This window comes from Dermacentor andersoni, chromosome 9 (assembly GCF_023375885.2).
Source record: "Dermacentor andersoni chromosome 9, qqDerAnde1_hic_scaffold, whole genome shotgun sequence".
Classification (NCBI taxonomy): Eukaryota; Metazoa; Arthropoda; class Arachnida; order Ixodida; family Ixodidae; genus Dermacentor; species Dermacentor andersoni.
Window position 1 is genome coordinate 74,019,054 of NC_092822.1, and position 288,358 is coordinate 74,307,411.

The window sequence follows — 288,358 nt, forward strand, 5'->3', positions numbered from 1 at the left end:
CACGCTGATAGCGCCCATGCCGTTCGTGATTTGTAAGGGCCGGACTCGCAGCGTTAAAGAAAGGAAATGCAAACTTCCTTGAGAATGCAGAAAGTGCGCTAAGTGTGTGCCAGAGGTGTTTCGAATGGCAATATACATGCATGGGCGTGAATCGCTTTTAAAGTGTTATGAGTGGAACGAACACCATTAAAAAGTTATGTTAGTGGCTGTCGAAAGCGAAAACACACAGGGAGTATGTAACAATAAAAGTTGTTCTTTTTTCTTCGAGGGCAGTTCGCATAGCGCAATAAAAATCACCCATAACTCAGCTATTGGAAAATGAGCGTGAACTGCGGTAAGTGAAATGAAAAAGAAAAAAAAGATGAACAAAGTGAAGGAGACAAATTGTCCACATCAGCCTTCTCCTCACATAACGATGCTTAAGTAGCGTTGTTTGTAGATGTCTGAGGTTGCTTTGCAACTGACGTATGGAAAGCAAGAGGGGGGAGAGGGTGATGCACTTGACCGGGGATGGAGTGGGACACAGAGAGGGGGGGAGGGGGGACTGGCTGCATGTATACGAACATAGAACCTCCCCCTATAGCCCTTGCTACACCACTGTTCTGTGTCCGTCATTACAACAGCACTTGTTGTTCCCGTAATGACAACTACCATAGGAACTGCACTTGAGCAACGTTATATTGGCAGGCTTGACCCATTTTACGCCATAGCATCACTGACGAGACTCATCGATGCCCCTGCGTCGACCAAGACGTGGAACCTCGAGCGTTGGCGTACGCGTCGGCGTATAAAGAGTGTTGCATCATATCAATGTATAGGTATTCTGCGCAGAACCTTTTCTGCACGACATGCATCCTATGCAGGCCTCATTTCTTCCACCACACAGGTGAATGATGTGCTTGTCCCGTCCGCTCTAAGTTGAGCTCGGGTCTCTTTATTCCCATCCGCTCTTGCTTCGCTTTGTTGTCGCCCAAGTGAACACAACGACGGTGAGGTGAGCCAACCACGCTCGAGCAAGCTAGGGGTATTGAGAAACCGGCTTCGGATAGCTTTCCTGTATCCTTTGTTCACTATATGCGTGACCAGCAGCACAAATGATGTGTCGGCAAAGCTTGCATGGATGAGGGAGAGTAATACTCGTTTCTCAAGAAATAATAAAAGATAAACCTTCTGAATGCTTTCTTTCCGGTTGCGAAAATTGTCGCACGCCGGCTCTGTACAGGGTGATTTCTTTTTTTTTTCCCCACTCATTCCACGTGTCGTTTAAGTGGCGAGAACTGGAAACCAAACTAATCTTTTGCTATGCTTGAATGGTCGGGGTTCTGAATCAGTGCTAAAAGTTTAAGTCGTCGGTGTCTGATATTCGTTGCACCGGCAGGCTGGCACGATCGCAAAAAATGGTGGTCCCCCTATCGCCCGAGCCTTTGAGACACTATCGCAGTTGTCCGAATCTATATACCGTGTGATCTACATTAATGAAAACAGATTTAAAGAAAATAGGATTTAAGCCATGCAATGATGCTTTGTTCCCTATTCGTTCTTTCAGCATGACGTATACACTAGAAGGACGAGTGGCCGTCGCTTTCCGACCGTTCGCTAATTATTAAAGATTGGCTATTTAACTCTATAATAGAGGGGTTTTAATGCCAACATTGCAACGGTTCCAGGAGAACACTGCAGGAGGCTACACCAAACTACTATACAGTTTTAAAAGCGCCATTCGTTGTTGACATATTCATCGACGAAAAATTAGCGTTTTCCCACTCCGATACCGAAACCGTGCGCGCAAACAGCGCTTGAAGCACCGCCCTCGGCGAGCGTCATGGTGTCGAGTAACTCGCTGCGATGATCTGCCGAAGCATCGAAACCGGCGTCGCGCGTTTGTGCCGCAAGCGATGGTATAGGTCGCCAAGACATCATCATCGCGCGACAAGATGATAAGAGGCATGCACAGGCGGTCAGCCCGTTGACGTATACACAAACGAAATGAGGCGGAAGCGTCAGGTGAGCAGCTCTTCGGGGCGCTCCTCGCACGGCTAGTTTTGGTGTCGGAACGACAAAGGAGAATTTCGTCGACCAGTACCTCAACAATTAATGGCGTTTTTAGCCGTGTATGTTGCTTTAGACTCCTACAGCGTCCTCCTCCAATGCTGTCGTTGCAACGTTGACGTTAAAACCAGTAAATAATAAAGTTTAATAGCCAATCTTGCTTAATTAGCGAATGGACTGTGACAGCTGCTCCACCATCGTATCCACCATGGTGAAATAACTAAGTGAAGAAAGCATCATCGCATCGATTAAACCTTAGCTATTTGTAAAAATTAATTCGCATCTCACAATGTCTGTCCACGGTAATGCGTCTATCGTTGAATCAATATAAATATACGTCGTATTGCCGCCGTTGAAATGAGTTATGTGTGAGGCTCGTACTGCAGCGGGACTCCTTTTTTTTCACTTTCCTAAGAACACTCGGTGCCATTTGGAGGCGCCACCGCGAAGCCTGCGCGTGGCTTCCGAGATGCATAGCGCGCCGGTGCGTGCGGAACGCCGGGAAACGCGTCATGCGGCAGCCGGGCTCCTCTCTCGTGCCTCTTTCTCAACACGCTGCGCCATCTGGTGGCGCTGCCGGGAAGTCCGCGCGTGGCCTCTGAGACCTGGTACCTGCGAACGCTGAGAATCGCTCCCTCGCTTGCCGCACACTCAGTGGCACATACACAGTTGCATATGGAGGGGAAGCCATGGGCCCCGGATTCCAGGTGGTGGGGGGTGTCATATGTCTGAAGACCCCCCCCCCTCTTTCTGCCGGCTTGAATGGGCGTAAATGGTAAAGAATGCTCCAATAACCAGCAGCACGAGCTCATGTACCAGATGTGTAGTGCAGCAGAATTGTAGGCTGCAGCTTTATCAACATCCTACGTAATAATTGCACGCATTTGCGAGCTGAAAAATTTAATTTGCCAAGTGATCGCTAAACTACTCGCCTTAGCGTTTCATGTGGGGTGCGCTCATGTCCCACCATGGTTTGTGTGCCGTCAGTATGTAAACAGTATTTCAGTTTTGTATTGTTTGTATCAGTTTCGCGGTGTTGAATAAAAACAGTCTCCTAGTCATAGCTAACCGTCTCTTTGTCATTTTGTTGTTGTTGTCACGGTGGCGTCCTACAGGGCGGGGTATTTAGCCCTATTCTCTTTAACCTAACTATGCAGGGTCTTGCTGCAATATTACCCAAGACAATTCACCTATCAATGTACGTTGATGATATTTGTCTTTGGTCTTCTGCGGTGACTCGTCTTCAAGTGCGCGCAAGAATTCAGTGGGCAGCCATCCGAACTTTTTCGTATCTCCGCAAACAAAGCCTTAGTGCGTCTATCGAAAAATGCGCGTTAATCGCGTTTACGTGCAAACCAAAGGTACCGTACCCTGTTTCTCTCAATGGCCAGGCTCAGGCACGTACCCAAGGGGGGGCCCGGGGGGGCCCGGGTCCCCCCCCCTGAAATTAACTGACATACCCCCTCCCCCCTATCCGCCCACGCTACCACTCCTCACACACATTCATAAAGCGCCGACAAATCAATCTACTTGGCGGTCAACATTCCGCTGCCTTTTAAAGCGAAAGCAGTGTATGGCTAACTTCCATAGTTTTTTTCGGTGTGCGTTAACAGAAAAAATCATAATGTGGGCCGATCCTGGTGATCGTGCAAGAGGGGTCCAAGATCAATGGCACGGGATAGGCCCACGTATGGGTAGTGCTTAACGTCTGCTTCACCTCCGCCCAGGGTCGGCCCGATGTTGCACCATCTTCGGGAGCGGCCCACGTATGGGGCGGGGGGGGGGGGGGGTGCTTAACGCCTGCTTCACTTCCGCCGCGGGTTGGCCCGATATAACACTATCTTCAGGCCGACCCGCAACGGAGGTGAAACACTGCTTTTCGTTTGAGAGCTTTGACTGTCGTCAGCTTTCGATGCCATTCCGTCTTCACAGAGTTGAATAGTTGTCAAGTTTTTCACTCCTTTTGGATGGCGGTAGTTATCGGCATCCCCTGGGGTGTGGGGGCCAGTTTTCTCATGGATTCGGTGCCCGCGCGATTAACTCAAGATGAATTCAGATGTCCACATCTATTTGCAACAGGCAGGGCTTACTTATTTTATTTTAATTATTTTATTTTTATTAATTTTTATTGCCCAACACGATCTTTATGTCCACATCTATTGCAGCAGGCAGGGCGTAGTTTATTGTTCTAATTGTAATATTTTATTTTATTTATAATGCCCAACACAATTTTATGCCACCATCTATTCAACGATCACGCGCATCGCTGCTGTGCTGTTGCTTCGTTAGTCCAAGCTTCTTTGTTTAGACTGATCCAGGGACCAAGAAAGAAACTCGGTTCATAGTGAGCTGGTGTGTATACTCATGGAACGAGTTGCGGCCGGAGAAAACGCCAATGGCGTTTAACTTCTCGTTTTGCTTCATTATTTCCTCGAGTAATGGCTCTCCGCGACGCTGGCAGATCCTCGGAACCATATATCCACGATATGGGTTAGATAAGGTGGAAAATGGTATATTGCGAAACAGCGTCCATCATCAGACCCTGGAATAACCATTCAACCCAAAAGCAATATGACTGTCACCCCTTGCCTCGTCTTGTTTTCCCTAATTGTACAGCACTTTTCGTGCAAAATTGGCAACAAGAAACAAGAGTCGCAAGGAGATGAAAAATTAAGCGATCTACTAAGGGAGAAAGCCAAGGCAGCACCCAAACAGGGACAAAAAGCGAAAATTGTTTGTGAAAATATTTGTGGATCAACATCTTTTTATTTAAAAAGGAAGTAGAGAAAGCGCTGCCGGAAGTGGAGAATAATTCCGTGTGTTTTGAAAGACTCTTCTACAGTTATCATTCGAGCCGCTGACGTAGCCACTTCCCTGCTGTTCTAATGGGGGTGTTTTTCTAACCTTCCGTGATGGGCGCAGTACGTCTAGAACAGGAACGTCCGGTGCTTTACGCGGTTGTACGGGACTGGTGACCAGGCATCGTTACTCAACTTCCCAAATAACAACACGAGTCGGTTTTCGCATTTGGTAGAGCAGTAAAGGAGGGATCCAAACAAACTGTGGTTGTTCCGCAAATATACATTTCGCTATAATTCTTCCAGAGATCATTCACAGAACGCTACTAGAAATCTTTATTTTGCACTTCTTCTGGTTAACTTGTTCTTGGCAAGGTTCTTCCTGCGCATCTTTCATGCACGAGCCCATTTGATGTGGTTCTTTGTTTGCCAAGTAAAGAAGAGGTGTATCTCACAGGTGTACCTGTGAGATACATGTTATTTCTATTCTCTTTTGCGGGTTTACGCGTCTTTATGGCGAATTGTGGGCGGCATCATTCCCATTTGTTCTAGTAAAAGTACCCTCTCCCTCATTTGCATAGAAAAGTTACCTTGGGTTGGGCTCCCCCCCGAAAAAAAATCCTGCGTACGTGCCTGGCCAGGCTATCAAATACCAGAAGTCTCCCCGCTTCTTAGGTGTGATTATTGACAGGGACCTTTCATGGAGCCCACACTACATCTGCCTGAAGTGGCGACTAATTTCGGTTGTACATATAATGAGGTTCGTGGGCGGGAAAATCTGGAGCACGTCGGTACGGTCCAAGATGCAGCTGTACAGAGCAATGCTTCTGGTCTTCTTACGGTACAGCTTGCCGGTTTTGGTCATCACATGTAAAACAAACATTCGTGCTCTGGAAAGTTTGCAAGGCCTGGCTCTGCGGGCATGTCTTGGGCTACCACGATGCGCCTCGACTCAACAATCAGGATTGCTAGAGACTACTTGGTTCCAACATGTATAATGACTGACAACCTTAGAGCACACATTCGACACCTGTACCCAGTCACTATATTGCTGCTTTTCCAGCGCGAAGACCTGAAGCCACATTTTCCAAACTTGTTGCGACACATCAATGCTACCTTCCGTCGGGCTTTACACCAGCAGCTGTTACCGCTCTGGTGCCTGCGACAGTCACAAGTACGCCTCACGATTCCGGGAATTACGAAGAAGCCCCGTCATTCAGCAGTGGCTCTACGTCAGTTCACACTGTCATTACTGAACGAAGCATATGAACAAAGAGCGCACATTTACACCGATGGATCTGTCTCAGCCACCAGCTCCACCAGCGCTGTTATCATCCCGGCCTTACAAGTTACAATTACTTTCAAAGTGTCCCATGTAACGACCTCTAGGGCAACAGAATTTGCCGCTTTACGTGCCACTGTTGATTACATCGCACAAGCCAAACCTTGAAAGTGAGTCGTTTTTTGTGACTCTAAGGCTGCCCTTCGGAGCCTGCAGTCATTACGACTTCAGTCTGCAGTCAGCCTTACGACGCAATACCCATGAACAACTGGTGTTTGAGGCCAGAGAGGTTCTCCATCAATCCCGCATAAACGGACATGACATCATCTTTCAATGGCTTCTGGGTCACTGTGACATCGTCGGAAATGACCTTGCTGATGATGCCGCCCGGTCAGTCCATAAAGAAACCCTGACACTATCTATATCCTGAAGGCCCCTCGCCTTCGCCCAGGGAGTCCGCGAGCGGCGACCAGCACGACACAGGACCAGTGGCGCAAATAACAGAAACCGCTTTAATTTACGATGTAACAAAACACTCAAACAATTACCGCAGTCTCGCGGCCGTCAGCAGAAAAGAACAAGGCGAAGAAGCAAGCACCAGAAGAGCGAGGCAACCAAATGTACTGGCAAAGGGGAGCGACGAAATAACGGCCGTCACAAACCGTCAACCACCACAATCTTACGGTAGATAACAGAATACGCAAGGCGAAAAATCAAGCAAGCACCGAACCGGGCGCGCAGACTCAGTCGCAAAGGCGAACAGAAGCACTATGTCACGCGGACACTATGCAATAACGCTTTTCCCTCGCTCCGCAGCACGCTCGGAAAAAAAACCCTTATCAAGGATAGACGCTGCGAGGGGTCGTTTACTTGCTCAAAGCGAGACTGAAACTTTGTGGACGACCCCGATTTTCTCCAACTGCCGTCTCCACCGGCTGGATCCTACACAGAAGCTACAGATTCCATCGCACTTCTCCCACCGGGATGCAACTTTACTGTGCGTCCAAGGCGGCTGTGCTGGTGCTGAAACATCGATTAAAAGTATCCCGCAAAACGATCAATCTTCGTCGAACTTCACCTCTTACTTAGTCGACTTAATCGATTAGGCATATGTTCGATTAATCGTTCTCGAGAGATTGACAGGAGTGGTGCGAAAATATTGTCATCGTACTAGAATGGCGGTGCACGAGCAGGGACCGTGCTTCTGTGGTAGAGCGACTGTCGACTGTTTTTTTACGAATCCTGATTGGTGCAGGGCCGAGCGCTTCACCTCCCCTCCCCAACACCGCACACATCACCACGCCACGCGAAGCCGGAGGCTTGAAATGCCCTCGCAATTCAAGGCATATATACTACAGCAACCGAGTCGGTGACTGTCGTGCCATTCCCATTTCACTAAACACGTGGCACAAAGTTCGCGCCATTTGACGTAGCGATGGAGTTCGTCTCGATTCCAGCGAATCTACAGCTTCCGAGCGTCTATTCTCGCATATATATGGCTGTGTCGGTTTCACCCAAACATCCCAGACAATTGACATTCCTTCGCACTGTAGACAAAAGCATGTGACTTAAAATCCTAAACTAGCCATATCTCTTTCCCTGTGCATATTGCAATTTCTTGCACATTTTAGTTGTACTTCACCCTTTACATTTGCCATTTTTCTTATTTCGCGTTTAACTGTACTGTAGAGGGTTTTATTAGTGCCACGTATTGCGTTCATTCTGCTCCAAGTGCCATTTTTTAACATATATTAGCGCGACAGCGTTAAAGGCCTTGCTTCGCAGAAAATTTTGTGTCGGCGTCGGCGGTGTTGTCCGTGAGAGAGAATTCATCCCGAACCATGGCCTTCCGAACCACGCAGGCCCTCCGCGTGGCGCAGAGGCGTTAGTTGAACTAAATGAATTTCTCAAAGTAAAATGCGCCAGAAAATTCGTAAAGTTCGACTTACACACAACGTACAGACGTGACAGCGTCTGACTGTAATTTGAATGCACGAGAAAACATGATTGTGTTACGCGGAAACTCAAACACAGACCCCTTTTCCAGCTGCCGTTTGAGTTCCGTCTAAGAGGCCGTGAACGCTACGTGTGGTTACCAGGAGGACCTATTGCGTGGGTTGTCTTTATCTTAATGAAGTGTGTTAGAGACGTCTACTGATGCGTACATGAGTAACTATATATATCCTAATTATGAATAAGCTACTTATGCGAAATTAATGGCGATTGTGAAAGTTCATTGTACTTGTACAATCGGATGCGTTTGTATCGCATGAAAACTTGATTTAGGAGGAAAGGAAAGGCAATGTAACCGTCTCGCTTCTCGGTGGGCAACTGAACCGTGCCGTGAGGGAAGGACCGCCTGTGCCCGTGACATTGAGACAGGAGCGGAATGCTTCCACTGCTCGCAGACACCGCTACGGGGAGCGATGACATCATCGTTAGGGCATAAAGCACCGGAGCACGCGCTCGTAGTAATTACGCATAGTTACGTGACTCTAGGCCATGGTAAGCGAATGAGAAGTCGCGATGCGAACGGTACCCGATAAGACTCTGTCGCGTTCCACTCTTAAGGGCGAAGCTTAAGCGTCCTCCAAGTTTATTGTTTATCCTTTCGAAGGCCACTAGTTGCAACTCTATTTAGTCTTTAACAAACGAAAGATTATTCTTTGTCAAACTTGTACACTCGTATTTCTAACCTGGTTCCACCTCTAAAACATTAAAATGGGGTTCTAGAAAAGTAGGTAACTGTGTTTCCACCCTTTCGATGTGCCCGGCAAGAATATTGATTAATCAATTCATCGATGAAAAACCCTGCATCTAAATCGATTAATCGATTAAAGGCTAAAATGATTGATGATTAATCGTTAATCGAATAAAAAAAGTGAATCGACCATCCCTAAGGAGGAGTGTTAATACATAGCTGCAGGCGGATCCAGCCTTGCAAAAAGCTGCCGGCAATAGATCCGCCCTCTGCTACGCTTCCCTTCCCTTGGAATCCAGTCCGTAAGGGTTACGGACTGGATTCCAAGGGAAGGGAAGCGTAGCAGAGGGCGGCAGAAAGTTAGGTGGGCGGATGAGATTAAGAAGTTTGCAGGGACAACATGGCCACAATTAGTACATGACCGGGGTAGTCGGAGAAATATGGAAGAGGCCTTTGCCCTGCAGTGGGCGTAATCAGGCTGATGATGATGATGATTATTATTATGATGATGATGACGAATATATCCGCGTCCAGTGTCACTTATCAGTTGAGGTAAAGACTGTGGGGACACTCGACTTTCTTGCGACTCCTTATATTGTTGTGCCCGCACGGCTATTGCATCTCCTGTACTTTGGCTTGCCTGCGTAGCTAAGCGCCGGCGGCGATCGGTGTAGTAGCGAATAGTACGAGAGATGGCGCGAGTGCTGCGCTGCTATCGCCACCTAGCGGCGGGGCTACTCGGGCGGTTACTCGGCGAAGCGCGCGGACTTGTCGCGCGCCCGTCAGCACGCTCTGTGAGACCGCCCGGCGCGAGGCTTGGATCGGAATGGGGAACCGGGATGGACCAACACGATCGTTCGAACGCGCCACAATTCGCGTGATCACGCTATGGTGTCTGGAATGGGGGCGAACATATTCGCTCGATATCCTGCCGCGGTGATTCGGCTGGCTAGATTGGTGTGTAAAAGGCACACCAATCTAGCACGCCCTTTCGATTGTTTTCCCAACTCTATTGTCCTTTCTTTATATCCAAGTAGGCATTCGTAAAAGTGGCACCATACCTCGAGTGCGACACAGCGAAGCTGCGTCGCACGAGGTTGGTGCGCGGTGAAGACCACAAAAGAACGAAAGCCTTCTAAGGCAGCCCGAGCCTGTTGACACACGCGAGACAGATTTATCTGATAGGGGCTCGCAGATGACGATGACTGGGAACTTATTCGTGAACACAAACTGTCGAAAGTCCGACATGCGTGACTTCAATCCTCTGGCGTTCCACTGAAATATCGACGCGTTTCGGAGGAGCTCGGCTTTCCTTCGCGTCCGTTCGAGCAGAGTATATTCTAGGTCACTCCGTAGCGCAAGGTCGGCCGCGCCGCCGTCGACGCTTGTGCCATTTGGGCGAAGCGCGGCTCGCGACGCTCTCGCTCCGAATTGCGCGTCTCTCGAGGAGCGAACTTGGGAGTGACGGTGACGCTCTCTCTCTCTCTGGGTGTTGCCCGCACCACGACGCATCGCGCGCGTCATCGACGAGGCACTCCAAAAATGTGCGGCGTTGTCCCTGTCGGCTGCCAAGAGGAGGGAAAGAGCGAGGCTGCCTGCTTCGAGAGAAAGAAAGAAAGAAAGAAAGAAAGAAAGAAAGAAAGAAAGAAAGTGCGGTGAAGAAGAAGAGAAAGTGGTGATTCTTGACGGGGCGTTGTTAAGGGGTGGTGGCACAATGCCAGCGAGATCGCTGGAGAGCTCGAGGGTGGGCCCCTTATGTAATGACATCGCAGGCGCGTCTTCCATTGAGATGCGCAGGGCGTTTGGTGCCCAGAGGAGGCGGCGGAACCCAGCAATCGGCGCTCGATTTTTCGTTGTTGTTAACTATATTCGACTGGTCAGCGCTGCATAAACGTAAATGCCACGAAAATTCAGCAGCAGGTTGTAGAGACTCCCGAAATGGAGATGCTCATACATAGAACCTCGTCGTGGCGAAAAAGTGCAGACAATAGGGCGGGTGAAACAGACTGAACGTTTGTGTCGTCTGTTTCACCCGTCCTGTCTGCGCTGTTTCTCCATAATGAATGCAAACCAACTGGCCCATATAGACTATCAATAACTTGAGCTATACTTTGCCACGCCATCGACTTTTGTCTTTTGCCTTGCAGACATATGTGGACACCATAACAACAACACTTGCGTAAAAGTGTCAAGTCCAAAAGTCCGTTAACTGCGTATCCAGTTCACGCTCCTTGCTTCTTTAGAGGCCATGTAGATGTTTCAGAATCCTGACCGCAGTTGTAAATGGCCGGACCGCGTCCCTTTGGATTGCTTTATGCGGCTGACATAAACAGATTTCGATGAGCAACTAGCCAGTCAAAACACAATACTTAGCTTGCAATTAATTATTTTAGGGCTCCGCGTTGCGAATGTAGAATTGAAGTCAATCAGGGATATACGGCCAGGTTTGTCAGTCAGAAATCCTTACTATAGAGCACCTGTTTCGAGGCGTCCGTCCATTAAAGTCATTATAAGTTCGATTACTGCCCGGCTTCAATTTCGCAATTGGGTCATGTGCATGGAAAGTTAATATGAAAACGTTAATTAGTAAAGACTTGTTAATTAGTTCACAGCGCACTGTGACTTATCGTACAATTTACTTCTGCCACCTACAATGCAAGCGCAAAAAAAAAGAACATTGGGAGAACCGCAAAAAAAAAAAAAAAGTACGAAGCACGCAAAAGCGAAAACGAGGTGAAAGTGTGGTGAAACAGCCCATTTTCAAATGACGATTGCCAAAGACTCAACGGATAACAAAGATTCGTTCTGAAAAAAAAAAAAAAAAAAAGCTAGCGTTGTATAAATTGGTCAGGTTACAAATATGCGGCGTCAACATGGAGTGAATGAAAAATAAATAATAACAAAGGAGGGTGGGCAACAGCTGACGTGGCCAGAAATATCCCGTTTCTGGAACATGTCACGTTTACGCATCACACCGCTTCACAGCTGCGAGACGTCGAATCTCTGGCAACTAATTTATAAACAAAAGCTCGTGCGAACGCCCGTGCTAGTCTGAATCACAGTTCCCAATTAACGAAGCTCTCGAGGCCCCTGGCCTTTACTTTGTCATATATTAGAGGAGCTACTATACACCTACTCCGAGTACCTTCTGGCTGGCCAGTCAACCGTACGAATTACAATGACGAAACCGAGAGTATAGAGTCACGCCGTTGCGACACAATTGCATGCATTAGCTCTATAACTTGTGATGAACAAAGACAGGCGAATAGCGGCTGCATCAACGGCAACGCGCACTTATTGAAGTGTGCCGCTGTTTAAGAACTGCCGGCTCACCCAATCTGATTGTATCGCGAGATTGGCGATCGACCAATACGGTTGTGACCAATGTTCTATATATGAACGTTGGTTCATATATAGCTTCATATATAGTTCATATATAGCTTGTGACCCTCAATTCCGCCAACCAATCCAACCGAACTCGCCCCTTGATCTCACTTGAGCCATCGGCATGTCGGTAATGAACGAATGCGCGTTGTTCAGTGGCGCAATAAGGGAAAAGAGCGCCATGCCGGTGTTAGTGACTTCGCAGTGAGGTGAGGAGTTCTATGAAGTTGATGTGACGCGGCTGTAAAGCTGCATATCGGTGTATACTTTCGTGTCGGAACAAGACGACCACAGTCTGGCTGAGCCATTTCACTGTTCTGACGGACGAGACACATTAATGGAGGCACATTTATTTGAAGTCTGTAAGGACGCAAAGTCAGTTTACCTTATACCACAACGCAAGCCCAACGTGTGTTTGGGCCGCCGCCGCCGCCTGCCCCGCTTGAACTTTAGGCAATACAGTATACGTGCCTGCGCAAAAAAAAAAAAAAAAGATAATAATAATAAACACTAAAAACAATAAATTATCATTAACATAGTGAATAAAATAAAGTAACGAATATTGCTTTTTACGCTGTATAGAATAATGTAGGTAATACGTGGTCCCATGTTGTGCTGCTCGCGTCTCTGTTCCGAAATGCCGGTCGCTAGCCTTACGGGCGTCTCAAACATAAATAGCAAAACAATAACGGTAATGAGCTAAGTAGATACCGCCTCTCGGCTAAGGATCCAATCGCCCTAGGCAAGAGGTATGTACAGAGGGCCTGATAGCTAGGCGTCGACGAAGATCATGTCGTCGACCTCGATGCACAGCCTCCGCTTCTTCTGCTGCTTCGGCGAAGTCGGCGGGGTCGCCGGAATCATAACGCCCAGGTCGCTACCTGGGCCTTCACCGTCGTCGTCCGCCGCCGCCTCCGGGTCCGAGTCGCTGACGACGTGGTCTGCACCGACGTCGAGGGCGGGACGCCGAGCGGCGTCCTCTTTCGCGGGGGCCGGTCCTCTGCCACGCCGTCCCGCCGCCTTCTTTATGATGTCGCTCACCCTCAGAGGGGTTCTCGCCGCGTTCGACCCCGCGCCGCCCTCGGCGGGGGACCCGGCAGCAGCCAAGCGTTCGGGCCCGCTGGCCGTGACCAAGTCGCGCGCGCTTCGAGCCCTGCAGTGGGTGGAGTCCACGGTTTCGTCGCTGACGGGCCCCCGATCGTCGCCGGCCCTCGCTCGAATCGAGATCTTCTCGGGACCGAACGACGACGCGGGGACGCCGGCACCACGCCTTCCGTAGGTGTCGCCGGGTGCTGCCGCTGCCGCTGCCTCGAGGGACGTGCTGCGGCTCGCGGTGCGAGCCGCGGCTGAGTCCGTGCCCCTACTGCAGCCCTGGACGTCCTCGCGCCAAAACCTGCCGAAGTCCTCTGGCCACGTATTCTGCTTGACGCTGTTTCCGGCGCGTTCCTGCGCTTCCGTGCCCTCGGCGGACCCTGCGTCCTCGGCGGCCGCCCTCCGCAACGACGGCGAAGGCGACGACGCGCTGGGCTCTTCCGCCGGAACAGGATCGACCTGGCGTCGGGCGAGCTCGCTGCGCGCTCGCTCCAATTCCTGCTGCAGCGCGGCGCACTGCTGGCGGCAGGCGTCGTGGCCCGAGGTCTGGAGGCGCTGCAGGCGACCCTCGAGCCTCGCGACCTGTTCGTCGCGTTCCAACTTGGTCGCGATGAGCTGGCAGCGGTACTCCTGTTCCTTCGCCTGCGGAAGCGGAATAATCGAATGGGGGGCAGCAGAGTTAAGCATGCCGCGACAAGAGATGAAAGAGAGGGCAACCACTGATTTAGACAAAACGCGAGAAAGCTCGAACCACAGAGAAAGACTTTCTCTATGTTCGAACCGCGACGGCAGACAGGGCGCGGGGAAAGACGCGATGCACACGGAAGTGTTCCGCAATAAAAAGAGGGAGCGGGCGCGTATGCGGTGAAAAAAGAAAAATCGACAGCGTTTTGCACGCCAGCGTATTGAATCGGCTATGGCATCACCGCGACACTAGCTGTCATATCATGAAAGCTATGCCGAGCGTCCTACGGAATATTCAAGGGCGTTCCGCGTTGTGGGTTGTCATCGAAAAGAGCTGAGGGAGAGGCGGGGGGGAAGCGCAGGGAAGGAAAGTAGGTCAGGGGCCTAGGAGGGCCGCGGCGGCGGAGATGAGACGTTGACAACAGAGGGTCTCAACCACGGTGTAAGAACTCATAATATTCTCCTCACACCATCGTCTCAAGAGAAGCCCGTCAAGCGATACAGTGCGTCGGTCTCGGAAGAAGGCAATCACGCACGCTGGCCAGTGGCCACGTGCAACTAATACATATGGCCACGCCTTTCGGAAAGATACGGTCCTGTGTCAGGCAGCGCGCGTCTCCAACTGCGGTAAGCGCGAGGTAGAAAAATGACAACTTGCTGCAGGTGGGAACCGAATCCACATTCTCCGCATGATCGATGCCTGCGACGCTAAATCAGCCGTGCTGCGGTGACGGCTGTCTCTCTGTCCACTTTCATCCTCTTGCAATTGTCCTACCACGCCCCTTTTTATAATGTATTAACAATGTGAGCCTTCTCATTCACAATTTAATCTACATTACAGCAAAAAAAAAAAAAAAACAGTTAATCATGCTTTACTCGTTGCGGTTCCTCAGTGGCTGTGACGCTCAGAGCAAAAGGTCGCGGGTTCGGTTTCCAACAGCGACGGCTTCATTCATAATTAGGGGCAAGATTCTAAAATGCTCGTGTACTTGGATTTAGATGCACATCAAAGAATCCCACGGCGGCCAAAATTAATTTGGAGCACTTACGGCGCGGTGTTCCTTTGGCGTTTTCTTAGAAGGCCTCATCACTCAGTCAGTCGTGCGATCCCTATGTTTCTTTTTTCTTGGCTTCATTCTGCTGGCATCGTACTATGTTATGCTTCGCAATATGTTATGATCCTGGCATGCACGGCCACACGAAATGTTCCCCCGATATCGCCTGTACTCGTGCGGATCACAAAGCGGGAAAGCTCGGCGGCTCTTTCTGCCTTTCCTTGGAGGTGACAAGCTGCACTCTTATATTGTTGTCATTGTCTACCTTATTCTTCGACACCTGGCATCTTGTTCTTTCTTTCCTGTTTCCTTCCCCTTTTCCTATCTTCTATTTGTGCGGTTCTGTGTCCTCCTCCGTTGTCAGGAGTAGACAGGCGTGATGCCCTTCCAGGTGGCAGATGCCAGCCTGCACCTTGCTTTCCCCTTTCCTCTCTTCGGTGTGCATATAATTTTTAAATAATAATAATAATAATAATAATAATAATAATAATAATAATAATAATAATAATAATAATAACAATAATAATAAGGTTAAGGACCCCGCGCAATGAGCGATGGAACAAAGAATTCTAGTTGTAACGTTAGGAGACAGAACGGAAGCGCAGTCGAAAACGGCGGAAAATTAGGTGGGGCGACGAAATTCGGAAATTTGCAGGCGGAAGCTGGCATCAGCTAGCGCAAGGAAGCGGTAATTGGAGATCGCAGGTAGAGGCGTTCGTCCTGCAGGTAGGCATAAATATAGGCTAATGATGATGATGATGATGAGTAATTGAGCAGAAGCCGTCGAGGATGATTGTCAATGTAAAAGAGCCCGAACGAAAGAGCAAACGAGCGAACGAACCAGAGAGCCAGCGAGAGAGAGAGAGATAGAGAGATAGTAAGCGAAATAGAGAGCGAACGAACGAACCGTTTTTTCTTGCCGAACCCGACGCACCGACCATCCAAGAAAACGGCAGAAAGAGCCAAACAAGACTTCGATCGCTTCCGTGATTCGAAGCTCCACTCCGTTCGCCCGCCGGTCTGATCCCCCCTCCCGACGTATACTAATAACCACAAACCTCGAGCCGCTCGCGGCACTCCCTGAGCTCGGCGGCCAGCAGCGCGTTCTCGGCGCCCCTCGCCTCGAGCTCCTCGCGCAGCTTGGCGGCCGCGGCCGCCTCGGCGTCGAGCCGGCGCTGGGCCTCGCGTCGACCCCGGCTCTCGGCGTCGAGCTGGCGGCGCAGCTCGGCCTGCCGCGCCTCGTGCTCGAGCGACCCGGCGCACAGCGAGGCCCGCGCGTCGTCCAGGTCCTCACGCAGTGCCTCATGCTCGGCGCGCAGCCGCCTGAGCCTCCCGGCCGCGTCGGCCTGCTCGGCGAGCGCCTGCTTGAGCGCGCCGTTCTCCCGGCGCAGCAGCTTCTCGTTGTCCTCGGAGAGCCGCTCGTGCATGGCCAGGTGCACGAGCTCGTCGCGCTGCCGCTGGTGCTCGAACCGCAGCTGGCTGTACGCCTGGCGCCACTGCTGCACCATCTGGCGCACCTGCGGCGCGCGACAAGTAAGCCTAACTTGTCACAACGAGCAAGTAAGCCTCGCATTAAGTGTCCGTGAAACAATGCGTGGGCGCCTTCCGGAAGTCCGTCCCGTCAAAACAGGCGTCAAGTGTCTACCCGGAAAGCGTGAGCCAACTATAGATTACCTCAGAATTACCGTAAAGTGCAAATGTTGGCCTCTGTTCTATGGTAAAAATTTCAGTAAATTCAGGGTTTTTACGTGCCAAAAATACGATCTGAATGCGAGGCACGGCGTGCATACTAGTGGGGGACACCGAATTAATTTTGACCACCTGTGGTTCTTTAACGTTTACCCAAATCTGAGTAAACGAGTACTTTTTTGAAGCGAGGGTCTTATTAGCTGAGCTCACCCGGATTTTTGTATCTGGGTATCTTGTAACCACTTCCAGAAGAAAGAAACGGCCCTTTTGCGCATCCAGAGCATCGTAGCCAGTCGGCAGAGGTATCAAAATGAACCTCTCAACGAGACAACGTGCGAGAATTAGCCGTAAAGTAGCTAAAGTCAACGGTACGGGCGTTATTAATGCCAGTGTATTCGAAAATTCGCCACATTGCACTGCGCCCCTGTAAAGGGTGCACTGCCGTAGACATAGACATGTTGAGGCAAAGCATCCGTACAGGCCACTTTTGGAAAATGGGGCGAGTTCGATTGGACTAAGCAGGAAAAGCAGGACTAAGCTCGCGCTAGGAAATGCTGCTTGGAAGGAGGCTTCGGCGGTGCTGCGCAAGAAGGGACAATTAGCCACAGAGTAGGTACAATTAACGGTACGTGCGTGATTAGCGCCAATATAGTCGAAAATTAACCACATTGCAACATAGACTCCACAATTTCTGGGATCGGCCGATCTGGCCTCCTGGTTTAAAAAATAATAAAGCGTCGTCCAAGTGTCGACGCTAAAGAAGACAAGGTCGACATATAATTGTGCGCCAAATAGGATACGAATAAGATGGAAATGAGTTAATAATGATAATGAAAAAATAGAAAGATATAGAATAACGCGTTAGATTAAACATTTAATCATCAAATCATTTGAAACGCCATGTACATTGACCTTGTCTTCCTTAGCGTCGATACCTGGTTGACGCTTTCTTTTCATTTCTTTTTTTTAAAGGCAAAAAGCCTTAGGTCTCTGTGTTTCAAGGTTGTGTTGTGAAGAAAATATCACGTGACCCAAGGAATGCCAGAAGCGAACCAAATCATGTCCAGCCGTGTGTAAGAGATGATTAATAATTAGCAAAGTCAATAAATGACAGATCGGTGATTGGGTTAATGTGAATTACAGTCGATTAAGGTGTATTAAAGATGATTAAGGTGGATTAGGGTGATTAAGGCGGGTGAAAGAGGGTTCAGGTGGATTGAGGTGAATTACTGTAGGTTTTACAAGGCTTTCGCCTTCGCGTCTCATAGGCGATAGCTAAGGACACCTGGCAATTTTTCATGTCACTCCCATCAAAATGCGGCAGCCGCGGCCGGCATCCCACGCGCAAACCTCGATGTCGGCCGCACAGCGCTATAGCCATTGACCAATGCCGTGGCGGCGGATAAGTCTTTTCTTTGTCTTGCTTACGCTATACAATGACTTTCCAAAGTTATTATTATGTACCGTTCTCTCTGCGAACGGTAATGCGGCTGTGCGCACTCATACCGGAGCGGGCAAAGTCGAGCACGCATGACGGGCACGCAAGTCCCAAGAACTGCGATACGTGACGAGACGTTGTGCCCCTTCGTACGACAGGCCAAACTCGAGGATTCTTGTGCCAAGACCTGTGAAGATGAAGCTCTGCGGCGACGACATGAGACACAGTCGTGGCGTGGTCTCTGTCAGCAGGAGTGGGAGCAGAGTCGCCCATGGCTAGTGTTCGAAAAAAGAAATAATAGAAACGTAAATGACCCGGGTCACCAATTGTTTGGAGCTCGGTTTGGCGGAGGCAAACAATGCACGTTTTGGCAGGTCGAGAACGGACAGTCGACTGGCTTTATTGAAGAGTAAAAGCAGGCTTGCCGAGTAGCAGTGGCGGTGCTCCTGTCGGTTCGAGCAGGGGGCAATGACCCCCACGGCGGGGGCAACGAAGTGACGCTAAGTACGGACAGCTGGGCTAGTTGGTTGCGATCGGCATTATGAAACGACGTTCCAGCGCACAATCGAACACGGACGAGAAGAAAAGGACAGCACGAACACCGGACTTCAACTGAATTTTATCCACGGAAAACAGGGATTTATGTACACTGAGGGAGGGGAATCATCAGAGGCGTCGAAACCAAAAGAACAAATGAAAAGAATAAAAATATGAAGGAATAAAAGTGAAAAGTGAAAAAGGTGAAAAAACCTTTTTTTCTCATCACTCAAGTACAAGCTTGCTCATCTCCCGCCCTACCTAGCTGATTCGACACACACGTTTGCCCTGAGATAATCAAGTTCTTTTTTCCCGAGCACAACAGAAGGAGCACTGACGCAGTAATCGTTTTCATTAGAGATTCAAAAGGCCTCGAAAATTTCCCGGTTTTTCTGAGTGCTATATTTGGGCAACACACGTGTTCGTTCGAAAAACACCTTGCATGCTGGCTTTTGCGAGCAACGGCGAATGTGGTCGGCTAAATGACCAGCGCCACTTAGTGAAGTAAGCTTCCTGCGATGCTCTAGCAGGCGTTCATTCAGACAGCCCCCGGTTTGGCCAATATAGCATTTCCCATAGGCGAGGGGAATACTATACACAACACCAACGTGACATTCGACAAGGGCTTTGGGGTGCTTTATTTCGCAGGCTGGCTTCTTGGATTCGTTCACTAGGCGACACATTCGTCCCAGCTTTTCCGGTGCTGAAAACACTGGAAATTTCGAGGCCTTTTGTATCTCTAATGAAAACGATTACTGCGTCAGTGCTCCTTCTGTTGTGCTCGGGAAAAAATAACTTGATTATCTCAGGGTCTCGAATCAGCTATAGGTAGGGCGGGAGATGAGCAAGGTTGTACTTGAGTGATGAGAAAAAAAGGTTTTTTCACCTTTTTCACTTTTCACTTTTATTCCTTTATATTTTTATTCTTTTCATTTGTTCTTTTGGTTTCGACGCCTCTGATGATTCCCCTCCCCCAGTATCCATAAATCTCTGTTTTCCGTGAATAAAGTTCAGTTGAAGTCCGGCGTTCGTGTTGTCCTTCTCTTCTTGTCCGTGTTCAATCGTGCGCTGGAACGATGTTTCATAATGCCAACGAACTGGCGGACGGACGGTAGCTACACTTCTGTAGCGCGATTGACTTTTTTCCCCGCTCCAAAATGGACGAGATCAAACTTGATAATCTTTACCGCACAGCTATGGGAATCGAGAGGGCGATCGCGGGGAGGCCAATTATATAGGCGCTTCGCGGTGGCGGGTGCTCGACGCGTGACTCCCCCACGAGAGAGAGAGAGATAGAGAGAGGGGGGAAGAGGGGGAGGGAGGCAGGGAGAGGGAGATAGGTTTAATGATACGAACTGCAGAGAGGTCTGTCTGAGGTACATTCCTCTAGCCGGCTACTCTGCGTTGGGGGAAGGGGAAGAGGGAAAGAAGGAGGGAAGCACGCGTTTGCCATAGGGAGAGTACACATACCTCGGACGCATGGCGCTGCCGTCATCCACCGAAGGCGCTGAGCCGTGCTACCGTAAAGCAGAAGATACTATATAGCGTCTACGTCCTTTCTTCTGAACCACTATACGGGGCTGTCATTTTTTAAAGTTCTACAGATTCTTTTTTAATCGCCAAAGGCAGGTAACAATATTGTCCTCGAGTTGGATTATACTCAAAGAGGTGGACATTACTTGCACGATAAATCCAAACACATACTCAAATAATTAAAATAGATTACTAATCAACTTTTTTATAAAATAATTTACGGTAGATGTTGCAGTTTGCAAATTGTGTAGCTGATGAGCTAGCTTGCTAGGCGTGTCTACTTAAATGAATTTTCGGGATGACACCAGCTTCGAGACATTCATTGTCAAAGTGCGCGACGAAATACATGGGCGTTCCTGTTACTTTCGTACTTCGATGCATTTAGGAAGTGTTTTGTTAAAATAAAGAAAAAAAGTAAGCGGGACAGTGCATTTTTTTCGCCGCTGGTTTGGTGGCGTACATCTTGAGACCCGTTCCACTCTCGAAATTCGTGCCAAGTTGATATGGGCCCTTTAAGCTCGGCCGCTACGATTTGTAAATTGCAATATGCGCCCTAATATAATTAATTAAAAAGCAAGTCAGTGAAATTCCAATTCAAATTAAATGAACTAATCGACGCCAAGTTAGTTTTCCGGAGATCAATAATTTCGCCATACGCAAATTGCTCGCGAAAAAAAAAATATCACCAGCAATAATCCCTCCCATTTACCGACTTTCTCCTATAGCTGATTCTTTTTTCTCTTCTTTTTTTCGAGCGAGGATATGTTCTTTGTTGCCATGATTATATATATATATATATATATATATATATATATATATATATATATATATATATATATATATATACACAGTAAGCGATTCTCCGCAAAATGACAAAAGACAAGTCTTCCCATAGAGAGGCTGCTTAGACGGTTCGCCGAGACAGACAACGTTCGCGTAAGAAGCGCCACCCAGGGACTTCAGAAGACCCGCATTGCAGGTCGCAGGGGCCACGACAACTTCTGCCTGTGCTGGCACCCATAGAGTTTCGTACAGTAATTACTAGAGGTAACTCTGAGTCTCTGGCGCTACAGTGTCTACGGGAACTGCAATGGGGGCCCCATGTGCCAGCCATAGAGTTTCCCACTATATTACCAGCACGGGAATTACGGGAAGTACATGGATTCGCTTAAACTTCGAGATTCTGACTTCAAACGGCTTTGGGACTTTGTGAAACTCGTTATTTTCGGCGATGCGTTGCGTAATAGGTAATTAGGTAAACATTATTAAAATTGTCCGGCTGCAGGATTCGAGCACGGGACCTCTAGCACAGACGCCTGATATTGAAACCGTTAAGCCACGGACGCATGCATCGACAACCGATGTGAAACGCCCTTATCAATTTATCGCGGGCATGCTAGTGCCTTGAGACGCTTGGTGCGTTTCGATTTGGCCATCTCGACAAGCTCAATCGTTGCAATTAGTAGCGATTGTGCGTGTTCGTAGCGTCTTCTGCACTTCGAAGAGTATAGATTGCTCTGAAATTTACGAGAATGAAGGCATATAAAGCGTAATAAACAAAGCCACAAGAACGTCTGAATCCGCAAGCACGTAGATCAAACAAAACCAAGTGCTACCCATCATTCCCATGGTGGGTCAACGACTGCGGCGCTTCTAATACATTGTAGGAAAGTCTCTGAAATTGATTCAGGCCTACCTCTCAGCTTTTGTATCATAATAAATACATTTCTCTATGCTGGCACCGAGGACGGTAACCACGCCTACTGCAAATTCAGGGTCGCTGAGAGCACAGGGCCAACATTCGTCGCCCCTGGGTGGCACAGACACGGAGTGGCCTTTGCTGCCCTGTAGACCCACGGGCACGACGCCATTCCGTAGTGTTCTTCTACGTCAATGAGTGGATGCTAAGGCTAGCAAAGCCGACGACCCTACAGGCAAGCAAGGAGCCGAAAAGAATGACAAGGAAATCGTTGAAAAAATGCTGAAGCACCTGCTAGAATCAATACGCGTGATTCTCCGAGGTCTTCCGACTCCGGCCCCTAAAAGCGCCCTGCATGCATCCTCGCCGTACTGGAGCTGCTCATCGCTGCTCTTTACATAATTTAAAGACCTTTAGATCTAGGAGCCTGTGCTGCCCACGCAGGGGAAGGCCACACACGTTGCGTGTTTTTTGTGAAGTTTCAGTTAGATTCGTGATTTCAGCCACGCTCTGGGAAGGCAGACGACACTTCTTAATGACCTTTTTTTTTTTTTGGGGGGGGGGGGGGTCTATTGATAACCGTAAGAATACTGAACTTGCCTTCATTGTTGTGTATCCTTCTTCTATGTCATCATCACCGGCCCTCATCCAGCCTTTACGTTGGCGTTCCCCTTTCCCCCTGTGCAAAGTGGCAGGCTAGAGCAAGCTAGCTCAGGCCGACCTCACTGCCTTCCTTTCAATAAGTTCTCTGTCTCTGCCGCCTAAACGAAACCTGACAGCTAGAGCAACAGAAAGTTTGTGCAACTATGTAGTACTAATTGTACTACTGTGTAGTACTGATTCTGTGGTACAATTCTTTATAAAACTGACATCGTTGATGCATAAACTTGAAAATGGAGAAAAACTGCGTCGCGCCGAGCAAGCCCGACTTCGAGATGTTGCGAAGCGTGCTTCTCAACGCAAGCATCTGCTCCAATCCAAAACGCCACAAAACCATGTGACTAACCGTCACATTACACATATGTGCTTCGTTTACAAGACATTGCATTTCCTCTATAAGATACTGAATAAAGCGTTCGGTTTCACTTAGCACCTACATTGCAAAACACAAGCATGTGTTTCAGCACTCCTTATGCATTTACGGAAATCTTCGTTGTATATAGATTCCAACAGGGCACGTTAGATGCGCCGCATTTCTTTTTTTTTTTTACCAATGAAGTGCTCTACTTTGGCCTACAGGAAACTTGGAACACGATACTTCCTCTTCTCATTATTCTGATTAACGCAGACAAAATTGGACACGCGTTTCGCTTATGTACAATACCGTTAGTATTCATAAACTCTCCACAGAGTCGTGCCGTCAGTTCGTAGACTTTTCTAGAAATGCTGAATCTACACCGCGTGCTCCCCCCGGGTTCCTCACCTGGCTCACGTCCGTATTGCTGACGAGGGACGAGGTGTTCTCAGTGCCCTTGTTAGCCATATCGCTGGCATTGATCGACATGAATGCAAGGAAAGAACAACGAAGCACGTACGCAGATGCACTTCCAATATGATGGCAACACGTCAGTTGTGAATGGCGTTTCTGGCTTTTGCGCACGGTTAAGAGCAGACGACAAACGGTTTCTCCTAATACCCATTGTGTGTCGCTACGATCGCGGTCGCACATGAAAGTGCTACAGCGCCAAACAGCTCTCCAGCACGGAATCGGTCTAAGCGAAGCTTTCTTTGTTGTTTGCGAGGAACGCTGTTCTTGTTTGGTGACCATTTGACACCAAGTTTGAACTGTTCTCACCGGAAAAGCCTCGCTCAACGTAAACTTGTAGAGAAAGAAATTGTGGAGGTGTGGCGCTCCAACACTGCAGACACGTCCTACCGAAACCAGTCTATCGTACGCACATATGCTACGCTGAACAGAATTCGTCTTCCGCGAAGTATTTTTCAACGCACACCCGTTTGCACCGGTAAACGACACGACCACAGGTCCCGTTGCTTTCTCACCACTGCGTACGACGTCCGTTCTGGCCGGTATATACGTTCACGACGATACTCGGGTGTTCGTCACCGCCACATCGACGCTGCTCGTTTACAAGCCCACGTGCGCTCGCGTTCCACCGCTGGTTCCACGCCGACCACGCTTTGCGTGCTTCGTTGCGCATATCGGCCGATGTTTCCGCTCCGCTCGACATTTCTTTCGGGCCCAGCTCTCCTCTTCACTCGGCGCCCGATGCGACGTCTTTCTGAACACGTGACACTTTTGAACGCCTAATCGCATTTGCAATCTCCCATGCTGCCCCACCTCGACCTGCCCTGCCGACATAACGTATCATGCAAGACAGCAGAAAAAACCTAAGCGTGATCAATGGAAGCTGCGGGCACAAATCTTTAATACTTTTTGATATGCTTGTTCGCTTCCCCTTGACGAGCACTCGCTGCACGTGGCCGTGGCCGTGTCAGCAGCCATGCATCCGCAATGTAGGGTGAATATGGGTTTACACAGACCATTTGAAGCTGGCAGATTAGGTCGCCCGCAGCCTCGGATTGCATTATTTCCGCGACCAGCGCATCGCGCAAGACAGCAGGAAATTTTGCTTTAAAAAACCAGAGCTTCACACTAGCAGCGGACGAGCGACCTGACGTTCTCCCATGACTTGCATACAAAAGTGCATGCTTGCACAAGCGGCCAACACTCAATCGCTTGGATATCTGGTGCCACTTTCAATCCGATAGCGACTGTAAACTCCCCCCCCCCCCCCCTCCAAGAAAGAAGAACGAGTTTACTTCGTTCTCCCTTCCCATTACATAGTTTTCAACAAGATATCTTTGCTTTTATCTAGCTCAGTCTTTCTTGATGTTAGCTAGGCCATGTCGTCATCCTCAGCTAACCCTCTCCAAGTGGCGAATAAAATGAATGAATGGCCTTTATTGAAAGGCTGGCGCTTTGAACTGTGTTGGGAGGGCTTAGGGAATTTGGGTACGGGTGCAAATGTAAAGGGTCAACAGGTGGCAACGGAGAGTCGGCTGCCTGCGTAGGTCTGACAGTTTGAACAAAAACGAGACCGGTCGGTGAAACCCAGAAGTGGCACAGAGCTAGCACGTTTATCGAGCCTATCCACTAGTCGGAATCGGTGAAGAAAAACAACACTGCCCACTGCCGCTGCACATGCTAACCAATGAGATAGTGCGCAACATCTGTGCTTGGTGCAGGGTTTTAAATGAAGCAAAACGATTAATCAGTTTAGACGGATAAAGTATTCTTTCAAAACCTCTGTTGTTAATTTCGAAATAATGGGCTGATTATCAGAAGAGAAAATGAAGGCGAAGGCTTCAGTTTCTTGAATTTCGCGCCCAACACCCAACGGCGGATTGATTGATTGATTGAAAACTTTATTATTCCACCCAGCTGGGGTGCCCGCCTCTTAACCTACACGTAGGTAGGGGGTGGCAGGACGAAGCAGTCTCCGTGCGCCGAGGACGGCGAATCTTCACGGCCTCAACGGACAGGCGGATTGCTCGACGCTGGTTGTCTTCAGCAGGGGTATCTCACTGTGACGTCACAGATTTCAAAGTATTTTCTTGCATTAAGACCGCGTTGGCTCAGCAAAAGTTCCTGAAACTCGCCACGCTCAATCTTTTACTCCTTTATAACACAACGTAGTCTATCTTTAGCACTAAACAATAAACCAGGCCCTAAAGACGCTGTCAAAATACGTGACGTCACAGCGAGCTCACGCGGGAACTTCGAGGCGCCGCCACCCGTCTTGTTATTGCGCGTTTTCTGGCTTGCCGAGCGTCTTATCCTGGTAAGAGTGGCGTTTCTGATATTGTTGAAGGATGATTGAATGATACAGCAATCATTTTTCTCTTTAGTGTCCATTTAAGCAGTGCGACAGCATCTGTGCTTGTACATTCTGAAGGGCACGGCAGGCAGTACCGTATTTACTCGATTCTAACGCACCCTCGATGTAACGCGCACCCGTTTGCCGTGACCTAAAGTAAAGTCCTTTACAGCACCGCCCACCTCATTCTTTGATACAGAAATATAACTGTCTCTCATGCGAAAAAAAAAAACAAGGATTTAACTCCCAATGCACTGAAGTTGCGATAAATAAAACAAGTCGCAGTTTCGCCCGAAAGGCGTAGCATCGATTACGATAGCAAATTAGTAGACATCTATACGAAAAGTAAGGATAGTAGTTTTATCGGCCGTATAAACTTTTAAACATTCGCTTACTAGCTAAATTAACAAGCATGGTGTCACGCGCGCACAAGCAAACATGAACACGTCTCACTCAATGACCACGGAAACTCTGTATCAAAACTCTGGAGCGAGGAAGTGCGGTAGCAGGAGCGAGGGAATTGACCTTCGTGCGGCCTCTCGCTTCGACACGAACGAAGCGACGAGAACACAGCGCGGTGCGCCTAGATGCGTAGGCTTCCGTCTCCGTCGCAGATCGCTTTCAAGATAGGGGCCGCACGGGCGCGCCGTACGTACCAGCCGCCGGAGTTGTTCTTTATTCTATGGTAGAACGCCTCTCCTGTTTGCGCCAGTCCCGCACGCAAGTTTCGGCAACTCCGAACGCCCACGATGCGGTCCGATTTCCGTCCGTCTACGCACACGTGTTCGCTTTCCTTTTAATTGCGGCATCGTGATGAACTCGGCATGTCTTTGCAGTCGCCACTCCCATGCTGATAGAGCAAACGCAGAGAACGAGAAGACGGACGGTGCACTGGAGCACATGGAGGAAGCTACGGCAGCTAGGCTCAAAGCGCGTACGAGGCGGCCATTTTGAAATGCCGATGGCGATATGATAACGCAGATTTAGGGTCGTAGTCGATTCTAACGCGCACGCAATTTTTGGACCAGTATTGTCGAAAGAAAAGTGCGCGTTAGATTCGAGTAAATACGGTACTGTAGCAAAGACCTTGTGTGCGCGGCAGTGTTGCCGCGAGAAAATGCTGCCGTTTTGGTAGAACTCTGATCATATCTTGGCATAAATAGTACTTGGCCTCCCAGTCCAAATAACTTTAGCGTCGTATAGGCCATTAAATGCTTGTGTGTGTTCAAAATCCAAATCCTCCAGCAACTTCGAAAGGCCGCTGTAAACAAACTTTCTAAGGGTAGCAGGCATGCAGTCATAATGTTATTCATCCCACAAGCACAGTGTGGTTGCTTCACTGGGCCTGCTTAGATGATGTGGCCCAGTGAGTGGCCACAGATTGGAGGCTTTCTAGAGCAAAAATGTGAACATAGTTGTGCTAAGAATTTTGAGTGATCAATGTCTTTTTCATGAACATTGCAATTTCTCGCAGCTTTAATCCAGTTATTGTGTTCCCACAAGTATCTAGTTTAGCTTGGAATTGCGAAAAAGAAAATCTATGTGATGTGGAAGCTGTCTTCTTGTCAAGCCAGTTATCCTGGCGACTTATGATGGTGCTTAGTCAGGCCCTGCAACACTTTTACAGCAAAGTCGTGGAGTTCCACAACGGTTTTCATGTGGCAGTGGTAACATGCGACAATGTATTCTATATCAAATGTCGGCCAGAGAACAGCGCTGGAGTCTCACAGCAACCATATAACCAGGACGTCAAGAATGTGGTCAGGTGCCGGCAATGTCTGATGAACCAACACCCAGCCAGGCAATACTGAAGTAACCATATGACCAGGCCATCAGAATGCGCAGTCTGCTGCCGTGTGGGGTTGGTAGCACTGGCACAGCACGCAGGAACATGTGCTGAATATAGCGGAGACTACCATATACCCTTGTGAGGGCCGCACCCTCAATTTGGCAGCCCAAAATTTGGAGGACATTTACAATGGAGACGCAATAGTGTTCGGTGCCCCGGCGCCATGCATGTGCATCGGCAAATTTTCGCGCACTGTGTACTTCCACGTCCCACTACTAGATGGCAAGAGGTGGGGTGTGCACAAGTCATCATTTCGAGCGAAAGGTACGGTTCTTTATAAGGGCTGCACTTCGTAAAAATTGCGAAAAAAAAAGTTGAGCCCTTACATGAGCCTATGCGGTATACAAGTACTAAACTTGGATATAGTGAAGCAATTGAAAAGGCTAGGGTATAGAAAAAAAATGATAAAGTGCACCAAAACAGTGAAACTTTTGCAGTCTTGGGGAGAAAAAACCAGACCTCTAAGTCTTCTGAAGAATAGGGAAACTCCTTAATACAGTTCTGCTGTTCAGTGTAAAGTTGTTCAGAATTTCATACATTTACGAAGCATTTTTCTTTTTTTGAACATGGCAAATAAATCTGTTCGGTCACTAGGTAAAGCTGTTACAAACATCTCAGCTACATATTCTTACAATACACACAGCAAGGAAGACTACACTTCTGCTCACAAGACTGCCTCCTTTCTTCGATTCTTTACCACTTCCTGTTTGCAGGGCATTATTATAAACATTTGCCACTAGCTAGATTTCTCGTCATGACTGGTGAACACTGGCAGAAGCAAAAACTGAAATGTCACTGATAAGGCTATCTTGTGGAAGAGAACAATACCACCACACTAATACCACATGGCCCATCCCAATACCAAAGCTGAACATGATGGGTGAAGCATGGCAAGCATTGCGTGGACATGGTGGCACAACCTCAAGTTCAGTAGAAACTGCACGGAGAATATTTCAAAGGTATGTATTATTAGGGGCATGTGAATAGATTTCAGAGACCTAATCAAGTACGAATCGGATAGGGCCAGAACTGAATGGAATTTCGAATTTTTCCCAATAGTTCTCGAATTATGAACGCAGCCATTATCACAATATGAGACAATGCTCACATCCCAGTATTCTTAAAGTTAACCACTCTGCCGCCAAGGTTTGCGAGTGGTGGTGCTGGCTAACACTCCCAGGGTTCTAGTAGGAAACAAATGCCCAAGAAAGTGGATGGGGAAACGGCGCCGCAGTAGCTCAATTGGTAGAGCATCGCACGTGTAATGTGAAGGTTGTGGAATCGTTCCCCACCTGCGGTGAAGTTTTTTTGATCCCTTTCATTTCCATTAATTTATTGTTTATTTCATTCAATAAGCACAAGTACTTTCTCCCATGTTGACCTTAGTGTCAGTGTTTGTTGGTTTTTTATGATATGACTAATAAATATCGGGCCCCTCAGTTAACCCCTTTTCTTCTCATTAACACATCTCAAGTAACTTGTTTTAGTGCCCCCTTAATATCAGGCACACTTTTGCAGCGTTCGTAAACAGTGTCGTGGAAGGGTGCCTCATGAAAAATGCTGGATGTAAGCTTACTCTTTAGAAGCCCAGTTTTGTGTGGCAGAAAAAATTGCAATGGAAGGGGCCATACCATCTTTCACATTAACAATCGTCTACAATGGACAGGCATGCTTTCATAGGATGTGCCTGCCACGCAGAAGTCATGCTCTGCCAGGCTTTTAGCTTAAGAGGTCCACACAGAGCTGGCATCACACACCCACAAAAACACTAACAGAGCTTTTTAAAGAGGTAGCAGCAGCAATTTTGCTTGCACTGCATTATTTTTACAATGCAGCACAACGAACATTGCTATTATCATTGGCTGGTATACAATTTATTTCAGCTAGTACTGCATTTTTAACAGTGGTGGCACCAACCCTGTACTATGTTTATGGCATGGTCTCTTACAAGGGCCCTGTTTTTGGTAAACGTGATGGTTTGGAGGCATTAGAATACTAATACTGCACATGCTTGCGTAATGAATGCACTTGCATACTGAACGCACCCCCAACTCTGCTCTTGAAAATTTGGTTGTTTTCCCACGCATAACTGCACCCCCAACTTCGCTCTAGAAAATTTGGATTTTTGTTATCCCCCACATAAGTAATTGCACACCCAACTTTACTCATGCGCAGTCCCACTATCGAATGACCTAGCTGCAGTTTTCGGAGAGATTAGAGTTTTCCACTTTCCCACATGCGTTTAAAGCAAGCGCACTTAATGCCTAACACATGCTAGCTGCCAGTGCCGGTGCAAAGGCACCTCGCAGACTCGAGAGAAAAAACGCAACTGGCTCTCTGCAACAGTAACCTTACGCACTTCATGGACTTTACTCCGATGTAATAGGAGCGCACACGTGCGTGATGTGCAGCCAGGCCAGGCGCAGTGTACAGGAGAGCCCAAATAAAAAAGGGGGTGGCCGGCCTTTGGTCAGCTTAGTGGGCATAGTCAGGTGTAGTGTTGAATTTCCAGTGTCTGTTGCTCGCCTTTCCCCCTGCCCGTCCTTGGGTCTTTTGTTTCGCTGTGTTCGAAGGACCCTAAGTCTAGTTATGTGCCTGCTGCTGGACAGTATCTGCTCACAGAACGGAAACGCTGATCAGACACCGATAAACTTTGACATGTGGATGAGCAGGAGGGTCGAGGAAAGAGACGTACACAGCTTGCTTCTCAGAGCAAGCGCCGAAAAGCAGCGCTTCAACGTGACGCATGTGAGAACAGCAGACAGCTGGAAGCGGCTGCGAGGACAAGCTGTTCTGGAACCATGCTGTGGATGAAGTGGCCAGCAAACTGAACGACAGGTCTGGTGGTTCCGATGCGAAGTGCAATAAGAACGCCATTACAGTTTGTGAATAGCATAAGTATTTTTGCTACAAAGCTAAGTTATCTACTGCATTCTTCAAATCAGTACCAACTTGCTTTTCAATTTTGGTGTTTCAGAAAAGTTCCCATAAAGATTGCCCCACATAATAAACGCACCTTTGAGTCAGTATTTTAGGGGAAAAAGTGCATTCACTACACGAGTATTTACAGTAAAACCTCGTTAAATTGTACCTGCTTAAACAGTAGTTTAGTTTTAAAAGTAGTAAAGTCAAATCCCCAACTCAGCGGCCATTGAACAATAATGTGTTTTGTATCCGCATAAACTGTACCAGCTTATTGGGTATGTATCGGCTAACACGTAGTGTTTCCACTTTTCATCGCGCAAACACAGTGATGTGTCGTTTCAATCGGGTCACCCGGCAGAACAACAAGCCTCAGAGATCAGAACAATGGCCTCCAAGCGCCCTGTGTGTTTACGCGTGAAGCCACATCATTTTGGCGCCGTGCCAGAGAGCGTCGTGGCGTCGTGCCAACAAGGACTCTCGCCATGCCGAAGCTCGGATAAAAAAGACGCTGATGGCTCAGCATAGAAGAAAAATTGCACATTGTTCGTGCTATTGAAAGTGACACAAAGTCGGTGCTGGCATGCGACAGGGATCTACTGTTGACTACAGTGTGTGGCATTTGGAATGCGAAGCAGCAGTTTCTTGGTACCACTGCTGCGACCGTGAAGAGATGTCGGCTACATGGTTCGACTTTTTGCCATCGTTGCCTCTGTTGTTGCCGAAGTGTTGCTTAGCGACAGTGATGAGGACGGCACGGAAAGCGACAGCACGGGCGATTCAGGCCTGACAGTGGCAGAAGCTGCGTGTTATGTCAGCCTCATGAATGCAATCGTCGCAACGAGAACAGCACCCCGCAATGAAAAACATGCCCCGCAACATCTGCAGCCCTACCGCGCCCGTGTACGGAGAATATGCAACGCCAACAAGGAATCTGCCATGCGAGTGTTTGCCGAGAAGACGGGGCTGGCTGAAAAGCTGGCTCGCAGCTTCAGTAAGTTTTGAGACTGTGGTCGTCGCTGTTAGGCCGCAGCGGCGTCAAACGAAAATAACACTGGTTGCGTGAAGTGAATAAATACACTGCATGTTTTTTTTCCTTTCATCGCACTCTCTCGGAGTTACGTTTTTGACAGGCAAGTTGGCAATCTCATGCTATTTCGGTTAAGCAGTACTACCGTTTAGTACATACTTTTTCCGAGCTCTGGCGAACTACGGTTTAACGAGCTTTCACTGTATATGGTAAACCACCTTAGCTCAACTCAGTATCTCTTCCCAGTCATATGGAGTACTTTCAATCGAAATCGAGCCCGATTAGGATAAAATTTTTCCATTGCCATTGAGTACATTGTGCAACCCGTGGATGGGAGCCAATCGCAATCAAGAGATTCATCCATATCTAAATGTGTCCCATGCGACTAAAGTATTAGTGTTGCTCTTACGTTACCATTTTAACAGCCTTCAAAAGTAAGCTTTGTCTCCGGTTACAGTTTGTACATATGCTTGCACCGCGCATATGAAGACGTTTGACAATAGCATGCTCGGTACAAAATAATCCTGGTATTAGAAGACCTGGGCTGTTGAGCATGGCTTCAAAGCCATCCAACGGTAATGTGCAGGCGTGAACTACCTAGCCTTTGCATTCACAATTCAGACAAGCAGCAGCAGCAGACATGCCCTTGAGCTAGCCAAAAAAACGCGAGAAATGAGGAGAAATAAACGACACAGACATATTCAAGTAAATAGAAAGAGCCAGTGTATTTTTCTTCTCCGAGCAGCACACCATCCCCTCAACGACACCACATTAAAAAACACAAGAGCTTCGCCTCCGCCCACAGCACCGCGGAGGGGAAGAAAGAAAACAAACATACAAGTCTGAAATAAACACACGCACATTTCTGGCCATAGAATGCTCGTAGTATTTATAAGTATGTATATAAAAAACCCCAGCCATTACATACAATCTCCTATAGACATGCAGCCAACTTTTGCCGTCAGTGGACAAAATGAAGACACTGTCAAAGGTTGGGACAGGTCGGGCGGACAGAAGGGGCTGAAAAAAAAAAAAAAAGAAAAGAAAAGAAAAAGCTACTGGCAAAGTCCATATGCTTGCTGCTCTATGGAGCAATAGAGGGAACCCTAATACTGTACAAGAGAGACAGAAACGAGGGACGAAGAGAGTTAAATCCTAAACATAAAAAAATGTAAAAAAAAAAAAAAAATGTGACAAGCTGGACAAGGCTGGTAGTACATGGTAGTTGGTACTCCGGCGGTAGCGAGGGTAGCAGGGTACAGGCATGGCGGTAGTCGTCATTCTCATTTTTTTCGTTTTGTTTTTGAGATGAAATCAGAGAGGTTGGTAGGTAGTTTGTGGCTCTGTTGCATTCCTGTCTGTACACATCACAAATAAAGGAGGAGGGGGTGCTGGTGGAAGCAGGAACAGCAGCGGTGGAGAAACGTGCCTCCTGTCACAATGTCGTCCGCTCCCTCAAGCAAAGCCAAAACCTTCGGTGCACTCCTGGATGGCCTTGAGCAGCATGGTGCGCAGCTTGTCGTAAGTCTCGTAAGCTGGCAGGTCCAGCTGGTTGAAGCTGCCGAGAGAGAACAAAGGAATGCGGTGAACAGAGGACATCACCCCTTCAAGTTATGACAAATGCTATTTGTGTGCTGGTGAACGTGCAATCTTATAAAGGGCCCCCAAACAACCTGACGTAACTTTTGCACATTTCAAGTAAACAAGTGCATCGTGTACAGGCTGCTGTGACGATCATCTTTGGCGAACGCCGCAGAACTGCGTGGCACGGGTATTCCACAAATTCATAAAACAATCCCATGCTCTCCACTTGGCTTTTCCGGTGTCTCTGTACGCATCGTGACCTATGTCAGTTGACATAGTTGAATCAGTTGACCTATGAGAACCTATAACCTGGTTCGTCTGCTAGCACACCTCCATGCAGACGATGCAGTTGCACGTCTGCTATTCCTAGTTGCTTGCTTGTGCACACACGTGTTTTGGTTTGTAATTTGCAGTGCCACATCACTTGTGATTCAAGTATATGTTCACAAAAGTGAAAAGAGAACGAAAAAACACTTAATGCGAGTCCTTTTTGACACTCACGTAATTTTTCAGCTTTTGTTTTTCTGGCAGGAGCCGATGATATACGCCCAACAAACCATGAACTACACCCAGCAAACGGCAACAGGCACGCTTCTGCAAAACACCGCAGTATGGCATCATGTTGCGGGTCCGGCAGAGCAGCGGCGTGTAGTATGGCCTCCTTTGTCCATTTGCTTGCACATTCTCTTTTTTATTTGTGCGAAGGGTTGCTGGGCCTCTAACGTATTGTAAACAAAATGGGGAGTGATCGCATATCACTGACAACACGGGTCCGTTGCAGCGCTGCTTTGCAGGAGCATGGAGCACCCACCGGCACGGCAGCGAGAGTAGGTAGCCAAAAAAACGTGGAATCGTGTTAGCCGGATGTGGATGGCGGTTTGAAAAGAAAAACACACAAGAAAAACATACAAACATGATGTTGGTAATGACGTAGTGCAACGTGCCACTGAGAGGAGTTTATGGGAGTACATGGCGAGGAGAAGAGGCCGTTCGAGGGAGAGAGGCGACCGAGAGGGAGAAATGAGCGGCAGCTGCAGTCTTGATCATAATGCCAGCGACTGCTTTTAGGTCATCATTTTCAAGAATTCTTGCAGATGCATGTTTGCTGTAGACTCTTACACAACTGCCACTATATAAAAAGTTTCCGGCGGGTTGTTTAGGGGCCCCTTACGTGTGATTAGCGTGAAACAGCTATTGTACTGCTCAGACTGCCCTTTGCACACTAGAACAGGTTGAAAGCGCAAGCACCATCTTCTGGGCTGCGCGCCAGCAACAACGCAAACGTACTCTCCCAAACTTCAGCTGAAAGGTGCAAGAAGGCTGGCATCAATTTTAATTAAACAAGGGCTAGCGAAATAGATGAATAGGTGCATTACATCAGCATGGCTTTTGCAACTGCCAGGAATAATTTTTTATTTATTTATGAAAAGAGCGGATTTCTTTTTACCTGCATTTACTTTGCCATATATCTAAAGAAAAAAAAAAAACATGAGACCAGGAATGCCTACAGCAATTATTTTCAACGCACTTGTTAAAAAAATAGCAAAATACCTTGTGCAGTAACTATTTGTGTCAAAATTAGCAAGGTAGTGAAACCTTTGTCATTTAACTTGGCATCAGTAGTTAAGGGGTTTGATGAAGTACAAAAAGACTGCAATGTCGAACTCTAAATTCTGCTGCACTTCACAAAAACATGTTTGTTCTGCGCTACAAAAATATGTATTGCGTCAAATCCATACCAGCGGAGCTTCATTGCAGCTGAGCATGCCGCTCTTTCACACGTCCTTTAAATGCCCCGCTTCTCTGTCATGCCACAACTACTGCACGATAACTCTCTCGCTTGCGACCAATTTCGGTTGGCTCACCAAGTATGGGCCGACGGCAGCCGGTCAGTGGACCGGTCATCCCGATGGATCTGGAATCGCTGGACGCCGTTCATTCCCTCCAGGGCTGCGAAGCCCTGCAGCGGCACCTTGGACGTGCCCGTCACAAACTGGAGGAACTTGGCCCGGTCCGCCTGGTCCATGGAGCGCAGGGCACGCCAGAACCACTGAATCTGCAGAGAGGTGGCCTGGTACTTGTGGTACTCCGTGTGGGCCCGCAGGTCATCCACGTCGATGCTGGGCAGGCCAGAGATGAGCAGCTCGAGCTCCTGCTCGTTGAAGATGCCTATGAGCCGCTTGGGGATGATCTCGTAGAAGCCCTCGAGGAAGGCGTTGAGCTGCCGCCTGATGGCGCCCGTCATCTTCTCCTGGCACACGAGGCGCACATACTCCTGGGTCGTCTCCTCCGTGACGGGCAGGTGCCGGCCGCCAGGCTTGAGGTCACGCACCTCAGTAACGCCAAACTCCTGGACCTCTACGCTGAAGGTCAGCTCGTATCCCAGCGCCCGAACGCCGTGTTCCAGGAGGAACACCAGGCCCTGCGTACATGGCAACAAGAAATGAGCACAATGGCACAGCACGATGACACAGTGGAAACTTGCAGGTACAAACTGTCCTGAAAGCATGCCAAACGCTTTTCGTCGCAGCTCTTCAATCATAAATAACACCAAAAAAAATCCCCACGAATGTCACATATCAAGATCCAGCCCGAATGATAGGCGAACAATGCAAAAGACTACTGACTGTCCGTCACATAGGGCCACTTTCCTAAGCCAAGAAAAAAATTATGAACCAACCCCTAAGACGTTGCTATTCCAAACATTTTCCTCATTATTGTACATATTTCCTTGGTTTCAAGCCCTACGGCCAAAATATTTATTTTCGACTCGTGCTCTTCATATTGGTACAGTCAGGCCCAGTTAATGTGAACACTTTGGTTTCCAACCAACAATGTTCATAAAGCAGGAAATCTTGATGAAAAACAAAGCACATTTACTGAGAATAAATGCAGCTGAGGTGTTTTCTGCGCACTGCACTGCATACTGGAATTGAAATGTGATGAAATCTGAGCAACTCATGCGTATAAACTAAAACGAGAGCACACCTGGTAGAAGGAGTAGTCTTCGCTCTCCATGTCCGTGTACTTTACTGGCTTGCCCAGAATGTGCTTGTAGAAGGAGCGCGTGAAGTAGCACTCGAGGAGCTTGTTGTCATACACTGCCTTGGCAATCACACGCCCCACGAACTTGAAGTAGCTCAGGTGGTTCGAGTTGCAGTGCGACGCCGGGTTGATCATGTAAGTCACCCGGTCGCCCGGCGACGTTGTGAACAAGGCGTACATGGGGTTGAAGATCTCTCGGGAGATGATGGTGTACCACTCGCGGAGCAGGCCGCCGGCGTCCTGGCCTTCCTCGCCCTCGAAGACAATGTAGAAGCGGTTCTTCCACTCCTCCGGGGGCCTACGGTGGAGCTCTCGAAACGAGTCCTCGAAGACGTGCTCGCGCCTCACGTGAACTGCCAGGTCTTCTCGACGAGACCCTTCGTCGAGCCGCTCGAGCTCGTGCCGGAAGTACCGCCGCTTGACGTCAAAGTCAAGCACGCGCGTGTGGTCGACAAGCACGGCAAACGGGCCGTCGGCCAGGGGGGTGCTAGACTGGCGCAGGATCTGGTTCAGCACCTGCGAGAGGTGTGGCACGGACCAGCACTCAGCACAGTGCACACCTACGAGGCTGAAACCACATTACAGCCACGAGGCTGAAACCACATTACAGCTGAACTTTGATAAAATGAATTATTGGGTATCATGATCCACATCTAGGATGTTTCTCGGCATTATCAGCATGTTTCTCGGCATTATCAGCAAATGTGTGCTTAACGTAAGCATCATCCTCAATGTAATCCGACTATCCTCAATGTAATGAGGTCTGACTGCACTCTCAACCAAGGTGTATGAACTGGACTCAATGAAATTTCGGCATGGTCACAGCTGAATGTTGTATGTTGTCAAGCCAAGCTTCGTTTATCAAAAAATTTTAGTAAGAAAGCAAGTTTAGTAAGTAAGGGGTATGATGAGATTGCAATTTGACACTTTCCTTTATGTGTCTTCTGTGCAGTTAGAAACCAGTTCTAAGGAATTAAATACGAACTCTGCATCAAAACATTGCCATAGCCGAGAGATGAAGTTTGTCAAATAATGAGCTCTAAAGTTTAGAAAGCATTTACATTGTATGCCACACACTTCACTCGTAAGGTCTAATAAATATACCATGGACTCTCGTTAAACGGAATCTCAAGGGACCAGATAAACAAGCCCCTTTTATCAGGAGTTACGTTTGCCAGGCGATCCAGCTTCTGTTCTGTTGAAAGGGGCAGATACTTTATTGTCAATAGCAGATAACAGCTTTAGCCTACCTGACTACAAAGCTTCTTACAAATTTTCTACTTGTTTTCGCAGCCAGTGACTAGAGATAGCAATACAAAATGAAATTACAAAATGGAACGAGAGTCAGTTTAACAAAAGCAAAAATTGCCATCTTAGCAAAGCAAACACTCTTGCAGTCATCGATAACATTGATTTTTCTGTCCACTGCAAGCACACTATAGAAGAGTTTCTGCACCGCCATTGAAAACAAACAAGCTTGCACCTCACCGAAATTGCAAACACCAAGAAACCACAACAAGCCATGACCATGGCACAGCCATACTAAACATGGTATGAAAAAAAGAGTGAAAGCCTTCTTGGCAATAACCTACCGTAATGCAGAAAAAACTAAAAAGGAAAGGCGCGAACATGAATGCTGATCACAGTGCAAGTGAAGTTGACAGCTCAGTTTCATTTCTGCCAACATTTTTGGTTCTGTTGAGCAGGAGTATGGAAAAGCATGGCTCCTTTTTGCAAAAATTTTTTTTTGCCCTTTGCCTCAATGCAAAACCAACAGAGCATAAGGCAGTCTGTTTAAGCATCTGTATTTCTGTCTACCAAGATTTTACTCTATACCACACCAAAATTCAACGGCAGCCATGGTATTCTGCATTTGCATCACTGTGCTCTGATCACGGCCCGCCACGTTTTCACGTATGAGCTGGACCTGGCAGAAGAAAGAGAAGGCCATGGATCGGCATACACACTGACGACTACACTGACTCACATCTGATCCACATTAATTTCTCAGGCGCGAGTGTGAACAGGAGTTCCAGTTAATGCAAAAACAATGGAAAGTCAGCCACGGTGTGCTTGAGTGGATGTGACTATCAACGTGAGATGACTGTCGGCAAGTGTGAGTGGACCTATGCATCCGAGCAAGTGCCAGTGAGGCTCCGTTCCAAGCTAATGGAAGTGTGAGGGTGAGCGAGCATCGATGTAGTGTGAATAGAAGCTACCATGAACGTGAGCGGGTTTTGGTTAGCATTAGTAGCAGTGCGAGTGAGTGCCGATGAGTGTAGGTGCACGTGAATGAGTGTCAATTTATTCTGCTGACTCATGGTTGCCATACATTTTTGCAAGCAAAGCACTCTAGCTGCGGGCAAGCTTACCGTCCTGTGCGTCTCCGCGAAACCCAGAAACTTCTGGACATCTGGGTGGAGGTTGGCGTCGGCGGGGCGCTCGGCGCCAGGCGTGGCAGGTGGCTGGCCGTCCTGCTGTTGTGCCAGGGGCGACAGGGGTGCCATCTCCTGGTGGATGTGGGCCAGCTGCGTCTCACGGCTCTCCGAACGGTACTCGCGCCGGCGGGGAGCTGCATCTCGCGAGCCACCTGCAGTGGCACTGCTGCCAGTGGCTGCAGCTGCCGAAGGGGCGCTAGCGTGCACCAGGAAGAAAGCCTCCACAGCTGGCTGGAGGACCAGTACGGCATGCTGGTCCTGCATAACACAATAAAAGAATAAGACTTATTATTCACGTGGCTTTGTATAAAGATCCCACCACGGACACACACATGGCGTACAATGTGACTGCCACAGGTAGGGAATGAGACGAGCCCAAGTATGGCCCAAGTGCTTTAGGAGGCCAGTATAATTGGCAGATGCGAATTAAGAAACAGGAGAAGCCTACATTACCATCCAATGTGGGAATTATAGAATTCTGTTCCTTCTGGATGCACAGTGAAAAGATGGCAAATGGTGGAAATTTATATACTGTCGAATTCCGTTAGTTTGACCCTGATGGGAGCGATGAATCTTATTGGATTATCAGGCATGTCAAGCTAAACAAGATGCAGCAAAACGCCAGAACACACAGCAGATTCCTTTGGCAGTATTTGCTCGATTCTAACATGCCCCAGAATCCAATATGCTTTCTGTGTGCACAAAGTAAAACTAACGTACAAATAACATTAGAGCTTCTAAGTAAAGTAGAAATCTAATGCACTCCTGATTTTTTAGCAAGAAAAATAATGGGCAAGTGTTTGTGTTTGACAGTGGTGGCCGGTTTTCTGAAGTCAGCTTCGCCGCACAGTTTTTAAAGTCAACTTCGCCGCAACACAGCTGTGTTAATGCAGCGAAAACCGTTTCTAACCCGATTTCCCTAAATGAAGAAAGCGCACATTTGACTCGGGTAAATACTGTAATCAGACGTTGTGAGCTACCATTATTGCTCGAAAATCTCGAAAGACGTTTTTGACAGGAGATGACGTGTGTTCAGCACATTCACCGTCCCCTAAACTCTGCCAAGAGAGGCACTGCCAGTAAATGTGTTGCTATTGGTGTTACCATAAAGCTCAGGCTGACTGGTCAAGTTCGAATTTTAGGATTTAAATAGCAATACTTTGGGTCCACAGAAATGCATGGGTGCTGGCCGGTACTTTAGAACGGGATCGAATTAGCCGGAGTTGAATTAACAGAAGTCTACTGTATCCACAGTCTTTCAGTTCTCTTCGGCTCATGGTGGCTGGCACACCAACCTTCCTTCACTTTGCTATATAGACTCCATTCAAAATGTAGTCTGTAGCTTCTGTTATCATTCCTTGCAGACATTTTATTGTTTGGTTGCATTGCAGCCAGTCTTAGTTGGAGGATCAAGATAAAGTAACAGGACATGCATGCACCACACAAAGTATGTATCACTATGTGGGCAGGACTGCAGCATTTCAGTGGAGAGAGAGAGAGGGGGTGATACATAATATTGATTAAATTCTGGGCTTTTACAAGCCAAAAAAAAAAAAAAAAACAATACGATTATGAGGCATGCCATAGTGGGGCACTCCGGATTAATTTTGACCGCCTGGGATTATTTAACCTATCAGCTAAATCTATGTAACCGAGCATTTGTGCATTCTGCCCTCGCCGAAATGTGGCCGGCATGGACAGGATCGAACCCGAAACCTCGAGCCTAGCAGCACAATGCTATAAGCCACCAAGCTACCATGGTGGTTGCCGCCTCTTCAAGCTCGCCAGTACATACTTATGACACTTTGATGTTCACAACGATGACTACTCAAAGAGCTGCACTCGGGCTATGGCTGGCAACTTACCTGTGTTTCAGCTAACTCAAGGAGGCAGTCACTGAGGGTGCTCCAAAGCGAATCCAGCCTCAGCTCCTCACTTAGCGGCAACGGCTCGTCTGTGGTGCCAGCTTCTGGTGCTGGTACAGAATTTTGCCGTGTTGGTGTGGACGCTGCCAACGGCTGCTGTGCGGAAGCATTCTGCCCATTGGCTGCAACTGCAGCAGCACTACCAGATGCTGTGAAGACGAGAACAAAGAGAAAACGAGACAGGTCAGAGGGGCTTTAAGATACCGCTGTTTATGAAAAACGACAGAACAGGACACTCGGTGCTTACAAAAGACTCGAAGAGGTAGACATGGTAAAAGTTGAGATGCTATCACTGCTAACAGAACAAAGTAGAACTGCAAAAACACACCAGAGCCAGCATAATATAGCAGTTTCTCCCGCCCAATTCTATACCGCTATTATCCACCATTCACGAATCTTTGACCGCCGACAAAGTGTGAAAAGGAATCGCATTGGCATAGAATCTTTACATTATTCTTGTCCGGGATTTCTACTTTCAGCTCTCCTTACCAAAAAAGTTTTCGTTTATCAAACCCAAGGGCACACCACTTGAGTTTGTCACACCACTTTTCTGCACAGCCTCGTGGATATACTGTTATGCTCCCCAACCTTTGATCTATATAGACAACCATTAATTCGATTTTTCATTCACTTCCATCCTGACTGAAGGCCTTGAGCAACACATATGCATTTCTATGGGCCCAAACTAAAATTGGCATTCCCAGGACAATTCTAACTTGACTGGTCAGCACCCCAATTGTGACCCCAATAGCGACCCTTTTAGCGGCAGCGTCTGTCTTAGCTGAGCTTAGGGGACAGTAAATGCATCAAACACAGGTCAATTCATTGAAGAAAAATGCCCACTTTCTGCCTGCCCTAGGAAGATTGCCAAACAAGAATGGTAGCTCACAATGAACGAATACAGTATCTGCCCAGCTCAAATGCACACCCTTTGGTCAAACATGGTCAAATATGACAAATAGCTGAAGTTCAGTCATTTCAGAGGATGCATGATGTTGCTAGTAGAAGAACGCCAACAGAAGTGTATAACAACGCACAGAAAAACTGTTGATTAAATTGATCGATTTCGATAGGCATGGTAAAGATAGAAAATTTTGTGAAAAATTCTGATAATCCATTTAATATTTGACTAGAAATATGTTCTGTATTCCCACACCCCTAGTAATGGCCTAGAGCTATGAACCCTGTTAACTGTAAGTACAGTTAAACCTCGATATAATAAAGTCATTAAATTTTGCACTTAATTATATCAAAATTTTGGTAAACTGAAACCCAACCTCTTGTGCAAATAAGCAGTCGCCAACGACTATTCCTTCCATGGAAGGGGCTATAAGGTATTCCTAATTATCGGGCAATCTGGAAAAAGACTTCTATAAGGAAAAGCATTTCATTTGGTTTTTGAGAGTTTGCAACCAAAAGATATGGCTCCATGCTGTTTTAACGATATCTTCACTTCGGCGGTACAAAGCAAAACTTAAAACTTGCTTCTACTTGTGATTTTGCTTATCTCAAGAGTTTTTTCCTGTTTTTATAGTTTCGAGTTATCACAGTTTTACTACACAGTAGAACCCCGTTCATATATTTTTCAAGAGACCGTGGAAAAAACATAACAGCCGGCAAAACGTAACAGTGAGGAAGGCCGTAAATTACCACACCAGTAACAGCTCAGTATAGCTGCCAGTACAGTTATTTGACGCCTCAATGCTTGTACTGCAACTTGTACTGTGCTTGTATGATTAAGAAACACGTACAATGTTCTGCTACAGTGGCCTTTTCCCACTTTTGATAAGCTTCACTGCTAAACACAGCTCTACTGTGGCAAAGCTGACTAAAGAGAACCGGCGATTATGCAACGTATGCAAGACCTTGCTGGCCCCAAAATAAATGTAGCCCTTCACTCGGTAGATTTGACTGTGTACGTGGTTCCCAATCTCGTGCACAGTGCTTTGGGTGCTTCGCTAACTGCTGTGTGCACACTTTCTTCCAATATGCTTGTGCAACTTCCCTGCCTTGTGCAACTTCAGTTTCTTACAGCAATCATTGGTCTGTTGCATCCCTTATTGGTCTGTTGCATCCCAACAGGTACATTAATCATCTTTGTAGCAACGTGAAAGAAGAAATTTTCCTCCGCGCAGCTACCTTTACATAATCGCTGTGTTCAACATTCAAATGGGAACATAATACATTGTAGTTATTGGGATTTAGGTTGGGACTGCATAAACGTGACAAATAGTCTGGAAAAGGCAACCACAAGTAATGTATGAGCGACGTTACAGTGTACATGGATTTGTCCAATCTTAGGGCCTGTGGCTTCAAACATTCTTGCGGCATCACTACACTTTATGATTCTAAATTTGTAAGCAGCCAGTTTTCTAAACACAGCAGCAAGGCAATTAGTCATTTCACACATGCGCAATCATCCCAAATTGCTGCACTTCTAACACAATTATGGGTTTGCAAATGAACAATTTGCACAGTCGCAAAGTCGTTTGAAGCCAAAAGGACGAAGTTTAGCAAACATGTACTAATTATCATTCCTGTGCTGACTGAGGCCCCTTACTTGCAGTTCCCCAAGGCACTGTAGCGTCAGAGTTCCCTGCAGTAATTTTTGTACAAAACGTATTGTTGGCCTAGTTGTTTATCATGTCTGAAAAAGGTACCAGAGATGACAAAGGACAAACATCAAGATTGAGAAGATCACAAGGAGTCTTTGGTCTCCAGTGCCAGACGACACATAGACAAGCACAGAGACCAAGACTATCACAAGGTGCTTCTGTCTCCATGCTTGTCCTTTGCGTCCTCAGGCGCCCTCTGCAGCCATGACTATTGTAGGAATCTCTACGGCATTAACGTCAGCAAGGTGACAAAGCCACAAGCTGCTCGTACTGGTGCAGCAATGAACAGAAGAAAAAGAATCCTCTCCCCATTCCCCCCCCCCCCCCCCCCCCAACCCCACACCCGCCTAAAGTTAAGTAAGCGCTCACCGCCAGCCCCATCGACATCCATGTGGTTGTTGGCGTTAGGCTGCACTGGGCAGGCCGTGCGCTCGGCAAGCGGCGTGCTGGTGGTGAACGAGTCTGTTGACCACGAGAAGGCCAGGGGCTCTGCTGACGCGGGAATGTCACACGCCCCCGACACTGCACACACACACGCACACACACAGACACGGCAGTGCTAAGTGGCCAGTCAGAACAGCCACACCTCTCTGCCCTCACGATCATGCCACGTGAGCTGCTCACATGGAAAGCTAGGCCTTGAAAGCAAGCCACAGATGCATTACAGAAACCATCTTGCATTACCACATTGTACAGTTGGCATCAAAAGTTTACGGACCGTGCAATCGGAGAAAAAGTTGAACGTTTCCGCAGTTAGGGCCGGCGTCCTTTAGGAACTTTCGGCATCTTTCAATCCCAGCGTCATTTAGGAACTAGATTTCAAAGTGCAATGGAGGCATGGAGCGTAAATTCACTGCAGTTTTGCTGGCAGAGTTTGTACTCAGTCAGGCCGTCACCAGGTACGGCATGTGCCAACAAAAAGTGTTGTACAGTTTTTACTGACGGCGGCAACAAATTGTTGGAAAATTCCAACTTCTTCATGCAACCCACACACGGTCAACTTTTGATGCCAAATGTCCATTGTGAGTGTGTGAGTGTGTGTGTGTGTGCGCACCCAAGCGATGTTTTAAAAACTTTCTGCTACTTGACTGGACAGCCTGTCATATAACATGAAGGTAATATTCTGACCACACCCTTTTGGGCTCTTCTATTTAGCATGCCACAAGCACTGCTGCTTACAAGCTTTGCAACATTGGACGAATTTCCATTGACGACTTCGGGCTGCTTTCATGTCTTGTAGTTTATATTTGCAAATAGCTGTTTTGTAGAATGTATTGACTCTTAAGCTCATGGCTGTCAGTCAGCCTATATTCTAATTTATATGGTACTTCTTGTGCAGAAGTGAGGTTGTAAACTTGAACTCCCCATACTTTACTAACTTTCTATCAACATTTCCAAAAAAATCTGGAGACCTAAGCAAACAACATGCACATTCGTTCAGTATTTGCCAAGCATGATCGCACTGCTGTGTCACGAAACTAAGAACAATGCGGGTGCCTCTGAACAATTGCCATTTCAGACACATTTGAACCTCAATATAATGAACACGTGCTTTATAATATGCTTTATTTCAACAAGTAGACTACTGCTACAATGAAGGAGACATTCGTCTACTCCCAGCTCAAGACACGTATTCTGGCAGCAGAAATGTCAAATGCTCAGCAAGAGCAACTTGAAATAGCAAATTCCAGACATTTGTGCATTTTGGCCGCCAGGTATAATTAGCTTGCAGCCAGCAAGCTACTCCAGCAAACCGAGTTCCTTATCTCGTGTAACACACTCATCGCATGGTCGAGTGTTAACAGTGGAAAGCAAGTGTTTGTACTTTAGAATATTTCATGTGCCATGTATCGACACAGCAAACAATCAAGAGGCTGTCAAATTTAGAGGAGACCTTTCGCTGGTCCGCTGGTGGCATGACCTTTCTATTTCTTTCACGCAGAACCGATTGCAAATTGTTCAAAGCTGATATGATAAAATTTTTTTTTGCTACTTTTGGTGCGTGTGCCTACACAATCATTATATCCTTATATACCAATGCTCGTAACAAACGTTTAAGCTTATAATGGGTATAGGATATAAAACAAAGGCACTTTCCTGTTGGATGTGACTGTTATAGCAAGTTTCAACTGTAGTTTAAATCACTTGCAGGGGCAACTTATCTCCTGCACAACTATTTAGCTCTGTTCAAGACTGAAGTGGCTTTGAGAACAACAAGCCAAAAGAAAATGATTTAAAAAATGCTGTTACTAGTCTTTTGCAACTCCACTTCTCTCTTTAATGCCTTCGGGCTCGAATAGTACGAAAATAAACAAGCAACATGCGCATACAAGTGCAACGGCCACTCACGCCTCCTCCTTGCTGGCTGCTGCTGCTGCTGCAGCAGGCTGCCCTGTGCCGCCTCCCTCAGCTGGATGACCACCTTGAGCACCCGCAGGAAGAACGCTTGTGAGGACATCTTCGAGGTGAGCGCCCCCATCGAGGGAAGCTGCAACTCGCGGCCACCCTTAGGAAGGCGGCTGCTGGGTGCACCTCCAGGTCCGGCCACGGAGCCACCCGGTGCTGTGATCACCACCGTTGAATGTGTGAACCGGTCCTGAATGGTGCCTGCCGTTGTCCGGATGCCTGACGTGCCTGCGGTAACAAACGAGAGCCACTGTCAAGACAAGGACAATGCATTGCACTCTTAAGATGCTAGTCTGTTGTCAGCTGAGTGAAATAGTAATTATGATTGAATTGTGGGGTTTAACGTCCCAAATATGCACAGTGGATTGTGTAAAGCAGTTTTAGAGGGCTCTGGGTTAATTGTGACTACCCAGGTTTCTCCAACCTGGATTTAAACCTAAATGAGTGAGTGTTTTCGCGTTTTGCCTCTGCGGATGTCAGTTCACATGGTGGTTCTCAGCGAGCCACAGCAAGCAGATTCGTTCTGGCACCTTGCGGCGGGCACCGTATCTATGCTGCACATAAAGTATTAACCCTTTGCAAGCGACTTTTTGCGCGACAGCGACAAGCGACGCGATGGACATGGGTGTTGCGTTCGCTCGCCACCCAGAAGTCAAACTCCAAGCGAGCGACTGCTTCGCGCGATGACTCTCCAGCGTTGCCGGTATTAGGGGATCGAGTTAGCACCAAACCTGGCGTGGCACTTACTATAATTATTTAAGTTGATTTGTTTGGCTGTACAAAGCAACATAAAGTATTTCTGAAGGTCTTGCAGTATGTTTTTTTTTCGTTTGCATATCAAAATTCCGTAGTTAGCTCGTTCTGTTTGTATACTGAGAAGCGCGCACGTGCACAAACCAGTAGTACGCCACTAATGTACATCCCCTTCCGGCTGCCTACTATTGGCTAGTCGGTCATAGCACTCCCGGGCAACGAATTCTAGATTTGCAGAACCGTGCGATCTGTTCAAGCGACGGCCCGATCCGTCGCTCAAAGCCGTCGCTGTCGTGCACAAAGTTGCGCTCATAGGGTTTAGCCTTAAGACGCAGCTACATGCAACTGTAGTGGCTAGCTACAGTGCTATGGTCCCCATAGCCTACTGGTAGCGCATGTAGCGAGTATAGCACATTTGCGATGTCCACGACAGGCCTGAAGTGCAGGTGGTGCTCCAGTTTGGCCGTGCTATGTGGTGCAGACCAGCCATGTCCTGCACCAGCTTGACTGATGCATATAGCCACATCCAAATTGTGCATTCTGAAGCACTATCATTAGCTCAATACGAGGAAGGAACGACGCACTGCATACTACCGGTTTGCGAACGTCACCTTCAGTGCAGTTAATTTCTGAGCGTTCTTAAGGGTGAGTCCATACATTACGAGCTACTGGTACATTGATCACTTTTCGAGAACTATGGAGTTTGTTATGAACAGGTTCAGCTGTAGTAGATAACCAATCCATGAGTCAAATTATTGTAACGGCCACTATTTGATTTGAATATACGAGTATTCGCATGCATATACCAAAAAGTTTGAAATAATTGTACATCGTACATCACTATAATGTTGTTTCCATCTGTTCTTGATGACGTCTATGTGCTATGTCCCACTGTCGTTTCTGGAGTTTGAATTCGTGGCATGTTTTCTCTATTCAAATACATAGATAGGACTTTACAGGGACCAACAGAACAGCTCGAGTTATCTGTCAATTCTAGTTAAGAGGTTTCGAATGATCAGGATTTCACTGTATTAGAAAAATCAAAGTAGATATTCAATTTACGAATCTCACTACCACATTTTAGCGATTCTACGCATCCCCGCTATGTTGCAAAAAAATAAAAAGGAAAACAGTTTGCATGCGAATCTAAGCACACCCTTTTTTGCGGGGAAGAGCATGTAGCCAAGGCTGCCAAGCATGCTTATACCCCTGTCACACGGGAAGATTTAATGTCATTTGAATCGAATAGCATTCGCATATGATCCTGTTAATCGGGATTTACACGGGAAATTTAATGTTATATGAATGGAATGACACTTACCATCGGATGAGTTAGGGGAACTCATTCGCATTCGATTTCGAACCGAATGTATACTCTTGATCCCAGATTGACAACAGCGACACGCAACGCAGAAAAATAATGCGTGCATCAGAAAAGTCAGTAGATATTTCTTTAGACTTATAAGAAGGAATAATTGTTTTTGCTGCGATGATATTCTCACCACGGGCTGTGCTCAAGCGCTATTACTCTTTGCATCAGGAGTCTGTTGTGGCGGTCGGCCATATTAGACGTGTTCATCGAAGTGCTTTTAGTTGTAAATAATTAGCGTCAAAATGTTTTTGTCTGTTTTAAAAGTACCCGCAAAAGTTCTTAAATGCGTTTAATAGGCACAAAATTTCTTTGAATTTCACAAATTTTGTTCTATATCGTCATTGCTATCATTTGCGAATGCCATTATATTTTACTGTGTAGCACCGCAAGAGACTGCATGGCCTTCGATGCATCGAATGCCATTAGATTTGAATGACATTAAATCTTCCCGTGTGACAGGGGTATTACTCGCTTTGTCGTCGAGCCGGAGCTGTCAGAGTCCCGAGGGGGTGCAGCGTCAATGGCGCGATCACCGGCTTCTTGCGCATGGCCGCCTGGATCGGCGCGCATGACGAGGGTTCCCCACCGTCACGCGACGATCCAGGCGGCCATGTTTTGCGCTGCTGCGTTCAGACACTACACGACAGATGGCAGCACAGAACGCCAAAAACTAAGCCCCCTCCTCAAAACCGGCCAAAAGCGACTCCAATAAATATCAGCCTCTTGTATTGGCGGGGCTCGGCAAGTTTCGCGGCTGCCCGTTGCTGTATGAACCTACACAAGCGGAGGGTTCACTGACTGCACCTAGGTATCTCTTTTGAATGTTTGCCAAATAAAAATGTTATTTCTCGCGCCCGTCTTGTAATATCACCGCGAAAAGAAGGGAGGAGAAGTGTCATTTTAGATTTTTCGAATCTAAGAACCCCCCTCACTATGGGCATCATGATCACGAGAAAAAGGGAGTGCTTAGAATCGAGTAGATACGGTATTCAAACGTTCGCTATTCAATTTGATTGATTGATATTAGAGTGTATTCCCACACCTCTACATTAAAGCATGTGGAGAAGCCTAAAGAATACGGTGAAGTTCGGTTTCCAGAGAAGAAAAAGAAATCGACATTTGTTCATTTCCGTCCAATTGGGCAACGGGCCATGGAACTGTAGCGTGACAAACGCCTACTCAAACCAAGCCGCGCTAAGGCAAATCAGGAGAGTGAACCAATCTGCCCGTAATGAGTAACTGGCCATACTGTGATGCAAGCGTCACCGTCTGGTTAGAACAGCAGTGAAAAAGGGGAGCGGGCGCCATGCAACCCCAGAGGACTAACCAGGCTGTGGCGAGGACACAGTAGAACCTCGCCCCGCGGCATAGGCGTCGTCCCGCTCGTTCTCCTCCAGGGCGAGGCGCTCAGAGGCAAGGCGTGCATTGAGAGTTCTCAGCTCGGCCAGCAAGGCAGCGATGGAGGTCTCGACGGTGGCACCCAGCGACCGCGCTCCTTCGAGCAGCAGCCGCAGCACCACCTGCCGCGCAGAGGGGCATCCACGAGACAACCGCACCAGCAGAGACGTTGCGTCTTCCAAGCCCTCCTCTGAGCAGGCTTTCGACGTCAGCGTCTGGGGATAGAACAGGCACAACACATGGCAAAGAACACGGTGTAGCAACCACAGAACTGATATCTTTGGATCGGCTGCAGACTCCGCCAATCAACGGCGACACTTTTTCTAGGGCAACCATCAGGTCAGCCATTCAGCACCACCAGCAACTGTGAAAATTCTTAGTTAAACTAGGTGGGACCCTATGGTGAACCAGCATAGATAAACATCAACATCACAGTTGAAATATTCAGTAGGCTGACTAGTGTGAATTGAACACCTTAGTTATAGTCCACCTAAGTCATGCTACTTACTTCATCACAACTGCATTTTCTTCATTCATGGAAGAAGAACAAACTGAGCAACAGAAAAGCTGGGGAGACAGTGTGTCTAATCATGACTCCACTCTCCAATACTGTTAAATCTCGATGTAACGAAGTCGGTAAATCGACTATTCGCTTTGTTATATCAAAGTTTCTTTATACTGAAATTAGACTTTTTATGCAAGTAAGTATAGCTGTAAATGAATTTTCCTTACGCAGAAGGGGCCCCCTCAACATTTCAGAAAAAGAAAAGTTAAATGAGAGAGAGAGAGAGAGAGAGAGAGAGAGAATGTTACTTTTGAAAAATGGTGACGTGATATATGGTTTCATGCCATATCTGTATCCAGGGTGTCTACGAAGTTGATACTTCCAACTTCCCCGAGTTTTCCAGGTTTTGCCTGAGTGCCTTTGCAAATTTCCCTGAGTGATGCACAACTATGTTATATGTCAAGACGGGCTGAAACCATATTGCCTGATGCTGTCACTCACTAGTAAGCGCATGAAAAAAATAAAAAGCGACTTAATCCAATTTGAATACTAATGAGTAGTGTTTATGTTATTCAAAAAGAGAATAGAAGGCAGAGGTTAGTAAAATGTAGAGCAAATAAAGTGTCTTCGGAAAAAAATTGCAAATGGAGTCAGACATTCTCAAATACGAATAAAAAGGAGATGCACATAGAAGCAAATATTTTCGAATATGAGCTATTTCTATCAACTGATAGCAAGCTCAGTGGTATGAGGCCCGAACTCTGTCACAATTGAGATTCTCTCTCAACAGCTCGTAAGTAACCCTAAAACTGTCCTGACATACTCTCAGCCCGCGCTTGACGCCCGAATGTTGCGTTTCACTGCTTTAAAGAGTTTATTTCGGTTTGGATGAGGGACAGCTGCATCTCGACATCGGCCAAAACTGTTAAGCTCAAGCTCCTTCAAAACGGTAGCAGCAAGCTTCCTTTCCCCTTTATTCCTCAACGTGCAGATCATTTCTGTTCTTGTCCTCCTTCCGCCACTCGTTGGCCCCAAGGACCATTTGAAGCATCTTGGTCAGTTGCACAGTCCACTACCGATTTTTCGAACTTCCTAGGAGCCGCGAAAACGTCCGAAAAATGGCCAGTTGGAAAAAGATAAATGCATGTCATTTACTGCCCTTAGGGGCTCAAATCGCCACAGGCACATTCGAAAACGCTCTGAAGGCTTGTCGGTACACATATTAGACATATCGGTGCTCGTACTGCGACAGGAAATACCGGGTGCACGTGTATATAATTAAGAAATACATACCGTGTTCCGTGGCAATAGCCCCTTCCCAAGCTTGTTATGCTTTACTGCAATACTTTTGCGTATGCTTCACCAAGTAACATATCTGTACAGAGGCGAAGCTGACTTTCGGGAACCGGCATTATGCAACGCACCGTGTTTTCCATGTTTCTAAGCACATCGCGAGGACCACAAAGGCGGAGTCCATGCCATTGCTGACAGCAGCTAATTCTTTCAATAAAAAACTTGGCACCCAACGACAAGCTTCATAGCGAACGTCGAAGCTGCTAGGCCTAGCGTTGCCGCAGTGGTGGCAACGGCTGGCATCTGCGTGCGAGAGCGCCAGTTCGAGGTGGCGAAGTAATCAAAACGGCAGCGGTGGTGCCTTTGATTATTGCCGTTTCGGACCTGCGGTCACGGCAAAACGTCCGGAAAATCGGACGGCGAAGAGTTCTTGCGTCCGAAATTTCACACGTTCTGATACGTTGACTCTATGGGGTACGGCCGTCCAAATTATCGGAAATCCGGAAAGTCGGTCGTTGACTGTACACTGGCAACTCCTCCAGCCGACGACAGGGCGTCAAAGACGATTCATTAGGATTCCTGTCTGTTGCTCGAGCCAGCGTTACAGCGACTTTCGACCATTTCAATAAAATTGCCGCTAATTTTCCCTGATAGAGGCCCAAATTACGTGAGTTTTCCCTGACTTTTTCCAGACTAATCAAAATCCCTGAGAATTCCCGGTTTTCTGTATGAAGTGAAGGAACCCAGACCCGCGGCTGTTAGTGTTGCCTGCAGCGGAACGACGCTTTCACGAAAAGCGCCGACAGTTAGGAGCGAATGCTTCGTCTGCCTCTCACTCGCTTCAACAGGTTTCAGAATTACACGAGATTACACACAACCTCCAGTACTAAACGCGCGGGGAGACAGTGCACACGATGCCACGCCATCTAAACACGCCGACTCCGCACATGCTGGCAGACAATCTCTAAAACAGGGTACGTGGGCTGTATTACGAGCTAAGCGGAGCTGACAGCCATGCGGAGCCACGGCTGCGCTAGAAAAGAACACACGTGGCAACCTGCAGTGGACATGACAGGCTGCTGCTGATGATGACTACCCACCTCAACTGCAAGCTTGAGGTGCTGTTCAAGCACCACACTCTCCACGTGTGGAGAATCGTCTTCCATAGCCACAACCTCCATGGGCTTGCTTGGGGCAGCCTTTTCTGCAGCAGGCGCTGAAGCTGCAGGTGCCTGAGAAGTGGGTGCCGGTGCCACGGGTGTTGGTGCCAGGGGTGTTGGTGCCAGGGGTGTTGGTGCTACGGGTGTTGGTGCCACAGGTGCAGTTGGCACAACTGGTGGCACTGTAGATGATGCAGCTGCAGCTGCTGCTGATGCAGCCGCCACTGATGATGCCAGCGCTGCATGTAACAGTGTTCCGTATATTTCAAACAGAAAATTACAAGAAGTTGGTGGCATTGAGCATGCTTGGTACATCACTTCTGAATTGAATTGAATTATGGGGTTTTACGTGCCAAAACCACTTTCTGATTATGAGGCACGCCGTAGTGGAGGACTCCGGAAATTTCGACTACCTGGGGTTCTTTAACGTGCACCTAAATCTAAGTACACGGGTGTTTTCGCATTTCGCCCCCATCGAAATGCGGCCGCCGTGGCCGGGATTCGATCCCGCGACCTCGTGCTCAGCAGCCCAACACCATAGCCACTGAGCCATAGCCACTTCTGCCAGGAAATCGAGGTCAACTCCCTGCTGCATTATTTTTCATTTTCTTGTGAAAAAAAATTGGACAAGCCTTTGTTTAGGCCAGATCTGCCTGAACCAGCCTGAACTTTTCTAAGAAAAACGATGCTTGTTTGCGATCTCATGTGTCAAAATTATCACATATAACGATACACCATGCACCGAGGGGTACCGTATTAACTCGAGTCTAACCTCAATTGTAACGCGCACCCCTTTTGGGTAACAAAAGAAGTCCTTTATAGTACCATGCACCTCATGCTTTCATACAGAAATGCAACCTTCTCTTAATTAAAAAAAACTAAGATTTACTCTCAATGTGGTAAAGTTGCGATGAACAGAAGAAGACGCAGTTTTGCCCTAAAGGTAAAGCATCAATTGCGATAGCAGCAGACAGCCACACAAAGTAAGGATGCAGTAAAAGCTGGTTAATTAACAACTCACTAATTCGAAATTTCAGATAATTCGAAGTGGCTGCCACAATCCGTCCAACAATCTATCAAAAGCAATATGCAACGCATCCTGCTAATTCACACTGAAATCTGCACTGCAACCAATAATTCGAACACCGCAATATCATGGATGATGAGAGCTAGTGCACAGGAGCACGTTGGCAGCACTGGCATGGCAGCGCGGGCCGCGCAGCTTTGCTCCTTCCAGTGGCAGCCCTTTGTTTAGACCCGAGGGCCTGACAGGAGAGAGACGGGTTCGCGCCTGGCCAGTCATGGCCAATGCCTCTGTTGCAGGTTGATTCTCTCCCTCTCTCAAGAGCCACCTCAGCGTTGGACCCTGTTGGCTGCGTCTGGTTACATCGGCTGCGCCAGCGCCTCGAACTATAGAAGTTCTCGCCAACGTGACGTACCATGCGCTCACGCTAGGTCAGACTATATACGTGCCTTAACCGAGTCATTTTTCTTCTCGGACTTTCATTAGTTCAAATTTTGTATAATTCGAATTTTCGTTGCATCCCTGTGGAATTCAGATTAACAAGCTTTTACTGCAGCAGTTTTATCGGCTGTATGAACTTGTAAGCATTACTTACTAACTAAATTAACAAGCACAGTGTCACACAAGCAAAAGCAAACATGAACACTGCTCACTCCAAGACCACGGAAACTCGCTATCAAAATGCTGGAGTGAGGAAGTACGTTAGCAGGAGGGAGTGAATTGACCTTCGTGTGGCCTCTCACTTCAGCGCGAACTAAGAAACTAGAACACAGCGCGTTGCGCCTAAACGTACACACTCTGTTCCATAGCAGATCGCTTTCAAGATAGGGCCCTCACGCGTGCCATGTGCAGCAGTTGCCAGAGCAGAATGCCTCTCCTTCTGTTTGCACCAGTCCTGCAATGCAAGTTTCAGGAACTCTGAACGTCCATGATGTGGCCCGAATTTCGTCCTTCTACACACACATGATCGCTTTCCTTTATGCAGCATCATGATGAACCCAGCCTGTCTCGTGACACGGGTGTATAATTAAGGAGTACATAGTGTCACGTGACATTTTCCCCCTTCCCATGCTTAAGCTTCACCACAATACTTATATGCTTCGCAGCTTAACAATGCTGTATTGAGGCGAAGCTGACTTTCAAACACCGGCATATGGAATGCGAAGCGTTTTCCGAGCTTTGAAGCCAATCACGAAGATTACCAAGGCAGAGTTGGTGCCATTGCTGACAGCGGCGAATTCTTTCAATGAAAGAACACGGCACCGAACAACAAGAAGCTTAATAGCGAATGTCGAAGCAGTTTGGCCTAGCATTGCCGTGGTGGTGGCTATGGCTGCCAGCGGGTCTGCGTGCCAGAGGGCCTGTTCAAGGCAGCAAGATAACCAAAATGGTGGCAGCGATGGCTTTGACTAATGCCGTTTCAGACCTGCATTCACAATAAAAAGTCTGAAAAATCGGACGGCAAAAGGTTCACGTTTTGAAATTTCAGATGTTCTTATACATTGACTCTACGAGGTACATGGTGGTGCCGAGAAGAGCCGTCCGAATTATCGTGCACTCGGAAAGTCAGTCATTGACTGTACACTGGAAACTCCTCCGGCCAACGACACGGTGGCAAAGACTGTTTGTTACAATCCCTCTCTTACTCGAGCCAGCATTACCGTGACTTTTTTTCCCTTCCAATAAAATCACCGCTAATTACTGAGCTCTGGGAGGATGCCGCTGCTGATGATGAAAGAGGTGGTGCTTCGGTGGAGGAGTTTGAGGGCAGATAGCACTGCCTCATTATGCAAAGAGATCGCTGGGGTGATCGTTGTCGCAACAGATGACAGCGTTGTGCAATGGAGGCAATGAGATTGCCAATGACACATCTTTCAGACCAAGCCCAACGTTCACGCGAAGTGCACTCTCGTCCATCGAGTCGCTCACTGACTTCATGCATGCTAAATTATTGCTGCTAGTGTCCGCGCGGCAGCTGGACACTGAAGTTGTGAAACAAACTCCTGCAAAAGCAAGTGTAGCTTTCTGACTATTTCAGTGCAGCTAATGCTTGATACGCTTTTTTCAGAGGTATAAATAAACATTTGATTTTTCAGTCTACTTCATGCAGCACTTATTTTTTAGCACAAGTGGCAAATTTGGTTTCGGAGCTACAAAGGTATGCTGGGCAGCTTTTTCTTTTTACGGCCGTCCACATAGAGTGATCAGTTATGACAATCAAACTTTTCATTCTTCTTGATATCGCTGTAAATGGACTGCGTTGTACTTTAATTACTTTAGTAATATATTTCATATCAATATTTATCATATCGAGATTCGGCCGTATAAGACTGCGCATTCCACCAATCAAGCAGAAGGAGCATCAAGTGCACCCACCTTCGGCAACTGTGGGGGGATGATGTGGCTGTGGCTGTGGCTGCGGCTGTGAAGGCGGCTGCTGCTGTGGTTGTTGCTGCTGCTCCTGCCGAGAGCATGAAGGAACCTCGGTTGCCCGACCCAGCAGAGCCCCGTCAAGGTCCAGCGCAGTGTTGTTAGACGTAGAAGCCGCTGCTGGAGTGGGAGCAGCGGCAGCAGCAGCGGCAGGCGGTGGTTTGTTCTTCTCCTGGTCTGGAATCGCCATAGAGACCAATGCCAATAGCCGCAACAGGCGGTCTGTCAGCACAGAGCTCCGTTTCACGACGGGGTGCGCCAGTAGTGAGATCAGCTGAGCCAAGGGAGATGACTCAAAAGACCCTGCACATGGAGATGTCGAAACAAGTGATGAACAACCAATGGGAATTAACTGTTCCAAGGATGGTGGTAACCAGCACTTTTTAATATCCTTGCTGTCCACCATGTGAGCTTTCCTACAGAGCCATCTATCTACACTATTTTTTCAATGTTAATGCTCCTTTTTTCAGGCAGCAGGAACATTGACTAACTTGATACAGTGGCAAGAACGTTTTGCTAGCTCAACAACCATTGCAAAGACGATAAGAAAAATGATGAAAAGCAGCATTGTTGGGCAGGAGGTACAGCGATGCTATCAGAGACAGAACAGTTTCGGAGATTTCTATAAGCCAGTATAGCAGTTGCTTGCTGCCTGAAATCTTTTGTTCTCATGAAAACATCTTATTCTCTTAGTATTTACTTAGGTTCATTAATTTCATTCATTCATTTCTGTCAGTCTACCTCACCATTCTAATTTCTTCAACATAGTATTTAGCGTGAATTGAATACACGCGCCCTTCGTTCCGAGCACTGACATGCATCGACACCGGCATAATGCTTACGCACCCGCACTGCCTTCCTCTTCTGGCGGTGCCGCCTTGGGGGTGCGCTTTCCAGCACTGACACCCGACGCGTTGCAGTCGAGCCGTACCAGAACGCTCCAGAAGTCACCGTCCTTGCCTGGCTCGGCCACCAGCGGTGACGTCACGCCCGATGTCGAGGGTGCTGACCGCGATGATGGGCGGCACGAGACACTGGTGCCGCCCGCATTTGTCTTGCCACTTGACGGTGCACCTGGTGGTCCACCACGGACTTTCTCCGGGAGGAAATGGACGGGGAAGCTCTTGGCCAATGAGATCAGTGTGTCCAGAACATGCCTGGGGAAAGAGGAAATTCTGCGCTTCAGGCTTTCATTGTTATATAAGGAAAAAAAAATCTACGATTACAATACTCCCTAATGTGAAATTTGAACGCAGCTCTACAAGTCTTAATTTTGCGATAAACTGAGGCACAGAATTTGAGAGAGACATGTAGCAGAGTCTTTTATGCATGACTCGTCGGTTCTAGTGTAATCGCTGGTGCCGCTTGGCTTCCAGAAAGTACTACACAACTCACGTCGTGCATACAATCAGTTTACAGAACAATCGGAAACGCTGACAGTCGGTACAAGCGCAAACAAGAGCCAACGAGAGCAGATAATAGTACAAAACGAGCGGTCTAGCTGAGACCAGTCACAAGTATGCATTGAGAGGTCGGGCAGCTTCACATGACACCAGTTTCCCCACACGCACATCACTGAAAGGGCTACTGCCACTGGTATCCGCCATTCACAGCTCTCGTCTAGCACTCTAAACGAAGATTGAAGTCTTCAGCAATGCACAGCAATATGAGCAGGTGTTTCTTAAGAACTGTTCTGGTGTACAAACTCAGACACAGGTTTACACTCGGAGCTTTCAGCCAGCATGGGCACTTAAATTAGCGGAGCTATGATGACAACGCCAACCATAATGATGTGTGAAATTGCACATGCATAAAAAGTTTTTAGAAAATCAGATGTAGCACAATTAGAAGCACAGGCCTTCCAAGGAAGCCAGGCCATTCCAGACAAAGCACCAAACAGCACATGCATTGAGGAGAATAGTATTCCAGAAGGCGGGCCAAGTAAATGTCAAGTCACAAGTCCAATAGAAAGGCCCCAATTTTCACAAGAACATAGATTCATGCTGCAGAATAGCCAGCTCATAAGTATACTAAATAAGTCAAAAGCTTCCCTGTCTGTATGTTACTACATCTCGTGCATCTACACGAAGTTATTGCTCTAAAATTTAGAACTGCTAGTGGTCCATGCATTCAGGTCTGGCACTGCAGTTTTTCAGAGGAGGGAGAGAGGGCATCTATTGATGTACAGTGGAATCTCGATAAACAGAACTTAAACGAATCTACTTACACGAAACTGCCTCTTAAACTGAACACCATCCTCATGGTTGGTTGCTTTTGCATTCATGCAATTGTATTCAGCCTTGTCTCTCAGTGAATGGAACTCCTGATAAATGTAACCAATTTCCCTGGTCCCTTGAGGTTACATTTAAAGACAGTCCACTGTAGTAACAAGTGCTAATCAGGCAAAATTATGCTCATCCCAACAAAAGTTCTCACAGCTGTTGCACTGAACATTTCAGTGCCCAATCTTCAAAGATTACTGAAGAGAGTAGCCACACTATGGCAAGGAGCTGAACCCACAACCTTGCACTCGGCAGCAGAGTACCTGAGCCACCATGGGGAGTTACAAGTCAACTGCTTAGCTGGGCGAATGTTTTACCCTCGTGTTTATTTGGGGGTGTTTCCAAAACGTGAAAACACACAGCCAAAGAAGCTCCCTTAGAGCTAATCACACTTGAGTTTGCACTGTGGCAAGATGCATGAGCTACTAAAACTGGTTTCAGGAACAGAAGCTACTGTGCAGCAATGGCTTGCCATCATCATTCCGTTATTTATAGACGTTCAACATTGTCAACTTGCTGGACAAAACACTCAAAGTAGCCTTTGAGGAGCTGCTGCAAAAAAATACTCATTGGTGGATGTGCCCTCAGGGGATTTCATCAAGGCAGGGTTGGCAAAGACTGTACAGTCGTCAACCTATCTAACAGAACTCATGGGGAATGAAAAATTGTCCATAAAATTACGCAGTCCAAGAACTCATTCAGCCAAAAATACAAAATTTGTTAGGCTTAGAGGGGGCTTACAAATATTAACTACGCTTGGAGGTGATCAGATAAGCTTGAATTTCCGCAAGAGTGATGTTTCTGTATACATTTAACAAGGGCCACCGCATTGGTAACTTCTGCCAAAGGAGATTGCCACGGACGTCGAAGAAATGGGCCATGTTTCTTCGCGCCACTTACACCTACAAAAGGCACAGAAGGTGGCGCCGATCACACAAAGGCACAAGCACGCGCGACGTCTTGACACACCTGCTCTGTGGACACACCACGTGCAAAATAGCAACCGAATGTTAAAAGAAGAAAAAAGAAATGGATCCTGCACCAAGTGATTATGACAAAAGCACTGATCGAAAAAGAAAAAAAAAATGCCGTCCCTTGGAGCACTTTGTCAGCCAATGAAGAGTGGGTATGGCCTCAGAGACATAGAATGACGCATGCTCTATTGTTAAAGGGCGGCTCTAATCTTGCAAGGTATAGAGTGGGCCACTGGAAGCCAAGCCTGTGGAAAATCAAACATGGCGGCACCTCCTAGATTGGGTAGCATGGCTTGGAACATGCGATTTAGTGCAGAAAATCATAAAAGACCTCAATTCCTAAAAAATAAAATGAAAAAAATATATGTTGGTCGCGAAAATGCATTAGCTCTATGGGAACGCTGACGGGGTGCATTTATGAAGTCCTCAGTATCCATCAAGTCCGAATTTTTGGAGTCCAAAAAATCCACCACCTACACTTTAGTTCAAACATTGGGACTAAGGCTGCCAACTCACGAGTGGACAAAGTCGGGACAAGAGGGTGGAGGGGAGGGAAGCATAGCAGCTGGCAACAACAGGACCTGTAAGTGCCAGGCGCTGCCAGTCTGTATGTGCAAAGAAAGTAACTTTTTTTAGCCCTATCATATCGCAACTCGCAACCAAAGAGGCGTAGTGTCATTGCCTAGCACGGCTACCAATACAGATGGAGCTGTGAATGGTTGGGGCCTACAACAGAACTAGAACGACAAAAGGTAAACCCCCTTTATATTTATGACAATGGAACAAAAAACGTGGAGGACGCTTCAGCTTTGCTTTCCAAGATCCCTGAATGCCTCTCACACTTCCCGGCAACCGCAGCTGGGAAACGCTGGTGGTGAATGCTTACACGAAGGTGAGCTTTCTGGTAGAAGCGCAGGCTCTTTCTTGCGTGGGCCGATCCCAGAGGTAGTGCAAAGCAAAAGAAGTTTCCACCATTTTCACGCATGTTATTGTTCTGCACTTTTAATATTTATGTCTGAGAAGATTTAACATAAAAGGCATGTGCTGCAAGTGTTTTGTTTCATGACATTTATTTGTAGGCTGTCATCCTCAAAATTCCGAGGAATAACTGTCACAAATGTAAGACAAAATATGAGCAACTTTAGTGATAGAATGATCCGACAGTATAACCCGCATATACCATACGTCACACAGTTGAACCTTGCAATAACGGAATAGGCAGGGAATGCGAAAAAATTTGCTTTTGCGGGAACTTCATTGCTGCGAAATGAGACAGCACAGATAGGCAATGCGTCGCAGCATGAAACTTAACTGTCAAAATTTCGTTAGCCTACTTTGGCAAGCTTTGCTCAGAGATACAGAGCTGCACTGCTGACAGTACAAAAGTGTACCACATGCGTCAATCAGCAGTGGCAGCATTGCCGTGGAGCAGTAGCTTTTGGAGATACGATCACTTTTGCAAGATTCTGTGTAACTCGGCCCCAGACGCAGAGCAACGGCACTCCACGCATGCAGCAGAATTTGTCCAGTGCACAATGTTGCCTGAAGGCGCCGACATGTCCAGTGCCAAGCACAAAAGTGATCGTATCTCGTATACCTGAACACAATCGATCGAGACTACAGCCCCTTTGCATAAATCTACATCCGGCGCCAAATCCGCATGCGATGCCTGTAGAGTGGCATCAAACTAACATTCTGAAGCAAGGGATGTGTGTCACCAGACGATCAATTACGGCCCGATGCGTGGCACTCTATGCTGCGACTTGTCTAAAAAGTCGGAGCAGTTAAGCTGCAGCTTTACACTTTCGCGCAGAAGCACCGGACTAGTGCAAGTGCACGAATCACCTCGGATGATGTTGGCGAAGGATTGTCGTCACATTGTGCCCACTGTCACTTGTGCTGGGTAAGATGTCTGTAATCTAGACCTGGTTTTGAGGCTCTCCCATGGTTGCAACACCCGTCATCTGCACTCGCAAACTCGTCGACCATTGATCCGTCAACTACTTCCGGATGTGTTCTTCTCGGGTCCTGGTCTTCTGCGCCTAGCCTTTACTACTTCATACCTCTAGTAATTTGATAGGGAAAGCTCTATGCCTTGCACAGTCTTTCAGGAAGCTCAAGAGGCCAGATGAACTCACCGGCAGACAACCGGCGACGCCTGGGGGTGGATGGTGACTTGTGGGCAGGGGCGGCGGCTGCTGCAGTGCCGCACGATCTGGAAGACGCTAGTGCGGCAGCCCAGCGCAGCGTCCAGGCTGATGGAGAGCCACGACGGCTGCTGCTGCTGGAGGCCAGCAGACTGGCCCTTGCTCAGCTTCTTGCCTCGGGCCGTCTGCTGTTGCGAGCCGGGGCTGGCCGCATTGGCGCCCGCAATTGCCGTGCTGTCCAGTGAGGCACCGGCAGCCTCCAGGGGCTTGTTCTCTTTAGTCTTCTCCAAGATGGACAGGAGGGACTGCGCACAGGGAAACGACGGGCATGCGAGTTTAATGCTTCGCAGGTGGCTAGAAACATTTTCATGGCTGCAGAGTGCAGTCTTGCCTAGTGGTAACGGTCCCCGTAGAAGCATATAACAATAATTCCTGCATGATGGGGCCCTTGGGCAGAGAAAGAAAGCCTGTTGAGCAGCAGCAATAAAGCAGACTGGCTTTAGCCCTGACAAGGGTTCGTGTTCGCACTGTCTCTACAAATGAATCTACTGATAGCGTATTAACTAAGGGTTAGCAAATACTGAATGCTAGGTTTCGAATCGAATCAAGAAAAAAGAAAGCCGAATGTCGAATCAAATGTTGAATATCAAGTTCTCACAAAATTTGATGCTTACTAATTTGGGCAAGAAAATACGGTGCTGCGCATGCTCGGGAGTCTCCTAGCATTGCATAACAAGAAAGTAGCAAGGTATCAGTAACATAGGCACACAGAAAGCAAGACATATAGTACGGTCTACTGTTAATTAAAGGGAACGCCAAATTTGTATGCCAGCACTGATTACTGCTCAGTTGTAGTACAGTCAAACCCGGCTATATCGAACTCGCAAAAAACGCCTATCAGTTCGATATAGAGCATAATTCGATATAAGCCTGCTAAATAATTGGATGTCATAAAAGCACATACCATTTATAAAATCACTTTATTGACGAAACTAGCTTAGTTTCGCATAAATTAGTCCTGCATTTTCTTCTGCTTGGGCAATTTCGCTGCCTGCGACGCACGCACTTCCCCACGTTGTCTAAGGAGTCCGAGCAGCTGAGGCCGCAACCTTCCGCATTCGCGCTGAAGCACCGGACTAACGCGAGTGCACCAATCACTTCGGAGCATGTGGGCAAAGGACCGTAGCTGCTTTCCTCAACGTGCTTACTTTCATTTGTGCTCGGTACGATGTCGACGATGTAGTCTTCGTTTCGGTATCTACCGTCGTCGCGACACCATCATCTGCACTCACAAACTCGTCCACCGTTGATTCGAATGTCCCGGAAATTTTGACAGCTCGCTCCAAACTTCGGCAACACCGGCAACGGCTTCGTCGCATTCACCAGAATTTACAGTCATCACCGAGCACGCGGAAACCGGCACGTATGAAGAACGCCTCGTACACGGCCGTGTGTACGCGTCGGGCGCCATGGGCACCGTGTTGAGAGTCTGGCCACTTTAGCCCTAATCGTGCTGAGAGTGCTCCTCAGAATCTTGCACGCTGCGGGGATATTGCGTTTGACGCGATTTATGATTTCGATCTTCACGACAAAAGGCGAATTCTGCCGCTTCATCACTGCAACACTGCGGGAGAAGGCCCACAAGGCACAAACACGATAAACCAGAGAAGCAGCCAGACAACTCGCACTTTCGCTATCTTTCACTAAGAGCGCACAAGAGCCTCTGATTGGCTGTCTGAGCAAGCGCTGTAGGCGGGTCAGGATCATTTTTTGCTGGGTAGTGTCGATAGATAGTGATCTAAAGAAAGGAAGGACGCTTGATTCTGCAAACCCGTGAGGGAGCACGGTGAAGCGTCGTCAGGGGAGAGGGAGTGCGAAGTGAAAGATGATAGAGAAAGAGGGAGGATAATAGACTTCACTATGTGCGACAGGGGGAGTGTCGACGGCTCGCCCGAACAGCCAGAGGCAGCGCGGTCACGGTAGGGAGAGCGGTTGGATGGAGCCGCGCCGCCGGGTTTCCCCGCTACCACGAGGGAAAGCCAACTTCTGGGGGCACTTCTCCGCTGCTTGACATTCGATATATCGGGAGTCACTGCAATATTTGTTCGATGTAAGCGTAATTTTTGCTATATATACTCATTGTAACTATACCGTGACCAGAAATTGTTCGATGTATAGAATAATTCGATGTAAACGGGTTCGATATAGTCGGGTTCGACTGTATAGCCGAAACCCTCGACAACAAAATTTTCGCAACAAAATATTTTCATATCCCCGGCGAACGCCATAGGATTCAATGCATTTTGTACCTCTCGACAATGAAATGTTGCTGTACTACAATCCTGCATCAATGAAATTTGCCGGAAAGTAACCCCGCACATTACCTACTTACTTAAGGCTAGCAGGCTCCAAAATGTGCTCAAATGCGGTTGCTTTGCACTAAAGTTGTGTAAAGTACTACCACATTACATTGGTGCGGACGCCACCACTTTTGGTTACAAAAGCAACATTTCTTTTTTTAACGCCGCAGTGAGATGTCCGTCGAGTACCAGTACTCATTTTACAGGTAGTCGCGAATTTAACAACAGCAGGTACGATAGCTGTGCAAAAAGGGAAGATGACGTCAGTCGAACAGTGTCCGTACGTTGTCCACATCATTCAACATGGAGGCGATAACGATGTGGATGTCAAAAGGCCTGCGGCTCACACATGTTGCCAGATGACTTCAGGTTGTCCCAAGGACCAGTATAAAGTCAAGAGGCGACTTTGTAGTAATCTTTTTGAAAAAAAATCGACCTATAGTCCAGACTATACCTTAATGAATTACTGATGTTCTGTATCACTGAGTACAAATTGAGTTATCAGTTTAACAGTAGACATGTATTTTGCGGCAATATTTGATTTACTGCGTGAAAGTCTTGCTTTCAGTTTTTCTCCAAAATGCAAAAGGGCTATCCCAACTTTATGGCAGGGGGGTTACTGTAAGGCCAATCTGCGCAACTGACGAAAGGACAGCATCACGTGACTCTAGTGCCTGGCGCCGACAGTAAAGTGCAGGTGCCTTCTGCGCTGTTTCATTGTCAGGTTCAGCGTGACTTGCCACCTGTCAAAGACCCCGAAATCTGCAGGGTCACGGCAAGTTCGTGCGACACATGAACTTATGACAATATTCAATGTGCTATTCAATATGCCGCGGAGAAATTCGATATTTGCACATTTCAATTCAAGCTAAACTGCCCCCAAACCTTATGCACGCTCAGTTTTAAATTTGATCTATTTAGTACACACCGCAGGTTGAAATATGGTTCTTGCAGGGCAGGTGCACGCGAAAGCATACAAGATTAAAACATAAAAAGTATGTACGCAGATTCAGGAGCACTGTCACTGAGTAGGGAGTGGATAGGGCTCAGAGAAGTCCTTTGAAAAATTGTATCATGAAAAGGGAACTTACGGTGCCTGTACTGTATCAAAGTGGTTGTAATATGTCTACCTCGTGGACAGTGAGGTAGCAGTAGAGCTGATTTCCTACTGCACAACGAAACCTCATTAAAAAAAAAATGGTGCAGGGAGAAATGGACTCTCGCATGTTGTAACAAGCGACCAATTCATTGCAACAAGCGACCCGAAGTTTGCAATAAACGAAGAAAGTTGCAATAGCCAGGCGCTGCTCAAACATTGGAAGAAAGCATGCACAGAGAAGTTGGCAAAGCATGTGAAAAAGTATGCATCAATTAGAACCTACTGGGAACTATGCACACTGGGCCATTTCTGCCAAGTACAGGGCTACATTTATTTTGGGGACTGCAAGGGTCTCATATGCATTTCACAATTGTCGATTATCTTTAGCCAGCTTCGGCGCAGTAGAGCTGTGTTATGCAGTGAAGCGTACACAAAATATTGCGGTAGGGGCAATTGTCACGGAACACTATATGCGTCCCTTATACACGCGCTATAACAGCATCCCTCAGATACTCGCAACCAGGAAAAAAAATGAAACCTGCAGAATTTACTTTGACGTGATGTAAGTTTATCACCACTGTGAAAGCGCTTTTTAAGGGGGGACACGGGTTGTGGCGACCAAGAATCGCGAAAAAAACTCGATTTTTTTTCTTGCATTTTTGGAATGTACAGCTATTATTGCATCTATATTGTTAATTTCATACCGATAACATCAGTATTTTAGCCGCAGTGACACCTTATACGACATGTACTAGCTGAATTTCTGGCGGAACTTGCGCTAAAACGGCATATTTTCCGAAACGCGCGCCTGCTCTTCCACGTGTGCTAGCGCGGACATCTTGGTCTCATTTGAAAGAGGCGACTTTTCCCTTCAAATTCCCGCCAGAACGGGCCCCATTCAGCCATTGGCCACTTATAAAATGCACGGCAAAGAAAGGTACTAGAACGCCCTCCTATTCGTCACTCGGTGCACGTGACTTGAGCTTGCCTCCCGATTGGCGGAACTGCATGGCCATCGTCTGCTCCGTGCTTGGAGCCGCGCACTGAGGTGCGCCATCTTGCCCCAGTGTCAACGCGATATCTGAAACGGAACGCAAATTTCGAACGCGGCACAAGTTTGGTGCGCAAAAAGTGGGACGGACACTCATCGAAAACTTCAAAAAACGCTGCTCAACACTGCAAAACGCTCAGGACGCCACAACCTCAGCGACCGATGCCGAAATCGTCGATGCAGCAACGGCAGGCCTAACGACCGCATCGGCTGCTGCGGATACTGTGACAAGTCCGCCTGCCATTGACCCTTCGACCCAGCGCTAGCGTACGGCAAGATACGATCTACCGGCAACCCTCCAAGCGGGAGGAGGAGGAAGCGAAAGCCAAAGCAAAGCTATCGGAGTTGTCTTCCGCTCCAGCGACGGAGAGGAAACGCGAGTGTGGATGACAGTACGGACGATGCACTTCGCCCGCCTGATGGGACGGCGTTTACGATTGTGGATTTGAGTGCCGTGAACACTTTATTAACATTTGCGAACTGCAACATCTGCAGTGGTGCCTTATAAATCGTCCGAGACGAGCGGGAATACGGACTCGCTGTGAAGCTGCGTTTTATGTGCGCAAATTGTGGAGAGATTGCGTCGGTGTGGAGCTCGCCGCGCGTTCACAGTGCTGAACGAATGAAACCCTTTGCTGTGAACGTTTTGGCTACGCGTGCCATACAGGCAACGGAGAACCGACAGACCACGTTCAATGACGTTTGTCTCGTTGATGGGCATCAGCCGTCGGGCTCTTCACACGAAAACGTGCCAGAGCTACGTGAAGACGAAGTTGACGCCAGCGGCCGATCGCGCGGCGTGTAATCTGACGAGCGACTGCGCGCGGTCGGTTCGCGAACTTTACGCCGAACTGAACGTGGGTCATACTGGGAACATCGTTGTGTGCAAGGGCAAGGGCCTCAAAGGACATACTGAAACAACTATGTCTAAATCCGAGCGAGCAAAGTCGCACCCTCATGGCCGAGAAAGATAGGCGTCAAATGACAGCATCAGCCAAGAAATGCAAAGCATCAGAAAATTTGCGCCAGTCCCTCAAAAAGCGGCACACTGGGGCTGGGAGTCAGCAGGACTACATGCCTGGTGCCTACTGAGCTGTTACAGCTGTAAATTTGTAAATAAAGTAGGGTTTTGCACGTTTTCTCACTTTTCTCAAAACATGTTTTTGGGTCACTTCACTAGACTGTCGAAGTGATATCTCATGATCTAGGACAGCTAGAGCACTAATTCTTTCTTTAGCAGAAAGCCTAATATACATATTACAAAGTGCTGAGAGCAGAATTTCAAATTTGTGCGTATGTATATTTCCATTTTATGAATTTTCTTTTGGTGTGGTAGCCTTAGGTCAAGGAAAGAATTTTGATCACCTGCAGAATGGCTAATTAAAATTTCATTTGAAAACTTTTTGCAGCATTGCAGTTATTGCACATTATAGTATCTAGCTATGCAATAATATTCACTTTCTGCCGAGCAGTTTTTTTTCCATTGTCTCCGGAAACAATAGAGTGGCAGCACCGTCAATCTCCTGAACTAATGAACCTACAAGAAAGATTATTGCATATTTGAAATCAGCACGAAAAACTAAGTAAGCTTGTATATTTTCATCAGATTTGGCCATAAGATGCAGGTAATAATCTCCACAACCCATGTCCCCCCTTAATGTCACCTATGATTCACGTGTTATCCTATATACTCGCATCTGATATTCTGCATTTCTCTAATTGACTTGAGAGTGCTTGCCAAAGGCACTTCTTCAGAGCCTGTTTGTAAAGTGTTGTGTAGGTTCAAACCACTTTCATTTTTCTAATCGCACGGCAATGTGTCCAAGCCGGCGATCAAAAGCGAAAACAACTAAAAATGAAAAACTGTCAGAAAAATACAACCCCTGCCCACCGTTCGGCCGGCTTCCCTCGTGTGAGCTAGCTCCTCAGCAACTACACGGCCGGCCGCACCTCTACCCGTACCTCAAATTCATGCCGTAGGCACTGACCTTGACAACCCAGTGTCGCGTAGGCGGGTGGTAGCAAAGGTTGCGGAGCACCCGGTGCAAGCGGCCCGTGTTGAGTCGTGGTTCATCCACAAACAGCAACACCAGCAGGCAGGCCAGGGCCTCGTGGTCCAGCAGCTGCCGGCCACGAGCCTGCTGAGAGCTCGGCGGGCCTAGCGCACCACCACCAGAGGAGCCACCACCGGCACCTCCCCGGGAGGACAGTGCGTTCCACGTCCACTGGCCCCGGTGGTGCGGCACGGTGTGGATCGTGTAGCGGGTGCCCATGCGGCCCGCTGAAAATGAGAAAGACGAGGTACAGACACAGTCAGGAGGTTTGCTTGCATTTCCTTTCATGAAAACCCTGGACTCGCTACCTTCACGTCAAGAATAATATGTCCCACTGATAACACGCATGGCGTTACCAGACATGTTGAGTTAAAGAAAGGAAAGGCACGCAAGATATAGACCACTATTGTTGCGAGACAAAGATACTCCCCACAGGGTGTAAAGACTGCAGGCACGAGCCTCACAGCCTCACGGTGCCACTCACCTGCCGACCGGAGTATGCGTGAAAGAGCCGTGCCCCCGTGGGAGGAGAAGAAACGCTCCTGCATCTGCCGGTGACGGGCCTCAAGTTCCCGCCGCAGTGAGTGCGCCTCAGAGGCCAGCTCTGCCGGTAGCAGGGCCAGCAGAGAGTCATCCATGTCGGCCAGCACCTGCTGCCGCAGCCCTGGCGGCAGGGTCTGAATGAACGAGGCCGGGTCCACGGGTGCATCAGGGTTGCAGTTCTGTGCGGCGAGCCGCTGCTGCTCGGCACGCTGTTGTGCCAGCACCTGCAAAGGGCACACAGGTGATGTGGTGTTGGGTGCCACTGACTTCAGTAATTCATGCTTGCCAACAAAGGCTGCTTTACTGTCTATCAGGTCCCCTTTCCAGTACAGATAAGGAAAACAAGCATTGCCAGCTGTTATAACACTTGTCCTATGTGCTTCTTTTATTGTCTTTTGCACCGTTTGCATTGGTTCAAATTGGACGTTAACCTCCTTACTCAACTGTACACTTTGCCGTCGACTTCAAACCTTTTCCCAACAAAATCAACGAGTGCGGCCTCTAGTGACGGTAATTATGGTAACCAAAGAAGGGAGAGCCTCACCTCCTCCTGGATGCTGGGAGGCAAGGCAGCCAGGAACTCTGGATTGACCTCAGTGAAGGTGGCAGTGCCGTCGGCAGAGGAGGCTGCCGCCTGCTGTTGCTGTTGCTGCTGCTGCTGGGCGTGCGTGCGCAGCCGCTGAAGCCTCAGCTGCTCTGCTATCACCTCCTGCCGGATGTTCTCGGGCAGGGCGGCCAGGAAAGATGGGTCCACGCCCTCGGGAATCTCTACATCTGCAATGGCAGGGAAAAGCCACAACAAGCAAGAACCACAGATAAGGCCTCTCTTCATCCCAAAATTTTTGCACTGGAGACACACTTGAAGCAACCATGATGGCCCCATGCAGTTAATAGCACAGCCGACTTTCGTTAATTTGACCCTGATGGGACCGGTCCGACGGAATACAGTCAAACCTCGATATATCGAACACTCATACATTAAATTACTGCGTACGTCAAACACTTTCTATATAACCTGGAAAATCGCATGCATTTGTTTTTTAATTCAAACAGGGTTGGCCAAAGAATGGATATATCGAACTCTGCCACCCCAGACCATGTGCACTCTGTAGACAGGTGGCGAGCTTTCTCGCAACACCCTCGAAGATGGCAGTGGCGCAATGGACATTCCTGACTGCTACACACTATAACTGCACAATTCGATTGCGCCGAGAGCACCATTTGAACGTAGCGGCGTACACACGCGGTGGCATGGCTAGTTCAACGACGTCAATGACGCATTGCATTTGCCGTACTGACCCCTCCTCAGTGCCAAGCTCTGCTCCTGCCACGCCTAGTGAGGAATGGCAGTTTGCTTCGAAAAAAGAAGCACAACAGCACGGATTCACTGGGCCAATTCATAGATGCCTTGGCAGACGCCACTTAATCCTTTGTGACTGACACTGTTTCAAAATGCTTTGATTGACGGACATGGAGATAAATAGGTGTGGCTGAACAAGGAAATGCCACTGGAGCCAATGCTTAGGGGACTTGCCTTGGTCAGGGCAAAGATCAGTATTCTTGTTGAAACAATGCCTCTAGCAATATCATTCGTTCAACCCCTGGTTGACCACTTCAAGCCTCAATCTTCCCGTGAACTTCTGTTTCGTTTGGATTCTATCGAACAAATGTGATGAGCTTACGAAAACGTCTCAACATTAAAAAATATTTGCCAGACTTACAGTGCATTCTTTCACTTTGGCTTAATTCCCACACCACATCGATATTTTTCTATCCCCGGTGAAGGTCAAGAATGCATTGCTTGCCTTGCAAGGACAAAAGGCGCTTTTGGAATTGGCAAGTCAAAGCAGCAGACCGCATTTCCTTACAAGTCAGTATAATAAACAATGGTGCGAGACTATGACCGCATTCCGTTACAAGTCAGTATAATAAACAATGGTAACTAAGGAATGGTAACTAAATATAATAATGATAAACAACAACATACCACCCAAGATGCTTGCGTATTCGTTGGATACAGAAGGCCCGGCTGCATCAGCAGCACGTTGTACTGGGGGCGGCTGTGCTGGCACAGGAACTCCGGCTTCCCTGCACAGCAGTGAAGGTAGGATAGTTTTCGTAGTGTGAAAGTGCAATGAAAGTGCAATGAAAGCGCGTGCAATGATTACTAAACGTTGCTACTTTCATTAGTTCTTTCAAATCTAAGGTATCACCTCGACTTGCCCTAGTGTAAATGTAGCACCTCAAAGGCACATACCGTATTTACTGAATTATAATTCACACCTTTTTCCTGAAGGATTAACTAAAATAAGACGAGTGTGCCAGAATGATGTACAAAATCAAATCTTCCAAGAGATAGCATCCAACTCCTGCCTCCCAATCTCAAAGGCTGTGCTTCAATGTACGGCAGATGCCAGAAGTTTTCCAAAACAACCATAGCTGGCGTCCATTTATCGCCGGTATTTCAGTTGGTATTTTTTTAAGTGGGAAAACTGAGGTGTGCGTAATAGTCAAGGGCACTGCATTTTCCATTCCTCTGGAGAAGAAATGAGTGTGCATTATAATCGAGGACACATGAAAATTGCGTCAGTACACTCATACGAACCTGATACTTCAGTGCCGACAAAACGCACAGCTACAGTAACTCCTGGGGGAGCTACAAGATTAAGAAACCGTCAACGCTGTACTTGTGACAGTCTGCCGCTGTCACAAGTACAGCAAGTACAACACAAGCCCCAACTCACACTTCCTCGGCTGGCTGTTGCGATCCCTCGGAGCCAACGTCCTCCACAATGGCAGCCGCTTCCCTTGTGTCTGCACATAATAAAAAAAAAATGACGTTAAACAAATGCAGGAATATGATGTAAATGAGCCTTTGCTGCTAAAAATTTTGATTTATAGTCTCATCCCAAGAAATTGGACCATACCAAACTGCAGCTACTGCTTCGCACATACAAAGAAGCCTACAAACTACATATATCAAAGAAGGCACCACAACGCAATGCCGATATGCATGTCCCAAAGGACCACCAGCTCAGGTACTCATACGTGCAATTTGAGGAGAGAAGCATTGAAGCCAGTGTCTCGAAACGAAAAGAAAAAAAAAAAATAAAGAAACATTTTTGAAAAGAATGAATACTTAACCGAAACATTATTATTTTGTTTCAGAATGAAAGCAAAATATCTTTTATTAGTTTTCGGTTCAAGGTGAAAGTTGGCAATATGAAACAACCAATGTCGGGCAACGTCAGCGTTAGCGTATATTTCAGGCAGGAATAGTGCGAGCGATAGCTGGTCGAGTGCTCAATTAAATCTAATCTCCTCCTCCACTTTCCTCCTCGTGCCCTCATTCAGTCTTTCCTCCTGCGTCCGCTTTCATCTTTCGCCTGTGCTTGTTCGCTCGGTTAAGAAGTGCAACACCGCACAGAGGCACAGAGGCACACCAACGCTCAACGCAGGAATGCGCACCCGAGAGCTGCGCTCTAAAGCACCCTGGTCGAAGCAGTCAGTGGCCCGGCCAGTGACTACTGGATTGACTAGGCTTCATTAGTTAACATTTTGAGGAGGCACCGGCACCATGGCCCGCCACCAGCTGCCAATGCATCAAAACAAATATGTCGCTCTTTCTGCTCAACCTGGTGGCTGAATTAATCTGTTAATTCGCCTAATTATTGTATGAGGGACAACCAGTGTCAGCCGGCATCACGAAGCTGTCCGAGTAATCGGGCACGTCAGAATTATCGGTTGGCGACTACATGCGCCAAGGCACAGAAAGACCGTGCACCTCCTCACCTGGAGATGCAGTGTCCCTGTCTCCTTCGTCTGTGCTGAGGTTCTGGCCATCTGCAATAAAAGCATCTGAAAGTAGTAGACATAAGAGTTGACAGTTACCAAGACAAAATATAAAAAATCACAAAGTAATACCGATAATTCCCTTCCGATTGCCAGAACCACACAGTAATGCTGCCAGATCCAGAGATTTCCCTACATCTAGGAATCTCAGAAATTGGACATTGTGCCTGTCTTCTCGCAACGCCCTAACTTGGTCAATGGCCCTTCAATAAAAAGCACAATTGTTGCGAAGCTTCGTGTGTAAACTTGCCCCCTCACACATTTCACACCTTTAATACTAATTGCTTCACAGCTATGCAGACAACGGGACAGTATTTTTTGCTATCCCCATAATAGATGGAAGACATGGTCTGTGGCAATGAAATATAAGCAATGGAGGCAAAGCGTGCAAAAGTAAGAGCACTCCAGAAAGAAAAATCCCCACATTCTCATTTGTTCAAGCTTGACCTGAGAAAGAAAAAACGAATTTCTTATTTATAACAGCAGAATAAGGCTAAATACACTGCCGAGTGCAAAACTTCCTTATTTTCCCGCTTTTCTCTTGTGCATTTGGGCAGACGAGAACTTACCACAAGTGGAAGCTAGCTACGCTGATTCAGTATTTGTTCTGAGGAACTGAAAACCCTGTCCAAAGCAGCCAGAACAATTCGTGCAGTAACACAAAGGCAGAAGCTCCATCCCTGTAACTTTGCCTTCAGTGCCACAGAAGGTTGTCTGCAGGTTCAGACGCTCCGAAGACGAAACACAGAAAGGACAAAGAAAAGAAAAATGGGCTCGGTGGGCACACCTTCAAACTCCTCAGAGGGCACAGCTGCGCCCGAGGTAGTGGTGGTGGTCGTGGTTGGCTCTGAAGTGTCCATGGGGCACGGCTGGCTTGCAGCTGCGAAGAGGCCGCCCGCACAGCTGCTCGACTGCTGGAGGGCGCTTGCCACAGCCGAGAGTGCCGTGCTGCCCAAACCCTCCAGCCAACTCATGGGCGGAGCACCTGGATGGGAGCACCGGGTAAATATGATAAAAACCCCTGGACGACAATGCTTGCGTAATGTCATGTAATGGCTTGCAATGTAAGCACGGTGTTCTCGTGTGGCGACATAAACTGAGCAGCAAATTCCACCCCGCTCACCCGGTGGCATTGAGGTTGCAGGTTCGGCCGTCATGGACAGCGCAGGTCCCAGCACCCGCTCCACGATTGAAGCTGCCAGGCGTTCCGTGCCAGCCAGGGATGACTCGCTTGCCCCTGCAAGCAATGTACAGCTTGTGCCTCAACACATTTCCAACTGCAAAATCCGGCAACATAATATGATGCCATGTTTAGTGCACCCTGAGAACACCCATCACACGAGGGCCTTTGGTTGGCAACTAATTATTAACGCTTACACAACACAAAATGACAAGTGCCTGATGTGGTTGTAGCCATTCACTAGCACTGCTTGGGCACCACAGCAAATGACAGCAGTGCTAATGGAGCTAGGCGCATCCATGAGCCATCGGGAGGGCTGAAAAAAATAGAATGGTTCGCTGCATGCTGCCGCGAAGCGGTGCCTCCTTTCTGCTGCTGCCTGCTCGATTCGCTGAATGCACTCACCGGTTCTCATAATCTTACAATGTTTCAATTAACAAAGGTGACCTGTGCAGGCAAGCAATCCTGCCAGAGGCATTACTCGTTTGATATCTACAAAGCATCCGATAATTATGTCTTATGAAGGATTAGCCCAAACAGACACTGTGACAAAGGCGACCCACCTGGCTCAGATGCCAATGGTTCTTGGTCGGGTGGTGGCCTCGCTGCCAGTCGTGCAGACACTGTCGAAGGCTCGCTCACTGCCGCCGTTGCCACCGTCACGGAGGTCTGCTGCGGCTGTGACACGGGAGCAGCATATGCAGAGAGGGACGAAGCCGCAGCCATCACCTCGTCCAAGTCGGCTGGTGGAATGTTCCGGCTGCTGGTCGTGGCTGTTGTCGTCGTCGAAGAGGCGCCTGTTGTTGATGGCCATGGCCCCAACAGCATCATGGTGCGCTCACTGTCTTGATTGTGGTTGCTGTCTTCTGCTTGGGCACCGACCGCAGTGGCCGTCGTCGAGGTGGTGCTGGTGGTAACAGGTGCTGCAGACGATGTCGTTGCCACTGCCGGTTGCGCCTCCTGCAGCTTGCACCGCTTCTCCCGCCGCTCGGCTAGTTCTTCGTCTCGATGCCTCTCCAGAACTTCCAGGATGGCCGGCTTCAGGCCTGCATGCACGGATTTCAGCTTGTGGTGAGATAAGTGCAGTCAATGCAATACAAGCTTGGAAATTCAAGTACATAAAGTTAAAATAGAGAAAGGCACTGCAATCGTTAAACCAATGTTGTTATGGCTGGTTGGTTTTAGTACCCCAAAAGTGCCAATTAATTCAGCCGAGCAAAAATAATGGAAGCATGACACAGTTGAATGAGCGTGGCTAAAGGGTCAGTATAGTACAGTCGCCGACCGATCTTGTCAAAAAAATAGCCAGAAAAATTCAGCAGTCTGAGAAACTCGTTCTTAACAATAAAAAATTTATCAGGCTTAGGGTGGATTAAAACAAAAATCTCTGATAATGCTCTGCCTCACACTACGCTTGGAGGCTATCAGGTTTGTTTGGATTTGAGCAAGAGTGACAACGTCTCCATATACAGCGGATAAGAGTGTCACCACGTTGGCTATCTCCATTGGCGGAGATCGCCATGGAGATCGAACAAGCAAGCCTCGTTACTTTGCACCACTTAGCTCTTGTGAAGGCACAGGAGGTGGCGCCGATCACGCAGATGCGAAACTGCACATACGCATAAAAAGATGAGACGTCTCCGAGGCACGCCTACTCTGTGGACACATCACATACAAAATGGCAACTGAAACAAAAAGACATAGGAAAAGACAAACAAAAACAAAACGGTCCTGCATTGAGTGATTATTACGATAGTGCTGACCAAAAAAAAAGAGGGGGTAAGCACCGTCCCCTGAAGCGTTTTGTCAGTAAGGAAGAGCGGGCATGGCCTCCAAGACAGAAGGATGGCGCATGTTTTCTGTTGATAGCAGGGCTATTTTTTTTAACCTACACTGGCTACACGAATGAAACTAGTGTAGGAAGCCGCAATTTTTTTTCACTTGGTCTAGAAAAGTGTAGCTCTGCCTACCTACATGAAGCCGTTTATTTATAGCTGTAGTGTAGCATGAAAACTACTTTCTACACTGCAGTTTCGATGAGTTTAGGGAGCAGACGACAAGCAAGCAGGTTGGTGTTGCAAATGCGTGGTGCCATTTTTTTTCTTATACAGTCAGCGCTGATATAGCGACGATAGTAAATATTCACTGCGAGGGTGACAGCGAAGTGGTGGCATGACCACATGTCACAGAGGAAAGTGAGGTAATCTTTCAAGGCAAAATTATCTTACTCACGGATGGTGTGGGCCGTTTCAGACTCTGCGCTTATTATAGGCATTGAGAAGTTGTTCTCGTGCACTGCGCATTCGCAATGTATTTTGCTGGAGTTCGTCTAGATTTGTTGATGTAAGCAAACTCGTTGGTATTTAGTCTGAGGCAAGGGCATATAAGCAGCTATTAAGTGCAAAGTCAGCCCAGCGAGCCAAGTGCAGCACACGACGTCAGAGCTTCTGCCCGGCCCTACACCCGTGTACATGAGCCTGCACAAAGAGTAGGTAAAAAAAAATAGCCCTAGTGTGCGCCTTCCGATCTTGCAGGCTACAGAGCGGGCAAATGGAAGCCAAGCCTGGCAAAGCCAGCAGAAAATTCAGCATGGCGGCCTCCAAGATAGGGTAGCGTGGCTCGGAATGAGCAATTTAGTCCGGAAAATCAAACTTTGGGGCATAAATTTGTCCGAATAATCGGTCACGAAAATGCATTAGCTATATGGGAACCCTGACAGTGCATTTATAAAGTCCGGAATATCCATCAAGTCGGAATTTTCAGAGTCCAAAAAGGTAATCGGCGACTGTATACCAAAGTACAGTCAGTTGACCTCTGCTATAAGGTACATGCAATCGAAGCATTCCAATTTTGACCACTCGAAGCTTTGCCTTCCATAAAAAGCCCCAAAAAGTTGACTGCAAGTACTTGCTGAATATGCACTGTGCAACAAAAGGCACCAAGTTCCCCTTCAGCCAATTTTTTGTAAGAAACTAAATGTTTAACTTGGCTCTCCGCCATTTACCTGCAACGCAGTCGTGCATGCTGTCTCCATCCAGGACCCGAGACTCCTCGGTCCAACGGACCAGGGCTGTGGGGATGTTTGCCAAGGTTCCTGTGCCGCTGCTTGACACAAATGTGCCCGGATCCTGCACGTGGCGCCAAAACGACTTGTTTGCATGCAGATGTCTCCCCAAATTGTGCTCGATATGGTGTTCTACACAAAACCTACTGGCCTACAATGTGCGTATCCTTAGAGGAAAGGAGACTTAATTCCCTCAAACAAGACTGTCAGCCATGATAAAGCCAGTTTCTAGACAGGCAGATCATGCAGAGTAGGTAACCTTGGAATGTTTGAAGTTTTGCAGCCAAAGAAAACAAACTGGACATCAGCAAAAAAGGCCTGTCATTTCACACTAATTACACCAAGTGTAAGGTTGAATGTTTTCTTGAAGCCTTTCAGGGTAAAATATTCTTTCTGCAATAACTGCAGTAAAGTCCAGTTGTATTCCCCAGTGGCGGGAAACAATTTCAAATGACTTTGGGCGACTCTGTACAGATGGCAGCACCTCTTAACCAGTCGTGTTGAAAGCGTGCGATATATCAAATGCAAAATAGGCAGTGTACATGCACGTCGAAAATCATGTGGGACACTTCAGCGGCATCTGTATATGTACTGCAAAAACCCTCAAAGGGTTAAAAATAGGGGTCTGCATATATCGAATAGCAGTAGATTTCGAAGTGAATGTCGAATATCAGAAAAATTTTCTATATTCTGAATATCAAATATCACAAATATCCGTGATTACGGCACACCTTTCTTGTTCACTTGTGGAACAACGGCACTTACTTTTGGGCGAATCCGGTATTTCGGACTCCCTATAATTAGGACGATGTGGCGTTCCTCGTCGAGTTCAAATTATCAGTCGGCAACTGTGGGCCCTCTTCATAAGCGCGAAGCTAGCTTTCCTGCAATGTAGTTTGCCAAACTAATGGCGACAGTCATTTTTGTGTAAACAGTGAGCACCCGCAGAGTTTGCTAGTACTGCGACATGAAAAATGTATAGGTGGCTCTCATAATGAAGCCATGCGCCAGAGACAAGCCCCAGCACTTCCCAGCAAGCGCTTTTGTGTTCATTTGAACAACGACTGGTGCCACCATTAGTTGGGCAAATGTGCAGTGCAGAGAAGCGCACTTGTGAAATAGGAGAAAGTTCTATTGACCCCAGTTGTTTGTTTTGATGCTCTAAGGCCTCTAAGCTTAAGAAATCACCACCGAGCCACGGACATGCTGCATTTATATCTAATGGTTCGTACCACATCACATCAGTCATGTCTTAGCGAAGTGACATGCTCTAAAGGCCAGATTCTTTTAACTGCGTCATTAACTTCGCCCCTAAACACGTTGCTCAATGACTGTAAGCTAAAGCATTGATCTTTGTGGCACGTTTACTGCAATTCTATGAAGAGGCGGCACATGTGCAGTGGGGCTAACGTATCATGCATCACATAATGCTCAGAAGCCCTGCTTTCCCATGCAGTCGGCCACCCCACATTAGAGAGACCACAACTTGCCTGTATCTCAAAAATGTCCTCGTCAGTAGCGAGTATCCGGAAGTCGCTGTTGGCAAACACCACCCTTGTCTGGGCGGTTGATGATGCGACAGGGTTGAACGTCGACGTTAGCTGAAGAATGTCCTGGGCTGTGTTGGGACCTAACAGCCTGCACGAAAGTAATGAATAAGCCCATTCAGATAAGTTGCTGCAACAGAGCGAAGTGCATCAAGCTGCCTATAGGCACTTGAGTAATTTGCAAGCGAGTTAAAATTCAACCACTATACCCTAGGCATGTTCGATTCACTTGCACCTCTTGAACCAGTTCACGAGGTGTTGCACCCTGCCATCGTTTCAGGTGGTGCAGGAATGGTGCCCTCTGAACCAGGCCGTTTGTTTCAAAAGGTGCAGGAGGGGCGCAGGGCTGATTCACGATTTTGCAGCACCCTCTCTGCTGTCGGTGCAGACTTGGCGCAGGTGTACAGGTGCAGCGCAGCAGCGCAGCAAACGACATAGCACACGGCTGCAAGCGCCGTTGAAACCCCACTTGCGTGCATCTGCCATGCCTATGGAGGCGGGGTTGTACTTACACACCTCAGAAGCCGATCACACCAGCAGTTCAAGACCTCTCAAACTTACGCACTCTGTGCACATTAGTCAGGCAAAACATACGGTCTACACCCCGTCTGCACTGCAGAAATTGAGCTGCACAGTCCTTGAGCTTCTTGTGAACCGCCGTGAACTGGTTCACAGTGGTGCAGGCAAAATGAACGGGCCTCTTATATACCAGTCATGTGGCGCACTTCCTATCTACATCAATCGTGATTCACCGGAATCAGATTTCATGACCCTAATCAGCAGCATGTGCAAAGAAGCCAATCGCAATCATCTTGATCCTGATCGAGCTTGACTGCAACTGAAAGTGCCCTGTGTGCCTGGGGTTTTAAAAAAGATGCATTATTCACAGCTTTGTAGCAAAACACTGAAAACTCAGCTTGGCTGTACATAACGAATGTGCTAAAATAATATGCCTGCAATGACTGTGCTTACAATGCCAATGACATTGCAGTAAGAGCAGGGCTGCTGCAATTCACTATTGATTACTGAGACATTTGACAAACACACATTCTGTAACAATAAACCCTCGCCTACTAAGGTCACTAGGTACTGAACGAAACACACACCTAACCACCGATTTTTCGGATTCTACATACACCTAACTTTTTTGATTTTAAAGTAAGCAGAGAGATTATGGGCACCCACATCTAATGCACGCATAAAAATCCAAGAATCTAAATGGAGGGACAGCTATTGCCATAGCTCAACTGATAACACACCACAAGCTGTCATGTGGAGGTTATTGGCAAGGTTGTCTTTTCCACTTTCATTCCTTTTTCTCGTTTATTAAAATCGAACTTCACCTGCATTGTCTTACTGGCTGTCAATGACCGTTGCCAAGCACGCTCGCTTACCTTGCAAGCAAGCTGGGATACGCACCTCTGCAGTATGGCAGGGGGGTTGGGGTGGCGGTTGGCATACACATGCCAGGTGCCACTGCTGCCGCCATGCGTGGCACCCTGGGTACGGAAACCTCTGGTGCGCCGGTGCAGACGCGACGAGGGGCCACCTCCAGTCTGGGGATCGCCATGCCGCACCAGAAGCGGGTGCGTGCTCGCCACCGTGCCCGGGGGCGGGGGAATCGACGGACCTGTTGCCACCGCCGCCCGACCAATACGAGGCGAGGGAGGAGTAGGGAAAGGGTAAGGCAGCAGGGGGGAGAAACGGGAAGGGGACGCGACAGGGTCCATTTCTGAGATTGAGTCCCCAATGACAATGGCACAAGTGGGGTCACCTCACCTCGGCCTGGCTCCAAACAAGAACAGAGGAGAGGAAAAGCTCCCCACTGATGCTGATACACACGAGCAACCCAGGTGCACTATTACCAAGAGATCACCCGTGGTGACAGCTCTTTCAGAGCACTTCTTTCGGCTAAGCCATTAATGAGACGTCCGCTGCTCCAGTGAAGTGTTGTGATGGCCATTAGAGTGCACAAAAGTGAAAGCATCCCCTAAAATTGACCTTCCAAGAATTAAAGCTTGTTCGTCGCATAGAAAACAAAGGGCTAAGGCTAACGGGAAGGGGGCTAGCAACACATTTGCAGTCAGCCTCTTCTGCATTACTGGCAGAAAACAGCTCTCGTATGTCTCCTTTCGACTGCAATGTCATACCTTACAAAAGTCACAGACAGGTACATCACATTAGAATGTTTAACTAAGGGCCATCTTTTCAGTGCCTGCCCTTCCCCAAAACAAGCTAACATAACCGAATGCACAAGAGTAGTGTAAAGGAAAGGAAGTACTTACTGGTCGTCTCTGCACCGTTGTTGCTTTCATCAGGAACAATAGGCAGCTGGTAAGTGCGGATGCCCTCAGAACCACCAAACATGATGGACGTGCCTGGATCGTCAAAACATATCATCCCAGTGCAATCAGCAAGGCGATCGGTGGGCCCCATCCAGAACTTAAGTGATCAACATGTCTCTCGGAGAGGTTATCATAATCACCACCCAGCACCAGGAGTAGCATGTCAGGCGAACAGCCAGGCTAATGTCTCCAGCACACCATCAAAGCTTTTTTCTCTCTCTGCCGGATTGGTACCTAGCTCTATTATGTAGCTGGTACCGTACGCAGCAGCACCGATGCACGGCTGCACCTTTCAACCAGCTCCCAAATCGAGTGATTTCCCACACTTCCTCAGTTAGGCCCGCATTCTCAGCCTCGCTGCGAGCTCAACAGTGAGACTGTGGTTGCTTTCCCAGCATGACTGCACCTGAACAGTGCATGCTTTACAGTGCAAAGAGCTGAATGTTAGCTTACGTGTTCTTTGCAGTGCAACAAGCTACAGTTCCTAAAGCATTGCTAAGAGTACAGCGGATGCAACTGAACTGCTGCTGCGTGCCGAAAGTCTGATGAATCATCCCAGGAAGACTGCAATTATGGTGTAGAGCTAGCATATCAGTTTATAGAGAAAATTTCAGGCAATATATGACCTAGAACAATGTCTACCGCTTGCCTGTCGATACCATGCACTGAGTTTTTTTATGCTTAAGTTGCGGACTGCTGTGTTTCTGAACTGCAAGTTATCATGTGAAAACACATGCTTCGGTGATTTTACTCGCACAATGTGGCACAGGCAGTGAAAGGAGCACAAAACATGTGCTTCATTCAAAACAAAGAAATGCTTGGCAACTAATGGAAACATGAACAGCTGTCAGTCTGACTGCTCCTACATTATGCCAACAACGCTGTGGTCGCATGGGCTGCTAGTATTACCAACAATGTGGACATTAAAAGGCCAACAGAATGCAGCTAACGAGGCTGGCACTGTCAGAAGCCCTAGCCGCAATACCAACCAGGAAAGGACAGCATACCAAATGTTTCTTTTTTTTTTAAACACTTGCGAAATGAAATGTGTTAGAGCTAAAAACACCAACACAAGTTTTGATGTAACTGCTTCACTTGTACTGGCCTGATCAAATGCCAGAAGACAAGACGGTGTTACGCCCAGCAGCCGTGACACCACTCAGTAGTACTAAATCTTCGAGAGACATGTTTACCTGACTGCATCTTTTGTAATATAACTTGCCTTATTAACTTCCAACATTTCCAGTCACAAAAACTACAATTACCATAAAAACCTGTACTTAAGGTAGGAGTTTTTTCCCACTTATTAGCGTCTCAAATTTCCACCTCGTACTAAACGCAGACCCAAACCAAAAATTTCAGCCACACAGAGTCCAAAGCTTTGATTTCATTACTGTTGCATGGCTACCATCATCCTCATCTTCCTCTAGCGTACAGGAAGCGCCATCTAGGTGCCATCATGGGTTTGGCATGGGCGAGCATCCAGAAAAACCATTGTGCTTTTGAAAATGCAGCATTTTGAAACTGCTTGACGGCACAGAAGATGAGTATTTGGGAGTAGTTCTCGGACGAGGAGCTGTCTTAAGACAGCGCAACAGAGGATGATGATGACTCAAGCGCGAAGTCTAATGTAAATAAACGTTTTCGCTGAGTTTGCCTCGCTCATATTATACGTGGTAAAAACTTTTTTTGCTTTTTGCTATCCCTAAATCTCGCCTCATCTTATAAGAGTTCGCCTTATATGAAAATTTTTTATAGTACTAGCAGTACTGCTTTATTTCATTTACTTCTGAAGCTTATCAAAGCAAGCATGTAGCATGAATTGTAGATGCAAAGTGAGTACACTGAACACGCTCAACCACTGGCAATTATGTTTTACACACGGACGTTACTGAGGTTTCCCATGTGATGCTCTGTGATAACACTAACATCTGAGTGATAGCTCAAAATGACCGTTTTTGCATGTATGAGCTTATTCAATGACTGAAAAAGGCACAATCCAACAGTTCTGACTAGGTTTCGATTGCAACTGCCAGTAGCCATCGACACAAAGGGCCACCATATCCATTCCCACGAAAAGTAGCTAAAGGAAAGCACAAAGACCAGAGGAAATGCAAGAGACGGTGGTTTACCGGATGACGGGAACACTTCCTCAAAGTGGAAGAAGAGGTTGTCGTCCCGGTCCTGCATTCGAAACAGGGCTTCTTCCAGGTCCTGGTACTCCTGTAATATGAAAGCACTAGTATGAAGGGCGCAGTGCAGTAACGCACACTCGCGAGATAATGTTGGACTAAATGAGAAGCTGCTAAGAAATACATTTTTACACGAACCATGTCTCTTTAATAAGGACATTTTGGTTCCCAACCAATAGTGTTCATAAAGAGGGCCGTCCACAATAACGAATCTTGATGAAAAACAAAGTACATTAGTTGAGAATAGGTTATGTAACTACAATTTCTGCACATTGCACCAAGCACTGGGGAATGAAAATTGACAAAATCATAGCAATTCAAGGGTGTTATTCTGGTCACTGCTACATTTAAAAAAGACTGCAATGAAATGTAAAGCGTGTCGCTGGCCACGAGGGCGGTGACAGCAAGGTTCGTGTTGATTAAATCCCAAACAGGCCTTTCACTCATGGGAACTAAATAAGACAAGACGAGTCCAGGAGTACCAACTACAGCTTGAAGAAGCTAGTGTGTAGGAAAAAAACATGGTCTGTCTACACTGACCTCCCAGGTCACTGTGACAATGTCCCAGTGACCTGGGAAGAGTATTGCGGCTAATATTCCCATATGAAGGGCCTGAAACTTGCCGCCAATCACTAAGATGGTGCATTTTGTGGATGGCCAAGTTGCACGACCTAGCAATAAGGGCTTAATCAAGGGTTCTCAGCTGGAAGCACAACAAGCATGCTCATTCGTGAAGGCTAAATGAGAGCTCACCTCTTCATCCTCATCCTCGTCCTCAGCTTCCTCGTCACCTTCATCTTCATTCTCTTCGTCCTGCTCAACTTCGTCTTCACTGCGCCCAGAGTCCGAGTTGCTCTCAGAGTCTGTTGTCTCCTGGTGCACTTCCTCAACTGTGGGTAGCGGCACGGTGAAGGAGTTCGTGGCTCAGTTATTCAACCAATCGCTACCTTTCTTTCTGCTGCTCAAGTTACACACAGCAAACTTCACTTTACAAAACACTTTAATGTGACCATCAAATGCATATATGAATGGCTGGCTTGCAATATCCTTTTACAATTTCTGTGATTAGAGCGCACGCTCACTTATGGAGGATACAAAAATTTACTGATGGATAAGTCAAATATCTTTAACACACCAACAAAATGTGCATCATCCTAAATTTATCTAGAAAGCACCAATTCTTATCCAACCAGAGTAAAACTACAGCTAAACATCAACATAACAAAGTCAGTAAAATAAACAAATTTGCTTTGTTCTATCAGAAGTTTGTTATATTGAAATTGACTTTGTATGCAAGTACAGTTGCTGGCAAATTATTATTTGTTACAGAGGGGATTGCAAAATCTTCATATTATTCGGCAGTCGGAAAATGCAGATTTGAATAAGAAAAACATTGATTTCGTTAAATTTGGGAGTAGGCGACGAAAGATATAGTATCATGCTGAACTATGGCACTTTTCTGCTTCAACAGGTATTGGTTACGCGGTGTGATTTGAGAGCTTCATTCCACTCGTAACTCATTTGACCATATGTGCCTGCGGAAGTTTCCATTTCTTGTCTCGGTATTTTTTCACGGCTTCAGTGAAATTTCGTTATATTGAAATCATTTATAAACACACTTCGTTGTACTAAGGATCAAAATAGACGATTTTCTATGAGAAGAAGCTACAAAAGTTACACTTCCTTATATCAAAAATTTTGTAATACTGAGGTCTAACTGTATTTCAAATAAATATGCTCTGGAAGTTCTGTTAGACATTGTCCGCCTGGAAATTGGCGACTCACTAGCAGATAAAATTGCATGTGGGTGTTTGCCCAAGCAGCGGCAGCAGTAATGGCATCTCATATCCGAGATTCATTTGTATTTTAACAGTACTCGCATCCGCTAAAGAAACATGTCAGGATTTCTTTTTCCAAGTTCTTTCACTCGTAAGGCTAACACCTGGTTAGCACTTTGCCACTGATTGCACTTAAGATATGACATGAAAACCTCTAAAATATACTCATATGCAAGATACCCGGCCTGTAAGCATATTCGTCTTACTACACTCTAAAGTGTTCTTCTCTGCACATATAGAAGATAATAGTCACCAGCAATACAGTACACAACAACCTCTGAAATTGAGAGGTAAGGGCAACTAGGTTTTGAAGAAAAAAAAAAAAAGAAAAATTAGTTGACATTATAAAGAACTAACTACATGAATTCAGCACGCAAAAAGACAAACAGTGCTGCCATAATGTCTAAAACAGCACAAAGACATACACCGGACAACAGAATAGAGGATGGGACACATACAGTGCATGTTGTCCGGTATACGTCTTTGCACTGTTTTTAAACATTATGGAAAACCACTAACTTGCCCAATCTGCCATTCTTCAAACAGTGCTGGTTTTACAAAAATTTATTTAAAAATTGCAAGGGCAGCACTCACTAGTAAGGAGAAGAGGAAAGAGGGAAATTCACTCCAGTGATGTTTCAACAAAATGACTTCACAAAGGCAAGTCCTCTTGTCAAACTTACTGGTTAAAAGAGCCTTTGCCTTCCATATATACTTTCCGATTAGCACCCACAGTCGGACAGAAGTGCAACCGCATGTCACCCCGATGTCAATAACAAACACCTCCCACAAAATAACCTCAACCTTGATCACAAAGCGTCCTGCAAACAAAGTGTAAAGTCTACCAACTTTGATTATGGCTGGTCCCAAAAAGCAAAACTCTACCCGCATCAGAACAGTTACCACTGCAAATAGGTACCCTGCCAAGTGGAAGTTTGCTCAGAGACGTAAACAACTGGTGAGCAAAACAAAACTTTGAAGAGAGTTTAGTCCACAGTGGACTGGACTGGACTGTACTACACCTGAGCAGCATCCTAACAGCCAGTGGGGCTTAAGGCAGCTAAAAGAGTGCTGATGTGATAACCGTGCAGTTTGTAGAATGTAAACATTGATGGAGTTTTAACATCCCAGACCTACAACACTTTAACAATGAGGAATACCATATTTGGCTGCCTATCCACGTCGACGTAGTGGATGACGACGTGGAAGCACCGCTAGAAGCTATCAGAGCAGGAAACATGTCATGGCTGCCATGTTTTGACATCGCTATCAGTGGTGACTGCAGTCCAGGAAAGGTCTGTGAACTGCAATTCGCTGTCTATGGTATGCACGTTTGCCATTTCACCGATTCCACGGTTGTATACGTCATAAAATGAAGTAAATGCAGTAAAACCTTGTTCATATGCTTTGGAAATAAAGAAACACGAGAAAAAAGGTACTAACAGGGAAAACATACAATTTGAAGTAACTAAAAATTTTGACAGACTCAACTATTGTTGACATCTATGTAATGCAAAGCGTCGCGCAGATTGTTACAGCACGATAGATCGACGCGCATCAAGCTGGTGGTGCTCCGACAGCCCAAGAAGCATTTTGTTTTCCTGTTGCATATTTTAAGGGGGCGACTGGAAACTGAAACGAAACGTGATAACCACATCCACCTGCAGCAGGAAACCGCGGTGTGTTTGGATTATCGCCACCTACTAAAAGCGTGCAGCACGCTACCAATGGCACCACACACCGCGCGCTGTAAAGCAGGTAGGTGAAGATGCTTATCACAATAGGTTTGGCGGCGATAGCAGTAAATGAGGGATGCGACAGGCCAAGCAGAGATTTGCTGGTACAGGGATAAATTGTGCACGCAGTTGTTTTCACGTGAGGCAAGCCGCTACAATACTGTTCTCGAATGCGCACACCTCACACCTATTGTTCACATTGGATCTAGCTGCCGGAAAACGTACCCGATCGATCGCAGTATGCAGCAGGGAATGGCAGCGTGTTTCGGTTATCGCCTATTAAAAGCATGTGCTATGCTACCGATGGCACCACATGATGTGAAACAGATAGGCGAAGATGCTTATCGCAATAGGACTGGCAGTGATAGCTGTAATGCTGCGTGCAACGACCCCGAAGAAGATTTGCTGGTAACGAAATCAGAAACTGAATGAGCACCAGCGTTTTCACGTGAGACGGACGGGCGAGTATTGCGGTGAAGATGCTGCGGCGGGCAGCTCGATCACGCATGCCGTGTGCATTTCCGTTTTATATGGGATCTAGCGGCCATAAAACTTAAAGGATTGCAGTTTCGCAACGTACTGAAACCTAGTGCCAATATATAATGTTTCATGGGAACGTATGATGAACTGGTAAAAAATGAGCGTAACTCTATTAGGCAATTTTTTGTGTTCTTGATTGCGAACGTTGGCACCGGGAAAACGTACGTAACGGGAGCGTATCAACAAGATTCTACTGTATATGCACTAACTGTCTGGTATGCGTTAGGCGACTACGGCTTAAGCAGTCAGCCAATACATTAGGTTCAATGGCGACAGGGCAGGTGATTCATCGTGACTATAGTTAAGCTGAAATTATTTATGCGGGTACATATTAACAAGCTTTTACTGTATTGTTTCAAACTAAATATTTTTAGTAGCTACCTGCAGGTGTTTGATGTGATCAGGGTCCAGGCTTTATAAAGACAACTCGTGTGCACACATAGCTACATAAGCGCGTGCGCGCGCACACACACGCACACACACACGCACACACACACACACACACACACACACACACACACACACACACTGTAAGATGACAAGGTGTGTTAGGCCACACATAAAATAAATGAGGAGAATGAAGCACTACTTGCAAAGGGCAGCAAAGCAGAAAAAGCAATGCTTCATTAGACGGAAGATGAGCAGCAGAAGCGGCAAAACAAAAGGACAGGACAGAGCGGGAGTGAAGCACGAAACAAAGGAAGGCAAATAAAGGAATGCCACCGACAAAAGGACAAGGTGACAACAAGCAGTTGGGACACTCACTATCACGCTGCGAGATCATCTGCGAGTCGTGTTCCTCTTGTGCCTCAACTCTGAGCGCTAGCTCGCCCCGGCCCGTCAGGCCACTCTCTGGAAACCGGACACCTCGCTGTTGACATGACTCTTCGCATGAACGACACTCGGCTTGCTCAGAACGGGTGCAAGCGAAGGATGTGCACCCAAGGCAATGACAAGGTGAGGGCAAAAGGCACACTGCACAACTGATAACCTGACGGGAAACCTCACGCAAGACCTCCAGAGCAGCCAGACAAAAGACAGCCTTCCACGGGTGTGTACACATGCTACCGGCGCTTAACAGAGGTGAACTTCACCTTAACGAAATCTGACAATGCCCTTTGTTTGTATGATTGGTCATCGCTTATTTCACAAATTTGAAAGTGCCTTATCTAAAAAGCTTGAAAAACACGTTCACATCATCAAATTGTTTTAGGCATGTTATCTTTCCGTAAACTCTATTTGGTTGCAGTCTCTCAGTGCCAATGATGCTGCTTCATTGACACTTGCTACAAATGAACTGCACTGTTGAATATAAAATAGCATGGCCTCAATGTTAAGGACAGCCCTAGCATGGCACTGTCAGAGGTCCCAAAACCACTACACAGGAATGATCCATTCCTAAACTTGCTGTAGAATTCCAAAACCTCAAGTGACACTCCTGAACACTAAAGCCCTTCTATTGATGCTTCCGCTGGCCAGGCGAAGTACCGCCAACCTAGCCTCATCTCTCGCCATTCCCGTCAATCTCTTATGTCAAGTGGAACTTGTGTCGTCTCAGCTTTTGGTTCCGAGCAGGAGCGACACCTTCTGCTGTCTGTTACTGTAGCATAGAGTACCGAGTGGGCAACAGAAATGAAAAATAAAAATTTAGAGAGCAGAAATCTCGGACGCAGATATGTGAGCGACAAATTAGGTGACGGCGGCTCATATCAACGGTTGGCACTACTTAGCAAAAGCGGCAGTGGCGTGTAAATAGAGGGCTTTTTACTGAACACGACAAAGCGTTCAGCATTTAAAGAAACTAAGCTAGACAATGACCGTCGTCCCAACTTGATCATCCGAACAAATCAAGCTGCCACATTCAATGCAATAAGACAGTGGGACACTCCGACTTCAGTTAAGTCTACACGGTGCAAACAAGCAGATGGCTTTGTGCTAAGACAGAACAGCACAAGACAAGAAATTAGGTACAACAACGAGGAACATAAGCCCTGCCATTACAGACCTGACACTAACATTCACAAGCAGTAGACGGTCATAGCAACAATTCACCACAAACTAACACGAGGACAGAAATTGACATTCACAGTTGCATGCAGCCAGTGAAAACACCAGTGCTGTGCGGGGTGTTTTGGTTCTTGCAATGAAAATGATACGAGTGAGCAACTTATGTGCGTGTTCTGCCACGAGTGGCGAATGCATGGCAAAGATGCATTCTGAATATGGCAAATCTGTACTGTGGAAGTCCGCAGGGTGGAGGACTGTTCATGAAAAGGGGAAATGGTCATCCACCTCACTGTTACACGAACCTACAAAAGTGTTGATCCAAGGTTCGATCCCCACACTAGGACATTTCTTTCTTCAGCTGCAAAGCTTCCTGAAATACTCATGGGTTTCCTTTATAGCTTCATGCTACAGTAGGCTGGATGACAATTTTCCCTTTCATGCATTCTCGATCACCCACTTTTGGAAATACTTTTGGCTTCATGCCACGTTACCAGGCTAGCAGCATATTCTTGCAAACTTCATCTTATCCATTTAATTTTGTGAATCCGTAAAAATTTGGTAAAAATATTTCACACAACATAAGCTCTGAAAATGCCTTATTGCTTAAAGTGCACCTTTGCATCTAAAGGAGCCAAAAATTAGATAAACTAAAGGATGCTATGCTAAAATGACAACACTGGACATTGCATAGAGTGACACTCCATTGTAATAACGGGTATCCTTTAGGTGTGTGCGAATATTTAAAAAGTGAATATTATCGAATATTCTATTTTTAATATTTGTATTCAATAAAAAAACATATTTGAAAATGTTCGAATATTTGGTTGGATACAAATATTTGAATCAAATATATATTGCTGGCTGTGCGGGAGCAAACACGGTTGTTCGCATTTGTTTCTTTCTGATCTAGGACTACTTGGGTGATACTGTGCTGAATTTTGTGTCATGCTGCTAACGAAATTCCACCTGTAAAACACACTTAGCCACTAAACATCTAAAAGTTGCGGGAAAGTTAGCCTCTCAGTAGCAAGAGAGTCAGGTTTGCCAACAGCGAGGGTGCACTTTTTTATTTTTATTTTAAGCACCACCCCTACCTCTGGGCTTATTGCTTGACACCAAATGCAATGAGTGACGACTGGTACAGACAGGGTCAAATGCCTTCGAGCTTACGGGCATCGGATGCGGTATAATGAGGCACAGGCTGGAGAAGACAGTGGGAATTACAAAATTTTTCAAATTAACATGAGCCAAAATACACAATGTTTAATGGCTTTCTGGTCTAGTCTTTTTTTTTTTTTTTTCACTTTTACAATGCAATTGCAATGTTCCAACATAACAAATTAACCCAACTTGCTAATAAATGCATGTGCAAATCATTATGCGATATTTAAATAAGTATTCGTATTCTATTTGTATTTGAAAATTGATATTCGCACAACCTAGTACCAAGTTATTCTTTCAAAATATGTTAACCAGATAGCAAACAGGAGCAGAGGATGCTTCATACTGTTCAACGAACCCAGTGCATACAGGTTTGCTGGCAAGATGTCCCGAGCATTTATAGCAGCCTTTTTCTAGGCTGCATTACCATTAAGCATTGACTTCACACATTGCAAAGGAACTGTTCAAAGACAACTTCAAGTGTGATATCAACCTTGAACGGCAAGTTCTAGCAGCATATTCTGCAAACAAACCCATTCTGTCAGCTGCAGTTCACTGCAGACCAGACTGTGAGTATTATTTCTCAAAACCTTAACATCCAGCCCGTATAGCTGATCCTTTGATTTAACAAGGTCTCTGTCTTGCAAGAGGGCAAGTGGAACAACAAAAGCAACATGCACAATGCAAATGCTTTTGTTTGGAGAATGTGAATATACAATTTTCAAGAATTATTCATATGCTAACAGGTCATGCCGCTCGCTCAACAGCGAGGACCCTCGAATATTCCTGTACCCATATCTCATTTCTCACGAGACTCGCTCTCCTGGGGCTCGGCTTCCCTGCATGACACACACAGTGGTGGGAGCCAGTGTTTTAGTTATGCAGCTACGAGAGACGGGGATGAAGTGCTAGCACTCTCATGCTAGCCCCACCTCACATCGTGGATAACTCCCATGCAACACTAAGTTGCTTCAGCCACTTTGGCTGCAGTTTGCAGGCGTGTGCAGATCGAATGTGCTTTCGTCTCGGCACAACTGTTGCACATCACCGGACTATCCTACGGAAGGCTTCCTGTTCGGCATCAGAGCACGGTGCAGGTGTGGGTGAATACACTCGCCTGTGTGTACTTCGGTATGTGAGACCCCACTCACAAACGACTTAGGCCTCAAGAGTCTGGCACGGCCTCAAATTAATTTGGTATCCCTACACGGCGAGTCAAACTGCGATCACTCAGCGTGTCATCAAGGAATGACTGCATATACAGTAGAACCCCACTGTTACGTTCCTCACTGCTGCGTTTTCTCGGCTGCTACGTCGTTTTCATCCGGTCCCGGCATAGTTTCCATAGGATCCAATGTATAAGGAACCCCGCTGTTACGTATTAGCTGTGAAAACGCTCCCGCATGATGCGTCGCAACCTGAACCCGCCTGGGCTAAAGTAGGCAACGCACTCCAACCGCCATTTTGGCTTTTGACGAGTTTTGACAGAGCTTGGCCAGGCTTGGCAATGGAACTGGCTGCAAAAAACCGCACGCCAGTTCGAGAGGCCGCCACTAGGTGGCCATTCGTGAAAAATGCTCTCACTATCATCACTGTGATTACGGTCACCGCATGGTTGTTGGACGGGTCGACTCACGGAGGAAGGAAACCCGGGAGAGGCCCTGACGTCACTCTTTGTGAAGCTAAAGTGAAGCCGGAAGTTGGCGTTGCTCGTGACGTTGCTCCGCCTATCGGGCCAGCTCTCCTCTCTTGTTTACATTTCTCCCACGCCGCGCTGCGCGCAACCGGGCTGCTCGTACGCACGCGCTCCGCAGCAATACTAAACAATCGTTAGCATGATTACGCCAAAAAGGGCAAAATTTCCCGCGGATATTCCTTCGTCCGTTGCCATTGCCGTGGCGGGGTGACGATGCGGAGCACGAGCCGCATGATGCCGGGGAGTTGCCAAATCCTAGCTTTGGAGAAGCCGTCACGGCTCTGGACCTCCTCCGCAGGTACGTCGCACCTCACAGCGACACTGACAGCAATGCGGCCTTCCAGGCTATTGAGAAACGTGTGGCGATTTCTAGCGAGCGAAAGAAACTGCAAGCCACCATTCTAGACTAAGCCCTAAGCGCACTCTGTGGAAATAAATTGTCTATAGTTGAAGCTACACATTTTTTCTTTTTCGGAGCTTTCCTCACTGCTGCGTTTTCCCGGCTGTTACGTTTTTTTTCCCCGGTCCGGTGAAAAACATATGAACGGGGTTCCACTGTACTCGTGTAAAGATCACACTTTTTCTTAATTTAGGTAGGTAGGGTAGGGTAGGGTAGGTAGGGTGCCTAGGTAGGGTGCCTCCCATGCACAGATAGGCCACTTGCAATTCAATGTTCAGTCCACATACAGCAAAAAAAAGTAGACCTTCTTTTGCCATTATAACAACACGCTACTTGGTGTATGTCCGCAGGAGCACTTGTGCACATTCTTCAGTCGTAACACTGTCATTGCCACTAGGACATGGCTTCATCAACATCTTCAAAGCGACAGTAGTCTTCAGTGTCGTCCATAGCCTTAGAAATGCTTCATGTGTGGTTAAGCGTTTCCATCGCAGGCAATCGTGCTATACCGCTGTGAAAGTGACCACCACAAAGAAGCTATGGCACATGGCGCTGGCAAACAAATCGTACGTAACAGCAAGGGTCTCACAGGTGGCACACAGCAGATTTTTGTCGCTCCATTCTTCAGCCAAGTTAGGGAGTGTAGCCCTCACTGCAGTATATGTGGTATTCTACGTATAACGACGCAATTGCATGTATACTGCGCGAAATCCAGTACTTGAATTTGATACCAAGTTTGACTATTTCAATTTATTATCCGGCACTATTCAATTCAAATTAAAGTTAAACGAAGGAGCACATCCAAAGAGCGATGACAGAAAGAGCCACTGGCACCAGAGAAAGCAAAAACACGCGACCAGCGTGCATGACAGCCTGGCAAAAGAATGCTGGGGCAATGGGAGACAATTATGCACAAGTATGATGACGGCACGTGGTGAAGACACACAAAGGACAAGACAACAGGCCAGGCAGAGAAAGGGCAGTGGAACAATAAGCTATGCCACAAGTGCACAGGAAGCCACACAAGAAGCCTCACAGCAAGAGAGATATACCACATCACTTCGTTGAGAACCACAAGCTTTTGAGAGCCACAAGCGTTTGCATCAATGTTTTATGCCCCCCAAACCAAATACGCACTTGAACCAAATATGCGGCTTGAATTGATGCCAACACATGCAATGGACGGTAACGAAGCTATCAAGTTCGGTGCATATCGTGAAGTCAGTTTCAGTAATTCACTTGGCCATATTCGCTTGTAAAGTTAGCCTTGCCACAATACAGCCAGTTATCTGGTGAAGCATGCCAACCAGGGAAAGGTGCCACTGTTGCAGGACATAGCACGTGTTCCTTAATTCACAAATGCACACGCGACACCTCCGGTCACAGTACGAGCACCGAGATTCCTAATAAGTTTACTAACAGGCCATTAGAGTTATTATACGGACCTTTGTTAGACATTTGCTGGCTTTCAATGTCCCCCTTTGTAAGTTCTCTTATCTTACCACCTTCCCTATTGCTAGCTTTCCCAAAATGCAGAAGAGTTTTCTTCACTTACACTGGCCCCTTTCTATTGTTTGTGTGCTTCGACCAGATAACACAGCTGAATTGCAGCGAAGCTGACTAATCAAGTTCGAATTGTCTGGGGAAGGCCAATTTTGAGATCAAAACAGAAATTTGGGCCCATAGGAATGTATGAGCACTGGCCAGCATCTTTGGCAGGAATCTAACTTAAATTAACTGGAGTCAAATTAGCGGAAGCCTACCGTACGGCAACGATGAGTTCGGCAAGCTAAGTCTGTCTCCATCTGTCGTGAACAAAACGAAAAACGTGCCATGAAAAGCCATAGTTAAAAACTCCAGACAGATGGCAAAACCTTCTCACTTTAGACAACGAAGTGTTTCTTCCCCAATCAAGTTGACAAATGTCTTCAGTTTCTCCCTTAACAATACAAACTTGTCAAGTGCAAGGCATTCTTTCCAGCTGTGGGACCCTCACACAAGCACATGGAATAAAGAGCAAGATCAAACAAGCATTTTGGCAAGCAGATGCGCAATTCAGTAAAAGCAAGAGGTGGTAGCCAAGCAGTGAGGGAAGGGAAGAACAAGATGCCAGAGCAAGGTGCTCTCATATTCACCAAGGACGGGTGCATTTTCGGGGTCCCTGTCCAGCAGGGCATCCACAATGCCCACCAGGTCCACACCATCAGCCTCATTCTGCAAAGCATAGATGAAGGAGCATGTCAGTCAAGATTCCAAAGAACGGCATTCTGCAGGACCAACAGACACAATGATGCACCAACATCCAGCCTTGAACGCACACTAAAATCATGGCTGGGATAATGTAACAATTCTCTTACAATGCTATTCTGTCAGTAGCCTGAGCAGCACTCCGTTTACACTGATGGTTATTTTTGAGCTCTTATGATGCAAGGGCCAGGGATGGCCAAAGAGCCTCAAGAAATGGTCTTAAGTCGGTGGGGCCACTGACCACAGGTACTACATGTAAAATGGCTGTATACGGGTCTAAAAACTGCCGCTGCAATTACACGGATGGGCCAGCCTTGAACAATGAGCAAGAAAGGAACGAAATTGTTATTGCCTCAGCCATCTGCTTATCCTTACTGCACGCTAGCTAATCTGTGCCATCCCCACCAGGTGTATGCACAATGCTGATTGGCTAGCATGTATGTCTCAATGCTGGAAGTTGGAGGGGGGGGGGGGGGGACAGCACTACGATTGTAATGGCGTGTTGTAGCCCAATACTAAAGCTCTGTTATGTGTCCACCCACTATTCAGTGCAAGAAAGACGCGAAATCATGACGGCATCAGAAAGGCTGCTCACCAGAACAGTGCCGCTGTCACTGCAGACGACAACTGCTTCCTCGGGGACGGCATGGGCTGCACGAAGAACGAACACGTTCACAAGGTTGAAAATTATCACAACAGAGCCAAGAAAACTTGATCACATTGCCACCTCTGTTTAGACACCGCTGAAAACAGGAGCCCACAAAGAAAGCTGCTTGAACCTATGTCTTCCGGTACACGTGAATTCTCAATTTACAGGTTCAAAGCAGATACCAGTTGAACACGCCGCATTTAGTTCATGTGCATTGACTTTCATCTTTATGCTACAGTAAAACCTCATTAATTTATATTTCATGGGACCGACAAAAAAAATTTTCAAATTAACCGAATGTCGAATTATCGAGGGTATCAAGAAAACAAACAAATTCTTACTACATCAACATGCTTTTACAAACAAATTCTTACTACATCAACATGCTTTTATTTAGTAAATGAATGAGCAAATCTTGTTTCTATTTTGCACAAAAGCAGTGCAGAAGGTGCAATTTTCGTCATCTCGTGGCTGATTGGCTCTGGAAACGGCTAAGACCTTGCAAAATACCTTTGCAGCGCGGCCCTTCTGAGTTCTGAAGGCATGTGGCTGGCGCGCACCAATTCGAAACGAAATTACTGTTTGCCGCAACCACTATGGACGAAACTGTGGTGACTATCAGCGGGACCATGGATGGTGACTACATAACTACGAAGGCACATGGCTAATGCAGCGGTAAAATAAAAAATACTTCAATACAAAGAAGCTTGAGAACAAGGACTGCGAAAAGAGTGATGGAACGAAAAATGTTAGGCGTAACGTTAAGAGACAAGAAGAGAGCGGTGTGGATCAGAGAGCAAACGGGGATAGCCCACACTCTAATAGACATCAGGAGCTAAAAATGCAGCTAGGCAGGCCATGTAGTCCGTACGGTGGGTAACCGGTGGCCCAATAAAGTTACAGAATGGGTGCCAAGAGAAGGGAAGCGCAGTCGAGGATGGCAGAAAACTAGGTGGGGTGATGAAATTAGGAAATTTGCCGATGGAAATTGGAGTCGGCTAAGCGCAAGACAGGGGTAATTGGATATCGCATGGAGAGGCCTCCTTCCTGCACTGGACATAAAAATAGGCTGATGATGAAAATTCGCTGTCATTCACGTACGATTTCCACTGATGACTATGGCGATGCAGGTTTCATCGTTTCGTTTCAGTTGGATGCTAGAACCATATTTTGCTCTTTTGCGCGGCGCAATCGCGGTGATCCGTGCTCGCCGGGCTCCCAGTTGTCCGAAATAACCAATGCACTGTCAAACATGTCAGAATTAACGAGCTTCACTGTACTGCATTGAATAATGCATACGTCTGCCGAGACCAGAGGACGAGTCCGAATTATCCTATTTTCCAAATTAACAAGGGTCAAATTGACGAGGTTTTACTGTATAAGGAAACAGTTTTCGCACTTTTTTTTTATGTGTCGCAATAGTTCCACTACAGCCGCTTGCAACGTTTCGGTGCACTTAGTTTGCATTTTCTGCTTTTCTCGCTCATTTTTAGCATAAATCACCTGGCTTCACCTACGAAACATTGGACAATGAAGCTGGAGAGGGCATAAAGGAAATTGATATGTTACATTTAAATTAAATGTAAAAATAGGGTAGAGGGCCGCCTTCGACCCCCATGGCCAAAAGCGGCACTGGCGAACACTCGCAAGACTAATCTTTAGGGCTGTGCGAATATCGAAATTTTCTAATATGAATTGAATACGAATACTTATCGAATATCGAATCAAATACCAAATAATGACATGCACATGCATTTATTACCAAGTTGGTTTATTTTAAGATGTAATATTGCAATTACATTGTCATTGGTAAAAAAAGAACTTGTAAGCCATTACAGTCGCCGACCGTTTATTCGGACCTCACGGGGACTGCGGAAATGTCCGAATAAACAGGTGTCCGAAAAAGCAGATTAAGAAAAAAAAATGAAATCCTTTATTTCCACGCACTTATTCGGGCTCGGCAGTAGGCTTGAAAAAATCGTAAATGCGCCGTTGCACGCTGTTTCGTTTATGCGCAATCAGATAAGCCTGAATCTCGGAGAGGATCGTACGGTCACTATAGGCGGCTGAAAGCACAGTCACTGCTTGTACACGCTCCGCATGCGACGGCAGCGTAGCACATGGTGCGTCATCTTCTAACTAAAGAGTCATCGTCCGGCGGTGCAGCAGAAACCTGACGAATGATCTCGCCGTCGTCGAGTTCTGCGCACGTCAGTACAGCAGTGTCAGCACCTGTGAAACTGTCAAATGAGACGGTGTCCGGAGTCGCAATGCAACCACTGCGCAGGTCTCGGCAGAATATTTTCCGCGTCAGTAGGGAGCGCATCGGAAGGCGATAAATCTTACGCCTCCCGACACCCGCTTGCCGGCATTCCCCAGCGCAGTCTGCGCGGGCACTGTCGGCGCCATTAGAGACTTGACGCGATGTTTCCGTATGCCGCGTTGGATCACCAAAACCTCGACACAGCACACAAAGTAAACACCACCGTGCCAACACCAGTCACACAAACGAAAAAACATGGCCTGCTAGCCGCGTCGTGCGCGAAGAAACCAATCAGCTGCTGGATTGTCTTGACATGGCTTACTAAGCTGAAGCCGGAACTGCTGCAGAGCCACTCTACTGAACCAGGCAGAAACGATGATAATGAGCGGGGATTTCCAGTAGCGCCACTTCGTGGGGCAGTAAGGAAGCTCCTTTCAAAACAAAAATGGCGTTCAGCAAGTCGAACCATGCACCGGTCAGAGTTGGTGCATGGTGCTCTCGACCGAGTTGGCTCAAGGAGTGTCCGAAAAATCAGACGACAGGTTGCAAGGTGTCCGAACTTTCGGCAGTTGTTATACATTAGGGTCTATGGGGAGAATGGCGGTGCCGCAAAGCTGACCGAATAATCGGGCATGTCCGAATTTTTGGAGTCCGGAAAATCGGTCGGCGACTGTATACTAAAAGATTGTATATTTAGCTCATGTTAGCTTTGGAAAATGTGATAATTTCTGCTAGTTATCTGTTCTCGCCAACCTGTGCCTTATTATACTGCACCAACTTTCAGTTAACTCAGAGGCATTTGACCTGTACCGGTCGTCGCATCGCATTTGCTGTCAAGCAATAAGCTCAAGATTGGGGGTGGAACCTGCAAAAGAGTGCGCCTTGATATCGAGAGGCTGGCTTTCCTGCAAAACTTGGATGTCCAGCGGCTAAGCGTGTTTAACGGGCAAAATTTCACTAGCAGCATGAAATTATTGCAAAATTCAGCACATCAGGCACACTTTCTTAGATTAGATAGAAATGAACGCTAAGAACTAGGTTTCATTCAGCACAGACTGCAATATGTTGGATTTGTTGCGAGTGTTTGTATCCAATCTAATATTCAAAAATTTTCAGATCTAGTTTTCGAGTCGAATACGAATATTAAAAAATATTCATTAAGATTCAAAATTTTCGAATATTCGCACACCTCTAATCTTGCACGTACACACACATATGCACAGTAAACCGAATAAATTGGACAGCTGCCACTGTCGCTTAATTGGTAAAGCACAGCACATGGAAGTGAAAGATGTGGAGTCTGCTCCCACCTGAAACAAGTTATATTTTTGTCCGATTTCATACTCCTTTAAATTAGTGTACATAATTAAAAACAACAGTTAATTTCCCCTGTGCTTTCTCGAGTCTCATTGTTTCTTTGTATGGCTACGACTAAAAAAAAAAAATAATAAGGCTCCACAAATCCACATATTCTTCTCCCTGTTGACATAGTTGCCGCCCTTCCATTAGAAAGTGAATGTTTCGTCAGTTAGCCTGGCCTCAAAATGACACGGTGGACTGAAATTGGCAGAGCAAGAGGAAAATTAAAGAAAAACAGTCTCCAAAGCACAACTCACATTCGCTGTCAGTGTTGTCGTCTACTGTAACATCTCCATAGGCATTTGTGGCCTCCGAAGAACTCATCTCAGCATTTCGACCCCCAACAGCTGCAAAAAAATATAATGGGGGTGGGAAATGGGAGGAAGTTCCAGTTCACCACCACATTCATGACTGAACAGCCCGCAAAGATGAGAAGTTTTGGTGGAGTTTTTAACATGTGGAGTCAGCCACAGAAGTTTACACGACATGAAATTTGCAGAAAACAAACTGAATTCTGGCAAAATCTGACAGCATAGTCTTGACTTCAAAGTTTCAGTTTGCATTAGCCTTTGCGACATACTTAGCAACCTGCTAAACAAGAACAGATACAATTAGCCTGAACAAATCAGGAATTCACACTTGTCCTGAAAAACCTGCATTCAGTAAACTTTTGTGGCTGACTGTACGTACCAGCTAAGCATTTACTGTGCAGTACAGCTCCCTCCTTCATGTAGTGCCCCCCCACAGTACAGGCATGACACAAGGACAGACGTCAGCCTCCTCTCCATTCCCTTGGCAAGTTTTACAGCTGGCAATCAGACTGTCCTAATTAAGCATTGCTGTTGTCATTATGCAACTCGTATTCCAGCACACCATTGCTTTGTTTCATCACCCTTTTCCTAAGTGCACGTGTGCTTCTACAGTGTGAAGACACGTGCAGGCCTGTCCCACTCTCCTTAGAAGGCCCGTGCTACACGAGTAGCATGGCCATGCAAGTGTGTTAAAGTGGGCTTTTAGGTGCATGTGGTAGCATACCAAATAGCGCAGAAGGACGAGACGTAATGCCTAAAACAGCAGTGCCTGCGCCATCTACACTAGAAATACCGTATTAGCACTGTTGAATTTCCTTCAAAGCACGGCCACGAAAGCCTCACTGCACACGCATTGCAGTGCAGTTTTCTCCTTGATGTGCAATGCCTTAAACAGAATAACTACTTTATGCATTATAAGTACACCTTATGGACTTATAATGGATGTCAAGTCAATTCGAGGTGCGAAGATTTTGCTGCCAGATGTCATACCAATGTGCCACTGACTCCAAGACAACTCACGGTCAAGAGGCGGTGGCCCGTCGTCGCCCTCTCGGTGCTCCTCGTCGCCGACTCGTGCGTGCACTTCCTCCTCGTCTTCCCTCCCCTCGTCGTGAGAGGCCAAAAGAAGCGGTGTGCGGGAGGAACTGCCCGCTGCGCCCCCAGGTCCACCGGCGCCGCCTGGCCCTGCCCCTCCGCTCTGCGAAGAGCCCGTCCCCTTTCGCCCACCTCGGGGGTGCCCACTTCCGGGGGCCGCCTGCGAGGGCAGGTTGACTATGCGAGACAGGGTCTCCAGGGGTTTCAGGGCTGAGTTGACTGTGGCAGCCATGTGTGGTGAGGAGAGATCCAGGTTGTGCGGAATGCGTGCCAGGTCTGTCACCAGGCCTCGGCGTAGCAGCACCCGCACCTGACAGAGCAGTAAGTCAAAACACAATGTTCAGCCAAACTGTAACTAAAGCATTTCTAATATCATATACAGTTAAACCTCAATATAACGAACTTCACTATAATGAAATTCTCGATATAACGAAGAATTCAACTTTTCATAACCTCTTGTCCACAGAACACCATGTATTTAGAACCTCAATATAACAAAGTGTGTTTGCATGCAATTTCCATGTAACAAAATTTCACTTCCACTGAAAAGGAATTCTGAGACAATAAATGGAAACTTCCGCAGACACAGGTGATCAAATGATTGAATTACAAGCAGCTGCTTGCAAACTCTCCTCTCAAATCGCACACTGCGCGAGAAGAGCGACCGCTAGAGAGGAGCCGCATCATGTTCCGTATAAAGTTCAAATGCAATAAGATCCTATCGCATCCCGTGCACTGTGTGCTTTAGGTGCGAGCGAAAGCAGAGTGCGATGGTGAAGCAAGAAAGATGGTGGCTCCACAAGTGCCACCTCCCCGCGTGAGCATAGGAAAAGCAGGGGAGGGGAGCGACGTCGCGTTAACGTGATCAAGTGCCCGAGAGGGGGTGGGGTAAGTTGGCGTGCGTCTCAGCTGTGGCTACGCAAGGCTGCAAGCGCAGCTGAGTGCATGCGCAGCCGTGCCGAGACGGCGTGGCATCGTGTAAGCAGTCTTCACGTGCATTTGGTATCGCAGGTTGCGTAATCTAAGAGTTTCAGTGAGCCGTTGGAGCGAGAGGCAGACAAATCATTCGCTCTCTTTGCCAGCGCTTTTCATGACAGTGTCCTCCCAGTGCAGGCGACGTTATCAGTCGCGGGGCAGAGTGCGCGCAAAAGCGTGACTTGGCTTCGTTTAACTCCTACCATTGACGTGAAGATATCGTCAACGTGGCATAAAACCGCATCATTCGTCGCCAACTGCCGATTTCATCAAAGTAAATTGCTTTTTTTCGACTGCCCGATAATTTGGAAAGTTTTGCAGCCCCTTTCCGTGCAAGAAAAATCGATCGGCGACTGTACTAATTTGCATAAAAGGTCAAATTTCAATTCAACAAAATTTCGATATAGTGAAGCAAATTGGTGATTTTACAGACTTCCTTATATCGAGGTTAAACATGTAGCTGCGGCCTGCTACGTAGCGTAGACACTGTGGCCACCGTGGGGTGCTACAGGTCCAACGCAGGCACCAAAACCAGATTTAGTGGCATCTACATTAACACCCAAGATCAAATTTGAACTGCGCATCCCGGTGATGTTCAATAGGTGGGCTGTTGTGGGCCCGCCCTGCTCCACCACAGCCTTCTCAGTGCAAGGCATTGAAGATAGAGCGGGAGCACCCCGAAGGGGATCACAGACAATCTTTACCAATAACTGCGCTTCTGCTGAACGCATTGAAGTACTTTTTGTCGCAAAGTATTTATGAAATGGTCTATTTTAACTTTAAGAGGGGAGGCTACACTTGAAATACTACTTTTTTATTTGTGGACAGATCTGAACGAAATTTTCACACTTTGTGTATTTTAATATGCAGATTCTAAAAATATAATTAATTTCACCATAGGATAAGTAGTTTCTGTTATACTCTAAAAGCATTGTATAAGCTGGGTCCTTTGTTTGGAGGAAAATTAGCATCTACACAAAAAACCCTAACACAGTAATTTGAGTATAAAGACTATCTGGAATGTTCAGGGAGTGCTATAAGGTATTAATTAATGTTCTAGGCTAATCTGAGCAAGAGTTAGAGCTCATCAAAGTTGTGAGAAAAAAACGCCATCTTGACATGTCAAGCATGTGACCCATTTCAAAAACTTTTTGAGAAGAGTACTGCTTTGAAAAGGTGCATATTGCTTACTGCATACATTTCTCTTTCTGGCAAAAAAAAAAATTATGCTGATAGCTCAAATAAGACAGAAGCTATTTTACCTCCAAAATTGGAAGTCTGTCAGAATTGTTGTTTTGAGAAATCAAGGAAAAACATTCTGCAACATCTTTACTGAGAACATACCAATAAATCTCAAGGAAATTCACCAGGGGCATAATCTGGATGCATCCTATCTTTATGCCGCTTTTTGGCTAGCTTCCTTGCGCTCAAAGAGGCTTCTCGCTTCTTGCTGGAGTTAGCACTTCGATGGCAGTTTTTCTCCTTTGCTCGCTGAAATGCAGTGCCAGGAATATTCATGTGTAGCTGCTGTAGAACTGCAGTGGACGCAATCAGGTTCCCAGTGTTGAAGCGTAGGACAGCTTCCCCAACAGCAGCTTGCACGGCAAAGAGAGATGCATGCTGTACCTCTGAGACACTCCAAATCACTGAGTGAAGGCTCTCATTCGAATTCTGTGTCTTGCCTCGCTGGTATCTCTGGAGCAGGGATTTTTCAGATAGCCGCGTATATACAGGCAGCATTGCTTCTGCCACATGTTCTGGCAAGTTGTAGTGGTGCCTAGGTTCAGGCTCTCCCTTTGCTCTCGCAGCATTGTGACAACAGAAGATTGTCAGAATACTGCCGAGTGCCCGTACTCCTTTGGCGGGGTCCTTGAAAGCATCACCACTATCTAGCCGCACCCGGGACACAGCACGAGTGCAAGGAACTCTTGTACGACGGATAAATCCACGATTGCAAATTCAGTTCCGCTGTCGTTGACGTCCTCTCTCGTGTCGACACCCAGCAGCGTGAACTTTCGTTCCATTGCAGACTGCGACGCCAGGCACGTTTTCCGGCGCTCGCTGCGCGCTCGCTACTTTCTTCAGTCGTGAAGGAAACGGTGCCTGCACGATCTGTGCCAACACGCGTGGCGTGGGCGGACAAAGTGTTGACGCTAGACGTGCCGGTTTGCAGCTCGGAACTCGATCGGGTAGAATGTCCACGCAGACCAGCAACCGGCAACTCGGCGAGTATGACAGGCCTAGCCGCCTTCCGTCGCGCATTCCACAGCACAGCCGCTTGACGCGTAGTAGCCTTGAGACGACGATCTTTTCCAGCCATCCGAGCACCTTATCAAACGTCGTCGCGAAGCAAGCGGCTGAACAAACGTAGACAGCGGCGCGATGAAACCAGAGATAAACAAACGTAGCAAAACACGAGAGCGGTCGAGCGCGCGCCAAAGAGCGCCGGACCAATAGGAGCGAGGCGCGCGGGGGGTGTGCGCGCTTTGTCCAATCGGCGGCACGGACGCATCCTTCAGAAATGACGCGATAGCGTCGGTTTCCCCTCACCGACGCCATTTTGAACTGGCGCAAAATGCGCACAAAGAAAACAGCTTCAAAACAAGCGCAAGATGGCGGCCATCGGCCACCGCGTTCGCAAATGGCGACGGCGCGAAGTTTGAACATCTTTGACCAGATTTTGCTGATTTCGCGTTCACCCTGGCCCCTTTATGCGCAATTTTTTATTATTTTCCGATTAAATTTAGCTTCTAGATTTCGCGGAGGGATTCTTGAATGTATAAACGCAGCGAAAATGCACTTTTCCGAAAATCGACTTTTTTGTGATTTTTTGCCGTTTCAAGACCCGCGTCCCCCCTTAAATGCATTTCTCGACATCGAAATAAAGTGATTCAGGGCCCCTTAAAAAAAAAAACTCTAAATCAAGAAAAATTTTTAATCCCAATGCGGCAATGGGCAATGATGTGGACTACCAATCTGCCCCATTGAAAGTCCGGTGAAAGTACAGCTGACCAAGTGGCTGGAAACCCATTCCGCTTGACAGACCACCTCAGTTGCAAAGGGCAGCAGTGCTCACCATGTTGTTCATGCTAGCATGAAGCTGCCGGAAGGAGGAGGCAGCCTGGGCAGGCGGACACGACTCGATCATGGTGCCGACCAGACCGGTCAGCGCTTGGATGCGGGCATGCTTCTCCGCCGTCTCTGGTAGCGCGAGTGCTCGCTGCAGGGCTGCCTTCACCTGGAGTACGAACAAGTAATTTTAGTGTCAGCACTGGCAACTATCAAGTCTCCCCGGCCCTCTCGAGAACGGCCAGAAGACGAGAGGCCACATCGTCACCGTGCTAACAGGTCACCATAGCACGCTTTCTTTCTCGGAACATTCAAAACAACCTGAGCCTTTCGCTAAGACATCTTGTTCGGCTGGTTGGTGGGACACTGCTAATACTATGCTCAAGGAATGATGTGCAACAGGGAAACCTTGAAGTAGAACACTCCATATGTGCATTTACTTTAGAGTGCCATGTCCCTACGTATCTGGTCACTATAAGTGGTATGAACACTGACTTAAATGAGCAAGAAAAAATGACAGCTGTTTTACGCAAACCAGCAATTGGTGGAAATGCGCACTAGTTAGTTCTCCATTGACGCATTTCATTTAGTGGGTATCGTATATAGAGCATAAACAGATAAAAGGACAGAGGCAAGCAGGAGGACATGCAGCGCTGTGTCCCATCTCCATCTCTCCTCTGTACTTGGCTGTTCCTGCTATAAGTGCAGTATTAATACGAAATCTAGGCTGGCCCCGATTCTAAGCCGACCCCCAAATGTGCGAAGCCAGAAAAAGTAAAAACTTGCCTCGAAGGTAGGCCGAACAGAAAAGTGAGGACAGTGTTCACAAAATGAAAACAGCATTTACTTAACATGAATATGCCAAGCTCTACATCAACATTGCTGCTTGCCTCATCGCTATCTTCCTTATTGCTCTTATCTCCTTGTCGCAGCACACGCAACAAGCGCCTCCCACTGCCCCCTCCAACGATGGACTCTTTTCTCATAGATGCTGAAGTCCTGCCTGGCATGAACGTTTGACGATGCCTCTGTGCCATAACGATGTGACGATGCCTCCATGTGCCATAGTACAAGCGCTTAGGTTAGTCTACCTTCTGTCTTCCAGTTTTCTGTGGTTGCACTATCAGCATTGTTGTGCCGACTGCGAAGACATGCAGAGTACATCATAATCCCGCAATTAACAGGAAAGTGATCGCGCGTGCAGAGCCGGACGGAAATTGGGCCACATCACAGGCGTTTGGAGCTCCCGAGACTTGCGTGCAGGACTGGCACAAACAGAAGGAGAGGCATTCTACTCCGGCGGCTGCTGCGTACGGCCATGCGGCCCCTATCTGGAAAGCCATCTGCGATGAAAACAGTCTACACGTCTATGTGCACCGCGATGTGTTCTTGTCAGTTCAAATTGAAGCAAGAGGCAGCGTGAAGGTCAATTCGCTCGCTCTCCTGCTACCACACTTCCTCACTCCAGTATTTTGATAACAGTTTCCACGGTCATTGAGTGAGACGTGTTAATGTCTGCCTGTGTGCGCATGACACCATGCTTGGTAATTTAGTTAGTAAGCGAATGTTTACAAGTGCATACGGCTGATAAAACTAGTATCCTCACTTCGTATAGCTATCTACTAATTTGCCATCGGAGCCGATGCTTTGCTTTTCGGGCGAAAGTAACTTTTTTTTGTTTATCGCAACTAGTGCATTGAGAGTAAATCTTTGGTTTTCCAGATGAGAGAGAAAGTTGTATTTCTGTATGAAAGAATGAGACATGGCACTATAAAGAACTTTCCTTTTTAAGGTCAGGGCAAATGGGTGCACATTACTATCGAGGGCGGGTTAGAATAGACTAAATACGGTAGTTGGAAGCCTGCAACATTGGAGAGGCCGAAAAGTTTGCACCTCGATAACAAGGGTGGTCTGCGTGTCAGGAGAGTGGTTGGCCGAGGCCAAGGCAGCCACCAGGACTCTGGCCAAGGCGGGGCTATCCTTGTCGCCTGCTTTCTGGCACTGGGGAAGCAGATGGTCCAGCAGAAAGCCCAGGGCGCTGATCTCCTGCACGAGAATGGACACTACTGCTTCACCTTGCTTGGTACTGCATCAAGGAGCACTTTATCATCTAGTCTCTTTAGCAACACCATGAAACTGCCTCGATGCTTCATTTTAGAACTGCACAAAAGACTATCAACCAAACAGGTACAGGATGGATGGACCACTCACCTCCGGCACAAGCTCCGTCTGGCCCGCAGAGTAAACGTGCTCGGCGACCATCCGGGCACACGGGGCATACGAGCGCACCAGTTCGGCTAGAAGCCGGCATACGGCCGACTTGGGCAGCAGGGGCAGGCTCTTGTCCTCCTTGGGGGCCGGGCCAAAAGGGCGGCTTCCCCCCGCAGGCCCCACACCCTTGTCCTCCACTCCCCCGGACGGGTCCAGGTTGGGTACGGGCTCTTCGTCCAGCAGGTCGGCACTGCTGCCCTCGCGCACAAGGTCAGCAGGCACAGTGCCACCTGCTCCTCCTCCTACTCCTCCATTGGAGGACGAGGGCGGGCTCCCATTAGAGTCAGAGGCCACATCTGCTTGACCTGCAGGAAAGCCCATCGCACAGGGCAAGCTGCTACAGCCAACTGAACATTCAAAAGATGCAAACAGAACCAGACACAGAACGAAGAGCCAGGCAAAGGATAACTACAGGTGCACATCTGCCAACCGTCGAACTTCAAAATTAAAGGTACAGTTAAGAGGAACTCTAAGGGACCGTGAAAATATGTGCGACTGGTCACAAGTTAACCACAGGGCTCAAGTGCGCTAAAATATACGCGACAAAAAATAATGACATAGCACTGAAACCAAAAGGCTGCTAAAATCGAAAGAGTTTTATTACACTTACAAAGTGTTGCTCAAGGCACACTTTATTTATTGAATAATTGCTGGTTGCTCGTGCTGTGTAAATCTCTGCACTGTCACAAACGCTGTCATTTTGTCTAGCTTGCTCAAGAATATCACCAATGCCCTCATGTTGAAAAAGATGCACGTAAGTATTCGGGGCATTATCAGCAGCTTCATGTCTGAAGTTGGTTCTTGCCATTTCTGGGTAGACTTTCAGGCTGCACTGGTGTAATGATTTTTGTTTTCTGTTCTTACTGCCCTTCGTCATTGGCCAGGTTGATAGCAAGCCTTCGTTATCTGCATTGCCTGCTCACTGCTTAAGAAATGAGCAGAATTGAAGAAAAAGAATCCTTACATAACATGGCCCCAGCAGCCAAACGTTCGGCAAGCAAGACATAACTGGAGCCTTTGATAGGCAGGTCAGAAACCAAGGAAAGGGCAGCGTGGTTAAAGAAAGCAGAGAAGCAAATAAATATGCAACATAAGGAAGAAAAAAGTGTAGAAAGGGCATAGCTGCGTGACACAAGGAGTGGGAACGTCTACGGGAGAACATTGAAGAGAAGGCCTTTTGTCCCATTGCAGACAGCCCAGTCAACGATGATGGCAGCGACTACCCACCTTCCTGAGGCGGTGGTGTGGGCAACGGGGTGGGCAGGACATTGAGCAGGTCGCTCATCACCTGGGCAACCACGTCACCCACGGGAGGCGGGCTCGTTGGCCCCTTGGCCGCGACACACTTGAGGATCTGCACAGCGTTGCTGCTCGTGTACCGGCTCTCCTCCTCTTCAGCTGGAAAAGAGTAGAAGGCATTGCCTCTTCCAGACACAGCCTACTGTGAACGAAGCATACCCAATACATGAGATGCCCTTAAGGGCAACTGCAAAAGTTGAGTGCGAGCTGTGCAAGTCCACATTTGTACTTATCGCAGCTCTGATAAACTGTACAAAACCGCTCCGTGTTCAGCAGTGCAATTCTACAGTCACTGAGGTACCAGGACGTGTGCACTCATAAGCACTGACAAAGACGTCAGAAAGAGATGGAAGGTGAAATAAAATAAAAAGTGCTCACCTCTCTTGGACATCGGCAAAAGGGAGATGCGAAGGACGTTGGTGGCCACTCCCTGGAAGAGTTTCGGGTCACGGCAAGCGGCTGGACCCAGCACCCGCAGCACATAGTGCAGCTCCTTGGAGCTCACAGGACTGCCCCCCGCTGTCGCCATGGTGCGTGCAACCTACAAGAAGAGCGGACACACACCGAATTCAATTTGGCTGTTGATCCAGCTCCTGCCCTAAACAGCCCCCAGCAAATGGCTTCTCGCTCACTTAGAGATGCGCAAGGAGGTGCCCGTAGTAAAACGTCAACACAGCAATAAGTCGGGATTCTCAATGCTCAATGCGACGCTCTCTTGGGTGTTGTCACTACTGACAATGGTGGCACGACTGCCCCGCGTCGTTGGTGGAATGAAAGCGCGAGAAAAACGTAGTGCCGCGCAAGAGGGGATGTGCGGCAATGACGGCTACAAATATGGCGCTAGAGTAGCGCGTGTCATCTGTATGGAAACAAAGCGCTGCATGAGCGGAGGCCTGTCTGAGGCGGCTGCTGCGAATCGCACACACGCGTCCACCCGCGCGCTGCCTCTCGCGATATCCCAATGAGCAAGGCAGGCACGCCACGCTTTGCTCCGTTTGGAACGTGCCACAAGACAGCTTGTTAGCACCAGCCTATATATCACAAAATCATAACACATGAGAGTGGGGGGAGGGGAGGGGGGGGTGTCACCCGTGCTCTTGGGACAAAGGAATGACAACACAGTAGTGCAAACGATCACAAGGGCATTTAATATTTATTGCACCTTTTATGGACCAATGCCTGCTAGCCGAATCAGAACATGCCAATGGGCGCGACAAATCTAGGAAGTCCAACTCACCGCAACTGTATATTGAGCGAATATGTTCACCCCATGCTGGCCACCAATGCATGGTCGTTTGCATGTACGATCATCTGAACGGTGGCGCGTTCTACCGAGGCCTCGCAAGATGGTTTCGCAGAAGCATGGATAGGCACACGTGCGGAACATCTGTACTACTCGCAGGCCCGAACCGCGCTGGTTTCACCCATTGGTGGTTTTGCCTGTCTTTTCCGTTGATTGGTATGGCCACCGATTCCAGCCTTCCCGATTGCGGCACCCCCAGTTTTCAAAATCATCCATATCAACTGTGCAAGCTCTTAAGTCTGAGTCATGCAAAATTTGCAGCTTCATCTCAAGCAACACAGCTTGGCGCATTCTAACTGGGCAGCTTTGGGGCTGCTTGTGCGCTGCATAGAAAGGATGGGCGCCACTTCGCTTCTCGCTTTTTTTTTTTCTCGATTATTTTTTCCGGACATGTGGAGCAAAATCGTGGGCGACGGAGATGTGAAGTGGCTGGTGCCATCTTGTGGCGCCAACGTGCACTGCTCTCCATGGCTTGCACAATTGGGGGGCGGGAGGGACGCACTGTGTGGTGATGGCAGCAGATTCAAACTAGTGTAGGTAAACTTTTTGCCCCATCTTGGCATTGTTTGTTTAACGGGAACTTAGCAATGCTAATGTCATGATTATCCTGCATGGAAAACGTCATCCAGAAGGCAAGATCCTGATCGTTATATCCGATATACGAAGAAAAATATGTTACATACGTATCTTTTTTCTCATAGCCCTATTGTAGAAGTTGATACTCTTAAGTCGACTCATCGTTATAACTGATAGTTATATGTGCTACCATTATAAGTGGACTGCAATGAAGTGCCATACTTTTGCATGGGATTCCCGAGGGGATGTTACAAGTGTTCGATATAAAGAATAATTTGTTATATCCTGGTTTGACTATACTGCAATCTGTAATATACAGGGGTCACAAGTGCTGAAACTTAGCATGCGAAGAATAGTGCTGCAACACACAGCTTAGTGGGTGGAGAAAACAGTTTTCAGAAACACAAGCTGTGATTTCGTATTGGCTAGCTAACTGCTCATCCAGAGGGACATGTGTCCAGTGTATGACTAATGGTCACCAGAATGCCAGCTAGAAGGTAGGACCACCCACGCTCGGCTGAACATGGCTTGAACAATGGAGCGAATTTTGCAGCTCGAAGCATTGAAGTGCAGGGAAAAAAAAGAATGAAGGCTCACGGAAAGAAGGATCAATGCGAGCACACGAGCAGACCAACTCGCTCAAACTGCTATTCTGAACGTTGAATCACGCTGTACATTATCGCCACAGATTTGTACAGCCTGGAGCAGTGGAACCAGATCTGATGCCCAAGCCTCTGTGCCTTGCCAGGTATTAGGCATATCCGATTCACAACCTGCACTTTCTGAACAAGTTCAGGAGGTGCTGTGCTCCTCTATTTGTTATGCCATTCGTTCAGCACAGTGCACCATTCGTGTAAGGCAGTTCACAGAATTCCCTGCACTTGACAGAGAGGTAAGTGCATGGATCGTGCCGGTGATGCCATGCCGGTTCGGTATGAGCAACAACTGGCAGGTGCTAGTCCATGAATTGAATGGACCTACAGGTAGTCAGCTCTGCGCTAACTGGAACATCACAGCTGTAAGCAGTCGTTACCTTGTCCATGGCGTGCGCCAGGGTGGGCGGCTCCTCGACCACGTGTCGCACCAGCAGCGAGGCGAGCGAGGCAAATCCCGAGAAGGCCGATGCCTGGGTGAGGCCCAGCAACAGACGAGGCCCCCCCAGGGCGGCAAATGCCTGCGCAGCCTCGTGGCACCGCGTCAGCCGCAGAGACAACCGCAGCACCCCGTGCAGCGTGTCGGGCTCCACAGGGATGCTGAGCAGGCCGACACAGGACCTGCGCACGCACATGCGGGACGAAACTTAGCTGGAGCGCGGACAAACCAAGACGCAGTGCTAGGCATCAGTGCTCAACTGTTTTATAGCCTAGATGAAAGCGTAGTGTTTCTAACAAAAATTTCTAGAGGGAACAATGGCAGTGTGATCATTTAGATACCAGGAGAACAATGGTTACCGACATAGATTTGTCGTCTTAGACCTAGTTTCAGTGCAAAATTGTAGACCCAATGCCTCAAACGACAAAATGTTTCAGTTATCTGAACAAGATCATCTGTATCAATAAAGTGTTGATGCAAGACCCACAGGCTTTTTGGGAATTTCTAACATAAAACTCATCGGAAAGGACATACCATATCCATAGCACGACTGATGCTGCAACATCTATTTTCCTACGCTCGTCCCTAGCACAGTTTGCACATGGGAACTAATTTCTAGGGGTGTGCAAACAGCAATTTGTCAGACTGAAACGAATATTGAATATCCTTCAAGCAGTTTTCGAATAATAAGCCGCCATTTTCACGATTAACCCTTTCGCTGTCACGGACGTACCGGTACATCATCGCGCTTTCCCCCCACAGTGTCACTGACGTACCGGTACGTTCTCTATCGTGCATTCAAAATTTCGCGCCTGAGCGCAAAGCTGGCGCTCCTGGATTGGCCACGCCATCTGTTGACTCTTTCTACAAGTTCGTATTTTCGCCCCGACCTGTGTTAGTCCATGTATTGAAGAGTACGGTGCGACTGTTACTCCCCACTTTCTCTTTGCTGAGTGGTGCCGTGGCTCCGCGTTCGCTGGATCATGCGTCGCGCACGTGTGGTTATGGGTTCAAGGGTTGTTCTGCCCTCTCCGCTGGTTGAAGGTTTTTATTTTTCTTCTGTTGGTGTGCCTGCTACGGCGCGCCAAGTTCAGGCACACGTGCCGTTGCCTCTCCGAAAAGAGTGACTCGATTGCTGCTTTCGCTCTCTCGCCGCACGCTCGCTTCCGACTTGCAGCAGTAAACGTAAAGCCCTTCGAACTTTGTTTAGCCTTTTTCCATCTCCCTCTGTCTTCTTGACCACGCAACGTCCCATTTCTCTCCGTTGTGCGGGCGACTGAAAGTGCATCCTCCCTGCGCGCGGTTACTTTCGGATGGCTGAGCGCGCGGGACCTTCGTCTGCTCATTGGAGCGGTGGCTCAATTCTGATTCAGAATACGAGCCGAGCTCGGATTCGGACAGAGTCGCATGCGAGGAAGAGGGTTCCACATCGTCAGATTCGGATGTTGAACGGATTTTATAGTCAGGCTGATGATGATGATGATGTTTACTAACAACAGCTGCAGAACACTGAAATGTGCATATTGCATTGACTATGTTATTTGTATACCAATCATAATCAAAAATAAATTGCTATGTTCATTCCCTGTTATGCTCGTTCCCTGAAACCAAGCCGACACTGGGGGTGCGTCACGGCCAGAAAGGTCCGACAGCGAAAGGGTTAATGGAAAACAGTATTAACATCCTAGTGCTCATAAACTTAGCAACTTTCTGTCATTACACTGTTCATTATCAAGCATTGTTTGTCAGAATGCTTGAATGGAGCGTTAGGAACAATTAAACAGTTTGTTTGCACATACAGGGCTTCTCAAAGAGTGCAAAACATCCCTGTAACAAAGCCTATTCTACTATGTAAACCGTTGCACAATGCACGTTCTCAAGTCTAATATGTATGTTATGCCCGCAGGGATGAAAATTACTGTACTTTTGCTCCAATCTCACATTTGATTGGCCACAACTGAGATTTTAAAATATTGCAAAACTATTCTAAAAATATTTCTATTTACGAATGGTGACTACTCGTTTAAAAGACAATCTAATGGGACGCTGTTCGATTTGCTATCTGAAAGTTTCAAATATTTGCACGCCCTTATTAATTGCACAACACAATTCAAATGCCAATCTGCTTTTGCGTGATTGTTCAGCATCCTTGGTGTGTACAACTGCAGGTGCAGCCCTGCCCGAAATCCACCTAAGAAACATTATGAAACAGTTGGTTTGTTTCTAGATCAGCCTAGCCTTTCACAGAGAGCTGGATGAATGTACATACAGCCCACATCAAAATGCCTATGCCCCCAAGCAGGCTCAACAGGTGCTTTCATCAAGGGAACTCATACACCCCACATTAGTAAGGCCACTAGGTCACACCAGCTGCAAACAGGCCTGGCACAGGCCACTTCTGCTTAGCCATTGGTATTCAAAGGTTAAAATATCTTCATGGCTGCCATGAACCTGCAAGAAGAGGCGAAAGTTCAAAGGTGCATGCAGAATTTCAAGGCTCAAGCAGCCCGACTAACCTGATCAATGTCGAGCACTGGTGAGGACTCAAGCCCTTCACAGTTGTCGGTGTCACGGGCGTCGTCGACGATGCCGACGCATTTCCTGAGTCTGCTCCTGCAGTAGCCACTGCACCCGCTGCATCTGCAGAAGCAGATGACAGTGTTGGCACAGAAGCAGACGCCATGGTGCCTGCAAGGGTGGTGGTGGCAGGGGTGGTGGTGGCAGGCGTGGTGGCGGCAGGGGTGGTGGCTGCAGGCGTGGTGGCTGCAGGCGTGGTGGTTGCAGGCGTGGTGGCGGGCGGTGCACTGGTTGGTGCAGTGGCAGCAGCTCCAGTGCCCGCACTTGTTCCAGCACCGGCATCGCTTGCGGTGGCTGACGAACCACCTGCCGGCGCACTTGTTGCCGCTGACGGCTTGCCGTCCCAGGCAAGCATGACAGGGCGCCAGTTGCCAGTTTCCTCATTGATCTGCACCATCGTTGAAAACTGCACTGTGTACTTGCGACGGCCAGCTGTGAAGTGTACGCTCGGTTCAACGGCACAGTACGCATCGTCGATGGCTTTGTTGTTGAGAGCCGTGTAGGCGTTCCACCGACCCGTCCGATCGTCAAACCACTTCCACTGTCGTTTGGGCAGCTGCAAATGATGATGCACAAGAAACGATCAACCATACTAAGCGGACTGAAAAGAAAATATCAAATAGAAGAAAAACTGCAAAGCTGCTTTTAGTCACTGTATGAGTGCCAAACAGTCACAACTGCAATTACACAAACACACATGATGGATCTAGTAACTAGTTCACACCTGCCAGTGAACTAGGATAAGAGAAAGTAAAAAGGGTTTTAAGTTCACATCAAACCCACCAAGCAGGTACAGTTTTCTATGTCATCCCCTACAAGACTGTAGTAAGCAGCCTTCAGTACATTTCCAATGCACCTAGTGCTAGCACTAGGACAAAGAAAACCTTGCTAGCCTACAAAATGGAACAGAACAAGTCTATGCTCGAACAGAGCAAGTTTATGCTCACGAGCGATTGAGCAATGTATTTTCAAAACTAAAAGTTAGCAAGGCTCTGTCAAGGACAGGTAAAACATACACAGAATAAAACAGAAGCTCAGAACTAATTCATGCACTTGAAACAACTACAAGCTCTACAGTCAGAGTTTTCTTCATTACAAGAGGTCAAGATTGTGTTCAAATGATACATTTGCAGTGTAGATAAGACAGCAACGTTAAGCATGTTTCAGCTGAGTTGCAACACTTGTGGTTAACAGCTGTTCATTTATACAAAGTTTTAAGTTGCATTCACGTGTTTGCTTGCTTGGAGATTAATTAGCGGTACAATGGCAGCTCAAGCCATGCTCCACCAATACACACGGTCTATGAATGTTATCACCAGATATTTTTAATTCCCTGTTTTCGTGGCAAGTTCAAATTTCGTCTAGATAACCTACCGACTCGAGAAAGCTCAAAAGGGATTTAGAAGTAACGGGACTGAATCTAAACAAATAACACGTTAACAAACATGTTGACACGACACTGAAATGTGAAGGTCTGTAACGCATGTACCTGTAATACATGCAGTACATGGCAGCAACCAAGAAGTACTGAGGGTGCCAACCTGAAGCAGAGGTGCTCTCCTCTTGGATGCCACCGACGCCTTCTCGTACAAGTCTATAAGCAGGATCAGAGACACCAGCCACCTGGACCATCGTTCAGGAGAGAAGAAACGTACAATTGTCGATGCACTATACCACATCCTACCTTGTAATCACAGGGCTTTCTTTTCGTTTGCACTCGTCTCGCGAGCGTTAAAACCTTAACACTTTCCTGCCAGCAGCTATACCCATCAATAGCTTGTCATCGATGGTTTCAATTCCACATTTCACCGCGCTCAGAGTAGGTTCGGACAGCTCGCGTCATCCAGTGCATAGAAGAGGAACTATTTTTCTGGTTTCGCTTTTGTGTTTCCTTTTTTTTTTTTTTCATTATGGACGGATTTTTAAAGCGCCTTTTAGTTGGGCATGACGAGCCCTCATAGCTTCCGACACGGCATCAACGTCGCAAGCAAATGCCCTTCGGAAACGGTGAATTTCGCCGAACTCCGATGAGTCTGCATTGGAATTTTTTAATGGTGGTAGCACCACAGACTGGGAATATGATTTTGATTCATCAGACTTCAGCACGGACAGCAAAAGTGCGTCAAATAGCCCCAGAACGTCAACAGGTATCCATCGGCAGTTTTTTATTTTCTACTACAAACTGTTTCATTGCTGCAGGACTCAGATATAAAGATATCTGGTGTGTTCTAAAGGTCACAGTTCTTATCTGCAGGGTGCCAACATCATTTGGGCAGGATCACTTGCCACTGGCGGTGCAAAGAGGAGTTCTGCACGAGAAGGCGGCCGGGAGTGGACCTTGGCATTACGCTGTTATTACGCTTCGCAGTGCCACGGGGCGGTTTGTAAGGGCTGCCGCACGAGCACGATAGCTACTAGGAATAACATTTTCCTTTGGATATAAAGGACTTCTACAGATAGAAAGCTTACATTTGCAGGAATGTGGTATATAGCCTTTTTGTTAAAATGCATATTTCGAATTTTTTAAATGTTCTTTGGTGCAAAGCAGCATCAATGTTCTCAGAGTTTTCTGGTTTTCATAAATTTATTAAACAATTTCTTCAGAGAATTGTTAACAAATGTTTGCTTTAAAATAATGCTATTAGAAAGCACATTCCTTCTTTACAAATTGATACCATACATTCTAATATCAAGCATTGGCTGAAGCAGTAAAAAAATCATTTACTAGATTACTCAAAAACGACTTATTTTCCCCGCGAACAGGAAAGTGTTAAACCTCCGCTCATAGTCCCCAAGGTTGGCCGGAGTGCAACTGCAAAGGTTGACGTGCAATGACTGTACCGCCCGCAAGGGTTGGTCCTTGGGCGTTGAAATGACGATATGTGGTTTTTAATGGCACAAGGGCCAGTTATGGCCAAAGACTTGGGCGTTGAAAACTTTCAACATTCACCAATTTAAAAGGATGCAAACACACCCAGCCACATACTTCGGTTGTCAAATGCGCATGGCTGCTTGATTTCACGTTTTTCATATGTGCAGGCCTTGACAATTGTTTTGATTATAGTGCCATATTCACGAATCCGGCGACTTATGTTACAAGATGTTTAAGCGGAAGGGCACCTACTTGGGTGTTGCGGGTGGCTCCTTTGGCAGAGTCGGCAGCACCAGCACCTGCTGGGCGGCATCCACCAGCTGCACCAGAAGGTCCACTAGGCTCTGCTCCTCTAGCAGGGTGGCACACGGCAGGCGCATCTCCTGCCCCACAACATCACAAAACACAACGATGAAGTTCACCTACAGCAACACGGAGCTGTCGGACACAGACAGAAGAGAACATTGGGCTCCAACTTTCCACTCTGTGAAGATAAACTATTGACATGAAATTTTTCTGATTACAGTAATTGGAGGCATGTTACTTATGACAATTGTGTGTGCCTTAGATATGGGTGCACCTAATTTCCTAAAATTTTAACCCATAACTGCCCATTTTACGTCCTACCTTGGTGCTGAAGCAGCGCACCGACAAGGACAAGGCAAGACAAGAAAACACGGCACTCGCTGCACTTGCAACTACTTTTGCATATTAAATTTGGACGCATGTTAGAATCAGATAAATAAAGTACGTACTATAACCATTACCAATGCTACATTCAGTACATCAGCACAGCTAAGGTGCTGCAACTACAGGAAATCTTACTCTGAAGGCTCCCAGGGAGCAACCTTGTGCATGTCAGGGGAAGAAGCATGACTGGCACACAGTGATCACACCTGGGATAGGGCAAGCATTCACCCTCACCTCAAAGAGCAGGGTGAACAGGTGGATGCGGACGGCAGCCATGTTGGCCACGGGAAGTGTGGCAAGTTGGACAGCCTGCTCCGCCTGTGGCAAGTCGTCCCGCAGTGCTATCTCCAACAGGGAAGTCACAGTAGTCCGAACCTGCCAAAATGGGCATGCAACACTTGCATGTCACCTCCATGCAGGAAGTCATTTTATAGCAACACAGTTGAAGAGCTGCCAAACAGAAATGCTCGGTCACAGTGAATCGACAGATTGTTCTCGTAAAACGGATTACTCTTAAAATTTTTTGCATGTGCGTTTATTAGGCAGAAACTAACCGATTATAAGGGGAGAACATAATCTTCACGTTTTGCCTAAGGAACTGAAATAGAAGCAACGAACTTAACCTTCATGATAGAGCAGAACAGTTTTACTCCTCAGTAAAAATAATTCTGTCAAAATGCCTAATTTTCATTGTCTGCTGCATGCAAGAAGCCTTCTGCTTCAATAGCCCGGATGCGAGTCTCCTGAGAAATGGAACGAGTCATCGTATATAGGCACCAGTGTGCTTGTTTTTTTGCCTCGAGACAGCAAATGCAACCAACCAGTGGTGATGAGCATGTGTTCTGGATCGAGTTATCACTATCTCGTGAAACAAGTGATTCAGCTTGACTTGGCAGGCTGACAAACCATGCCGCCTGCCATATGTGCCCAGTATACAGGCTACTATCATGTGCTCCGAGTGACGTCACGCGACAAAGGTCTTTGCCAACTGGTGGTGCTTCAATTACACAAGGAAAGCTCAATGTGGCACCGATAACCAGGCCTCCCGAAGCTCGTCACTCTGCACGCACCTCCTGGAGCAGGCTGGCAAGCATCTGGTCACGCCACACAACTCCGTTGCGCGCCACCACGGCACCCAGCAGGTCGCAGACACGGTAGACCGTCTCGGGCAGGGCATCCAGCAAGCGCAGGCAGCCCGGCAGCATGTTCTCCGTGAAGCGGTCCATCACATGCGGCTCAGCCGGTTCCTCTTCCGGCTGGACCTTTTCATCGTCCTCCTCTTCGTCACGCATCACTTTGTCACTTTCTTTAGCCTGTTTAAGAAAGAAAGAAAGGGCAGCACGAAACTTGAGATGAACCTAGCTTTGAGGGCCACTAACAAGATGACAGCTACAAATTTCACAAACCAGCACGCTTGTAGTCAATCCAGAATTAACGCCAGTCTGTTTTCTGCACTGAAATCCCCAAAATTCAAATCTCTTCATTTGATTTGACTGATAATTCACACTGCTCTGTTGGTCCTGGCAAATTTCCATGTATTTGAATAGGGGGAGATTCTTGCGAATTTAAACTCCGAAAATCGTGCAACCGTTGTTTTGAACAAAATTTCTCGCTCCCATCGACCGCTTTCAGACAAACCAGAGCCAAAGGCGAAGGGTCGATGCATCGCTAGCCACCATAATGATGCCACCGAAAAATGGTAAGGAAAATGGTAAGGAATGATGTACAAAAAGCAGAGACCGAATCCAAGCAAGCAGAGCGGCGTGCTCCCTCCAAAAGAGCAGGATGAAAAGGAAAAGGAAAATGAAAGCAAAAAAATCAGAGGGGAATGCTGCTTTCGGCACATGTCGCGTGCTGATGGAGAAAAGATGCTATATTTTAGCTTCTAGCGCAAAGTGAACACGGACACAGAAAGGAGCAGACAGGACGAGCGCTACCTCTCAACGAAATTTTTATTAAAACGAAGAACATATATATAGGTGATTGCAAAAACCGTAGCATAAGAACATGACAAGGTAAAAAAATCGGTTAAACATATCAAGGGGTATGTAAGTCAAAGAACAAAAAATAATTACTTCAGATTAGTACACGTTTTGCAAAGGTACTGAAATTCGCAATCTAACAGACAACGAAGCATGGTTGACGCAAGTGTCTCCTAATCTTTTTATGTGGAATGCCTCGATAATTTCCCGCGTGGTTTTCTTTATTTCTACATACTATATACTTATTTTTTACTATATACTTTATTTCTATAAACTATATTTTCTTGTGTATACAAATAACCCCCAATTACGCATCACTGCAGAAATTTAACCCTTTGAGGGTCGAATTATTTTGAAAAAAACTTTCCCAGGTGGTCAAATTATTTTTTTGCGGATCTTGAATGTCCAAAATGTATTAAGTCTGGAATAAATAGTCAAAAATAATTAGGAACAGTATTTTGGTGTCGGCATCACTCAGAACTGCAAAATGTTCAATAGTATTTCCGAGCGTGGTACTCCTTGTAACACGGGTCTACGCACAGCGCCTTATCGCAGTCTGCACACCTAAAATGCGTGTCTGTTCTCTTGAAGCGAGGAGTTGTGTTGGCGCACACATGCCATCTCTGCGTGCGGCTGCCTTGGGCAGAGGTCTGAGGCACCCTCTCGCGTAAGCGCATTGCCGCGGAGAGCGAGAATACCTCGCGAACGGCGCTGATAAGCAAGTGGTGATAACCAAGCTAAGAGAAGTGCCAATCAAGATGGAAATCAACTTCCGCCGCCCCTGCGAGAGCGTGCCGACAAAGAGAAAAACAACGTTTCGCGCGCCTCCATTGCGATCACGCGGCGGAACCGAAACAGCGAAAGCGCGTTGCCACTGAGAGCGGGAATACCTCGCGAACGCCGCTATAAGCAAGCTAAGAGCAGCGCCAATCAAGATAGAAATCAACTTCCACCGCCCTGCAAGAGAGTGCCGACAAAGAAAAAAATGACGTTTCGCGCGCCTCCGTTGCGATCACGCGGCGCAACCAAAACCACCAAAGGGGCGTTGCCGCAGTCTGAGCGACGCGCTGAAGCTAGCAATCAGCTCTGTTTATCTCCCCAAGAAGGTAGCACCAATTTCAAACGCATCTTGTAAGTGCTAAGAGGTGGCAGCACCTCCCGATGAGCGCTCATCGTCATTATGGCGCGAAACTTCAAACGGAGGGTCGGAACCGTACCCGTACGGCAAAGACCTTGCGGGACAGAAAACCGCCGCCGTACATGTACAGCAAAAACCTTCAAAGGGTTAAAAAAACTCTCGCACAGAGCCTGCAGAAATAACTGCATACAAAGACGCTAAGATCTTTGTAAAAAGAGTATGAATTCATGGTTGTACAACTCATTCATGTGGTGCCATGAGTGTCACTCCCCAACTTCTTGGCAATGCCGATAACCTTCAGCTTCTGCTAACGCTACTGTTTTTGGACGCAGCTCATCATGGTCCGAGTTGGAGATTGTAGCGCACACTGTGCTGCCGTGAAGCCCCCCTTAAAGGCGAAATTCGCATTGATCGGGCACTATATTTCACGGGTCTGTCCTTAGTTCAAACTATGTTTTTTTATTCGCATAAGCTACCAGTCCACTTTGAGTTCAAATTAACAAGATTCCACCGCACAACCTTTATCAGGAGCAGCAAAACTTTCACAACTGCCAACAACTATAAGCTGCAACAGGAAGGGCACTTGTGTGATACTGCTGATGCGAATGAACGGGAATGTTAGGAAGCTGCTTCTAACCTGTCCTGCCGTGACGTTTTCACCCAAGGACATGGCAATGGCCCGCATCATTTGGTCTTCCTCCGACATCTCCAAGTCAGAACCAGGCAGGTCCTGTAACAAAGATCAACATTTTTGAAGGAATTCAAATTGCACACCAGATTTTTTTTAAGGTAGTTGGATTCGTCAAAGCATGGGAAGCCTGCCGACTTCTTGCAAAACTGCTCATTTTTTAAACCACCTTGGTGAAGATGGGGTGACATAAAATTGTGACTAAGTTTCTTTTAACAAGGATGGCGCTTCGACGTGCTATTGAGGAAGGGACAAGGAATTGAGAGTAGGTTCACACAGTGGAAGAGAGTGCTTGGGTGGTATCTGCGACCAGTGTGTCAGTGGCCTAACTCCCTAGCAGAATCCAAGATTAAGTTGCACAAGACACTGGAAGTTCCCGTTACTACAGCAAGCGTCAATGAGCCCTAAAGAATGGGGCACTTCACAGGAAAATTAAGAGTCCTGGCAGTCATGCCACTCACCGCAAGTGGCTGTCCAGAGGCACCCGAAGGTGATCCAGCAGCACCTGGGATGACTCCAGATGCACTTGGCGCCAAGGGCGCCGGATGGCTGAGCAGGTAGTCAGTGGCCTGCTCCAGAGAAGCAGAGTGTGCGAGGGCCTCCGTGGCCAGCTCTCGGCAGAAGCCCATGTCCATCAGCTGCAAAGAGTTTTTTGTCGGGACAACACAAACTGCTAAACCACTGGGCTGGTGAGTGCTTTTAAAAGATGTAGCACGAGCAACAGCACCGTGAGCTCACCGTTACACGGCAATATCACCAAACAAAACTAAAACAAAGGGGTTGATGAGCACGAATGTGCCTGGTGGACCACACACATTGAGCATGACTCCGCACCAATGGGCACACTAGGGCCGCTTTCCGCGACCTTGTTCACATGAAATGCACTTGACGGATCCTGTAAGAGCACCTAGCGGACAGTCCATTTCGGCCACTACAGATGGCACTTGTCTCCTCCTTACTCGTAACCTAGCCCCGCCAATCAGCACAACAGCAGCAGCTGAAATGGGCAGTTAGACCACTAGGTGAACTTTAACAAGATACCAGTGGCAATCTCAGAGGTCACACCTAGCTGAGCCAAACCTGATGGGAGTTCACAGAAACACGAAGCCTCTGGAGCCAACGCTCCAGAGACTGGTCTCTGGAGCGTTGGACTTGTCCAACGAACGGGACTTGTCCCATTGGGACTTGTCCTGTTGCTGCCCTGATGAAGACAAGAATGCTGTGGAAACGGTTCCAGACATCCTTTGTTGATCATCTTCTACAGTTCCACAAGAATTGTTCGTCGAAATCTTACTTACTCCAAACCTTCATATTCAATTTCATTGGTGACATCACACATTGTACTCCCCTATACAGCGATTCCTGTACATCAAAGAATAAAGGCAAGCAGCCATACGCACCAGTACTTACTTCGAACACTGGAAGACCCCCACTGATATTGTACACCACAATGAGCTTTAACTTGGCAAACGCGACGCATCCACGACAAAAGCATAAAAAAGCATGCTGCCCATGCATTATGTTTTCAACAAGTGCCGCCGCTCGCTCACCTGTTGCAGGTGGTCCTGGTTGATGTCCTCGTGCGAGGGTGCTCCCAGGGCCCCCCTAGAGGAGCGGACACTACCATGCAGCAGTGCACCTTCCGACACTGCAGAGGTGGCCGCTGCTCCCGAACCAGCCACTGCCGACACTGCTTCCTTTTCCTTGGCAAGTTTGTCCTGCAGAGGGAAAGGAGACATACATGTCAGCACAACATGCCATACGTTCTCACCAAGAGTGCCTCAGCGCTTAGCCTCTTGCCAGTGTACACTGTTTGATCAACGAAATAACAGCACATTGAAATGGTTGCTTTCAAGCACACTACAGCCCACTTGGGGTGCGGTTTGTTTATATCTGGCTGGTCGAAATCAAGCGCTCGAACCACATTCATCCGGTTCCTTTGGAACACCGGGCTTCAGCTCAGAGTGCTTAAAGGCACTCTCGCGTGGCTACTGCGATTGCTCTCAAAGCAGCTGAACATTTGACTGGGGCAGCTTTTTTTTTTTTCTGGCTCCAATGTCTAGAAAGCTCCGCATTGGTGCACGCCAACTTGGAGCATAGTAGGCACCGGTCAAATGTACCATAAGGTTCTACATCAGTGCTCCTGTTGTACTTTCTCGAACAGGCTAACCGAAATGGACTCGCACATGGACTTGCAATCGTCAAGAGCTTGGTGTGCATGCATGGGTGCATGTGTACGCTCCTGTGTTGGCATGCCTTTTGCTATTGCAGCAGTGGAGGCCGAGATAATGATACTGGTGTACCAACTAGCCCCTACACAAGGCTTACAAGTGATCACAGTACTGGGATCTTCAATACAACATTCACACAACACAGGAGCCCAAATCCCTCGCTTACAGAACTCCAGCTAAGCTATGCTTCAATTTACTTTTCTTTTTTATGTTTATGTATTGTTTACTTGGAAAAACATTCACAAGAGCCGTTTCAAAACTGGCATTCTCTCAATTGGATTGCACCAGATTTTAGACGGAAGGTTGCTAAGGGCTTTAACTTTATTGTGTGATGGAGTCTACACTATCCATTTCCTTCATGGAAATTTCCCCACACGAAGGCACAGGAGGTACTCCCCACTTCTACAGGAGAACGCTGATGCCCATAACTCACCCGGATGAGACCTTCGCCACGCAGCAGGTGGCAGAGGATGGCCAGCATGGACTCGGACATGCGGTCGCCGTACACCTTCAGGGGCTTGCGGTCCCAGAGCTGCATGATGGCGTCGAAGGCCCGCTTGTGCGTATGGATCAGGTAGAGGACGGGGCTGAATGCCGGCACCGCCCCGGAAGTCGCCGACCGGGCAGGCAGTGTGTGGGGCGACTCCAGCACCATGCGCGGGTTCACCATCTTCTCGAGCAGCATGAGCCAGGCATCGAGGAACTCGCCCGTGCCCTCTGGCAGGTCGGGGCTTTCCAGCCCTTCGTTCAGAGGCACCTTACCGCCGCACGTCAGTGCCCAACGGAATGTCCTGGAGGGAGGAGAGAAGCGCTGGCCTCAAAGGGACACTAAAGGGAAGTACAGTAAGTTCCCACTAATACGCACTCTGCTCACAGCATGAAACGTGTAAATTTATGCCTAACCAAGAGTTAGTACAGGGTGTTTCAGTGAACACTCAAAATTTTTGAAAGGTTGCCTGTGGCAGATATCACAAATTTAGTTTACGAGCCGGTCCACTCGAAGCAGCGGACACTTCTTGCACAAAAAAAATTATCGACTAATGAACGAGAATTCACTAAGTAACTGTTCAGCTAATTGTCTTATGACCCATATTGCAATTTACAAATTCCAGCAGTGGACTTCGCAAGGCGAATTCACTTGGAACGAATTCTCAGGATGACACCAGTTTCTAGATATAAATTCCGGAACTTTGCAGAGAAATGAACTGGCGTTCCAGTTACTCGTGTGCTTCACTGCATGAAACGACATTTTGTTAACAAATTAACTGGAACGCCAATGCATTTCTCCACAAAGTTCGGGAATTTTTATCTCAAAACTGGTGTCATCTTGAAAATTCGGCCGAAGTGGATCCGCCTTGCGAACTCTGCAGCTAGAATTTTTAAGTTGCAATATGAGCCATAATGTAATTAGTTAAAAACTTCATTAGTGCTTTTTTATTAATTAGCTGATCTTACATCTCAATTTTTTTTTGCAAGTATTGTCCACCACTTCGAGTAGACCAGCGCTTGAACTAGAATTGTGATATCTGCCACAGGCAACTCTTAAAGATTTTTGAAGGTGTTCGCTGAAATACCCTGTATATTACCAACCAGAACTTATTAACGGTCACTGTAAGACAGACCTAACGGGAATAATTTTTTTCATATGGTTATGCTACTAGGCAAAGACAGTCGAACAATAACCCTATTTAGCACACTTAATAATTGTTTTAAGTGTTCCTTCTTTCCAAGAACAATAGTTTAATGGAATAACCCATGACCGAGCTTTAAGATCACCACTTACGGCGTTCATTTCAAGTATTGAGTAAAAATTTGTCTTGCTGTGCGCCACTGATATGTTCAAGCTCTGTTGACCCCATTTATATTGAGTTCGTTGCCTATGCCATAGTGTTCTTTACATATGTATTGTATCCGACCCTGCTAAAATCCTCTCTGGGGATTGCCGTATTGATAAATAAAGTAAGAAGTCAGCTGGGGATTTCTGAAAAGTTCGTTAATCTGAAAAGTTTGTTAATGTGGCAGTAACGAGATTGCACTGTATCCGCTATTTCACTTATCTCAGAATTTATTCCCGTTTTTACCTCTTCTAGTTGATGAGACTTAACTGCGTCTTTGAAATTGATTGTCTGAGAATACAGCACCCTTTACGGCCACTTGTGGAATAAAGTCTCTTGTTTCCTTGCGAATCCAACATTTCAGACTCCCGATTATTCAGACGTTTAGTCGAACCCCTCGAGTCCGAGCCACTGGTGGGTGAATGTAGATTTGGTGCACGATGACAATGACAGTAATGGGGGGGAATATGAAATGGAACGCCCAGATGCTGCTCGTTTAAGGAGCTAAGGGAAATGCTACAGCACTGCTCATTGTTTTCAAGGAAACCAAACATGGTGAGAATGGCCATATAATGAATTGCCTTTGTCTAAATAAAGAATGCGAATTCGTAGGCTGCCAAAGCGAGGCCTGCTTACTCAACAGCTGATAACCAATTTGCATAGGTGACCTCCTCCATCTGTTTATTGGAGGGCTGGATAGACTGCACAACTGCGTTTCTCTTGCACCACAATCATTCGACGAGCCTCCATGTAGATCAGTCCTCTCTGTAGACTACGACAGCTGTTGTTCTTTATAATATTCGAACTAATATTCGACAACTTCAAATATCGTATCCTCCTATCGAATACGAACCGAACAGCAAGGACTGATTTTCAAAGCATGGTTTGGGTACGGGCTAGTTGGTATTCCATTGCAAACATCACTTACAAACGCATACATAGACAGGGACTTGTCTTCGTCATTCTTTTGGTCCCTGTCTATGTATGCGCTGTAAGTGATGTTTGCAATGATTTTCAAAATTTTCAATACTAGCAGACTCCCTACTCCCGACTAAAAACAATGCTACCCCTTAAGTCAGGAGCTTCAGAATTTACGCTTTTCTCTCTGCTACACTAGGTGACAACATTTGGTGCCAGAACTAAGATCTGTGGACAAGAGAGAATGCAGAACTCACTCGAAGAAGGCATCCTGTCCTCCAGAAGAGAGAAACCGCTGTAGCATCAGATGGTATGGGTACTTGCGTTCGTCAAACAGCATCGGCGATGTGAAGCCGACAGAGCAGATGTAGAAGGTCAGCCTGCGCATGGACAAACCACCACTCCATCCGTGTTCCTCTGAAGTAAGCGCTACACTTAGCGCTCAAGGACTAATCTTTTCAAACCTTATTTTGAAGGCAACAGTAATAATCGTTCACTGCAACAGACACAAGTCCTACATTTACGCATAGTGCCCAAAGCCCCCACACCTCGAAGCGCCAAAATTTTGAGCGGAACTTAACGAGAGGTCACACTCATCTGCATGTGCACCAGAGTTGGCTATAGTCTGGTGATGGCAATAATGAGTAATAACAACAGTGCACTGAAAACAAAGGCAAAGGAAGGAGCAGACAAAACAAGTGCTGATTATCAACTGGAAAGTTAATTGGGGAAACAAGTAAAATGAATGCTTCATCTGTACATGCATGAGCAAGGCAACAAAACACAATGACAAGGGATCGTGGTTAGATCAGTAAACATGAAATAAATATGCAAGAGAAATATACAAGGAAAGGAGTTACAAAACAACAAAAGCGGTGTAGTGCTGAATTATGGTCGATTGTGACGAGTGCCAACTGTTATACAAGTCGCCGACCATAATTCAAACAGTGATCATTTGGACATGCTCGATAATTCGAACAGCCTTGTGGCAACGCCACTGGCAGTATGTACTTAATGCACAAGAGGCATCTTGCACACAATCACTGTTGTTGACAGTACAGGATAACAGTTAACAATTGTCAGTGCTAAAGTTGCTCCCGCAGGCTTGTGGTCGTAATAATGCATTTGTAGCCCTCTGTTGCACAGCTTGTGAGGCCAGTATTCTAAAATGATTTGTTCTGACAATGGTTTGTTGTTGATACAAGCCAGCGCAGTCATGGTGACCATTTGTCTCTGTACACGGTACATTGCACTCTAGGGGTGCACAATTACAATACTCCGGTTATTTCATTTTTTGCTTAAATTTATCCCACCCGAAGGTCCCAGACAGTGCTCATTCATCTCTATTGTCGTAAACTTCAGTTGTTTCAGTCCTAAGATTGACATTCGCCGAATAATTCGAACTTGACCAGTAAGCATGCGTGCGCTTGACCCCTATAGTCTCAACACATGACCCAGATCCACTCTGTGCAGTCATTACAATGCATGGGTCGACTGCGGTTTGGCACTGACAGTAAAGAGTGGGTGCCTTTTGTGGCGCTGCTTGACTCTCATGCATGCCGATGTTTTCCCTACATGGCTCTCTCGCCTCCTGTAATTCGGCTTCTCCCCACAGCTAAGCACCAACGGCAGTCGGTGTGGTTGCAGCATATTACAAGAGATGGCACGGGTGCGGTGCTCCTAACGTCAGCTAATGGCAGGGCTAGTCGAGCGCAACAGGGAGAAGGCTCTTCATCCTTGGCTTGGGGTCAGCAAAAAGCACCAACTTTCCACGGGTGTGCCAACCCACTTCATGGGACTGTCCAGAGAAAGGCTTGGAAGCAGCTAGGACACCGGGATGGACGTACACGATCACTCAAATGAGTGACCGTAGACGCGAACAATGAAGCGTTGGTGTCTAGCATGCAGCCAAACATATTTGCTCGCTATCCAGTCCCGGTGGGTCGGACTTCCTAAATTTGTCACGCACCGATCAGCATGTCCTGAGGATACTAATTCGGTTAGCAGACATTAGTGTCTGAAAGGTGCAATGAATGCCTTTGTGATGGCTTGCACTACTGTGCTGTCGTTCCTTTGTCCTAAAGGCACGTGCGAGACACCCACACATTTCACATTCGGCTTCAGCATCATTTGCTGCCTGCAGTAGGTTCTCAAATTCGGAGGCCCAGTTGCTGCGGGTGACCAGCTGCCAACTACTACAAGCCAAATTTCTATCGATAGAGATTGCTTGCTGTGGGAATACTGTGAGCATCAAGGTACACTCCTTGGCGGGATCTTTTACTGAATACACCAAATATTCAAATAGCAGATATTTGATTTGGAAATCGAATTATTTGTCTGTTCACTATTCTATTCGAAATCAAATATTCAAGTACTCACACACCCCTATTGTATTTCCTTATCTTTCCACATCCCCCTCTCCCACATGTAGGGTGGTAAACCAGCTACTTCTTCTGAATAAGTTCCCCGCCTTTTCTTTCTTTCATTTCTTTCTCTCAGAAATCTTACAGTGTGCCATTCAATAATTTGGATTCGCGCCTGCATGAACAAATGCCGACTTGGTCACAGAGTCGAGCAGAAAGAGTGATAGTTTCGTTCTGATACATCGCCGGCATGATCATTTATCATGCTGTCGGCCCCTTCTCGAAACCAAAGTCAGCAAAGCCTAGTCCAACCAGTAGTCGCAGGCCATGCCCAAAGCATGAGATAAGCCAAGCCAAGTCCCCAAGTTCTAAAGCCTGTACATGCGTGCAGCCCCACGTTGACTTTTTTGGCTACTTGTGAAATAAAGTCACTTATTTCATGGCAAATAAATTAACTCCCAATTATTTGAACTTTTCAGAGGCTCACGTCGAGCCCGAACCAGTTGCCCACTATTCCCTAGAAGTTACAGTAGTTTTGTATTCTGTGTAGCAGACAAAGAGCCATAACAAGAACATGGATGCCAAGTTGCACTGCATAGTTATTAACCAGAAACACACAAGAAAACAAACAAGATGATGCTCAACAACACAACAGCCTGACTTGTTAAGACTAGCGCCTAGTCACGATCTTGAAAAAAAAAGGGGGAGGGCGGTGTATCTTACAGCAATGCGTCAAGGCTCCCGGGTTCCTGTAACCTGTGGCCATACAAAAATGCGTTTCAGTCCATGATAGCAGCAAACCAAATTGCACAAAAGCATTACTGGAGGCTAACTAAATTTTGAAACCAACTTATGCTATGCCAAGGGAATGTCTTGTGAAAACAAGTCGTGAAAACAACAGAAATGTTGAGTACAATAAACCGTTAAAAGGAGCTACAAAATTTGGTTGGTCGTGCTTGGAATTCAATGGAGCACTGTCCTGCTGTAATGAAATAAAAAATGCAAGATCTGACACAGTATCACTTGTAGCGAAAGAAATTTTTGCCTGCACGTGCCTCAAGATATATATTCTGGCAGCAATGTCTCGGTTTTTCAGACTTGTACAATCATTCAGACTTCCCTGTGGACGTAACCCTAGCAACATTGTATAGTCAAAAATTTCGATAATTCAAACTCAAGGGGCCTAAGAATTCGTTCAAATTAACTCTTTCGTTACCACGCCTATTCAAATCGATCACCGGTGATCGATGCTTTAAACGGCCGATTTCGACATGTTGGAATCGTTTCTCGTGCAGCTAGCGCCATCCAGTGGTTAGTCTAGGCAGTGCACTTGTAGAACCAGTTTAAATTTTCCCGCTCTGACGACGTTCTGATTTTTGATGCGCCTTTGAGAACTAATGTGCACGTGTTGTTGCAAAAGGGGGCGTGGCGGCCGCGCTTGAGAAAAAAAACTGCCACTCGTGGTAATTCAGCATTAGCGTCAAATTTTTGTGATCAAAAGGCTCCCAGCAAGTCAAATATTGAATCATATTGTCGGCTCTGTTAGCGGGCGGCGTTGAGTGGGGATAATTACCCGAAAATGACGCCAGCTATTCACTAGTGAGCTTTGACTTGGAGTCCGGGTGGTTTTATTCCACGAAAACGCATTCCTGAAGGTCCGCCGCATGTCCAACATGTATACCTGGCCTTTACAGCCAGTTTGCAGCAGTTTTGGTTTCGCTTCTCTTGTTAAATCCGCCAGAGGGCCGCATCCGGTGTTACTATCGCTACAACGCCAGTCGCTCCGGTCTCTGCCATGGCGTCGTCGTCCGACGCGACTGCGCCGCGCGGAAAGCGTTCTGCTCGAAAGTATTCTTCACCCGAACCTGATTTTAGTGACGAGGATTCGAGCTTCGAGTCCGAAGATGACAGTACTTCTTCTTCAAGCTCTGACGGTGACGATGTTTCAAGTCAGCCCGGGACATCCGCAGCTGCTCACCGGTGAGTTACCTTTACGGCCTTGAGCAGTCACCGGCGTCGCGCGGCGCTTATCTGCCGACCTTTGTGCACAAGCTTAGAGCTATTCTTGTTATCTGCAGGGTCCGTACGTCGCTAGGCCAGGATGTGCTGCCACCGGCTGTGAAGAAACTTCAGTTCACGCCAACAAGGCCGCCCGGAGCACATCTCGGCCCAGCACTTCGGAGCAGCGCAAGACGTTTTACAACGGCGCGCGATTTTTTCCTCCTGTTCTTCACCGCAGAAGTGATAAATACTATTTGCAAGAACACGAATAAATATGCTTGGCTGCATATTTTGGAGCTTCCAAGCTATGCTGAAAGAGATGGGTCGTGGAAGGAAGTGACTCCCGACGAACTAGTGAAGTTCATCGGACTGCTCATTTATATGGGCATTGTGAACGTGCCACGCATCCACCTTTACTGGAATACCAGTAGGCTTTTTTCAGGGCTTCTTCCTCGGAACGTTATGCCAAGGAGACGGTTTTCTGCGCTTCTGCGCTTCCTAAGTGTCACTGATCCGGAGGCGACTACTGCAGCTACGCACGGCAGGCTGCACCGCGTATTGTGGCTTCTGCAACACGTGAATACTAGATCAGCAGAACTTTTTCAACCTGCGCGGAACCTCTCTGTGGATGAAAGGATGGTCAAATCGAAAGGAAGATCGGGTATTCGGCAATACATGCGGGACAAAATTGTAAAGTGGGGATATAAATTGTGGGTGCTTGCTGATTCGCAGACTGGCTATTCCGTTCAATTTTATGTGTACGCAGGCAAACGGGAAACAGCTAGTGCAAGTGGATTAGCATTTGATGTGGTGACGCAACTGTGCGATAAATACCTCAATCAAGGATACGTAATCTACATGGACAACTTTTACACATCTGCGTCGCTCTTTGCTCACCTGCTAAATCGCAAAACCCTCGCTTGTGGCACGACACGTAAAGATCGTCGGTGCTTCCCATCTGAACTGAAGGACGTGTCATGGGAGAAAAAGGCAAACAGAGGTGATGTTCGGTGGCTCCGACGGAACAACATCCTCTATTTGCAATGGAAGGACAAGAAGGTTGTTCACATGATGTCAACAGCGCACACTGCCAACAGGCATGTTACAGCCACAAGGAAAGAGAGAAGAGGCGGCGTGTGGACTATCATCCCAATCGAGAAGCCGGTACTGATTGACGACTATAATTCCGGGATGCTTGGTGTTGATAAGTCGGATCAGCTGATTGCATCCTATAACGTTTTGAAGAAGTGCGTGAGGTGGTGGAAGACGCTCTTCTTTCATTGTATTGACATGGCTGTTGTGAATAGCTTCATTCTTTTTCAAGAGCACCGCCAGCAACACCTCTCAACACCGGAATTGCACAGGAGCGCCCACTTCGACCAACTTTCTTTTCGGATGGAGCTCACTCAACAGCTGCTCGAGCTTGAAGATGAAGAGGTTGCCAGAGTACATCCTGTCCCAAAAGAAGTGCCGCACCATCCGCAAAAGATGCCGAAAAGGCGAAACTGCAGGATGTGCTATCAGGACCGAAAAATCGAACAAAAGACGAACGTTTTCTGCGAAAACTGCGAAGTGCACCTGTGCCTCACGAAAACGCGCAACTGCTTCACCGCATGGCACGAGCGCTGAAGCTGTTCCCGGTCTTTAGTTTTTTTTATGTAGCTGAAGAACGGCGCGGTACAGAGAACTAATTTTTTTAGACAGTATTCCTGAGTCATTGATCTTCAAAATGTATATTCTAAATTTTCTTTGTTAATAATGTGTATGTAGATATTGTGCTTTTTCTTTCTTGTTTTTATCAACTCGCCACGAGAATGGCACTTTTCCGAATTTTTTGTGTGTTCCCTAATAAATTGTTTGCTTTGCAACTTATGTTTTTGGAAAGAGCATTCCATTATGTGCAATTTGGCATGCTGCAACGTGTTCTGGAGTATTATTTGTACTGGCAAAAAAATTTCTTCCGAGACCTATGAAAAACGGCCATTTTCTCGCGGTAACGAAAGAGTTAAATGGAGTGAATCAAAGGAAGCTCACTGAATGGAGAGCTTAGGTGCAGCGTGTGTCAGGCAGCACATGTACACGTGCACTGGGTGACAAGTTCCCGAAGTGTGGCTTTACAGGAGTGCGACATGTGCTGCCACTGCAGTGAAGCCACATTTCCAGGCAAAATCTGCACGTGAGCCATGCCCCGACGTCTACAGCTGAATGTATGGTGTGGGTTATACATGTCACAATGAGCATGTCAAATTTAAAAGATACCCGTTCGGTTCAGCTTCAACAAACTCCTAATTCGTTCCAGTTCAGTTCCAAATTGCAGAAATATAATTCTATAACAGTTTAGCGCGGTAAACTTCACCTTGCCCGATGGCAGGGACACAATGGACAGTGCTACCGACTTGTCCGCAGGTGCTATGTGCAGGTTTGGTTTATTTTTTATACTGCAGGCCCTACTTCAGATCGTAGAAGAAGTGGTACAGTAAAACCTTGTTCATTAAACCTTCGTAAATATGGAAAATCGAATAATTTGGACTCGTCTTCTGGTCCCTGCAGGCATGTGCATTATTAAAAGCAATCAAACTCATTAATTCGGACGTATTTGGCCACACGTCGGTAAATTCTGACAACTTTCTGAAGCGTGGAGCGCTGCAAATCTGCGACGCAAAAGAGCAAAGACTGCGCTAGCATCCAATCGAAACAAAGCAGTGGAGTCCACATGGCCATAGTCAGCCGAAATCGTACGTTAATGACAGTAGCACCGGAACGCTTCATGCCTATTTGTGCTTTTATTTCCTTTATTCTTGTGCTTACCGCTGCGCATAACAGCGCATTGGCTGCATGCGTTAAGGGGAGATGTGCATTTTTCTCGTTGATGCTGAAGTCCCGCCCGGCTTGAACTTTCGATGATGCCTCTGTGGCTAGCACAACTTTTTGTTTGAAAGCGGCACTATAGTGGCATCGCTTGTATGGTGCCGTTATGATAACGCCACGCCGCAAGCCAGTACGACAGGGCAAAATGGCGACGTCGCCTACTTCAGTTGGCTAATGCGGCGGCCAGTAGCGGCTGCAATACCGACTTTTCTAGGTGGACTTTTCTATGCACCATATTTATCATTTTCGATTAAAAGCTGGCGCGTTCTTAAGGGGAGATGTGGGTCCCAAAACCAATTTTGTTAATTTTAGTGTGAACGGGATGATATTTGACAGTATTGTTCAGTTTTTTCTGCTGATTGCAAATATCTAATTAGATTTTGTATATCTTCATTAGAACAAATTATGCAATGTTTTTAATTCAGAAATTCAGTCAATTTCTTACGGGACTTTTCAAAAACTTAACTTCGTCAAAAGCAAAAACAAAGTATACGGCTAGAACACCAGAGAGTAGCTCTAGCCGGTGATGCTATTTTTATTGTTCTCAGTGCACTTATAATGCAAAAAGACCAGATGTAAACATAATTGCAATATATTTGTTAATTTTAATTTGTATTTAGTGGCAATTAAAATTTAGCCGACAACTTTAGAAATAAATAAATAGCATCACCGGCTAGATCCATTCGACACAAATATATTGATACCAAACATTTTGCTGGTACTTAGGAAGAACATATGAAGATCCCCCGTAAGGCAGTGTGCGGTGTCCAAAAAAATGAAGCTGAGAAAAACGAGTTTGAACTTTCAGTTCACTGTAACTTTTAATGGTCTAACAATATGGCAATATAAATTACATCACCATGTAGCCCTGTCTTTCAGCAACAAGTTCATGACATATATATGGCCATTGTGCAAAAATAACACTGAGATATTGGTTGCAACATCATGCATAGTCATTGAAAGCAATGCCAGAAAGCTAGCACCACGAGCTTCACATTCCTATTTTAGTTCCTTGTTGAACAGAAGGCACACAAATGGCATCCCTATGCAAATAAAGTTGCACAGACTTCATGGCCACAACAAAATATGTCCTTTCCACAAAGTTTATGGCTACAACAAAAAATCTGGATCACATCCCAGTGGAGGTCACCACATTTCAATGGAGCCGAAATCTAAAAAAATTGACGTGCTTGTGTTGCAGCGCTTCTCAAGTGGTGAAAATTAATCCAGAATCATAACATGGTTTTGGAACGTAAAATCCCAGAATTCAAATTAAAAAAAATGTATATATCTCTTGCACACTCACAGAATTTTGCATTCAGCACAGATCACACCAAGACCTATAAAAGCCCAGGACTGTAGGCAGAGTCTGTTGCTGGCTTGTGCCTCTTTGCAAGCTTGTTTGTCAACGCATTTCTATTCGTGTGGTCCTTGTTTGACATGTGAAGCCTCCGACGATCCTTTTCAAGGCTTCGGCGCACCATACAGCTACCGGCACTGTAGCCCAGCTTCTCGGCTATTGCAGTGTTGCTTCTTGCCACACCCTGGTTGAATCGGCTGATGGCTTCAGCTGCTGCCCTCTGGACACAGTGCAGTGAGGCATGCTTAGTCTTCGGGGCTTGATCCCAGATCACGGAATGCAGGCTTTCACTGGCATTCTGAGTCACGCCGTCGCTGCACCGCTCCAAGAGGGCTTCCTCACCCAGCCGCTTGAAAATTGGCTCCAGAGCTTCGCACACGAAGTCGGGCAGGCTGTTTTTGTGTGCTGGAGGTTGCTCGCCCTTTGCCACAGCTCGGTTGTAGCTGCACCAGGAATCTAACCCTTCGGGACAAAGGTCATGTTTGGGGGCATCATCAGTTGACGACATATGGTGCAGGGTAGCTTCAACTGCCCTCTTCATGCCTGGCACGTCATTCTTGTGACTCCTCAGGGCCCAGCCATAGTAATTTGTGATCTTCTTGATCCGGTCCTGGGTGAGCCACCCCTTTCCTCCAAGTGTCTCACCTTGACCCTTCTTTTTGTCAACCAGCCCACGCAAGGCTGCTCCCATGCGCTTGTGCACGTGATTGATGCAGTCTTTCTTGTCTACCTTGATGAAGCCGTAAACAGCTTGCTCAGTCAAGGCGTGAAATGTCCTGCTGTCACCATCAGAGAGCATTGTCGTGTAACGCAGCTTGTACTTGTCAAGGGATCTTTGAAACATGAGCAGTGCAGCTTGCACCTCCATTTGCCCAGCATTACAATCAATGTTTTTCTGGCACTCTGGAAGATGTTTTGTGTGCCAAGCCACATACCCTTGCTCATTCGGTTTTGGACCACGTGAGCAGCCCAAGCAAAAGTTTGACAGCACGACGTGGTCAACGACGAGCCCGGTGTACATCTCAATGATGCACCCAACAGCGACGTGCGAACTGCGGCCGCGTGTCAGCCAGGTTCCATCATAAATGACATCTATGTTCCCTGGTGGGTTTCCCAAGTCCTTGTAAAATTCTTTGATTTGGGCCACACTTGCTGCCTCACAATCTGTGGCAGCACTGCTGCACGCTCGAACCATCATGTTCATATGGCCCTGATAGGTCTTGTGGTGTAAGCCACGATGGGAAATGTTCATTGCGGCAAAGAAGTCGGAGAGGGCTGTTGCTCCCTTACCAATGCTCTGCATGGCCTTCATAGCTCGGACGTTTACTTCGAACGGCGTTATTGTTGTGTCACCAGCCACTCTTGGGGAAGAAAATCGCTCTTCGCGCATGCCACACGTGGAGCACTCCAGCACAAGCTTGGCACAGAGCCCGTACACCTTGGCGGAATCCTTTGAAAGCGTCAGTGTTTTCTTGCCGCACACGGGACACGGCATAAGTCCAAAAAAGTCTTGTACCACGGATAAATCAACAATCGCAAATTCCGTTCCGCTGTCGTCGACGTCCTCTTTCGTGTCAACACCGAGTAACTCAAACTTGCGCTCCGTTGCAGACTGCGACGCCAGTTGCGTTTTCGCCTTGTCGGCGATCGCTGCGCGCTTGCTTCTTTCTTCGGTCGTGAAGAAAACGGTGTCTACACGGTCTGCGTCAACACGCGAGGCATGGGTGCTAGATGTGTTGCTGTTAGACGTACCGAGTTGCAGCTCGGAACTCGATCCGGCAGAATCTTCAAGCAGAGCAGCCGGCAACTCCGGGTGCATGACAAGCTTATCCATCTTCTGTCGCGCATTCCACGGCCGCCTTCGCGCCTTGCCGAACGCTTGACGCGTTGTAGTCTTCAGCCGACGATCTCCTCCAGCCATTCGGGCGGCGAAAAAGACACCTTCGATCGTTGTCGAGAAGCGAGCGGCTGAACAAACTTTCACAGCGGCGCGATAAATCCAGAGAGAGAAACTCGCAGCGTGCACGAGAGCGACCAGCCTGTCGGGCACGCGGGAAGCAACACTCAAACGGCGCCAAATCAATAGGAGCGAGGCGCGCGGGAAGCGTGCGTGCTTTGGCCAATCAGCGGCACGGGCGCGTCCTTCAGAAATGACGCGATAGCGTCGGTTCCTCCTCACCTACGCCATTTTGAACCGGCGCAAAATACGCACAAAGAAAGCAGCTTTCAAACAAGCTCAAGATGGCGTCCGCCGGCCAACGCGTTCGCAAATGACGACGGCGCGAAGTTCGAACATTTTTGACAATTTTTTGCTAATTCCGCGGCCACCCTGGCCCGTATAAGTGCGTTTTTTTATTATTTTCCGATTAAATTTAGGTTCTAGATTTCGCGGAGGGATTCTTGAATGTATAAACGTAGCGAAAATGCACTTTTCCGAAAATCGACTTTTTTGCGATTTTTTGTCATTTCAAGACCCGCGTCTCCCCTTAATAATTGCCTAATCGCTATCCACGATCGTGTCAATGGCGGCCGTGGTTTCTTCCACAGCGGTTGCGGAAAACAGTAGTTCTGTACTGACTCGCTACGTGTGTCAGTCACCTGCCTAAAGAAACTGCGTAGTCACCATCCATAACCACATTGATAGAGACCGCAGTTTCATCCGCAGTTGTTGCAGAGAACAATAGTTTCGTTTTGGCTCTGCATGCGTACCGCATGCCTTCAGCACCGCAAAGTTGCTGTTCATAATCATGTTGATACCGGCCGCGGAAAACAGTAGTTTTGCTTTGACTTGGTGCAAAGCTGTTGAGGATGAAGAGCACTGGCTACATTGCAATGGACAGATGATCTGTCGGCCATCAGCTCACTGGCGAGAAAATAATTGGGATGAGCATGCAGTAGGGCAACGCTTGTCGCAAACGAAGGTGCCTGCAGCGACCGTGCTGCAAAGGAAGTCGCAGGGCCTCGATCGCCGCTACGAGAGCCAATGAGTCACAACATGACAATTGCAGCTTCCGCACAGCTCTTGTACAAAATAGAAATACAATTTGCTCATTCATTCACTAAATAAAAGCATGTTGACGTAGTAAGCATTTGCTTGTTTTCTGGATACCCTCAATAATTCGACAGTCGGTTAATTCGGTAATGTTTTTCTGGTCCCGTGAAATCTGAATGAACAAGGTTTCACTGTAATGCAGTCAATCGATTTTTCGGACATGCCCAATAATGTGGATGCCTTCGTGGCACTGCCATATATTTCATAGAGAAAATATTTCATAGAGACACAAATTAAATTATGTAATTGAACGTCCCAAAACAGCAAGGTGTGCCATAAGGGAAGCTGTAAGAAGGGCTCTGAATGAATTCTGGCCACATGGAGTTCATTGTCGTGCGCCCAATGCACAATAGATGAGCATTTCTGCGTTCCACACCCAGTGGGATGCGACACTGCGGCCAATATTAAACCCGTGATGATCTCGCGCTCGGCAGTGCGAGAGGTCACTGAGCTAGCGCAACAGGTCTTCGTCACGCACGACTTGACGCTAAGATTTCTGTAACAAATACACAAAGGACCTTACTGACTAAAAATAAACACCAAGGAAAGGAAAAAAATGACAACACGTGTCAATTTTGTTCTCTCCCCGTGTTTCATCGTTCAAGAAGCAATTTTATGCCCTTAAGAGAATGACAACTAGGCCATGAACAAGTTCATTCGCGTACCTAAACTTTGGCATTGGAGAGGTCAAGGGTGGCTCCCAAGACAGACCGTTGGCCAGCAGTCGGGTCAGCGCCGAAGCCACCGCTCGTGCAGAAGGGGACGGCGCCGTGGGGGATGGCGGCACCTGCTGACCACGTCGCTGGCGCATCGGGGAGCCCACACACAGCTGGCAAGCAAGAACATGGGAAAGAGCACGAGTGTGAGTGTCAAAACATTGATACAGTGTCAATACCACATCTGCACGGATGTGACCTTGGAGCGTTTTACTGCGATTACCATTCATTGGGAACTTTAATCACTGTGCATTATGTTTGTATTTGACCTCTTTCCAGCCAGAACTTGTGCCGCCAAAGCAAGTATCACTTCATTTTGATCCGGCTGTATGGACCAAGTACATTTTATGAGGAACAATTTTTCTTTTCTGGTATTTTTATCTTACAGCACACGTCAATGAGGTTGTTCAACGGCTACTACTGCCATTTTTATTATCTTGCCACCTCGTGCCGGCACTCAAGCATGCAGATCCAATGGCAGCCGTATGCCACATCATGGCAACGTTAGGCCTAGCTACTTCGACATTTGCTACAAAGCTTCTTGCTGTTCTGTATCGTGTTTTCATTCGCTGCTGTTAGCAATGGCGCCGACTCCATCTTAGTAATTAACGCCAATGGCTTCGGAGTGCGGAAAGCATTGTGCGTTGCATAATGCCGGTTCCCAAAAGTCAGCTACGCACCAATACAGCAGTGTTGCGCAGCGAAGCATACAAGTTAGAAGGGGCAATTGTCACGAGACAGGTTACGTATGTTTCCTTTATACACGCGCACCCGCCATCTCATATCCCAGTCAAGCATCGATACACCCAAATAAGTGTACTAGCAGGCCTTCAGAGCTTTTTCGGACATGCCTGTGGCGTTTTGAGCCCTTCGGGCAAGTCTGAGGCATCCACTAATTTTTTCAGACCACCCGATTCATGCCTTCTTGCGTTGAAGCGATAGACCGCACAAAGGTCACTTCATTAAGTGCTGCTGCCGTGCTTGCTTACACAAGCGTCTAGCTTTTTGCAGCAAGTGTCCGCGCTCATGAAGTGTGAAATGTTCAGACTTGCTTGTACGCACCGACAACATGCTTGTTAATTCACTTAGTAAGCGAATGATGCCAAGTTTATAGGGCCAATAAGTAGTATCCTAATTTTATACAACTTTCTACTAATTTACTATAACAATCAATGCTTCACCTTTCGGGCGAAACTGCGACATTTTTAAGAGCTCCAATGTCATTTGTACATTAGTTTTCTACTTTGAAGCCATAAAAAGCGCCTGCAAATTGAATTCGGAGGGGCGTTAAATCTGGAAAATACTGTCAAATTATTCAGCGGTGTGTGCAGGCATTTTTCATGCCACTTGATTATTTCGATGTACTGCACAATGGGTCGATTTCGTCGGTGTCAAATCAATGGGTGGTTGACTGCACCGAGCCCATACTCCTGCAGCAGTTCTGCCCGCAATGGTGGCCGTGCCTACCTTAACGAGGAGACCAAACAGCTCGGCGAGAGCGCGTCCCAGCCGTGATGCCCCCGTCAGCAAGGGCTTGATTTGCTTGACTGCTGCCTGCGAGCGAGCCTTGTTGGCCTTGCCATCGACCGAGGTGGACGATGCCGCCCCTCCAGGGCTGTCGGCGATTCCTACATCCACCTCCATACCATTCTGCGGCGGTGAGTCGTCCAGGGCTGTTCCAGAATTGCTTGCTGCAGCATCTGGCATGTTCTGAGGGACAAGAAACATACAAGCCACATTAGGGACTAGAAATACTGAGTTTGCGTTTTTACAGTTCCCACAGAGTTCGTAAATACTTCACATGCGCGACAATGAGTGGAGGGGGAGGCTAAAGGGATGGATAGTGTGCCATTTTTTAACGTTTACCCTGAGCCCACACCTTTTGTGGTACACATAGGCTCTTCATTAACAATTATTTACTTTTAGACACAACAAACAAGCAGCAGCTAACAACAGCAGAGACTGAAGAGAAATACATTGTTTTAGCTGCTGCCAATCTTGCCTTGCCTACTTCCGAAACTTGTCTCCATAAAATTTTGATTTCCTTTCACCAATTTCCAAAGGCGTGGTCAGCGAATGCTGAGTAGCGCTTTTTCACAATGAGAATTTTTCAGAAAAACTTGACGCAACATTTGTAAGAATGAAGAATGAGCCCAATTTTACAAACCTTACAGAAAATTCAAAGAGTTGCCAAGTGTGAAGTTATACGAGGCAAGCCCCCTGGTGCATTTCGAGCACCATGCAATCGGCAAGACATCTGCAGGGGAGAAAAGGCATACCTGCAGTGTGCCCTGCAGCCTCTGGAGTTGGTGGCGGCCGAAGGGGCATCCGGGAGGCAGGGCAGAGTCGTTGCACAGGGCCAGCAACACGGTGCTCTCCCAGACGAGGGAGGTGTAGAGGCGGGAGAGACCCCGCAGCACGCCCAGGCCCAGCTCAGAGCCCCAGTGGCTCATGGAGATGGATCGGATCTCGCTCTGCACAACAGGCGAGGGCACGAGGCTACCATACAACACTTCCCAGCACAGCAAAAGATGCAAGAGTTATGCACGGTGCACGAGAGATTGACAATCAAACAAGAAAGCAGAGCTGATCGGTTAAAATGCACTTGCTCAGAGCACTGTGAAGGCAGTACATATCTCGGCGACAAATTCTCGGTCGGTCATAAAACATCCGAAGCAATCATTGAAGAGAGATGTAATCGTCACAGATACCCTGGCAGCTCAGTTCCTGCTTTCTCTCTGTTCTGTTCCCTATTTAAGCCTTATCCTTGTAAGCTGCTCTGCACAATGTACCGAGAGCTGCACGCACGACAACCTACATGATTTCATAGCTGGAACCCTCTCTCCAGAGCAAACTCTCACCTGGCCTGTGCGGCAGACGTGGACAAACATCACGATGTAGGCGTGGGTGGCAGCCATCGCATGAAGTAGGGGCGATTGCTGCTGCGTCGTCGCTGTTGCCACGCCGCCCTCGCCCCCTTCGCTGCCGCTACCCGCCGCTCCTTGGGAGGCAGCCAGGGCCCCCAGCAGCTCTTCAAGCAGCACCGATCCCCCTGGAGGATCCAGGGGCTTGTGCAGGGGCTCAAGGCTCGCCAGCACAGCGCCCAGGTGGGTGAGACCCTGCTGCAGCACCTGGGCCTCGTGCGCCAGGTTCTGTGCATAGGGAAGCAACACAAATACAGTAAAACCTCGTTAATCGGACTTTATGGGCCAGAAAAAAAAAAAAAAACAGCAGCCAAATTAACCGAATGTCGAATTATAGAGGGTATCAAGGAAGCAAACAAATGCTTTCTATACCAATCCGCCAAAATAGAAGCACGGGTTGCAGATTTGCTCAGTAAATAAATACTGAGCAAATCTGCAACCCGTGCTTCTATTTTGCACAGGATCAGTGCAGAAGTGACGAGGGCTTCTCAACTTCCTTTGCGGTGCGGCCCATTTGGCCATGGTCCAAGACACCCATCTTCATCCGAGTAGACATGCTTTTTACTACTGCGCGCACATCCCCATTATTTATTTGCCAGTGAACTGCAACAGATCCTTTGTCCATCATAACGTAGCCGCAGGTTTGATGCCATCGTGCGGGCTGCGGTAGAAGCTGTCTTCATCCTCAACAGCTTCCGCCGTGTTTCTGACCCGTCCAAAGCAGCTCTGAAGGCCTCCCAGTACACTTGCTAGTCATATCGGTGCTCGAACTCTGACAGGAGACAGTGAGTGCAAACATGTACAATTAAAGGGCCCCTCACCAGGCCACATAGCAAATTTCAGTTACACGTTGGAAGTTGTTATGTACCCTCTAGGGCACATGCTGTCGCAAAAATTTTTTTCAGATCGGTTCATTAATAGCCAAGATGGAAATATTTCAGTGCCACGAACCCATGATTTCAGGACACGAGCTCCACTGCCGAGCGAGACACTTTCTCCACTTGCCCTTACTAGCCTCTGCAAGCGAAATTCCTTCCTTGCTTTCTCCCATACCGGACCTCAAGAACCACGCGACGCATACATCACGGGCCCCACCTTAATTTTTTTTTTTCTTCTCCTCGCCCTTTCGCGGTTCACCACACTTCCACTAACAGCATCGCGCGCGAGCTGTAGTGATTGTCTCGTTTCGTACAGCGCACAATTTCATGCACTGTGCACGAGGACACCTGACTAATGGTATAAGTCAGTGCTACACGAATACTGAGGCAGACACAAGTGGATCACAGAGCATGATACCGTACTGGAACACGGTACTGTCCGCACACGCGACTGCACGACGTGGAAACAAGCAGACGAAACGGAAGTACATACATCTTGTTGCTGTGCGAAGTAAAACAAAAACACGCAGACATTCGGTTCATGTGTTTTATTATTTCTCTAAGCTTTAATTCGTCTATTCAAGCTGCATATTACACAAATGACAGGTGTTGCCTTGAATAATTCTCTCAGTCGTGTGTCACCACGAACGGCATCGCAGCACACACACGTATACGTAGGCGCACTAGCATGTGTACGTCATCCTCCGGCTCAGAGCGAGGCAACCGCGAGGAGAAGGGAACATGGCTTTAAGTTTGAAATTTCAGATCTTTCCACGGCATGTAGCAAAGTAATGCTTTGCAGACATGATTCTTATCGCGCATTGTATGCTCTGCGCTTGTCAGCTCAAAATGGCCAGACCTGGTGAGGGGCCCTGAATACATACTGAGTCTCGTGACAGTGGCTCTTTCTTTGCCCTCTTTGAATGCTTAACCACAATACGTTGCATATGCTTGACTATGTAACACCGCCGTATAGGAGCGAAGCTGAAGCTGACTTTCGGGAACCCAAATTAGAGTCAACGTCTGATTTTTCGTACTTCCTAGAGGCCACGAAAACATCCACAGACATGAATGTATGCCTTTTACTGCCACTAAGGGCTCAAATCGCCACAGGCACGTCTGAAAATACTGAAGATCTGCCAGTACATGTATTAGGCATATTGGTGCTCGTACTGTGACAGGAGATGGCAGGTGCTCGTGAGTATAGTTAAGGAATATATAATGTGTTCCGTGACAATTGCCCTTCCTACTAACGATATGCGTCACTGCAATAATTCGCGTACGCTTCACCACGTAACACTGCTGTATTGAGGCAAAGTTGACTTTCATGCACCAGCATTATGCAATATGTGGTGCTTCGAAGCGAATGGCGAGAATTACAAAGGTGGAGTCGGTGCCATTGCTGACAGTGGTGAAGTCTTTCAATGAAAAACATGGCACCAAACGGCAACAAGCTTGGTAGCGAACATCAAAGCATGTAGCCCTAGTGTTGTTACGGTGGTGGCTATGGCTGCCAGAGGATCTGCGCGCGAAAGCGCCGATTTGAGGCAGCAAGATAATCAAAATGGTGGTGGCTTTTGTTTACGCCATTTCAAATCTGCAGTCACAGCAAAAAGTCTGGTATATTGGACAACAAAGGGTACTTGCATCTAAAAGTTCAAGCGTTCTTACGCATTGACTATGGGATACATGGCTGTGCCGTGAAGCCGTCCCAATTATTGGGCACGTTCGAAAAATCGGCCGTCCGGAAAATCGATCGTTGACTGTATGCAACACTTCATCCTTGTCATACTTCCCAACCTTCAAAACCATCAGCAAGAATGACAGTGAGGCGAGATTGGTGACAGTGTTGAATGCCCTCCGTGAAAAGCATGGCACCGAACAGTGACGGTGAACATAAAAGCAGCTAACCTAGTGTTGCTACAGTTCTACGGCTGTTAGCGGATCGGCATGCAAGTGCACTGATTCACTGCTGCTAGATAATCGAAATGGCAGCAGTGGTGGCTTAGACTGTCGCCATTTCAGAGCTGCAATCACTGTAAAAAGTCTGGCAAATCGGACAGGCCGAGGGTCTCGCCATCCGAAATTTGAGACATCCTTATACACTGCCTCATGGCAGTGAAGGCATCCGAATTGTCGGACACGCCGGAGAAAATCAGTCATTAACTGCATACGCTATCCTCTTAATATACTAGAATGCTTCTCGCTAACTTCGTGCACAGAAAACTGCAATCTGGTGTGCACTATTGCCCCTTTTACAGGCAAGCAGGGCTCGCCAGTTACAATTACCACAGCAAGAGGTGGATAGAAGGGTTACTCACCAAGATAGACTTGCACACTGACGCAACTGCCTGACAGGCCGGCGAGACCGGGAAGTCCACGGGCAGGTTGGGCAGACCCAGGATGCTCATGAGGGGCACGAGCCCCTTCTGCTGGACAAACTCGCGGCAGTGGTCATCAGTCGAGTTGTTGCTCAGAATGGCGTCCACAAACCGCATCACGTTCAGGATGTAGTCCACCAGAGGTACGGGCGTGCGTGCCTCGGCAGTGGTACCTCCAGTGCCCGACGCTGCCTTGCCTTCATCGTTCGCTTTCGGTGTTGATGGGACCGTGGGTGCCGGGTCCACATCCTCCTCTTCTTCCTCCTCGTCCGAGGAGCCTGCATCGTTGGCTAGTCCCGAGCCTCGACCCCCGGCTCCGCCCCCGGAGGCGCCGCCCCCGTGACTGGAGGCCTGGGCGCCGCTGCCAGAGACTCCGCCGGCCTCACTCTTGGCTGCCGGCCGCGAGCACACAAAAGCTGGGTTGCGGCCCACCGAGCAAAGCTCTTCTAAAAGCTGCAGAGATAAACAAAAGAAACAATAGGCTCGTCACTTTGTGGAATGGTTCACGCGATAAAGATATATTGTGTATTCATCTAATGCATGTCATGAAATATGGAAGCCTGAATTATGTCCAGTAAAAACCTCGTTATTTCGGATTTCATGGGGCCAAAAAAAGTGTGCTAATTAACCTAATGTCGAGTTATCGAGGGTGTCACAAAAACAAAATGCTTACTGCGCCAACACACTTTTATTTAGTTAATGAATGAGCAAATCCTGTTTCTATTTTGCATAAAAGTGCAGAAGCTGCAATTCTTCTCATCTTGCGACTCATTAGGTCTTGCAGTGGCGCAAACCTCAACTTTCTTCACAGTGCATGGCGGTGCATGGCTTCATCTGAAACACTTTTCACTGCCACCCGCACATCTCCATTTTTTTCACCAGTGTGCTTAGGCTGGCCGCTAACAGATTGTCTTTCCATCACGACGTAGCCGGTGCTCTTCATCCTCGACAGCTGTGCATCGAGTCAAAATGAAATGACCATTTTGCGCAACCGCTGCAGACAAAACTGCGGCCGCTATCAACATGACCATGGATGGTGACATTACGCTTTTGAAGGCACATGGCCAACGACCGCACCGAGCGAAAACGAAGCTACTGTTTGCTGCAACAACTGCAGATGAAACCGTGGTGGCTACCAATGTGATCATGGATGGCGACTATTACGCAGTTATGAGGACATGTGGCCAAGGCACTTTAATGCGTGGTGGTAAACGCCAGAATAAAGGCTCTAAAGGCACAAATAGCCCCGAAGCGTTCCGGTATTGCTGCCATTCATGTAATATTGCCGCTGATGACCATGGCGATGTGGATTCCGCCGCTTCGTTTTCGTGGGATGCTAGTGCTGTTTTTGCTACCTTGCGTCGCACGTTTGCGGCATTCCATGCTCACCGAGCTATGGGAGTTGCCCGAATTAACCAATGATTGGCTAAATAACTCCGAATTAACAAGAGTTTGATTGCACTAAATATGACTCATCCTCTGCCGGGACCAGAGCAACACCACAGCCGCTAAGCTACAGCAGCGTGTAGTATGGCCATGCTCGCGAAGACTAGAGCTACAAAACAATGTCAAAACTGCTGTTGCTGCATTTCAGCTAAAGTTAGAGTTGTCTAAAAGGTCAAATGCGTTTTTCTCAGTTTGATGATTCTACACACCACACTCAGCCTAACGGGTATTTTTCTATGTTGATGGTGTTGAGCAACTGATAAATCTGGTGCCGTTGCATTTATACTGTGATGATCAAGGGAGATGCTACATATTTTACTACAGGATTATTTCACAAATTAAAATCAGAAATTGTTACGAGAGAAAATTATTAAAAATCTTCAGAGTAAATCTTGCTGGGTTTATTACCTACAGGATGCTTTCAAATAAATAAAGAAAACATAGAGTAAGTCTTTAGCACTGGGGTCACGCAATTCTTTTTTCTTAGCCAGATGAAATTGCTAAAAAGCCCAATAAGAAATACGCACCAAATCGAACATTCAAATGTCACTACTTTTTGAACAAGTGCAGCCATCAAAAAAACTAATTATGGATTTGAAATCACTGCTAAAACTGATAAATGAACTTCATTTAGATTGAACCACAAATAAAAAATATTCTTAAATCCCACATGCCCCTTATCAGCATGTTCTGCATGTGGCTGCTCAGTTCATGTGGTCCCCTAAAACATACACGAGGGGTCCAACGGCATTCAAGAAAAAGCCTCACTTTGATGATAGCTGCTGTGGCATCCACTCGCAGACTCGGCTGATGCCTCATGAGTTCGTCCATAGCATTACCCAGGTTGGATGCTGTGTCCCCCATTGGGTCTGACGAACGGCGCCGACGCATGGCAGCCAGGTAGTCTGGTGACAGTAGAACCTGAGGGCGTAAAACAAGGCACACTCAGGAATAGTCACAACACACATCGCACGACGCCCAAGCCGTACTACCACCTGCACACATAACAGACCAACGCGTGGCACATCCATCATCTGTTAATAAGATCCTTGAGCATGAGCCTTTGGCTGGACCACACCAATACCCGAACACAAAAGCTGACACAAAACGAGTTGTCAAAATAATCTCAGAAGTCCTCAATGGATTACGCTCATTCACCAAACAGCCCATAGCAAGGTTCATAAAAAACAACACACTGGAAGTTCCATGATAGAACAGGAGATAGGGTAAGGACAAGTCAAAACAGTAATTGCAGTTTGCCAAGGCCACGCTGATGCACATTACCGCTGGCAAACCCAATCATGCATTTACACCATCTACTTTCCCCATCACCTCGTGGCTCCTTTTGCTTATTGTGACTGTTTAACCAAATTAAACATACAAACAAATTTAGCCTGCATGACATTCTAAGTAACAAAAGGCATTCAAATGAGCCCTAATGGAACACAAAGAGGCACTCACCTTGAAGAGTCGTTCAAACGGTCGACAGGCAACAAAAGCTTGCAAACCCCGGGCATTGAGGCACAATGCGCTGAACACGTTGGGTAGGGACGCTAGGACTTCCCTAGTTGCTGGTACCTGCCATAGCGCAAGAGAACAACAGGGTTAGTGAAAAAATAAAGCCTAACAATCAAACAAAAGTGACAACACAAACAAGACTGCAAAGAGACTTATAGCATTTCACTGCCACTAGGCCATTCACCTACTGCCTTGGCCATCTGCAACCTCAACATGTGCTAGCTAAACTGTTACACACAAGATGTTCAGCAGACTCGAGTTTGATGTTCGCCTTCCCCACACAGCTTGCGCATCTTCTGTCGTTCAGCTTCCCCACGCAACATACATGCAATAGTGGAAGTCATTTCGTAGTTACGTAGCTGTGACGAGAGTTAGCACGAGTGTTTCGATGCAAACAGCATGTGATGGCATGGACAACTTGGGTGTAAGTGGAACCTGGTTCCTTCTCTTTGGCTTCGAGACATCAGCGTGCATAGATTGACCACCAGCTCGGTGGTGTGGTTTGGTCTAACCAGCAGAAGGCTTCCTTCCAGCTTCACAGCATCGGCAAACATAATTGCTCAGACATTTGCAAGACTGCACCTGTGAATGACTTAGGCCTCTGTTGATGTCTGGCATGTTTGAATATTCACTCGGCAACCCTGAATGGCAAGTCGTGCTTCAAAGAGAAGAACTGTTCCTCCTATGTACGGCAGTAAACAAAAAAGATACAATATTTTGCATTTTGAGTGCGCTGAGCTAAACTGCTCATAAAGCTGACGCTGCATGTCAGACGGCTAACCTAGTAACGTAGATATGCTCTGCCATGTTAAGTTATTCACACCGCATAGCCCATGGTGCACACAACTTGCGTATTCCAAGAATGTATCACACGGAAACCATATGCATCAACCAGTATGTGACAATATCTGCGTACCAGTACGAGAAATTTTAGTAAGTATAGAGGTTAGCCAAGTGAAATGCTTGGCATGCTACTGCAGGTTTACCATTTATCACTTGAGATCACAGGAGAGAAAAGAAAAAAAATGTGCTCACACACACACACACACACACACAGAGACTGGCACACAAACTTGGAAATGTAGGCAACAGTGAGCATCATGAAATGAACAGTGGAAAGTGGAGCTCTATGGCGCTGTCGATAAACAACATGTTATACCTCTCCCTTTCAGTGCAACGGCGCACATCCTACTTGACACTATCGAAGAAAAAAAGCAACTGATCGCTTGCAAATGCAGGTTAATTTTTTCACACGAAGCCACGATATCACATCTTTTTGTTCACTGCTGTATATCAGTTAGGAGGCACTGTTGCATAATGTGCCAACATGCACCTGTGCTGCTTATCTGGCACACACAAAGCTGATAGACAGACACAGGCCGACAGCAGCAAAAGGACAGTGGCAGCAGTACAGTCGAACCCGTTTACATCGAATTAATCTATATATCGAACAATTTCTGGTCATGGTATAGTTACAATGAGTATATATAGCAAAAATTACGCTTACATCGAACAAATATTGCAGTGACTCCCGATATATCGAACGTCAAGCGGCGGAAAAGTGCTCCCAGAAGTTGGCTTTCCCTCGCGGTAACGGGGAAACACGGCGGCGCGGCTCCATCCAACCGATCCAACCGCTCTCCCTACCGTGACCGCGCTGCCTCGGGCTGTTCGGGCGAGCCGTCGACACTCCCCATGTCGCGCATAGTGGAGTCTTTTATCCTCCCTCTTTCTCTATCATCTTTCACTTCCCACTCCCTCTCCCCTGACGACACTTCGCCGTGCTCCCTCACGGGTTGCAGAATCAAGCGTCCTTCCTTTCTTTAGATCGCTATCTATCGACACTCCCCAGCAAAAAATGATCCTGGCCCGCCCATATGGCCCGCCTACAGCGCTTGCTCAGACAGCCAATCAGAGGCTCTTGTGCGCTCTTCGTGCAAGATGGCGAAAGTGCGAGTTGTCTGGCTGCTTCTCTGGTTTATCGTGTTTGCGCCTTGTGGGCCTTCTCCCGCAGTGATGCCGTGATGAAGCGGCAGAATTCGCCTTTCGTCGTGAAGATCGAAATCATAAATCGCGTCGAACGCGATGTACCCGCAGCGTGCAAGATTCCGAGGAGCACTCTCGGCACGATTAGGGCTAAAGTGGCCAGACTCGCAACCCGGTGCCCATGGCGCCCGACGCGTACGCACGGCCGTGTACGAGGCGTTCTTCATACGTGCCGGTTTCCGCGTACTCGGTGATGACTGTAAATTCTGATGAATGCGACGAAGCTGTTGCCGGTGTTGCCGAAGTTTGGAGCGAGCTGTCAAAATTTCCGGGACATTCGAATCGACGGTGGACGAGTTTGTGAGTGCAGATGATGGTGTCGCGACCACGGTAGAGCTCGGAAACGAAGACTACATCGCCGACATCGTACCGAGCACAAATAAAAGTAGGCACGTTGAGGAAAGCAACTACGGTCCTTTGCCCACATCCTCCGAAGTTATTGGTGCACTCGCATTAGTCCGGTGCTTCTGCGCGAATGCGGAAGGTTGCGGCCTCAGCTGCTCCGACTCAGACAACGTGGGGAAGTGCGTGCGTCGCAGGCAGCGAAATTGCCCAAGCAGAAGAAAATGCAGGACTAATTTATGCGAAACTAAGCTAGTTTCGTCAATAAAGTGATTTTATAAATGGTATGTGCTTTTATGACATCCAATTATTTAGCAGGCTTATATCGAATTATGCTCTATATCGAACTGATAGGCGTTTTTTTGCGAGTTCGATATAGCCGGGTTTGACTGTATACTGAAACTTTCTAATAAGGCAATGCTGCCCTGAGCAGTAACAGAAAAAGTACACAGGGCGAACACAGGACATGACGCTTGGAGCTATCAACACTACAAGAACAATGTGAAGTGCAAAAGCACCAGCAAGTATGCCAAGTAAATATTTACAACTGCCTAGTGCCAAGCACTTACAGTTCGCCTTCACAAGCCATAAGCAATGGGCTGGGTCATGTACCCTTACTGCAGCAGCAAAGTATACCCCTGAAAAGTCAGTGCGAGGATCACATCTGCTAACACATACACATACACAAACACTAAAACAACTGTCTTATAAAATCAGCCAATAGCAGCAACAGCTACCCATGAAAAAAATTACCATTTCTCATCTCTGATGTTAAGGGGGGACATGGGGATCAAAGCAAACTTCTTTATTTACCAGCCGATTTTGATGAAATTTTGCACAGGTGTTAATAACATCACATAAACAAAACTGTGAAAATATGGCTGCAATATCTGAAGTACTTTTTTGTTTACAAAATTTTTCTGCTTTCATTTTTGCAAAATGCCTGCACACCTGTATATTGATATTAGGAGTTCAAGCAAACATTGATAGCACTCCTATATGTATCCTCCACACAGTGACATTCCTATAATTTTTTTAGCCTAGCAGATTTTTTTTATATTCTCATTCCTTGGTAGCTACTTCAGTTGCATGAAAATCTCGACTGTGAAAACAAAAGATAACAAATTATTGAAGCAACTATTTTGAAAACAAAACATGTCACTGTGTGCAGTGGTGCACAATGAGTGTAACAAAACAAACGGTGTAAAAATATTCATAACAGTGGCTGAGATATTGGCTTTGCAAGTTGACCTTGGTGGTAGAAAAAAGTTTTGAGAAAAAGGTGTTAGAAGTTTTGAGCCATGTTTATTCGAGTAGAAACCACCGGCCTTGTAGGTGCAGGTGTCAGGTTGATCTCTTGGCTTCTTGGATCTTTTATGCTTGCTTTCATGTGCTTTTTGTGCCCTCTTCTTGCTCAAGGCATCTTTCTCAGCCGCTCGACTCGCTTGAGTCCGTCACCACCGAGCATGCTCCTCCCGCCGTAAACCCTATCTTCCGTTCGGTTGCCGGCACAGAACCAAGTGACGCGCGGACAGTGGCAGCGGTCATATTCAATACCTCTGACAAGATGAATTGTGACTCAAGATGCGACTGTATGGTGCGACCGTTGCTGATGCACGGTTCGTTTTCACGGCCGGCAGACGCACGCGCTTGGACCGCACTTTCGTCGTTCATCTCGGTGACGGCGGTGGCACAATCGGGGTACGTCGCGGAGTATTTACGGGACGTCGCAGGCCCGGAAGCATCGGAAACGGCCGTTATTAGTTCGGTATCATCACCATTGGAGCTCAAGGCTGCAACAGCCTGCGAACTGCCCGGCAATGCGTCGACAGTCTCTCTTGCAAGCTAGCGCGCGGACACATCTCTGCTAGGACTACTTATCGTTCGGATGTTCGGCGGCTTGCGCTTGCGGCTGCCGAAGCGGTGCTTGGTCGCGTATTTCGTCGTCCACGTCCGCCCAGTCATGCTCGAAACCACAAAATGAAATAGAAAACTCAAATCGGAATAAAGCGATGAAGCGGCGGTGTACCTCGAATATCTAACACGTAAACAAAGGCGCAGCAGCCAGCGCGCGAAGAAACGGGAGAAGCAGACGCCGCAGCAGCTCGCTTCCAGACCCGGCCAATGGGGCGGCTCATAGAACGCACGTGACGGAGCAAGCCAATCGGCGGCCGTAACAAGCAGCTCCGCGACCTTCAGACTTTTTATGTTTTTATGCTTGCTCTTCTCTCTCTCAGGAAATGAAAGAGGGGCGTCAAAAAGCGAAGAGGCGCGCTTTTCAACGGTACCAGCATGGCCGCGCCGCGTACTGCCGTTCCGGAGCTAGGGGCGCTCGAAAACCGCGACTTTTCCACCGATTTTCACGAAATTTTCGCTGTATTGCCTGGTGTATATATTAATTTATGGTACTTAGCAGTCGTTTTCAGCGGAAATACTTGGAAAACTTATAGAAAAGGGGTCAAAGATTCGGAATCTGCAACTTTCTAAAAAGTGATTTTTGGGTCGTTTTTCCATAGTTGATCCCCGCGTCCCCCCTTAAATAAGCATATGCAGCACATAGGCCAGTGCGTTATAGCTTTTGGATGGAAAATACAGACGAAGTGCTACTCTGTCTCGATTCATGGCCAATTCTCTACAGCACACAGCACGAACAGGTTGGAAGAATTCATGTTTCATCAGTTAACTATGTGAAACCAAGCCCCACAGAAACAATGAGTAGAGGCTGCCTTGCTTTCACTACCACAAGAATGTTCGATGAACTTCACACACTAGTCTTTTTCATGTTTTGTACTCCAAGATGGAAACCCCCAGTAAGCAACTGTTTACTGCTGCTGATAGAATCAAGTACAGTCGATCCCGGATATATCGAACTCAGATATATATCGAATTACTGCCTATATCGAACAGTTGAAAAATCCCCTTGGGAATCCCATGCAAAAGTATAGTGCTATTGTTCGCGTATATAGAACTCCCATGCACCGGCATATCGATGTATCGAACTCCGTGTTCAGCTGCGCCCCGGCAAGTGCGCTTCTCCCACCATACCCCCCCCCCCCCCCCCCTGCAAGTGTGCTTCTCCCATTGCATCCTACCCCCGCAAGTGAGCTTCTCCTCGGGATGCTCTGGTGATGTTCCCGCGATCTCACGCGCGCCGCCCCGCACTCTGAGAAAGGAGCGTGGGTAAAAGGCACGTGACAAGGAGCATTTGGAGTGCGATTGGGTGTGAAAGGGAAGCGAGAGGGAGAAACCACGCTGACCGCAGGCGCCCGTTTCCTATGTTTTGGTTGGCTGACACCGCTGGCACAGCGAGATGAACGAGGTCAGTGTAGCTTAGGCTTGTGGTAGTGCGGAGACACGGAGCGGTGCATCTTTCGATTCGCTTTGTTCCTTTTATTCACGAGGCCAACGCGAAGGCTTGAGACTCGTGTGGTGCAGTGCGTTTTTCTTTCTGCTTTTGGCACGTGTTCTGGAGCCATGGCCGCGAAAAAACGCAAGAATTTGGACTTTTTGACAAAGGCGGACATCATTCGACGAGTGGAGGCTGGTGAGAAAAAGTCGTCGGCCGCCGCAGCGTTCGGAATTTCTCGCAACACCACGAGTACGATCCTCAAGAACAAAGCCGATGTTAAGCTGAAGGCAGTGCAGTCCAGTCGCCCTGGAGCGTGTCGTGCGTGCGTCCCAACCTTTGACAAGGTCGAGAAGGCAAATGCTGGCTGGTGCTTGGAACGACGTGAAGAAAAGCATAAAAGCACAATTGTGAACTGCTTCCGCAAAGCAGGCTTTGTGGTAGCTGCTGACGACAGATGTCTTGACAGCAAAGACATGAAATTTGCTGTCCAGGCTGGATGCCTGGACAGTGAATTTCGCGAGCTGCGGTTGGTGAACAGGGCTCGGGCGGCAGCAGCGAGCCATGGCTACCTGGACTGAGGAGGCCACCCACCTTTGGGCTCAAGAAGCCTGGTCTCACAATAAAGTTTATTTCTCTCTCTCGGCATTCCCAGGCGGCGTTACAGCACGCGATTTCGTCAGCGCTGACGACGGCGTGCAAGCTGTAGCGGATCGCGCTGATGCGGAGATTGTGGCTGACATCATGGGTGACGGGGACGCAGACTCGAGCAGCGGCGAAGGTTCCGACGAAGAGGACCAACCACCATGCACTGCAGCTGAACTTGCATCAGCTTTCAGCGTCATTTGCCGCTGTTGTGGCACAACAGAAGGAGCTGGCCTTTCTCATTTGGACACTGTCAACAAGCTTGAGGACAGCTTAATGAACTTGATGGTGCACAAGAAAAAGCAAGCAAAGGTCACAAATTTTTTTTCTTCCGAAATAAAGTGCTCTTGTCATCGCGCTGTGTTTGTTTTTTTACGCGCCTTGGAGGCACAGATCGGTAAGTTCACGTTAGTCACGACATCGGGAAACTGCCTTGAGATGTGTGGAGTTGTTAGAGAAGCTTTTGACATGCATATTTTATATTTCGAACTATCAATAATATATCAAACTATTTCGCGATCCCCTTCGAGTGCAATATATTCGGGATAGACTGTATACGCAAAAGTGGTTCACGGATAATGCCCAATGACCAAACAATTTGAACAGGTGAGCTGAAAAAGAAAAGTCTCACTGCAATCATTATTTCAAGGACAATGCAGGGGCACGATACGAGATCGTTGTTCGAAACGAACATTCAGTTTGCGTTCAGTTTCACCTCACGCGATTGGCTTAGGCCGCACCGAGTCTCACTGATCACCCCTGTCAATCAATTTCACTGCCACTTCAGCCTGCCTAGAGTCATCAGCTGCACACTGCAGGTGACGATTCGGCGCGGCCTAGACCAATCGCATGAGGTGAAACTGAATGCAAACTGAATGCGAGTTTCCAAAAACGATCTCCGATCGCGCCCCTGTTGGTCTGAAATCGACCACCAGGGGCACAATCAGAGATCGTGCCACTTCAGCCTGCCTACATTTGTGGAAGAGGACAGCGTGGAGTCTGTCTTAATAAACGTACTGCTCGACTTCAAGGCTGCTGGTACTTTACGCGTGTCCACAGAGATACCAACAAGATCTTTCGTGAACACATGTCCTCCTTTACACGAAATCAAAGGATAGTAATTTTTTTCTAAAACAAAGGCTGCTGTGCATGAAAAGCGATAAGAAATGAAGTTCAAAGGTCGTACTATGTATGAAATGTTTTCATTTTCCCTTCGTGCCTTTTAGTATCGGTTTGCATGGAATCATGCCTCGGTTATTGCCAGTATCAGCCGTTGCGACAGGCAGTGAGAAATGAATGAAATCCGACATACCTGTCCGATTGGCATTTTTTCACTACTGCACCGTGCGCAATGCGTCCTTTGTTAAAACGGAGGAGCACTTGAAACCAGAAATCAAGATCACAAAAGCGAGACCCACCTCTTTCACTAGAAGGGCATGGAGAACAACATCTGTGAGGCCATTGTCCTGCAGCGAGGACAGGAGTGACGGCTCCTGGAAGACATACACTGTGACCACGTCGGTGGCTGCAAGAAAGTGGTTGAAATTGATAAGCATTGGCGATCCTTTTCAAAATGCACAAGCTGAAACAGCGCCAGACTGAGATGACAAGATGAGATTGAACAGACAGGGTGGACTCTATCCGACTCTTTAGAGAGGAAAAAAAAAAATCCTGAACAGTCACTGCCAACTGATTATACAACGAAATAATAAACTTCAGGGAACTGCGGCAAATTGTTCTTTATTCTAAAAGGTCGTTATAGCGAAAGCCCAAAAATTAACCGCCATCATTATCAGCAGCAGCCTCTTACGTCCACTGCAGGACGAAGGCCTCTCCCCGCGATCTCCAATTACCCCCGTCCTGCGCCCACCGATTCCGACTAGCACCTGCAAATTGCCTAATTTCGTTGCACCACCTAGTCTTCTGTCGTCTACTGCGCTTTGCTCCTCTTGGTACCCATTCTGTCACCCTAATGGTCCAATGGTTATTTACTCTATGCATTACATGACCTGCCCAGTGCCATTTTTCTCTCTTCATGTCAATTAACCATTCCGCCCATAAACTCATCAGTTCATCAGTTGTCACTACATGAGCTATCCATGAAAATGTCACTGTTGGCTCTCGGTCCGCGCTGTTGCTATTTTCCATAGAGTCCGCCACCACGCACCAACGAAGCACCACATAATAAGAGTGGTGCGCATGAGACAGACGCTGACGACGAGAAGTCCAACAAACGAGAACCTCCATGTCGCCTTCAAAGCACAATGTTACTTGTCATTTGTTCGTTTTTCACATTCCATGCCGCAAAAACCACAACTGTATCGCTGGAGGCGGACACCCGGACAATTCCAAAGCGAAAGCGTGTGTAAATGTCACTATCAGGAAAGTGCCAAGTGCGAACATGTGGCATCTCCACGAGTATGGAGGTTACATTTCTCTGTGCACATAGCTAATATGGCCGCAGAAAGAAGCACAAAAGAAAGTCGCAAAAAGCAAGAGATGCGCCTCTGTTGCTAGGTAACGCTTGTCTGGGTGGAGCATGTGCTCCCAAAACCTGAGGCGCCGTCGCCTCCGCGAGTGATCCGGATGCCCTGAAGGATACACGAAAATCTAAGCATCCCCAGGTTTCCGAATATTCATTCGTAGCAGTGAGGTGTTAACATGACACAGAGACCAAATAATGATTGTTATTCTGAAAAGTTTCATATTCTGAAGTTCGCAGTACTGAAGTACATTTACATTGAAACTATAAGCAGCCAGCATGGAATATCTGAAAAGTGGTATTCGTATTAGCGAGGTTTCACTGCATTCAGATGAACTGGAGTTGGACAGGAGCTTGAAAATTTAACATTAATCTGAAGAAGTAAGCAAAATAAACCATGGCCAAATTTCAAGATTCTCAAGACTTGCTACAGTCATGCACAACGTTGACCGCAAATATTTTGCAACAGTTCCAATATTTCATCCCCGTAATGCCCAACATCTCCCTCGTGCTTCAACGAGTTTGCTGCATTACTATTTCTATATATGCATAGGAAGCTTATTGCACAGAGCATAGTCGCACATTATGTATGTTGGAGTTGCTTTTCAGTTATGGACAGTGCAGAAAATTTGTACGGTAACTACTGTACAAATAAAGCTTTAACTCGACATTTCATTGTCCTTGAACAAACGTACTCTTCATATCCAAAAAATAAAGGCAAACAAGTTGTTCTAATTCTCCTTCGTGAAGAACCGTGTTTGGGCATTACAGGTATACAAAGGTGCGATTACTGCAGGCGCATCCAAACATTAGGCTGTTAGGTTTATGAAGAACAGTAAAATTTGCAAGCATTCTCTTGCTAGCATGCTAATGCTCATCCAAAAAATAAAAATTACGTTTTGGGGCTGTACATGCCAAAATCGCGATCAGATTATGATGCAAGGCATGGCGGGTAACTTAAGATTAGTTTTGACTACCTAGGTTCGTTTAACATGCAGCCAATGCACGATGCACAGGCCTTTCTGCATTTCGCCCCCATCAAAATGCGGGCACTGCGGCCGGGATTTGGTCCCCGGAGACCTCATGCTTAGCAGCCCAGCGCCATAGCTGCTACGCCACCACTATTGCTGATCTAGTGATGCCCATCTGGTCACTTTCCTAAATACTCCTTTATGGAAAGCACTTTCCTCGGATCCAACAGCTGCTGGAAGAGCAGGAATTTGGTAGGAAAAACAAAACAAGCACTCACCTAATAGGAACAAAGACGGACCATAGTACTCCGAGTTGCTAATGATGTGCTTCAACGAACGTGGCAAGGAGCCATCCATCACTGGGCACAAAGAAAGAGAATACGAGAACAATGCAGCATCAGAAATCACTCAAGTACACAGACAGAAATTGTTAGTATCGTAAAGCCTTGTTTTAACAAAATTGAAGGAAGAGTCGAAATTACTTGGTTATATCCATTACTGGATGTACTGCAATGCAAGTCCTTAAAGATTTGAGGGGGGTCCCTTACTCCATCATATCTATCGGATGGTAGCTGTAGTCTATTTGAACCTCAAATTCGTTTCTAGATTTCAATAAAAAGTGTTTCAAGGCTCCTTTAAAGAAAGTGTCAATGGAACTGCAGTGAAATTCACCTGGCGCAGCTCCTTCGAGGCCAGGCTAATTTAATATAACCCTAGCGGGAGCAAGGGCTTTATAAACTTTAAACACAAAAAAGCCTGACCTTCACCGCCTCTCGAATTACAGAAAGAAACGGAGCCCGGGACCTCATTACAGAGAATTCACTGTTTCACAGATTACATAAGCCAGAAGCACAAAAATGAGACAACGCTCACAATGCCGTATGCTGTCCGCAAATGATGGGTCCTGGATCGCCTTCTTGAGAAAGTTGAGCATCGACTTGAGAAGGGCTGCCCGCTGAGGGAAGCACTGAAGGCCTGGAAAAGACAAGAGTGATGTTTAGAAAAAGAAGTTGCTCAGATTTCCCATTATGAGTGACAGCCAATGTTGGCATAGGCATTAAGCAGCACATTCAAAGTGCAGCACAGAAAGCATTGTGCATAGGCAGAATCTATCATGTGGGCAAAAGTAATCAAGTGACACAAAATTTAAGAGAAAGCTTTCTTTTCGTGCACCAAAATGACATTGGGTTTGAGATGGTGTCGCATGGCAAAAGAAATCGTCCATGCATAATATGGCAATGACGGTCATGGCAATCCAACTTAATCAACAGTTTCACTGCATTTCGCAAGATCTCACCTCTGCGGATTTCTGGTTCCTCGTCTGCATCGCTGGATGCAACGGCTGATGTCGGCAATGCACCTTCAATGCTGTCAACACCAACATCACCCCTGGCTGATGTGGAGCTGCACAAAAAAGTCACTAATGAAGACCCATATGCAAGAGGTCAAAACAAACATTGCCATGTCATTCAGCTAGCACTATCCCGTGAACACTCCCATAAGCCCTGTCTAGCAAGTTGCCGCAATCTAGTGACGCGTTCTGGCGACATTCTCAGACAATCACTTTCGGAGATACAGTTCAATCTCGATAGTTTGAATTCGAAGGGGCCCAAAAATATGTTAGAATTAAACAGAGTTCGAATTAAGGGAGGACTTTTACATGCAGCACTGCGTTAGGTGGCACATGTGTATCGTGCTAACAGAGAAGTGAGTGCCAAGTTCTGGAAGTGTAGCTTCAAGCCAGTGCGACATGAGACTGCCGTGAAGCCATACCTCTAAGAGCACTGCCATGAAGCCACACTTCTAGGCAAAATTTTCACTGCTGTGAAGCTGCAACTCAAGGCAATATTCACACAGAAACTGCACCCAGAGTTTACCGTTAAATGTTTGACTTTTTTGGCGCGAATAAAGCATTCGAAAATATGGCACTCGAAATGGGAGACAGGAGCAGCAGCTGGCGTGCGGCTTCGCCGTTGAGCTGAAACCGACGCCGCACAAGTGGGCGCGCGCTGCTGAGAGCACCGTCGGTGGCACAGTGTGTTCGAATTAACTGGCTTGTTCAAATTACCAAGCATTTTCATAGATTGAAATACGCATAATTTTTACAGGACCACAGCATCAATTCAAATAAACTGGGAGTTTAAAATAATGAGGTTCTACTATAACACTTTCATTGTGCACTGATTGGTTGGTTGAGCAAAACACAAGTAAAACTGCCCGGATCATCTAGCATGCCGCGTGCTAAGCCACGGAGAGGTTTTATAAAGTTCTGGCAGTAGAAATAATTTTACAAATTTCCAGTAAATCCCAGTTGGATAGTATCTTGTCAATAAGTACTTATACAAGAAGTACGAGCAATAATGGCACAATTATGAGTGCCGGTGCACGCAATGAAGATTGGACAGCATGGCTCACGGCTTCTACAACACTGTTACAAGAAGTACCAATTTACTCGTGTAAGGCCTGCACTTTTGTCCCCAATTATTTTACAGGATGCCGGCAATAGGTGCAGCAGTGTTAAGGCTACTCATTAAAGCCTAAAACTGGGCCCAGTCTGCGATAGAGAATAATGCAATCACTAGCAGCCAGCTAGGAACACTTATTTAGTTGCCTTCATCGCTTCTGTTGCCCTCATCTCTGGTCCCGAATGAAGCCACGCACCATGCGTTCAGAATAAATTATAACTCCCCTTAAGAACTTTTCAAAGCGCAACAAAAAGAGGAGACACATAGAAGTGACAGGACAAGGCACTCAAACACTTCTATATGTCTCATTCTTTTATTGCAATATAGGAAGTCTTTAAAATCAATGTCAACAAAACTAGCCTGTTTGTCCATCTTGCTGCATGGATGAGCACACTACCTGCGTGATATCCAATTAATATGCCAGAAAGTACAATGCAGCTAAACCTGCAAAACAACTTGCCTCAGCACAGACAATATCTTTGAAGCCCGCTGGACCTATGCCATCTATGTCACGTGACCAAGATCGGGTGAGATACTGTGATCACAACGATGCCATTCCCGGCAGATCAGTAACTAGTGCCATCTAGTAGCAGCTTGTGGAAACTATCCAGCATGTAAATGTGGCCTCCGAAATTCCCCTTTGTAGCAATCTTTGAGACGACGCAAACAGGTACATGTGTGATGCTTAGTTTAGAACTTCCAAATTACCGCACTCCAAAGTAGGTGTATGGGCCTCACACGGTGGTGGCCTTTACACAAGTAAATACAGTATTTACAAGGCAGTAAGTAGCAGGATGACTCCCTTTATCACAAAAACTTGGCATACAACCCGACCTTTAGAGCAGCTCAGGCATTAAGTCGCATCAACATCCTTGTCTACATCGCTCCGCTAAGAGTATCATTATGGTCTTCGAGTACCGTGACAACACCAACTTTTCTACAGGCTGCCATAACAAGTAAGGCAGCTAACATTCCAAGTCAGACGGCGCACAGCAAGAAAGCATGGAGATAAAAAAGCCTTCCCTTGCATTAGGATGGTGCACCTGTCATGTCCCTTTCACCTGAGCACTGCAACTTCATTCCACAAGGAAGAACAAATCTACTCACGCCACTGGCTCACTCCGTGGTGACTGGTCCACTTCCATTGGCGTGGGCTCCTGGGCTGCGTTTTCATCCGTTGAGGCGACAGATGGCTCCCGGTGACGTGGCCGGATGGCAAATGGCTGTTCCTTTCTACAGTGCTCCACTTCCAGCTGTGCACACAAACGTTGAAGGTCAAGAACCGAGCGAAGGGAACGAGGTTAGTAACCCATCCCATGTTCGCATGAAATGCAATTCTGTTTACATTAAAGGACATCAACCTTAAATGGAGTCATCCAGCAGTACTAGACATTCCAAGAGTTGGATGCTATACTTTCCTACCCTGCACCACCCCAGCTCAATAAAAATTTTAGTACTCATCTGTCTTTAAATGTAGAGGCTTGACTATGACAACTACTTGCTAACAATGCCGTAAAAATTTGATGCTTTAATAGCTGTGATCAATAAAAAAACATGTCTCCCCTGCAAGCAGTCAGTAGAATCACAGACTCCCACTGAAAACTAGTAGCAAGCACTAGCATTTAAAACGTTGTGGAACATTACAAAGCAACTTACACGTGCACCACCTACAGCTAGTATATTAACCAGACAAGTAAATAAACCTGCGAGTTGTGCTATCTTGGTCTGTCGTGCTTTGACAGGCCGACCTACCTCAAGTCGGCGAATGAAGCTGTTGAGGCCACCGTGAGCCTGGAAAGTCTGCATGTCCAGGCCCGTGATGAGGTCTATGACACGCACTGCCCGAGTCACAAACTGCGAAAGAAAACAATGTCGCACAACCGCATTTCATCATTCCAAAGCGCTTGAGCGCGCGGAATGCATTTGCTTCTGAAAAGTGTATCAAGGAAACAACCCTGGCAGGTAGCACACTTGTTTTTCCTCTCGGCACCTGTGAACAGCAGTCAAGTAGACTGCTCTTCAGTAAAGCAAGTGCTAATACTGAATGACTGAAATGGGCTTTAACGCATTTGAGTATACAGTAAAACCTCGATAACTTGGAAGCCATCGGACCAAGAAAATTCTTCCAACTAAGGGGATTTTCGAATGAACCAAAATGAAGAAAAGAAAGAAAACAAGCAAGAACTTGACACAAAAAGAAATCTTTAGTTTACATACCCGAGAAAGGTTGTTTGAAGTAACCACTGATGTGGGATTGCATCAATGATTACTGCCCCAGCTGCCATGTTCCCCAGCTGGCTCACAACATGTGGCATATAAAAATCGCCACTTCTGCACTCAACATAGCTGCGGACGGCCACTGCAGACTGTGCTCACGGAATCGATAACTGCCGCTAAAGCAGGTGCGCAGGTGCACGACTCCAAAAATTCGGACTTGATGGATATTCTGGACTTCATAAATGGGCCATCAAGGTTCCCTTCGAGCCAATGCATTGTTGCGACTGATTTCTCGCATGAATCGAGTCCCCAAAGTTCGATTTTCCAAATAATATTGCTTATTCTAAGCCATGCTACGCGTTCCTGAAGACCGCCATGTTGGATTTTTCACTGGCTTGGCTTTTAGTGACCCTCACTCTATAACCTCCAAGTTTAGGAGGCGCATGAAATACGAAATAAAGAGCAACCACCATTCTCCAGTCTTGGAGGCCATGCCCGCTCTTCCTTGGCTGACAATACGCTCCAGGGCACCGCACTTTTGCTCCTTTCTTTTTTTCGGTCAGCACTAGCGTCATAATAACTTAATGCGTCCATTCCCACTTTTCTCACCATTCTGTTGTCCAACCCAATGTGGGCTTTGCAAGATGCACCCCGACAAGAAAGGAAGGCATGCACAACACGAGCACAACCTGCAATATGCGCTTGTCTGAAAGGTTTCAATTCAGTCTGCTCGTTCCCTTGGTTTCGTTGAAGCCCCGCATGCTTGACAAAGCCGATTCTCTCCCTCGACCCCTACTGCTTGAGCTGTGCATCCATACCTGTTAAGGTAGAACGAAAAAGACTCACCGTTATGTGCTCCGGCTCTGTGCCGTGCCAGCCAATCACTTTCAGGAGAGATTCCACCATTCCACAGGACACCAACGCTTCCCCACCTGTGCAAGCACAAGCAAGAGCTTCTGAAGTCTTGTGCAATGGGCACAAAATAAACAGTGATAGCTGGCAAAGTGCTTCTAACAAAGCGGCTTTGCGCACGCCTTCAGCTACCACTGCCGTGCTCAAAGGTTTTTCCAGTATTAAAACCATTTAGTATGACAATAGGATTTTATATAACATGTGCAACAAGCAATTCAAATTGATTGACTTACAGATTTAATTTAGCCCAGACAATGTTCTCAAAATGTTGAAACTCTCGCTCCTTTTGGAATGGAATGTAATCCCTGTTTATAAAGCTGTTCACTAGTCTTGAGTAGTGCTGTCCAAATGGCACCCTAGAAGCCAGCTAAGAAACTTCAAGCCAGCCTTTCCCTTTGGATCTCTTCTGGCTTGCTGAGATTCCAGACTTAGCAATGCTGACGTTTATGGTATTATCAGGAGTGCAATTTACTAAACAAACCTAACATTATTCTTCAGTGCCCATTTCAGTGTGCACCTACTCTCACGCACATGAGCATTTCATGTCCATGACATCAGTTTGATTGCTGTTCCGCATCACCACTGCCTGGTTTTACTGCTTTAGTAACTAGCCTTACAAAGTGCAAATGGTGATACAGCTCGAAGTCACCCTGCACTCTTTCCTGTGTCATATAACTACGGTAGTTTTCTCACAGCCTGTCCAAGTTAAAAAAACATTGGCTGGTTGCAAATCACCTGTCAAATTCACTCATTATGTAATGCTAAATCTTACACATGAAGAAGCTTTTGAGCCATGTTCTCATAAACCAGGTTGGGAGTTTGAGTTTAACCTCTCCTAAAAATCATATTTGGGTCTGCGTATACAGCAGCATGTACAAAAATATCACATACTCACAGGTAGGAGCAGACAAATGCCATCTACAGCTGTATCAATGTGCACAGATACATTTCAAGAGCCTTGTCAACCCCACTCACCACTTTCATAGCTGGCCAAGTGGTACAGGAACGAAAATAGCGCCGTGGCAAAGGGCAAGGGAAACGGGTCGGCACCAGGTTCTGCAATGAAGAAAAAATGTTTATAAACTTGATTTCACATTATTGAAAGATTTCATTTCAAATTTGCTATGAATGTGACTGAACAACATTAAGCAGCAAATCAGTACAGCATGTGCCTCATTATTGGTCGTTTTTAGGCAGCCGCCATGGTCACAAGTAGCACTGGCCTGCATTCCCAGGGCTATGTTTGGTGCGTTTACATAAACACCCAAGTCAGTGATAGAACAGCCACAGCAGTGATCGATTGACAAAGCATCACACCAATCACACAAAGGTTGTGGATTTGGCTGCTGCCACAAGCAAGTTATTTTTTCTTCTAACATCATTTCCCCTTTTATTAATAATAAAAACCTTATCACAAATTTAACCGTCACTCATCCTCTATTTTGACAATTCACGTTAAATAAAGGTAGCCAATTTCCCCTGCGCTTCCTCAGCTTCAACTGTCTATCTGCTTTATAGAAGTTTTACCAAAAATCAAAAGCCCAGGTTCTCAGATTCATTTCTTAGCTTTGAGAAGCCTTTATGAAGCGAAAAACAAGCGATAAAATACTGACAGGGTAACCTGTCAGTATTTTATTACTGACATATTAAGTCACATTAAACTCTAAGATACCTTCATTATACCCAATACTTGTAATTAGCATACGCAATAAACAATTGCTTTTTTTTGGATGCCCGCTTTTCCAGACGTGCCAGATAAGTTGAACACCTCTGCATACCCCTAGGGCCAATGCACAAGAACATCTGAAATTTAGGATGCAAAAACCCTCCGCTATCCGGTTTTCCACTTTGTGCTTGACAGCAGGTGCAAAACAACAATACTCGAAGCCCCTGCCATTGCCATTTTTATTATCTAACAGCCTCAAATCGGTGCTCTCCCTCGCCAATCCACTGGCAGCTGTAGCCACCACCACGGCAACGTTAGGCCCAGTTAGGCCAAGCTTCCTGCTGTTCGGTGCAGTGTTTTTCATTGAAAGAATTTGCCACTGTCAGCAATGGTGCCAGTTCCGCCTTTGTAATTCTCGCTGATGGCTTTGACGCACAGAATGCACGACGCATTGCACAATGACAAATCCCACAAGTCAGCATCACCGCAATACAGTGTTACGCAGTGAAACATACGCGATGTATTGCAGTAAAACATACAAAGAGTGGAAAGGGGCAACTATCCCAGGACACAATATTTATTGCTCAATTATACAAGTATGACTCTGCCGTCTCCTTTCACTGTTCTGCCTTATCGTACTGGCAGGCTTTCAATGCCATTTCGAATGTCTCAATGCCGATTTGAACCCTTGGAAGCAGTAAAAGGTACGCATTCATGTTTTTTGACTGCCCGATTTCTCTAACATTTCTGCGGCCCCTAGGAAGTCCAATAAATTGGACTGTATTCGGTACATTTAACAAGAAAAAAAATTTATTTACTTTGTTATATCCTATAATTAATTATACCCAAGTTCATTCTATCAAGGCTCTACTGCATAACCCGCACTTTCCATGTTGGCTTGACTGCAATACCAGTGATGCACAGACACTAGTGCTCATACTTTTGAAGCTCTATGCCCTTCAACTACAGTCGAACCCGGCTATATCGAACTCGCCAAAAAACGCCTATCAGTTCGATATAGAGCATAATTCGATATAAGCCTGCTAAATAATTGGATGCCATAAAAGCACATACCATTTATAAAATCACTTTTATTGATGAAACTAGCTTAGTTTCGCACGAAATAGTCCTGCATTTTCTTCTGCTTGGGCAATTTCGCTGCGTGCGAGGCACGCACTTTTCCACTTCGTTTAAGGAGTCAGAGCAGCTGAGGCCGCAACATTCCGCATTCGCGCAGAAGCACCGGACTAGTGCGAGCGCACCAATCACTTCGGAGGATGTGGGCCAAAGACGGTCGTTGCTTTCCTCGTTGTGCCCATTTTCACTTGTGCTCGGCACGATGTCTGCAATGTAGTCTTCGTTTACACGCTCTCCCGTGGTCGCGACACCATCATTTGCGCTCACAAACTCGTCCACCGTTGATTCGTCAACAGCTTCCGGAAATTCTGACAGCTCGCTCCAAACTTCGGCAACAACGGCAACGGCTTCGTCGCAATAATCAGAATTTACAGGCAGCACCGAGCACACGGAAGTTGGCACGGCTGAAGCTATTTTGGATGAACCGCTCGTACACGGCCGTGCGTACGCGTCGGGCGCCACAGGCACTACGGGCACCGGGTCGCGAGTTAGGCCGCTTTAGCCCCAATTTCCCCCTTCAAAATCGTGCCGACAGTGCACCTCGGAATCTTGTATGTTGCGGGGACATCCGACTTGTCACCGTGTTCGACCCGATTTCTCATTTCGAGCTTCACGGCGAAAGGCGAATTCTGCAGCTTCATCACGGCAACACTGCGGGAGAAGGCGCACACAATGAATCAGATAAGCAGCGAGACAACTCGCACTTTCGCCATCTTGCACGACGAGAGCACAAGAGCCTCTGATTGGCTGTCTGAGCAAGCGCTGCGGGCGGGCGGGCCAGGATCATTTTTTGTAGGGGGGTGTCGGCGGCTCCGAGGTAGCGCGGTCACGTAGGGAGAGCGGTTGGATGGAGCCGCGCCGCCGGGTTTTCCCGTCACCACGAGGGAAAGCCAACTTCCGGGGGCACTTTCCGCCGCTTGACATTCGATATACAGTAAAACCTCGTTAAACCGAACCCGCTTAAACAGTAGTTTCGGTTTAAAAGTAGTAAAGTCAATTCCCCGACTCAGCGGCCATTGAACATAATGTATTTAGTATCCGCATAAACCGTACCAGCTTATTGCGTACGCATCGGTTAAAACGTAGCGCTTCCACTTTTCGTCGCGCAAACGCGGCGGTGCGTCGTCTCCACCGGGCGGTCCGGCAGAACAAGCCTCAGAGATCGGTACAACGGCCTCCAAGCGCCCTGTGCGTTTGCACGTGAAGCCGCATCAACATCAACATCATTTCGACGCCGTGCCAGAGAGCGAGAGACCGTTATGGCGTCGTGCAAGCGAGGACTCGCGTCATGCCGAAGCTCGGATAAAAAAGACGCCGGGTGCTCAGCATAGAAGAAAAATTAGACATCGTCCGTGCTATCGAACGTGACACGAAGAAGTCGGCGCTGGCCCGCGACATGGATCTGCTGTTGACTACAGTGTGTGGCATTTGGAATGCGAAGTTGCTCGGCAGCGCTGCTGCAACCGCGAAGAGATGTCGGCTACGAGGTTCGACTTTTCGCCATCGCTGCCTCTGTTGTTGCCGAAGTGTCGACTAGCGACAGTGATGAGGACGACACGGAAAGCGACAGCACGGGCGATTCAGGCCAGACAGTGGCAGAAGCTGCGCGTTACGTCAGCCTCGTGAATGCAATCGTCGCAACGAGAACAGGGGCGCGATAACGTAACTATTCCAAACGAAAAGTTTTCCGAACTCCGGCACCCGGCAACGAAAAAGGCGCCCCGGAACTTATGCAGCACTAGTGCACGCGTGCACGGAGAATACGTAACGCCAACGAGGAATCTGCCGTGCGAGTGTTTGCCGAGAGGAGGGGGGCTGGCTGAGAAGCTGGCATGCAGCTTGAGTAAGTTTGAGGCTGCTGTCGTCGTGCTAGGCCGCCGCGGCATCAAACGAAACTAACACTTATGTCGCGCGAAGTGAATAAATACTGCATGTTTTTTCCCCTTTCATCGCACTCTCTCTGAGTTCCGTTTTCTACAGGTAAGTGGGCGATGTCATCTATTTCGGTTAAACAGTACTACCGTTTAGTACGCACTTTTTCCGAGCTCCGGCCGACTACGGTTTAACGAGGTTTCACTGTATCGGGAGTCGCTACTAGTTTTGTTCGATGTAAGCGTAATTTTTGCTATATATACTCATTGTAACTATACCGTGTCCAGAAATTGTTCGATATATGGAATAATTCGATGTAAACGAGTTCGATATAGTCGGTTTCGACTGTAGTAGGCAATACTGGCACACCAACAATTACACAAAACATTGTTTCATATCACATTGTTTTTAATCTGTTTGCAGTAGTGCTGTCAAATGATTTGCAGTGTGCTGCAATTTCATTTGGCAGCTAGCGCACATGGCCTCGTGCAGCTCCCTCCAAAGAAGGATCACTCACCCAGGTGGTGTTATGAGGGAAAGACAAGAAATGCATCCTCACCTGTGAGTGACTGAATGCAGCTCCTGACGAGCACGGGGAGAAAGCCATGGTACGACGCTGCGCCTGTCGCATCCACGATGGCGCCAAGCCTGGATGGAGAACACAAGGCAGACGCGTCAGCTTTTCACAGCACAGCAGCGAGAGGAGATAAGCACAGAGAGTTGGATGGGGTGGGCACTATGATTTTGATCAGCATTTGGAAACTCAAAGGGGTCCAACTCCATAAATGAAGAAAACAAACTGACTAATAGAACGGATACTGGCACTTATATTCGGTGGAGGGTAGATGTAAGCACACTGAAAAGGGTTTGGGCACAGGAGAGTAGTTAAGTAATGGGCAATGAAGTTAGGATATTTGTCGGTACGAGGAGGGCAGGATTGGCACAACACAGTAGCAATTAAAAGAACAGCACTATGACGTTTTTCATGCTACAGTATACTTACAGTGCAGCACAAAAAGGGACATCTGCTGTTGGGACACCATGACTGTCTCAGTTAAAGCATACATCTGAACTATTCAAGCCTTTAGCACTTGGCCCCATTTTCAGGTGGTCTTTGTCTGAATTACTGACTACACGCAATGCTGTGTTGCTTCAGTGATCGGACAATTACTGGCATATTCTGCACATGTGGCTGATGCACAGCTCTAACAGTCACAAAAGCTACAGCAACAGCCTAGGGATGTAGACAGTTGTACATTTAATCCTTACCATAAAGTTTCTTTAATTATTATGCTTTAAATTGTTACACAACACCTACACCAAATTTAAGAGTTCCACGAACTACAGGTGTTTTTCTTTTGCCCCACCTCCAGAGAAAGTACGATAAGAAAGCGCTCAGATTCAGAATTACTATCTCAATATGAAGCTCACTGTACAAAGCACTGGATACAACAGAGTTCCTGCATTGATTTCTATTACGCTTACCATCAGACCTTCTTTGCATGCTATAGTCCATTCGCATGAAAAATTAAAGGTGCATGCATGGTGCATGGCACATAATACGGAGTGGTGCCAACCCTGGACTGTGCTAGCAGATGGATGGAATAATAAGATACTGCATATCTACCAAGCTAAATCATCAAAATAACAGCGGCTTATTTTACAGCCCTCAAATTACAGTTCCTTCAATACTGTAAATCAGACCATAAAAGTAAAATGCATCATTAGGGTTTTACAATAGTGGCAAATAACCTCCCACATCAGGCCTGGAAACAGGCCCTTCACATCTCATCGCATGTCAACATATATGGGAAGATGGCAATTACGCAACAAATTTACAACTCAGGCGAAATTTTTATTGTAACGAATAAAATGTCTTAATACATACCCCATCAGGCCAACCTGTTTGGATGCTGAGAAACCAAGGGTCTAGCTAAGCCCCATTAACGAGAGCCAAACTTTGCCCGTACCGTCAAAGAGAGTTTGCCCTGAAAACACCGCAACAGCAGTGACTGCCGCGGAACTCTGCAAGTACTTTCTGTTACAGCTAGCTTTTTCCATAATTGATGACGAATACTAAGGAAAACGATGAACAACAAAGTTGTTGGGACAAAGTAGCATTAAACAGTGCAAACCAATGAACATGGGACAGACAGCCTGCTGCATATCAAACTACACTCGGTGAGCACACGAAAAACCTAGCGTTAGAGGGACACTAAGAAAAAGAATGTTAAAAAGAAAAAAATCGCTTTATACTGATTGATACATTATTCATTAAAAACTACAGTGACTGACCGATAATTCAGACTCGACGGGGGCCACCAAAGAGTTTGAATAATCGCAAGTCCGAAACACCAGATTCAGGCAAAAATAAGTGACTGTTCCACAAGCGGCCGAAAAAGATGCGCAGTGCCGTATTCTCGGATCGTCGTTTTCGTGGTGCACCTTCAATTTCACGTAGCCAGTGCAAGACACCTTATCGTCTACATGCCGCAGCATTTTTGGCAAAGTGCCAAGCACGCTACCTTATCACAGTGCAGAAACATTGCTGCCGTCGCACATCTGGTGTCAGTCACGCGAAATATCGTGCAAATGAAAGCATCTTCAAGAGTGATCTAAGAATACAGCCCGAGATGGTGAACACATAGCTGAGCACTCATACGCTTGTGCATTTGGCCTAGACATTCGGTGGCTGTGATTCTCTAGCAATGCCTTTTATGCTCCTACTTTATTTTTGCATTTCCTCACTGGTCAGAGTGACGCACCGCACACATTATCCAACGGCATGAGCCAGCCATGAACGGCACTTAACTCTTTCGTTACCACGCCTATTCAAATCGATCACCAGTGATCGATGCTTTAAACGGCCGATTTCGACATGTTGTAATCGTTTCTCGTGCAGCTAGCGCCATCCAGTGGTTAGTCTAGGCAGTGCACTTGTAGAACCAGTTTAAATTTTCCCGCTCTGGCGACGTTCTGATTTTTGATGCGCCTTTTTGAGAACTAATGTGCACGTGTTGTTGCAAAAGGGGGCGTGGCGGCCGCGCTTGAGGAAAAAAACTGCCACTCGTGGTAATTCAGCATTAGAATCAAATTTTTGTGAACAAAAGGCTCCCAGCAAGTCAAATATTGAATCATATTGTCGGCTTTGTTATCTGGCGGCATTGAGTGGGGATAATTACCCGAAAATGACGCCAGCTATTCACTAGTGAGCTTTGACTTGGAGTCCGGGTGGTTTTATTCCACAAAAACACATTCCTAAAGGTCCGCCGCATGTCCAACATGTATACCTGGCCTTTACAGTCAGTTTGCAGCAGTTTTGGTTTCGCTTCTCTTGTTAAATCCGCCAGAGGGCCGCATCCGGTGTTACTATATCGCTACAACGCCAGTCGCTCCGGTCTCTGCCATGGCGCCGTCGTCCGACGCGACTGCACCGCGCGGAAAGCGTTCTGCTGGAAAGTATTCTTCACCCGCACCTGATTTTAGTGACGAGGATTCGAGCTTCGAGTCCGAAGATGACAGTACTTCTGCTTCAAGCTCTGATGGCGACGATGTTTCAAGTCAGCCCGGGACATCCGCAGCTGCTCACCGGTGAGTTACCTTTACGGCCTTGAGCAGTCACCGGCGTCGCGCGCGCTTATCTGCCGACCTTTGTGCACAAGCTTAGAGCTATTCTTGTTATCTGCAGGGTCCGTACGTCGCTAGGCCAGGATGTGCTGCCACCGGCTGTGAAGAAACTTCAGTTCACGCCAACAAGGCCGCCCGGAGCACATCTCGGCCCAGCACTTCGGAGCAGCGCAAGACATTTTACAACGGCGCGCGATTTTTTCCTCCTGTTCTTCACCGCAGAAGTGATAAATACTATCTGCAAGAACACGAACAAATATGCTTGGATGCATATTTTGGAGCTTCCAAGCTATGCTGAAAGAGATGGGTTGTGGAAGGAAGTGACTCCCGACGAACTAGTGAAGTTCATAGGACTGCTCATTTATATGGGCATTGTGAACGTGCCACGCATCCACCTTTACTGGAATACCAGTAGGCTTTTTTCAGGGCTTCTTCCTCGGAACGTTATGCCAAGGAGACGGTTTTCTGCACTTCTGCGCTTCCTAAGTGTCACTGATCCGGAGGAGACTACTGTAGCAACGCATGGCAGGCTGCACCGCGTATTGTGGCTTCTGCAACACGTGAATACTACATCAGCAGAACTTTTTCAACCTGCGCGGAACCTCTCTGTGGATGAAAGAATGGTCAAATCGAAAGGAAGATCGGGTATTCGGCAATACATGCGGGACAAAATTGTAAAGTGGGGATATAAATTGTGGGTGCTTGCTGATTCGCAGACTGGCTATTCCGTTCAATTTTACGTGTACGCAGGCAAACGGGAAACAGCTAGTGCAAGTGGACTAGCATTTGATGTCGTGACGCAACTGTGCGATAAATACATCAATCAAGGATACATTATCTACATGGACAACTTTTACACATCTGCGTCTCTCTTTGCTCACCTGCTAAATCGCAAAACCCTCGCTTGTGGCACGACACGTAAAGATCGTCGGTGCTTCCCATCTGAACTGAAGGACGTGTCATGGGAGAAAAAGGCAAAGAGAGGTGATGTTCGGTGGCTCCGACGGAACAACATCCTCTATTTGCAGTGGAAGGACAGGAAGGTCGTTCACATGATGTCAACAGCGCACACTGCCAACAGGCATGTTACAGCCACAAGAAAAGAGAGAAGAGGCGGCGTGTGGACTATCATCCCAATCGAGAAGCCAGTACTGATTGAAGACTATAATTCCGGGATGCTTGGTGTTGATAAGTCGGATCAGCTGATAGCATCTTTTAACGTTTTGATGAAGTGCGTGAGGTGGTGGAAGACACTCTTCTTTCATTGTATTGACATCGCTGTTGTGAATAGCTTCATTCTTTTTCAAGAGCACCGCCAGCAACACCTCTCAACACCGGAATTGCAGAGGAGCGCCCACTTCGACCAACTTTCTTTTCGGTTGGAGCTCACCCAACAGCTGCTCGAGCTTGATGATGAAGAGGTTGCCAGAGTATATCCTGTCCCAAAAGAAGTGCCGCACCATCCGCAAAAGATGCGGAAAAGGCGAAACTGCAGGATGTGCTATCAGGAACGAAAAATCGAACAAAAGACGAACGTTTTCTGCGAAAACTGCGAAGTACACCTGTGCCTCACGAAAACACGGAACTGCTTCACCGCATGGCACGAGCGCTGAAGCTGTTCCCGGTCTTTAGTTTTTGTTATGTAGCTGAAGAACGGCGCGGTACAGAAAATTAATTTTTTTAGACAGTATTCCTGAGTCATTGATCTTGAAAATGTATATTCTAAATTTTCTTTGTTAATAATGTCTATGTAGATATTGTGCCTTTTATTTCTTGTTTTCATCAACTCGCCACGAAAATGGCACTTTTCCGAATTTTTTGTGTGTTCCCTAATAAATTGTTTGCTTTGTAACTTATGTTTTTGGAAAGAGCATTCCATCATGTGCAATTTGGCATGCTGCAACATGTTCTGGAGTATTATTTGTACTGGCAAAAAAATTTCTACCGAGACCTATGAAAAACGGCCATTTTCTCGCGGTAACGAAAGAGTTAAGAGTGGCATAAATTGAGCGGAAGGCATTGCTACAAAATCGTGGCCAGTAACTCGACCATTGTCACGCTGTCCCTACAAATAGGAATAAGTACAGTCAATGCATGCACCTAATTCTCACTGAAGACTGCTGGATCCCCTGGGCTTCGCTAGTTTCGGTTTCAAGAAGGCACCAGTGACATGGCCGATAACCATGAAGCGACACATCCGAATGAAAATATCACTAGTTCTGCTAAACTTGGTGACCAAATTAGTACACAGTCAGAGTACTGAATTATCGCATGACATGCTGCAAGGTGCCAGACATTTTGGTTATCCTTATAAATTAGGTCCATTGGGCTGGTGGTGATGCTACACAGCTGTACGAATGATCAAGCATGTCTGAATTATTGGCCAGCAACTATTCCTTAATTACGTGCAAACAGGTTATTAGGAGAGAAAATGAAAGACAAAGATCCATTTTTTCTTTAATTTCACGCCAGAACTCTAGTATCACTATGTCAGTTTGCCGTCACGGATTTTACAGCATTTTTTGATATTTCGGCAACTGCGGAGCAATGAAGGTTCTCTAAACTCTCATGGTTCAGTCCTTGAGTTCTTTAGAGTACAATATTACAGTGTCCAGCTTGTAGTCTAATAAATATAATAGGCCCTAACAGGCACCCTCACACGACTGGCTGATGCAGAAATTACATAGCAGCGTCGACACCCTTCTTTCGTTTTTGTGCCTTTTCTGGCTCACCAAGCCTGTTCTCACAGTTGACGTGGCTTTTATGGTGTTATAGTTGGGTAATTTACTCTTGCAGGTCAAGTAATTTCTCTTTAGTGTCTTTTTAAGGCAGTACAAATCTTGCTAAACAAATACAACGAAAGTAAATCTAGAGTGTTTCTTGCCAATACCAGCATGTAACGAATACATGCTTGTAACAAATACTGGACATTATGAACATATTTTCTTGTCAGATGCGGCTTCCTTATGGCAAGGCTCGACAGTACGACAGGTTTGAAGTACACAGTCTCTCTCACTAAACCATGCAACTTGGCAGGCATGCAACATCGAAGAGGAAAACAGTGCAGCTGGCCAACTACGCCATAATCCTTTAGGCAAAGAGGAGCAAGAAAGAAAAAAAAGCATGCTAACAGACCAACCTGAAGTAGATCTTCAAATCTATGCTGGACAAGCCAGTATGATAGAAAAAAGAAAGAAAAGCAAGACAAAAGAAAACAAAGAGGAGAAAGAAAGACAAGAGAAACTCAAGTCATCACACCAGGCAACAAGACGGGCCAAGCAAAAACAAACCATGCAACATGCAGTCATGCAAGCACACTGAAATAACGGCGAGTGCTTACTTTGGATTACGGTCTAGGTGAATGATAGAGGTCAGCGTTCTTAGAGAAGCAGCCTTGATTTCCTGAAAGAGAAAAATGATTACAATTTACCACACAACACCAATATGGAGGAAAGCTCGACATTTCACATGAGGCTTTCAAAAAGAAAAAGAAAAGACTGTTGTGCACCATCAGCCTAAAGTGAAACTTGGATGAGAAGAACTGGATCACAGCAAATGTTAGTATGTAACGCAGAATTACACGGGAGTCCGATGTGAAATTGCTCGATAGCCCGTTTCTAAGCTTGGTGCCATCCCAAAGGTATGTTTCGAAGGTTTAATAAGGCCACAGTTCCAAATTCATGTGAACTTGGAAACTCGGCAATGCGTATATATAACAAGCCAAATGCTATTCAAATGCCCCTTCCTAATGTCCTATAAAATAATGTTTTCAATCACTACTGAACAACTACCTGTTTCCGTTTCGTATACAGCCTAAAATGATGCTTCCAGCTGGACAACTAAAGAAGAGGGTTTGGCTAGTTGGTCTTGTTGCCTTTGCTGTGAAAATGTATAGCTGAAACAAAATTAATGGAAAAAAAGGCCGCTCTGTCCTGTGCCCTCTCTCGTTAACCAATTATTTTTAACGCTACAAACTATGTCGCAGCAAAAGCTTCCAGCTGGATTTCTTTGCAGCATGCAAGTGGCCCGAGTGTTGGCCATTTGCCATGTTCCATGCTGGATACACTCCTGCTAAATCCATAATTCAATAAAAGAACTGGCAGTCTTCACACTACATGTACCATTTTGTCATCCCAAATTAAGTTATGGGGTTCTTGCATGCCAAAACCGCAATCTGATAAGGCACACCCTAGTGCGGGACTCTGGTAAAATTTCTGCCACCTGAGGTTCCTTAACATGCACCCAATGCATGGCACACGGGTGTTTTTACATTTCACCCCATCAACATGCTTTGAACCTCAACGGGGGCCGGCCTCAGTTACTCGGCCACTTTTGCAGCATAGGTAATTAGCGCCATCTGGTAACTGGGCGAGAAAGAAACTCTGCTCCCCTCACCCTCGCTCACAACCTCCTCGCCTTTGCCTGTCTCCGCAGGTGCCCAGTGGCACTGGCCGCCGGCACCCACCTCCAAGTGAAGAAATTTTGAGGTTTCATTTTCTGGCCATTACCACGAAGTCAGTGTTGGCCGTATTAGGGAATATCGTAATCGTCGGTAGAATTTTTCGTGCCCCTAAAGACAACAGGTGAACGTGCATCTTATGTCCTAACTTTTATTTGTGCTAAACGGTGTAGTCATGAACATTCCATGCATTTCTTCCGCTTTAGTCAATAAAATGAGGCCAACGAACTGTCCTGTTGTAATATGACTTCATTTTCTTGTCCTGGCAGATGCTGGAATGATCGCTAGTAATGAACAAGACTGCGTGGATGTAAACACACAATGTGCAACGTATCACACGTACAAACAAAAAAAAAAAGACTCAATTGCATACTCATATATCAGACAATCCGTTCCCACCATTGCTGTCCTGTGACAAGCTTAAGTTATCCTCAGTAAGATATGTTGTGTGAACACAGTTTTAGCTGCAGCCTGGTGTACGGCTCACTGCAAAAGAAAACACTCACTATAAGATTGGGATCTTTCAATTCGAGGACGTCCACAAGCTCCTCAATGAGGCCGTTGTACAGGAGACTGTTGATGTTGTCCTGGATTGCGCTGCAGTACACTGTTGTAAGGCAAGAACGAAAAAGGCAAAAATATTCAGTGCTCCACGTGCGAGAATTCCAGAGTCCTGCAAGTCCCTGAACTGGCACATGTAAGAACTGCACCCATTGACGCACAGTGATGCGCCCCTTGCAGCAGTAACGTGGAGGAAGGAAAAGCTTTTTTTTCCTCCCATTAAGATTACTTGAATAAACCATGCTGCTCTGTCAAACGAGCCCCGATATAATATTTTATATATATACAGTGCAGTCCACTTATAACGATATCGAGAAAGACGAAAAATATGATCGTTATAACCGATGATCGCTATATCTGGACTGCAGTTATAAAAAAAAAAAAAAAAATTCAAACCCGTTTGCGCTCTTTACCTTTGCAGCTCTGAACTCGAATTCGCTACTTGCCCTAAAGAATAGATGATGTATACAGTAGGCCGTGAAAAACAAACTTTATTTCTAGCGCCAATGACCGTGTGAAGGATTAGGCGCGCCGAAATAGTCCGAAATCTGCACTTGCTTTTGCGGCAGCTTCAGCTTCACAACCGCGGTGTGCATGGATTCCAGCTGCTGCGCGAATACTGGCGGCAATCTTTTAGCATGCATAAAATCAATTAAGGAGTCGATCGACGACAGTGCACTTTGCGTGGACATAGTGGTCGGGGTCAAGGAGCCACTGTCGATCTAGTTGTCACTGTCGCTGATACCGTCGCCACCGTCGCACAACTTTGCGTCTGTCGAGACAGCACATCTTCGGCGATCGCCTCGTCGGTGACCTCATCGCAGAACGAGGCAGCACTGTCTGCAGTCAAAAACTCCTCCTTCGACACACCACCCGTGTCACCAGTAGGAACGAGCTCCCAGAGCTCGGTTATGTCAGCGACTTCCACCGGGTGGGTCTCAGCGGGTTGGGGAAGTTCGTCCTTACGCACAAAGCCCGCCTTCTTGAAGCAATTGGTGATGAACCACTGGTAAAGCACCTCTTCAACATCGGCGTACAAAGGGTCTCTAACCCCTTTTCCGCTGATCGGAATGGCCGCTAATAGCTCCTGCCTTCACAATCGCGGTGCTCCCGGAGGTTTTCAAGATGGTTGATATCGTTAACTGGACGAGCTCATACTTCTTCACGAGGGCGCTCACCTTGAAGCCGCATCGAGAGTCCTGCAAAATATCCATCTTCGTGTCAAGCGACACAGCTTTGCGCTTTGTCGGCGCCATCTTCGAACTGGGTTGAACCGTTGGTTGCACGCTGCTATGACGCTGCTTCGGTGGCGTCAGCTGCTATCGCGAGAGAGACGCGGCACCGTTGGTTGCACGCTGCTATGACGCTGCTTCGGTGGCGTCAGCTGCTATCGCGAGAGAGACGCGGGACGGGCGCCACCGCGCCGCTTTGCTTGTCGCTTCCTTTTTTCTTTCTCTCTCTTTCGGAGCGACTGTGGCCGACGCGCATAAAGCAGCTAGCGCCATCTTGTGGCGCGCTGCGCCAACGTTGGCTGCGCCTACTCGTGCGCGGGCGGGGCGAGACGCGCTGCGCGCTAATGGCGGCAGATACGAACTTACGGAGGTAAACATCGCCTCGCCTCGACATCGTTCGTTTCAGGGAACTAAGCAACGCAAAAGTTACGATTATTTGGCACGGAAAACGCCGTCCAGACTGCAAAATTTTGATCGTTATATCCGATATGCGGTGAATAACCTATCGTTATAAATGGTTTTTTTCCCCATAGACCTAATGCATAAAATGACACTCTCATGTCGACCCATCGTTATAACCAATATATCGTTATATGTGGTATCGTTATAAGTGGACTGCACTGTATATATATATATATATACACACACACACACACACACACACACACACACACAATGAGAACAATCAAATACTGTGCAGTCCACTTATAACGATATCGAGAAAGACGAAAAATATGATCGTTATAACCGATTATCGCTATATCTGGACTGCAGTTATCAAAAAAAAATAAACGCGTTTGTGCTCTTTACCTTTGCAGCTCTGAACTCGAATTCGCTACTTGCTCTAAAGAATAGATGATGTAGACAGTAGGCCATGAAAAACAAACTTTATTTCTAGCGCCAATGACCGTGTCAAGGATTAGGCGCGCCGAAATAGTCCGAAATCTGCACTTGCTTTTGCGGCAGCTTCAGCTTCACAACCGCGGTGTGCATGGATTCCAGCTGCTGCGCGAACACTGGCGGCAATCCTTTAGCATGCATAAAATCAATTAAGGAGTCGATCGACGATAGTGCACTTTGCGTGGACATCGTGGTCGAGGTCAAGGAGCCACTGTGGATTTCGTTGTCACTGTCGCTGATGCCGTCGCCACCGTCGCACAACTTTGCGTCTGTCGAGACAGCACATCTTCGGCGATCGCCTCGTCGGTGACCTCATCGCAGAACGAGGCAGCACTGTCTGCAGTCAAAAACCCCTCCTTCGACACACCACCTGTGTCACCAGTAGCAACGAGCTCCCAGAGCTCGGTTATGTCAGCGACTTCCACCGGGTCGGTCTCAGCGGGTTGGGGAAGTTCGTCCTTACGCACAAAGCCCGCCTTCTTGAAGCAATTGGTGATGAACCACTGGTAAAGCGCCTCTTCAACATCGGCGTTCAAAGGGTCTCTAACCCCTTTTCCGCTGATCGGAATGGCCGCTGATAGCTCCTGCCTTCACAATCGCGGTGCTCCCGGTTTTCAAGATGGTTGATATCGTTAACTGGACGAGCTCATACTTCTTCACGAGGGCGCTCACCTTGAAGCCGCATCGAGTTCCTGCAAAATATCCATCTTCGTGTCAAGCGACACAGCTTTGCGCTTTGTCGGCGCCATCTTCGAACTGGGTTGAACCGTTGGTTGCACGCTGCTTCGGTGGCGTCAGCCTGCTATCGCAAGAGAGACGCGGGACGGGCGCTACCGCGCCGCTTTGCTTGTCGCTTCTTTTTTTTTTCTTTCTCTCTCTTTCGGAGCGACTGTGGCCGACGCGCATGAAGCAGCTAGCGCCATCTTGTGGCGCGCTGCGCCAACGTTGGCTGCGCCTACTCGTGCGCGGGCGGGGCGAGACGCGCTGCGCGGTAATGGCGGCAGATACGAACTTACGGAGGTAAACATCGCCTCGCCTCGACATCGTTCGTTTCAGGGAACTAAGCAACGCAAATGTTACGATTATTTGGCACGGAAAACGCCGTCCAGACTGCAAAATTTTGATCGTTATATCCGATATGCGGTGAATAACCTATCGTTATAAATGGTTTTTTTCCCCATAGACCTAATGCATAAAATGACACTCTCATGTCGACCCATCGTTATAACCGATATATCGTTATATGTGGTATCGTTATAAGTGGACTGCACTGTACATGGCATTGGTTTTCCTATCGAATCAATCACCTGACTGGTCGCACCCCAGAATGCCATACTCACCAAGTATGGAGAGTGCTTGAAGCCGTGCCTGGACACACTGTAGCCGTTTTGGGTAGCTGGAAAAGCTGTGCGCTAACCGAACATGTGTCAGCAGCAGCATCTGGGCACAAAGGAGGGAGAACAAAAGCAAAATAGACATTCATTCACTCATTGGTTGGTTGGTTGGTTGGTTGGTTGGTTGGTTTATTGTGCTTAATACCTTGAAGCAACACTTGCATTATTGATAAACCCTTAAATTGAAGGCTCCGAATTGTTTTTAGGCACTATTTAAAGACATCGAAGAGCCGCAGGAAACAAATGTATAGCATTACAATATCCTTTTCAAACCTACTAGCATTCCTTTGGCATAAGAGGTATATTAATTGCAGAAGAAGTCGAAGTCAAACTTCAAATATTGCTTCCAATGAGTGGTGCACGCCAATGACATTCAGTGCAACATCATGGATTTCTCGGGTAGTCACTTGCTTAGGCCCTTTGTTTACAGCAATAATTCGAAAAGCTGCCAAGTTTACTGATTATTTAAAAGAAAGGGAACATGATCCTTATACGGTGACAAATAGTTAGCTATAGGCACATATCGTCAAAATCACGATGTCAGAAAAAAACCGGTGCGGGAAAATTGCCTGACAAGGACGTTTAAAAATTATAAGCACTAACTCCAAAGCCAGAACTCAATGCACAAGGAATGAGCAATGCAAGAGCAACAGAAGAAAATAACATCTTGCAGCAGCAACACCATTTGACTCATTAGGCACAATCATTGGCATCTTAAGAGAGGGAATAGCTAATTACAAGAGCGGCTAGAAAAGAAAAAAGGAGGCACGCACATGTTTGGCTGGCGGGACGGCGTATGTTTCGAGCAGTTCCTCCATGATCTGTGACGGGTTCTTGTTCGTAATCTGCATAAGATGGGGAAAAAAAGGCAGGGATATTAATCAAAGGTTTCAATTTATTCTCTGCACACTCAGAAAAATATACGGTGGAAGCTTGATATAGTAAAGAGGACATAACAAATTGTCAGATGTAAAAAATTATCAAATGTAATGAAGTAAATCTAAAATGTCTTTCTTAAATCAGTGCAATGAGTACAGTCGCCAACCGATAATTCAGACTCGACTGGGACCACCGAAACGTTTGAATAATCATATGTCGGAAATACCGAATGCCATCAAAAATAGGTGACTTTTTCACAAGTGGCCAATAAAGGTGTGTCGTTTTCTCGGTTAATCACTATCGAAGATACCTTCAATTTCGCTTGAGTATAGTACCATGGAGCATCAGTGTCTGGGAGCTACAGCATTTTTCGGCACGGCGCCAAGCATGCTGTCTTATCCCTGTGAGGAAATGCTGCTGCCAGTTGCGTCCGGTGCTAGTCGCAAATATAGCGAGAATGAAATCTTTCGAAAGTGATGGTCCAAGAATACGCACACGCGCTTGCTTGTCTTTGGCCTAGACATTCTGCAGCCGTGATTTTCTATCAATGCCTTTTACGCTATTCCATTCCACGCTTCGTCTGTGGTCACAGCAAAGCCCCACACACATTAACAGAATCAGCTGGCCATGAACAGTGGATATGAGTGGCGCAGAAGTGAGCAGAAGGCATCGCTACAAGTTCACGGCCCGCATCTCTGCCACCGTCATGCTGCGACTACAGATAAACGACAGTACAGTCAATGCATTACATTGAATTCTTATCGGCAACTAACAGGTCGGCTTGGCTTCGCTAGTTTTCGTTTCGTGGAGCGCAGGCCACATGGTTGATGTCATCTCAAAACGAAAATACAGTGCAATCTCAATAAACGGAAATCCCTTAAAACTGAACTGCCTCTTAAACAGAACACCATCCTCATGGTTGGCTGATTTTGTGTTCATGCAACTGTACTCAGCCTTGTCTCTCAGTAAATCGAACTCCTGATAATTGGAACCAATTTCCCTGCTCCCTTGAGGTTCCATTTAAATAGAGTCCACTGTACTGCTATTTATGCTAGACTTAGTGGCCATGCCTATATATCAGCACACAGTTGTGCAGTCGGAGTCCAAATTATCACATGGCATGCCGCAGGGTGTCCAAAGCTTCTACGTAGAGGCGCTAGTGGCAGCGCCACAAGGCTGTCCAAATAATGAAGCATGCCTAATTATCGGTGTCCAAATAACCAGCAATTGACCGTACAGTTGAACCCATTTATGACGATGCCATATTTAACAATCTATCGGTTAAGACGACCACATTTCAGTGCATTTAAGGTTTTCTGACCCAGCCCACTGAAACCGCTTCCAAAAAATAGCAGCTATGCTGGCTGTTTCAAAATGACGGGTGATCAGAACTGGTTGATGTTTTAAAAGAGCTATATGACACCGCATTTCGTTCTTTAGATGGACGTTCCTGAAAGAAATTTGCAAGCAGGTGCGGCAACATACCGGGAACAAGAATGACACTGAAAATCTGGTTTCCGGAACAATGTGCTGCCGACACCAGCTTCAGTGCGGTTAATTTTTGAGGATTTTTTAGGGTGAATCCACATAGCGAGCTACTAATAACACCATCGGTAACAACCACGGTTTTTGTCCACAGTGAATGCAGCAAGCACTACTTGCGCTTTGACTCACTGCACCCAGGCTGCATGTCTTCAGAATCGTATCGTCACCATCCATCCACGATTGCGTTGAAAGCAACCACGGTTTTGTCTGAACGGTTGCGGTGAACAGTAGTTTCGTTTTGACTCGTTGCAATGTGTAAGTGACACCGCTTCCTGCGCTCTGGCATCAAAGGCTTCACCTCCGTCTACTGATCGTCCGTCTACATCGCAACAGATGGAGGATCTGTTGCCGACCAGCTCACTGGAGCAAAACTAATCACTTGTGTGCAGAAGCAAAAAAGCATGTCTTGGATGAAGACTCGGGTCTTGTGCAGCAGCCGCAAAGCAAAAGAAGCTTCGAGGCCTTTGCCACTGAGATCGCTAATCAGTCACAATGATGAACTATAAATTGCAGTTTCCTCACTGCTTTTATGCAAAATGGAAACAGGATTTGCTGATTCATTAATACAACCACGTGAATGTAGTAAGCATTTGTTTATTGTCCTCTTGGTACCCTGGACAATTCGACATTCGGTTAATTCAGACATCTTTTTCAGTCCCGCGAAATCCGAATTAATGAGGTTTTACCGTATATCCTCCCGAGGCTCAGAGAGCATTTTTGTCATGGATTTATTTCGTATTTATAAATTACAATACCTTGGCTTCCAGAAAACCCCAAAAACCACATTTTACCTGTTTCAAATATCTGCAAGTTAACCCGGCTATGTCCAATATACAGTCGACGGATTTTTCGAACTCCGAAAATTCAGACTTGATGGATATTCCAGACTTCCTAAATTTATCGTCAGGGTTTCCATAGAGGTAATGCATTTTTGAGACTGATTTTTCAGACGAATTTAGGTCCGAAAGTTTTATTTTCCACACTAAATTACTCGTTCCGACCCACGCTACCCGATCTTGGAGGACACCATGTTGTATTTTCTGCGGGCTTGGCTTCCAATGGCCCACCCTATAGCCCTCAAGATTGGTAGCTGCACGCTATCGATAGACAGCGTGCGCCATCCTCTAGTCTCAGAGGCCATGACCACTCTTCCTTGACAGAGAAAATGCTCCCAGGGATGCCACCTTTTTCTTTTTTTCCCTGGTTCACTACCGTCATAATCACTAGGTGTGGGAGCCAGTTCTTTTTCTTTTCAGTTTTGGTCACCATTCTGCACGTGGTTTCTCCACAGAGCAAGTGTTTGTGCAGCTTCACATTTGTGTGCTCGGCGCCCCTTCCTCTGCATTCGCGAGAGCCAAGTGGTGTGAAGAAACGTGGCTCATTTCTTCCATTTCCATGGTGATCACCAATGTGGTGACACTCTTGTGGACTGCATACGGAGACGTCACTCTTGTGCAAATCCAAGCAAATTTGATGGCCTCCAACCGTGTACGAGGCAGGGCATTATTGGATACTTTTTTAAGCCACTCTAAGTGTAATAAATATGATTTTTTGGGGCTGAACGACTTTTGCGGACGATTTTTCAGTCCCCGCAAGGTCCGGAAAATCGGTCAGCGACTGTATTAGACACTGCAAACAATATTGCACTCAATCATCCCAGATACTCGCATATGCTTAACTTTTCCTTACATAAGTACCAACAAATTGACTTATTTCTATGATGTGCGTGGTAACAGGAGCTCACACTTTGGCTGAGCTACTATTCTGCCATTTTGAAAGCTAATGCTTTGGCAAGAAACAAGCACACATGGATCACATCGTCCGGATGGCAGCACAGGTCCTAGAACCAACCAAAAAAACTGCTTTTCATCAGGTCAGTGATGTTTCTATGGCCACTGCAACCAGCTTTCTAATGTTAAACATATTACAACGAAGCTATATACCACTAATGTCCAAGGAAATTTTCGTGTCGTTATGGCAAGCAAGAAACTCCCCATACGTGGGCCGACCCCGGAGATGGTGCAATGCCGGGCCGACCCACGGCGGAGGTGAAGCAGGCGTTAAGCACTCTCCGTAGATGGGCCGATCCCGAAGATAGTGCAATGTTGGGCCGACCCACGGCAGAGGTGAAGCAGGCGTTGAGCCCTCTTCACACATGAGCCGATCCCGAAGATAGTGCAACGCTGGACCGACCCGCAGCGGAGGTACAGTGCGCCATTAAGGGGCCCACATACACAGCTTCGCTGGCCATCCTTCACCGAGTGGAAGGGCACTGAGATTTTGGACACATGCTCCCCTGCTGGGCTTCCGGAGGTTATTTTTGCATTTTGCATGACATAAGACAGTCAACTTGCCCAGTTCTTTACCCTGACCAAGTGAAAATACACCCGTCACTTTTTTTCTCTAGCAAACAACTGACCTCCTGCCTTTCGCTCTTTTTTGCAGTACCAAACCGAGCTCTTGCAACGTGTGCCCTACTTATCAGGCTACCGATCGTTCTGGCAACCAAGAGATTAGAATCCTGCATTAGCAATCAGCTCCACTACAAGGATAAGACTTTGTGGGGAAAAGCCAACCTTGTCCACATTTTCCATGTGGATGACGGAGACGGTGGTGGAGGGCTGTTTCTTGGCTCCCGTGCCATCTGAAGGTTCCATGTAGAACTCAAAGTGAAGCGTCGTGGCACTGGCTGGAAATTTCTGCACACCCAAGAAACCAACCCAACAAAAAATATATATATAACACGCAGAGTCAGCTAATCACATGCTTAAAATAAAAATTTTTTTATGGGGTTTTACATGCCAAAACCACTTTCTGATGAGGCACGCCGTAGTGGAGGACTCCGGAAATTTCGACTACCTGGGTTTCTTGAACGTGCACCTAAATCTAAGTACACGGGTGTTTTTGCATTTCGCTCCCATCGAAATGCGGCCGCCGTGGCCGGGATTTGATCCCACGGCCTCGTGCTCAGCAGCCCAACACCATAGCCACTGAGGAACGATGGCGGGTCTAATCACATGCTCTTTCTAAACTTTATGTTCTTCCTTCACAGCCCTGGTGCCGAAAAACTCCCGGCAGTGTCCATGCAGCATGTGCGGCCTTCACATTTTGATTGTTGATGGAGCAAATGATTGGTTTAGTTATTCGTGGAGCTTAACATCCAAATGCCACACACAGGCTATGGGAGACGCCATAGTGCAGGGCTCGGAACTATTTTGACCACCTGAGATTCTTTGATGTGCACCTAAATCAACGTACACCACCGTTCTCACATTCTGTCACCACGTAACCGTGGCCACGGCAGCTGGAGATCAAACCTGCAGCTCCGCGCTTAACAGCAGAATGCCATAGCCGCTGCGTCATCGCAGTGAGTCCTCCACTGCGGATCATTTCGGCTCGGTTCAAATGCTCGGCGCAAGTTTCCGGTCAAATTTTATGTGTACCTTTACAACATCTGGCTCGGTGCTGCACCCCGAACAATACTTGGTCAGCCTGATCGCAGAGATATTCAAACAAACTTGACATCCAGATGGCAAAACAAATTGGTGCAAAGCACCCGCAACAAATTTCAAATGGATGGATGTTGTTCAGGCCACAGAGAAAACATTGCCGAAAGTGTTCAGGAAGCTTTGACACGCCCTCTCAAAGTGCCCACTGCTTCAGCAAAGATTGCCTCAGCAAGTTGTCTGCAACAGAACCCGTAACTCAGCTGCATTCATGAATTGCACAGACCTAGACTTAGCTCAATGAAGGACCAAGAAAGAAGAACGTACGTGCAAATTAAGCCAGCATTTTCTTGAATACCATGCACTACAGCATTTTTTTTTTGTGTGTACGGAAGCCAACTTATCCCAATCCTCAATCAACAAAAAAAAAAAGAAAAAGTGACATGCCAACACAGTAACTCGTGCACTGCTTGTTGCGCAGCAAGCTGCAAGACTAACAGAGCACGTCATGTTGAACTTACACTCATTGGAAGTTCCCTACAGCATTCGGCCAGGCCAAAACCATTCTCTTTGCCTCCCCAGTTCTGAAAGAGAAAAGAAAAAGAGCAAAAGGGAGTTATCCGGGTGGCAGTAAACTACTTATCTGTTAGCAACAACTCAAAACATTATTGCCTTTTGCAGCAGACAGTACTGGTGGGCTAAGGAATGGGCAGATCATGTTCATTCAACCTGCTTTACTTCAGGCATGCCACAATGTAGCAGAGAAGATATCCAAGCAGGTGAATTTGGGATCGAACTAACAAAAGACGAGTATTCCAACCAATGCACCCCAGACACATTTCGTACCATTTGTTACTGAATAAGTGCTGAAAATCTTCAACAAGCTGCAAGGTCACGCAAAGAATACAAGCCTGACACCACAGAAAGCTTGCACAGAGCTCACATTCACACAAGGTGAACATGTAGGCGGCACACACACACATATCAAAAGGGAAGGGTATCAAACTTCCTGCAACACAAAGCGCAGGACATCTAGCCAAAAATTACACCCACCTCTGCTAGGTATGTCAATCTTGTCAGGAGAGCCTGCCGCCTGTCAGGGTTTAACCTTGTGATGAAGTTGGAACGTTTGCTGCAGAGAGACAAGGGCACACATTAACATGTCAAAGGATATACAGTCGCCGACCGATAAATCAGCAGAAGTCTGGCCCACAGCTATTGCAGAGCAGTCAAACCATAGAGAAAATGAAACACCAACAGCGTGCTTCAAAGATGATAGCTTTTTGTTTGTTTGTTTATCTGGAGGGTTACTAACGGCAAACATTGGAGCTATATAAAATGTCAGACTACCCTTTTCGAAATTACACCTTCGTTTTATGGCAAGAGATGACTTACTCACAGAAATAACCTAAGCTGTAACAGCCCTCAGAATTCATCAGTTTAAATAATTTACAACAAAATCTATCTCTTGCGAAGCTGTGCCAGCAATAACCGAGCTTATATGCTGCCGGACACAACTACACTAGAACATTGCTATAACGTGAAGGGATATGACGATATAACGCCTTGCTTTAAATAAGTGAAATTGTCCTGCCAATGGATATAACAAACTAGATTTGTCTCCGAAACCCAAAAATACCCGACCGTTGCGTGCCGATTACATCGCTTTACACGGAGTTCGGCACTCATTCACCGCGACAGTTCAAAACTCCCATTTCGAATACATCGCCAAGCAACGCTGGTCTTCCACACCGCCACGCCACACCACGCAGGTACGGGCAGCAATGTGAAAGGTTGGTGCATTCACTTCTGTGCGCAGGCAGGCGAGCTAGGTGGGTCCTATGAGATCTCCCCAGTGCAATCTTGGAAATCACGTGCAAGTTGCGCCACGCTGCACGGCTACGCGCAGTGGTGTTAAAAATTAGTACATTCACTTCTCCCTTTCGCTACCCCATGCCACGCACGCAGCTGCCCCTGGGCCTAAGCCTCGGAGACCTCCGTGTACTATCTCGAGGGTCCTGCGACGCACAGCGCCAAGCTAGCAGCTGGGCGCGGCCTCAGAGATCGCACTGGCATCGGTGCAATCTCCGAGGCAACGATACAGCCAAGCCAAGCCGATACGGCGAAATTCGCCTGCCTCCTCGATCACACAGCGGAGCGCTACGTTGTGTGCCATGTCCTGCTCGAACGCAACGAGCCAAGTGGAAAGCAGGCACGAAAAACCATCACAATGAAAAAGGAGGCAGTTATCTGAAGGCTGTCTCAGGTGTTAAGTCGCGTGTCAAATGCGCCGAAGATTCTTTTGCTCTTTTATTCAAATTTATTCGCATGCGTCTCTGTGTAGTGGTTCCACGGGCTGCACAGCTGTCTCCTTATTTCCATGTTTATATTTGTGTGCCCCATTCAGCATATATTGCAATAATCAAAGTTAGGTGGCGTAAGGAAAAACCAGCACAGCACATGTAGCGATAAATCCAGTGCTTGCTCGCTTTGAAGGCGGAGCTCGGTAGCCCTTTTTCTCTTGCAAGCTCCTTAGCTTTTGCCTGCATAAGCTCCATGCTCACAGCTAGCTGCACGGCTCGCTGTTGGCGTACAAACTCCGTCAGGGTGAGTTCAATTTCTGGGAATGTCCCACTCTTCAGGCCGCGAAAGCTTCTTCGCGTTCCGTTGCAGGCAAAAAGGGTTTCCTTCTGTCGACGCCATACGCGAATGCTTCCCTTGTTGACGCCAAACTGCCTCTCGGCCGCACTGTTGCCGATGTCCTGTGCGGCTAAAATAACCTTTCTCTTGAAAGCAGCAGAGTACTGTTTTCGTGGTCCGGACATCTTGGTCCTACAATGCGGAATAAAGATGCACTTCGCGAAGTGTGGTTTGCACGTGTGCTGCCAAGGTGCGCAGTTGACAATAAACAAACAATGCTGTAGTCACGCAGCAATAACGAAACCAAGCCGTAGCCACGCAGCAATAAGAAAGCCAAGCCGTAGCCACGCAGAGTGCCACAAATGGGAGTTAATCACAATTTAGCAATTATAAAGAAGGCGCGTTACACCACTATCTCGTACCGTATTTTCGCAGTGCAGACCCGTCAATCTTGCCATGCGTTTGACGTATGTTCTTGCTTATGAAAACGCTTTTGGTAAAAAGTGAAGCTTTCCAGACCTTAAGAGCATTAATTGTTACTCCAACCTGACTATTTGTCTCCTGTGTCCCCGAATATGTTTCTGCCAAAGTAAATACAATTAACTGGCCCTTTAAAGTTCGCTTCCTTTGCAGCAGCATTGCAAACTACGAAGCAAAGTTAGCACCTGAACTGCTACATTCAATGTGCTGAATGCAGTGAAACCTTGTTATTACGAACACCACATTAACAAACTTTTCAGAATAACTATCGTTATTCAGTTTCAGTGTCATGTTAGTGACTCAGTACTACAAACTAATATTCTGATACCTGGGGATTCTTTGATTTCCATGTACCCTTCATGGCAGTTGAAACAGTAGGCTAGCAGACAAAGCGCCGAAAGGGGAAGCCGCAGCGCACGGCTTCGGAAAACTTGACGGCAATCAACGAAAAAAATGCGGGAGAGTTAAAATCTATTGCGGAGGCAATGACGCGTCAGGTTTTGCGAGCGTATGCTCCGCCCAGGCAAGTGGCGCCTAGCAACGGAGGCACGTCTTCCTCATAGTCCCTACAAAATTCTCTCTGCAATGCCGCTTCTGCACAGAACCTGGGTCCTCCAGGCACATAGCATAGGGTTGCCGACAGGCACAATTTCATCCTTCGAACCTTTACGAAACCAATGAGCTTTGGGAGACAGCCATGACCAGCTCCGACCTCGAGGATTAGCAACGGCTGATTGCAAGGGCCCAGAACGCAGCCCGAGCTCAAGGCATTCTGGAATGACGACGCCTCTCTAAAATTTCACTTCTATAATAAACATGTTTATTCTCTCTCTTCCTTCTTTCTGCGGCTGTACTAGCTACGCGCACGGTGAAATGTAACCTCCATACTCGCGGGGATGCCACATGGTCGCACTTTGCACTTTCTGAACGGTGTCATTTACATGTGCTTGCGCTTTGGAATAGTTCACGTATCCGCCTCGAGTGAGACAGCCGCAGTGTCCACAGCAAGCAATGTGAAAAACAAAACAAAACTACGAAAAACATTGTGCTTTGGAGGCGACATGGAGCTTCCGTTTTGTCAGTGATTTTCTCAGCATCAGCGTCTGCTTTGCACACGTCACTCGTACTATATGGTGGTGCGTGGCGGCGTAACCTATGGAGAATAGCAACAGTGCAAGCCAAGAGACCACAGCGATGTTTTCGTGCATAACTCGAACGGTGTCAACTTATGAACTAATGGATTGATGGGTGGAATAGTTAATTTTGGGGCTTTCGCTATAACAACCTTTCCGAATAATGAATGATTTTCGGCTGTCCCACGTGATTAGTTATATCTCGATTTGACCATGCATGTGTAATGCCGCTGTCACACATACACTTCTTATTGTGATCAGGGCCAATCTAAATCCAATTTCTTGATCGCAATCAACAATAGTCGCTGCTACACGGCCTAAAGATCCGAATCAAGTTATTGTCTGCTGATCGTCAGCAACTCTCAGAACTGCATTATGTATGGCTACAAATTCAGATTTGTAAAACAATTAAATTTGAACAATATTTCCATTTTCAAGCTTACCGCTGGTATAAGATTTTGAAACGTTTTTTATTGAGCTGCCTTCACTTCTTGTTTTTAGCATTTTAAGAATGCTGCACTAGAGAACACAGACATCAGCCTGTGATCGTGATCAAGAGGCCTAATCGCGATTCTCGGATCGCGATTGCCCAGATTCGGATCCCGCAGGATCGCGATCACAAATGACCGCGTAGCAACACCTAATCCGGATCAAGCTCGATCCAGATTGGCCCCAATCGCAATCAGAAGTGTACATGTGACACCGTTATAAGAGACGGCCATCCACAACACGTGTGAATGAGTCTTTGGGCACAATTCAAGCATCTGTTATTGATTCCACTGTGTGGGTTTCACTGAAAGGCAGGACTTACTTTGATGCAAGTTTTTAGATAGTTTCTGCCAAATATTAAAAGCAGCAAGCAGCCAGGACTCTACTTACAATGGACCCTTTTCACTATTGTAAAGCCAGACTTCATGCGAAGCTGTCTGCCAAACTGATGGCAGTGAAGTCATCTTTGCATTCAGTGCATAAGCAGACAGTTTGCTTTTTACAACACGGACAAAGTAGACATGCCTCTCATTATGAAACCATGCACACAACTGATTCCACCATTGGTTAGGCAAACACGCAATGCAGAGAAGTGCACTTGTGAAATAGGAAAAGGGTATACTATTTAATGCTCAACAGCATAACAGAACAGCCGCTGTTACAGACACCTTGCCAGTAAAAACCTCAGGTTCTTTTGGCATCTGTTTTAACTGCAATACGCCAGAATGATGCTAAACACACAAAACGTGAATGTGCTGCCAGCAACGTGCAGCCGCTCAATGACAGGTCATGGTGCTGATAGCCACTGACCAGATGTCATGGCACGAGCAGCATGCACGCGATTCAGGAGCTTTTTCTTAGTAGGTGCCACGTGTGCAAACTGATCAAGTAAGAAGCCGGGCAGCCCTCACCTGAAAACGTAGAGGAGGTTGAGGACACCCAGCACCACTTGCATGTCGCTTGATGACAAAAGTGCCGTTAGATGCTGCGCAAACGGGGGAAGCAACTTGGCATCACAGTGGCATGGCAAAGCAAGCCAAACTCCAGACACTATCACAGATTTTACTTTCCAACCACTTTTGGCATGGAAACACAGGTCTCTTTCCTGCTTAGCCTTAGCTTTAGGGAAGCAAACTGTGTTAACCCAGAGGCCTATTCGGATACAGAATTTACAAACTGAGGACAACCAACTAACAAAACATAAGCACCTGGGAGTTATACAAATTGTAATTAGCGTATTTATTCGAATTTAGGCCGATAGACTTTTTCTTTTCTTTTTTTCAAATAATCGTATACTACCAAACTCTAGGGTCGGCTCAGATTCAAGGATTTTTAAAAACGCGCCAGTTTTTAATCGAAAATGATAAATATGGTGCATAGCTAGCTCCACCTAGAAAAGTCGGTATTGCAGCCGCTACTGGCCGCCACATTAGCCAATTGAAGTAGACGAGCAACGTCGCCATTTTGACCTGTCGTACTGGCTTGCGGCGTGTCGTTATCATAATGGCACCATACAAGCGATGCCACTATAATGCCGCTTTCAAACAAAAAGTTGTGTTAGCCACAGAGGCATCATCGAACGTTCAAGCCGGGCAGGACTTCAGCATCAACGAGAAAAACATCCATCGTTGGAAGGGGAACGGGAGACGCAACAAGGAGATGACAACGACAAGGAAGATAGCGACGAGGCTAGCAGCGATGATGACGTAGAGTCAGCTCGGCACGTTCATATAGAACAAATGCCGTTTTCATTTTGTGGACGCTGTCCTTACTTTTTTTCTTAAGCCTACATTTGGAGTATGTTCGTTTTTTTTTTTTTTTACTTTTTTTTTCTGGCTTGGGACATTTGGGAGTCTGCTTAGAATTGGGGTCAACCTAGACTTGAGTAAATATGGTAATGCGAGATTGCTGTATAAGTAACAAAAGGTGCATGCACAGTTACGTGAGATCTTGCTTGTGCCCAACTTACCTCCATGGAGTTGTAGAGGTGTCGGGAGAAACTGTGTTCAATCAGGAGGGCTGTAAACTGGAGAATATACAACAGCAGCTCCTTCTCCTGTTCCACGAAGAAAAGAAAGGCACAGGTAGGTTTAATTTCTCCATGCAGGCTCTAACAATGAATGCAAGAGGCCATGACAAGTGCTTAGTGTGGTCCTTCGAGACCACAATGAAAAAGTGCAACACGTACTGAAAGTATCTGTGCATCCACTACACTAGTACTGGAAGGGAAAAGCCAGCAAAAGGAAAGGTGGCTTCCTTAAACAACTCTTCCTCTCTGGCACAGTGAAGAAATTAACAGTTCTGGGCGCATTCCCAGTCCCTACACTACTCACGTATGACCGCAACAGCAGTTACGTGGCTCTCGGCTAGCCCAAACTGTTATTCTATTTGCCCACTACCTCAGTCTGTTCACCGACAATTTACATTCATCCAGAGCATGACGGATGCTGCTCCTCAACTTGGCAATCTACAGAAGCTATGGCTGAAATGAGCAGATTGCATTGCACTGGCTGAGAGGAGACATTTCGTCGCATCTATGTCCCATTTAAATCGATTTGTGCGGTTCAATGTCTCAAAGCCACACGGGGACTAATGAGAGACGTTGCAGCAGAGGACCCTGGATCCATACTGAGTACCTCAAGTTCCGCAACGCTTTCAGAGTATTTTTTTTTCGCCTTATGCGACCCCCCCCCCGGGGTTGATTCTTTTTTATTGCAGATTTAAATTCTTCAGAGGGACCTATTTCAAAAAAAATTTACCGTAATTTGTCTAGGGCGACCATAAAGTGAGAAAAAATATTCTGCATTAGTATATATGTACTGTTTATTCATGAATAACAAAAAAAATAATACTTATAAGAATTAAAAATTTGATGCATTGTTATACACAGTTCAAGGCTTAGAAAATGCACACACAAGAATATTTTGCAAGATTCAAATGCTCCTGCTCTTACACCAATATTTACATCCATAGCATAATCGAACTGCGTAGGTGAGCGCACTCGAGAAAACTATGGTTGTGTGCCCGTCAAAAAAGCAAAAAGTGTGACAAGCTTCTAATCTTCACCTTACCGCCAACCAGGGGCAATTAGTTTTCGCGAGTCTCCAAAAGAAAGGAACCACATGCACGGCAGCATCCTTCGTATGTGCACCACTGTGAGCAATAGACGAGCAAGTAACAGACGGTCACCCTTTGAGTGATTAGTAACGAGATAGCCATCAGTTTTGAGAGTGCAAGAAGCCGAAACCACCTGCGGAACAAAACTCTCAAACTAACCGCCGCCCACCCGCATGCACGCCAATGCGAGAGCGGTAGTACCGTATTTACTCACATAATGATCGCACTTTTTTGTAAAAAAAATTGACGCATATTCAGGGACGCGAGCATTACGCAGGTTAAATTTGCCGCGAAAATAATTTTTTTTTTCGTCCCGCATTTGTTGTGGGATGAAAACAGGTCAACAAACAGGCGGCTTCCGCTATAAGTGTGAGACACCAAAACAAGAATGGCGGCCGGCGGAGCAAGCTGAATGCGCTGAATGCGATTTTTTTTCTTCTCGGGAGTACATTAAGCGCATTGAAACAGTTTCTTCTGCATCAGTAATGAATAATATCATTAATAAGTTTGCGACAATAACGTAGCCATGTCCACTTTGAGGGCGCAGAAACAGAGATGGGCGCACCTAGCTGCCAGTCACATAGAAACACATGGCGGGCATGCTGCATAAACTGCGGCCATTTGTCTTCACTACTACCTTAATAAGGCACGTTTTCGGTAAGGGTGGGCAAATATATGAGCTGTATTACAAGTGTCGGCGTATGAATAGGGTACACTTGTAACGTATCAGTGTAAACGTGGCCACTATCGTCGCCAATTTGTTGCGTGCCCACGAGTGCAGACGAGAAGAATCGAAAGGCGCCTTTTTTCTTGTTGAGTAAAAGCATTATGAAGCCTACAAATAATAAAGCCAAGGTAAGTTTGGTTGTAGCTTTCTTTTTTTTTTTCATGAAAGTGTGGAAAGTGATGAAAGGAACGGAATGGGGCATCTGCTTAAGAATGTTTGGTGCGTGCGGACCGCTTGGTATGTCTTCGAGAGTCTTTCGCGTAGCATTCGACAGATGGTAACCGTGATCATCAGCTAGACTTGGCACACTGCATATTGCTGCGACAAGTTCGGGGTGCGATCAATTAAACGGGAAAGAAAAAAAACTAATTTCAACGACAAAATTCAGGGGTGCGATCATTACGCGAATGCGATCATCATGAGAGTAAATATGGCATATAGAAGCGCCGTAGGAAACATGCTAGCTCTAAAGCAAACCATGCAATGAAAACTGAGAAGAGGCACAAGAAAAAAATTCCCTGTATTGCCGCATAGTGACAGCACATGCCAGGAAAGAAAAATTTAACTGGTGTGCTTTTTAAACGTACAGACGGTGCCGTAAATATACGGCATCAACCATTTTGGACTTGTTCGCTGCGCTGTATATTGTGGGGTTCTCCGCCGCGGGCGCCAGGCCACGCGAGCCGGGCGGAAAAACAACATATCAGGGGATGCGTGAGAGTCGCGCATCCCCACAATATTTACGTCATTGACCCTGAAAGGGTTAATACGCACTTAAATCCAAGTGTACGAGCATTTATGCAATGCGATCCCACTGAAATGCAGCCCCCATGGCCAGAATCGAATTTGCAACCTTATGCTAAGCTGCAGAATGCAATGCACTTAGAAAACAGTTTCCACCCTTTCCAGCTTAGCTTACCTTGTCGCCAAACAATAACAGTCGTGTATCTCACGCGCCTTGCCTTCCTGCGCAGCTCAGGTCACGAATGGCATGAGCGTTGTCAGCTAGACATAGCATTCTAGACAGGAAAGTATAGAGAGCGCAGAGTTTTCAGGAAAGGAAAAGCAACCAGGGCAAATGAGGATTGTTGTTTGGGGACAAGATACCCCCCAAAGGGTGTTAAGTTTTTTTTACAAGCTACCGCAGCAGATACCCCATCGTAAGCAGGCCCCTAACTGCAGCTATGATTTATAATGGGGACACCGTAAGAGCATAAAAATAATTCTGAAGTTTAGCGTGCCAGAACCCCGATCTGACTATCCGGCATGCCTTAGTGGGGGACTCTGAATTCTGACCACCTGGGGATCTTTAACGTGCCCTCAATGCACAGGACGGAGGCGTTTTTGCATTTCACCCCCCACTGGAATGCAGCCGCCGTGGCTGGGACTTGAGCCCATGACCTCGTGCTTAGCAGCGCAACACCATAATCGCTAAGCCACCACGGTGGGTTAATAGCATAAAGTTTTGAATTCCACATCACAGTGTGATGTCGCAAAAGAAGCACTCTGTAGAGGTTGCAAGAGGTAAGAGTAAGGCACAGGACATAAATTGAAATGTTGCACAAGTTTGAGGCCCCTGGCCTCAAAGAAAAGAAAACCTTTCTTACAAAATGATGCATGCACCTGTTACACATAAAAAAACCCTACGAAGGATAAGAAATAAGGTAAGAGGCCCACCTGCTCTCGGCCAGGGCTGTCACATGGCAGACACCACTGGCCTTCATGTGTAGTCTGGCACGCTGCCTCCAGCAGCGAGTCAAACAGATCCAGAACATCGATCCAGTGGTACAGCTCACACTGCACGCAACAAAAAAAACAAAAGTTTTTCAATGCTCGCTACAAGCACTGAACATTGGAAAACAAATGTGTTACACAACGATTATGACAACGTCCAGGCACACCACCCTTCAGTACGGCTTGCGCATCACATTGTGATGACAATACAGTAAAACCTTGTTAATTCGACTCTCGTTAATTAGGAAAATCGGATAATTCGGACTTATCCTGTGGTCTCGGCAGGCATATGCATTATTCAATGCAATCAAACTCTTGTTAAATCGGACGTATTCAGCCGTACATCAGTTTGGACAAATTTTGGAGGTCGGCGAATGAGGAGCGCCGCAAATTTGCGATGCAAGAGAGCAAAAATGATGCTAGCGTCCAACCGAAATGAAGTGGCAGAGCCTGCATCCCCATAGTAATTAGTGGAAATTGTACATGAATGACAGCAACACCGGAACGCTTTGTGTCTATTTGTGCCTGTAAAGCCCCTATTCTTACATTTACCGCCGCACATAACACAGTGTTGGCCGCGGGCTTTCATAATTGCGTAGTTGCCATCCACGATTGCGTCTATAGCGACCGCGGTTTCATCCGCAGATGTTGCAGCGAACGGAAGTTTCGCTCTGACTGTGTGTGTGTCAGCCGCGTGCCTTCAGCACGGCAAAGTCGCTGTTTATAATCGCGTCAATAGCAACCGTGGTTTCCTCCACAGAGGTTGCGGCAAACTGTTGTTTCGTTTTGACTCTGCGCAAAGCTGTCGAGGATGAAGAGCACGGCTACATCATGATGGATGGACGATCTGTTGGCGATCAGCTCACTTCAATTCTGCTACCAGCATGGGACTGGGCGTTTGTGCAGTGTTGGGTGTCACCGGAGACAAGCGGTTTCCGCTGAGTGCAATACGGAGTTGGCGTGCATGCGCAGCACTCGGTGCCCATCCCTTTTGTGGCCCGAGCACATTCACAGTAGGGTACTAGAGTACCCAAGGCGACAGCTGAAGCAGCTTTGTGGCTCGCTAAGCCTGAACTCACTGTGGCTGGTACTCCTGTGAGATAAGTCACCCAGAATTTCACCCCCATTAATACGCAGCCACCGTGGTGGCTGAAGACTGAACCTGCAACCTTGTGTTGAGCAGCAGAATGTCACAGCTACAGACACTCCAGTGGGTGAGCATTTAACAAAAAAAATGAAACATGCAAGCTGCCAGTCTCATGCTGCACAACGAACCCACACGAAAGAGGGAGCCCAAATTACTGTAAACGTTGTTACTGTTAATTTAGAAGTATCACTACTTTTGTATCTTGGTAATTACTACCCTTACACTGTCTGTTTTTCAATCATTACTGCTTTGTAATTTACTCCCCATTTTATATATATTGTACCTCGTGTGATTCATGCCTCTCTTTGCGACAAATTGCGGTTTTCTTGCACCGATATAACCCCTGCCTATCATAATCATCATGTGCCCACTAATAAAAGGTCCCCCTCAGTTTTTACTCTGGGACCTCCCGACACGCTCAAACACTGGCATGGCACACTCTGGCCATACCTGGCCCTTGCGCCACTAAACAACATTCATTCACTCATTCATTCATTCATATCTCTTTTCGTGCTTGCACTTGAAACAATAATAAAGTATAATGTGGCTCAAATAAGCAACACTGGATGCACCTGACTCACTTTGCCCCAGTTCCAGCTCTTGACAGCTTTGAGCTCCTGGAGCAGCTCCTCCTGGGTGCAGCTCTTCAGCCGCTCCACCAGGAGCTTGCAGTCCAGGGGCACCTCCGAGGAGCTCTTCTTGAGCCGGCTGCGCTCGATCTTCATGGCGCCAGAGGCCACGCAGGGGCCACTGGGACCCCTGACTGCCGGCGAGGCACGACCACCAGGGGGCACAGAGGGGTCACGGGGGTGACTGTCCTGCTCACTCGGCAGCGCTACTCATGGCCCCCCTCCTCACCACCCTGCCTGCCTTTGTCTTGCTGCTGAAAAGAGAGGAGACGGAGCGCTCGGTGAGGAGGCGACATTCCACAGCAGTACTATCCCGCAACAAAGGTCACACTGTCATTCAAGCAAGCGAAGAGGCTCAGACTCGAATACAAAATTCAATGAGAAACAAGACAAACAAACACTTGTCCCTTCCACATGGATGGCAGCAGTGTGAGTGCTGGGATTTCTGCACCCAACACAAGATGGCAGGACAGGGGGGAGCCACCTTAGCATGGAATAGGGAATAGAGGGTGATTGTACGTGTAGCACGTGCCATAATCTTAAAATTATGTTTACGTCACATCATTTATCACATTTGTTAACTTCCTCCAATAGCTACCTCATCAAATAGTCAATGCGTTATCCACAGAATGTGGATAGAGTGTAAACGGATTGCACAGAAATATAAAAGCAAACAGGACAGGATAGATTAGAACCTTTGCCACTGTGGCTGCGGTAGATTTGAAAACACCGCACGGCAGCTGTCAGTTACTGTCAGTCTCAAGTCTTATCGACTCTCGGTTTTTTCTCAGTTACGCTGGCAAATCACATCATGAATACGGGCACCATTTCAGAATCAGTATCTTTATCTTTAATGTGTGGAGGGCAAATTACAACGTATGTAACCAACTTGCAACCTTGCCATATAAACTGCATTCTGTACCCATCGGAACAAGAACACCGTGGCCAAGATTCAATCCTTGCTGCTTAGCAAGAGTATGGCACAGTGCAAGTGAGGAACGATTTCAGTGAAGCTGTGCAATGACGCCAGAAAAAATGTGCAAGAACCACACGTCTGACAAGCTCCATGGCTCCGGAAACAAACATCAGAATTTACAATTCAGTAAAGTCCATAAATTCAAACAAACCAGCACATAAAAACCAACACAAATGATTGAAAGAGCACAAAAAGGTTGGGCAACATGAAAATCCTCCAACCCATATTAAAGGCCAACTGCAACAAGCTAACTTTGCCTAAATTGGTTATAAATGAAGAGTGATTACTATTGGAAGAATCTTGACAAAGCTACACAGATCTTAACTGTCCGATTTTTCTTCATTAAAAGCCTTTGAAGGGCCCCTCACCAGGCCACATAGCAAACTTTCGTTATGCGCTAGAAGTTGTTACGTGCCCTCAATGGAGTGTTCTACCACAATTTTTTCAAATTAGTTCATTATTAGCAGAGATAGAAATATCTGAACTGCTGCAAACCCATGATTTCAGGAGGCCAACGTCACTACGAACATACACTTTCTCCACTTTCCCTGTCTAGCCTCTGCAAGCAAAATTCCTTCCCTGCATTCTCCCACACCGGAGCTGGAGGATCGCGCGACAAATATGTCAAAGGCCTCATCTTTCTTTTTTCTCTCTCTCTCTTTTCTTTCTCGTTTTTGCTGAGTGGTGCACTTCCGGTGACGATGTCACATGCAAGCTGTTGCGTTTCTCTCATTTCGCGTAGCAGACGATTTTGCACACTGCACTGGAACACCTGATCAGTGGAACAAGCACGAGCACCGAGGCAGGCGTGAAAGGATAAAAGAGCGTGATCGCAGTGCTGTAACACGGTACAAAATGACAGTTTTGTTCACTGCAAGCGCAACTGCACAATGTGGGAACAAGCAGACAAAACGGAAATAGTACATCTCTCTTGCTATGGTACGAAGTAAAACAAAAACGTGCAGACATTCAGTTTTTATGTTTTATTATTTCTCCAAACTTTAATTAGCCTACTGAATCAATAGATTAAACAAATAACCAACACTGCCTGAATAATTCTCAAAGCCACGTGTCACTGTAAGTGACATCGCAACACTGCCATTTACATAGGCGCACTTGTACGAACACGTTGACTCTCCGCCTGGTAGCACTGCTAATACATAATAGTGCATTTATATTTTACTTTAGGCATCAAAAACTGCTGATTTTTGCAAGCTTTCAGTAACAAATCCACTCCTATATTGAATTTAAATTTTTGCTACGAGGCTGCTCTAAATGTATACTACCTGAAACCAGGCTTATGTGATCCAAAATTTCATAGCAGTTCACGTTTAATGACCACTAGTACAATTTATACTCAGCCTTGATAAGAGGAAACTGTACCGCCTAGTGTGAAGCAAGGACAACCAATAGGTATGCAGATTTCATAGCTTAACCTACTAGCTTACTAGCACCTGATGCTAAGCAATCAGTGAAGCCAGCCAGGACGTTTCTGCACAAAATTTCCATGCAGACGTGGTTTGGAAAAAGATGAACGAAATAATGCACGGGCAGTTTCCTCAAAGACAAAACTATAACAAAGATGATTGTGTACAGAAACAACTTGTTTACATAAACGAGTGCATTATTTATAGAAAGGCAACTAACTGCACATAGCAACAAGACATCAGGTCACCTAAAATAAACAGGTGCAATACAACCATAACGCGAAAAAACAAAAGCAAATCAGATCTCCAATCTTTCCCTTTCAAGACAAAAAGAAAAGCTGGGCACCTAAATAATAGCTGGTTCAAGCAGTACTTCCAAAGCATGCTTTTGCAAATCTAGTAGATGCCACTGCATTATATAATTGCAAACTAGGTCCCACATGATATGCCTCTATTAAGTGGAAACTGCCATTCTCTTGGCTCTTAAAAAAGCCAATAAAATTCTCTATACATTAACATGCACAGCAGTAACCCAGCTGCCCTTAGAAATGACCAGCATATGGGAACATTACCGTATTTGCACGATTCTACCGCACCACCTATTGTAACATGCAGTTACATTACTCCCCAAATACCCCGAAAAATAACCCATGGTAGAGTGTATAAGCGCGACCGGACGAGGACGAAGAAAGAAACAGATACACAGACACAGCGCTTCACTTTCAACTATAGATTTTATTTTCGCGAACCGGACACGTGTGCAAGGCGCCTTGCACACGTGTCCGGTTCAACGAAATGTACCACTCAATGTTCTTTTTTACTGTTACGTTTGTTTCCGCTCGCACGGTATATATTTATCGATGCGTGCGAAAATAAAATCTATAGTTGAAAGTGAAGCGCTGTGTCTGTGTATCTGTTTCTTCGTCCTCGTCCAGTCGCGCTTATACACTCTACCATGGATTCTAACCAACTAGCCCGCCCACATGTTTTAACCGAAAAATAACCCTGTGCCGATTCTACCGCACACATCAGGTAAGGAAACCGGAGTCATTGCGTACCGTGTTGAACGATTTTATGGAACTTACAAAAAACAGACACGCACACAGCTGAATTTTAGCGGATATTCGCTGTCGGAGTCCCACGACACTTCTTTGCTCTTTACAAACCACAAATAGTCCACTTAATACATTTGAAATGCCACACTTCATGAAGGCTCGCGCAACCACCGTCTGCGGGAAGGCATTCCACGCATGATGGAGCCACCTTGTGATGCCCCAGAGAGTTGTTTTCTTCAGATGACCCGTTCAATGGTAGTGTGGCTAGCCAATACCTTTCATTTAATTTTTTTTAGTAAGAATCGGTTTTGTTTTTGATTCTGAGTGGAATTAGTTACGATTGTAACACGCATACAGATTTGAATGCACCTTTTATTTAATAAAACTGCGAGTTAGAATGGTGCAAATATGGCATACAGAGTTTAGATACAGCATACCCAAAGCATACCATGACCATCCAGCATACAAAAGAGCTCAAGCCGAGCGAGTTATGCACATGCACTGCATCAATGATCCTATACTGTTTGGCTAAGCTAAGCCTTATTAGTGCATTATTCCCAAAACTGTACTCCGTACCAATCCTGTAAAATGCATTCCAAAAGCTCTTGTGCCGCATTCCTCCACACTCAAACGGCTATTAGGTTTACAGCTGTTGCCTTTTTCACAAATGAAATTCATTAAGGGCATCATGGAGCCCTGTGTGTGTGTTAACGGGTCCCTGAAACTGCTTTTGTCATACAACCTAGACACAGAGGGCATCTCTTAAGGGATGCTTTCTCACAAGAATTCGTGCACTGTAACACAGGCACTGTAACACAGGTATGAGTGGTTGAACATTACCCTCCCCTCAAGCCGCAGCATTCCCACTCAACTTTTACACCGTGGGGGCCATCGCTATGTCCCATATCCTTCAAGAGGTGACAAGTGTCTACGTTCAGTCAACTTGAACTGTGCATGTTCCCGCGTCTCTTCCCTACTCAGTTTTTATTGTTAAGCCTGGACTAGATGGAGTAAAATTGAAAGACTAACTGCACGTTCGAAATGCAGATGAGGCTGGCACTATACACAATATTCACTGGCTTTTTTTCTTTATTTCTTTTATGCTACACGAACCAAAAAGAGATGGACGTCCCCACAGGCATTCGCCACATTGCTGCGAGCGTATCTGCAATGTACAAACTACAAGGTAGATGTTTCCAGTATTATTTGATTGACAATCACTTCATGACATGAAAACATCTACTATGTACACTTTAAACTGTCTCTATATTTCAATCATAAGATTTTTTTTGCAGCTGACAGCAGAAAAATAAAGCATTGCCGCCAACTTGTGAATGTGGTGAAATGAGCTTTCGTAACGTTTTCACTACTCTAGGACCTAAAATAAAGAGTTACAGAGAAAGAAAAAAGTAAATAACAGGAATCAAACCCCCACTTTCTGTGCGGACTGTACCACTACACCAAATTCGAACTGAAGATGGCGGCTTTCTGACGGACGTTATGACATGTTGTAAAACATGTTCAGTTTCCTTTGCAACATTTTTTTTTTTCCTGGATCTCTGCTTGTAAAGATATTTTTCTGCTATCATTCTGGGCAAATTATACACAACTCTGCTCTCGGACAATGGTGGAACTGGCGGTTACTGCTGAAAGGGCCTTTGTTTTCAAAACTACGGTTGACCAGTGTGTTGACCAAGGAGGTTGGTGTTGACATTGGCATGCAGGGCTCGTGTCTTTTACAGCATTTAGTTGCTGAAGTTTACCCCTGCACACATCTGGCCGTGCAAGACAAGCAAAATACAGCACTGGTACCATTTATGTTCCTACTGCCAAAGAAAAGATCACTGCTCCTATTTACATGCAAGAACCTATCTGCGTTCCATCAGCTGCCTCACTGCAAGAGCTGTGGCAGATGATCCACGTTCTTAGGTAGAAGTGGGCTATTGGTTTGTAGAAATGTCTAGATGTATTACATTTGTGTACTTATTTTTAAGGGTACACAAACTACTATGCATACGTATGCCGTTAAAAATAAGCTTAATGCAACGGTGTGTTGCAAGCATCCATGATATCAACGTGGCTAGCCAATTTTATAGCTCGCCCGACTGAAGTAACATGCACCTGCTACGTAGCAAGTGACGCAACGGCTGACAACTAAAGGGAGTGGTTCCGCTGCGATCAGTAGTGATGCACATTTTTAAAATTTTTTAATAAATTACACAGCTTATGCAGAGCGCTTAGATGTGTGAATGATCAGAAGGACCTACCCCAATGATCGTTCAGTATGCTTGCACACAATCGTCAAAACCTTTTCAGGGTCCCTTAGTATAACTACAGCTAGCGTGCAACACGACATGTCAAACATGATACATTGTGCTTCAAAGTTCCCCCTAAAGACACCCGTGGTGCCACCTATGGAGTATACGGTCCTCCATTGAATGTTACATAATTTTGGAGGTTAAAATTGGATGTTATTTTTGAAGAGGAATGCATTGTATAAACAATTTATTTTTTGAACAGTACACAAGGAGCAAATTTACTTTTTCACAGTGACGTTTTGCGTGACTCAACTTTTTCAGCGACATTGCTGCGGCAAATTTCACCTGTGTAAGAAACACGTCTATAAATAAACTCGCTCAAAGCAAGTACTCTTCCATACACCCTTTCACCACTAAAGACTGCCAAAAAAAGATTTGGAGACCGACAACGTTTTTCGCAAATAGAAATTATTTTTCATAAGAATTGATGCAAGATTTGTAAAATTGTAGAACAATCCCAAATTTGTAAACATTATGGAAAACTTAGGAAAGTTGTACAGGTATGTCAGGTACGTGTGCCATTTTAGAATGGCTAGCTTTGGTGCTCGCTAGACAGCGGCATTGTAGAGATACGCCCCAATAAAAGCAACAACACTAGAGATTGGAAGCCTCATGCAACACTCCTCGAAGGATGAGGAAAAGGAGAAGCACGCACGAAACATGTGAGCTGAATTGCCAAGCATACAAATGGGCACAATGCTATGCATAGTAGGCAATGTGACTGAAAGAAGCCGGATTGTTCAGCATGAACCCACAGTTACATATACAAAAGCAAACTGAATACGCAAAGGTCCAGGAGTAGTGCAGAAATAACTCTTGATGAAGACCAAATACGTGGCAGCAGCTAAAGCGTGCGCATTTATCCGATGTCACACGGTATTGCCAACTTGTTTGTCTACAATGTTTCTCCAATGTGGGACATCTCACAATCATTTTGCAACTTTCTGCATTTTGTTGAATTTGTGAATCCGTACTTAAGGGATAAAGCCATACTTGTTTATCATTGTGAGATGTGACCAAAAGTTAGCAGCACAATTTACGAACATATTCCGGATGGTAGATGGTCCCTTTAAGGACATTCATTTGCTGTTTTTATAATTAGACAGTAACCCCAGATACTGGGCTGACAGTGATGCAGAACTCGGGTAAAAAACTAATATCTATGACTAGGAAGTTTTTTTCAGCAGCACATGGAGCCAGCCTTTCGAATAATGCAGGCAATCGCTTTGCCGGAGCATTGCTTCTGTTATGACAATGAGCGCTCAATATAAAAGCAACCCGATTGTTAACTGCATCTGTCAAAAGTGTATCACAACAAGTGCGTGCAACACCTACAAAGACCTATAAAATTAGAATAGAAGGGCTAAGGCTACGCATCATCAATGTCTAGTACGCATGCCTACCCACACACACAGCTCACTCTTGAATGTCGAGAGCAGGTGCAAAAGTTAATGATCAATCTGGAGCATCCCAAAACAGGACCAAACATCCATTGAAACCATTCATGTCTTGAAAGCAACACACACAAATTCCTGTCAAATGCAGCAGTGTCTCTTTGTGCAACCACATTTGTCTATTGGTATTTGAGCCCGTGCCCTAATATACAGCGTGATCATTTTTAAGTTTTATGGGAGGTTTAAAAATTGTGTGTTACAGATAACATAACTCTAGTCCTTGGACTGGATTATTCAGAGAGAGGGACATTACTTGCATGAGAAATAAAAAAATTTGAATAATTTAAAACATCACTAATTAACTGCTTACTTTACGGCACATATGGCCATTTACGAATTGTAGCCTGTTAGTTTGCAAGGCAATGATATGCATCCACTTGGGAATGAATTTCGAGAATGACATCAGTTTAGAGATATGCACTATCAAACTGAGTGTAAAATTAACACTACTCCTTTTTTTGGAAAATTCTCTTTTATGCATTGAAGCACAACTGGAACACCTATGTATTTCGTCCTGCATGTTGGGAAACATCTCAAAACTGGCTTCACCCTGGAAATTCATTTCAAGTGGATACATCTTGCAAATTCACTGTCTACAATTCGTAAATTGCAATATGTGCCATAGAGTAAGTTGTGAGTACACCTCTATAGATTTGTTCAATACGTGTTTCGATCTTTCGTGCTAATAACCTCTGCCTCTTCGAATAATTCAGCTCAACAACGAGAATTCTGCTATCTGCAACAGGCAATTTCTTTAAATTCCTAAAACTTAAAAATGAGCCCTTCACAGGGCTCATTTGTAAATGATTACGAGGGTATGGCTGTACGGTGGTACTACAGCACTGACAGACATACATATGCAGCACTGACATGCGTACAAGATTACGAAATAAAGAGCTAGATGTATAAATATCGCTTTGGCAGTTCTATACATTGTCACTAAAATGTCACAGCATTACTGGTCCAATGCTCCACTACTTTCACATAATGTCAATATGTGCAGATTGAAAGGCAAGTGCTATCAATGCAAACAATTAAGTTATGCATTTCATTCCATTCTTGTAAATGCAGCCAGCATACAATTGTTTCCAGAAAATATTGCCACAGTAAGAGTGCAGGCCTCAAGCACAAAAATAAAATATGCATACATATGCGTGCGTGTGTGAAGTTGCACCATTTCCGGAAGCAAATTCTGATAGCTGCACAGATGGTGGATGCTGATGCATGCACAAAGCTAATAATAATGGTAATGTGTACCAAGTTAGCTTTGAATAAGTTAAGGTTTCAATATAAACTATGAGGAAGATGTACAGTTAGGCAGGTAGTGTAATGCAGCCGTGGCCTAGTTCGAGAGCACCCATTTCGGCTGCCTGAGGTTGTGGGTTCAATTCCCACCACCATCGGGCACCCACTGGTTCAAATGAGCACAAGTGTACCCCGACATGGCATTTGGTTTCCTCCAGGGGTGATAGGCTTGGGAAAGGAGCCTGCACCCTAATTCCTGGCAAAACCCTTGTGAGCACAAAACCAGTGCTCTATGAACCCTAACAGAAGGGGGGGAGGGGGGAAACTTTTGAGGATTTGCATGCTGAAACTACTATCCGATTATGAAGCACACCAGAGTGTGGAGTCCAAATCAATTTTGACCACCTGGGGTTTTTTAACCATGACCTTAAATCAACGTACACAAGCATTCTTGCCTATCTTCCTTTTATTAAAATGTGGCCGCAGAGGAAGTATCGGACCCGCAAGCTCAAGCTAAGCAGCACAACACCACAGCCACTGGGCTAGAACCGCAGCAATAACCAAATGGATGCCAAGGGAAGACAAATGTAGACAGTAGAGGAATGTGATTAGAAAATTTGCATGCTTTGGATAGGGCCAGCTGATGGGACAGGAACAATTGGAAACTACTGAAAAGACTGTCCAGCAGTGGTCGTAAAATGATGAAGATGTTGCATAGATCTTTATACCAAGTTTAAAAGTTGAAAAATACTACAAAGCCAAAAAGATCCGAAAATTTTGGTGAAAAATACTAAAAACAGTTTCATCATCCAACCACTAACTGCTTATTGTAGTTTTCAGACTGCTCAGTATGGATGCAGAGATCAGGCACACTGCTCTACAGTTACCACAAAAATGGCCTGCATCACTGACAAACAGTAATGTCCATGAACTTTATCCATGAAATATTGACGCATAATAGCAACGGAAATTTCAGCTGCCGTTATCAAATGGTTCTATGAGTGAGTGATGTCGCTGTGGGTAAGCCTGAATGACTGAGTGGGTCTGAAAATCGGCAGACTTTAAAATCTGCATTCCTTTGAAATCAGTTTCACAAATTTGAAACTAGTTTTTCTAATAACCGGACGCAAACAGAAAACCTTCAGATTATTGTCACAATGACGACCTTAAACGTCCTCTAAATACCAGGTGTTTTACAATAATATTGCAGTACTTGGCTGTTATGCTTGATTTGTTATAACCAGATGACCTGTATACTTTAAACAGCTGGTATTTGAAGCCAACACTAGCCTTAGCACACACTGTGCTGTGCTTGGATTCTGTGATAACTATCCCAAGGTGTCATGATCAGTTTGCCACAACATTGCGAGATACAAGGCAATACACCTAAAAACAAGCTGCCCAACTGATTGAGCCTAACAAGCAATGCTGCGAGACCCTTTCAAGAACACGGCACGTGAATATTCTGAGAGCTCCCGCCTTCCATTCAGTTGTTCTTATAGGGGGACTCACTGGTCATGTTTCTTCACCTAGACTACCTATTCAGCAGCCATGCTCCCTTCACTGAACATCCAAAATATTTTATGCTTTCTAGCCATGTCGGTGCAACGTCAACATTTTGTATGTTTGGTAATGAGAAAGCCATGCACTTAACCTATACCTATAGGTTAACCTATAGGTTAACCTCTTAACCTATACATTGCTTGTGTAGTGAATGTATCAGTGAATGAGAAAAGTGTTTCTGGCTACTACAATGCAATGATATTTCTATCATCCACCCCTCACGACCAGCCAATTGTGCTTATCTGATAACGTAGATGGAATGTTGCTCAGACCACTGAAGAAGCAAAAAAGGAAAATAATTGGAATATAGTTGGTTCTTTAAGCTGGCCTATATGGTGTGAATCACATTACCACAAATACCGTACGTCGCAAATGTAACAGCATTAAAACTCAAGACATTATGCACTTGAAACTTATCTGCAAGCATGGTACAGGTAACAGAAACCTTAATAATGCATGCCTGACAACAGTACGTGTTGCAGAACCTCTGAGAAACCTATGTCCAGGGCATGACGTGATGCAGCCAACCACTTGTCAACGTCAGCTTCCTGCCCCAGCAGCTGCACAGCTACTTGGCACATGGTTTGCGAGTGTGTCATGAGATAACAAAAGCACAAGCCATTCCTGAGCAATGTGAAACAGTTGTACAAGCAGTCTAGGTAAGAAACATGACCAGTGAGTCCACCTATAAGAACAGCTAAATGCAAGGCGGGGGGGTTCTCAGAATATTCACGTGCCGTGTTCTCATGTGATGAAATGCCTGCTGTTTCTGCTACAGGCAATGCAAAAATGAAAAGCATGAAAAGTCGAAACATATTCGACAACTGAGGTGACACTATTCTATGCATATTTCTTGAAAGGGCCAAATTTGAAGTGTTACAAACACCGGTGGTAACTTGCAACGACGCAGCGAACATTCGGAAGGCAAACCCAACTTTCGTTTCGTTGTTTGAAGAGTCGCCCACACCAAGAAAAAAAAAACATGCAGTTCAACACGCCCAACAGTACCAGCCTATCAATATAAACCTTTAAACCGCGTTGCTCGCGTGATATGATAGGCTCGAGCCCGAGCTGTCGGGCGTGCTTAGTGTAGACGACGACTAGGAGGGCGTTACATCGAGGGTGCCAAGCGCGACAACGCGCAGGAAGTGCGTCCCACCACAATGAGGCGAAAGTCATTGCGCCACTCGACAAACAGAGAAGGCGCCGGTTCTCGCTGCGGCATTCAGGAATGTAACTACGAAAGGCGCACGCTACCGTTTCGAAAATGTCCTTGGCAGAGGCGATTGTTCCCGCGTGCTTATTACCAATTGGGTCCTCGTTTAACACCGAGGCGAAGCGCGTAGACCGCTAGCCGAAAGCGAAAGGCGCCAACCACGGCTTAATCCAGTCAATAAAGAGGCAACTGTTGGAAAAGTGCAGTATTCCTTGTCAAACACAAAGGGCGAGTTTCGCATGCTCTCTCACCGTCGACGAGGTTGGCACCAAGTACGCACATCTTGGCGCAACACCAGCGGCGCAGTTCCTACGACCCACGAGGGAGCGTGCCCACGGAGGCAAATTTTGCGCGCCAATACGCCGTAAATGCGACGCGAGGCCGTCAGCTGTTTCCTCCACTAGCAAAACAAGAGCGGCCCGATAGGTTCAACAATCGTCGCGGTCACTTGGCACGCGCAATTGGAGAACGCACAAGGCAACGCAACGACTCGACGGGCTCGTGGGGGAGGACGACAGCGACACAGATCACAACTCGCTATTTTGTATAGGCGGCGGGTCCAATGAACCAGACGCCACAGAAGGTTCGGTGCGTTTTGCCGTCCCTGCTCCTCGCACTGCGCTCGCACAACGAGCTTCGGAAAGTGGAGGGGGAGCGAGTGGCCAGAGCGAGGAAAGCTCGCGTCGGTGTGCGCCGACAAATCCCACTCGATGCCTACCTGCGGACGGCTGCTCGCACATCTCGGGCACTGCGACCGCGTTCGCGACCGAGGCGCGAGCACGAGTCGGGACTCCGGGCTCCCGCACCGCACGCGTGACGGCTTTTCTCGGCGATGTATTAGGCCTAACCGTCTTGACCGACGGTTCCGGCCCTTTACGATGCGAACCCGGCGTGGCGAGCAGCGCGCGGGCTTAAGCCCTGGGCTCGTACACGGGAAGCAGCGCACTCCGGCGAGCCGCACACAGCGTGCATCGCCGCGGCAGCCGGCAAACAATGACTTCTCGCGCGAGCACAAGTGCACAGAGGTCGCCATTATACCGAACTTGAGTGGACGCTGTTTATTCCGGGCGCCCGCTGACTTGCAAAAAGGACGCCTCTACTGACCTTGCCACGCAGAAGAATGCAACCACTTTTCGTTTCCGAGGTGCTCTGTCGTGTTCAAATCACACGCAGGCGCTCATGGCAGGCGTTGGGGAGAAAACGGCGACAAGCACACACCACCACCAACACGATTACCATGAACGGCGAGAGCAGCACACAACTATGGGTTACAAACGAGGCGCACAAGTTTTCGCCGGCAGGAGGCAGCCAGGCAGTTTCCCGCGAATAGCCCGGCGCATTGCCCGGTGTGTTGATTCGCGAATGCGAACGCCTCGTCCTCTAGCGAACAACTTCTCAGTTTCAACCAGTTTCAGTTTCGGTATGAGTGCCATGCACGCTCTACATTTTGATGAAACTCCGCCAGATTCTGCCGCACACCTATGATAGTTTTTTTCTTTTTAGATTACATCAAGACATTTGATAAATTTTACCATCAGATGCCGTTCTAAATTTAAAAACAGTGCCAGGAAACAGGACAAGAAAGTGACACACGGTAGAGTGAGCAGCCGTTGTTTACAAGTTCGGTGTCTGAAGCCGGCTCACCTATGTACGAAGCACGGGTCATTCATTATGATATACGCTACCGGTGCCCGAGCCACAAGCGCTCTGCGAGACAACCTCGAGCATGCTGTGTAGAACACAACGTATTGAAGCCGAGCAGTAGTGAAATCATGTTTGCTCGCCCACATCAAACTCCTGCTGTTACAGAAATTATAGGTCTATACAATAATCTTCATTACAATAACCTTCGCGTCGCAGTTACATGTCCAGCCCGCATAAGCAACATTGCTTGTGTGCGAGGCTGGGCAGCCGGCTAGTACTAATACGTGGTCACAACGGTTTAATAAAACATTAAAATAAACTAGCATTGGCACATAAAAAAAAATTGGTTACAAAAAAAAAGATTGCTTACTGTGATAGTAAATAGACAAGCACATACTATATGTCTATAAGAAAGATTAAAAAGAAAGACATTAACAGCAAATATAACTTCGCAATCAGGTTAGCACGAACAGTTCCGATAAGTAACAAAATTAGAAAAAGTACATATATATATAGCCGTCTTCTGAAAGTGCTCCGTCATTGTGCACATGCCTACACAATGCTGAAGGAAAAGTTTAACAAATCTGGGCATCACATATCGCCCATGACCTTATGAATCAATTGTTTTATTTGTTTAAGTGATCCATGTGTTTTCATTGTCATTAAAATTATTAAAATTACCCGGCGCGTATAAAGCACGAGTCCTCTCATGTGTACACGCTAGGCACACCTTTTCTTTCTTTTTTTCTATCTGACGTAAAGCAGCAAGATTTCACGTTCAAGTTTTTGAAATTAGTAGAAAACAATATGTACACGTGGCGTCAAACAGAACTTGTTGTTCGCCAGACATGTCCGATCGACCGGTATATGCTCAGGCATCCTCCCCATGGCCAAGTGGGCCATAAGTGAGGCTATAGACATTTGTTCTTTTTTTTAGGATGCGGTTGATTATCGTAAGTCTACCAGAAGAAGCAAAGCCGTAAATTGTTATTCCGTACCTTGTGGTCGATTCGCCAAGTGATTTTAAACTATTTTATGAACATTTGCATCGCATGAAGATGTAGGGCATACAAATGAGCGCACACAGCACGTAAACACCGTGCAAGCTTTTCAATATGGACGTTCCATGAAAGCGTGTCGTCGAAGGTATTTTGTGTTTCTTGCCAGAGTTACCGGAAAACGGGAGCATGCATCGCAGTCCCGGTGTGGAGATAAACAGGGGAAATATAGTATAGTGCCACTTTCGAAATATCCGCCTTCAAAATAGCCTTAAAGATGTGTTGACGTTCCATTTAAGTTCGCCTCGACTCACACTTTGGGGAAACTGTCAACTGGAACGCCGATGTATTTCGTAGTACATCAATCAAATCAATCAATCAAAAAGTGAGTTTTATTTAAACAATTCAAGGAATAGTACAAAAAAGGGCCCCTATAACGTGCACCTTTGATAATTCTCCTCCTCCCCCCTCTGGATTTTCCTGGTCTTTTCTTCACATGTCGTAGCGCCAACCGGAGGCGATTTTTTCATTACGTACCACACATGGACCCGCTCTGCGTATGCTTCGCCCTGCCACGAACATGAACTTCAGGATAACCTCCAATTATATAGATACAATAAAACAAATTTGCAGTAACAACGTGTCATTATTCGTCGGTCTGCGACAACTAAAGTGGCAGGTAGCGTGATCTTCCGTATACATTTCAAGTGCGATACGGTCCTATCGCGTACCGCATGCCGTGGGTGCGAGGGCAAGCGTGCGAGGGTGAGCCGAGAAGGATGGTACATAGGCCAATGTAAAGAGGCATTGCATAGGCTTGATGCCAGCTGTTTTCTCACGTGCCCAATGTTAAGAGCCCGGCCGCGGACTGGACTACGCGGACTCGCGTCCTTCCAGTCCTGCCGTGGTTGGAGGTGCTATGGGAGGAAAGCCCGTGTTTCCTCCTCTAGCTCGGCTGTGCATGGCGCACAGTGCGGCTGAGCGCACAGGCGGCCCGCGTGCCGCATTGTGAACCTAATCCGCCGTGGGTGCAACGTCAGGGAGAGCCGAGATGGCTTGTGGTTCCACGTGCACTATATATTCCCAGTGGTGTAGGTCGCGTAATCTTACGCTTCGAAGACGTGGTTAACCGAGAGGTAGCGCGAAGCGATAGCTCCCCTAGCTCTCTGCTGCCGGCGCTCTTCATCACGCCAGCGTTGTGACAGCGAGCGAGATCTGTTCGCCTGTGACGTCATGCCTGTTAATTTAATTACTAAGAGAATGTTCACTGCAATTTACGACAATCATTACTTCGTGTAGTTGTCCAATAATTTGCTGTCGCTGTCAAGGCATCGCCTTTTAGGCGAAGCTGACGTTTCTTTTTCTCTCTCTCTCTCTCTGACGGGACACAAGCGCTCTAGTTCGTCCCATATATAGCCGTTTTCCCGTAATACCATTCGGGCGAATGAAATTTCCTTCCAGAGGTTTCATTCGGGCTGCAGACGTGGTCTGCAGGGCCACGATTTTGTAGCGATGCATTCCGCTTGATTCTATGCCACTCTTATCACCTACCTTTCACGGACGGCTGATCCCCCTGATAACGGGGTGGAGCGTCTTTCTGACCACAGACGAAGCGCGAAAAGGAATAGTATCGGAAAAAGGCACTGCCGTGGAACCGCGGCCCTGGTCCCATCTCCTCGTTTCAACTCCTGAAGACTCTGTGAACTGTCCAAATCATCCAGGGACGAAATTTATTGTCAAAGAAAGGGAGAGGGGAGAGCAGAGGTGAAGAGAAGACATACTTATTGTGCATTCAAATCATCCGCAGCTTAATTCGAAGAAGAGGCATAATGTTCGTTATCACTTTCATTTCTTTACGGGTACTGAACGGGCCTGGTGCTTGGAGCACTAAGGTTTTCTGAAAAAATACACGGTGACAGAGCATGTCATGGAGTGAGCCAGCACTGGAGAGGAGTGGGGCGAAATGGCCAAACTATTCTCGGCATGAAGCCTTCAGCGACGTTAGTTCCTGAAAGGGACAAAATATAATGGCCACGATCGGAGGGTACAGGAATATCGTGAAGCAACTCAGTTTATTCGAAATTTCGTGCCATGCATTACATAGGCGGCCTCGCGAAAGATGCTGGTGAAAGAGTATTTTATAGCAGCACACCGTTTTAGTAGTTTATCAAAGTATAGTCCAGGTAACCTACTCACAAGCAAGGAACATGTCCTATCAAGGTTATTCCCCGCCCCGTTCCTGACACACTACCCGGTAATGCCTCTTCGCCACAGCAATACTGTTAGTGCAGTGAAGAGACTGCGCGGAACGAGGAGGCGTGCCAACCGTTCCATCTACCCTCGCCGCTGCGAGCGCGACACTAACCTGGAAACGCCGCTGCGACGCAGCAACATTTTGCAGCCCTGCAAAATGACTTACTTGAAGAGGCATCCTTCCTCGAACAACGACAGAGGCGACGACAGCTTCGCGAACGCCTACAACGACATACACCGAAGGAAGATTCGCTGCCTGCAAGTTTGTCGCGCATGTCATCTCGTGCACAAGGTCCTCCGGTACTGCACTTACGCTGGATGTACGTGCACGCTGGCGTGCACACACAAAAAATTGGATCAGTCGTTTCTGAACCTCCCTACAACGCAACGAGACGCATTCGGCCCTAAAGTGAATATTAAAATTTTGCATAATTGATCTTAGTTGATTAACTAATTAAGCGGAATATAAAAAAAAACTCTAAGGAGCGTCACATGAAGGCAAACTATAGATGCCGTTGGTTTCATTCAGCTGCGGCTAAACCCCCTCCCTTTTTTTTTTAAATCATTGGTTAAAGTTACGTAAATCACCCTGTTTATACCGCACGCACAAAGGTATGAACCGCCTGCAGATCGCTTTCAAGATAAGGCGCGCGAGACCGCGCAAAGTACGCAGTTGGTGCTGGAGTATAACGCTCTAAAATGCTATAGCGCTCTAAAACTGCAGAACACACAGGGACGGACGCGCGTCCATGTATGCCTCCGGGGGAGATGTGCCTCCCAATCTTCCTCGACCTGTCAGTGGTTAAATACGAGACGTGCAGCTATAGACTGCCGCAAAAGATAATTACCAGCCCTTATATTCTTGTTCCTAAAGTGTTCCTTACAGGCTATTCACACTTAAGCGCGGCTGTTTAAAACATTATCTTGTTTATGACGGTAATAACTCGGGGTTGTTATGTGTATGTAAGAACGAGCTCCGGAGCATTCTCACTCAATTACATAACTAAACTAAGGAGTTCGTTGCCTCGAAACGTGGTAAGCCGAGAAAGCACTCATACATTTAGAACCGAATTCGGACTGCAATCTTTTCTTTATCCTGGAACATTTGCGTACAAAAACGTGTATTTAACAATATTTACGAGAGAAAAATAACAGGATGCGAGCAAAACAGTAGCCAAGGTGGCCCGACAAGAACTTTCATCTTCTCTCTGCCTCGTCGGTATTGTCTGACAAGACGCTGTGGTCTCTTAATTCTCTTTGGCACTTTTGTTGTCATCCGCTTCATTAGTTCTTTTTTCAGCCCGTCCTCGTCCTATGCCTCGATTCATGTGTATAACTTTTTTGCGCTTTCTTTTATAGCTTCTTCCACTTTTATCCGCTGTTAACCCGTCCCACCTTCAACCCAGCAGTTTTACTACGTCCCTCCGACAGTGTGTTACTCGTCCCTAAAATCAATCATTATAACGCCATGTTACGTCGGTACAACTCGTGTACGTATCTTATCAATTCGCGGTCAAACCATCACTTTCCTGCTTCTTGAACCTTGCAGCAGTTTTGCAGCGATTTTTTTTTTTTTAAACTGCATTCTCAAAGTGAGACTACTTATTGTACTTGTATTTTTTACTGTTATGCCTGTTTCACATGCTGCGATTTCCTCGAATGCGAACTTCGCATTGTCGTTTCACTGCATGCGCCAGCTGCGATTTTCGCACTTGCGGTCAGGGTATTAGAAATTCTTTCGCGCAGGCTTATTCAGTCAGCTTCTGTTAAAACAAAGTAATATAAACTAGACAGTGCCATATTGAAACGTTCTCTCTCTTTTTTTTTCCCCTCTTTTTTTAAGGTTTTAGACTCATTACGCTATGAAAAAAAAAAAAAAGGCTAGGCCAGGACTTAGCACTGCTAACTAAGGTTGGGATGATTGTGACGCCTCGCGACAGCTGAGCATGTAGCGCGACCTCGTGCATTCTCATTTATCAAAGAGGTGTTTCTATGCCTCGTATCTCTTTTACGACTTCGTGTCCACTGTGACGCGTCTGTGCATGCTCAACGCACCTCGAGTTTTCTGTTATACATATACCACGGAAGTGGGAGGAGTCTGCCTATTTATAAACAAAGCGTAACCGATGATTTGACCGCACCTCTAACGGAGTAGCCCAATATTCTGACCATTATTAAGCCATGGTCGCAAGCAATTGCTTATGTCATGCCAAAGTGCCTCATTGAAATGTGTGTCTGCAGGCATGTCTGCAGGCATGTCCGCGCACAATGTTTCGCTTTCGCTGCGAGCGCGTTTTCGCACTGTGCCGTGAGCCTAATTATGCCACAGCATATAACATTTGACAGTGCACACGCTACCATTGTTGTGTGGAAACTATCAAATATGTTCAAAAATAACTTCCTTATAACTGTAGTGCTTTGACGCATATATACGGCAACTTGTGATGTGCCGTCGCGACGATTCAACCTTTTTTTTTTCTTCGTTTCGCCTAAATTATTGGAAGTTTCAATGTCGCTATTTCTCAAGTTGCATCGTTTATCGGTCTTCTCAGCGAGCAATTTCCCGCTGCTTCTTTTTCTTAATCCAGTATATATTCATTGTTCGGTGCAAACACAAATAAGAGCATATGCCATGCTTTTCTTTAACGTGCTTCTTACCGTTCCCTTTCCTTTCCAGTGAGCTTGCCAGTGTCTAGCATCAAGAAGTTCAAAGGCCAAAGCTTCATGACATTAGCCGGGCAGCGCGCGCGGGCGAGCGTCTCAGTGCGTGATTTCTGTCACTCACCGAACATCGTAACCCCGACGTTTCAGCACCACCACCACCACAGGCGCCGTAGCAGAAATCTTCCTCACGGAAGTGCTTGCTGCACAACCGAGTTGTAGCGGATGGCTGCTCGTCGGTTCTAATTTTCGCGATCCAAACTTGACGCAGCTTCTTGTCCCGCGGGCACGTGTTCATTCCAAAGAAGTTGCGAGACTTTGTGTCTCAGCAACGAGCTGTGCCAGAGGAAGTGCACAACATAGACTCGTGCCACGTTGCGTACGTCCGGCACTGCGGCACAGGGCCGTAACCTATGTTGGAAGCCTTCTAAGACCGCCACTACTTATTACAATACTTTCGAGTGTTGTCAAGCAGACACCCGGTGCGGGAAAACATCCCCACTTCATCAGAAATGCAGCGCAGGTGGGACTTTTAAACTTTCGTTTTCAGCTCGCTTCGGCGCTTCCGAAGCAGCCAATGCGGCTGCTGTGTCCACCTGATCGTCAGGCCGACGGCAGCGCCAGCTTTTCCAGTGGTGGAGCTCGCCCCCAGTATATGACTGGATACGGTCACAAACTGCTCGGTATAATTCAACAATTTCTCAAACACCGTGGGCTCCGTAAGACAGACGGCTTGTCAGTGGTCAGTGATAGGACTCGGCGAGGAAAACGCTATATATATATATATATATATTATACTGCACATCATCACAGGTCCAAGCAAGAGAGAGGAACATATGTTACTGCAGATGGGAATACAGACCACATATAATAACACCAAGAGCCAGAAAATAAATTCCGAAAACAGAGCTGTACAGAACATCGATACACTGTTAATGTTTTACAATATTACAAATTTTCTGCAACAGCGGTCAAGATCTAGGACACGAATTTGCGCCGTCTTGCCTTCATATACACGCGTCAGGTGCTCCTCTGGTCCACTGGGAAGACCTGTGACGAGAAAAATTCACATCGTAACCGACACATTTAGCTTGACAAAAATGTGTATATAGGTTATAAAATGATACGGAAGAGCTTTTAACGACTCGATCTGCATTTACTTGGCGGGAGAGAGTTGGTTGGTGGCGGACAAAACAAAGCGGAAACTTCCCCATCGTGAATTTCACGCCAGAAAAAGAGCGTCGTATGCCGGTACTGATTGTGCAGTATTTTCGCGTGTTTATAGGGCTTTCTTTTCGGGAAAACACTTCAGAACTCATGAGCTTGAATCTTTAGGTACTTTAGCATAAAAATTAAATTATGGGGCTTTACATGCCAAAACTACGATCTGATTATAAGGTACGCCGTAGTGGGGGACTCCAGATTAATTTTGACCACCTCGGGTTCTTTAACATGCACCTAAATCCAAGTACACGAATGTTTTCGCATTTCGCCCCCATCAAAATAAGGTTGTCGTGGCTGGGATTCGATCCCGCGGCTTCGTGCTATAGCAGCCCGAAACATAGCCACTAAGCAACAGCGGCGGGAGCTTTAGAATACAATGCAATTTTTGTTTATCGATAATCTTTAGCTATTGGCCTCGAGCTCCACCACTGGAAAAGCTGGCGCCACCGTCGGCATGACGTGCTATGAGGGATCACGTGGACATAGCGGCCGCGTCAACTGCTTCGGGAGCGCCGAAGCGTGCTGAAAACGAGAGTTTAAATTCCCTCGTACGCTGCGGTCCTCATTTAGTGGCGAGATTTTCAAGCTTCGTGTGTCTAATTTACAGCGCTTGAAAGCACTACAATGGGTAGTGGCTGCCTTTGAAGGCGCGCAACATGGTAGGCTACTGCTCGGTGCCCCAGTGCCGGACGTACGCAACGGAGTCCGGTGTCAGCCTTATTCACACGTAGCCGCAGCACAAGAAGCTGCGTGAAGCTTGGCTCGCGAAACATAAAACCGGCAAACAGTCATCGGCTACAACTCGGGTATGCAGCAAGCACAGACGCGAGGAAGATTTCTGCTACGGCGCCTGGTCTGCGATGTTCGAAAACGCGCACTGAGACACTCGCCCGAATCCGCTGCCCGACTAATGTCGTGACGGTTTGGTCTATGAACTTGTCGATGCTATAGATACTGGCAAGTACACTGGAGTGGAAAGGGAGCTGTAAGAAGCACATTAAAAAAGAAGCATGGCATATGGTCATGTTTGTGTTATGAATTGATGCACTGGATTACAAAAGAAAAGGAAGCAGCGGGAAATCGCACGCTGAGAACACCGATAAGCATACATTGCGACGCAACTCGAGACATAATATTGAAACGTCCAACAATTTAGAAGGAAAAAAACAAAGGTTGAATCGCCGCGACGGCACATCACTGTCCCCGTAGGCGTCGAAGTTTCTACAATGAAATTATTTTTGAACAGCTGGCTCTGATAGCGCCCACGCAACACCGGTTGCTTGTATACTGTCAAATGCTCATATTCTGCGGCCTAAAGCTCACATGGCAGAGTGCGAAAACGCGCACGTGGCGAAAGCGAAACAGTGCGCGAACAAGCCTGCAGACGCGCAGTCGGTCGCTGCGAACCTGTGCGATCGCTGCATTGAGGCTTCATTCTATAACGCTACATTTAGTTATACAAACACTATAAGAACATATTTTACATAGTTTGCTCTCAGCGTTTACCTACCTTTCACGCAAGAAGCCGGTATCGGGAGACTCCGTTGCGGCTACCGCGCGTAGTGGCGTTCACTGTACGTATTCGGTAAAGAGATAGCGTCTAGTAAACGATTCTGTGCTTTCAGTTTACCCAACATTATTATTTAGACAGCAAAAAACTTCTCTCGTTTCCAAAGTACTTACAGAAATGTCCGGGAGAGCTCCCGCATGATGTTTTCAGTGAGCGCTGACAGCAAAACCTATGAGGAGCGCGCCGCGTGATCCCTCAAACTACGCCATCGAGGCGCTTCCGATAGATGGCGACTCCGTAACTCCTCGCCGCCAATAGTCTCGAGCAGACGCTGCCTATAGATATAACGTCACGAGGAGTGTATGTTATTCATAGAGAGGGATACTATCGCTTCCGTAACTTCCTGCCTGTTCTTCTGTCGGCCGCAGTTCAGGTGTCAGCAGCCCAAGCTCGGCACTTACAAAGAATTGCGCAAGAAACGGGACAAGATAGCAATTTCCTTGCTTTGAAATTTTTTTTTAATGGAACGATTATAAACAACAAACTACTACCGCACTTTGCAAGACCGACGCGTCGGCATCGTTCCCTTCGAGAAGTGCCAAGGCGAGGAGGTCGACATGGACAAGACCAGCGATTGCGCGATAAAGCTGGTTTTCTCCTCTGCCTCTCAATGTAACTTTGCATTAGGACTGAAATTGAGGATTGCAGTCCAACAAACTTGGCACTGCGAACCCTTTCCGCTGCAGTCCTAAATTTCAGTTTACACATGTTCATTACAAAGAAATTCAGATTTTTCGGCGACCCTGAGGTCCGTATACTTTTGTTCACGGGCGTACGTTGCTCGACGCGTTTCCTTGCGAGAAACATGAACAGTACAGTGAACTCTCAGTTGTACAAACTTCGGTTTAATGAAAATTTCAGAATAACGAACTTTTAGAAAATCCCCGGCGGTTCTCCTATGCATTCTATGCAAATATCTTTCCGTTAAACGACTTTCTGAATAGCGAATATTTCAGTTTGACGAACTTGATCAGTGGACCCGGGTTCATTTTTGAAATCAGTTCAACGAAGTTTCGCGCTCTGCAGCGCTGGCGTAGCCAATGCTCGCCGCCCCCAGATCGCCTCTCCAGCGGCGTAACAGTGACACCGGCTACAATTAGAAACTGCTGTCATAAATCCTGCCTTTTTCCCCTGTGCGGTAAAAGTGAGCAAAAGGAAGAGCACAATGAGGTGACCGAACCCAGGATGTGGACAGAGGTCTGTCACCAGCTGGATGTTGACAGCAACACTTCGTTTGAAGACTATGAAGTCGGTGCGACAGTGAGCTCATTACCTGTGCTGAACTATCAGATCTGGATATTGTTTCCAGTGTTTATTCTAAAGAAGTGTGCGACGAGGAGAATGCAATGGCAGAGGCAGATTCAAATCCTGCAACACTATAGTGGAGGCTGAAGGATGCCTTGGAAAGTTGCGAGACTTTGTGTCTCAGCAACGAGCTGTGCCAGAGGAAGTGCACTAAATAGACTCGTCCCACGAAACACGCAATCAGCTATTTGATGTCTAAAAGATGTCTCGAACGGTTAATTCAAAAGTCTAATAGCTGTCTTGATCAAGACATTTTGTAGCCATGGACGTCTGGAAGTACTTCAGTAAGCCCAGCTAACGTTACACTAAAAGTTGGCTAATGGACAGCTTGACAAGAACAACTGAAGACTTCTTTTAGACATACTCTCAAATTTTTGTGGCAGCTGTTACAGTAATACAAGGTTTGCACACAGTTACAATTTGTTTTAAATGAGGCACGGACATCGGAAAAAAAAAAGTTTATATTGTCGGATAGAGTGGTGCACAGGTAGTTTCTCCAGATGTGAACCATGGGAATAGTGTAGTACAGCCTCATTGGTCAATTAGTGCCTTTTACTTAGACCAATCAATTGAATGCCACCTGTCAGAATTATTTTTTAAACAAAACAAGATCTGTATTGTATGCTGATAGTGTGCCAATGGTTGCCCATTGACCTGAACAAGAACATCTGTGCATGAAACACGTCATTATTGACAAAACTTTGCCCTGCTGGGTCTCCACCAAATTGAAACAGCTTTTAGCAGGGAAACATTTTGTCAGTGATGCTGCAGTTCAGGCAAAAATTGCATCCTGGTTTCAGCTACAGGGGGCACAATAGCCTGACACCAGTATACGAAACAGAACGCTGTGCTGCAATGAATTGTTAAGAAATAAAGGATAGTACACACCTGGAAAAACACTCTGCGAACCACTCTAACTGGCAATATAAATATATTTTTTCTGATGTCCATGCTTCATTTAAAAGTAAATTGTAACTTACTTTGTGGGTGCCCCTTGTAAGGTAACACCACATGCTTGCACAACATCACGCAGAAATAATGGCCAGTTCTTTAGCATGCCATCCATTAGTGAATTCCTTGCATGCTGCATGTTACAGGAACTGAAAGATAAATCATATGCTGTTTTTTTTTATACACTGTACGATGAGTTTTTCATGCATAAAAGACGATTGCAAACGAAAATGCAGCAAGACATATACTTCACACCATGTCACATAGTCATACTTTATTACATAATAAATTAGAAAAGATGCAGAAAGTGTAATTAGCAGGAGTGACAAATAGCAGCAAAGGTGATCATGAAGATGATTGCTGCCGCTGCCAGAGCAGGCCAGCCTTCGTAGGAAAGCACTGGCTGCCCACGAAAGCTTGCTGCCACAGGCCACGCATGAAGGTACTTGTAGACATAGGCAAGCAATACCTGCACAGAAGAGGGGAAAAAGGTGAGGGAGGAAATACGAATGTTGAAATTGGAACTTCAATTAGCAATATGTGCGAAGTAAGAAGTTGGGCTCACATTACAAATAAATTTATGCACTCCTTTCTCTTAAATTACGGGTGTCTTAAGGTATGTATGTGATGATGTTTAAAATGACTAGTATATTTCCTGGCATATAGTTACTAAATTGCAGAGCAGAGTCAAAGACAACCTTGAAATTAATATACGGTGTTTTGTGGCTAAAAAGCCGCTTATCAACTTCTCCAACAAGTCTGAGAAGCTTCCTGGAAAATATAATCAGTTTAAAACAGTAATCCACTCTGCAGGTAAATGATGTACTAACTTAATTAAAACGTTAAATAGCGTTTTATATTGTTAAACTAAAAGCAAGTTTGGCATGTTGCACTGCCTAGCTGTTGCCTTTTTTTCAAACTTAAACATGACACAGTACAGAGTAAGCAGATAGCATGCAAAGGAGGACTGGTGATAGTTTTCCAAAGCAACACTCCTAGCTGGATCAATCACTTTTGTTATGTTTTCATGTGACCCTAATTGGCTTAGGGCAATATGACCTTGGATGATGCATCATACAAAATTGAAAGTATCTCATGATGTGATCAAATGATAACACTGCCGACTGTCTTGGAAGCATGCTGTTTGCATGAGAAAGTGCTAAGTGATTCGTATAGGTAGCAAACTCATCAGTGCATCTATAGCCTCAGGTAATACTGAGCATCTACGTTGACTCGCAATTCAGAAGCCACTGCACACAAAAAGGTGTATTCAGGTAATGGTCCATGCTGAATAATTGCCCAACCAGTGAAATGTCAAATGTGGCAGGCTAATGGGCCAGGGCAAATAAATTGCTAAATTCTGATAACACCTCCAATGATATTATTCAAATAGGTGACAAAAAACAGCACAGCTAGAATTATAGTTACGACAAAATCTTAAAAGCACCTCTGCAAGCTGCGAGAACCCTCAGCATCATGCCTGTTCCACACACACGTACGTTGCAGCACAATCTCTATCTCAGACGCAGGCACCTCCACACATCACTGTGCGATCTCCTCACAATAAGGTTAAAAAACAGTCAGCACAAGCTACCTGATGCGATTCATTTGGCAAGCGCCAGCCAAGTGCTGATGGTGGTACAGTCAAATTGAAGTTTGTTCTTGTATGGAAACCTCATGCCAGGTTTTATCAATTGCAGCGGCTAAGCATACCTTTTGCAGCGAACACATAAATCTTAAATTAGACTGCTTGCCGATGCTGTACAGTAAATTCCTGTAAAGAAACTAAATCACACAGAAAACATTTAGAATACAGAACTAATCGCATACTGGCTTTAATATATTTGTGCATTTGGGAAGCAATGTGTAATGTACAGTGCTGTAACAAATTTTTACTCATGTATGGAAAACTGGTAAATGATGACACAACAGAGTTAACTTGTGAGATCTTACATAGCACTGAGTACCTACAGTTAAATTTTGTAAGGCTGCGGAAGCTAATGAATAGTAGAACTGTGTATGTACACTGGCACTGAGAAATTGGTTATAATAGTGGCAGCTTATAAGGTACCAGTACAAAAAAAATGCCCGTTTGTGGGACACCAACTAGCTATTTTACCACGAAGCGCTCCCTGGCCTTAACTCATATACAAAGCACTGGGAGGTCCAGCGAGGGTAGAGTACATTGGCTTACACTGATCATGATGAGGTCTCGTCATTCAGCTGGCGCCAAGGGACAAGGATGCCCAGCCGTCTATAGAGTGAAAAGAACAAAATATTAGATCATCAAGTCATTTGAAAGACAGATTTGCAATTACAAATGAGGTGACCCAGTTACAGTCATTGATTAATAAATGCCAAGCAGTCGTCATTGCACTCCCAGATAAAGCATCTACTAGGCTAAAGGTTTTGCTGCTTATTTAGAACAAAACAAGTGAAATTTGTACATCATGCAGCCGATTGGATTTGGAATTGTAAAGATGAAGTAAACATTGCAGTTATATTTTTGTTTTACTATAGAGTGGGAACGCTACAAGCTGCATAATCACTGACACGCGCGCGCACGCAACGCTGTAACCCATGCAAGAACAAAAGGACACAAGATAGGGCGAGTTCAGTCTGGTTCGGGATTTCTTCGAATGCACTCCCTTCGATTGGTTCGTGCCACGTTAACCACAGACTAACAAGCAGGGCAATGTTCTGGCTGGCGTTGCGGAAGTCGTGGAGCGAGGTAGCGCTGAACTGCTGAACACAAGCAGAACCCTCGTATGACGAAAACCCGCAGAGCAGAAAAGCCCATCCATCAAGAATTGTCGCGGGTAACACCTAAAAATATTCACATTGTTGACGAAAAACGAAGTGCAATGTACATCACTTACCGGAAAAAGTGTTATCCGAACGTGCGACGTACGAAGACGCACCGAGACACGAAGGCGGCGAACGCAGATCCCGGGTAGTAAGCCGCCGGGTCATACATTTTCTGTTATATATGCTTGTTATATATTCTGTTATACATTCTTCGTTCCAAGCAATAAACTTCAGTTGCAAGTCAGCGCTCGTCCGTGTCGTTTCTCCCTGCTTGTCCCCGTCAAAACCGCGCTGTTCTGTTTCAAATATGGCTTACCAACTCGCCCAAACGTCCGTTTTCGCCGACATCGGTCACGAAGCCGATGTCACGAAGTACTGATGCAAAACACACGGCAAATAGCATCAGCACAGCTAAATGACTCCAGTTAATATCCAGTATAAATGTACAGAACTGACGCACAACTGGCATAACGAACCCACGAACGAGGGATAGCGGGCGGCAGTGGCCGTTCAGCCCGCTGGCAGCCAGCTAGTAGTTCCGGTTCTGAGAGGAAGTCACGTGGGCTGGGATCCCACCCGAACCTGCCCGAAGTTTGGAAAATCGAAAGCAGGCACAGCCGGCCAAATGTAAACGAGCTATCAGCGTGGCAGCACTCGGCGTAGTCGGCCCATTTATGCGTTGCCAGCTTAAAAATATATCGTTACATTCAGAGATACGATAACTTTCGCGCGATTTCGCGCGACTCGGCGCAGGACGCGCACTGGGCCAACCTCACGTACCTTGCGCGCAGCGCTACAGATAGCATCCGACGCGGTGGATAGCGCAAATAGCGGCCGGCATAGAGGAAGCAATAGAGAAACATCCCATGGAACAGTAGGATTATAATCAGTTAGAACTGCTCATTAGTATAAAAATAAAAGAAGTAAAATGAGTAAACCGCTGAAGAGGAAAGAGGAAGCCACGAAGTTTGTGGAATAAGGAAATTAGGGAGGCCAACGAACAACGACGGTTGGCATCACGGGAACACAGAGAAGCAAAGAGGGCGCAGTTATCTGAAGAGGAAATAGGCCTAAAATGGGAGTCTTATCGACAAAAGATACTACAAATGCATGTCCTCGTCCAGGCTAAAATAAAGCAGCCCTCTGATCTTTGGCCGGCTGAAGTTCGCGATGCAACTAAAGGGGTGTCAAGAAAATTCTGGAACCATATAAGCTGGCTGGGTAAAGCGAATCACAGAAAACAGGAACAGATTCACGATGCCGAGGGAAATTGTTTAGAGGGAGATGACGCTGTGAACTACATTGGTTCAGTTATAGCTGAATCATTTAGGAAAGACGATAGGGTAATCGCCCCAAATGAGGGAGCAACACGTACAGGATGGCACAATAGAAAACAGCTTAGAACTGACCAATCCTAACTGGAAAAAGGCGGGAGCAAATGTTCCAAAATGCACGGCCGCAAGGATAGACGAAATTCCAATCAAGTTAATTAATGAACTTGACCCAAGAAGAAAGGAAACGCTGATAAAAGCATTGGAGGCAGTATAACAAATAAGCAACTTCCACATAGCTGGAAAGAGAGTAAAATGAATTTGATCTATAAAGGGAAAGGCGATAAGACGAACATAAAATCCTTCCGACCAATTACGATATAACATCAGTTATATATAGGCTGGCAATGCAGGCGGTGAAATTAAAAATGCAGTCATGGGTAGAAAGTAATAGGAATACTTGGAGAACTTCAGAACAGGCTCAGAAGTGGTAGGCGCTTAGATGATAGCCTGTTCGTGCTTACCCAGTGCATAGAAATAGCTATAGGCGGAAAATAGACCTCTGTATTTAGCCTTCCTGGACATTTAGCCTTCCTGGACACTGGGCAAGACGCACGGCTTTAGAGATGCCGCAACGTTGTGAAGTTGTATATACGCACCTCCTCCTCGTATCATCATCATCATCATCATCATCATCATCATAAGCCCTTTTGCTCCCCGTCCCTTTCTCCCAGTAGCACGTCAAAACAAGCTATCGCTCAGGCCGACCTCCTGCCTTCCTCTAAACAAAATTTTATCTTTCTTAAATTTGACGTAAACATTACTTGCACAATATATTCCTTCTCCCTCGCCGCTATAAATTTCTGGTACAACCTTTGAGTATAATTTTTTCTAGCAGCTCTTTCTCAACAGAATACTGACATTCTATCAACACGCATTTCACCACAATTATTTTTACACACTGTCCTTGCCATCAAAGTTAGTTTGAATCCTATCCAAAAGGAATATCCGCACTCTTTACTCATCTGTGGTTAACCAATGGAAATAAGGTGCACGAACGAGACTGGAACACAAAGAACAGACATCGACGCGAGCGCGTATACTCACAACTAGGTATTTTAATGCGGAGCATTCTTTACGAACTTCAGGCCCTTTGAATCTGTCTGTCGGCCCGTCCATAAATCCTCAACGCCGGCGGATCCCATATCCACTTAACGGAGCCTACCAACTTGAGCTGCTTGAGCTGCAACTTATTCGCGCTGCCGGTATATGGTACGGGCATCGTCGTCATTCGAGCTCCGTCATCCGACTCGCCTCCGATTCTCGCGTACTCCGGCGCCAAGCCAGACGGCGTGCGTAAGAGGATTATGTCGGTTGCGGAACACCGGATGGTGGTTGCCTTCGCACGATCGAACAGAGATTCAAAGCAAGTTTGCCACACCACGCACGCCAACCATCTCCTGGCGCTCACAAAGTCCTTGTAAGACCGCTGCTTCGCCGAGAAATGCGTCAACTCGGACACTGCGTTGCTAAATGGTTTGCTTGGGTAGCTCGAGTATGGCGTAGTACTGGAGTACTCCTTGGCGCAGAGGAACGGGAACGTGCTTGCAATGATCGAGAAGCTAGGCAAGCCCATGTTCCTTCAGACCCTCAGCATGTCCGAACTACACAATGAGCGCCTACTCGAAGTCATTGAGATAGTCAAAGAGCCCGGCGAGGCGCGCCGCCGCGGGCTCGATGCCATAGCCAGCTATCTTCACAATGCTTCGCATGCCGGCCTTTGATTCCCACATTGGATGGGATCTGCATAATTTTTTATTGAAAGAAATACAGAACATAAACAATATATTCGTAGTTTTTTATGTCTGTGTATGTGTGTGAGTGTGTGTGTGTCCCTACCCTGTTTCGCGCACCTTTTCCATTATGACACCTCACCAACTCACCCATTTGAAGATTCTTCTGTCGAGACTCTGCTTCACGTAAGCTTAGCGTCGGTGCTGTCACGAAGGTTCGACGGCGCTGCACTCAGTGATGCCGGCACGAACGTACGTGTGGTTAGCGCTTTCTGGGGTGGGCCATTACCTGTGGTTAGCGCTTTAAGCGCTAACCACATGTACATGTACGTAATGGCCCACCCCGATTCCACCAAGTCGCGTACGCTGATAACCGGCAGGGCCAGACCTAAGCACCTCTGCGTGAATCCCATCGCCAGACGCGTCGGCAGGCCTTTATTGTACAATTTCGTTCGGTTCCAGAGCCTTTTTGTCCACTAATAATAGTCAACTTTCCCACACTCAAACGTGAGCTGATGGACGCTTGTCACAAACTTTTGCTGCAGCGAACGCTTCCCGCCTCACTTGCCTCTTTCATAGCACGATCTTTGCCCACACTGGGGGAGGTTGTGTAGATTCCTGGTCATGCGGGATGGTTGGGAAATGCACGGGCTAACCAGCTCGCCTGTGAAGCTTTACACCACGCTCCCGACATCCCCCAACCGATTCCACACACTTCGCACAACGTACAGCCTAGAACCCTATCGCCTCCTCAGGCACGTCTTTTTTCTCTCCCCACCCGGCACTCCAGCGTGCGCATGGCGTTTGGTTCTACCGCGGCAGGCGCAGTCCAACTCTTTATTCATCTCCGTGCTTTCGCAGGTGAACTCTGCACCTGCCTGCCGTTATTGTGGAGGTTACCCTAATACCCAACACATTCTGTGGCACTGTTGTTGTCCTGAGTGGCTGTGGGACATACACACTTTGGGGGATTGGCCATGAATCGAGTGGCTAAATTATAGGCGTATGAAACAAGGGAGTTAACCATCTGAACGTTGGAGCTTAAAAAGTAAACGTTTTGTGTGTGAAAAAAAAGACAATCAAAAGAAAACCCGTGTATAAAAAAGATCTAATAATAGATAATAAATAAAAGAAAGCTATGGTGGGGAGGGACGACGATCAGTCTAACATGGCAATCGATTGGTTTCAATCAGGTAATTTTGGATTGCCAAGCAAACATTTCTGTGACTGAACCCAATAATGGAGGCTCCAAAAGATAGGATCATAGGCCCTGATAAATTTAGGCCAATATTGCGAAGCAGGATTTCGAGTAGTCGTTTCCTTATAACAGAAAAACTCCTGCAAGACAACAAGAAAAGGTCTATTAACTCCGCTTCGCCACAGAATTAGTATAATGATGAGGGGACCAGACCAGACCAGACCTGTGTAGATAGTTCAACGTAGGTATACGGCAGCGCAGCCTCATGATATACACTTCAATTGTGTGCCAAGGGTATAGAATATGTCGATAATCCACAGGGTTGGTAAATGCGGAGCCTGATACTGCCTGTATAGTGACACTCCTGCGAAATCTAGCAGCAGTAACTTGAGCAGTCAAAGGGCAATAAGGGGGAATCGGGCCACTTATCGATGCCTTGGCTAGAGGATCTGCAATTTCATTTATAGCTAGTCGTTTATGGCCAGGCACCCAAATCAAACCCACGCTTCCCAAGTACCCAGGTACCAATGAACGAAACGTCCTCATTACGCGAGAATCGCGAGAAGCCGTAAGGGATGAGCACAATGATAACGAATCAGTGATTATCACGGCTGACGTGATTGATGGTCCTAATTTGCGTAATGCCAGCACCACTGCCATGAATTCGGCTAAAAATCCCCCACTTGTATCTCACTCACCCCTCTCCTTCATCGTCCCTCCAACCCTCTACCTCATCAGCTACGTGGCTGACACAAGCCACCTCCTTCCCAGTATAAGAGCACCTGGTGGACTTCATCAACGCTGCGTTGAAGGATTACACCAGTGAGGCCTTGCACCTTAAATGAAGTATTTACCTCTCTCTCCCTCTATAGCTTCGTTTATGTGAACTCGATGCGAGCGGGTTGAGGTGATCCATTTCGACGCGACCGCATTTACAGGCATCTTTGCCAAGCAGCTAGGATGGGCGAGTCAAAACCACAACTTGCAGGCGGGTAGGTCAACCATGGTCTCCGAGATCGGAGGCTACGACCGGACAAGCCGAACAAGCCGACTCGAGCCGACAATATATCACTCATGTAAACCGTAGTTATTGTGTGCGCAGATCCGCGAAAACGTCGTCTTGTTTGTGTGTCCAGTTACCTTATCCGCCAAGTGCTCCCCCTGCTTTAGCGCTGTCCCTTCAGCGGGGACGCGCTGTACAACGTCGAAAGCCGAGTTCTCGTTCACTCTCTTTCAATTCTTTCTTTCTTCCTTCTTTCTCGCTTGTGATAGTAAAAGCTAAGTGGTTGCCACGCGTACCTTATTTCAAGATACAGCGCCTACGCCGCGTATGCGTTCAACCGCCGCAGACAGCCATGCGCAGCCACGGCCGGGTTGGAGTACTCAGTCCTGCCCCCCACCCCCCCTTCCCGCGGTACGCACTTGATCCCGTAACCTCCACCATTATAAGACTTCAAGAGGCTGCGCGCGACAAAGAAGGAATGGTGACGACTGCGGTACGCTCGCACTTGCTTGTGTTTCGCGGTGGGCCTTCTCCTCCCTTCTGGCTGACGTGCGCGTTTTGCGTGTTCGGGCCTGAGTACGAAACGGCGGCCTGCATTCGTGTCTCAACCCCGCACACAAAGTTACACCCCATTTTCGCTCGGACGAGGAAAAACAAGAATTCGCCTTTGGCATTGTGCATAGGCGAATGGAACTATCTTCAGTATAACATCGCTGAGATCACAAATTATTTCACTTGGGTGTTTACAAAATTGAACCCATTGTTAAATTTACCTGCCTATGTTTTCGTCTTGTTTACAGTCATTAACTGCATGCTAAATGTTTGCAGTGTTCTTTTCAATGCCAGTAACATCGCGCTGTTTTAATGCTTATAATTATCAGATCGGTCTGTATACCCATAATAATTGTATTTGGTAGAATTATTTTTAACCTGTGGACTAAACTATGACATTCTGACACCATGTATTAAATACACCTTTGTATGTTTTTTTTATCGATACTTTGTTCATTGTATTTCTGAACCTTCTTTATTGTTTGAAATAGGATATGTGCACTCACTATAATCTCCTCCTATATGTCACCCCCTTGGGGTGCTGCAATAAATAAAATAAATAAATGTGCGTCGCTCGCTGTCGTATCGGCATGATGGTGCGTATGAACTTCGGCCAAAATGAAGGCACGCCAGCAGACTGACGTGAAAATGTCAAAAAGAATGCAAATAAGCTTTGTAAATGAAGATCTGGAGCACTTATTCCACAGGCCTGAAGCTTTTGTTGCTTGAGGCAACACTTCGAAACAGCTGTGCCCAAGTTTTACAGCGAAGCTGTATAGCTCTACCTCCCAGTGGTTCTGTCGTCTCCGCCAGCAAACACTCGGGAAGCTTGCGCCGCCTGCTCCGCTTGGTTCCTTGCAGCACCAGCAGATGGCGCTCGCCTCCGCGCATACGCACTTTGTGGTATTCAATGAAAACGGTGAGCAGACAGTGTTAAAACAGGGCCAGGAAATACCACGGCTAAAATAATACAAATACCTTGGAACATGGATAAACGAAGGCGGTATATATCTGGAGACACAGGGAAAAATAATATAATTTATTAAATAAATAGATATAAAAAACAACAGGCAGGGGTGCCCTTTATTCCCCCTGCTTTTTATGATGTACATGGTGAGAATGGAGAGGGCGCTAGAAGGAAGTAATATCGCGTTTAATCTCTCATACAAACAGGTAGGTACAGTCGTAGAGCAGCAGCTTCCAGGTTTATTTTATGCGGACGACATTGTGTTGCTAGCTAACAAGCAAAGTGATTTTCAACGTCTGGCTAATATCTGTGGACAGGAAGGTCAGAATTTAGGCTTGAAATTTAGTGTTAAAAAATCAGGTGTTATGGTATTCAATGGAAACAGTGAACAGACAGTGGCAATACAGAGCCAGGAAGTACCTCGAGTAAAAGAATATATAAATGCCTTGGTATATGAATAAAAGAAGGCAATGGTTATATGGAAACACCGGAAAAAAACAATAACAGTAAAGGGGAAGATAAATGCAGCCATAATGAAAAACAGAGCGCTATGGGGATACAGTAGGTACGAGGTGTTCCGGGGTATGTGGAAAGGTGCAATTGTTCCAGGACTTACAATTGGAAATGCGGTTGTTTGCTTGAAATCAGGGGTACAATCAGGATTCGATGGCAACCAAAGGTCAGTGGGATGCCTCGAATTTGGCGCTCACGGGAAGAATAATAATGAAGCTGTGCATGGTGACGTGGGCTGGTGAAGTTTTGAAGTGATGGAAGCTCAGCGTAACATTGATTTTGAAGAACGACATGAGGAACACGGAAGAAAGTAAATGGGTTGCGAGAGTATCTATCCAGATATTCGTACAGAAAAACATTGATTCACAGTGGAGGAAAAGAAATAGGAAGCTTAACAGCAAGTATGCGACCGGTATGGTGAGCAACATATAGCAACGAAGAACATCAAGCGGAAAGTCAGAGTGGCTGAGGTAATATCATAGGTGGCGGCAATGGAAAAGAAACCTGCTATAAATAATTACTTAAGAGGAAAGAAACGAAATCAGGAAAGAAACAATTTATGGTAACTGAAAGCGAAGCTCATGACTTTTAGAAGCGAGATCAGGATGCCTTAGAACACGCACTTATAAAACGAGATATAAGAAGGAAGAAAAAGCATGTGCTTGCTGCGATAAAGGTAGGGAAACGGTAGAACATGTGCTATTAGAATGTGAAGATATTTACCCAGCTGCCGTTTTAGGCTCCTCTGGCATACTTGAAGCCCTTGGGTTCAGGGATAGCAGGGGGAAAGTCAACATGTCCGCAAAAGAGAGTAGTAATTAAGAGGCGATTGGAGGTTTGGTAACACGAGTGTCTTCTGGGTGCGCAGGAAAACGTTTAAATCTTGTCGAGTAATATATTAATGCCAAAGCATTATATGCCCCATTAATCGAAAATCCGGCGTTGTAGTCGGCGGCGTAACCGAATGATGATACCAAACATTTCCGACGGCAAAGAGTAAAACCACATCAAGAAACACTCCATTTGACGTCAAATTTCTCAGGCATCTAGGTTCCTGTAAACAAAGTAAATTAATCCCTTTGAAAAGAATGTTAGGTAAATTTCGGTCTACACTCTTAAGCAAAATTACACCCTTTTGCCACACAACGATAATCGTCATCTGTCTTGTCCGCACTTCCTTTCTTTGACGTGGATGAGCCCGGTACTTTCCAGTAACGAACGGCATGCGCGTCATCAGCATGGCATAGCATTCCCGACAGGAAAGTAGCGGGCGCGGCGTTTTCAAGAAAGGAAACGCAAGAAAGGCAGATGACGATTATCGTTGTGTGGCAGAGATACACCCTAAAAGGTGTAACTTTGCCTAAGAGTGTAGGTGGCAATCGAAGCTGGGACTCCGGGGTGCGCAATGAGCATGCTTCCCCTACGCCACAGCGGCTTCACGGTTATGTGTCCCTGATGCATGCGTCGTTGAGCACGTCACGTCGCAGCCATCTGGTCTGGCTGGCTAGCCTATAGTGCGTGCGTCGTTGGGCACGTGATGGGGCATCCAATGGGTAGGAGGTGGCGCCACGTCATGAGTGCATAAAATGAGTGAATAAAAATGTGGAGGAAGTAAGAGTGGAACGCGATAGCATTCAAAGACCCCTGACTGCTTTTCATGCTTCCTGGCCACTGCAGCTTATGTACCCGTAACGTTTCCCGGGAAACGCTGGCGGCGAACGCTATGCACGAAGGCAAGCTTTCTGGTAGAAACGCGGCCTCTTGCGTAGGTCGATCTCCCGTTATTGCTTCGCACTTGTATTATTTCAGTCTGATAAGAGCTAGCATAAAAGATATGCGCTGTCGGCATTTTTTTTTCATTACATTTGTTTGTGGGCTGCCGTTCTGCATGAAAATTCCAAGGAATAACATTGTAAGGAATGAAAGACAATGTATAGGCAATTTTGGTGGTAGAAGAGTGGGTGGGTGTGCGTGGTTCGGAATTTGGTGTCGAGCTTCTTTTTGCTGTAGCGCCGTCCGATGCTGGACGCAGGGTGCCGGACTCCGACGTCGGATTTTCTGCAAGACGGGGCCGTTAACGCTATCGCGTTAAAAGAGAAAACGCCTCTGAGCGGTCCTTGGAGTTATGAACTCCTCGCGGTCGAGCGAGCGCGTTTTAATTTGGCCTTACCGAGGCGCACTTAAAACGCAGGCGAGAGCTTGCGCGGAAAAGGAACGCGCAAAAAAAAAGAAAATCACCAAAGCGACTATAATGCTTTCGCATTTCCACACGTAAGCAACCTTAACTGTCTCGATCTGCCGAAATTATTGCGATAGCAATCATATGGACACTCCAGAGCATCACTGCCGTTGGCGTCGCCGTGAGGTTCCGTGTGAACGAAAGCGCGTGGGGGTGTGCCGGCGAACACGGTTCGATCTCGCGTGCGCGAAGAAGTGGTGGTTTTTGTGGGGAAAGGAGGAAAGGCTAGCACTATCTTCTGCAACCCATGCGGGAGCACGGCTCAGCGCCAGCAAGGTGGCGGAGATGGCAGTAAAGGAGAGAGAGGGTAGGAGGGAGAAAGGTAGAGGCTCGTCCTAGCAGCATCACAGCAGCCCGGCCGGGAGGGCCCAGTGGTTGCGACCGGAGGAGTATAGGCTGGTGGTAGACCGTATAGGTGGCCCAGCAGAAGCGAAGTAGTGGCAGATCAGGAAACCCGAGGTGGTGGGATGGCCGTTAGGCTATCCGTGTTTGTAGAAATTTCCTATAGTCTCGCCGAGAGCCCCGACGAGTCGAGGTACTCGACGACACTTAGGAAGGCTGGGAGCTGATTACGACAGGCGAAGAGGATATCTTCCTGTCGTGAACATGGGAGCCCCAGGCGGTGGAACTCCTGCAGAAGTCGGCCGCGGTGGTGCAGGTGAGCAGGGCAGGCCAGCAGGAGGTGCTCCCGAGTCTCTGGTAATGCGGCCCGTATGCATGCCCTCTCCTACGCCACGCGAGGCAGGGGCGTGAGGCGAGGGAGAAGGGGCGCTCTACTCCGGCGGCTGCTACGGTGCCTCGTTGTCATCCTCGTCCGCCGCTCCGTACAGAGTGGAGACAACCACGGCGTCAACTACGGCGTTGGCCACGCGAATCGCGGACGCCGTAGTAGACGCTTTGGCGGACGGCAACGCGTTGCCGGCTCTCGTGTGTCTTGACATTGGTCTTGAAAGCGGTCTGCGACGTGGCTGAAGTGCACGCCCGCGCAGGCCTCGGAGTGCGCGTAGTGCCGGTAGCTTCGTATGCGCTGTGCTTTCGTCGTTTCGCTCGCGTTGAAGCGGCAGATGCACGGAGGTCAATTGGCTGGCGGCTGCTGCCGCGATTCCTATAACTCCAGAATTTTCACAGCGAGTTTCCGCGCTCATTGGCGAGATGTATTTATGTTTACCTGTGCGCGCGTTACACCGTGCTGGTTAATTGAGTTAAAACACGTTGTCGGGCTAGTTGGCTTGAATACATGATAGAATGTGTAAGTGCGACTGAACAAGGCCGTAGAAATAAGCAAAAAAAAAATTATGGGGTTTTACATGCCAAAACCACTTTCTGATTATGAGGCACGCCGTAGTGGAGGGCTCCGGAAATGTTGACCACCTGGGGTTCTTTAACGTGCACCTACATCTAAGCACACGGGTGTTTGTTTTCGCATTTCGCCCCCATCGAAATGCGGCCGCCGTGGCCTGGATTCGATCCCGCGGCCTCGTGATCAGCAGCCCAACACCATAGCCACTGAGCAACCACGGCGGGTGAGAAATAAGCAGACCAGCTGTTATGTGTGTCCGTTTCTTTCTACGCCCCCGTTGAGTCACGCTCACACATTCTATCATTGTTAATTTAGTTAGTAAGCGAATGTTTAAAAGTTTAAAAGGCCGATAAACTACTATCCCTACTTCGTGCAGATATATCTACTAATTTGCTATCGCAATCGGTGCTTCGCCTTTCCGGCGGAACTGCGAATTTTTCTATTGAACTTTTGTTTTCACTGCTTTTTCCAATGATTTTTTGCCATTCCCCAAACCGCTCTTTACAGTGTGTCGGTGTAGATACGGCGGATAGCGCAGCTGATCATGTTTCATGGAGTGGGCAAAGGGCAAGTAATTATTTACTTGAGCAATGGCCCACGGCAATCGTTCCAGTGCTGAAATACTGCGAGTACTACAGTGGCCTCGCGACTTCAGCCATATAGTGATAACCTTTGAAAGCAGGAAGAAGGCGGCATTTGCGGCTATTGTTCGAACCATTCACTGCATAACGCGTATTTCGTCTCCCACGTTTTGATCTTTGGCGCAAATTGTATTACAGAGACAAATTGTATTACAGGTGAAGATGAGCCGTGTGATTTGTGCATTTACATTTATTTACATCCCAATGGCGCACGCAAGCGATAACTCTGTTAAGTTGCCCATCTGTGTTTCACAAAAATTGCCGAAAATTGGTAATTGAAGACAAAATTGGCTGCGGCTTAGCTCAGCTAACCCTGGATATGCAAAGTGAAAGCTTGATTTAGCTTGTTTAAGTTTTGGTTAAACTTGGTTGGTCCAAAGCCTGCTTTTGTCTACGGCTGTGGTCCCGCTTCCGGCGTTTTGCGAGCCCGAACGGCTCGCTCTTCCTCAGACGCTAGCTTCGCGCGCTTAGCATGCCGGACCCTCTCCACTGAAGCAGTTCGCCGGGCGATATTCGTGGGGTGGTCAGACGCCGCTTGGCGACGACGGCGCAAAGCCTCCTGCTCCCGCGCAACGCTCAAAGACGGCCCGGCCTCGCTCTCATCCATGACCAAGCTCGCACGGACTAGGCGAGCCAGGCGCGTGGCGACCCAGCTGCCGAGAGCGCATGCGCCAAGCCGGCGGAGCTCGGCGAGTCACGTGATGCGTTGCCAAGGCTACGGCGCATCTGCGGTCAAATGAAGGTCAAATTGATGGCGACGGCGGAGCTCGGCGAGTCACGTGATGCGTTGCCAAGGCTACGGCGCAGCTGCGGTCAAATGAAGGTCAAATTGATGGCGACGGCGAAGCTCGGCTCGACGAGGTTAGTAAAGCTTTTTCTTTAAAATTTGAAGCACTAAGTTTATCTATCCTTAACCCTGCACCAAGATATTGATATTGCAGTTTTGATATTCTAAAAGCGTTTTTCCTAGCGTGACGGAAGACCGCGAATACACGCGTAATTGCCGCGCGACTGCCCGTTCGAGGCACTTCGCGTGTATTTGCGGGCTCCTTTCACACTGGGAAAAACCTTTATGTAGAACGTATTGAACAATAGAAAGCTGTATCGGGAGTTTCTTATGTTGCTCTACAATTTCTTCATTGAAACTTTTCATCTAATTATAATATTTCAGGAGTTAGTTAATTAGGACTGGGCAGAATGCAGAAAATAATCTGAGAATTACCTTTTGGCCCATTAAGCAATTTACAAATTCTAGCCGAGGAGTTCGCAAAGCGGATCCACTTGGAACGAATTCTCAGAATGACACCACTTTTGAGATGTTAATTCCCGAAGTTTGCGGAGAAACGCATTAATTGGCGTTCCAGTTACCTTCGTGCTTCCATGCATAAAACGAGGTTTTACTAAAATAACTGGTACGCCAATGCATTGCTCCGCAAAGTTCAGGAATTAATATCTCGAAACTGGCGTCATCCTGGAAATTCGTTCCAAGCGGATCCGATCGCCTTTCGATCTCCATGCACGGCTAGAACTTGTAAATTGCAATATGGGTCATAAGGTAATTCTAGTTATAAACTTAATTAGTGAATTCTTAGTCGATTATGCATTTCAGTTTCTTGTGCAAGTACCATGTACGCCTCTTCCAGTAGGCCAGCGCATGAACTAGAATTGTGCTATCAGCCACAGGCAACCTTTAAAGATTTTCGAAAGTGTTCGCTGAAACACCCTGTACAATCTATAACGTGCGGCTGACCAGTGTGCGAAGACGGCACCCTACAGTCCCCCTGCCGACATCTTACGATGAATTCCGGAAGCACGGCCGAGGCGCGGTACAGCCGCGGGTGCGTTTCAAGAGGTTGCCCTTCGACGACGTCCTGACCCAACTCCTCCCACCAACGCACTTTGCATCAAGCGCGAACCCAGACTGACAGAACTGGGGCGCGATGGTTCGGGGCGCGCGTTCAGTTTCGCCGCGCGCGATTGGCCAACGATCGTCAATCGCGCCTCGGGTGTCTTCGGTTCCCGTTCGGGCAGCAGCACGTGAAGGGCATGCGCTTGTCGTTGACGCAGAACGCGGGATCGACCGAAGGTGCAATTGCACGCAACTTCGGTTCCGTTTGTTCGACACTATAGCCTCGAACAGGAGGACAGCTATACCCTTCCGATCGGGTAAAAATGGTCAACGCTCTCTTAGTTCCACGGCCAGCTTTCGTTCCCGCCAAGTTTACCGGCGGGGCCCCGACCGAATGTAAATGCCTCCTGACCAACATCGCCTCCTGTTTTTTTTTTTTTTTTTTTTTGTCTCCCTCCGTGAAGAACCCGGTTTCTGTGACTTAAAAGCCCGTACGCGACCGCGATTGTGTCGCCGTCGTGTTTCTGGTTCGGAAGCTGTCGGTAGCGAAAATTCCTAGCGGGCTGCCGCGGAGTGCAAACCTGACGAGAACGATGATGAAGGTGCAGCACCAAACAAACTGCGACGATATCGCTGCAAATGACTTGCAAGTTTCGCTCACCTGGGCAGGACGCGAATGAGTTTCCGTGTCGCTAATACAGGCACCTTCTTCCGACGCGTCCAACTATATCTGCTGGTCAAAGAGAGGAGGCACACGTGGACGTGTCCCGTGCGTGGTCAGCGGGCCGCCTTCTCGTCGTTGGTCGCCGACAAGCCTGTTCGCGCACGTCGTTGCGGAGGCGCCCGGCGACTGCGTCGTCTTCCACGAGAAATGGACACCGTCGGCGGAGTCCCAGAAGGTTCCTCACCTCGACGAATGCACCGCGGCACCGTCTTCATTTACCGCACGGAGTTCGACACCACCGCAGCTCTGCTGTCTTCTAGCGGCGCGTAACGCTTGTGAGGATCACTCCAAAACACGCGCCCTGGGCAGAGCCGTATAGCGAGACATACGAGTGCCCCCCTCCCCGCCTCCCTTGCGTAATCTTTGGCGAGGTGTCGCTTTATTAAGTATAAGGTACGGTGACGGCTACGGCGAGGTGCTTTATATAGTGGCCAATTCCAAGATCACCGGGTCGCTTTCATGGCGAACATTCGTAGACTTTTAGCTTGTACGCTATTCCGGTAAACGGGAGCGGTTTGGGCGGATTACCGGATGGTCGGGGCCTGAACGTGAGCGGTGAAGCCGCCTGGTGTTGTAGAGCTCAACCAGACAAACGCAGAGCTACAACTGCAGTAACTCACCATATCCTGCTTCGCCACTCGTGCAAATTTTTGGCAGCGGCGTAATTGTGAACACGATTACGCCACTGTCGAAAATTTACGCCAGCAGCTAAGCAGAATATAGTAATTAGCTCCGTGTTTGTGTGGTTGAGCTTTGCGCCACCAGCTGGCGCCACCAATCTGCCCGCTCACCTTGACGCCCCCGCTCCCGCGCTTGCCCGAATACCGGACACGCTAAAAGTCTCTAATGTGGCTTTTCCGCTCCATATAGATCGTAGAGCACAGTTCAAGTTTCCCTCTCCCTTTATAGATTTATTGCGATACCAATTATATGGAGACTCCAGGCGCATTTCTGCCGTCGCTGTGATGTTCTTTGTAAAGTTCAAGTGCGATAACATCGTCGCCGTGCGCCGTATGCACGAGTGAAAGCGTGCGAGTGTGTGCTGACGATCGCAGCTCAATCTAGCGCGCACAAGGGAGGAAAGCGGTCAGGTAGCACGCTATCTTCCTCCATAGCGTGCTTAAGGCTCCGGGTGGAGGGGCGTTCTACTTCGGCAGCGGCTGCATATGGCACGACCGCGCGTGCCCTATGTTGAAAGCAATTTGCGATGGGAGCACAGCGAGCCGAGTGCTGATAGCTTCGTGTGCGCTGTGTTCTCGCCGTTCAGTTCGCGTTGAAGCGGGAAGCGGCACAATGGTCAATTCGCTCGATACTGCTGCCGCACTTTCTCACTCCAGCATTTTGACAGGGAGTACATGCAGTCGTCAAGTGAGATGTGGTCATGTTAGTGCTTGCAACACCATGCTCGTTAATTTAGTTATAAAGCGAATGTTTATAAGTCTATACGGCCGATAGATCTACTATACTTACTTCATATAGCTGTCCACTAACTTGCTATCGCAATCGATGCTTCACAATTCAGGCGAAACTGCGACTTTTTTTGTTTGTATAGCTTTATAGTTGTCCTTTAATTAACATGTATCCATTTTCATATTCAGTTCTTTGCCGAAACAGGTGTGCACTCGGTGATGTATCGCGTCATTTATAAGCCTTTTTTTAGCCCAATTTGGCAAGCGTATTGACACGCATCACGGCTGCTAAATAAAAAGAAAAAAAAAATAAGGTGTGGCGTACCGTTCGGCCGGAATCAAGTGTCCCTTTCCTTTCTTTAGATCACTATCATCATCCTTTCGGCTGAGCCATACGGCCGATAATGCAACAAGGCTCTCACGTTCGCTTCCATTGCAGTCTGCCTGACGTGGCAGGGCGCACCACTTTTTTTTTACCGGCGGTCATTGGACATTGTGGTACTGGTGATTGTTTCCTTTTTGATGGCTAACCACTGTTGCAAATGAAGTTATCACTCTGCGCGAGACTCGCCTTCCTGTATCGGAACTTGCTCAAATGTTAATTGTCCCTGATTCTATAGCGAATTGAATGTACGCTTTGGAACGTTGCGCGATCGGCAGTATTTACGTTGGAATGTAAGTATGAATAAGAGCCGATACATTTGACCCGTAGATCACATTTCGACAATCGTGCTTTTCCACTTGCTTGTGTTCTCAGCGTCACCTGATTTTCTGGGCCCACATGCACCCAACAAAGAGTTGCATTTTTTAAATCACGCCTTTGGTAGTGTCTCATTCTTCACCGTCGCGACATGACAGTATTGATGCGCACCTAAAAGGAACAAAGGTGTCCAATGTTTTTAGATAGGTAGGTGACCTCTTGAGCGAAGCTGAAAGAGCCTCGGCAAAGGGACAGCGTTTTTTTTGGCGTTCCGCTAGACCTTTCTCACACTTGTTTGAAAAACATTCTTTAAAACTATGAATTACCGGAGGATGAAACCCTGCAGTTTCTCTATGTGTCTTACCATATCAATGGAAACCGTGCAGGATGGAGTTATAGGCCGTGGTCGAAAAAAAAAGTTTGCAATAGGATTCGGTTCATTCTAGATTGATTAAGAGGGGAAATTCCTGTGAACCGCTCGTGAGCTGCACTCTCAAATTCATACGAGCACCTAATCGGACAGTCTGCGACATCAGGGGAATTACCTTAAAAGCGCTGGATTCCCTAAAGAAATTGTAGGAACGGCACATCAGGACAAGACGTGCAACTCTGAAACCTATACTTGCCCACCATGTCGTGCTCGTGCGCACACGACATACTGTGCATTTTACAGCAAAGTTGTACATAACCAGCCAACACCTCCATCCGTCCTTCGATCGCCTGTACGCTGAGAACTTCTCCGGTACAACCCCATGCGCATGTGCGGAAAAAAAGAAAGGGAGAGAAAGAAAGGCGTGCAATTGGCTGCGCCAGTAGTGACGTTGTTGCTCTCCGTCGCCACCGAGCGCGCACGCAGGAGTTTCTCTCCGGCTCCGAAATGGGTAGGCCATGCGTCATATGTACTCCCGAGGAGCAGGCAGCTTTCGATCAGCAACGCCGCGAGCAGAACCGGGAACGAGCTCGTCTATGCCGTGTCGATGCTGCAGCCCAGGCACTAGACTAGAACACGCTCGTGCAGCCGTGCGCAAGCAGCAACTGCATACCAAGGATCCGGCAGCCTGCCAAGCTGTCTAATGAACCGTCGGAATTAACCCAGTAATAAACACTGGGCCCACATGTTTCAGCTTTGCTGGCTAACCATCTGTGCAGAGTGCTTGTTTATTCTCTTGTTCCCCTTGCTTAACAATTCAGCAAGCCTCCTTATGCAGTCCGAAGAGGGCGCTACAAACTTTACATTCTAGGGTGCCTTGATGTCAGCACTGCTTCTTGCCCTACTCGATTCCGTAACAGAATGCATCCTGCAGGACGGTCAAGAGTGAAGGACGGGCACGACTGGCCATCCCAATACAAAGCCCATGACCGTTCGATATATTATCATAGGCGTACTCACTGGGGCTAGACAGACAGACCCAAAGTGGCTGAAGTGAAAGCAATTCGCAGTAAAAGCGCACATCCTGAGGAAACTGTTGGGTGACACTACGTCAACAAGCGTGGTCACATGCCTACGCTGACGAGGGCGAGCCCCATGGAGATCGGCGTCCCACTCAAAAGCCAAAGAGAAAAGCTACAGTGACTGTAAGGAATACCATATAAATTATGCCCATGGTGCATTTTAGACTCGATGGTTTACAACTGAACATTTAAATGCAATTTATAGAAAACAGTTTTCACTCCCAAAAGGAGCATTATTTATGCAAACGTTTGCTGAAAAATATTGCTGAATTGTGTTTACTGCATCCACTGAAATAAAGCAATTTTTTTTAACGAAGATATTCCTGCGAATCGGCCTAGTTGGAACAGATTCATCTTTAAAAAACACTTTGAGCTCAAACAGGGGCATCCTTGTGTTGCTCCTTTTCTTCGTCCCTGTTTGTTTGACACTCTAAGTGTATTTCAAAAAAGAAATTCCACTGACAGTGTTGGCCCCACATCATTCAAGATCGCCCTGCTCTTTCCCCATTGCACGGGTGCGGACTCGCGGGACAACATTTACAAGCTACGACACTGGCCTGGCGACGCATTTTAAGTACTGGGTGCGTGGAGATATCCCGCACACGCACATATGCACAGCCAGCGCGCAGTGTTCGAAGTCATGCATGTGGTCTGCTGTGAAAGAAGGCCGGTGTTTTTTGACAGGCCCCCAGTGTTGGGAGTTCATGCAATGTGCTCACTTTTGGAGGTGTGGCGCAGCTGACATGGAGAGCAGCAGCATGGAGCATTTGCCTTGGGGAAAGTATGCACGCTTTCCTCTGCCGACACTCATCACGCAAGCGGTCTGACCAAGAGTGCTCGAAGTGTAGCTGTTTGTCTTTGGAAACGTAACTTTATAATTTTATGCGGTCAGTGTAAATTGTAGTAAACATTCGACTGCTAGCTAAACACGTACGCGTGACGCGTGTTCAGCTAGCAAGCGAATGTTTACTGCAGTTTATGCTGCTGCATATAAAGCTGCGTGCCTTACTATTTGGTGTAATATTCTGCCTTGCTATTGCTCTCAATGCTTCGTCCTTCGGGGCGAAACTGCGCCCTGTTTTTTTTAATGCAAAACATTGACTCATTCCAGGCCTTCAAAAGGTGAGGCAGGCATGCCGGTAAGTAGGTTCCCACCTCACATCGTTCTGGATCTCTTGAATAAAAAAAAACAAGAGTGTACGATGGTGGGTTCAAACCTGGACCTCCCACCACAACTTACACCGTAACAACCATTAGGCCTCAATCACATGCATGTAGCTCTTAATCCTATGCGGCGCATGCGTCACGTACGTTGCATATAGCACGAGTGAGAGCACGCGCATGCATGCTCAATTTCCATTTGGCCACACACTGCTCTCGTTCACGTGTCTAGTGAGCATGCTAGTGTCTTCCATTCTTCCCTTGAGACATCAAGGGCTTTGAGACGCTAGCTGCGTGAGACTGAACCCGCCTAGGGAGTTGGCCCACATTGCCCAGTCTTTTCTTTGTAGCAGCTAACGGTATATGTAGATGCTGTGCGAGATCGCATGCCTTGGTATCGGCCCTGGTTATTATGGAACAGGTTGCATAATGTTTCTTCACCGTAGTACATAATACGTCATCACGCTGTCGCAGTCATAGTATCGTCGTCTTGATGTTGTCATGTTTGCTTTACCCAATCAAGTTGGTCCATTTGGTAACGCTTCACAGAAACCCAAAAGATGCTGGATCACCAGTTACCTGCAAAATGCATTGCGTAACATCGATTGCCACGGTGAGATCTGCATAATTTTTATTGTGATAGGAATTATACGAACATTAAAGGCACGTACATGCCATCGCTGTGATGTCCAGGGTACGGTGGCATGTACGCGGCCCACCCGCCGTGTGTTGGAGCAGTCAAGGAGGTTATGCAAAGCCAGCCTCGTAGACCCAAAAAAGGTTTTATTTAAACGTTCATACGCGCCTAAACAACATGGTACCAGCCAGGAGGAATGAAACAGTTTTCAGCTTGGCATGTCAAGAGAAAGAAGGTACAGCACTTAGGTTCTAAAAAAAAAAAGAAAAAAAAAGGAGAGAACAACAATTGAAGCACATGCTGGCGAACTAGCATATTTCGGCACAAAGGACTGGCAAAGAGGATCGAAACAAGCAACGCGACAGATACTGCACCGAAATCTGCAAAGATGAAGAAACCCACCGAGTTCAAGCCCAAGGTCAACTGGGCCTTGACATAAGCAGGAAACTAGAGTCCATATTTTGTAGCAATTCATTTCATTTTTCGTCCTTTCGCCTTTCATCATGGGCTCAGACGCCACGATGCCGTGTCATTGGCATTGGTGACTGGGCACGTCGGACGATAAGAAATGAAGAGCGGAATGAGTCGTGACAAAATATGGTCCTATTCCTTCTGGCAGGTTCAGCAGAGCAAAAGACCCACCAAATATTCAGTATCAAAAACATTTTGTTCCTTAGCTGAACGAGAGCACTCGCTGCATGACCATTGCTGGACAGTGCAGGCACATGTGACACAACAACCAACTTGAACAAAGTTTCAGAAAAAAAAATTGACAGGTTCTTTACATGCTTTCGCAAGTTTCACATGAAAAATGTCTTAGTAAAGGCAACATTGGGCATTAGGTCTTTCTCTATCCTCACATCCGTAACATATTTTAGGTCTTGGGAAGAATGCAGGGCTATGAAACAACAAACATTACAATATAAACAACCATAAGCTCGAATGGACTGCAGCTATGTACACAAAACAAACCTCCTTTTAACTTGGCAAGAGGTTTCACCATAGAGTGAGCTTTGAATATTCTGCATGATACAAACAAACGTGATGCATACACTTTTCTGTGTGGCTCTGCTGAAGCTGTGTCAACAACTTCATGGAACATTTCGAACAATGTCCTTGAATCCAGTAGCACCACACACCGCGAGCTTGTAATGATTTGAACATCAGTACACATTGGATATAAGAACCATTTCAACACATACCATCTAAAAACAACACTCACAGGTAAAGTGTTAAGCAAAAGGTTCAACTCTTTTTCTTTATTTAACAAGGCCAGCCATTCAAGTATTAAAGGTGGGCTTACAATATTGTGCCAAAAATTTTTACGCCTCTCGTGGTGTACTGCTGCCGCACAGTAATCATTTTGCTTTGAATCAGCCATGAATGTGTAACGATTATAAACTGTCAATAACTGTCATCATCTTATGTTTAGGGCCCCATGTAGAATGCTTAGACTTGCATGGAACCTCGCATATGATGATTATCATCATGTGACAGAAGTACACCTCGAAAGGCGAAACATTTTTAGCGGGGTACTACGTACAATTCACCAATACAACTGTTCTCTGGGAAAAACAAGGCACACAGCAAAAGTTGCCCGGAGGGCTTTTGAGCAAGGTCACACACTGCAACAGTCATGCACAATGGTCGCACGATTGAGCAGACAGAGTCGCGATTGGCCATGAAGTACGCAACAAGCACTCGCAGAAGGAAGGCAGAGCCTGCTTTTCCACTCTCTTGCAGTGGAAACAATGGCACGAGTCATGTACATCTTGGGGTAGCGTGTCAAGAGACGACACCTCAAATGCAGAATGAACTGGGTACGTTTTGTCATGTCAGGTGGGAAGACACAATGTAACCAAGAAAATAAACTGCGCATGACGCAAAGCGTCATACTAACTCTGACATTCTCTCCCTCGCCTCGCTTTTGTTTCAAAAAGTTTAAACACGTTTCTATTTTACGACTCATGACCAACATTTTAACAGTCCAGTCGTGCACTTGTAGTTTAATAAAAGTTCCTGTGTGGCTTGATATTTGTGAGCAAGTTCACCAACACTGACTGCACAGCAGGGTCGCTGCAAAAAATGGCGAAAAGTTTTGTAGGCAATGCCTGCCACAGTCACTGCCTATCAGTCGCATTCGCTCGTGTTTAGTAGCAAATAGCAAAGGGTTTAACAACAGTAAACTCTGCCTTTGTACTAGCGTACCCCGTAGGTACAAGCCTGTAGGCGCAATAGACATTGCAGTCAAGCGCTCTTGCTTGCTTGTCTCACATTTCTGCCGCGGTAACATTTTCACAGCAGTTAGTGTGATTTCAAAGCACTCATGGGCAGAGCCACTCCAAAGTTTCTGCGAGTGGTTAAGAGCGCTTTAAACTAACTACCAAGCAAGAACAATCAGTTCCTCATAAACAACTAGTTGACAACCTACACTTGGTTTCAATCAACCTCCGAATCGCCTTTGCATGCAAGCCACAGTCAAACCTCGACATAACGAACATCGATTTAACAAAACTCACAATGTAGTAAACTATCTTAATTTCCCAATCTTAGTTTCATTAAGAACCATTTATATATTTTTTATGATGTAACAAAGTAATTTAGCAACACGGTTTCAATTTATCGAAATTCTCAGTCATTTCAAGTGTGTACGTGGAGCCTCTAAGGCTAGTAAATTTAGCAAAGAACTATAAAAATGTCAGCCGAGACAGAAGTAATCCTTTGCCCTAATAAGCAGATGTTTATTGCTATTTATACGACCGCTAAAGCTATGAAACTTCCGTGTAATTGTCTCCTTGCTATCACTACTAAGGCTTTGCCTTTCGGACGAAACTGCAACATTTTTTCCCTCAAAGGACTAATATTTGTACCTTTTCACACTTTTATTTTTAATCCATGAGTGCCATCTGATGATGGCTGCAGAAACTAAGTGAGGTGAGCCATGGCACCAAAGATTTACGGCACTGAGCGAAGTGCCACATGAAATCTCGGTCACCTTGGGACATGCCAATGCACTGCTCTCGATGCAATCTGCACCCCACACACCAGCACTAATATTCGTGGCATAATGTCCAAACCTTCTTGCGATAATTTGTTTATAAGTGTATACCAGTTTAGGCTGGCATGGTAGATGCGGATGAAGGAAGAAGACACAAGAGCTTCCTCACATATAGAGTAGAATCTCATCGAATGGAACCTCAAGGGAGTGGAGAAATATGTTCAATTAACAGGAGTTCCGTTTACTGAAAAAGATGTGCAGAGGTGCAGAATTATATATCATCTGTTAGATATGTTGGGTATAAAGGAGAGAACGTAGCAGCTGGTTTGTACTGCGGCGCAGCCTTTGTCGATGGTCGAGCCGATTGGATTGACCAGTGGATTGACCAAGCTTTGCTGGCTTCGGTTTCAAGAAAGCGCAGGCGACGTATCAAAACAAAAGCATGGCTCTCACTACTAGCTCGAATCGCTAGCGAAATGACACGCGGCGATGCAAGGGGAATCTAAATTAGAGGATGGCGTGCTGTAAGGCACCCGAAATTTCTGTTGCCTTTATTTCGGTTGTCTATTGAGGGGCGGGTGGCAGTGTCGCGAAGCTGTCCAAGTACATGCGATGCAAAAATCTATCACATTTTATCACTGCTTGTGTCTTTTTCACTGCTTTTTAAGGATGGATTTCTGAATGGAAGACAGGCGTTACAAAAAATATATTTCAGATCCTGCCTCTTTCTGAAAAATTCCTTATAGCTTGCTTTTGTTGTTACATTTAGAGATAATTGCACACAATCTGGTTTCAACGAAAAAGCGTCTTTGCATCACCCAAATAGAAAACCAACCAATTTAGAGGCTGTTGTTCCATTTAAGTGGCAATTCCGTTCACGCAATTTCCAGTGACGATATTCTACTGTAAAATTCTATTAAAAAAAAAAAGAAGGAAGAAAGAAACAGACCTTTAGATTCAGATGGTACTAACTATGCAAAGGCCGAAACCAAACCATAGTAGATCACTCTACACACCATTTACCAGTGCAAAGTGAAGTACTATGGTTCAGCTTTTCCTGTTAGTATAAGGTTTAGGCAGCTGTGTGCATTAAAATGCGTCTTTTTATTTTAATTACAAGATAGTGATTGTGTTGTCCTCTTCCTTCATACTTTTCGGTCACGAAACTTTTGGCATGCAATGGCAGCACATGACATTTCCTTTTTTTTGCAATTTAATGAGAGTGTTCATTGTTTTTTGGAAACCACCTAACATTGTCCTCTGACGTCCTATATCACTGTGAAAGAAACGTCTTCAGTTCCTGTCAATAGGCTCTTTGACCTTTCCCGTATGCTAGTGGACAATTAAAACTGAGCTAAATTGAGTCTGGATGCATGATTGCACTGGCGCCTTGGAAAGCAGCACTTATCACGTCTCCTAGGCAACCGGGGAATGTTTGACAGGGCCAATTAAATAAAGCATGCGTGTGAGAAACAAACAAGTGAACATGGGTAGGGATGTGCGAATAGTGATTCTTGAGACCGAATCGAATACAAATCGAACACTCCAAGCATCAAATCGAATATTGAATAGTTTTCGTATAATGAACAGCTATTATCACAATAATTACAAAATGTTCACATCCTAGTATTCTTAATGTTAGCAAGCTTCTGTCATTGCATAGAACGTTATGAAGTGTTTATTAAAAAAAATTATACAGAAATTCAGAGAATTGTCTACAAATAGGTAAGCATTCTTTGGCTTGGCTGTTTTTAATTTTGTTCCCCAAATTTCAGTTGGCCCACCTCCAAATTTCAAATTCTCACACCCACAAATTTCACTTGGCCTACTCCCAAGCTTAAGTTGAGCCACCTCCATATTTCAAGTTGGCCCACTGCCAAATTTCATTTGTCCAACCCCAACTTTTAGTTGGTCCACTCCCAAATGTAAGTTGGCCCACCCCCAAAATTCAAGTTGGCCCATCCCAAAAATTCAAGTTGGCCTACCCCCAAATATTAAGTTGGGCCGCCCCCCCCCCCCCCAAAAAAAAGAAAAAATATTAGCTCGCACCCAAACTTTAAATTGGCCCACCCCCAAATAATAAGTTGGCCCACCCCCAAATTTTAGTTGGCCCACCCCTACCATAGGCTACCCTATGCATGTTCTACGGAGCCCTAGGTATCCTATGGGTAAGGTGTCATGGTTTTGCTAACAAAATTCTCTCTGATCAGTTTTTTTCAATTGTTCCTTATAGCTTATAATGCTACCAATCATCTACATTCACACTATTATAAATTATAAAGACTGAATGTCAACTTCGCAAATTAAGAATTTTTGTGCAGATACAAGGCATTGCACTTTTCACGTGACAGATTTTTCTGGGGTACTCACCAAAGAACGCTTACACATTAAAAAACAAATATAGAATTAAGAGCAAACAAACAGTTTCTTCGCCAATGAGAGAGTGCAAATGATCACTGTCTAGCCTTTAACGTATGGCTACCTATGAGACGTAGCCTGCACCACTACACAGGTTCTCACATTTTATGTCTATACTATCCCCGCAGGGGTGAAAATTTACCGTCCTCTTGCTCCAATTTTATATCTAAGTGGGCACAGTTGAGGTTTTCAAATATTCGAAAAGTATTAAAAGATATTCACAGTTACGAATAGTGACTCCTTGATTCGTTATCTGAAAGTTTTGAATGTTTGCACACCCCTGAACATCGGCCTTCACAGCAGTTGTACGATGTTAGATGATGCAACAACGTAGCCTGGCTGCCACTCACAGGCCCTGAAAGCTTTTGCTGCTGGCAATGCACTAGTGATGAATCTCAGTTACTTGAGATTCACTGCCAGCGAAATCACCCAGGAAGTGAACTGGCTCAACAACAAAAAAAGATGGACTGTAAAAACATGTAATGGCACACGCACTTTTTTCAGAAATTTCAGAAGCTACCATGACCCTAATGCTGCCTCGCATCTCTGACAGCTTTCCCAACAAGCCGAACTGTGTTTGTGTTTAGCAGCACTCCTGGTCAGGAATAAATGCACGCGCAAAAGGAGCGAGCTGTTACAGTGGTGGTAGCTGAGGAATGACAACACAACTTTACAAACCTCAACACAATGAGGACACTGTACACAATATAGCAGGGCATTTACAGGCGCAATCGAAACGAAACCACAACAAATTACGTCTGAACGGTACCCATGCTACAAGCATCTGCAGAAAATAGCACATTTGAAAAATCTATCCCTCTTCGCAGAAGAGACAAAAGCACCATGCAGTAATCCTAAAAAAAATCATGCTGCAATCAATTGTATAAGTGGCTGGCATTCTCAGCTTAACTATGAGCACAGAGTATAATGCCTCCAAACATCACTCAGAAGTACCACAAGAGGAAAGGCAAAGATAACAAACACTACCACAGAAACAGTAGTACAATGCTGTAATGATTCAGCAAACTCTTGAGGAAAGGAATGGGCAAAAGGTAGCCAACGGTTTTCTTACTTAGCACACAATTTGAGGACCATGTTCATTATTAAAGAATTACTGCCAGCTATACATTCAATATTAATCACCAACGTCGGCAAACACATATGTTTACCACAATCGTCAGTTTCTCATAAACAAAAGGGTTATTTTTGTTCAGGCATAGCTCCCTGCTGGTGTCTCACCGATATTAAATATTTAAGGGACTGACAACCATGAACAACGAACAATGTATGCAGATGAAAATACAATGCCTTTGATCAGACCCTTTAATAAGCATAATAATTAGTACACGGATGTACTTTCAAAGCTTATCTACGACCATTTCATTTATCCCGTTGGCTTAGACAGACATGGCAACCATAAAATGTGAAAAGTACAACAGCCAAGGCCAGAAAATACTAAAATATTGTGCAAAATACTGAAAACTGTTTTATTATGCATGCTGTTGACTGTTTATTTTTAAAATCTTAATCCAACAAGATGCTGTGAACGGACACACTGCTCCATAACTGGAATATCTGTGCCAGAGGCAAACGAAATATTCATGAAGTTTATCCACGTCGGCTCAAATTTCGTTTGCCATTACACACTGTTTCTATGTTTCGGGTGGCAGTGGTGCAGGTCAGTCCAAATAGTCAAGCAGGTCTGAAAAATCCCCCTCTGAAAACCCGATCAGAGATGATATTCGTATCTTTTAAAAATCAGTTTCTACCCTAAACCGGATGCAAACCAAAAGTCGTAAAATTATTGGTGTCATTATGACAATCATAAACAAGCTTAAAAAGAAATCAGGTATGTTTACAACAAATCTGTAAAATCTGCCAAGTATGCTTGAAGTACAAAATAAAAAACACAATTTGAGGCCTCCCACATGCAGGGATGTTACACAAAGCTCACAAGCCACTTGAAACTGATGCAGGAACGTAACCAAGCAGAAAAGAATCATGTTGGCCAAGTACTACTCACGCCTTTTGTAAAAGGAATGAAGAAAAATACACTACAGCTCTGTCTGACGAAACAAAATGAAGACTGCAATGTCAGTGTCATAAATATCTGATGCCACAACGACTAGTTGCCACCATGGCACGAGGAAAATTTAACAATCTTGAGCAGGCATTTTAAAAGTGCAGCAGCGCTAAAGGGCTGCTTCAACGTAGTTCGATCTGCTAAATAACGTCACAACAAGGTGAATGCTGATGATGATTGAGAGAGCCCGAGCTGTTATTAACCACAGTGAAAGATTGCACAAAGCATAATGGGCTCAAATGCCATCTGGGGCTCGTTACGCGGCACGACACACTATTGAACACTGGCGACGCACTAGCAAACGCGATTGTGATCATCTTTCACAAACTGAAAAAAAAAAAAAAAGGAATGGAAGTGGCAAACATGTGTGCACACGTTACGAATAATTCAACCAGTGGACACCAAAACTGCCAAAATTACTACGTTGCAACTATGACAAAATTAGAAGCAATACTGAGGTGGATTTCACTTTTGTCAAGCGTGTAGCAGCAAATGCCCTGCTGCCAACTTCTAGGTCTTGCTGCACTCCTTAAAACACAGTCCAAGGTAAAATTGGATGCAGAAACAACAGCTTGGAGGCTGCATTGCAAATTACTCATGTAGCTCGAACAGTGTTGTACTCGCACTGCAAGCACCGTTGTGACTTGCACATTGCACAACCAGTGCTGTACGTTTGCATACTTCTAAATACGACAGATATTATGCAATCATACCTTACATTCGCTACGCTAATGCCAACATTGCTAGCTGCTGTAGTGCTATTGACAGATTGCATAAGCCACTGCAGCAGACACTTGATAGAATGAAGCACGAAGAAATGAGACAGAAGCGTACAAAACATATGCTAACTTATGCAAGCAAACAAGTGTGTTTACGTGCACAGCTTTTGTCTCTCAACGCATACAAACACCTATGTGGCACCAATCGGGGTGTTGAAACCCTTCCGTCGCACGTCCCTGTTCCTTGCTGTAAATGCGAGCCACTTGGCTGCTCAGCTCTGACATCCACACCTAGGCACTTGTGTTTACACCGAGTCGCATCCCGAAGAAATGGGCTCATCTTCAAATCTCTTCTGCATGCTTCAATTTCTGATGGTCTGTTTCTTTGTATGGCTGGTTGAAATGCAACGTCACCCCTCATAAAAGTTTCACAATGTGTGCTGTAGTCAGTGAGTAAGTGGCAACATACAAGATTCATGGCCTTGTGGTTGCCATGGCACAAAGCGCACAATTTCAGATATGAGAAGCCTTCAGTGAACATGTCAAAAGCAGAAGCGCTAATAGCAAAGCTGCAGCATCCTACCAGAGGTAACACAAAGCAGGCATGTTCACAACAAAAGACTTCTATGCATAATGGGAAATGCATCGTTGCATCTTATGATGTACAGACAAAGCGGCAGAAGAACTTCTCTGGCCAGTACAGCACAATGGGCATAAGATTTTTAAGCAGTCTGGGCAGCCAAAGTTGCATGCAAGACTGCTGATGTCAAAGTTACCATTACAAGCACGGAGACTGACAGCAGGAATGATTCTAACGAAACAATGGAGCTAAAAGCAGGTGGCGTTGACTTCACTGCACCTTGATGATGAGGCCTGTCGGCTACTAGAGCGGCAACATGTTAAGATTCAACTTTCAATACAGACAAGAATTGATTCTTTTTGAGCAGATCGGCCGACTGTCCCGAGGAGCTGATTTTGGAACCTCTACGAGCTGTCTGCGTTGAGTGCTCTTGCCTAATGCCTTGTGGTGTCTTCAAGTTCTAGGCTGTGGACTCCTGCCCGACCGCCACATGCTCGGGGCGAGCAGGGTGACAGCAATGGCGGCACTCATCGTGTAAGAAACAAGGGAAGAGAAAAGCCCTAGTACAGCCCTAGTACAAACTGTTAGCGAGTCGCCCAAAAGCATGCATCATCCGTCCGCGCACGAGCGCGTGTGTCTGGAAGGCCCCGCCACACCAACGGCGGAAAGTGCTAACCCAGGCTGCATCCAGCGCAGGCGGTAAAGTGGTACTGGCACCAACCTTGCCCCTGGGATTGCATGAGAATGCTTGAAGAGTCCGCGGAGGAAGAAGATGAGACTAGCACTTGCGGCTCGGCAGCGTAGCCGCCTTGCCACCGGGCCCAGACACCGACGACGCCGACGTGTTGGAGCTCGACGATGCTGTTGAGGGAAACTTGCGTAGGCGGATCGCTCCGGGAGATCCCGCCGCGGCCGCGGCGGAGGACGCCGCGTAGCCGCAGGCATCGACACGGATGCGCAGCTGGGCGACCCACCGGCGCTGGTCGTCCGTCGTAGGCGCCAGGAGCAGCAGCTCCTTGGCCGAGGTGGGGTCCACCTTGCAAGGGGCCAGCATGTCGACGTGGTCCCGGTGCAGCTTCAGGCGGCAGCGGCGGCACTCGAGGGCTGGTGGTGGCTTGAACATGTGCCACAGTGGCTTGGGGCACAACTCGCAGGTGGTCGGCATGTGGAACGAGATCGGGACCAGGTCGTGGCCCTTGTGCTCCAGCGTGCTCAGCTGCATGTGTGGGGAAGGCTCTGCTTCAGCAGGCGGCTCACAAATGCGTAATTCTTACAGATCAAAATAACATACCTCGAAAGAAAATTCTAGAAATGGTGGACGTGAGGACCTTGGCACGTTTAAAGAATGGGCACTGTGTTTGTGCAGCACTCAAACTCTTGATCGGGCACTTTTGCATGCAGGGTCAATAGCAACTGCCAAGTTTGTGTCTGCTATTTCCGGACGCACATAAGGCAGGGGTTCTCAATTTGGTTGGGTTCTGTGAACGCCACCTTAGGGTTCCACGAGCAGTCGGAATTAAACCGACCCCACCCTGCTTTTCCCCATTCACTTTCACAATTTGTCGATTTAGAGAAAAAATTTTGCATTCAGTCACATGGCTTCGGTCACATTGACCAAAGCCTTCCTGCATGGTTAAGCCTGTGGACCGCAAGAGACACACACGGGAGCAGCGTGCAAGACTGAAGGCCCACGAAGGGAACCCACTGTGCGATTTCAAGTCATGCACACGAGCGCAGTTTATAATATTTGAGTAGGAATTAACTCGGATGTTCTGCAAACTGATAGCCCCTTGTCTGCCTGGGTTGTCACCAATGGATGACGATATTGGCCATTTAAATGGCATATTGCAAAGGACATGCAATACATGTTCATGCGTTATTTGCAGCTGATGCACATTGGAGTTGGCATGGTGCAGTTGCAACATGGGCCGATTTGCTACCTCACTATACCGAAAAACAAAAACGCACAACAAACTGCTGGCCAAGTGACACAGGCATTTAGGCTTAGCATCCCAATCGGCAAGTCAAAGGCCATTTTGCAGCATGAGTGACATGTCACATATGTTTGACAAAAATTAACTTTTGTGTATCGTACGCGTTGTTGGCGTGAAGATGCTGTTTATGGCATGCAGTGCCTAGATTGTTGGCCACATGGTTGGTGTGTGCTGGTTAAGGTGCACAGAGGAAAAAATTATTGCTTGTCCATGTGTTCTTGCAATATCATCAAGAAAAATGGCCTTCAAGGTTAAAGATAACATGAAGCACCATAAATAACAGAGGCCACACTCAGACGCTGTGGTGGTCTTTATGTTGAGTTTATGTTATATGCACAGTGGTGAAAAGAGGGTCAGGGTAGGGGTTCCGCATCAATGTGGAAAAGCTGGTGGGATTTGCCAAGGCGAGAAAGTTTTGAGAACCCTTGCCCTAATGCAAATGAGTGTTTCATGAAACACGTGCAAAGGCACACTTCTTGATAGACTAAGACAACAAATAAGTCAAGACAGGCCAGATTTATGGTAGAGCCTTGTTCATACACTTTGAAAAAAAAAAAATTATACTAAAAAATCTGGCAGCCTCAACTATAGTTGACATCTGTGTAATATGAAGTGGTGCACAAATAGTTGCAGCATGAGACACCGATGTGCGCAGAGGTGGTGGGGCCTGAGCGGCCTGAGATGCACACTGTCATCTTTGCGGCTCCGGCAAGCTTATGTTTGCAGTCCTCTGATTCAGCCTGGGTAACAGCTTCTTTGAGCTGGGCATTTTGGCAGGAATTTTTGACAGAAGCACATGGCGTGAATCGTTGTAGCACAAGACGTGGCGACACGTACTGAGCTTACAGGGCCTGAGCAATCCGAGCCGATCGCTATCGTTTTCCTACTCCGCAGCGTTTTAAGACGGCGACGAGAAGCAGAAATGAAATTGAGTTCGTGAGTGACCGCGGCCTACGATGCAGCCAGAGCGAAACATGACACTCACTTCTCATCACCGGCAGCAAAGAATGGTGGCGTGTTTGTATTATTGCCTTTTAAAAGTGTGCAGTATGCTTCCAATGACACTACGCCCCATGCACTGTGAAACAGATAGGTGAAGATGCTTATCGCAACAGGGTTGGCGGCGATATCTGTCAATGTGACGTGCGATGACCCAGGAGGAGATTCGACGGTACTGGAATACGAAGCAGAGTGTGCGCCGGTGCTTTCATGTGAGATGGGCAGGCGAGTACTAGGGGCAAACTGCTGCGGCGGACAGCTACGGCTCTGAATTGCATGCGCCGCATGCCTTTTCTTGTTTACAAGGGATCTAGCAGCCGGAAGGCTTATCATACGATCGCAGTTTGGCGACGTTGGTGCTGAAAGATAGCGCTTTCTGGGAACGTATGATCCAGTAAAAAAGAAGTGCATAACTCAGTATAAGGTCATTCTTTGCGTTTCCTATTGCAAATGCTGGCGCTGGGAAATCATACATAACAGGATCATATCAATCAGATTCTACTGTATAGAAAATGGTCCCAGAGCCCTCCAGTATCCTAGAAGAGCACTTCTCAAGGTGTAGTTTGTGGATCATTGCCAATATTGTCCTCGAGATCATTCAAAGGGGTGTGTGGAGACCACGTTAGGAAGATGACACTCATTGGCATTACATAGAACTTCCATTAATTTAACTCCAGTTTATTCAATTTTTAAGTTAATTAATGTGATCCTTATCGAAGGTCCCGGTCAGCGCCCATGCATTTATATGGGCCCAAACTTTTGTTATTTCGATCCTAAAATTCGCCTTTGTCAAATAATTAGAACTTGATCAGTCTGCACACATGCGCCTGACCCCTATAATGACCCTAACAATGACCCCTTTACTGGCAGCATTTCTCTCAGTGGAGCTTAGGGAACAGTGAACGCATTGAACACACGCCATCTCTCACAGGAGGCGCCTATTTTCAGTCAGCTCCACGAAGATTCTTAAGCATTAACCATAGATCACAATGTCTGATTATGGTATTCACCCAATTCTAATGCGCACCTTTTGTTTTTCAAGAAAACTGGCCCAATGCCTGTGCAATACAATCGGATATAAAACCAAAACAGCCTTCGCGGAGTTTGTATGCTTTACTGCATAAAACGAATGTATTGCAGCGAAGGTAACTTTAACAAACCGTGCGTCGACGCTGACTAGGAAACCAGCAGTCATTGTGCAACGTATATTGACCCTTGCCTATTTTTCTTGCTAAAATACCAGGTGCATGTTAGATGTCTGCTTCGTTTAGTTGCTTTAATGTCAGTTCTACATTTGTTTTTTACTTTGGCCCCACAGAAAATAGATGCGTGTTTTATTCAGGGGTGTGTTAGAATTGGGCAAATGCTGCCAAATGAACCAGCCGTGTTTTCGTGTTTCTTTCTGCATATTATTAAAGTTGACCAGCCAGATAATTCCATTGATTTCTTCGGTTCCATCAGGATCGAATTCACGGACGTCATCACTACAGTGAGCGACGTGATTGGCAAGGTATTTATGACAAGCAACCTGTGAGGCATAAAATTTTCCATTTCCATTCAAATGAAGAAGAAGAACAACAACAAAAAAGACAGCATATATGCGGAACCTGAGTTCAGGCTTCGGCTTTCTCCAGTAGGACATCATACCAGCACCCTCGTTTCTGCCACATAATGTCACTTTTACCATTCAATATATGCGAAGAGCGCGACGACAGATGCACCACTGGTGCCAGTCTTGCCCAGTACACTCGGGAAGAAGGCAGCCGTCCACTGTACATTTCTTCGTCGCTGCTCGTGCATCTATGATTGATTCACGTTTTCGCAGTGAAATAAGCAACACCCATTACATGTGTGCGGTCGCCAAAACTTCAAGGCATGTCTTAAAGCAACTGTTTTATAGTGGGATGCTCAAATGTCCACAAAACCTTGCCGGTGACAATCATTCCTCGCAAGGCCTCATGCGCAGGAGGGACGGCAGCAATGAATTGCCGCTGTCCATGGGAAATTTTTTTGTTCCTACGCTTATTACACGGTAAGTGGCAAAGTTGATCACGATGTACCCATGTTTTGGTTTGGTTTGACCGCCGTGCAGCGTGTGGGTTTGAAGGCATTTCACACAGGTTCGTAATGTTGCTTGCACCATTTGCCATCTGTTTGCCATGTTGCTCTAGCTAGGGCACATAACTGTACGAGTGCATCGTGTTGCGTGCTAAAGCTGCCACAGCTTGCAAGGACTGATCTTGTTGGTTTTAGGCTGCCCGTTAAGCCGTCGCACAAGCTGACAAGCAGTTCATGTCAATTTTATGCATGGCTTCACGAGTGTTGACCTGGTGCTAGTTGCTTCAAGCAGAACTGCTGTCAATTTTTTCTTTTCAGCACGAGCTTTTTTACCTCGGCTTGTTTGTAGCGGGGTGAAATCTCGTTTTGGTTTAACCGAATGATTACCGGCAAGTTCTTTTTTAACAGCTTGATTCTTTTCGTTCGGGGACATCTTCAACATGGAGGTTACTTGGAAAATGTTTTAGAAAAGAGGTAGCTGAGCGTGAGAATTGTTGTTAGCTGCTGCATATGCTATTAGTGTTTGATTTTTGCTGAAAAATTTTCATTGTGTTTGTGAAATCAATAAAGGCTACTGCTGTCTGAGCAGACTTATTACACGAGGTGCATTATTTGTTTCACAGCCGAGTGCCTTTTTCTGCATGCATTTTGTAACCATTTCCATTTTTTTGTTAGCCTCTTTACGCTGGGAAGAATTAAACCTGGCCTAGATGCCAGCACCCATCTATCTTGGCCGGTGCCGCTCCACCTTTAGATATAGTGGCTTCTCTGTTTGGTGACATAAAAAAAGAAAGAAAATCAATTGTTGGCAAGACTTTAGCTTTGTACCTTTCCAAGCAGGTCACAAAGAGAATTTGAAATTGAACAAACACTAGCGGGAAGGGCAGTTCGTCGACCTACGCAGCGGAATTGCGTCGGTGGTGCAGCGCTGACTCCTGCTTGTTTTCACCCATGCCTCGCTGCAAATAGTACGCATTTCCTTGAACAATTTCCTAAGTGCGCCATGTGCGACGAGCTTTGCGGCGCTTATTTGGCAACGTCACATGTAGTCGTTTGAAATACAAGTCTGCACATACAGAAAGAGTAATGCGGCATGGGTAGGATTAACAAGAAAAACATGGTCGAGACATAGAGTTAGTCAACGAAACGAAATAGCTACTTAACACGAGCTTCACTTCGTAACTGGGCTTGCCTGTGGATCCCACCTGGCACGTATGTGGACCAGGTAATGCCTAACTCCAGTAACATTGTGTACCTGTCCACTCTCTAGGGGCTCATGCCTTTCCTGCAACTGTCACTGCATAAGAAGCGGTCTGGTACCCGAACAAAGGAAAAATTGCAGCTGCAAACTTCAGCCATCCTTGCTGCAAAGAGTTGTCTCCTAGAGCTCCCGAGAGTACTTTCAAAAGCGTCTGCTAGGCGGCCATCAGCAGCATGTCTACAGGCAGTGCACTACGTGTATTGACTATAGGTTACTTATAAAACATTGAAAACATATTGCTTGTAGGCTGACGCTAACCATGCCTCTAGTTAGCACAGCTTTAGCATTCTGCACGAAATTTCTGATAAAGAAGTAAGTGCAGTGAGCCATTCTTAATGAACGATGAGTGGCTAAAAAAATTAGTTACAGTTGGAAGTTTAAGAACTACATTGCCCTAAAACGCCTAATGGAGCTGTAAAAATAAATGCTGAAATCCATGTCTTGACACAGCTTACTTTATGCATGACGTCAGCACATGAGACGTGTACATAAATGTAAGTTTATCAATAAAAGGTAGCTGGAAGTTAGTACCAGTCCTTGTCGTTTTGTATGTTGTCTCCTGTTATGTGCTGGTCCTAATAATGCAGAACTAACTTGCCCAAAGCCACAGCTTACTGATCCAGTGAAGTTACAATATAACACAATTTTAATGGGAACATGGAAATCTGTCAAACCATTGAATTCAGGTCGAAACATACAGCTGCTGTTGAAAATCTGATAAGGCCAATGCACTCACATCTTTGAGCTGTGGTGGATCGGGACAGTCTCCAGGCTTTCTGCTCTCGCCTTCCCCTGCGTAAAGGACCTGCACAACCCGCAGAGTGAGGATCGTATGAGAGCTTGACACAGCAAGGGTCAGCGCAGGTGATGCTGCCAAAGTTTTGTGCAATGCTAGCCATGTCATGTCACTAGTCATGTGACGTGCACAGCAGGTAACAGGCAGTTTATTACCAAAAACAAAGATTCTTAACCTTCTCCCTACGTGAAAGAGAAAAACATTTTACCAGATTTACCAGACATATTTTCTCGCTCAGTTTGTAGAGCTTCTTATTTTTATTAACAAAATGGCACCATTATTTCAATTCCATAGTGTTCTTTTATTTCACAAATTGCAGAAAAAGACAGTTTGAAGGAGGCTTCACTGCAAGGCCTTGGTGCCTTGCAAAAAAGCATTTTGCAGGGCTCGATACCCTATGAGTAAAAGAGAATACAAATCAAAAATAACCTAAACGGTGCAAAAACATGCACACGAACGGTGGCTACTTTCACGCAGCTCCTAAAACAGTTAGTAGGCCGTCTTCGTATGACAGATTCATAAGGAGCCGCAAGGTCCTCTGGTCCTTCCACAGAATCGTCGTCATCAGACTCCTCAGATAAGAAGACATCACTTTCAGTTTCCATGCAAAATTCTGCAGAGCTGTCATCTAAAGATGAGTCGTCAAAAGTTGCAGTGTAATCACTGACGCCTGCGTCGCTTCCAGAAAGTCCTAGAGAATTTGCATCGCGTGTACAATCAGATTACAAAAATCGCAAACCATGACAATCGAAACAAGCGTGAACGATGCCAAACCAAGCGAACCGAACAAGTACCTGCAAGAGCTAACGCGAGCAGACGATAGTAGCAAACGAGCAGTTGGGCGGGTCTGCATGACACACAGCCGCTCTCGTTGGTGGTCTCTGCTGTTTGCGGCTCGTATCTTTCATCTCCCCCTCCGCATTCACTCTTTCATCTCCTGCTGTGAATGTTTGCTCGGTTACACCACCGACGCTCGCCGCAGGAACGGGCGCCTAAGAGCTGTGCTCTAAAAACAGTCACGATGTCTGAAGCACAAAGAAAAATGAGGAGCCCACCTGAAAAATGCGAGGGATGTCCTTGGCGTCAGCGCGGATGACATCGCCCTGGGTGACGGAGCGCACATGGAACAGCTTGCTCAGGTCAAGGACGAGGGCAGGGTCCGCATTTGCCCGGTCCGCTTCGTTGTTGTAGAAGAGGATCTTGCGCGAGCTTACCACCACGTACTGCCTCCGCCAGCCGTGCCGCCGAATGTTCTGCTTCTGAGGCACCGACAGCCAACCTTCGAGGCGCTGGGGGTCACCGTCCCGGCCTCCACCTCCGCCAGAGTTTGTCACAGGCGACAGGGCATCTGGAGACGTCAAGGCTGCAGCAGACGCCACTCGCCGCAGAAGCTCCATCTCGGAGTCTTTGGAATCCAGCTCCATCTGGAGCTTGAGGCGTGCCTGGCCTTCCTCGTGAGCACTTGCCTGCATGAGCCATGCTGGGTTATCACATAGCAATCGCTCACTTTTGCTGCTCGAGGTATACCGATGTTATTTCATCATCCCTTATGCCTGCAGACATATTGCGCGTGTTGCAATATAAACAACCTCCGCAGAGTATTCTGAAGCGTGCAGGGGCGAATGCAAACCCAAAAAATAAAGGCTGCGTTGGCTGCATACTTTTGACTTCACTGCACTCAATGTTACCTGAACCAAATTAAACACTGCGTATTATAATCGTGCTTTATGCCTTTCCTTGTGGCACAATATCAACCAAACTAGATGGGTAGCTTTCGAATTCCATGTTACGTTCACTTGCTAACAGTTAATGTCATTCCCCCTAATTTTTCTAAACCTTTTTCTCACAATCACGTACAGCTCTGCCTTTCACCTACAATGGTACATTCGAGTGCTTCCTGCCATGCTCCGGCTTAGTTTGGTGCAATACAGAGCCCTCTCGAAATTTGAGCCTGACGAGGCATGCCCAAGCCAAACGCTCAGCTGCTCCCAGAGCAATCAGAGCAGCCACCCATGATCAGAATTCGATCAGTTCTTGATCATCCCAGCTCGAAGGTAAAAGTGCCTCCGAGTGCTCCGAATGAACTAGACAAATAAGTTGCAACCCCTTGATTTCAACCAGCGGTACATAAACCACACCGTGAGAGTGCTCTTGTAACACTCAAAAGTGACCAGATGGATATACCATAAGGCACACAGTCACTTCTGAACCAAGCAATCAGTGTTTAACAAAGGTTCACACTATTTAAAATAAAATATGAAACATTTTCAAAACTAGCTTTGCACCTGCGTGGCAATTAGAGCACACACAGAGCAGCGGTGTGTCCAGTGGCCAATTGGCCCACATCCCATGGTGACTCGCCTGCAGTTCGGCGAGCTCCTTCTGGAGGCGGCTGACCATCTGTGCGTACTTCTCGCGCTCCTGGGTGAGCTCCTGCTGCAGCTTGCGCACCTCGCGGTCACGCCGCCGCAGGTCTCCGGCCGCGCGCCCCTTGCCACCGCCCGCGATGTCCTTGCGGTTCATGATCTCGGCCAGCTTGTTGACGGCCTGCAGCTTGAGCATGCGCTCCTGGGCCAGCTGCTTCTGGAGCTGCTCGTGGCGGGCCTCCTCGGCCTGCCGCTCCTGGCGCTCCTTGGACAGGGCGGCCTCGTGCATGGACCGCTCGGCGTTCAGCTGCTTCTGCAGCTGCTCCAGCTCCAGCTCACGCACCGCCCTGTGTTGCAAGACAGGCAAGGGGGGTTGTTAACCGCACCAGCACAGCATCAGCCAGGAGAACATGAACAGGAGAACGAGAATGTGAAAAAGACGAAGAGGTTCACCAGCGTGAGTTTCGGCTGGCCACCACATACTGGTGTAAGGTGGTTAATAAAGAAAAGAACAGAGGAGAGTTATAAATTTTGCGCATAAACGCAAGGATGAGCACAACTCTTATTGCCTACACAGCTAGTTAGGCAATTCGGTAGGTGTAATGGATGCATGATGCACTTAGCAGATGTGGAAAATGGAACAGAAGGTGACACACACCACACAAAGTGTGCAATATATGCATGTCTCATGCTTCTATTGCTCACGTCTGTTGATGTTAGGCACATCTATGCATTTTTACAGCCTGTCACTTGTTCCTAAGTGTTAAGTGCAGTAATGCCATCTGTGTTGATGGCAGTCTGGATCCGTGTCCCAGGATGCTTTCCTCTAAAAAGGGAGTGGTTGCCCAGTCTACAGTATTTAGCATGCTCAAGAGCTCTTCTATTTACAAACTGTAGTAAGAGCAGTCACGAAAGATATAATGCTGATCCTGTCAATGCATATCCTATGGCAGCGTTACTCACACAGCAGCTCCCTCTGTCCCAGCCCAACGTAAACTTTTGGAGACCTACCTCACGGTGCTGGCTCAGATGGTAACTTGCTTTTTACCTAAGCGAACAGAATTCAACTAGGCTATGCAACCAAGACGATCCAGGTGATTTGTACTGAGCAGTACCTCAGGCATTCTGGCAAGTGAGCACGTGGTAACCTGATCAAGAATACGCTGGAGACTCTTTCATGCTCCTTTTATGCTGGATGGGAAAGGAGGGCGCACGCCACTCTTGCTTGCTCCGGTTCCATCTTGGCCCCCTGCATGTCTTTCCTTGTAATTTTTTTATGGCAAGCGACATTACGGAACCTAGCGGCACATGGAAGTGAGAGATTCTGTTTGAAATAATTGTTGCGTGGTTTTTGGAGTGCGAGCTTGTGGGAGTTTTTCTCTATTCACATACCTGGAACTTCGCCGGGACCAACAGAGCAGCTTGAATTATTCGTGAATTTGAATTAAGAGGTTTCAACAAATTATCGGAATTTCACAGATGTCTGGGTTGGATCCGTGAGTTCCAGGCTAAGCAGTGGAACCACAATAAAATTCAACTTCCTTGTTACATGCGTACTCCAAAAACTTCTGCAATCAGACGTACAGCTACTGCCATAGATTGCAAGGTCTTTGGAAAACCAAATGGTTTTACAGGAAGGGACATGGACTGTGTTGGCTTGTTTACCACCTCAACTTCCATGACAAGGCCTTGTCTTCTACAAACAATTTTTTTTTAGCAACCACAATAGAAAACATAGCTGACTGGGGCAAGAGCCTGCGTACCTGTCTTTCTCAAGACCTGCAGCGGTGTCCTCGAGAACCGAACGGTGGAGCTCAAGTGAGTCTGCGCGCACCGTGGCCACCTCGAGCTCTCGACTGAGCACCTGGCGCCGTTCTTCCAACTCCTGGACTGCCCGGTTGCGCTCGTCCAACTCCTCCTTCAGCTCGTGAACCTGCGTCTTGTACAGCGTCTGCAATGCACCACAGAGAAAATCAGGTCATTAACACATCCCATGAAAAAAAAAGAAAAGAAAAGCAGTGCTGCATGTCTTTACAGGAGGAATCCACGAAGAGGTGCACACACGTGGCTCCTCAAATGCATGTGCTTTTAATGACGCTGATGTTTCAAGTGAAAGCAATACACATAAGGTGAAAAAGACTACGCTAGTGGCTAGAGGAAAACAGAAAGCACGCTCAATTTTCTCAGTACAGGTGCCTGGGATGCAAATTACTTGCAGACGAAGCAGTAATATTTCTGCTCCATGAGATGCGTTCACGCAAAGAATGTTTTCACCACGTGGTAACAAGAAGCAACTCACTGGACACACAGCTTAGCGGACTCTATTGACTACTGAACTAAGTTGGAAATTTGTTAGACAAACATTGTTCTTCTCAGAAAACCGCAAGAAAGCTTATTTGCAAACTACTTTGAGTACATCAAACGAAAAGTGCAGGCAGCTGGCCGCAGTCAATGTGACGTCATGGCTTCCTCTCTTGGCCATGTTGAAGTAATGCAGTAAGTACAGGAATGTCGTTGCCTCAGCTATTTAGAGCAGCAACAGTAACTTTATCAGCTACGTTTTCATCCTCTTCAGCCTATAATGAATGAAGCCTTACTGCATCCTGTTTTTGTTATGGTTAGCAGTGAAGTCACTTTCTGCAGACTCAAGTTTCTTCAGCTAACCCCCCCCCCCCCCCCCAAATAAAAGCATGGAACCTGCTTCTCACATATGTGCGTGGCTTACTAGGAATGCATTTAGACATCCAACTACACTTGCCGAGAAGTACTGCTCAGCCTCGAGCTGGTCTTGGAGCTCCTTCATCTGCAAGTCGTCCACAGTTTTTGCCCTGCAACAGAAAGACCAAGAAACGCACAATGGCATGAGATTAACAGGAATGTCACAGGTCCGCTGAATTTTTCTTGCACTTTCTGAATTACCAAACGTACCACACAAGCCTATGCCTGTGTTAACATCCACTCCTGCGTACAAGTGACAGAATGCCACTGCAAGTTGACCTTAGCAATTTTAATAGTGGAAGGATTCTGCGACCCCTTCAGTCACCATTTTTCACTACAACTAAGTCATCTTTTGGCACAAAAAATAAATGTTGAGAGTGTTCTACAAGGGCAATCTAACACACAGTCGCTGACCGATAATTCAGACTAGAGGGAGATCACCAAAATGTCCGAATAATTCGGAGTTCGAAATACTGGATTTGCCCAAAAATTAGTGATTTTTATTCCACAAGTGAAAAAAAGAATGTGTGCTGTATTCTCAGATCGTCACTTTTAGAGATACCTTCAATTTCGCATGACTATAACGTAAGAAGCATCGGCGTCTAGGAGCGACAGCATTCTTCACCCAGTACCAAGCAGGCTATCTTATCACTGTGTGGGAATGCTGCTGTCAAATGTACGCAAATACACTTACCCTTGGCCTAGGCATACCGTGGCTGCGATTTTCTAGCAATGCCTTTTATGCTCCAAAGTGACCTTAACCTAATTTCCAGTTCTTGTAATAAATGGCAGATGACATTTCACGCGACTAAATGCAAGGTTATCTCTTTCAGGCTGCAAGCGCACCAATTCTAACTTCTCGTATCTCATAGATAGCAAGTACTTTCTCAGGCATCATCATACAAGTATTTAGGTATTCATCTCATGCATAATCTTTCATGGGCCACGCATGTCAACACCATTTGTGCGAAAGCTATCTGAAAGGGTATCTGCGTCGGAACCTGCGGAATTCCCCTAACAATGTTCAAAAACTGGCCTATCTAACACTTGTGCGGCCACAGCTAGAATATGCAGCATCCATATGGTCCCCATACCAAAACTACGTAATAAACTTGCTAGAATCCGTACAAAATGGAGCCGCTCACTTTATTACGCGTAACTACAGTCCCCGTTTGAGCATAACACAGATCAAACTTGATATCTCTCTTGAACTATTATATATTCGTCGTTCAGTCGCACTTTTATGCTTATTTCATAAATATCGCCACTGCACCAGGCAATCTACATTACCTCTCGAAGCGCCGTCACGAATTTCGAGCCGTTTACATAATCAGTACAGCATCAAGCGCATACAAGGGAGAACACAAGCCTTCAATTCATCAGCCCTTCCACGTGCCATCGTACTTTGGAACGATCTTCCCGATAATACTGCATCCATATGCAACCATCAATCATTCCATGATCAGCTGTGCGAATACTTTCAAGTGACATCGTGACGTTAAACCTTCTTTTGTATCAAATGTCGCACTTTTTGGCTATTGTGTTTTTGTAAACCCCTGCTTTATTATTTTTTTTTTCTTGAGTCATGTGTCAGACATTTGTGCTGTATTTACATACTTCAATTATTTTGTGTACTTTGTTCTTCTGTTTGTTGCTGCTTTTTTTGTACTAGCCCTGTGCAATGCTTTCCCTTTCCCTTTTTTGACCTGTATATCTTGCATTTCTTATAATATCCTTGTTCGTCCCCCTTACTCAATGGCCTCTGGGCCCCTGTAAGAATAAATTCCTTTTCATGCTTCATCAGTGGTCAGAGTGACACTGCACATGTGTTATCAATGGGATCAGCCAACCATGAACAGTGGATAAGAGTGGCATAGAATCGAGCAGAAGGCATCGCTTCAAAATTACAGCCCGTATCTCAACCACTGTCATGCTGTAATACAGCCAATGCACACACTGAATTCTCATTAGCGACTATTATATCAACTAGGCTTTGCCAGTTTCAGCTTTGCGGAGTGCTGGCGACATGGCCAACGACTGTGCCGGCGACGTCTCCAAACAAAAACATTGCTATTTCTGCTTGACTCGGCGGCCATATTTGCACACATTCTCGTAAGAACAATTACCAGGGTTCCTTGTCTTCCAAAATCTACCAAAATCTAAGTACATGAACATGTCCCCATGCCAACTCCACTGGAACGAGACAGCAGCTGCTGAATGCCCACCCCTGTGCATCAAACCCATGCCTAATCAACAGTGGCCAAACAACAAGGGAAGCCTTACACTCCATTTCATACACAGCAGGTAATACTATGAAGGCCAAAGGGACTTTTCTCGCTGTTTCTTTTCACAAACAAAAGGAAGCACCACATTTCCTTCTAAGTGATAAAAACAAACCGATGCCTGGCGGCCACTCTGTGGCTTTAGCGACGGCTCTCTTAAAGTGACAGAAACCAATCTGAGTGACGTGCTTTAGCGTACTGCAGGCTCCAGAGAAAGACTGCAGGTGCTGGAGAGGAAATGTCACAGCCACCACGTTTCGAAGGCCATTCGCGATTGCAGCAGCGCTAGGCACAAGACAAGTGGTTACGCACGTCCGCATCTTGCCCAGCTCCTCCTGGACGGCCTGCTGCGCTTGGCGGGCCTCGGCCAGGGCGGCCTGCGCCTGCCGGTCTCGCAGCGCCAGCCGGGCGACCTCCTGGGCCTGCTGGGCCACCTGCTGGCTGAGCTGCGCACGTCGGCGGGCCTCCTCGTCCAGCTGCGCTTGCAGGGCCTGGGCCTTGTCCGCCTCCTGCCGATGCTCTCCTTGTAGCCGTTGCAGCTGCGTCTGAACCACCACAGCGGACGGAGGTCAATCGGTGACCGGAGCAGAGCACCGCTCGGGCTGACAGCAGTTGCGGAAGTGATTTGCAGTGCAAGAAATTTTTCAGCACTGCAACTATGGAACTTGAGGACCACGAAGACAAAGAAGGGCCCGAACAGATGATGATGTAGTGTTCAGTGGCGCAAGGGCCAGATATAGCCAAAGAGCCCCATGAAAACAGCGATGAGTTGTCAATGAAGAAACGAGTAGAACAACATGGCTGTAAAATAACCCACAAGTCAGTTGCTGTAAGATGTGCAAAATATATACCATTCTTGTTCAATTATAAGGCTGTCACAATTCTAGAATGTGAGGGTGCCGTTACGGCACCTGAGAAAAGGAACTTAAGTATGCAGACTAATATAAGGCGCTAGAGTAGCCTACGCATTATTCAGACTCGGTAGAGATTACGCTAAATACCAAATAATTGGAAGTCCTCGCAGTAGTCGTAATAACTGATGTGTGTTATATGCAAATTTTTGGCTTGAAGTGCGGCTTCACAGCAGCGCGTACTTCACCTTACAACGTGGCTTTACGGCAGCGTGTCGTCAAGCCAGACTATAAGGCAAAAGCGCTGCCGCAAAGTCGCACCTCAAGGAGATTTTTGCACATATATCGCTTCTCCCCTCTACTGTTAAATATTTATAATCCCAGTGCAGGCTATATGTGCAGGAATACTGTACTGTCTCACCTTCCAAGGTTTACTAGTCGTTTAAAGCGAGCACTACACTTCCCTATACTTGCCGCGATTCGCACTACCGTCTAAAATCTGGATCACCAGAAATGTGGTGCTGCTACTGCCATACTGACACAGTAACTGAAATTATAAGTCTTGTATATAAGGTAGGGGGCTGACTTTGGGCTAAGAATTCCGGAAAAAAAAAACATTGCCTTATATTCTAATTAACATGGTATGTAATAAAATTATGACAATGACTTAAATGAGCTGTGCTACAAACAAGCAAGATATGCAACAAAGTGATGGTATCATAACATGAATTTAAAAAGCCCAAGTGGTGCTAATTTACGAGTAGCCTAACCAAGGCCCTTGAACGAACAGGTAAGCCTTCTTAGTCCTCAAGTTACATTTTTGCAGTGCCAAGAAATCCTTCAAGTCAAACGTTCTGTACCAGTAGCTCCTACAGCGCTTGGCAGCCACTAGTACAGACTGTTTTTGGTATAGCCCACCTGCAGCTGTCGGTAGTCCACGGTGAGCATGGACATCTGCCGCTCGCGGTCTTGAACTGCGGCGTCGGCCTGCTGGCGCGCCTGCCGCTCCTCGGCCAGCTGTGCTGCCAGGGCCTCCGCGCTGTTCTCGCCGTCCGCAGTGCCCCCGCTGCCGGGCCTCTTGTCGGGGCAGGCCTGCCGGTCCAGGCGGTTCTGGGCGTTGCGCAGCTCCAGCTCGAGCACGGCGCGCTGCTTCTCCTGCTCGAGGACGCGCGCCGAGAGCCTGTGGGCCTCCTCTAGTGCGTGGGCCTCCCGCTCCCGCAGCCGCTCTAGCTCCAGCTGAAGCGCCTGCCGCCGGCTCTCAAGCTCTTGGGCGCGCGAGGACCAGGCGCTCTTTTCCTGTGTGCGCGAAAGGAGAAAACTGTCATCCCCCTGAGAGTTGCACAAAGCTACAAAGGAAGCACACACAGGCCTCTCAAAAAGGCTTCGTGAAGAAAATTTCATTCCGGTTTGTTGTAAATCGAACAAAAGACCAATCAATGCCTTTCCGGAGCCGTCACTCTACCATCTGATGTAACCAAGAAGGTGGAAGACTGCAGGGGAAGGCCTAATTAAACGGCAACTCAAAGCACAGGAACAGTAAATGAGCAATGTGGAGGGTACTTCATAAAAGGAAAAAATTGTAATTAATTTAATCAATGGCATAAGACTACGAAGTTCAAGTAACAAACTACAAGTAACATGCGGTCCTTTGTAGCTTGGTGCTGTTTTCAGGTGTGCGACGATTTTCCCCTTTCTTGAAACTACTTCCAACTTGTGGATTTCCCCAGAACTGATTTGCTCATCCTCCCATGCATGCTGTCCCAGTGGGACCAGAAAGGTCAAACCAGACGCAGAGGACTGTCTTTTAAGAAAAACTCCGCTAGGCTGACTAGCAAAGCACCATACTTACCCAAATCTAACATGCGCCTTTTTTCCGAGAAAATTGCCAGCGCATTACAAGTGAATATGAAAACCAAACCACATTTGCGCCGTTAGCAACAACCTACCGTCAGAGCGGTAAAGCGTAGTGTCAATGCCATCATGAAATCAGCGGCAGCGTACATTTTTTGGAAGGTTGCTGTGGGTCCATTTTTCGCTCTGCTAGAATCATCTTCGCAAGATTTTGTGCGACTCGGCACCAGATGCATCAGCGTTTTCGGCGCTGTGCCAAGCTCACTATCTACACACAGTGCTAGGAATGCTGTCGGACGCATAATTTGACACAGTTCAGTGCAGAGTCTCGCAAAAGTGATAGTAGTATCTCTAAATGGTGATCACTTGCAATTACTGCTACTGTATTCTTGATATCTGGAGCAATGATAAACAAATGGTGACAATGACGTGTTCCTTTCATTATGAAAGCTCGTAAAAAATTCTGCATGTCTCGTTTCTTTTTGTCTTTTTATCTTGAACGTGGGGACTTCCTATATTTTTATTTCACAAATCAGGCCCGTGTTACCCCCCCATTCAGGTGCACTTTTACTTTCTCACTTTCACTCGCGAAAATACGGTGCGTGTTATATTCAGGAGTGCGCCAGACTCTGGAAAATATGGTAAATTAAATTAAATTATGGGGTTTTACGTGCCAAAACCACTTTCTGATTATGAGGCACGCCGTAGTGGAGGTGGTAGGTGCCGAGGGAAAGTGCCCTAGTAAACAAGCATGGCATGCTGCACTTTCAAATGCAGCATGCCATGCTTACTTATTAAAGGGGCCCTGAACCACCCTTTGGCCTTGGTGAAACAACATAGTTAGCGAGTAGCATATGCTGCGGTGAACATCTAAGCTAAGTTTTGCTGTCGTACGTGGTGCGTGAACCTCACAAGCAGACTGCGAAGTCGCCTTTCTCTCAAACGCTTTCTTTTCAATAGAAGACCCAGCCTTCACTCTCTCCTAGATGCACTACTTCGTCATCAGATGCACCTTTCTGTCATTCCCTTGGACGGCTGCTATTGGCTGATAGCTGACATCATGCTGCAATCGGCTAGATGGCGTAGATATCACAGCCGCCGCGGGGTGCCGTCACGAGTCCACTGGCTCAGTGCACGGTGGCTCGCTGAGGACAACCGTGTTTGCCTTATGTTTAGCACGTCATAGGTACCACAGGCGGAAGTCATGGCATCAACGTTAACATCCAAAATGAAATTTGAACTGCGCACCACCGTGACATTTAGAAGGCGAAGCATTGTGGGCACGCCCCACTGTGCCGTAGCCTTCGCAGTGCGAGGCTTTGAAGAAGGAATGCGAGCACAGCGGAGGCCGTGTTTGATTGCCAGTAACTCCGCCTCTGCTGAACGCACTGAAGTACTTTTTGCGGCAAACTATTTCTGAAATAGCCTATTTTCACTTCAAGTGCCTTTCTCCAGTTTAATAAAAAGTGCTTCGGGGCCCCTTTAAGGAATAAAGCGATGTACGTCATCTATGGTAAATGAAACAAAAAGCATTGTCTTCACCAAAAGAAAAATTGTTGTTTCTTGTGCGCGCACACACACACACACACACACACACACACACACACACATACGCGGGCACACACAAAGAGGAAAATTAAAATAGCTTTGCAAGAAATCCACCACTACAAACGTGCCGATTGGACTGTCATAGGTTATGAACTGCACCACTCTTGAGTAAGGCTAGACAGATGTCCAATGAAAACTAACTTGGCCAATAAACAAATTCAAGGAATTTGAAGGTTGCGTTTGAAGCCATGAAAGCAGAGCACTGTTTTGTTTATTGTTCTTCGTTGCCGGGAGACAGTGCAGAAATCTGACGATGACAGAGACAGGCACAAAGAACGCAAGACACAGCACCGTAAGCATGAAAGTAGCCTCTTGATAATCAAGGGTTTCCAAGGAACCACTACGATACCCGTGAAAGGCAAGCCCACCTGCTCGAGTTGTATCTGCAGGTTGGAGAGATCTCGCTCCTGGGAGCCCATCTGGCCGCGCAGGGCGGCCACAGTCTCCTGCAGTTCCTGGCAGGCCCGTTCCCCGCGTTGCCACGCTCAGCGAAAGCTCCGCATTGGCCTTCTTCAGCTTCAGCGCTGCATCCGCCTCCTGCTTCAGCTTGTCATTCAGCTCCCACAGCTGCTTTTCAAGTGCTGATGCCTTCTCCGATGCAGCCTGCGAGGGATGACATGGTTACGAACACAACATGACAGTTTTTATGAGAGCCCATAACAATGTTGTGCTATTATATTATTTTACTTTTGCAGCCTTTGCAGCAAAGCAGTAGACTTGAATACTATGCACAAAAACTTATCACGAACAGAAAGTGGTTTAAACAGAGACGCACTCCCCCACACAACAGCTGAATGATGGTGAGAACTGGCTCATTCCTGTTTCTATAGCTACACATGGTGCGTTTTGTGTTTCATAACCCGTACGAATATGGTCCTTCCACATTTCACCCACAACAAATCAGAGGTATGCACCATTTTCAGTGATGTGGGAAGACAAAAGCACCGGTTTTCCCTGCAGTGAAAGAGCAGGATGATTTGTCACCATTTCGGACATACATGGTGGGCCGTGTTTGACAGTAGCAGTGAGAGATGGCACCATCGTTCCTTTGTCCGGGGCAATTATTTTTTGGTCCCGCACTGCCTCAAAGCGATGCCTAGTTGCGATCTACTCGGCACAAGATGGGCAGATACTGAATCCTAACATGACATTCTAAAAATGCACTACAAAATGCCAACCCAGTGTGAAATTTGAACTTTAATGGGTCAGCGATCTAGCTGAAAGAGCCATTTCTACTCAGCTGGCTTATTTGCACAATGTTCAGCCACTTAGCTACAGCGTAACGGCATAGAGCTAATCTTGCCAGAGAGAAAGGAAGGAAGCGTGCCAAGTCAGCCCTTCCTGCGGGAACCCACCTGAGATGCTGAAGCCATCTGGGACCGAGACTGCTGCTCGCACTCCAGCTTGGACCACAGTTCCTGCAGCTTGATTTCTGCCTTGCGCCGGTGTTCACACTCCGTCTCATACTTGCGTTGGCTCTGTTCGACAAGCATGGGGAGGGTTTGAAGGGCCAAGACTATTCCCAAGCCAGCTCTTACAGCCTTAATGATGACCTTTCATCAATAAAATCCATTCCAGAGGCTCAAATTGCAGGAAATCGGCTAAAATCAAACTTCACCGATCCCAAAACACACTAATAGCTGTTGTAGACCAAAGCCATTACGAGGCCTGCTTTCTGTAGCAGTTAGTCATGGTTAAAATTTCTCACCCGCTGTCTGATTACGCTCACACACTGTCTTAGACAAATGTCTTCAGCTGGACCTCATTTGTAAAATTTAAATTGAATGGTGACACGGAGGCAAAACGAGACGTTGCTAGTGATTACTTGTTTCAAGTGCTTGCAGCTAAATGATGCAACCTGTTGATACGAAATGGCAGCAAATGATTACACAAAAGATGACACCACGTATCCCTATGCCATGGATCCTGTGATCTTCTAGACTTATGGAAAGACACTCCTTGGAGCCAAACATTTACCTAATTACGTTTTTGCATTCCATTGCTTCAGGTTGGTGTAGAGCATTTATTTTCGCTTGACTGGACCACTGTATTTCTTGACCGACTTAGTTGTTGTCATAATCACCATGAACATGTTGCGAATTGTTTTTCCTCATTTTCCCAAAACAGCCTTTTTGATGGTGCCACAGAGTTAGAGTGACCATATCTCTGGTTCTGTTATCCTAGAGCAATATTTTGTTTTTCTTTCAGAGAAGTGGTCAATTAGCCAGTGCAGTAGGCCTATGGTGTGATGAAATAGTATTGACAAAAATTTCAACAAGTAATATTTCTGTCCTGGGTGTTAATATGGGTTCCTGATACACAATGTTTGACATGGCCAAAACTTTGGCCAAAACTCTCACTAACTCTCACTACCAAAGATGGAGACCGGGCAGTCCAGGAAGCCCATGGCCAAAGCAGCAGCATGCCCGGTGCGAAATGCTAGAAAGATACTGAAGTGTCCTTGTTGCACTCGTAAGGTATCTACTGATGACTATGACCATGCAGACTCCGTTGCTATGTTTCAGTTGGACACTGGCGCTACCTTCGCTCTTTCGTATCACACATTTGCAGTGCCCACGCTGCAAGACTCATCCTAATTAATTGGTGCATTACCAAATACAAATGAATTAACGAGTTTTATGCAATTAAATATGCATGCCCTTGCCGGAACTAGAGGTGAATATGAATTATCAAGTTTCCTTAATTAATGAGGATCAAATTAATAAGATTTTACTGTACAAAGAATGTTCCAGAAAAACATAGCTTAAGATATACAGCATGGGATATGGCCAGTCTTGTCCTATGTACTAGACTAAGTCCGACCCTTCTCCTTGTGCGTGTCTGCTTTTAAGCTATGTTTCCTTGGACATTCGAACAGATTAGCCCAACAGGTGCCACTAAACCGCACAGGGTGTGCCTTACCTCTTTGATTTCATGCGAAAGCAGCGTCATCTTCTTGTTGAGCTCTCGGTTGTCAGAGGCCAAATGAGCTGCCTGCTCATTCTGTGCCGACACAGTTTCCAGTTGTTTCAGCGTGTGCCTGCATCACACCAGCAGCAACCATTCAAGCACATAATAACCTTTTCAGGGTCGATTTTTTACCCCATATGCGACCGCCCAGAGTCAATTTTTTGTTATTGCAGATTCCAATTCTTCCGACTCTTAAAAAAAAAAATTACTGTAATTTGTTTAGGGTGACTGTAAAGCGAGAAAAAATATTTTGTGTTGGTATATATGTACTGTTCATTCATGAATAACAACAATAAAGAAAGGAAACAAGCTTATATGAATTAAGAATTCGATGCATTGTTATACACATAGTTCAAGGCTTAGAATATTTTGCAGGTCTCAAATGTTCCTGCTTTTAGACTAATATTTACGTGCATAGCGTAATCGAACTGCGTAGGTAAGCGCACTCAAGAAAACTGTGTGATTGTGTGCCCATCAAAAAAGCAAAACGTGTGACAAACTTCTGATAATCTTCATCTTATCGCCAACCAGAGGCAATTAGTTTTCAAGAGTCTCCAAAAAAAGAAAAGAAAAGGAAACGCATGCATGGCTGCATTCTTCCTATGAGCACCCCTGTGAGCACTAAACGAGCGAGAAACAGGTTGCCACCATTTGAGCTATTAGTAATGAGATAGCTATCAGTTTTGCGAGCGCAAGAAGCCGAAACTGCCCGCGGAACAAAACCCAAACCGCCGCCTGCCTGTGCGTGCGCCATTGCGTAAGCGGGAGTATAAAGACGCACGGGAGCAAACCAGCTCTAAAACAAACTACGCAACAAAAACCGAGAGAGGGAGGCGCAAGAAAAAAATTCCCTATATTCCCACATAATGGCAGCACACGCGAGGAAAGAAAAAAATTAGGAAATTGGCACACTTTTTAAACATACTGTTCGCGCTGTAAATACACGGCATCAACCATTTTGGACTTGTTCGCAGCGCCATATATTTACGTCACTGACCCTGAAAGGGTTAAAATTTTTTAAAATTTCACAAAGTAAAGTTTGTTCCTGCTGTTCAGTTTTCATAGTTGTCAGTTGGCACGAGTACAGTTTCCATATGCCAATGGGTGCAAGAGAATTCAAGCATCTGCTGTGAAAAGCCTTTACATTATTGGTGCATGAAAAGTCAAAATTTGGAACAATCGAACTACAGTTAAACCTCGATATAATGAAGCCGGTAAAATCGGCAATTTGCTTCGTTATATCGAAGTTTCACTGTACTGAAATTCGACCTTTCATATAAATAAGTACAGTTGCCGATAGATTTTTCTGAATTTTCCTAACTATTTGGCAATAGAGAAAAGCAAACATGAATGCGAAAATTCATTTTGATGAATCGGGGAGTCAGCGACGAATGGTACGGTATTGTGCCGCCCCGACGATATCGGCAGTACAAATGAAGCGAAGCCAGCCACACTTCCACGTGCACTCTGCCCCCGCGGCTGACAGCATCGCCTGCACTGGGGCAACGCTATCATAAAAAGTGCCAGCAGCGGGGAGCAAATGTGTCATCTGCCTCGCGCTCCAACGACTCACCAAAACTCGAGATTACGCAACCTTCAATACTGAACGCACGTGAAGACAGATTACATAAAGCCATGCTGTCTCGACACGCCCACTCTTTGCACATGTGGCAGATTACCTCTAAAGCAGGGTGCACGGCTGTGTACGTGCTCCTCAGCCACGCTTACAGCCATGGGCAGCCACGACCAAGATGCACGCCAACTGCACGCCCAAATGCACGCCAGATGCACGCCCTCTCTTCGCATGCACTTAATCGCGTTACCATGAGCTCGCTCCCCTCCCCCTTTCCCTCTGCTTGCGCGGGAAGGCGGCACTCATGAAGCCACAATCTTTCTCACCCTCGCACACTTGAACCTAAAGCACAAAATGCGTGGGGCGTGATAGGACCTTAGTGCACTTGGACTTTATACAGAATGTGATGTGGTTCCACTTCTGCGATCGCTCTTGTCAAGCCTTATGTGATTTGAGAGATGTCTTTGCAAGCAGCTGCTTGTAATTCAATCATTGACCATCTGTGTCCACAGAATTTTCAATTTATTGTTTTGGCATTGCTTTGCGATGGCATTGAAATTTCGTTGTATTGAAATCACATACAAACACACTTCACTATATTGAGGTTCTAAATACATGGTGTTTTATGGACAAGAGGTTATAAAAAGTAAAGTACTTCGTTAAATTGAGGTTTAACTGTATTTATTGTGTGTTTAGCCTTGCAGTTTTGCCATTCAACATATTTCAACAGACATTTCTGGAACACCTCTTTTGTAACCTAACTTAATGACATATTGTGAGATTACTATGGTGCTGCTCACAGTTTCATTGTGTTTGATGTCGCAGTGGCAACATTGAGACCCATGTCTTTTCATGCAGTTGCCAACATGCAGAAATTTAAGAAAAGCTTCCAAGGATGAGCGCGTCCCTATAGGTTTACATCGTTCCTTTTGAATGCCACGAATGAGGTGTGCTCGCCCATTTTATCTCCTGAGAGTATTACGAAGCTATGCAAGAAAGGCTTGGTGCTGGATTAGATTGAAAGGTACGGTTTTTGTACGTAGCTCAAGGCACCAAATGAACTTGGTACATGACCCCTGTTTTTCATTTTCACACACAAAAAAAAAAAAAAAAACAGTTGCAAACGAAATTTCGTACCCACATGTCATACGTACAGTCAACATCCAATTACTCAGGTCTCCCTAGGAGCCCTGAAAACGTCTGAAAAAGTGAATGCATGCCTTTTACTGCCCCTAAGGGCTCAAATCGCCACAGGCACGTCCAAAAAAGTTCTGAGGGCCTGTCAGTACACTTAGGCATATTGGTGCGCGTACTGTGACAGGAGACGGTGGTTGCACGCATGTATAATAATAATTAAGGAATACACACCGTGTCCTGTGACAATTGCCCTTTCACCCTCTTGATAGGCTTCAACACAATACTTTGCGCTTGTTTCACCGCTTAACACTGCTGTATTGAGGCGAAGCTGACTTTCGGGAAGCAGCATTATGCAACATTTTGTGCCTTCTGAGCTTTGAAGCCAATGGCGATGATTACAAAGGCGGAGTCGGTGCCATTTCTAACAGCGGTGAATTCCTTTAATTAGGAAAATGGCATTGAACAGCAAGAAGCTTAACAGCGAACGTTGAAGCAACTATGCGTTTCGAACAATGCCGTTTCGAACCTGCAATCACGGCAGAAAGTCCGGAAAATCGGATGGCGAAGGATTCTTGCATCTGAAAATTCAGACATTTTTATACATTGACTCTATGGGGTTTGTGGCGGTGCTGCAAGGCCATCCGAATTATCCTGCATGTCCAAAAAATCAGGCATCCAGAAAATCGGTCGTTGACTTATTTGTAATCGGCAGCAAAATTTCTCAACAGGAGTGACAATGGTCCTCTAGAACCACACCCACACAAGGAAATAAAAAATAACTTCTGGTGTTTTACGTGCCAAAACCATGATGTGATAAGAGGCACGCTGTAGTAGGAGACTCCAGATTTATTTTGAACAGGGTTCTTTAACGTGCACCCACACTCTTAAAAAAATGTACACCCTTTGGGGCTTATCTTGCCCTACAACAATAACCGTCATCTGTCTTGCCCACATTTCCTTTCTTCAATGCTGTGAGCCCGGTACTTCCAAGTCATGAACGGCTTGTGCGTTGTCATCGTGGCACAGCACTCTCAACAGGAAAGTAGCGGGCACCAAGTTTTCAAGAAAGGAAACAAAGGAAGGCAGATGACAATTATTGTTGTAGGAAAAATATGCACCCCAAAGGATACAACTGTTTTAAGAGTGCAATGTATGATACATGGGCGTTTTTGCATCCCATCCAAATGCAGCCACCGTGACCGGGATTTGATCCCGAACCCTTGAGCTCAGCAGCACAGCGCCATGAACATTACACCACCACGACAGGTCGCACAAAAAAAAAGAAAGAGAGAAAGAAAGAAAGAGAAAGAAAAGAAAAGAAAGAAATTGCTAATTTCAGACAACCAATGCTTGAAGCAACAATGGCCTAGCAAAAGAAAGGAATTGGCAGGCACAGAACATTTGCAGGATGGGAAATAATCAGTTTTGTTGGTGTGAAATATGTCAAGAGAATTGTGCAAATAAAATAAGGACTCAAGAAGGATATGACAGATGTGCATGTATCGTATCATTTTTCGGTCCATGTTTTAGTTGGGCCACTCCCTTGAAACGTTTAAAGAGTCTAGCAGAAATTTCACACCATATGAAGGGATCACACCCTGAGAACATAGTGAACAGCACCGTGGGAAGACTTGAAGTTAGGTCGCGACCCAAGACGACGAACAAAGAAGGACACTCCTCAATGCTGCACAACAACCCGAGGCATCACGAAGGAAACTACGTGAAACTGCAGGCAATGACATCATTGTGTGCACAGGTACCGATTAAAACTAGACAATGCTAACAGCTGTGGAAGCCGCTGTTAATACAGTGTCACCCTGTTGATAAGTTCCTTGCTGTTATGTTTTCCCGGCTGCTATGTTATGTTTTTGCAGTCCCAACCTGAATCCCATTAACTCTCATGTATTATGTCCCCATTTGATATGTCACTATTCTGTAATGTTCCTGCACCTTACGTCGAGCTTGAACGTGGCAGTCACATAAATTTAATGGCGCAGAGGGAAATTTGATCTGGCACATTGCAACACGCGTTCGTTACTTTGCAACAAGTGACTGAAGTTTTACAAGCATCGGGAAAAAAATGTGCAGAGAGCAGTTGGAGAAGCACCTGAAAAAGTAGGCAGTGGTTAAAACCTACTGGGAACCGTGCACACTGGGCCAAATCTGCCAAACGCAGGGATACATATTTTGGGGGGCCTACAAGGGTCCTATGAGAACTGGCACAATTGCCAGTACTCTTTAGTCAGCTTCGCTGCAATAAATCCGTGCTATGTGGTGAAGCAAACAATGCTATTGTGGTGAAGCATATCAAGAGTGGAAAGGGGCCACTATTGCCGCACATTGTAAGCATCCTTTTATTATATGTGCACACATGCACTGTTCCCACTCACAGCACAAGTGCACATCTATTAAGTGTACTGGCGACTATTCAGAGATATTTCAGACGTTGCTGTGGCAATTTGTGGCCTTTCTCACTGTTAACTTTTCCTGGCTGCTATGCTTCATTTCTGTAGTGCCTTGAAAAATGTATCAGTGGGTTTCTACTACACTACAATACACATTTTGGCAAGTGAACCATCTTCCTCTTTAAGAGAGCTATCTTTGAAACAAAGCTTTCTCAACTGCTCGTGAGCAAGTAGAATAATGTGAGCAACATATTTTAAACATTTGTTTTCTTTTCCTGGTTCTTTAACTGGTGCTCAAAGCACCAAGAAAAAAAAAGGTAATAAAACCAACCTGTATTTCTGCTCAGCTTCCTCCTTGGCCTCACGAAGGACTGTGATCTCCTCCTGAAGAACATCCGGTGAAGGGCCATTTCCCTACAGGACAAGCAGTTCTCAATAAACAAAGAACACAGTCACAACTAGAGCTCTCTGATTTCTAGATTAATAAGAAAGCCAAGGGCCCTACCACACTGGACAACATGTTGGTGAGTGCTGCTTGAAAACGTCATGTCAGCCACTGTCACATTAAAGCAGCGAGGACAGTTGGAATAAGTGACAAAGACATGTATCTTAATGCTTCTTGTTATTGTAGCTATTTCTCTCCCTGAAGCCAAAAGGCATTCACCAACAACTACTGCATTGCTTAACTTGATAAAAAAATTGCAGCACTAACAAGCAAGCAAGCATTTGTAGCAAATCACTGCAGGGATGAACTAGGGTTGGTGTACGAACTTGGAAATGTGAATAGAAACTACATTCAGAATTACTTTTGCTGTCAAATGAAGCCATGCATGTACACAGTACAAGAGAGGACACATGCGCACACAATGCTTAATGCAGGGGGTACTGGCATTTGTCATGCCTTTCCTTACTAAATTAATTGACACCCCAACATCACCCCTGATGTTTTACCAGTTGATTCTGAAGGGCATCGCGACACATTGTCACAAAAATTTTAAAAAGGGCAGTGTGCTCCCTAAATGTGATACAGATGCATAACTCAATGTGGCCCATCATTTTTTTTCTTGCATAATATGCTTCCATTAGTTTTTATATATATATTAAGTGTGCACATCATTTTCGTTATTTCAGCTCTCATGTGTGTGTGTGTGCGTGTGTGTGTGTGGGGGGGGGGGGGGGTTATGTGCCAAAACCACGATCTGATTATTGAGGCATGCTGTAGTTCAGGAAATTTGGACCACCTGGGGTTCTTTAATGTACACCTAAATCTAAGTACACGGGCGTTTTCGCATTTCGCCCCCATCGAAATGCAGCCGCCATGGCCAGGATTCAATTTCGCTACTTCGTGTTAGCAGCCCAACCCAATAGTTCCTGTGTCATCACATCTTTGTCTGAAAAGAGCTAGTGTCCTCAAGGAAATGCAGGTGGCCAGGATGATAGTGGTGATGATGAGCGATAGCACTATGCTGTTACGGCCTGCTTGAGATCACAACTTATTGTGGATGCAGAATGCAAAATTGCAAAGAAAGCCATGAATGCTCTTCAAATATTTAATAATCTAATCTAAAAAACATGTATGCAGCATTATTTGATTTTTTCATATTTCATTAAGGTGAATGATTATGTGCAAATGGGACACACAAATTTTTGGCACCGCTTCTTTCGCTATGTTGCATCTGTGCGACAGCTTCACACCATGATGTGTGAGCTTGACAGCACATGCTGGCTGCAATGCTTGTTTCCACTGTTTAGATATCACGTGCATGTAGAGACTCTTGAAGTAAACTGTACAAGATGCGGTAAGAACAGGCATACACACCTTGTCGGTCTGCCACAGGAGAAATGGACGGAATGGCAGGAGTTGGGTTGGGAAAGAACAAAAGCACAGAACATGGAATGTCATCACTGTTCTTGTGACACACAGAATGACACACGCATAGTACTAGCAGGCTTGGTTTAAAGCTTCGCACTCCAAACTGCAAATCCATGCTCTATTTAGAGGTATGGGAGGTGGCCAATGTTCAAGATGTGTCCACTTGGGGACCCTGACAGTAGCACCAGTTTTGAGCTACCCATCTGTGGTGGCCATATCTGGCCCCTGGACCATAAAACCCCACACATCATCCACCTAACTTGTGGAAATGTGCTAGCATTCCTACTGATTGATGACGTGCCTTGGAGATGGACCAGATTCAATGCAGCAATGGCAACATGTGCCCTAATCGGAATTTAATCTTATGAGGTCACTGGGAACTATCACACAGTTACTGATGCTCACCACTACTGCTAGTTTCATAGAGTGAAAACTGTGTCCTGAATCCCCTATTTTTACTAACTAGGGATGACTGTCCCTGCTGTTCCACCATATTATTTAGGGAATTATGATATTGCAGAATTTAGGAAGCACTGATGTAAGGGTAAGAAAAAAGCCCTCATACCATCGGAGCACACGGTAGCTGAATGCTAAAACAACCTTGTGCAGGTGCCCGAAGCATTAAGTGCGCACATCATTTTCATTATTTCAGCTCTCGCAATTGAGCGCTGAAAAATGTGTTGTTCACTTTCACTTCATAGTTTACTCTTTCCACACCAACAATATGACTAGGTATCCCGTACATTTCTTTAAACAAATGACTAGCAGGAGCATGTCACTGCCAGTTTAAAAAAATATGTCCCTGATGGCAGCCCACGGCCTAACAGCAGGTGCTCTGACCATCCTCTGAAGTATTTTAGTTCCTAAGGATGCCAATAGGTTGCAGCGCACACTGCAAAATTGTTCTGCACCCCCTGGCTTGTCACTCCCTCTCTCACATTTCACCCACGTCCACTGTACCACATGCGTGTGTTTTGAAACTATGGTTTCTTCACAAACACATTGGGTCCCTCAAAAGTGAGGCATGCATGCATAAGATGCACAGCAGAAGAAATGCCAGGTGGAGGGTTTACTGCAATATAGAAAACAACTGAACAGATGCATCGCCAAGCGAGTTGCAGCACACTGTGAGAAGCAACAGGCTATCGCCAATCAGGTGGTGGCCATGAGCATGAACAGTTGCATGGAGGAGAGGCCTATAAGTTACGCCATCACAAATGCAGAGAGTTTGACAAATGTGCCTGGCACAACTTCAAGCAGGCCCTGTAAAGCATGTGAAAGGCTCTAGTTTCAGCAAGGCATGCATGGTGTTTCTGCCAGAGCAGCTTTGAAAATTGGTGAACAGCACACTTCCAATTGAGGATGTGAAAACGTTCAAAGTATAGTTCATTTGGTTGGCAACTAAGGGTTGTGGTTTTTCATGACTGGCAGCACTGAACTGGCTTCCGTAGCACTAAAGGACTCTCCAGTCCCCTGCCCCACTTCTGAGGTCACCTGCACTTGTTCAAAAATCACATAGGCCCAAGTTTGCTTTCTCTTATTTAGGCTCTACACTTTTCTTTACACTGGTATGTTTCAGCTCCTTTCCGATTACCATGGACAAATTTCTTCATTAGCCGAGCAAGAAAATGCCCAAGTGTACCTCATTGAAGCCGTCGACGCCGTGCAGGTGTGCTGTCGAGAGGAGTGCGTAGTCCCCCGAGTAGGTGAATCCCACAAATGGCAAGTGGTTGCCCGCAAAGGCCTTGGGCTCGGGGAAGTGCTCCTCGGGCGTCTCGTCCTGGTCCACATCGTCAAAGTTGCTCGTGTCGTCGTCCCCACTCAGCTCGGGCAGCACGGGGGGCACGGCTGCAATGACGCAGTTGAATGCACAAGATTCATGGCGAATTAACACTGACAATGCTTGTTAGGCTCGCACACTGGGCAGGTCGGTAGCAACCCATTGTCAACAGCATCACTTACGGCAGGACACACAATGACTTGAACATTACACTTTCCATGTAGTAAACTCAGTTGGCAGTCAGCACATGACCTGCTTTCTCTTTGCCTGTTTGTCTTCTAAGTGAAGATAGACAATACTTGGCTTCAATGCCTATCGGCCTCGTATAACTGTTACTAAACATGGAGATGAATTGGCTAAGCCCACCTAAAAGTAAAATTCAGAAATTTCTAAGCATTAAAAAAACTTTAGGCAGTTTTCAAAAGTTTCAGGGATTCGCTATGAAGCCTGGGTGAGGTGACAAATAACCTTTGAGCCTGAATGACAATAAATACCGTAAAGTGGCCGTTTTCCACGGTACACATTTACTAATTTATCAATGAAGTAAAAATATCATTATACCTGAGTGTTCTCTTCATACTGTGTCATTCATAAGCTTTTTTTCTTTACCAGCATTCATGGCTTGCTGACTACACCAACAACATCAGTGATAAAGCAGCTTTTTTTTTTCTTTTTGTACTGTAAAAATTAAGCAAGGAATTTGTAAGCTATATTGTATAAATAACATTGATTCAGAAAAAAATAGGGAACTACACGAAAATGAAATTCAGAGACTGGAGATGTGGATGATTATAGGAAACAGGCAAGTGTGGGCTGGCCACAGTTTGCACAGGAGATGTGCATATGCGCGTATACTACGGGGGGCTCTTGGGCCCAAGGCTCTTCCGAAATTTTCCGGGTTTCCCGGCAATGCTGAAGCCCCCTTCCCCCCTTTATCCCAAAGGTGTCATTACCAGAGTTGTTACTTGTCTCACTTGAGGCTTCTTTTGAGATGCCTCTACCTTTCACTTAAAATTTTATTGTGGCTGCAAGCCTCACTGCATCATTGTTGGTGCACATGTACACAGCTTTTAATTTATATTTTTGCTTTATTTCTGCAAATCCTGACAATAGGAGGACAAGAAAATTAGAAGCACCAGCGGCAGCTACCTCATCCATATTTTTTCACTTCAACATTTTTTTGTTAATTTCTACTGTGAACACCATGCACAGACACAATATATTAAGGCAAAAACCTTAAGTGGCTCATACCCCTGATGGTGCAGTTAGAAGTAAACAAGACTTTTTAGACAGGGTAATAACGGGCATATTAACGGGATAATAACGGGTAATAATGTAATGAGGAGGGAAAATAACCGATGGTCATTAATGGTTACGGACTCGATTCCAAGGGAAGGGAAGCATAGCAGGTGGCAGCAGAAAGTTGGTGGCAGAAAGCAGGTGACGGCAGAAAGGGCGGATGAGATTACGAAGTTTGCAGGGACAACATGACCACAATTAGCACATGACCGGGGTAGTTGGAGAAGTATGGGAGAGGCCTTTGCCCTGCAGTGGGCGTAACCAGGCTGATGATGATGATAACGGGCAACAAATCATGGGTGTTCCAGTATGACCCCGAAACCAAGTGCCAAAGTTCGGAGTGGCCCACCGCGAACTCCTCGCGCCCCAAGTGAGAATGTCGAAGCTCAAGGTACAGACAATGTTCATTGTCTTTTTTGACAAGCATGGGCTGGTCCACAGAGAATGTGTACCTCCGGGATGAAACATCAATGCTGTGTTCTGCAAAGAAGTCCTTAAGTGCCTTTACAGAGCCATCAAACGTAAACGACCGGAGTGATGTGGGCTGCGCTTTTGTTGTGACTGCCTACATGACCCGGATAGGGGTTGCAACGTTGCCGCAACCACCGTACAGCCCTGATGTGAGCCCGGCAGACCTTTTCCTGTTCCCAAAAATCGAGAGAAGCCTGAAAGGTCACCGTTTCGACGATGTTCCCGCTATCCAACAGGCTGTCACAGTGTCTCTGAAAGAGGTTACGGATGCCGACTTCCACGGAGCCTTTGCAGCGTGGGAATCACATTGACAGTGGTGTATCAACACCCAAGGAGACTATTTTGAAGAATTTTAACAATATGTACCGTGTGGATCAATCAATTCTTTTTACCAGACCCAGTTTCATTACTTTACGGACAAACCCTGTATATATGGGTGAAAGTGAAAACCTTCCGCCTACAGACATGTATACTTGGACATCATAGGGCTAAGCCTTCATTCCACTGTGGAGTCCACCTGGGACGAAGAAATAGGCGATGTTATGAAGAAGAATTTAAGAAAGAAAGGCTGCAAGGCAAGCATTCTCACCTTCCCGGATGTTGTCAAACGTCCACTGGTCATTCTGAAAGAAAGGGTGCGCCTTGATCTCCTCCACACCTTTCCTTCCTAGCCGGTAATTCCTGCAAGGAGCACAGTAGAATGAGTTGTATTTCTGGACTGGTCTCTGTAAACAACTGGCTAGATTATGCACAGCCAATAAATGTCCCACAGGCAGAAGGCATGTGCTGGAAAAATTATGGCAGCACGAATGCAGGGCTCTCTTAATTATTATGTCATTAGCCCATTTCCTTATCTGTATGCTTGTTTGAAATATCACGTTGTGGCCACGTCTGGAGTTGAGCAGCACATGTACATGTCTGGACTCAGTTAAGTGTGTTGTGCAATTTGTCCTCGTCTTCTTTTCTATACGTTTCAGTATGTCTAGGACTAAATGCAGGCCTCATTTACTCTTTAGCTAACTCTGCTCCAGATTTTCTAAACCTGCTATACTTCTTAACTTACAAAATTTGCTTACATTTATAGTGCATTTTGGCACAGATCTTCAAAAGCTTGAATGGAGCTGGCATGATGGCATTGATGTTATGGCGACTAGCTATTTTCTTTATACTACAGTATGAGATAATGCGTGCATGTATGGGATGGCCCGTATAGGGATGGTTTAGGGATGGGGAAACAAGCAATGGTTTTTTGCTTGTTTCGTTCCTGGATGGCTTCTGAGCATGTTAGCCAGGTTTTTCAATACGGGCAATATGTGCACTAAATATGTTTTCAATATGTGCACTAAAGGTGAAGTTCAACAAATGAATGCAAGCTTCTTCTAGAACTGCACTTTCTAGAACATGGAAAGAACAGCCCTTTTCACCATTTCCAAGTGCGCTATTTCAGGAGGAAGTGAGCCTTTTCTTGAACGCTGACTGTACGACCAGCAAACGTGGACTTCATAACCAAAACGAACCTTGATACCCAAAAAGTGCATACAGTTGAGCTAACTTATAACGATCCCAGATATAATTATTTATTGGTTACAGCAACCCTATTTCACTCCATTCATGATTTTCTGACCTTGCCTATTGAGACGGCGTGCAGACATAGAGAACATATTGAAAAGCTCCCAACTGTTGCAATGAGCCCTTCAAACCCGGACGCAGTACGAGAAAGGCGCATGCGGACTTCCAGAGCACGGAAGCGCGACCGAACTGGGCCAACGGGAGCATGCCACCCACTTCAGTTAAACCGCAATGAAGACATGAACCCCGAGATAAGCGAGCGCTGCATGCAGTTTTCAGAAGCCGCAAAAAAAAAAAGTCACGATCTTTCAACCATGCTGTAGGGTAACCATGCATTCAAGGCAATGTATCCATCGTGCTTCAGGGTGAAGCAGTACAACATACAGCAGCTGTGGCCTCCAAGATAGCACTGGCACAAGCGCCGGTAGTATCTCGGAGACCATGACCGCAACGCACTCGCTTTTGTGTCTCCATGCAGCATCGCATGTGCTACGGCTGTTTGGGCCAACATCAGCTCAATCGTTGCTAGTTTATAGTTGCTGTCAATATCCACGTGCCCCAAGTTGGCGTGAACACGGCACAACGCACCGCTGTAACGCAAAGTTGCAAAGAGTCAGTGGTTGCTATGTGATTATCAGGATATTGTGGTTCATCGATGCTTTGTTTACGCCATTGCTGGTAAACGTCTGCAATGGCTAAACTTCTGTTAAACTTCGTACTGTTTTGGCTGAAGCGACATAGAAAATTTTATGGCTCTTGGTGCCCGTGTGGCTGAAGCTGCAGCCAATGGGAAGATCACTGCAAAGATGCTGGCATGCCGCTGTAGTTTCTGCTTCCAGCCAACTAGAACGCTTCGTTACTGTGTGCAGAATCCACTCGTGTCCCGCTGACAGTAAAATATACCACAAGCTCCCAAAGAAAAAATGGCTGCGGCTGCACTTGTAGTTTTGAAATGGCAGGTGGTCGGACACCGTCTTGAAAGGGCTACAACACCGCATATCTTTTGTTAGACATGACTCCAAGCATTATTTTACTGTCTCTAATTTTTTTTTTTTCAATTTCAGTTTATTATTCTTTAAATACAATGAATGGGTAAGAAAATGGGAAACACTGCAACGGAACCCTCGGTTCATAATAACAATGGAGAGACGTATGAAAGATGAGCAAGCTAGGTAAAAGAAACAAACCCAATCACGAAAAATGCAACATACAACCCTGAACAAACAACCTCCTTTAAACACTTCCTCAGCATTGAATTGAAAGGAAAAGTAATGTCCTTAAGAATCTGAAAATAAAAGTGAAGTAAAAGCAAAGCAAAACAACTTCGCACCTAGGGAAGCAGTAGCACTGTCTGCTGAACTTCTTGTTTTTAAAGCCTTAGTTGCCGCTTTGTGTATGACCAGCCGCCAGCAGGTTTGAAGTGGCATGCCTCCGCACGAAAACTAAACACGTTTTTCTTCCATAGCCAATGAATTGTTTCTCGCCACGACTTTCCAGTGCGTTCTAATTAAGCAAAAAGTTGAATTATTCGCGGTTGCATTAATGACAGTTCACTGTACCAGCTGCTTGTAGAAAATAACCCCTTGTATGCATTCACTTCCACAAAAAAGACCCTATTGCAAATGTATGATAACAGCTTCCTAGAGAACTCTTGCATTCCTCATTCTGTTTATTGAAATTAATTGTCACATATAACGTCCAAAAACTGCAGAGTGGGTTGTGAGGTGTGCTATAGTGGAGGGCTTTGGATTAGTGACGTTCTATAATGTGCACCCGATGAACGATAACGAGTATCTTTGCGCACCGCCCCCATCAGAATGCATCCACTGTGTCTTGGACCGAACCCATGACATCATGCCCAGCAGCGTACCGTCATAGCCACTGAGGCACCCCGACGAATTCATTTCTAATTTCCTGCACCCCAGAGCTGACACGTATACACTCATTCAAACGAAAGTATCTGATGCACAATAAAAATTCAAACACGGTGCTGTTAATTAACAAAGAGAAAACTAAGCCGTACCGGTCGGTGAGGAAGGAGCAGATGAGGTGTCGGGCATGCGGGGAGACCTCCACGTCCTCCGGGAAAGACAGGGAGTTGGCGTGGTCCATGATCTTGCCGTAGGTGCCGACCAGCGAGTCGGCATAGAAAGGCGTGTCCCCGACGAGCATTTCGTACAGGAACACGCCCACCGACCACCAGTCGCACTCGCGGCCGTAGCAGCCTTCGCCCCCCTGGCTCTTGAGCACCTCTGGCGAGATGTAGTCGGGCGTGCCCACTGCTGTGTCTGACCGCACCAGGCCGTCCTAGATGGAGAATGCAAGCAGAGCTGGGTTCGGAAGCTGCAACAAAACTGCAGTGGCAACCCACTACTATGTGCTCACTTACAGTGTTTACTCGATTCTAAACCCAACTTCTTTTTTTCTTGAAAAAAAAAATAATAATATCAAAAGAAAAAACTAATACGCGCGTTTGAACCACTTTCTAAAATGAAACTCCACTGGTCACATTCTACCATCATTTGCTTTCAGCCTGACCAGCCATTGAGCGTTTCCTGAAATTTCCGCATGCATGCCAAGCCATCACCTCATGCAACCTCTACATTCAACGAATGCAGGCGTGCATCACAATTCGACGGGGAGGCTGAGGCCTGTGGCATCGATCCTGCTACCGCTGCATGCTTGTCACAAATGACGAGTTGACAAAAACAAGAGTCCTCACTGCTATAAATAAAGAGCCACGACTAGTAATTATTCGGGCAGTAGTTATACGAGCGATCATCCATTACTTGCTTCAGGATTCAACACCTGCCAGAGCAGCCTACTCCTAGTTTCACT

The 288,358-nt window shown here is 46.6% G+C and overlaps 5 protein-coding genes and 1 long non-coding RNA gene across 12 annotated transcripts in view; 2 read left to right on the forward strand and 4 right to left on the reverse strand.

Annotated features, from left to right (window-relative positions):
• Positions 1–12,413: 12,413 nt before the first annotated feature.
• LOC126528240 (uncharacterized) lies at positions 12,414–26,709 on the reverse strand. 2 transcript variants are annotated; one of them, XM_055069220.1, is made up of 3 exons: positions 26,437–26,709; positions 16,104–16,562; positions 12,414–13,948 (listed from the first exon to the last, which is right to left on the reverse strand). In XM_055069220.1, exons 2-3 carry the CDS (start codon positions 16,551–16,553, stop codon positions 12,986–12,988), a joined length of 1,413 nt encoding a protein of 470 aa, XP_054925195.1. In that variant the 5' UTR covers positions 16,554–16,562; positions 26,437–26,709; the 3' UTR covers positions 12,414–12,985. The 2 variants fall into 2 exon arrangements, with proteins under 2 accessions (XP_054925195.1, XP_050032084.1); XM_050176127.3 differs by lacking the exon at positions 26,437–26,709 and adding an exon at positions 23,943–24,251.
• A 5,578-nt stretch (positions 26,710–32,287) lies between these two features.
• Positions 32,288–209,316, reverse strand: HUWE1 (HECT, UBA and WWE domain containing E3 ubiquitin protein ligase 1). Of its 6 annotated transcripts, none has more exons than XM_055069222.2 (76): positions 209,143–209,316; positions 196,728–197,035; positions 194,952–195,071; positions 191,400–191,486; positions 190,342–190,415; positions 185,742–185,820; positions 185,210–185,272; positions 183,819–183,941; positions 179,592–179,663; positions 178,765–178,864; positions 175,238–175,338; positions 173,613–173,674; positions 167,205–167,293; positions 162,946–163,026; positions 161,905–161,990; positions 160,594–160,695; positions 159,949–160,094; positions 157,674–157,780; positions 157,250–157,351; positions 156,655–156,735; positions 154,342–154,448; positions 146,488–146,604; positions 145,795–145,947; positions 143,521–144,033; positions 140,259–140,549; positions 139,677–139,871; positions 138,865–139,107; positions 137,347–137,510; positions 125,295–125,417; positions 122,718–123,075; positions 121,604–121,771; positions 120,515–120,691; positions 120,003–120,095; positions 117,316–117,558; positions 116,480–116,620; positions 115,808–115,938; positions 114,225–114,306; positions 112,623–113,239; positions 110,048–110,288; positions 107,514–107,676; positions 107,064–107,234; positions 105,777–106,141; positions 105,459–105,611; positions 103,573–103,734; positions 99,447–99,831; positions 98,373–98,462; positions 94,440–94,495; positions 93,733–93,811; positions 87,099–87,185; positions 82,973–83,109; positions 82,160–82,250; positions 79,968–80,060; positions 79,102–79,312; positions 77,626–77,773; positions 76,076–76,199; positions 73,635–74,117; positions 73,015–73,128; positions 72,679–72,876; positions 71,832–71,897; positions 70,784–70,853; positions 70,027–70,127; positions 68,584–68,813; positions 67,981–68,263; positions 67,431–67,723; positions 60,924–61,237; positions 56,376–56,686; positions 55,476–55,832; positions 52,016–52,314; positions 49,047–49,332; positions 45,538–45,822; positions 43,558–43,710; positions 40,514–40,722; positions 38,583–38,906; positions 36,154–36,726; positions 35,031–35,587; positions 32,288–33,139 (listed from the first exon to the last, which is right to left on the reverse strand). In XM_055069222.2, exons 2-76 carry the CDS (start codon positions 196,878–196,880, stop codon positions 33,037–33,039), a joined length of 14,109 nt encoding a protein of 4,702 aa, XP_054925197.1. In that variant the 5' UTR covers positions 196,881–197,035; positions 209,143–209,316; the 3' UTR covers positions 32,288–33,036. The 6 variants fall into 6 exon arrangements, with proteins under 6 accessions (XP_054925197.1, XP_054925198.1, XP_054925199.1 ...); XM_055069223.2 differs by having other exon boundaries at positions 196,737–197,038; XM_055069224.2 differs by having other exon boundaries at positions 71,832–71,882; positions 196,728–197,038.
• On the forward strand, positions 128,798–131,273 carry LOC126528242 (piggyBac transposable element-derived protein 4-like). The gene is made up of 2 exons (XM_050176129.2): positions 128,798–129,380; positions 129,479–131,273. Exons 1-2 carry the CDS (start codon positions 129,196–129,198, stop codon positions 131,028–131,030), a joined length of 1,737 nt encoding a protein of 578 aa, XP_050032086.1. The 5' UTR covers positions 128,798–129,195; the 3' UTR covers positions 131,031–131,273.
• LOC140213173 (piggyBac transposable element-derived protein 4-like) lies at positions 170,052–171,885 on the forward strand. Its single transcript, XM_072284340.1, has 2 exons — positions 170,052–170,236; positions 170,334–171,885. Exons 1-2 carry the CDS (start codon positions 170,052–170,054, stop codon positions 171,883–171,885), a joined length of 1,737 nt encoding a protein of 578 aa, XP_072140441.1.
• An 11,576-nt stretch (positions 209,317–220,892) lies between the features above and the next one.
• On the reverse strand, positions 220,893–223,957 carry LOC129383976 (uncharacterized). Its single transcript, XR_008611745.2, has 3 exons — positions 223,524–223,957; positions 222,839–222,898; positions 220,893–221,113 (listed from the first exon to the last, which is right to left on the reverse strand). It is a non-coding gene; the product is annotated as an uncharacterized lncRNA (long non-coding RNA).
• A 19,033-nt stretch (positions 223,958–242,990) lies between these two features.
• Positions 242,991–288,358, reverse strand: part of LOC126528254 (rho-associated protein kinase 1-like) — a 68,887-nt gene continuing 23,519 nt past the window's right edge. The window contains 18 exon segments of the mRNA XM_055069227.2: positions 242,991–244,937; positions 252,381–252,875; positions 258,708–258,776; positions 259,823–260,233; positions 261,129–261,480; positions 262,897–263,084; positions 263,892–263,961; positions 266,446–266,678; positions 267,903–268,280; positions 270,812–270,913; positions 270,915–271,046; positions 271,799–271,921; positions 273,366–273,483; positions 278,860–278,942; positions 280,348–280,356; positions 282,044–282,249; positions 284,541–284,632; positions 287,544–287,827. Of these exon segments, the coding sequence (XP_054925202.1) occupies positions 252,438–252,875; positions 258,708–258,776; positions 259,823–260,233; positions 261,129–261,480; positions 262,897–263,084; positions 263,892–263,961; positions 266,446–266,678; positions 267,903–268,280; positions 270,812–270,913; positions 270,915–271,046; positions 271,799–271,921; positions 273,366–273,483; positions 278,860–278,942; positions 280,348–280,356; positions 282,044–282,249; positions 284,541–284,632; positions 287,544–287,827 (3,288 nt within the window). The 3' untranslated portion in view covers positions 242,991–244,937; positions 252,381–252,437.

What these genes read in the sequence shown, in the direction of transcription:
- LOC126528240 (XM_055069220.1), bottom strand. Translation starts at nt 16,553, where the DNA reads ATGGTGCAGCAGTGGCGCCAGGCGTACAGCCAGCTGCGGTTCGAGCAC. An exon ending in AGTGCCGCGAGCGGCTCGAG is followed by an intron (nt 13,949 to 16,103) that starts GTTTGTGGTTAT and finishes CCGCTTCCGCAG; the next exon opens with GCGAAGGAACAGGAGTACCG.
- LOC126528242 (XM_050176129.2), top strand. Translation starts at nt 129,196, where the DNA reads ATGGCGTCGTCGTCCGACGCGACTGCGCCGCGCGGAAAGCGTTCTGCT. An exon ending in ACATCCGCAGCTGCTCACCG is followed by an intron (nt 129,381 to 129,478) that starts GTGAGTTACCTT and finishes TGTTATCTGCAG; the next exon opens with GGTCCGTACGTCGCTAGGCC.
- LOC140213173 (XM_072284340.1), top strand. Translation starts at nt 170,052, where the DNA reads ATGGCGCCGTCGTCCGACGCGACTGCACCGCGCGGAAAGCGTTCTGCT. An exon ending in ACATCCGCAGCTGCTCACCG is followed by an intron (nt 170,237 to 170,333) that starts GTGAGTTACCTT and finishes TGTTATCTGCAG; the next exon opens with GGTCCGTACGTCGCTAGGCC.
- HUWE1 (XM_055069222.2), bottom strand. Translation starts at nt 196,880, where the DNA reads ATGAAGATCGAGCGCAGCCGGCTCAAGAAGAGCTCCTCGGAGGTGCCC. An exon ending in CTTGGCCAGCTATGAAAGTG is followed by an intron (nt 161,991 to 162,945) that starts GTGAGTGGGGTT and finishes GTGCTTGCACAG; the next exon opens with GTGGGGAAGCGTTGGTGTCC. An exon ending in TCTCCAATGCCAAAGTTTAG is followed by an intron (nt 125,418 to 137,346) that starts GTACGCGAATGA and finishes GTCCATGCGCAG; the next exon opens with GCTGACCTTCTACATCTGCT.